The 240,211-nt window shown below is 44.6% G+C and overlaps 2 protein-coding genes across 6 annotated transcripts; both read right to left on the bottom strand.

Annotated features, from left to right (window-relative positions):
* Window positions 1–1,550: 1,550 nt before the first annotated feature.
* On the bottom strand, window positions 1,551–234,294 carry HLCS (holocarboxylase synthetase). 5 transcript variants are annotated; one of them, XM_064578993.1, is made up of 11 exons: window positions 233,958–234,294; window positions 215,832–215,969; window positions 201,080–201,242; window positions 198,727–199,673; window positions 193,240–193,422; window positions 154,677–154,948; window positions 16,287–16,354; window positions 14,632–14,792; window positions 9,310–9,424; window positions 6,718–6,931; window positions 1,551–5,033 (listed from the first exon to the last, which is right to left on the bottom strand). In XM_064578993.1, the coding sequence occupies exons 1-11, from the start codon at window positions 234,006–234,008 to the stop codon at window positions 4,862–4,864; spliced, it is 2,484 nt and encodes an 827-aa protein (XP_064435063.1). In that variant the 5' UTR covers window positions 234,009–234,294; the 3' UTR covers window positions 1,551–4,861. The 5 variants fall into 5 exon arrangements, with proteins under 5 accessions (XP_064435063.1, XP_064435052.1, XP_064435073.1 ...); XM_064578982.1 differs by lacking the exon at window positions 233,958–234,294 and adding an exon at window positions 219,469–219,771; XM_064579003.1 differs by lacking the exon at window positions 233,958–234,294 and adding an exon at window positions 218,605–218,730.
* Window positions 195,841–196,396, bottom strand: LOC135362643 (small ribosomal subunit protein eS24-like). The gene has a single exon (XM_064579014.1). The coding sequence runs from the start codon at window positions 196,337–196,339 to the stop codon at window positions 195,947–195,949; it is 393 nt and encodes a 130-aa protein (XP_064435084.1). The 5' UTR covers window positions 196,340–196,396; the 3' UTR covers window positions 195,841–195,946.
* Window positions 234,295–240,211: the final 5,917 nt, after the last annotated feature.

Below are 240,211 nucleotides of genomic sequence, written 5' to 3'. Positions count from 1 at the left end.
GGGTTTGATGAGCAGGCGATATCACCTGACATTTTTCAATAAAGTACCACAAAATGCGTTTGTGTCTACCTTGTTATTAATCACTGGGTCTGTGTTCATTAGTAAATACAAACCACGAAGGCTCTCCAGCAGTTTAAGATCAAAAGTTACCGTGAAAAAATAAGACCATTATAGGTTTGCAAATGATAACGTAAATAGTCTTAAAATGAAACTTGAAAAATGAAATGTGTACTAGGGAAAACTTCCTTGTCTAAACAAACATCGGGGTTTTCATAGCCTAGAACACGAAGGAAGATTCCTATGCAAGCCGGCTTCCAGGCGGCCGGCAGCTCAGTGCGAAGTTAACAGGAGTTACCATGGCAACCTAATATTGTTACCTCCACCTTTAAAAGTCTGCACATTTAAGCTGGGGCTATCATTTCTTGACTTCTGTGAGGCTCCGGCAGGGAAGAGGAAGCATTTTAATAAATATGACTCTCTTTCACAAAAAAGAAAGAAAGAAGAAAGAAAGAGAAGAAAGGAAGGAAGGAAGAAAGAAAGAAAAAAGAAAAGAAAGAAAATTGTAGTGGGTCCTAACATGTTGACAAAAATGCCAGATCAAAAGGATTTGAGAAATAAACCCAGTTCAAGACTGGCCGGGCCCTCCAAGGGGCCTCCCAGGGAAAGGAATTCCTTTATGTTCATGGAAGCCCTTTCTAGAAAAGCCATTCCATTCATACCTTTGTAGAGAAGGGAACAGGGTGTGAAGAAGGCTGTTCTGAGGAAATCTGCAAGAGCTGGGTATTTTGCACCCCTCACCCCCCACCCCATTGTCCTTTTTAAAGTCCTATGGCCAAGCCTTCCCCCTTGGACCCTAAGGGCGGGAGAGGTTTATACAGTCAATAAATCCTATACAAAGTCTACCCGAAGTTGTAATTTTGTTGTAACTGTAAGACAGTTAAGGTAGACTGTGGGGGCTGCTACAGATAAAATGGGATAAAAAAAACATTTTCAAATAAATGCCAGAAAACTACAGTAGTTTAAAATCTTAGTGAATTGTAGCCCTTGGGTTATCAAAGAGGCATTATTCAAGCTGTTCCTAACTTAAGTATGATATATAAGGTTAAAATCTTGGGGGAAAAACCTCAAAAGTCAAGCAGTTCTTACAGAAGAGTAAGAACAGCTCTACAAGAACATAATCTGTTCTTATAGTAAGTTTGTTATATTAAATTTATTTTTCAATTTAAAATTTATATTAAATGGTTATATTAAATTTATTTCTCACCTCAGTTAAAAGGGTTTTTTTACTTTGGGTTTTGCTAACTTTCATTCTCTGGAGTAAATAAATTTCTCTTTTGTATGACACAACACATTTGTCAAAAACAAATCAAAAACAACAAAAAAAGCACCCGACTTCTCAATACTTAGAAATACATACGTATTCCTTACTATGTAAAACTATTTATTTTGTAAAAATGTTTAAATATGAATAAAGATACTATAACCAAGAGTAGATGCCTATTTTTAAAAATAAAACTTACGGTCAAAATAACAATGAGCACAAACTCTACAGAAAATCTTGATGTTTATTTTGGTAGACTTGCTTCTTATAGGCATTGGTTTAAAGTAATCACTTTTCTGAGACGATTCTTCGAAAAGGTACAAATGCAGAGGCTTACACTTTTTAAAATTTCAGATGTGCATAGTCATAACCCAGGAATAAGGATTCTCCGTGTTCTGCCTGGTAAGAGCAAACAGATCTTCCAGAATGCAAGCCAAAAATGTCTCCCTGCTGCATTCTGAAGCCCCTGGATGAGGCTGGCTCCTTTCCTGGTTCCCAGGCTCGAGGGCAGGGGCAACTACATAGGCCACCCCCACGGGTGTATGTGCGGGGCCCGGGGACTGGAGGCTGCATGCTCCCCCCACCTTGGCCGGCACGCCCCGCCCCCCATCGGCCCACTTGTTCCCACACCGGGCAAAGCCTGCAGGAGTGAACCCCACCTACTATTTTGGACCGGACACAAAATCCTTCAACTTTGCCCAGGGTCAAGGGGCACTGCTTTGGCAGGGGACACGGGAAGGCCTTCTGGAAAACAAAATGTGTTCGAGGGAAAACTTCCTTATGCACATTCAGGGGGCGCTTTCCCACGGCTTCCCCTTCCCCTGAAATCTGCGGCCAGCCAGGAAGGGAGGAGGTCTTGCCTTTTTTTTTTTTTTTTTTTTTTTTTACATAACCAGGTAGATGCTCCAGGCGCAGCCCCTAAACTTGCGAGCAAATCCAGTGCCCTGGAAGCACATGCCAATCCTGAGTTCAGCTGCCACGTTTTAAAGACTATGAAGAAAATGCAACACTTCTGTTAAGACTTTAAAGCTCCTTGAGATCAGAGATGGCCAGGTGCATGAAGACCCCCAGTCCATGAGGGTGGTGTAGCAAGTAGATGATGTCCCTAACGTGAATAGCTCTAAGGAAGATGTTTTATTCAGCTGTTCTATATGAAGCAGAATTTCAAAAGTCTTTGGTTCATACGAGGCAAGATCGTGTTTACGGAAAACGTAGCATCTGCTTCAAGTCTATTTTGTCTCCCTCAAGACAACTGCGGGGCGGCACAAGTAAGAAACAGTCTTGAAAGCACAGAGATCAAGTGGTATGCCCGGAACATCTCCATCTGCCCTGACACGGCCACACATCATTAGTTTTAATTTACAGAAAGGAAATTAAATGATAACATTTTTTCCCCCAAAGCAGAACTGTCTAGAATGAGACTTCAGCTTAAAACAAAACATAGCGTGTTTTTCATTAAAGAACCCCCCAAAGAAATTCAAACAGTAACAATGGCAGCTCTGAGAGATGACTTGCCTTGTATTACAAAGTTGGAGAAATGAAACTTGCAACATTAGCCTGGACATCTTTCCTCTTGATATTTTGCAGATGCCCTCTCAAGGGGTGAGTCCATTTGGTGATTTTGGGGTGCTGTGGGCTTTTACTGAAATGTGTCACTCGTTCCAAAAGAAGACTTGGACACTTAGGACGGAGCAATTTTTTTTTTTTTTTTTTGAGAAAAATGATTCTAATGGAAGCCTTATTTGCAAAAATTACTTCTGAAGTTCTTTTAAAGTTACATTTCCAAAAAACACATATTGGGTGGGTGTACTTAACTAAACATGCTATTTTTTTTCCCCTTCCTATGGGCTGCCTGCGCCTGGCTAAAGGTAGGCAGATTTTATACTGAAAACCACAAGTTTCTGGAATTAGCCTGACTGGGTAAAGCTGGGTAGAGCTCATGCTAGTATACAATAAGGGGATTCTGTTCAAACCTGAGGGCTCCATCAAGTTTTCCTTCCACTAATTTCAGTTGGGACTGGCAGGAAGAGAGAAAAGTGGACAAAAAATTGGCCTTTTAAGGGAGAAAAGTAATGTGTGATTCACAAGTTCAGCAGAGATAGGAGTGACATGGAAAAAGCATGGAGTGCATCTGGAAATCGCAAATGCATATCAAAAGGTTTCCTTTCTTTTGTTCTTCCACGGAGACTTTTAGGGCATCAGATCTTGAACATCTTCTTTGAAAGCTTCTCACACACACACACACACACACACACACACACACACACACACACACACCCCTCCCTCTTAAATGATGGTGTTCGGTATCAGTTGCATTTTGTTTCTTGGCAATTTAGGGAAAGGGGGGCAAAAAATTATGAGTTACGGATAAAATGCCACGTACTTCTACATTCTGTGCACCAAACGGTCTTTCAGGAATGCTCCAGCTTTCAAAGTGAGCCTACAACAGGCTTAAAGGTTCCAAATCCTCCCTGGTGTGTGGTATGAGTGAGTCCTTGTCTCCAGCTCTTAGGGCCCAATCATCAACCCCCACACGCACACGAGGCCTCATCAACGCATTAAGGATCTTGAACTTGGGCCCATCCCTTCAGAGTCTGCAGTATATTCCAACTTATGAAAAAGAGCTCATACAATTACTGTCGAAGTAAGTAACCGACTTCCTCTACCAGGGTCACTGCAACCACACCAGTGACCCCCATCTCAGCAGCTACTCAGGCCCTGTTGCGGGACCACAAACCACCGGGCCCAGAGGTAACGCTCAGAAGTCTACCATCTGTTCTCTTATTAACAAAAAAATAAAACAACGACCAAGTGCCAACGTATGTTCCTCGAGGAAAACGCCTCCCTGGATGCACATAAACAGTGTTACCAAACCTCTACCTCATCGCTGGCCTGGACCTGGAAGCTTTTTTTGATTTGTTTTCTAATAGTCTGGGAGTGAAGGTCTCCACTACTGGGGAAACATCTGAATTATTCCGTTGCTGTTTTCCAAATAAAAACTTTTTGGGGGGCGCCTGGGTGGCTCAGTCGTTAAGCGTCTGCCTTCGGCTCAGGTCATGATCCCAGGGTCCTGGGATCGAGTCCCACATCGGGCTCCCTGCTCAGCAAGAAGCCTGCTTCTCCCTCTCCCATTCCCCCTGCTTGTGTTCCTGCTCTCGCTACCTCTCTCTGTCAAATAAATAAATAAAATCTTTAAAAAAAAAAAACTTTTTTTGGGGGGGTGGCCAATAAACACACATCCAAGCCCAAGAGGGGAGAAGGATTTCACACGTGTGGTGGTGCTTCACCTGAGCTAAATCTTCTGCTTGTCATCCCTCTGCCCCAGAACATTCGCGAACGCCAAGTAAAATGGCAACAGACAGAACAACATTAAGGAATTGAGCAGGTTAATTGGAGGGAGGCCACGTTCACCTACAACTCTAAATCCGTCTTCCAGATCATCAGGCTAGGAAAGGTGGCAGGAATTAACCGGAATGCTCGCTGGGGTGGCTCTGCCTGCCCTCCCACTACCCGTTGGCCCCAGGCAGGCCCCAGGCCCGGCTACTGCTGTCTGGGGATGATCAGGTTTCTGAGCATGTCGAAGGAATTGCCGTCGGGATGCACGGTCACCACCTCACCGTCCTCCTCCTGGACCTGAAGGAACCCGGAGTCATCCAGGCCGACTATCCACACCTCTGGCCCCTCGAGGTCTCCCAGGCGGACCCGCTGGCCACTGTATGTGAAGAACAGCAGAGCGTCAGTGGGAAAGGTAATGCAGCGTCTAGAGACAGGTTGCTAAGTACTCACCCCTCCAGCAGAGGGATGGGGGGCGCTACAGGAAGGGGGTGGGCGAGATAAAATGCTCCGACTTTCACTGGTCCCACATGAACTGTTTTGATAACTATTAGAAGAATCAGGGTGATGGGAATTCCAATAGGGAGGGTGGCCTTTCTCCTAATTCCAATCATCTGGATGATGATTTGCCCCACTTCCTCGCCCTCCAGCACTTTTAAGAACCACTGTGCAATTCTAGGGGTTTGGGCTGAGATTGGGGAAAAAGAAGCTGAGTTGGAAAGCCCATTTTCTAAAACGAAGCTGGGGTACCATCAACGGCAAGTTAAACTCACTCTAACACTGCTTCTTTTAATGTTCTCCAAATGTACCTGTTGAGTTACATCCTTGTTAAAGTTTTTAAAATATAGGTCACCCCCCCCCCCCAGCCGCCACTCATTTTTATTTGGAAGAATTTAAAACCTACAGAAGAGTTGAAGAAATAGGCCAATGACTCCCAGAATCCCCCTTCACTTATATTCACACCAACTGATAACATTTTCCATATTCGCTTCCCCTCTTCATGCACACACACATGCTTTTTTGCTGACATTTAAAAATAAGTTGCAGGCATCATAACACTTTATACTTAAATATTTCAGCATGTCCCTCCTAAGAACAATCTCCCACAAAACCAGAATACCATTATCACCCTCAAGAAATCTAATCTCCATATAATAACATCTAGTATAGAGTTCATGTTTAAATTTCCCCCATTGTCCCATTAATATCGTTTGTGGCAATTTCCTCCCATCCAGGATCTAATTATGAATCACATTTTGCTTTTGGTTGTCATGCCTCTTTAATCTCTAACAAATCTCCAATCTTCTTTTTATTTTTTGTGTGTGAAGACATGGACATTTCTGATGCATTAGAGGCCTGCTGGTATTCACCAGAGTGCTTCTCAAGCTCTGGGTGCACGAGGAGCCCCTAGAGCACGTGTTAAAACACGAATGATCAGCCAGCCCGAGTTTCTGATTTAGGAGGCCCAGGGTGGAACCTGAGAATGTGCATTTCTAACATGTTCCCAGGTGAGGGTGCTCCCGCGCCCCCTGGGGATCTCACTTTGAAAACTGTTGTTATCTAGAATGTTCTACAATTTAACATGTGTCTGTTTCCTCGAGTTAGGCTCCACTTAAACCAGACACGTGGAAAACTCTCGGGTGAGGTTGTGTCCTTTCCCACAGCATCCCACCAGCAGGCACGGGATGCTGGTTCATCCTGGGATTGCTGATGGTAACTCGCTCAACGTGGTGGACACCAGTTTTCTCCATCAGAAAGGTAAAAAATAATTATCTAGGGGCACCTGAGTGGTACAGTCGGTTAAGCATCCGACTCTTGGTGTCAGCTCAGGTCCTGACGTTGGGGTCGTGGGATCGAGCCCCGCGCTGAGCTCTGTGCTCAGTGTGGAGTCTGCTTGAGACTCTCTCTCCCTCTGTGCCTTCCCCTGCTTGCACACTCTCTCTAAAATACATAAATCTTAAAAAAAAAAAAATCACCTAGACCTGTGCTTAGTTTCTTGTTTTAAGATACTGAACTACTCACTTAAAGACACGTTAAAAGAATGAAGACAGGCCAGCACTGACCTGTGTACCCAGTACTTATAATAAAGAGGAAGAACGCCATTGGGTCCTTTGTCCTGAAATGTGTCGATCAGTTTCTCCAGCATGGTCACAGTTCTGGCAATGAGACTGTCGGTTCTTAAGGGCTTCAGCTCTGCCCTGTGCTGTTTATTGTATTCTGTGATGAGATCATTGATGCAGATGGTAGGGTTACTGTTACTCACGTTAAATCCGCAGCCTGCACAAAAACAGTTGAAAAACATGAGCGGCTCAACCTATTGATGGCATGGCACGCTCCTCCCAAGCACCTGGAAGGAGTTACAGCCTTTATCCCCGACTCCCTGCTTCCCTTTCCTCATTTCAAATTTATCATGTCTGGCCACTTAAAGAATGACTTATCGGGGCGCCTGGGTGGTGCAGTCGGTTGAGCGTCCGACTCTTGGTTTCAGCTCAGGTCGTGATCTCGGGGTCGTGAGATTGAGCCCCTCAGTGTCTGCTTAACATTCTTTCTCCTTCTCCCTATGCCCCAAGCGTTCTCTCAAATAAATAAATAAATCTTAAATAAAAAAAAAAATGAATGACTTATGTCTTTGGGACCATCTTCCTTTTCATCATTCCTTTATCATCCTTGTTCGAGGATTATCCTTGTCCACCCCAACCTTGCTGTGGATGGGTTGGGGGGAAAAAACCAGCCAGATTCGATTCAATGAAACAGAAGCTCTGAATGGGGCAAAGCTCCTTGCAGTGGCCTCTGAAACAATACTTCATGTGGTCTCGCCAAGAACTCTAGCTCTGCACTGAGCCCAATATAAAGTACAATCTCTTGTTTCTTTTCCGACTTGAATAACAAAAACACATGCCTGAAAATACAGAATTTCACTCAGGTCTTAAGGAGTAAACTCTAGTTTCAGAGATTTCAAACCTTGGTCATGGCATAACCCTAGAACACATCTTTTTAATACGTTATCCTTGGAAGTCTTTGGTGCTAGGGTTACGCTGCTGGCAAGGGGCCAACCTGTGTTCAGTGGCTCTTTTATAGGCTCCTAACCCAGGGCTTCAGGAACGGGAGGTACCAGCAGTGGGGTCTGAACAGGCTTGTCTCTGCCGTTACTTAATACCACCAACCCTCTCCCAGAGAGCTAGAGCCTTCGAGAAGCCAAACCTCAGTTTTCAACAGGGCCCTGAATCAACCTCAAAGAGGTCTTCAATAAGAAATGAAATACTGCAAGAACTAAGCAGTGAGACGCTCTTGTTTTCAGTGCCTCCGAGGAAAAAACTTCTCCAAGTACTCGCCTCCAAATAGAATGATGACATTTACAAGAACAGTATTCTTTGGTCAATGTTCCAAGCCATTCTCAGTGTGAAGGGAAGGATTGATAGGCCTCAGATTTTTTTTTTTTTTAATATACTGGCTATTAAAATACTAAGCAATGTAAATTACATCTGGAAAAAAAGACCAAGTAACCACAGCAACAGGGACGAATCAGCAGTTGTCCATTTGTTCATTCAACAACACACACAGCATGGAGCGTAAGGCATTCAATTAAGTGCATATGGTGCTGAACAATCTCCCATATATTCAGAAAATTCAAAGTCCTGGGGAAACAGCAGCACTGACTACTGCCAACTCAGGCCTTGTCTTTCCAAGGACCAGAGAGCACCCCTGTTGGGGACCCTGACTCTTTCCCCAAAGACACCCCCTCTCCCCCCATCACCTCCTATGGCCTTAAGAACTTAATAAAAGCCATGAATTCTACCTACAGGACCACGTTTCCTTCCCCCATACTGACAGAAGCCATCCCTGGACCTCCTTGACATCTCTGGGCCCTACTTCGGGATATGTGCATCTAGCCTAGTGAACACATTTAAAAATGAGGAGCGCTTGGAGGCTACGAAGCAGTTCACTCAGAATAATACTGCCCATTGGTGGCAGAGCTGGAAACTTAAGCTTTGCACTTTTGGGCTGGTCCTTCCCACAGACATATCATCACATATTTTCTGCCCATTACTCATTTCTGAACCTTCAGTTCTCCTGAGCCTTAGGGAGAAGCAGATGCTCAGATGAGCAGGAGCCTGAGAACTTCTGAAATGGTTTCTGAATCCGTCTCCTTGCCTGATACGGATGTGCTGAGGGGAAATGGGATTCTGCACCCCACCTTGACCAGCCTGGAGCTTCTTCTGAAGGTCAAAAAACAAAAAAACCTCACATAACTTTTTCATGGCCTGGAAAGGTCCAATTAAGAATGCAGGAGCACCAGGAACCCCATCCTTGCAATTAGCTTTCTTTCCTTATTACAAAATGGCATATTAAATGTTTATTTTCACCATTTCTGATTCAACAAGAAGCCAGTATGTGGAGAGGTGCAATAAAAAACCTGTTTGATGTGGTACCGATTCGGTGGTTTCCATGGCCAGAGACAGGAACGCTAAACCTCTGCAAGGGGCTTTCAACCAGTCCGGCCTGCTTTGCATACATATTGTGCTCTGTAACTCAAGGCTCAGAGAAAAAGTAATCCCATATGATAATCCACTCTCCTCAAGGTAGCCATGTAAAAACCATTTTTATTTTCGTTTTTATTCATCTAAAAATGTGGAGGAAAGGCTTTCACAACTCACCAATGAGTATATAAAATGTTTCTCCCAAAAGCGTCGAGTTAACCAGAACTCCACCAAGCTTCATGAGATCACTGTAATAAATATCATTGGGCCACTTCACTCGTAGGTTGATATCCTAAAGGAAAATCTGCACATTAATCAAGCAATCACGGGACACAAAGGGGCCGGGAGAGGTCATTCAGCTAAAAGGAAGATGAGCCAGATACTCTCAAATCTAATGGAACATGGGATCTCATCCTCGCTTCTTGTTCTGAGGGTTAATCCCTTCTTTGGGACAATCCAGTGGTCAAGGACCACCTTGGGGCCAGGAGAGAGACCTACAGAACGTATCTGGTGTAAATCGTGGATTCTCTCCACATCCCTTCATTATCCCAGGCCGGGCATAGTCGTTTTCTTGTGCTTTGCTTTATTGTGCTTCATGGGCACTGTGTTTCTTACAAATTGAAGGTTGGTGGCAACCCTGAGTTGAGCAAGTCTATCGGTGCCATTTGTCCAATGGTATTTGCTCCCTTTGGGCCTCTGTGTCACGTTTTGTTAATTGTCACATTTCAAACTTTTCCAGTCTTTGTTATGGTGATTTGTGATCAGTGATTATGACTCGCTGAAGGCTCCAATGATGGTTAGCATTTTTGGGCAATAAAGTATCTTTTAATCAAGGTATGTACATTGTTTTTTTTAGACACAATGCTATTGCACACTTAATAGACCACAGTGTAGTGTAAACATGACTTTTATATGCACCAGGAAACCAAAAACTCCTTTGACTCACTTTATTGTGGTGATCTGGAACCAAACCTTCAATGTGTCAATGGCCACCCCCACTGAGTACCTACCGTGTGCGGGTTGGGGGGGAGGCAGGGAGACCAAAATATGCTTAGGGTTCTTTTTCCTTAAGGAGCTCATGCTCAAGAGAGAAAGATGCCCCAAATTAACCACTGTCACAAAAGGTGGGTAGAATTGTCTCAAGTAGAATCCTAGAGAGATACAGAGAAGGAACCCGGTTCACTGGATTATCACTGAAGGCCTCAAAGAATTGCTAACAGTCAACTGGTAATAGAAACAGATTTGTTCAGCGGCTCACTGCCTCTCCATCCAGAAGCAAACCGTGGGCAGCCCGGCCTGGGGCCCCCGGTCACGGTCACAGTGGAATGGTCCAAGGGCGGACACTGCCTTGAGCTGGTCCTCCCAGACCCCAACTCTTGCTGTGATTCTTAAGCAGGGACACAGAGACTGGGTGAGACTCAGTGGGTGCTGGAACTGCCCAGCCTCCGGGGCCTGGGGCTGGCAGCCAGGTCGTGCCATGTGTGGGTAGAGGAAGAGAATCTGGAAGAAAGACACTCAGCAGAATAAACCAAAAGACTGCAGCGGAGCAGATGGCCTCTGATCCCACAGGGCTGGCTCTTCCGTCGCTGAGGGCCCGCCCGGCCCCGAGCCCCATCTCAGCACTGGTCTGTGTGTTACTTACACCAAACCCACGTGGGGGTACTAGATTCACCTCTGTTTAACAAGGAAGAAACTGAAGCCGAGAGAGATGGCCTGGCTTGCTTGAGGTTATACTCGGAAGCGGCAGAGCTGGGATTCGAACCCGGGGCTTTCTGACATAAGGCCCCTGGGTGCTTAACACTATGCTATGCAGCCTACTGCTTCCAAGAATTCCCTTCCTTTCCCTCCGACAAAGCCTTCTTTGTATGGTGGCCAGTTAGAATGCGTTTCTGTTCTTCAGAAGCTCGTCTGCCCTAGCATGTGGCGCTCGATGGTGAGGGGAAGAAACGCAGAAGCACCAAAGAACAAAAGCATAAATAAGATGCGCGTGTGCGCCCTGACCGCTAACTGAGAGGGAGCTTCGTATTTTTTTCTGTTGTAGAACAGGGATCTCAATGGGGGCCGGAGCAAGGAGGCATTCTGCCACCTTGTCCCAGGGGACACTGGGCAATACGGGAGACATTTCTGGTCACTCTCCCAGGTCCCCTTGTGCCCAGCACAGTCTCTGCCCAAGCCTGGAAACTACTCCCCCAGCATGTGGGTGGCCGCTTTCCTCTGCACCGGCCTTGCCCCTGGGCCCTTGTTTTACTTCACATTTTCAGACCTAGTTAGTTAATGCTGCAGCTTAGGAAATCGTGTGTTCTCGTGCAGGTAAACAATGACCTCTATTTCAAGACGAAGAGAAAGGCTGCATGCTTCTTTTTCACCATCTCAATGATTTATTCAAACAGCTGCGGCGGCAGGCCTCCCAGGTATAAAGCACCAGGTTAGGCCCTTTGGGACCAACATAAAACTAACCGTGCATTCAAGGAGCTGGTTGCTTTATAGGAGATAGTACAGGAGGACAAATAACCCTGCTTCCAAGCGACCCGTGGGAGAAACCATGAAAGCGGCTCAGAACTTCAAAATGCCAAAAGGTTAGAGGAGGGAGTTTGTAGCTACAAGTTTCTGGGGATGGCACTGGAGCTGGGCCTCCCAGGGCAAAGAGAACTTACAGGTGCGGGGAGGAGAGCAGAAGCAGGAATGTGGGGGTGGAGGGCTCCAGGCGCCCAGCAGGGACCTCTGAGACAGAAGGAACAGTGGGATGGACGGCAGCAGGCAATGCAACGAGGGTTCTGGAAGGAATAGCGGGCATTCCTGGGACACCGCCTCTGGTCCAGGGAGATGGGCACGATCTGTGTGCTGACAGGGACATCTGGCCAAGGATGCGAGAAAGGCAAACTCTATGCAACTGGGGCCTATTCCAACCATCCTGGAGCTATGCTGTTTAAAAGAAACACTAAGGGGAAGGGGGCAACTGGGGGATGGGCATTAAGAAGGGCACGTGATGGAATGAGCACTGGGTATTGTAGGCAACTGATGAATCACTAAATTCTACCTCTGAAGCTAATAATACACAATATGTTCATTAAGTTGAATTTAAATAAAAAATTTTAAAAAACACTAAGAAAGTAAACCTTTTTTTTTTTTTTAATTTTTTTATGGCGTTGTCTCTGTATCTTTTTTTTTTTTGAAGATTGTATTTATTTATTTGTTTGAGAGAGAGAGAGAGCGCGCGCATGAGAGGGGGTTGGGTCAGAGGGAGAAGCAGACTCCCCGCTGAGCAGGGAGCCCAATGCAGAACTTGATCCTGGGACTCCAGGATCATGACCCTGAGCTTAAGGCAGTCGCCCACCCAACTGAGCCACCCAGGCGCCCCTAAGAAAGTAAATCTTAAAGGTTCTCATCACAAGGGGAAAAATGTTTTCTGGTGACTCTAGGAGGTGAAGGAGGTTAACTTACTGTGGTAATCAGTTCACAATATATGTATGCCAAGTCCTCATGCTGCACACCTCAAACTTACACAGTGGGGTCCGTCAATTCTATCTCAGTAAAACTAAAAATAAAACAAGAATAAGCCCAACCCCAAGCCAAAGTCACATCACACAGGTGTGACTGAGCTGCACGACTGCAGAAACAGGACAGGAACTTGGGTGGGAGCTCCTTAAGGATAAGGAGGGACACACGCCCATCAGGTGCGGCACCCCCCCGCCCCCCCGCCCTGGCTCCAGGGCGAGCTTCCCACCTCACATCCTGCTGCCCGCAGTGCCTGGCACGGCCTCCTGGCTAGCAGGCACTCAGAGAATGCTCGCTCAGTTAACAAGCGAGGCTACAAGGTCACAATCAAAGCCAAGAAAAAGCTAAACAGATTAATTTAAATTTTAAATTTTATTTATTTTATTTTTTACTTGTTTCTACCATTTCTTAATTTCCTTTTTTAAATTTAAATTCAATTAATTAACATACAGTGTATTATTATTTTCAGAGGTCGAGTTCAGTGATTCATCAGTCTTATATAACACCCTGTGCTCACCACATTGCGTGCCCTCCTTAATGTCTATCACCCAGTTACACCAACCCACCCTGTCCCATCATTTTATTTTTTTTAAAGAAGATAATAATGCTTTATAAGAGTTTGCATGAAATGATTAATACTATTTTTTGCATGTTTTTCTTAATATTGTTCCTCCTTCTTTTAGAAGGTAATAATGTTTTATAATAGTTTGCATGAAATTGACTAATACTATTTTTTGCATGTTTTTCTTAGCATTGTTCTTTTTTTAAAAATTTAAATTCAATTTAGTTAACATATAGTAGATTCTTAGTTTCAGGAGTAGAATTTAGTGATTCATCGGTTGCATATAACACCCAGTGCTTGAGGGTAGCTGGAGGGGGGGTTGGCAGGGGGATGGGGTAATTGGGTGATGGGCATTAAGGAGGGCATTTGATGTAAATTTTAATTTTTTTTAAAAGGCAGACACTTAACTGGCTGAGCCACCCAGCCATCCTGATGTAAATTTTAAATTATTTTCCTAAGACTAACAAACCTGCCGCTAGGGCTAAAAATATTTCCCCCCACGACAGAACTTTATCTTCTCAACTGCCCTCCATGAGGCAAAATGTCTAGTTCAGGGGCTGCAAGCTGACCTGCGAAGATGTGTGACAGTCGGATGAGCCCAGGCCCTTGGGATACAGAGCGCAAGGATGCTGAACGCTGGTCATAAACGTCACCTTTCAGTGTGCGTGCCAGGGACTTGATGTGATGTGGGAAACACATACCCCAGTCCTACACACGGTGACCACGAGGACACGACCACATTGGAGGGGAGGACTGCTTCCCTGTTAAACACGAGGACAGGCCCCTTTGAAAGTCATGATCTTAGCCTCTCACTTCATGAATTAATACTATAATTGTGTTCGGCCTGACAGAAGAAATGTAGGTAGGAGGGAGGCCGGGGAGGAACCCATGGAATTCGTCCAGGAAAACTGCATTAATCACCCTCTTGTCTCCCTACTAACTGACACGGAAGCATCCGATGGTAATGATGAAGCAGCCACCTCTGTCCCCACAGTGGGGAGCAGACACCCCAAACGAGCCTGCACGCTGACCCTGGGCAGCCACAGACAAGGCTCGTTCTGCTAAGCAGGGACCGTGCTAAGTGAAGATAGGGAATGAGAAGGTTGTTTAGGTCCATACAATAAGCCTTTTCACCAGAAAACGCAACAGTGTGGTATGTCAGTCCAGCGTGCTTCAGTTAAAGGTGGGGGGGAAAGGAGAGGCTGGAGTAATCTGGCAACAGCACAGAAAGGCAATTCTGGGAAATAAACCCATCCCGGCGACCCCGGAGCCACGCTATGAGCTGACAGTGCTTTTAAAACTCCAGGAGCACTCTGCTGCCCACTTTGCAAAGAGCAGCCTGAAACTCTACACGCAGCGGTCATTCAGATGCATCCACACACCAACCTCAACTGAGATCCGCACCCAGGGTGGGGTTTGTCGGATGGGCAAATCGCACATACCTGGTACCCAGCGATGGACCTCACCGCCTCCACCACGGCCAGGGACATCAAATGCTGGACGAATGGGATCCTCTGTCCCAGCTGGGATCTCAGTGGGATGGAGATGAGCAGGGTGGACACAGCGCATCCCATGGGGCTCAGCCAAGCGTTCACTCCCCGCCCTGGAACACAGAGGGCCCCATCAGGAAAGTGGCCACCCTGCCACGTGAACAGTCAGATGCATGCAGCACCCAAAAATGGGCCCAGGCCTCAGAGCCCCACGTGCAATCAACCTGCACTGATGAAGATGCTTGGAGGTTCTGGGGTTAACTCAAGAACAGAGAAGCATTTTAAAGTCTGGCACTGTGTTGCTGAACAAGTTTCTGATAAGTAGCTGAATGTTCTGCCTCAGTGAGCAGATCATTTATGCTTTGATGATTCAAAGTCCTACAGGGTCTGAACATGACTGTCAGCTTAATTGTCACCATCTGGTAATGCCGGCAAAAACAGAGACAGTGGGGAAACCGGGCCGGGTCTGTCCTGGTCCAGGAGAGGTCCTGGACACGACAGTGTAGAAGTGACCCGTATTGTGGTGATGGTCCCACAACCCTGTGAATATATTAAAAACCCCAGAATTGTATACTTTAATTGGGGGTACTGTATGGTCTGTGAATTATATCTCACTGTTATACGGGGGGGGGGGGGGAGGAAGGAAGCAGACTTTAAAAAGTAATCCCTGATATTAACTCTCGGGGTTATTTTTCCTAAAATAGAAGTCAAGAAAATAAAATGCTCAAAATGAGAGGTATAATCCAAAAATGAGAGGTATAATCCAAGTTCTTCTGTGTTCTTTTTTTTTTTAACCACCGAATTGAGCCCCCCCCCCTCCAGGTCTGGGTAAAATGAATTTTCTCTTTGAGTTATGTTCAGAAGACGTGTTCAAAGGAAAGAAGTGGAAAACAGTGGATTTCTTATTTCGTTGCTCCTTCTGAGAAAGGCATAAGAGCCTCTGAGAGCGAAAAGCACGTTTGGGTTGGCCTGCCACCGGCGGGGGCCGAGTGCCTCCGGAGGGACCACTGAGCACAGAGTCTGCTTGCGGTTGGACCCCAAGTGGATTCTGGGAGGATGCGGGCTCTCGTTTCTGAGGGCCTGGGGGTCAGCAGGTGGCAGAAGCTCGGATCAGCCCTTGGCTTCTCTGTGGTCACTTTGTGAAGGGGCACTGACCACTGGTCATGGAATTTCCGATGCGGCTGCGGTGGGGGCTAGCAGACGAAAGGGCTCTCCACGGGACACTCAACAGGGACCCAGAAGGCACGTCCCCGAGAACCTTCGGGCAAATAAATGTGTCTGTAACACAGTAACGATTCACACACTGCAATGCCTAGAACGTGTCAGAAAGGATTTACAAGATGTAGGTGACGGAATGTTAAAACCATCCCCAGCGAATGTCCAGTGATTAATAACCATCTCCGCTCGAGAGAAAGCTTTAATTCTACCAAGACTCAGTCTCCTGATCAATTTCCCTCCCTCTTCCTCCATTTTAGGGGGTGTGAAAACAAGCATTCCAACAGGAGTCTTCTCCGTGATCAGCACACACAATCAATGGGCAACCTGGCCACAAGAGTCACAGATTTTAGAGAACAGAACAACAGAAATGATAACAAAAGATGACTGACCTTTGCCCTGCGTTTGGCGGACTGCAATGGCTATTAACCCCATTTCCTGCGGGATCTCAAACATCAACCTGCAAACGGTGGGAAAGACTGGTCAGCCAGAACAGGGACACGAGAGCAGAGCCTACGGCTCAGACGAAAGGAGGACCTGTTCGCACTCATCTGCGGGGGTGTGTGGGGAAGAAAAAGGGCCATTTCCCGGGTTTCAAGGGATACTGACCCCATTCCCAGCCTCTGTGGTGATAATGAAGGAGAAGAGACAAAGAAAACACCATTGAATCAAAAAAGATTGGGGTTGGGGTGCCCGCCTGAGCTGTTAGTTCATTTAAGATGTTGTTTGATTCCATTTCTTTGGAATATCCTATCAGGACATTCTTTCTTCCCCCTCTGATGTGGTGTCCCTTACTCCGAGTGACAACTAGCAGTTTCTGACATTTGTTTCTACTTACGGTGCGTTTCTGTCCGAACACTAGACCATAATCATAACAGAAGTTTCTGATTATTCAGAAAGCCAATATGGTGGCAATAAAGCCGTTTAAAAGATACACTATCCCCTGAGAACTAATTATGTTTTAACTATAGTAAATAAATCTACACCTTCTGAGAAGTCCGGAGAACCGTGGATCATTTTAGGATTGAGTTCTGCTTTTAAAATGGTTTCATTTAAAAGAATGCAAACTTCCCTTTGGGGATAGGCAGAAAAATGCCTTATATCTCCACCAAATGAGTCAACATTAACCTTTTTTTTTTTTCTTCAGAAAAGGAAAGGGGGTGGAAAACAATCCCTCACACCGAGAATTTCCTCCCAGCTACTTTCTACATATTTTAACTCCGTGTTAGGAGGGCTTTCCTCTGCATTCCCAGAAGTTGCTGACCAGGTACAGAGTGGGCATGGTTCACGGTAGGATTTATTAAACAGAGACAAAATCGGGTTGGTCCACTGTCCGTGCAGCTGCTGGGGACTCTCTGAAATACTTTTGGGGGAGGGAAGAGGCAGGGGAGGGAGGATGGAGAGATGGTATTTGTAGGACCTTTCCAATTACAGTTTCCAGGGTTCCATAGCACCCTCCCGAGCCGAGGAGAAAGGGCCCTGAACCCTCGCTCTGGTGGTTCTTCAGGTGCTCTCAGGGCAGGGGGTGAGGGGTCTACACAGGGTAAGAGGAGAAACACACTTAAAAGCAGAGAGCAACAACACAGTGCCTCCCTGTGCCCACTGGCCGACAGAGTTGGGCACTGGTACGTGCAGACCGTGGTCACAAGGAGCCCAGAAGACCCCTTCGCTTGCTAAGAGGAGCCTGGCCACGTCAGGAGGGGGCCGGCGGGTCCCACAGGCACAGGGCATTCCCGGCGAGCAGGCCGCCTAGCCCACTTTTCATCGGACAAGAATCATAGCTCCAGAAGTATTTCTCTTGGACACCATGAATAACCCATTGAGACCGACTGTTCCTATACACTGGTGGACTCCAAGAATAAAGCGTCCTTTTCTTGGGTTGGACCAGCGGAAAACAGAGAAGGAATCTTTGTCTGTGCGGACAGGTAACACTGTCTTCTTGGAACCTCATGCTTTCCAGAAAGTTCGGGCAGCCCCTCACCTGGGCTCCGAAGGCTGTGAGTGGCAGCTAACACACTGTTCTAGGGGAGAGGGCGGGGGATGATTTAGCACGCTGTGAGCAGACTGCAAAAGCCCTTCTCAATGGCAGGCCATCTAGGATGTTCTTTTTTTTTTTTTTTAAAGATTTTATTTATTTATTTGACAGAGAGAGACACAGCGAGAGAGGGAACACAAGCAGGGGGAGTGGGAGAGGGAGAAGCAAGCTCCCCGCGGAGCAGGGAGCCCGATGCGGGACTCGATCCCAGGACCCCGGGACCATGACCTGAGCCGAAGGCAGTCGCTCAACCAACTGAGCCACCCAGGCGCCCTAGGATGTTCTTTAAATAAACATGTAGACAGTAGACAGTCGTGTCTATAAGCCAGTGATGGTGATGGTGGAATTAGGAGAGGGGGTGGGGGAGGTTTAGAAACCAACACAGACTTCTAGAACAAAGAGAAATGATTAAGGGAACATATGCACTCAACTGCTGGAGGTTTGGCAGCAGTTAACAGGGCATATTGATGAGAAGACGGAGTTTGTGCAGCTGAAGGCCAAGAGGAAATTTCTGCAGGAGGGGACAACGGGGGAGGGAGGTAATGCTCAGTTTGAGACAACTAGAGGCCGTCAGATTTATTTGTGCTATCTGAGATAACTCTGGGGGCCAAACCACACGGCTCATGGTCAACAAAGAGGCATTTATGAACTTCACGAATTTTGCATTTCTGAAAATGAAGTCGCCAGAATTTGCTTTAGCAAAGGAGACACCATAAATGCCTTTCCATCCTGGGCTGATGATGTTCTCACAAAAGGAAACGGGGAAAAAAAGAAGAAATAGGAGGGGGTTACCTAACGATCGGGTCCCTGCTGCTGTGGATTTTCTTTCCTCATTTGCGAAGGCTGCGGAATGAGAAGTTTCTGTGCCCGGCAGCTCAGCGCGCTCCCTCGAGTTTACCAACAGGGCGTGCGGGGAAAGTGCTCCGTCTTTCTACTCTGCTCCTGCGTCTGAAACATCCAGACCCCCAAAGGGTCACTTTGCCAATGTGACCACTTTGGTTCCCGAGGACATCATAGCACCTCGTGGGTGCCCTGCCAACTGGAACGTCCTGAATTTCACCAGGTGGTTGGAGTAAAGCTTTAAGAATTAAGACTAAGCTAGGAGACAGGCCAGTATGAAGCTGTGTGAAAATTCTGAACGAACAACAATTTAAATTCAGACCCAGTCGATCCACTGGGGGGGATTCAAACCTAAGGAAATGGTCCACATTCACCCCAGTGCTATAAAAGTAAAAATGTGGAATCACCTAAGTGTCCAACAGGGGAATGTTGAGTACATTGTGGTAGGTGAAGTCAATGGAATAATTCACGGTCATTAAAAATGATAGTTATCAGGGCGCCTGGGTGGCTCAGTCGTTAAGCGTCTGCCTTCGGCTCAGGTCATGATCCCAGGGTCCTGGGATCCAGTCCCTCATTGGGCACCCTGCGTGGAGGGAAGCCTGCTTCTCCCCCTCTCCCTCCCCCTGTTTGTGTTCCCTCTCTCTCGCTGTGTCTCTCTGTCAAATAAATAAGTCTTTTTAAAAAAACGTTATGAAGAGTATGTGGGAAGAAATGCTTGCAACACTCTGCTAAATAAAAAAAGCTGTAAAAAAAACTACATATACTTTTATTCCAACGATGTAAAATTCATAGAAAAGGGAGGGGGATTTACTTAGGCTTTATTTATTATTTATTAGGCCTTATTAGGATGATTTTTTCTTTGTTTTAAAATTTCTTAAAGATGATTGGTTACCCTTAAAAATTATTCTGAAAAAATGCTGACCAAAAATAAGCATGGTTTTTATGTTTAGATATAACATTAGTAATTAATTCTTCAAAAATATTTCAAGAAAAGAACTAAAAGCTCTGCTTTAAAATTAAATAGGACAGGGCGCCTGGGTGGCTCAGATGGTTAAGCGTCTGCCTTCGGCTCAGGTCATGGTCCCAGGGTCCTGGGATCAAGTCCTGCATCAGGCTCCCTGCTCCTTGGGAGCCTGCTTCTCCCTCTGCCTCTCTCTCTCTCTGTCTCTCATGAATAAATAAATAAAATCTTAAAAAAAAAAAATTAAATAGGACAATAAGAACTATCTACAGCACCCATTTTATTATGAACAAAAGCTTATTTGATAGTATTAAGGAGTAGAAATTCTTAAAACCAGTCTGTTCATATGCAACCAGAGCCTTAAAAATTTTACACCTTCTGACCCAGTGACCATCCTTCCAGGAATGCATCCTGAGGAGTATTCAGACGGGGAAACAAAATAATTCAGGGGCACAACTGTTCATCACAGCCTTACAATGTGAAAAATCAGGAACAATACACAAAAATCATAGCATCCTCCCATGAACAACTATCATGTAGCAATCTGTGATAAAGCCAAAAAAGTCCACTGGACTCCATCGGATGATTTAATCAGGAGGCAAAACCCTACACACACCATGATTCTAATGATGTTTTAAAATATTCTTGAAATACAGCACAAGGGGTGCCTGGGTAGCTCAGTCGGTTAAGCGTCTGCCTTCGGCTCAGGTCATGATCTCATGATCCCGGGGTCTTGGGATCGAGCCCCATGTCAGGCTCCCTGCTCAGCGGGGAGCCTGCTTCTCCCTCTCCCCTTGCTTGTGCTTTCTCTCTCTCTCAAATAAATAAAATCTTAAAAAAAAAACAACAACAATACAGCACAATATTAGCTCTGGTTATTTTGAGGAGTGTGATTATTTGAAAAAAATTCAGAAAAGTACAAAGCAGAAAACAAGTCCCTCTTCTCATTAAAAGTATATATTCTTCTAGACTTTCTCCCCTTTTAAACAAATACACAGATATATTTTCCTAAATAGGTTTCTGATGATTGGAGAAATTCCTTACTGTGGAGCTCTTAAAATGATGCTATGGAGGTATAGTTCTGGACATTCTTATCACACTGATGATAAAGAGGGAACGCTTGAAAACCGCAAGTTTGGTCCCGTTTATGTAAGCTATTTCTTCCTGCGTGCATTTCTAGAAGAATACAGGACACACGTCAATAGTGGCGGTTAATCCCCAGAAGGTGGGGACGTAAGCAACACCTCGTGATCTAAATTACTTCTTTACGTTGTCCCCCCTAGTCTCTGGGGGGCAAGATTCCAAGCGGCTTTAATTTTCTTTACACTTTTCTGACTTTTCCAGTATTTCTACACTTGGGGTGCATTGCCAGGAAAAATGCTATTTTTAAAAAGATGTATTTAAACTCAGCTTTGCTTTAAGTAGGTTAAGCATGCATCCGCCAGCTCACTGGGTGAACGATCTCATCTCTTCGGGGAGATGGTAGGTCTGAGATACAAGAGCAGCCAACTGGCTGAGCTTTTTTGCCAGGCTCGCTGGACGGGTCTCCCATAATGCACGCTGTGCACGTTCGGCCATGCCTGTCCCTTGCTCTCCTTCCCTGGGGAGCACGCACCCTGTGCAATGGTGACAGGCTGAGTCTGCTTACTGTCCCTGCATAGACTGGGGAGACGGCATGTGGCTGCCGGCATCCTTCATCAACTTGTGTTCTTTTTTTTTTTTTTTTTAAGATTTTATTTATTTATTTGAGAGAGAGAGAATGAGAGACAGAGAGCACGAGAGGGAAGAGGGCAGAGGGAGAAGCAGACCCCCTGCTGAGCAGGGAGCCCGATGTGGGACTCGATCCCGGGACTCCAGGATCATGACCTGAGCCGAAGGCAGTCACTTAACCAACTGAGCCACCCAGGCGCCCTCAACTTGTGTTCTTAATGCGCAAGCTGCACCTTTTCTTTGATGTCTGACCCCCCTGATAGTTTCAGCTCTGACATCTCCTTTATTCCTAACGTTCAGAAAGACACATTCTCGGGGCGCCTGGGTGGCTCAGTTGTTAAGCGTCTGCCTTCGGCTCAGGTCATGATCCCAGGGTCCTGGGATCAAGCCCCGCATCAGGCTCCCTGCTCAGTGGGGAGCCTGCTTCTCTCTCTCCCACTCCCCCTGCTTGTGTTCCCTCTCTCGCTGTTGTCTCTCTCTGTCAAATAAATAAAATCTTTAAAAAAAAAAAAAAAAGAAAGACACATTCTCAGACAGCACCCCCCTACCCTCCATGCTTTCTATATGTGAAAAAGAACCCAATCAAGGGAGTAGGGAAGAGGCAGAAGGAGGAGGATCCAGGAAGTCACATGTTTATAAGTCCCTATTTCTGATTTTTAAAGACTTCACTGGAAGATAAATTCCCGCTCTGCATAAGCCCATTGACATCTATGTAGTTCAAAGGAAACAGTGCTGGACTTCATTTCAGAAACTTTAAAAAGATATATATTACATTGCAAACACCAACCATCATATTCAGGCAGTACTTTTTTTAAAGTTAAGCTAAAATACCAAGATATTTTAGTTCTTAAAAAGTCTGATTCTATCAGTGCAATCGATTTTTTTTTTTTTAAAGCTGCCTTCAATGCAAGAGTGCACAGCACTGTTTTTAGAAAAAACGCAGAGCGGTTTTTGTAACACCACCACATGAAATGAAGCAAGGAGGGTGGAGGGCTCTGTGATGCACAGGGATGCACCGGAGACTTCTGAACAGGCAGCTAGGCGTGTGGGCACAAAGCTGTGGTCGACAGTCCCAAGGATGTACGGTGCCACCCAGGGACCCCAGGGGTGGTGGGGGGGGGGGCTATTGTTTCTGGCAGGAAAGGAAAGGTTCCCCAGGAACTTTGGAAACACCCCAGCAGAGCAGAAAGTCAGACAGGGAATCAGATCAAGATTCAAATTCAAATCCCAGTGTTGGCAGAATTAACATCGAGGAAGGGGCTCCATCTCCCTTAATCTCTCCAGTCACCCAGGAAATGGAACACTTGTTTGGGTGTCCATAAGAAGGAAACAGAATACATGCGGGGGGTTGAACCAGGTGGGTGCTTAAATACAGTGCTTTCTCTTTGTTGTGTGGATCCTAGAACTTCTTGCTGTCAGAAGACCTCCCGTGACCCCCTCTTGGGGATAAAGAGGGTGGCCAGGGAGAGGGCGGAGCAGTGGAACGTGTGTGTGTTTTAGGACTCTTCTAAAATTCTAGAGATGATGCCTATCCTCTGTACGTCTCCCCGCCATCTCCCCCATTCTTATCTACACGTGCACTAACATCTGCACATGGGGCTACAAAGCATTTAGACTGACACTAGTAATTGGGGTTGGAAAATATTCCCTTTCAGTTCTCAGGTCTCTGAACCCACTTAGCAAAGCTACAAACTGTCAGTTGAACTAGCTATTTGGCTGAATTTTATTTATTTATAAGTTTTTTAAATTTATTTGAGAGAGAGACAGAGAAATCACAAATGAGGGTGAGGGGCAGAGGGAGAGGAAGACGCAGGCTCCCTCCCCCCTGAGCAGGGAGCCCGATGAGGGGCTTGATCCCAGGACCCCAGGATCATGACCTGAGCCGAAGGCAGACGCTTAACGACTGAGCCACGCAGGCATTCCTATTTGGTTGACTTTTTAAAGACAGCACTTTCTTTAGGTTTATTACTTGCAAATAATTTTGATTACTGATGCACACAGGCACATAATACAGCAGTTTTTTTGTTTTGTTTTTTTGTTTTTTGACAGAGAGAAAGACAGTGAGGGAGGGAACACAAGCAGGGGGAGCGGGAGAGGGAGAAGCAGGCTCCCAGCCGAGCAGGGAGCCTGATGTGGGGCTCGATCCTAGGACCCTAGGACCATGACCTGAGCCGAAGGCAGATGTTTAATGACTGAGCCACCCAGGCGCCCCCATAATACAGCAGTTTTATTGATATATTTTTCCATTATCTTCTGGGTTTGACATTTAAAGCTGTAACAACCTGTTATCAGTCCACTCTTGGGATATTGTAAATAAGTAAACTTTACATCATATTTGCTTTCCTCTCTTTTGGTGTACAACAGGATGAGTACTTCAACTGCAGGTGAAAAGGGAATTTGGACTGCCCAAGAACACCACCATCACAACCCCCTCCAGGAACCCCCAGTAGCAGAGGCCCCACCTGTACCTCTATTGAAGGATGCCGATGGGTCAGACCCTCTGTTGGAGATGCTGTTTAATTCCCGTATCTCCTAGCATACCAACCACTCCTGGGTTTTCAGCTAATGTTGCCCATCTCCAACATCATGATCACACCTATACTACTCCTAAATCATTTCATTGCTCACAGGGAGGGAGTCCTGTGGATTCAGTTTTCGGAATGAGGCACCTGTCTAGCAGACCAAGGATTTATTTTTTTATTTTTATTTTATTTTTTTAAGATTTTATTTATTTATTTATTTGAGACTGAGAGAATGAGAGAGAGAGAGCACATGAGCGGGGGGAGGGTCAGAGGCAGAAGCAGGCTCCCTGCCGAACAGGGAGCCCAATGCGGGACTCCATCCAGGGACTCCAGGATCATGACCTGAGCCGAAGGCAGTCGCTTAACCAACTGAGCCACCCAGGCGCCCTAGACCAAGGATTTATTGATGTTGGTCTGTATCATTCAGTCAAGATGAACACAAGCCATTATTTCTTACCCCTGACACGGCACCCTAAATAATGGATGTCTGAGCATCACCTCCTTCTCCCTTAAATGTGCAGTTACAGAATTTGCAGATGGACCAGTAGGCTTGTGTAGTCAGAGACCGACCCAGCAGCCACAGCTATGACTGTGACCATGTCCAACAGCAGTCCTGACCCTAGATCCTCACTTTATGGACGTGAACCTTCGCTGAACTACCACACACAGGACCTCAAGACCATGTGCTGAGCCCTCCACTAAGAGTCACCAGATTTCCGGATCTCCTCAACCCACCGCTCAGGACGATCAGAGTCCATCCTCTGCTGCTGGATGTGGAGGGGCCCCCCACGGAGCGTGTCCACGGCCATTACCACGAGCCATCTACCCCAACAGAGGGCCTTCTGGTGGGAGACGCGGCTGCCAGCTCAGAAGACAGACGCTGATGCATCTTGACCACATGGCGAGCAGACATCTGGGAACCGTTTTCCTGCAGGCCCTGGGTAGACTTTCAACTTGGTCATCCGGAATTGATGCAGATTTTTTTGCGAGACGTGTGGCACTTCACATGTGTTATCTCATCTGAGCTTCACAAATCAGAAGAGGACACAGTCTTGGAAAAGTGAAACCATTTCTGGAAGGCCACAGAACCAGCAAAAAGCAACACAGATCAAGTTCTGGCTGGTTCCTAGCCCCACGCTATGTTGCTTTTGTTTTTAACCTTTTTCTTTGAAATAATGTCAGACTTATAGAAGAGCTGCAAGGATCGTAGGAGGAATTCCTACATGACCTTCCCTCACACCCAGATTTCTGTCTGTCTGTCCATCTCTAATTTTTCTCGCCTGAGCTATATGAGAGTTGTAGCCATGACATCTCTTTCTCCCTCTGTGTGTCAGTGTGTCTTTCCTAAAAATCAAGGGCTTATTTTATGTAATCAGGCTACAGTGATAAAAATCGGGAACTTCATACGGTGATACGATAGTATTATCTAATCTGGGGGTCAGCAAACTTCTTCTGTGAAAAGCCAGAGAGTAAACACTTTAATCTTTGCGAGCCACTGGGTTTCTGTTGCAACTGTCCAACCCCACAATCCGGGCACGGAAAGCAGCTGTGGACAACATGTAAATAAGTAAGTGTGGCTGTGTTTCAGCAAAACTTTGTAGACACAGAAATTTAATTTCATATATTGTTCACGTGAAAAATACAGTATTTTAAAAAATTTAGTAGACTTAATTTTTTAATCTTTTTTTTTTTAAGTAGGCTCCATACCCATCATGGAGCCCAACGCAGGGCTTAAACTCACGACCCTGAGACCAGAAACCTGAGCTGAGATCAAGAGTCGGACGCTTAACTGACTGAGCCATCCAGACGCCCCATAATAGGCTTTATTTTTTGAGCGGCTGTACGTTTACAGAACATATAGAGTTCCCAGAGACACCCTCACCCCCCACTCTGCTTCCTTATTATTAACACCTTGTCTTAGTGCAGTATGTTTGTTATAACTGACAAACCAATACGGATACATTATGATTGACTAAAGGCCGTGGTTTAATATTAGGGTTCACTCTTTGTACCGTACAGCTTTACAGGTTTGGACAAATGTATACTGCCACGTAGAATAGTTTCCTGCACCCCACCTATTCATCCCTCCTTTCCTCCTCCCAAACCCTGATGGCTTCATTGTCTCTATAGTTCTGCCTTTCCCAGAATGTCATAGAGATTTCATTCTTTTCATTTTGTTCCCAATCATTTAAAAATGTAAAAACCATCTGAGCTCGTAAGTGGTACAGGGACAGGCAGCAGGCCAGATTTGGCCCGAAGACCAGAGTTTGCCAACTCCTGATCTCATCTACAGAATGTCTTCAAATTTCACCCACTGCCCTTAAAAGGCCGTTGACAGTAAAGCACAACCTTCTTTCTGGTTTAGGATTGAATCCAGATCATTTGGTGCATTTAGTTGTCATCTCCCTTAATTGGCTTCAATTCTTAGTCTTTGTCTTTCATGATCTAGACATTTTTTGAAGAGTGTGAGACATTATGGTTATTTTGTAAAATGCCTCTTGATTTAGATGATCTGGAATCTCCTCATGATGAGACTCACGCCAGCATTTTGGGCAAGAACAAAGTTCTTAGCGAGGCTGTATCCTTTTTGGTGCATCACATCAGGAGGCACATGGAGTTGTCGGGTCCCAGTGTTGGTGAGTTAACGCTGATCCACTTGGTTAAGGTGGTGTATGCCAAGTTTTCCACTGCAAAGTTACTGTTTTTCCATTATAATTAATAAGTACTTGTGGAGAGAGAAATATCATGTTTCTCATAACATGTAATCTACTAGTTTTAACATCTAATGAATCTTGTTTGAATAGATGATTTATTGGATGGTTGCCAAATAATGATTTTGATTCATTATTTATTCTGTGTTTACTTGATGGGATGCTACTATAAGGAAGAGCTTTTGTTTCTCCCTCACTTACTTACCTATTTATATCAGAATGGATTTATGGATTCATATTTGATTTAATAGACTACATGTTTTTCTATCATTTATTTTGATGCTCAAGTTGCCCCAGATTTGGCAAATGGAAGCTCCTTGAGGCTGGTTCCCATGTCCTACTGACACGTCCCTGTCATCTTTCAGCAGTTCCTTACTTTCCGGCATAAGAAGAGGTTCCAGACTCACTTTCAAATTTCTCAGTCCCAGCCTTGGAATCAGCCTTCTCTCCACAGAGCTCTGGTTCCTTCTAGCAAAAAATGACACTTATGTATTTATGTATTTATTTATTTGAGAGACAGGGGCGGGGAAGGGCAGAGAGAGAGAGAGAGAATCTCAAGCAGACTTCACACTGAGCGCAGAAGCCAAGTTGGGCTCAATCCCACGACCCTGAGATCATGACCTGAGATGACCTGAGCCGAAATTGGGAGTCAGATGCTTAACTGACTGAGCCACTCAGGCACCTCGAGAAAAATGACATTTATAAAATAGATCTGGATACTAGGAAATAGCAAAAGGGTGTGTTTCCTTCCTTCCTGCCTTCCTGCCTTCCTCCCTCTGACCCCTCCTCCCATCCATCCATCCATCCACCTTAAAAACCACTGAGGTCCACTGGAAACTCCAGTTCCAATTCAACACCACACGGTCCATTCTATTCTCCCCCTTTCTATATTTGTAACTTCCTTCTCCAATAATGAGAAATCTGGCTCCCATTATCTCAAGTATATTTACTTATTTGCTCAATACTGTAATACACAGAAAGTGGTTTCAGAATTGCTGACCCATGCTACTGTGAAAAACAAACTTACTAACTAGCCTTCAATATTTATCTAGTTCTTTTTTGTCCTTAGCCTGAGGGTACATAGTCAAACACTGTGTTTAAAATTTCCTTGGCCTTGTTCTTTGTGTCTTTCACTTTAGTGTGGTTATGTTATTCATCTAAATAAGGTTAGGCTTAATTGTACTTCTGTATCCCATTATGGGGTCCCTCCTCCAATCCTTGTTTCTTTCCTACTGTAATTTCTTGTTTCTTTCTTATTCTTGGTTCCAAGAATCAGAACTAACTGAGAAGTGTCATACTCCCCGACTCACCTTGTCTACCTGGATCTCTCCCTCTAACTCCTTTCTGTAAATAACAATTCAACTAATGTCACTAGTTTCTGGTTTATTCTTCCCGTGTGTCCTTCTACACAAATGAACAGATACATGCATATTATTTCCTTTTTTTCCCTTGCAGAAAGTTATCATGTTGCAGATACTGCTTTGCCTTCTGTGTTTTGTTTTGCTTTTTCACTCACTATAATCTGGAAACACTCTTTGTGAGTTCTTAGAGCTCTTCCTTCATTCTCTTCTAAAGCTGAGGAGTGTCCCACTGTGTGGACGTAGCTTGGCTTATTCATTTAGGTCGTCTCCAAAAGACAGTAGAATGAATACCTTTGTTCTCATATATTTTTATGTTGTTGAAGTGGATCTTCAGGAAAATTCCTAGGAGTGGGATGTTGGGTCAGGAGGCAAATGCGTATGTAGCTTTGCTAGACGCTGCTGGAGTCCCCTGCATTACTAATGAACCAGCCACGGATGGCACACCTGGGCCCCCACTACCTCACCAGTAAGCATAATGTCACATGTTTTCGGTTTTTGCCATGTGAGCTGGCGTTCAGTGTAGTTGTAATTTGCATTTCTCTTACCTGTAAACTTTTCATACATTTAAGAGCCGTTTATATAGATAGTTATGTGTGAATTACCTGTTCATGTCTTTCGCCTATTTTTAACAGTGCATTATATATCAGGGAACGGTAGGGCTTTATCTGTAGCATCTTGCCAATATTTTCTCCCAGTTTGTTGTCTTCTGATTTTGTTTATGGTGTTTTTTTTACCATGCAAAAATGTCTGATTTTTTTTTATATTTATGTAAGCTTTTACTGCCTCTTGTTTTTTATGTCTTCAGAGCCTTTCTCTACACCCAAGTTCTACAGGAACTCATCTACTTGTTTCTGATACTTATAGGATTTCACTTTAAATTTAAATCCCCGATCCATTTAGGGTTTATTTTTATGAATGGTGAAAGGGATGGGTCTGATTTTATCTTTTTTCCCCCCAAATATCTATCAAATTGTTCCAGGATCATTGTTAAAAAGTCTATCTTTGGCCTAGGAATTTGAGATGCCACCTTTATTATATACTACATTTCTCTACGCACTTGGGTCTATTTCTGGACTTTCTACTCCATTCTGCTAGTCTTTCCATTTATTCACATGCTGTTTTAATTATAGAGGCTTTATAGCGTGTTTTAAAATCCACCAAGGCAAAAAGAAGAAGATAACAGGAGGGGAAGAATGAAGGGGGGGAAATCGGAGGGGGAGACGAACCATGAGAGACGATGGACTCTGAGAAACAAACTGAGGGTTCTAGAGGGGAGGGGGGGTGGGAGGATGGGTTAGCCTGGTGATGGGTATTAAAGAGGGCACGTTCTGCATGGAGCACTGGGTGTTATGCACAAACAATGAATCATGGAACACTACATCAAAAACTAATGATGTAATGTATGGTGATTAACATAACAATAAAAATTTTTAAAAAATAAAATAAGGGCACCTGGGTGGCTCAGTTGGTTAAGCGACTGCCTTCGGCTCAGGTCATGATCCTGGAGTCCCGGGATCGAGTCCCGCATCGGGCTCCCTGCTCAGCAGGGAGTCTGCTTCTCCCTCTGACCCTCCTCCCTCTCATGCTCTCTGTCTCTCATTCTCTCTCTCTCAAATAAATAAATAAAATCTTTAAAAAATAAATAAATAAATAAATAAAATAAAATAAAATAAAATCCACCAAGGCTAGTAACACCTCATGGCTTTTCATTTTCATTGTTTTCCTGATTATTATTGCAAATTTACTTTTCTAAATGAACATCAGCATCTACTTGTCTAGCTTAATTGTTTAAAATGGTATTTTTGGCATAAGTGCATTAAATTTATAAATTAACTTGGGGAGGACTGATATTTTGGTGATGGCAAACTGTCCTATCTACCAGCAGACAACGTCTTACATTTTTTCCAGGTTACTTTTGTGGATTTCAGATGTTTCAAAATCATCTCATGTAAATTTTACATGTTTTTTTTAAGTTCATTCATTAGGTATTTTAATCTTATCTCTTGCTATTGTGATTGCATACCATAATATCTTTTGCTGGTTATTGTTTGTATAAACAAAGACTACAGATTCCTGCCCATTAATTTTATATCTTGCTCCCTCATTGAATTCTTTTATTGTTTGAATTAGAGAATCAATGATTCTCTAAGGTTTTCTAGGCATACTATCAGAACATCTGCAAATAGAGGTAGTTTTTTTTCTCTTTTCAATTATGCCTCTATTTGGATTGGCTAATGCCTTCAGTGCAATGTTAAGTAGAAGTAGAGAGAGTGAGTATCCTTGCCTTGTTTCTGTCCTTAGTGGAACCCTTAGTTTTTAGGGTTCCTCCACTAACTAAGACACTATCTGTAGTATTCACACACACATGCAATCACATTAAGAAAATATCCATTAATTCTTATTTTGGGAATGTATTTATCAAGACAGATGTTGAATTTTATGAAATGCTTTTTCAGTATCTATGGAGATGACCATATGTTTTTCCTCCTTCACTCTATTAACATATTAAAGAACCAATATATCTATAAATATATTAATTTATTTTTTCCAATATTGAACCAACCTTGCATTCCTGGAAAAAAATATTTGATCGTGGTGTATTGTTTTCTTAATGTGGTGTTGGATTCTGTTTCTTAATATTTATTACTTCTGTATCGATGCTCAGAAATGATACTGGTCTGTATTTTTTTGTGTTGTCTTTAACAGATTTAAGTATCAATACTATTTACTTCCTTAAAGAGGATCTGAATTTTTTTCTTCATTTTTTCTCCATTTTCTTTGTGGCCATGCTCTCTCTACTGAGGTCCTGCCTATCAACAAGACCGAAAAGTTTTGGCTGATACTATAGGACAATTCCAAGGGAAGCCTTTTCTATTTCTTCTTGAAATGGCTTTAGTACTCCTGGTCTGCCTCAAATCTCTTTGCACCTGCAGTTCTGTATCATTCGCAAAACGTGAGGATCAACCAGTGAGTCCCATTTCCATGGACTGAGTTAAGGAATTTATGCCTATGAACCTGAACTAAGGTTCCACTTCACCCCCGACCGTCAGGCTAGATAGACACTGGACTTTCTCAGGAAGGTATGCACCAGGTCTGGTAGAGATCAGCCCGAATGACCAGGTCTCCCGACATTCCACAGAGCATTCTTCCCATTTAACAAGATACAGGTCACAAGGGAAACCATTTTAAGATTCTCAATCCTCTTCATTAAAACATTAGAAAAAGCTGAGAAGATGTTTAGATGTTTTGTGCTGCATTTTTCACTCAGTTTTAACAGGTGACTCAGTCCTTGCTAGAAACCACCAAGCTCAACAAATGCGAGATCCTGACCATAGAATCAAGGTCACAGAATCAAAGGTGCCTCTAGGGTTAGGTCCTTTAACGAAGATGCACATTGGAACCACCTGTGGAGTTTTAAGAAAAAAAAAAACAAACCAAACCAAAACCAAAACACATAGATGTTAAGGCCTCATCTTAGACCCATCGAATCCCAATCTCCAGAGAGAGTGGGTATGCCCTAGGTAATCAGGATACAGCTGGTGCAAAGGCTGGTGTCCTGGCACTGCACCAAAAGCTATTTCTCAATGATTTTTTTTTTTAAGATTTTATTTATTTATTTGAGAGAGAGAGAATGAGAGAGAGCACATGAGAGGGGGGAGGGGCAGAGGGAGAAGCAGACTCCCTGCCGAGCAGGGAGCCCGATGCGGGACTCGATCCAGGGACTCCAGGATCATGACCTGAGCCGAAGGCAGTCACTTAACCAACTGAGCCACCCAGGCACCCCTCAATGATTTTTTTTTTAAAAAACTGTATTTCTTGAAAAATCCCCAGAGCTACAACATGAAAAAGCCCCCTTTCTCCTCTGGCCATCACAACTCCTAAAATAAAGTACTACATTCTTTTTCTATCCTCTAAAATAACACGGAAACATGCCCACAAATGAAGAGATTTTATTTTCTAGAGCTAAGGTGGTGATTGGTAGTTGAGGACAAGGGCAAAGAGGGAAAGGCATAAGGGATTGGCAATCAGAAAGGGTACACCAATGAGTGCCACTGTATACAAGACTGTACTGGGAAATGTCTGAGTTCCTTGTTAGTGTTCTGTTCCCCGAGATTGACTTCATTCACGGTCACCTGAGTAGTTTTCAGCCCCATGAAGCATGTTAAGGGATAGGACAGTCTCAGTCTCTCCCTCTCTGTCCTTCTCAGTCTCTCTCTGTCTCTCTCTCACACACACATACACGGCACTTGTACTCTTGATCACTACCTCATTATGACAGGCTTCTAACAGTTAAGTACACCAACCAACACAGCACCATTTTCCCCACTCACTTTAAAAATTTCTCCAAGGCCAGGGCACCTGGGTGGCTCAGCTGGTTAAGCATTTGACTCTTGATTCCGGCTCAGGTCATGATCTCAGGATCATGGGATCAAGCCCCGCATCAGGCTCTGTGCTCAGTGCGGAATCTGTTTGAGATTCTCTCTCCCTCTTCCTCTGCCCCTCCCCGCTGCTCAGGTGCTCACTCTCTCTCTAAAATAAACAAATCTTTAAAAAAAAAAAAAGAATTTTTTCCAAAGTCTTGTGAGCTAATTAATTAATGAGACATGTATCTTCAATCACAGGTAAAGAATGGGATCTTTAGGTCCTCAGAAAGTAGAGCAAGGTTACTGCATAATTCAATGGTACCATTTACTGAGCACCCAACCATGTGCCTGGGCCCTTAATTTGGGCAATTTTCTCACTTAAACAATCCAGTGGCTCTCGTGATGGCCATTGCCACGTGGTCTCATTTTACTCACGAGGAAGTGGTGGCTTGCTGAGGTTAACGGCCTGGTGAGGTCCCAGAACAGTTAACCAGGTTTGCCTGGCTCAGAGGCCCACTTTGTGAGTCACTGCCAAAAACATCTCTCCTTTTATCAAAACAAAATTTGAAGGCAGAAATGCCACCAGTCTCTTAAAATGCATTTTCGAGTTGTATAAATTTGGCGGTCCTGGGGGTTATACGTTTTCCTGGAAAGTTATGAAAATGTACACCCAAAGTGTAAAACCGGAATGGGGTTCTTGCAGTTTTTTAGAATTAAAATAGAGTCACCTTAAATTTTTTTTTTTTTAAAGATTTTATTTATTTGACAGAGAGAGACAGCGAGAGAGGGAACACAAGCAGGGGGAGTGGGAGAGGGAGAAGCAGGCTTCCCGCTGAGCAGGGAGCCCGATGCGGGGCTCGATCCCAGGACCCTGGGACCATGACCTGAGCCGAAGGTAGGCACTCAACGACTGAGCCACCCATGCACCCCTAGAGTCACCTTAAATTTAAAAAAAAGAAATGCTACCACACTTGCACCGAAGTTGTTTGCTCAGCCTTGCCTGAGTGGGTGTTTTCCCTACTCCGTATGCATTCTTGTTTCACAAATGCCCATCTTTCTTCACCAAATTTACATCCAAACTCGCATCGTTTCTTTACCCAGAGAGCCAAGAGGCTGCTGAAACAGCTGGGCAGACAAAGCAACATGAAGGTAATGAATTTCTTCCTCTAGAAAGGGAGGCTCCACCCTCCACTCAGGCCCTCACTGGGGCCCCTTTTGCCACCCCAAGCCCATGGCAGCTTGGAGGGTAATTAGGAGCAAGAATTTCCTGCCCCTGCCAGCTGGCCTCACAACCATTGCTCCTTTCACCACCTTACCGCCCTGAACATCACCCTTCCTCCCTCCCTCCCATGGCTCAGACCTCCCCCCGAGACCTCCTTGCACCCCACCCCGCCAGAGATCCAGCAACATGTCGGAGCTCGTTCCACCAGGAAGCTTAGCACCAGCTCAACTCTTCATTCACCGGGACAAGGGGCCTCTTTCTTTAATGCACGGCTTTGCTCCATGATACGCTGGGTTTACGGCCCCCATGAACTAAACCTGGTTCAGAATCCAACTCTATAACAGATTTTCGTTCAAATGGTTATTTTCCAACCCCCCCGCTCCCCAACTGCATTTTCTACCCAACTCCGTTGGCCCCGTGAGGCCGGCTTCTGGTGAGGCTCCCTTGCTGAATTCTTTTATTGTTTCAGCGAATTCTATCGTTGATTCTCGAAGATTTCCCAGCTCCGCTGTCGCACCAAGTGCAGAGACAGTTTCACCTCTTTTCCAATTTGTACGCCCACGTTGGCCTTCTCTTGTCTACCTAAAATGGCTAATATCCCTAGGATGATGTTAAGTAGAAGTGGAGATAGTGGGCCTCCTGGCCTTGTTCCTGGTCTTTGGGGAAATACTCTCAGTGTGTCTCCATGAAGTGGGACGCCAGCTTTAGGATTCAGAGGATCCTACTCACCTTCTCCCAACACTGGGCCTCAGCCTCTCCTCTCACAGATCTGCCCAGGGGCTTTGGGAAATACTGCTTCAGGCCCCGGAGTGAGGATCCCCTGGGTGGCTGGTCTCTGGAGACACCCTCAACCCAGGTGGGGTCCTGTCCCCCTGCCCTCACCTCTGCAAGCTTTCCCTCCAGCTCAGCTGGAGAACATCTGTGTCCCCGACAACGGCAGGGAGCGACCATGTGTCCAGCGCTCTAGGACGGGCAGTATCCGTATCTGTATTTCAACAGGATACTTGTGCAGAGAGAGGAGGATGAGCAGGTGGGAAGTCAGCTATTCCTGGGGTTTCCTGGACCTTTTCTCTTCGATAACTACCTTCATCCTGCCTTTCACTGCCCCTTTAAAGAGAAAATGCTTCCCATTTGTTAATTGTTGAGAGTTTTACTGCCCTTTTATTTTGCTTAACATTTTATAATCAATCTTCTGTATATGTTTATATATGCTTTTCTATTTAAACTTTTTCTTTTTTTTTAAATCTAAAAAACATAGCACCATACCGCCAAAGGTGTCAGGAAACGCGCTCAAATAAGGACAGGCTCCAAAGACCGCCCTGCCAACAAAATGCCAGTAAAACCTGAAACCCGGTTCAGACACACTGGGAAGGTTCCAACATTTAAGACTTAAAGAACTTCTTTATTCCAGTAAATCAGCTTCCCTGTGAATACCATCAAAATCCTATGCTTTAATGAGTGAGGGAATATCAGAGGAAGGGGTGGAGAAGGAAAGGATTTGGACAAGTACGAAATTTAATTTAAAAACTATTATGAGAAGTTTAATTTCCCCTCCCCCAACCAAATACATAAATCTTGCCTGTGCATTTTCTTTGTTTCGTTTTTCTTAAAACAAAAACCAAAAAATGAAAAAACAACTTTTTAAAGGCATCCTGAACCATGAGAAACCATGACGGGGGAAGTCAGTGGAATGGAGTTTTTAGTAACAAATATTTATTGACTGGATTCCTAATAATTAAAATGCCATGTCAGAGAGATGGGGGAATGTAAAGGGATCTTAAGCCACGTTGTATTTCTCGCTGAATGCATCATCAAACCGGGGAGCAAAGACCTCACCGGGAAGGGTAATCAGCCACACACGGCCATGTGGGCCACCTACAACGGAGGGGCAAAGCGAGGTGCCAGAGATCCGGGGCAGACGGCTCACATCATGGTGGGAACAGGTCAGAGCACGGCAAACCCAGACTGCATTTAAAGATGTGAACACGCGGGGCGCCTGGGTGGCTCAGTTGGTTAAGCGACTGCCTTCGGCTCAGGTCATGATCCTGGAGTCCCGGGATCGAGTCCCACGTCAGGCTCCCTGCTCAGCGGGGAGTCTGCTTCTCCCTCTGACCCTCCTCCCTCTCATGCTCTCTGTCTCTCATTCTCTCTGTCTCAAATAAATAAATAAAATCTTTAAAAAAAAAAAAAAAGATGTGAACACGCGTAGGAAATGAGCTTGCCCTTGTAGTTAATACTCTGACCTATATACAACACTGCCGTCGGCCGTGTCCCGAAGCTGGAACTTATCAAGGCCAAGATGCCCCGAACAAATCGCAAGAATGTGGACTTGTCAGATTGTTCGGTTGGTAGCGTGTGTGTGAGCACGGGCACGTGGGTGGGTGTGTACATGGGGTGTGCCTTCGTGCCCTCCCCTCCAGGTCCTGGTATAAGTCAGCTTGGGATGCTCTTCCAGGAGTGTCCCCTCGTCCATGGTGGAATGAGGCACCGCTTCGATCTTACGCAGAAACTGGCAGTGACGCACCCATTTTGGGGGGGTGCTGGGCCACTCTGACTCCAGCACCTCCACCAGCCGGGGTCACAGAAACCCCAGTGGAGGTGCTTTGCTGGGAGCATCCGTGGGGGTCCCCTGCTTATGCTGAGCCCCAGTCTCCTTGTAGATAAACCTGGACCCTACCCTTTAACCCCCGGGGCCCCTCGAGGAATGAATGTGTCACACGGCACAGCGCCTGGCATGCTGGGGCATGTAGCTGATGTCAGTTCCTTCCTGCTGGCAAAGTGGCATGAAGGCAAAGGACACAAGGCTCCTTGGCTGTATGTCTTCTGGGAGAGGATGTGTGCAACAGGCACACGTCGCCCTTGTCTGAGGGGCTCAGGATATTCTGGAGAAAGAGGAGCCGTCTCGTCTTCCCTTCCCACCCCACCTGACTGAAAGGGAGCTTAAAAGAAAAGCCCCGCATGCGGGGAAGAATGAAGGGGGGGAAATCGGAGGGGGAGACAAACCATGAGAGACGATGGACTCTGAGAAACAAACTGAGGGTTCTAGAGGGGAGGGGGGTGGGGGATGGGTTAGCCTGGTGATGGGTATTAAAGAGGGCACGTTCTGCAGGGAGCACTGGGTGTTATACGCAAACAATGAATCATGGAACACTACATCAAAAACTAATGATGTAATGTATGGGGATTAACATAACAATAAAAAATTTTTAAAAAAACAAAATAAATAAATAAAAACAAACTAAGGATTCTAGAGGGGAGGGGGGAGGGAGGATGGGTTAGCCTGGTGATGGGTATTAAAGAGGGCACATTCTGCAGGGAGCACTGGGTGTTATAAGCAAACAATGAATCATGGAACACTACATCAAAAACTAATGATGTAATGTATGGTGATTAACATAACAATGAAAAATTAAAAAGAAAAAAAGAGCCCGCAAGAACACCTGATCAAACTGTCAAGGGCTCACTAAACGCTCACTAGCCCCGTCTGTGGCTGGGAAACACGCAGTTCACCCATGCTGCTGAGGGGGCTGGGGGCAGCCTCTGCCCTTGGCCCATGCCCCGGAGGGGGCGTCAGGGCTCCCTGGGGAAACACCGCTGCCTTTGCTTATTTCTTTTGTTCTCACCCCTCGGCGTGGCTGGGTTCTGATCACAGGTATATTCTGTTTTCATTTTGCTAGACTCCCTCAATTCCCTCAAGCCCCTAGTAAACTGTTCAGTGACCACCTCCCAGAAAAGTCAAAACCGTGGCATTTTGGGGGCACCCGGGTGGCTCAGTCTGTGAAGTGTCTGCCTTCGGCTCAGGTCATGATCCCGGGGTCCTGGGATCGAGCCCCACGTCAGGCTCCCTGCTAAGCGGGGAGCCTGCTTCTCCCTCTCCCTCTCCCCCTGCTTGTGCTCTCGCTCTCTCTCAAATAAATAAATAAAATCTTTAAAAAAAAAAAAAAACCAAACTGTGGCATTTCCTGGAGACTCCGCTTTGTCTTCCCGATGCTGTCTGGTGCACGCCCCTCTCTGCACCCATGCTCAATGCTTCGAGAAGCATCCTGCAGCATATGCTGGAGGAACACACACAATTTTCAGAACTGGGGGCGTGCCGAGCTCACGATGGGCTGGGCCACACATGGGGCAAAAGCAGCACAGGACAGTGCCCCGTGTCAACAGAGGGGGCCCGAGTGGCTTCTCCTGCAGAAACGCGGGGATGGACACACCTCAAGACCTACTGCTAAATGCGGCCCCAGCAAATGACCCTTGTAAAGCCAAGAACAGTAAACGGAGCTTAACGTTCTAATGAAATCAAAATTGCTGGGTATGCTTTCAAAATGAAACTGCCTGGAACTTCTCATAACGCTTTTTACGATAAGCATTAAAATGTAAAGAGGAAGGTGGAAGTTCCTGCTCCAGAGCCAGTCTGTAACGAGCGGGAGCGGAGGCCTCGAGGATGGGGTCCGGGAGAGAGGTGTGTGCACTGCATTACACTCGGAGATCATTATATAAAATGAGTGTGTTATTAAAAGGATCCTGAAGTCATAAAAAGTCAAAGGAGCTTTTAGTGAGGATGAATAACTTTTTTGGTAAAAAAATGAATAACTTGTATTATCATGCTCTGGAGCACGGGGGAGTCCCGAAAGCAGTCACCCCATTTCCTATACACCAGAGATCTTTCATTGCCAGTGGTTGGGTTTTGTTGGTTTTGTATGGCATTTTCATTTTGGAAAGATCAGGAACCGAATCTTGAAGAAAGTTGGTAGGAGAGAATCCCTCCAATTTGCAGATGTGGGACCTTGATTACTGTATTAGTAAAAGGCAACAGAAAGACCCATCTCCTCCAGCCACACCAGCTACCGGACACCATGTGTTGTGTTCTTACTTCTCAAACACTACACACCACCTCACCCATTTCATGCCACACAAAGAATAAAATCATTGGGTCAGACGACTGTGGTCTGATGTGGTGGGGGGAAAAAAAAAAAGTTTTTCATGCAGTTCTCCTTCTTTCAAATGCATTCGATTAATTAAGAATATGCTCAAGTATGACTTTGGGCTTGAATTCCTCGAGTAATTTAAACATTTTCCCTATAATTTTGTTTCTGCCCATAAACCAAGGAAATTCCAATTTAATCTCTGGCCAGATAATCATAAATTCTAAATTAGTGGAGGCTAAATAACGTTCCCCTTTACGTGGTCAGGAGGATGTAGGATATCTGATTTATGAACGTAATCATGCTACAGATAGTCTGGAAAACAGAAGTAAAAGATGCAATCATTCATCCTAACACAACTCAACCATTTTTCCATATTTCCTAGTCCTTTGTCAGATGCATGTTTTAAGATTTTAATCTACTAACTACTTATTTTAACCTACTTTTTAATTGATCTAAGAATTGCTCTATATTAGTCTTTCTGTTGATGAATAATATCCCATTGAGTGACTATATACCCTGTGTTTCCTAAAGTATGGGTTTCCCCATATATATTCCTATATATTTTCCCATATATTTCTTGAGTGTAGATTGCTACAAAGTAGGGTTACTGGATCAAAGGGTAGGAACTTCTTGTGATCCCTAATGCTCACTACCCAACTGGTTTTCAGAAGGTTGTTCCAACTTACACTCCTGTCAAGGTTTAAACTTGTTTTCAAGAGTACCTATCTCCTTGTGTCCTGGCCTATCTTGAACAGTATCACTAAAAAATAAAAAAATAATAAAAAATTTAAAAATTTTAAAAAATCCATGGTTTTTGTTCGTTTGGTTTTTTTGGCTAATTTAGTGGGTGGCAAGCATGTTCAGTGAATTGTGAAGGATTGTGAAGTAGGGTCCTATGATGTTATGTTGGCTCTTATATTCCAGAGTAAAGGCATAAAAATAATCACAGAGACATATTCTGTATCTGGCTGCCTTTCTTAGAGTCTAATGTTTCTGCTCATCTGCAGAGAAAGATCCAGAAGGCAGTAGGAATGCTCCGATCTGGTCTGTCAAGACTCAGACAGCAAGGGGGGCTGTCTGCCCTGGAAGGCGGGCGGGCTACACTATTACTGTTCTGGCGTCATTTCGATCGGCCGGCAGCACACGTGAGGTTCCGGAAGCAGACGGCAGAATTTTGGTGTTCTCTCCACTTAGAGAAACCATGAAGTCGGCAGAATTTTCTTCAGTCGCTCTGTTCACCATCACTGCCTATCCGTGCTGATTCGGCACTGATACGGCCTCTGATTCTTGTTAGAGCAAAGAATTTGGGTGATGGACAGCGTGCTTTGTACATAGAATAAAACGAAACAATAAACTAGGTGTGACTTAGCTTTGAGGTTTGAGCCTGCTTATACTTAACAGCGGGTTAAATATGCCTTATCAAAGATCTTCTGAACACGAATCATTATAGGAAAGATTTTGCACGGGGGGAAAATAGCAATGGATGTGTCCAAAACACTTGCATACACCTCGCTGGGCCTTGGGTAACCCTCCTGAACACTCTCCATTATGCAAAATTTCAAACACACAGCAAGCGAAAAGAATGGTGTAAGGAGCCCCCGTGTGTGCTATCACTGTCGACAACCAATAAGCCCTTTAATGCGCGCGGACCGGAAGGAGGCGCCCCACGCTCCCGGGGTCCCGGCCCCGCATCCAGGCTTCCCAGCAGCCAGTGACTCTCGGGTGAGGCAGCTTTTAGCATTTGCGAGAAGCAGCACCGCCAGCTGCCAAATTCCTGCTGGGTCGGCCAAGAGGTATGAACCCAAAATGAAAAAACACGAAGGATTTGTTTTTTAAAAGCAATACATCAAACACAAAAAGAGCTCTTTTGTATGAATTTCTGGTGCGGAAGCCAGAGAGGAGAAAATCATTCTCCCTCCCAGGAGGAAGCGGCTTGACCTCACCTGCAACTTTTCTCTTACGGTGTGGGCTTTTCTCACCCCATTAAATGTAACCTACTCTAGGTGGGTTTGAACCATATGGGAGAAATAGGGAGTGATGGAGAAAATGCCCAAGGGCAGCAAAGTGCCCAAGGGCGGGCTGGGGCTGCCACCATCGCTGGAAGGCGGGCCCTCAGGCCACATACACGGGGGGGTGGGGGAGCAGAGCCACAGAAGGGGGGGCCACAGGGCCATGCGGATGCGGCTACTTCAAAGGTGCCTGTCAGACACACAAGGGCACAAGGATCATGTTTCCGTGGCTTCAGAAATCGTGTGCACTTCCCCCCGCCCCACAACAGTCTTTGCAAAGGGAGAGGAAAGAGAAAAGAAAAAACAGGTTATAATGGGGCATCTTCCCACCACTTAAAAAGAAAGGGCCAGCTGGGATGGTGGGAGCAGTTTTCTCACTGTGAAACCTGAAGGAAAAGCAGCGGAATCAAACCCGTGTTCTCGAAGGGCATGGGCCCCAGAAACAGGAGCGCGAACACCCGAAAACCCAGCCGGGGAGGCCTGCCTACTGTCGAGGAGCTCAGGGCTGTGCCGCACGGGACAGGAAAAGACAGTAGCAGTGCTGCGTCCCTAAATCCCCATCCCATTAACCAGGTGCCAATAGTGAAACCCACAAAAGGACCCCAGTTACATCACCTGGCGGCCGCTCAAAAGGCTCCCAGCACTGACCCCCCCGGGGCAGGCAGCCTTTTCTCCGGGCACACGGCAGGAGAAGGAGCTCACTTTGGCATCCGTGCGACCAGGGTCAGCGGCCATCTGCCTACACACCGTCCCCTGTAGACGCGTCGGAGCGGAAGTCTCGGGGACTTTGAGGTTTGAGCCTGCTTATACTTAACAGCGGGTTAAATATGCCTTATCAAAGGGGAGAACTGACAATCCGCCGTTTTAGACCTGCAAAAACGGCACCTTCCCGTGACTCAGACTGAGGAGGAGGAGAAGCACCATCAGCTGATTTTTCTGACGTCAGCTCCTGAGGGAATTGCTGCATTGATTCCATTGGATCCCTGGGACAGTGTTCCAAGGTGGGGACCTTGCGACCCCATTTGTGGATGAGACGACTCAAGTGATTGATCCAGGACCACAGCTGGTAAGAGGCATGCCCAGTGCCCACGACAAATAACTGTTTCCAAATGAGGAAGCCAACAGCCAACGAACGTCTCATCACAGAGCTGCTGAGATGGGTGGCGCACTTAGAACCACAGCGGGAGGCTGGTGGGGGAGGCTCTGGGGAAAGAAGGCAGTGCCATGCCAGACCCCAGCCCTTTCAGAGAGACCGAGACCCAAGGGCTGTCTCCACCTTAACTGTGACAGTCACCCTACTCGTTTGCTTTCACGTCCCTTTCATCTCCTTGTGATGTCACATGCTAAAACACATCCTTGGTGGGAGCCGCATCTGAGCTATCCAGGACCTGGGTCTGCTCAACCACACCGGGCGTGGAGGGCAACGCGTGGCAATTCCTCTCCATTCCCTCGTTCCTGAGCTTTGCCCTTGCTTCCCAATCTCACAGAAATGTTCACAGTCGGACTTGAGCCCCTAACGTACTTTGAGATGACCTGTTCACAGGCTGAGCTGGTTTCTACAAAGAGAAGAAACCTTGACTTTATCGGGGACAAGTAAAAAGTTAAAATTGTTGACACCTTTAATTACCCTTTCTAATGTTAATGTTCCATTCATTTCTGGATGTTTCCTTAGGGACAAGCACCTTTCTCTAGGCCCCTGCTTCTCCCAAGAGCTTGAAGGACACGCAGAGGCTTGTGTCCACTGGAGGACTCATGGAAACACAGAGTTAACAGGGTGCATATTTAGCCATGCGTCAGTTTTATTCCCTGAAGCAAAAAGGTAAGTGGATAGGTTAAAATAGTTTTTATATTAAAACAAATACACACCATAATTATGGAGTAGAAATACCTATAGAGTAGGTAAATACGTTAGGTGACAATACAGTGAAAACAAAATAAAGCACAGTAAAGGGACAGAGAGGGACAAGGGAGGGGGTGTCAACTGTGTGTGGATGGTCAAGCAGGACCCCTCTGGTAAGACATTCGTTCAGAGAGCACAAGGAAGCCAGAGGGTATGCCATGAAGGTATCAGAGAGAGGAATGTTCCAGGCAGTGGAAACTGCAAGACCAAAGGCCCCAGGTGGGTATGGGGAAGAACGAGGTGGCCGAGTACGTTGTAAATGTGTATAGGAGAAAAGGACAGCTACAAGAATGTGGGTTGGCGGGGGGGGCATGTTTAGGGTTTTTAAGATCTGGATTCTGGATTTTATACTGAATGAAATAAGAAGCAATGTTGAGCCATTCTAAGCAGAAGGATGATATAATCTGACTTTTTAAAAAAAGATTCACTTGGCTTCTGTGGGAAAAACAGCTTGGGGGGGCGGGGTGTCAGTGGCCACGGGGGATCAACTAGGCGGCTCTACAATGATGCAGGTGAGAGGCAAGGCTGTGTGGGCTGGCACGGGAATGCCAGAAGCTGAGGAGCAGGTGCCTTTTAGATATTTCAAAAGTGGAGCTAACAGGATTTGATGACAGATGGAGTTCCTGAAAGAAAGGGGTGGGGGAGAGCAAGGAAGATAGAAAGGAAGGAAGGAGTCAAGGATGAGTCCAAGATTTCTGTTCTACACAACTGGGAAAAGGGGGACATGTCATTGCAGAAAGGAGGAAGCCAGGCGCTGAGCAGGTAGAGGGTTGATCGGGCACTGGGTTTGGAAGTGGCAAGTATGAGAGGCCTACTGCACCATCCAGTGGATCTAAAAGGCAGTGTGGACTTGAAGGGAGAAATCTGGACCAGGCTATTTATTTGGGAACCATTACTGTGGAGATGGTACGTAGAGCCATGGGACCCGGTAAGGTAAGCTAGGGAATGAGTTGGACTACAGAGGGAAGACGTCTGATCACCTTGACTCTGTTCTCTGGCAAAGGCTTCAGGCTGAGAATCCAGAACCCACAGCCCTGATTTCTTTCTCAGAAGCACAAAGTATGTTGACCATATCAGGTCAACACACCTGAGCTGCCAACCCCGAGAAAAGGCGGAAATGCACCTCCTCCTTTGCTAACAAGGGTCCCCACACACGTGTGCAGAGCAGGGCACAAGGGACACAGGGCCCCCTCCTGAGGTGCTCCTGCCTTCAAACACTTTTTAAATATATTCAGAACAGGAGTAAATGATGACCATATGCATCTTCCAAAATAATGATGACCTTTGACACAAACCACTGAAAACGACTTCAGAGTTTCTGTACCACACATGCTGCCTAGCATATAGAGGGTAATTTCTAATATTTGATGAATGAATAATTATGTACATTTCTAACTAAAACCAGAAAATTTGGGACTGTGAATCCTTTACAGCTCAACAAACATGCAAAATTACTATTCCGTGAGAGACAAATATCTGAAGGTCCCCGGTGATCCAACACACCCCCCTTTCATAGAATGAGTAATGCTGCCTTAGGTAAATGAGCTCTGCTTCCCTTCCAGAAAAAATGAGGGAAGAACTCTTGCCATTGATTTCTCCCCCAGTGCCCTGTGCAGAGCAAATGCCCAGTAAATTGTAATGAATGTCCAATGAGTGAGTGAATAAATATTCATTAAAAATTAACTGGACAGTTAATTTAGGTCACTCACTGGAAAAAAGAAAAACAGTGAAACTAGAAAAATATCTTTTTAATTTAAAAGGTTAATTAAGGATAAAGCTTTAAAAAAATATTTTGGTGGCTTAAGTAAACCAAACACAACTGGGGTTCTAAACAGCTGTGATTTGTAACTTTGAAAACATTCCATTATGTTCCACAAATTAGAAAAAAGAGCAAAAGCTGCCTGACTCATTTTATGGTTCTAGTACAATTAATCTCAATTCTGAGTTAGGTAAGTAAGAAAACAAAATAACAGGCCCTCTTCACTTATAAACAGAGAAGTGAAAATCCTAAATGAAATGCTAGCTAACTGAGTTCAATTACACGTCTTATGTATAATGCATTATAATCAAGTAGCGTTTATCCTAGAAATGCAAGGATGGTTTAACATCAGAAAAACCTATCAATGGAACACATCACGAGGGCAAAATGAGAAAATCACATGATTGTCTCAGGAGGCAGAAAAGATAAGTGATACACGTCAGTGGGTCTGGGTCAATTCTCCAAAGGACCTATTGGTCAGATGATTGATTTCCTAAACTTACCAAATTTTCTGATTCCCAAAAGCATGTTTGCCGTTTACTATTTAAAATGGTACAGCAGTTTGTATTGGCAGGCCTGTGAGAATGGCAGGGGACCAGGACTCAGATCATCTGAGACACCAGAAAACCAAAAGGCACTGTTCTCCAAAACTGGCAAATAATCCCAAGCACCACTGTATCCCTTCAGTCTTCCCACAGAACCCACCAGACTGACCGGGGCCACTCACAAGGAGGGAAGAAAAACTACTTTGTGGTTTTCTCCGGAGGACATCCGGTCCATGCCAATGAGCGGTATCTTCCAGAAGGAAGAATTCAGGAATGAGGAAAAGAAGTAATGAAGCATCTACAGAAAAGATCATTGGGTCTAAATCAGCAAATTCATTACATAAAAGTGACTTCTGATCACAATCTCTCTTAACACTGTCCCTACATACCATCCAAAGATAGTACTTTGTGCTGTGTCTAAAATCTTCTGATTTGGCTTTAAAACAATCACATCCTTAGCAACAGACTAGAGTGATAATGTCAGAAAACAGTATTGGTTCTATGCCCACAGTTTCAATAGCATTTAAGTCCAACCTTTCATAAACATTATTACATTTATTTTCTCCTTGTTTTGCCTTATATTTTTGTTTTTATAAATGCGGAACAGGTGTGCGGAGGAAGACTCACAATCAGCATGGCATGCATCGTTGAGAAGTTTCCTATGTAAAAAGCCCTCTTTTAATACCTTTGCAAAAATGTCAAGAATTTCCCATTTGAACATATTCAATGAGGGATTAAATGCGCCGGCACTCATTTCTGGTGTGCATTTCGTTAGTTAGGTCTCTCAAAGATACACAGAGTCCGAGCCTGTTCAGCACATGAATGAATGAGGCTAAGGAAAAGCCACCAACACAGAATGCAACCGTATACGTCTTGACCGAGCACAGGATGCCTGAGGTCTCATCCCATCCCGCTGCCTGCATTCCTAATTTTGTGCATTGGCATCATTTACCCAACAATGATCTACTGGGCACTTACTATGTAACAGTATTCCAGAGAGCAAGAAATGTAGCAGTAGACAAAGCAGGCTTACATTCTGGCAGGAGGAGGCAGATATGAAACAAATACGCAAATAAATATATTCTATATCAGGTAAGGGGGTAACAGAAGGGGCGGTGGAGGCTGTCTGACATTTTGTAAAGACAGTTAAGGAAGGCCTCTCTCGTGAGCTGACATGTGAGCAGAGTCCTGAAGGAAGTGAGAGCAGGAATAGCATCTGGGAGAGGAATGATCCAGGCAGGGAAAGAATAAACACTAAGGATCTGAGGCAAGGAGGGTATGCTTGCAGTGTCTGAGGCCCAACACCCATGTGCGTGTGCATGGCTGCATGTGCACGTAGGTCTGCTAGGCAGGAGTGGGGGTGGAGGTGGGGGGGGCGCTCAATCATGTAGGGCTTCCGGGCAGTTGAGAACCTCAGATTTTTCACTTAGCATAACATTTCTGAGATGCACCCGTGTTCCTGCAGGTGCTCATCTTTTGCTCCTTGATACTGTGAGTGGTATTCCAGCAATTTGTTTATCCATTTACCAATTGATGAATAGTTGGGTTGTTTCCAGTTTGGGAGGATTATGAATAAAAGTGCTATGAACATCTGCATACGGGTCTCTGTGTGGACACATGTTTTCATTTATCTTGGGTCAACCCCTAGGAGTAGCACTGCTGGGTCATATGGTGAGTGTATACTTAATTTCATAAGATATTACCAGACTGTTTTCAGAGGTGGCTGTATCATTTTGCATTCCCACCAGCAATATGAGAGTTCTAGTTCCTCTGCATCCTTGTCAACATAGGGTATTATTATCAGCTGCTAAGTTAGCCCTACAAATGGATGCAATGGTATCTCATTATCTTCCATTTCCCTGAAGACTAGTGATACTGAGCATCTTCTCACATAACTTTCTGGCATTCATCTTTTCTTTGAGGTGTCCGTTCAATTCTTTTGCCTTTTTTTTTTTTTTAACTGGGTTGTCTTCTTCTTCTTTTTTGTTTTTAAAGATTTTTTTTTTATTTATTCATTAGAGACAGAGAGAGAGAGGCAGAGGGAGAAGCAGGCTCCCAAGGAGCAGGGAGCCCGATGCGGGACTCGATCCCAGGACCCTGAAATCATGACCTGAGCCGAAGGCAGACGCTTAACCATCTGAGCCACCCAGGCGCCCCTGGGTTGTCTTCTTAATAGTGAGTTGGAAGGCTTTTTATGTATTCTGGCTACAACCTCTTTGCCAGGTATATGTTTTGCAAATATTTTCTCCCAGTCTGTGGCTTGCCTTTTTGTTTTCTTAACTGTGTTTTTTTTTAAAAAAGTTTTTAGAAGTATATATACAATGAGATATTACTCAGCCATCAAAAAGAATGAAATCTTGCCACTTGCAATGACGTGGATGGAACTAGAGGGTATTATGCTAAGTGAAGTAAGTCAGTCAGAGAAAGACAAATACCATATGATCTCACTCATATGTAGAATTTAAGAAATAAAACAGATGAACAGAGGAAGGGCAGAAAAAATAAGACAAAATCAGAGAGGAAGACACACTATAAGAGACCCTTAACTCTAGGAAACAAACTGAGGGTTGCTGGAGGGGAGGTGGGTGGGGGGATGGGGTAACTGGGGGATGGGCATTAAAGAGGGCACTGGATGTAATGAGCACTGGGTGTTATATGCAACTGATGAATCACTGATTTCTACCTCTGACATTAATAATACAGTATATGTTAATCAAATTAAATTTAAATAAACATTTTTTAAAGTTAAATAAAAATCATTTTTTTCTTTTATAATTCATGTTCTTTGTGTCTGGTTTAAGAAATTTTTTCTGTACTCCAGCGTCACAAAGATTTTCACTAACATTTTCTTCCAGCAGTTTAATAGTTTAGCTCTTATATTTAGGACTATGATCTGTTTTGAGTTAATTTTTTCATATGATACCAGGTAAAGGTTGAGATTCACTTTCTTCTTTCCACACAGACACCTAGTTATTCGAGCACCATTCCTGGGGTGACTATCTGTTGCCCCATTGAATGACCTTAGCATCTTTACCAAAAATCAATTGGCCTCGTAAATGTAGGTGTGTTTCTGGGACTTCTACTCTTCCATTAATCTATACCTCAACCCTTATGCCACTATATATATATATGTGTTATATATATTATATAATATATATATATATATGCGCACACACACACACACACATATATCTTGATTACTGGGGCAAGTTAATTTTAAGCTGTCCCTCTTGGATTTGTAAAAATTAGATCTCTAAGTGTAATTGGAGTTGATTTACCTATCCAGTCAGTGAATAAATATGAGAATCTGAAGACCAGGGGAGAGATTGGAGATGTAAATTTGGAAGCCATCAGTTCCGAGAGGATATTTAAAGCAGGGGACACTCCCCAAGGCAAGCATGCCCACACACATGCCCTTTTTAGCACACTTTGAGCTGCCTGAGCTAAGAAAGTGCACAACCTCTCTGATCCGTAAGCAGTGAGGCTTCTATCCTTAGCAATGCCAACAGGGTCCAATGCAGCGCTATCTAATTTGGATCCGCTAGATTTCCACGGAGCAAATCGAGTCCCAGATGCAGCCTGGATGCTCAGGAAGTCAAAGCCTCCCTTCTCCAATTTGAAAAAAAAAAAAGGCAATTCGGTAACAAGCCCAAATCACAGGGTTGTGCATGAACAACTAATAACAGTAACATGTACACATTTAGGAACAGCCTCCTGGGGAAAATCCAGTGACCTTTCTTTCTACAGAAGGGTGTCTGAGGGTCACAGAATCCATTTCCACATCTCCTAACCGTGCTCAATATCAGCAGCAGAGCATGCATGCAAACAACTTCTGGACGTTCATCTCGAATCTGAAAGAGCCCACAGACTCTGAGGCCAGCCTGACCCCAACACTGACTCATCAGAGGAGCGTGGGGGGTGCCTGAAGTCCCAGCCAGGCTCCGGGCCGACATGCAGAGGTCAGCACTGCAGAGCATTTCCTACCGAAAACAGACAATGCGGACACGGGCGTGCTGGGCATACACTGCGGGCACTGTGTTCGGCCCACGGCAGGTACTCCATAAGTACTTGGGGAACAAGCAGACATACACGAAAACAACTTGCATCACGAGCTGAGACACAGAGACTCCGTGGTCAGCCTTGCCAATGAAGTGACCATCGACATCACAAATTACAGATGTGAATGGATGTCACCGTAGCGGTAACAATGACAAGAGCGGCCGAGCCCCCCCACCCCCGCCCCGTCCCCTGTGAGTCCTCTTCTCAGCATTTCACACGACGCGACTCAATCATCTTAGCAGGTGGTACTGTCGTTAACTCCATCTTACCAGAAGGTAAATGGAAGGTACTAGGATTCCAGGGCTGGTCTGGGTGATCCGGCTGTCGGTTTTCCCCAGCCCACGTGTTAGCCGCCAGGCTCGTCTTCCCAGCCTTTCCTTCACCTCAAGCCTAAGATCGTACCTGCGAATTCCATTTCCATCCTTTGTCATCTTACCGCAACCTAACTCACACAACTTCAGAACTCAAGCCCACTTGTTACAGAACCCACTGGTAAGTTTAGGGTTGGCTGCAAGTCTTTGGCCCGGGGTGTGAATTCGGTCCACTTAGTCTTGGGGGCGGAGAGCAGTGCTGAGGGAAAGAGGTAATATTCCGAACCTGACGTCAATTCATTAGAAAGCATCTGTGGCCGCTGGGGCCGTATCATCAACAGCAGCATTTACCTCCGTAGGAATTATACTGTGGATACGGTGCTTGGATGCCTACAGCCGATGGACGAGACATGAAGGAAACCATATTTGGCTGGCCATATTTACAAAAGAAAATTCAAGAACAACTGGTGAATCACTGGTAAGCCATAAATGCCCCTGAATAATTATCCTTGTTACTACCACCAGCCAAAATAAGCCCAGAAACACACAATAGAGACACACGTAAGTTTTCAACCTGCTAGAAATTGATTTTGGTAGTCGCTGACCCTCTGACATTTTAGAACTTGGGTTCTCATACGTGATTAGCTCCTCGGCCTAATTCACACGTACCACATACTATTATAACAAGGGGGAAGGGAGCGTGACAATCTAGAAAAGGAATAAATATGCTTTTGTCTCATAATCCAGTGTTAACAGGTATGAAACAATGTTGAAAGAAACAGCGAAGGTCTCCCTTCGGGGGAACTCCTGTCATGTCTGCGAGTTCTTAGCACAGTATGTCTGGCACATGGTAAGTGCTTCAGCAGCGACAGGCTATCTTCTTTTATGATTATGAATGTTTCCAGCAGGAACCCCCCTCTCAGGGAGTCTATTAACTCCTCTTTTTGGTCAAGCTACGTACAAGAATTTAGTCAATCTTAAAATATGGATCCGGTTCATTGTGAACAATTATGTTTTATTTATAAAAACTGCAAGCAGGTTGATTTTCGTTTGTACTTTCAGCAACAATCTTATATATAATGTGATAAAAAATATCCTTAAATACAGTACATTATATTTATGATGTATACAAGAACACAAGTACTTGGGGTGCCTAGGTGACTCCACTGGTTAAGCGTCTGACTCTTGATTTCAGCTCAGGTCATGATCGCTGGATCGTGAGATTGAGCCCCGCATTGGGCTCCACGCTGGGTGTGGAGTCCACTTGAGATTCTCTCTCTCTCCCTCTGCCCCTCCCTCCAGCCCCTGCTCTCACGCGCTGTCTCTCCCTCTAAAAACAACAACAAAAAAACAACAACAACAAAAACAGAACTTTATACACTAACAGGGGCAAATAATACTCTTCTCCAAAACTGTGATTATTCAGGGTAGGCTAACATTAGGTGAAACAGCCCCAAGGGCAGTGGCCCAAGTCCAGGGCTAGTTAGCTCTCCTCCAAGTGGTGACTCAGGGACAGGCCTCGTCCAACTTGTAACTCTGCCGTTTCCCCACACGACCTCCAAAACTGCAATGGAAGGGGAAGGGAGGGTGGGAGAATCTAATGGGCCAGGCCCGGAAGATGCATCTGTGTGGCTCCGGCCCAGCTGAGAGGGTGGCTGCGTGCCCAGGAGGAAGGAACATGAAGCAGAGTCGGGAATCACGTGATAGTTTCCCTGCCACATTCTCTACATACACAATTGACACCTGCCTTGTATTTTACAAGTGTTTACATGGCACTTTCTAGTTATGTCTTATTTCCTTATCGTTAGAAAAAGCTGCAAAGCTGCTGTGGTCATTGCCACTTTACAAAGCAGCAGCTAAGGCTTGGAGAAGTCATTTAGTGTCCAAGCAGAAGAGTGACGTGGTGAAGACATCCCCGCCCCCTGGATCCGGATCGCAAGCCCTTGCCCCTGTTTGTGGCACCGAACTGAACACCGAGAACACCGGACAGACGGAGTTTCCGTGACAGAACAGACTTACAACAGAACTAGGGTTGTCTTTCCACCCTTGGTGTAATTCGGTGCGATTTAATCCCATAAAACAATCCACGTGGGTGGAGTCAACAGAACAGTTCAGGCTGCCTCCTACAAGTAAGCAGTTGTGTGAAGACCATTTCAGGGACTGTTTCAAAAATGAAATAGGAATTACTATGGCAACTATCCCCAAATGCACCTCTGATTCTTGTTTTGGAAGCTGCAGATACAGGGGCAAATATAGAACAGCAGGATTCAAATGAAAATTAATGATGTGAGGGGCGCCTGGGTGGCTCCGTCGTTAAGTGTCTGCCTTCAGCTCAGGGCATGATCCCAGGGTCCTGGGATCGAGCCCCGCATCGGGCTCCCTGCTTGGCGGGGAGCCTGCTTCTCCCTCTCCCCTTGCCCCACCCCCTGCTAGTGCTCGTGCTCTCTCTCTCTCTCTAATAAATAAATAAAATCTTTAAAAAAAAAAGAAAAAGAAAATTAATGATGTGAGAAAGAATTCTATGCAACTGGAGTCAAATTCACAGCCCTACACCTTCAATGAAAAGTGAATCTCAGGCGTCACATTCATTGTCATGGTGACAAGGAGAGGACTGGTGCTTGGAGACGGGACAGAACACACAGCTGGGGACTCAAAACCTGAGGGGGATCCAAGCCGATCAGAGGAGTGGCTAGTCCTCCATCGACAAGACAGCCTTCCTGATGGAAAGAGGCTCAAAGCACGGTCTTAGAGAACGAGGTCTGTACTCGTTGGCTGGGAGAGGGGCAGATGTACTTTCCATCGCTTCCTTCCCCATGTTCTCTGTCCAGCATCAATATTTCCATGTTTGGGATGAAACAGATTTACCTAACATTTAAAGGAATGATTTTCTCCTTTCAAAACAAGGAGGAATGTGCAGTATCAGATCTGGATTCCAGAAACCCTGGCAGAGGACGACCTGGTGTCCCAAACTTTCTTGTCAGGGTTCCAGTGTATGCCCAGGAGGCCCGGAACAAAGTTCCGGATGTGGCGGCAGCTTTTGGCTCTGACCGGTTTTGGCTGCTAGAACTACCTGGCGACTGATTTACTCCTCAATTTCAATTCTTTTTTCTCCATCAAAATAATTCTACACGAATCATTTCCATGTTTCCAGGGCAAAAATATAAAAAAACAAAAAGCTACAAGCAAAAAAAAGCCTTCAAACAGGAATGGGTTTGCTATCCAACAACCCTTTCAGGAAACCGTTGGGTAGAACCAGGCAATGTAATGGGCAATTTGGTCTCGACTTCCCCAATCAGGAAGAACGCCTGTGCTCACATGTATACACACATCCATCCCCAGGCAAGCCCCGCACCAGACCATGAGCTTCCAGTGAGACCGAATTCCTGTAGGAGGGCAGTTTCCTTTTCGCTATAGCAACATAATGCTTCATTACACCAAGACATAGCACTCTCCGATCTGCCAGGTAAGTAAAGAACGAAGCTTAAAATTTACAGTCACCTTTAACGTGCTAAGCATTTCCACCTAAAATGAACGTGTCCGGGGCGCCTGGGTGGCTCAGTCGTTAAGCGTCTGCCTTCGGCTCAGGTCATGGTCCCAGGGTCCTGGGATCGAGCCCCGCATCGGGCTCCCTGCTCGGCAGGAAGCCTGCTTCTCCCTCTCCCACTCCCCCTGCTTGTGTTCCCTCTCTCGCTGTGTCTCTCTCTGTCAAATAAATAAAATCTTTAAAAAAAAATAAAAATAAAAAAATAAAAAATAAATAAAATGAACGTGTCCTACCAACCCCTTCCCATTCCGTGTTTGATTCTTCCCAGGGCTGAGGTGCAAACTGGCCTTCCGGAGGCCCGCTGGTTCTAAGCCCATCCCCCAGGCTCCATGCAACGCTCCCAGCAGGTGCTTGGACTGCCACACAGCCAAACCCCCAGTCACACCCTGAGCTGCTGACAAGAGCCCGGGGCCTGTCTCTACTTTTGTTTTGTGGGCATCAGCAGAAAGAATTTCAAGCCACCTGTGGCCAGTAAATACAGTTATTCTTCTGGGTCAGACAAGATGCCAGATATAGCCAACGGACCTGCTCAAAGCCTCTACAGTTGACCATCCCCACCCAAATCATCTGCCCTGGGCTAGGAACTGACAAACTGGCCGAGCCCACCTTCAGTTTCCCCAGGTGAGTGGGTCTCATGACGAAGCAAGATGTCACACTGAGCTAAGAAACTCTCACCCGCCCTCTTCCTACATACTGATCCCTCTGTCCTCCGTGGTCTTCAACAGGCACAGGAGTCCCTTGGCCAGAACTTGAGGAAGCATCTATGTTTCTTTTGTATGTATTAAAGGCTGCAATATTAGGTAGCATCTCTAATAAAATATAAGACATCTAGCAAGAACACCAGGTTTTTGGTGTTCTTTATGTGATCATTAAACACCTCCCTCGGTTCTACTGAGGAGTGAAGCTAGACACAACCCAACCCGGGCATTCAGTAATGCGACCTCAGATTGGTATGAGGTTTGACAGTTTACAAACTGTTTCTGTATTTTATCTTCTTAACAGCTCGGCCAGTGAGGCCAGGCAGGAACAATCATCTCCATTTTGCCACGGGAAAACCGCAATGAGGGAACACAAAGGGTGGAAACCTAATGAGGGATGATGCGCTGACTTCCCACCCAAATGAGCTGGCTCCATACCCACGAAGCCATGCCAGAAACAGGACAACAGGACATTGTTTGAATCGCAAAGACCAATCTGAGGTCGCATTACTGAATGCCCAGGTTCGGTTGCTTCTAGCTTCACTCCTCAGTAGAACTGAGGGAGGTGTTTAATGATCACATGAAGAACACCAAAAATCTGGTGTTCTTGCTAGATGTCTTATATTTTATTAGAGATGCTACCTAATATTGCAGCATTTAATATATACAAAGCCGGTGGGATGTCCAGCTTGGGAGATACGAAGGTAGCGAAGACGAAAAGATGCTTCCAAATTTTAAACGGGGAAAAAAAACAACAACAACCCTCGTGGTTAACCCTCACTACTCTGTCAAAAATAAAAGCAACGTTGAGGTAACCCCTGAAAGGGGCTCAGATCGGCACCATGTCGCTCATCCCGGGCCACACGGATATCCGAGCCCGACCGTGGCTATGTGTATGTGTGGGAGGGCGGCAGGAAGGACATGACCACCTCGGCTCTGTGGCGGGTTAAGCAGGCTGATTGAACACTGCTGCTAATTAAGGGCCCCTCTCATCTGGCAGGACCACCAGGCTACCTTCTGCACTTGTTCATGACCACAGCCCCTCGCTCAGAAATTAACTCTTGATGAGTGCAGACAGGGGCCCAGCTGGTCCTCCTGAGTCCTCCCAAATAGATAAATGAAGTGTAATAAGAATGCTGCTGACGGCCAAGACAAGGAGGTCTCTCCGTGACCTCTTGGTAAAATCCAGAGTATACTTTTACAGTGACTTAATTCTCTGCACTGGGGATACTTAATGCAGCCAGGAAGGGTGTGAATAGGCTGATGGCCACAGGGACAGCGTTGAGAAGTCCATCACCAAATGTCCACTTATTAAGTACGAGCAAAAAGAATAAAGAGGCAATGTATGAGGAACTAATTTTCAATTGGCCGGTATTTTCACTGGGGGAGATGGGGCTGTTTTTCCCCAGAACTCTTCACGGGTCTAGGGACAATGGTGGCTTTTATTATAGTCTGCAAATTGTACAATCATTGCGCTCGGGTTTAAAATATTAAACACTCACGTCCTATCACTTAGAGAGGAAATCTCTCCCTCAAGCTCTGTTTAAGAAGAGGGAAATGGTGGCCTTTATTGTCCGGGCCTTTCAGATAGAGGAACTAGATGGAAAGATGTATTCTGGTTCACACAGCAAAGCCATTCGGGGGGGGATGGGACTGGAATCCAGAGGTCCAGCCACTCAGTTTAGTGCCCTGTAGGTCAGAGAATTCTCCACCCTTTTATCTCAGTAAGTCAGCAGGTGGCAAAGGGGAGGGCGTGGAGCGAGGACACTGGGGACCATGTGTGGTCACCGACAGTCCCACGGTACTGGCCCACAGTGACGAATGCCAAGTGTGGCTCCTGAGTGTGACATCCTCCTTGAGATGTGACAAAGGGACAAAGGGCAGGCTGTGAACCACTGCTCTGGGCTCTCGATCATACTGAAGCCACATCCTCCTGTGACTTTTGAAAGGAGCAGGGGCCATCTCCAAAGCAACAGATGAAATGACAGCACTAGTCAATTTGTTTTTCTGTTGACACAGCAAAAAGCAGTGACTGGGCCAGACGCAAGACAGTAAGATGAAGGAATGGTCAGGAAAGGCATTTGATGCCTTTATGTGAAATTTTAAAAATAAAAGGATGCCATGGAGAAATCGCCACAGTTCCCCAGGGACCGAAATGGAAGGATGGAAGGAGGTGTGGGAAGTCAGTGAAGACACCTCATTGCTTTAGAGAGTGTATTAGTTACCAATTGCCGTGTAACAAATTTCCCCCAAACCTGGCAGCTTAAGACACATTTTTTGTCTCCCAGTTTCAGAGGGTCAGGAGTCTGGGAGTTGCTCAGCTGGGTGCTTCCGGCTCAGTATCTCCCACACGTTGCAAGGCAGGTGTCAGCTGGGGCTATGGTCATCTCAAGGCTTGACTGGGCGGGGACCCACATCTGAGTTCACTTACACACCCACCCGCAGGCCTCAGCTTCTCACGAAATAAACATCAGTTTCTAGCCACGTGGGCCTCACCACAAGGTGACTCACTGCATGTCAGCTTGCTCCTCCCAGAGCAATAGCTCCAAAAAGAGGGAGTGAGAGAAGCCCAGCAAGACAGAAGTCACAATCCTTTTCATAACAGACTCTCAGAAGTGACATCCCATTACTTTTGCCATATTCTCTTTGTTAAAAGTGAGCCTTTAGGTCCAGCCCACACTCAAGGGGAGGGGCTTACAGAGGAGCATGCATTGCTGGAAGGCAGAAATCACTGGGACCCTCTCAAAGGCGGCTTACCAGAGAGATTCCTCATTCCTTGTTCCTTGGATAAACCTAGAGATGAATTCTTCCACAGTGAGCCTCTTCAGAGTATATGTGGGCTACCCATCATCATCTTCACATTCAACATCCTTTCTCACATAAGTGAGAATATCTTCACCCAAGGCGTGGAGTTTTAAATATTCGGAAAGCATGACACACACACCAGCCTGATGTCATTTTAGGCATAGATGCCCAGAGCTGGTAATCCTGAGAACTGACTGTGTGTGGCTCCTCCTTTCATGTGAGCTGCCCACAGACTGGTGTAGCTGCTTCCCAGGGCTCAGCTCTGCACCCTTCCAGAAGGAAAGGATGTGCATACATCCTCACAGTAATAACCACTAACATTTGGTAAGAGAGTCTGATGGCCAAGTACCCAGTCAGGACTCTGCATCCATCAGCACATTTCATCCTTACAATGAGCCGACTCCATAGATGAGGAAACAGGGATGGACCCAGGACATGTAATTCCCTACTGCTTGGGATCCACCAGTTAGTGTGAATAGTGCTGATTAGCTCCTGGGGATTCTCTGTTGCATTAAGGTGAGCATCAGACACCAAGAGATCTCATGACTGAATGGTTCTATTATATGTCCATCACACAACTATCGGCTCAGAAAATCTAAAGGAATTAGTAAAAAGCTATTAGAATAAAAATAAATTTAGTAAAGTGCCAAAATAGAGAATGTAGAAAAGCCAAGTGTTAATATATAACTACGTACTAGTAACAGTTAAAAAGTAAATTTTGTGATAACCCATGCTCATTGTAGAAAATTTGAGAATGTAGCAAGTAAGACTAGGATATTACATTACTTAGGATTCTCCTTCCAAAAAGCATTTTGGTATATTTCCTTAAACTTTTTTTTATACTTTGTGGGTGTGTGTTTTGTTTTTTTGTTTTTTGTTTTTTTTGTCATACTACAATGGCTGAGTATCCTTTTTTCACTTAGCACAACATTAGGAGCATTTTACCCATATTAGTAAATGTTTTTCACCCATATTAATAAATGTTCTTCAGGGTGCCTGGCTAGCTCATTCAGTAGAGCATACAAGTCTTGATCTGTGTTGTGAGCTCAAGCCCCACATTGAGGGTATAGCCTAATTAAAAAAAAAAAAGAAGAAGAAATAGAAAAGAAAATAACCAGGGCAAAATAAATGTCTTAAAATATGTTCTTCAAAAATTCAATTTTAAATGGCTACCATCATATTATTATAACCTAATTTTAAAAATGATTTCCTTTTACTCATTTAATGGGTCACAAAATAAATAAAAATTTTGTTCCTGTTTCTCATTTCCTGCCTTTAACAAAAATTATTTGAATATCCATTTCAATTCTTATGTTGGCTTTTTAGCTATACTTCCTTGCATTTTTAAGTGGCTGCATCAGGGATTATAATATACATCATAACTTTTCATAGCCCACTTATATTCAATATTGTACCACTTCCTGTAAAATACAGAAATCTCTCAACAATAGAGGTTCATGCCTACCCTTACGGTTGTTATAGGTACCATATCTGCAAATGTTACAAGCCCCACAAGACAGTTACAATTTTTGCTTTTAATAGTTACAGGATTGACAAAGAAATTGAGAGAGAAAAGCACAAAGGAAAAAATAGTATTTTGTATTTACCCCAATATTTACCATTTCGGTTATTCTTCATTTTTCCCCAAGGGTCCCAGTTCCCATCTGGTGTCATTTCCCTCCAGCTTTAGGAAGTTCCTCTAGCACTTCTTGAAATTCAGGTCTGCTGGAGATGAATTCTCATCATTTTCTTTATCTAAAATGTCCTGATTTTCCTTTCATTCCTTTTTTTTTTTTTTTTTAAGTAGGCTCCATGCCCAGCATGGAGCCCAACATGGGGCTTGAACTCACAACCCTGAGATCAAGACCTGAGCTGAGATCAAGAGCTGGATGCTTAACGGACTGAGCCACCCAGGCACCCTGCTTCATTATTTAAAAAAAAAAAGTACTGTGGCAAAATATACATAATAAAATTTACTATTTTATCCATTGTTAAAGGTAAAATTCAGTGGCATGAAAAACATTCGTGTTGTTGTACAACCATCACCACCATCCATCTCTGAACCTTTTGGTCATCCCAATCCTTCATTCTTGAAGGATTTTACTAGATGCAGAATTCTGAGAAGAGAATTGCTGTCTTTCAGCACTTTAAAGATGTTGTTCCCTTCTCCCCTGGCCCCTGCAGTCATCCATTAATTGGACTATGGTTCCCTTGTATTGTTTCTCTCTTGTTGCTTTCAAGGTTTGCTCTTGACCTTTGGTTTTCAACAGTGTGAAAGAGTCAGCACGTGCTTCCCTGTATTTACTCTGCTTGACGCTCTTCAACCACCTTGTAGCTGTACATTTCTGCTTTTCATAAAATTTGGAAAAGTTTAAGCCATTTTTTTTTTTTTTTTTTTTTTTGCTGTCCCATCTTTGCTCTCTCTCTGTCATTTCCATTTGACTGTGAAGTCCACTCAAGTGAATATTTTATTTCAGGTACTGTATTTTCAGTTCTAGAATTTCCATTTGGTTCTTCATTTATCATTTCCATTTCTCTGCTGAGATAGCCTGTCTTTTCCTTCCTGGTGAGCTTATACAGTTTTAATTCATTGACCACAGTTCTAACAGTCACAGCAAAATCCTCTTCTGCTCCTCCCCATCCCTGCTTCATCGTGGGGCTGGACTCAGTTGATTTTCCTTTCTCCTAAGAGGATGTTCTATTTTCTGTGTTCTTCAATTGTGGAGTATTTTAGCTTCATATTCTAAATGTGACAAATGTTAAATTGCATAGATTCTGGATTTTCTTATTTTTCTTTGATGAATGTTTTTTCTTTTCTTTTTTCTTAAAGATTTATTTACTTTATTTTAGAGAGAGAGAGAGCACACATGCATGTGATTGGGGGAAAGGGCAGAGGGAGAAGGAAAGAGAGAATCTCAAGCAGACTCCCCGCTGAGTCAAGAGCCCCACGCAGAGCCCAATTCCAGGATCCTGAGATCATGACCTGAGCCAAAACCAAGAGTCAGACACTTAACTAACTGAGCCATCCAGGCGCCCTGAATGTTGTTTCTTTTGTTTTGGTTGGCAACTACCTTGGCTGAACCAGAATTGCAAACTCTGTCCCTCTGGGCAGCAGCTTTACTCCCAGTTCCGATCTTCTGTCATTACCTGAGGTGCTTTTAGTCTATTCCACGCATGAGTGGTTCAACAGTTGAAGATGGGCATCAGCAGAATTTGGAGATGCCTTCTCTGACCCTTTTACTGCATTGCCAGCACTTGGCCTTGGGCTTACTTTGGATGGCTCTAGTCCTTCCCTTTCCAAGGAGGGAGTCCCACAGAGCCTGCCTGCTTCTGTTCACTCTTCAGTGTGACTTAGGGTAAATGCTTTTTGTTTTATGCTCAGTTGCATGGTTATTTTCAGGGTGAGAGGGAGGAGTCTGGTAAGCTCTTGGTCCATCATTCTCAGAAGGAGAAGTTAAAGATCTCCATTTCTAAGTATCATTCACCACTAAAAAGAACCAAATTGGCCAAATCTGGACCAATTCAGTAAAGAATAAGAACCGTGATTGATTATAAGATAATAATTCACAAGTCCATAGTACGAGATGAGAGAGAGTCAAGATAGAGAACAAAAGAGAAGTAAATCACTCATTTGCTGCTCCTGGAGTGACTAGTACATCAACTTCCTACTCTGAAAATGATTCTTTACAGAATAATATCAGTTAATAAATGAAGAAAGAAAAATAGGTAAGAAAAATCTCCATTTTGCAAACCTTAGAATTGGTTCAAGCAAGGATCACTAAGGTTACCAGAGAACAGAATATTTCCTGGTGTGCCAAAGTGATGTTCCATAAATTGCTCACAAAAAGAGGCCTTGATTGTGGAGAGAACAGGAAGTAAAGCTCCTTGACAAGAGATTGAACTTAGTATCAATGAGAAAGGTACAATATGATGCAACATGATATGAAATACACAGCATCACCTAGGAAGCTTTTCTGCCCAAAATATTTAAAGTGAATCAAATCAAATTTTTAGACCTCACTTCCAGTTTACAAGAAATCCAGGGGCTAAAGGAACAAAAATGTCACCACAAGGAAAACAGTCAAATCCAGAATATGGGGTATTCTTTAAGATAACTGCCTTGGCTAGGTGATAGACATTGGGGAGGGTATGTGCTATGGTGAGCGCTGTGAATTGTGCAAGACTGTTGAATCGCAGATCTGTACCTCTGAAACAAATAATACATTATATGTTAAAAAAAAAAAGAAGAAGAAGAAGAAGCTAGCGGGAGGGTAAGAATGAAGGGGGGGAATCGGAGGGGGAGACGAACCATGAGAGACTATGGACTCTGAAAAACTGAGGGTTCTAGAGGGGAGGGGGGTGGGAGGATGGGTTAGCCTGGTGGTGGGTATTAAAGAGGGCATGTACTGCATGGAGCACAGGGTGTTATACGCAAACAATGAATCATGGAACACTACATCAAAAACTGATGATGTAATGTATGGTGATTAACATAACATAAAATAAAAAAATAAAAATAATAAATAAATAAATAAATAAAAGATAACTGCCTTGGTCTCTCCAAAACCTTGATGTCATTTTTTTTAAGGGATAAAAGAAACATAACAAACAAGTGCAATGCACAGTGATGATCAGGTCCCGGTTAGAAATAAACAGTAACATGGGCGCCTGGGTGGCTCAGTTGGTTGAGCGGCTGCCTTCGGCTCAGGTCATGATCCTGGAGTACCCAGATCAAGTCCCGCATCGGGCTCCCTGCTCGGCGGGGAGTCTGCTTCTCCCTCTGACCCTCCTTCCTCTCATGCTCTCTGTCTCTCATTCTCTCTCTCGCAAATAAATAAAGAAAATCTTAAAAAAAAAAAAAAAAAGAAAGAAACAGTAACACAAGACATTTTTTATGCAAAAAAGTGTATTTCCCTCAAACCACAGTATATATTTAAGAAATTTAAGTATGAACTAGATATTACTGAGTTAGTATTTATATAAGAAATATTGGGGGCACCTGGGTGGCTCAGTTGGTTAAGCGACTGCCTTCAGCTCAGGTCATGATCCTGGAGTCCCGGGATCGAGTCCCACATCGGGCTCCCTGCTCGGCAGGGAGTCTGCTTCTCCCTCTGACCCTCCCCCCTCTCATGTGCTCTCTCTCTCTCTCTCATTCTCTCTCTCAAATAAATAAATAAAATCTTAAAAAAAAAAAAAGAAATATTGGTATTGTGCTTATGTAGCAGAAAATCTTTAAGAGATACATGCTGAAGCCTTTAGGGGTGATGTGTAAAGAAGTCTACAACTTACTTTCTACAACTTACTTTCAAATGCTGTATCCAAACAAACAAAGAAAAAAAGGACAAATTATAAACAGCTGCTGAAGCCAGGTGTTGAGTATTACTGGTACACAGTGTACTGTTTCTTCAACTTTCCAGTATATTTCAATTTTTCCATAATAAAAATTTGGAGAAAAAAATTCTAGTCCACTCTTTTGGATGGTTCTGACTCTAAATCAGGGATGAAATCCAAATGAAAGTGATTTTTTGTAGTCAATCTTGAAATGGCATATAGGTGACAAGCCAACCACAGCCAGTCTCCACTCTGGAAGTGACACAGAGGAGAAGAATGGCTGGTAGGAAATACCTGTCCCTCCAGGGTCCATTACTTGCTGACCCATGACTCTGGGAAAATAAAAAACAGCACCTCTGAGAATAAGGTTGATTGGGATCACTGGATAAAAGTGAGGTTTCAGTGCTATTAGTTCACATATTCACATATTGATCTACAATACACCAGATGCTGAGGTAAGCAACGGAGGGTATATCCCAGGCTTTGTGGAACTACAGTCTAGTCAGAGGGAGAAAACAGACTGTTACAAACCAGTAGAATAAGAAGGATGCTGAGTCACTCATGTAGAGTGTTTGGGAGTACAAACATAGAAGGGGCAGCGGGGAGAAGAGGAGCACTGTGGCAGCCATGGGGAGAAGATAGCAGATCTCCTTCAAGAGAAACTAGTTGACTGATGGCATCCAGCCACTGCCAGGATACAGTCCAGCTCCAGGTCCACATATTAGGTGCACAGTCGGTGTTTAGTAAACAAATTAGTGAATCTCCATTACCCATGCCCTCCTTGGTCCCCACGAGTACTTCAGATAACTGTGATGCTCACACAGGTCTCAGTTCTAATAATCTAGTGCTCCCTAACAAACCACCCCAAACATTAGTGGTTTAAATAACTCCATTATTTACTTTGCTCACAAATCCGCATTTGGGGCACTGGACGCAGAGGATCTATTTCCAAGAATGGCGGCATGCACAACGCCAGCGGGTTGGCGCCAGCTGGGAGTTCAGCTAAAGCCGGTCCAGAACTCAGTTCTCCATAGAGCCACACAGGCTTCCGCATGATGAATGGACTCAAGAGCAAGCGTCCCAAGAGACAAGAAGTGGAAGCCACCATTTCTCAAGGCCTGGGCCCAGAAACGAGCACACTGTCACTTCTACCATTCTACTGGTCAAAGCAGTCACAGAGCCCACCCAAACCCAAGGAGAGGGGCCATGGACCCAACCTACTCATGGAAGGATCAAGCCCAGCCACATCCTCTTCTTTTGAAATGGGCTCTTTACGAACTAAAAAAGTGTATTTCCCTCAAACCACAGTATATATACACACACACAACATCAGTATCCACTCTGGATTTGTTACCTGGAGCTTGGTAAAAAATAACGGGCTCCCCTTACCAAGTCAAAGAAGGCTTTGAAAAGAATGCACATTGTCTTAAAGTGTGGGAACAAAACTGCAAGTTTGCAGTTTCCTTAACTAAATCCAATGTTCATTCACTTATACGTTTTTTGAGCAATTACCATATGTTGTCTTAGGAGCAGCAGGGAATACAAAGATTAACCAAATATGGCATTTTCAAATTGCTCACAATCTAGGAGGAAAACAAATACACATGTTACAATTAACTCCAATGGGATGGAATTCAGGGATGCCAACAATGAGCAAAACCCAAGGAGCCAAAAAGAGAAGGGAAGGAAACAGAGAGAAAGCTGACATTCTCCACATTCATCCCCACAGAGGTCAACTTACATCTTCTATCCCTTTAATTTATGCATTTCTAACAACATCAATATAATTTGAAAAATGACTATTAATTTTATACAGTATTTAAAAACTTTAAAAATCTATTTGCTAAAACAATATATGTATGCATGAGATAGAAACCCCACCCCCACGCCTATATAACAGTAGCTCTGGCTTTTCCCAATTCCTCACCCTGGTCTTGTCACCTTCCAATTACAGACCTGAAACCAGCTCAGAGTATTAACATCTCATTGCCTGCCCCTAAATAACGTTTGGCTCAAATATCAAAATAACACCCAGCTAGAAATTGACATTCATGTACTCCTAAGGCTACTTACTACCCAGGAACTTTGGTTGATTCCAGGAATCAATAAGGAGAGTAATATCCTAAAGAATTATTATTATTACAAGCATCAGGAGAGGTCAAAAGCTAAAGAATTTACTCCTGAAGACTTAAAGTACTTTATTTTTGTGACTTCCCTTAATCCTACCTCTCTTTAAGACCTCCATCAACTCCTTCTGTCATTTAAAGTGTTTTAAAGGGTTTGTTGCAGATTAAGAATGGGCACAAATTCCCTGACACCCACTGAAGGGCTGGGGGGGTGGGGTATGTCCCTTCCCCTTGAACCTGGGTGGGTTCTGTAAATGTTCTGACCAACAGAATACATTGGAACAATCTCCCACCCAGGCCTTAAGAGATTGGGAGCTCTCACTGCCTGTTTCTTGGAATGTTCTCTGGGAGTCCTGAGCTGCCATGTAAAAAGTCTGAAAGCCTTGAGACAGTCACACTGGAGAGACCAAGAACTCCACCCCAGGACCACAACCGTCCAGCCCTCCCACCAAGGAGACAGTCGTGTAAGTAAAGCCATCTTCGTCCCTCCAGCCCAGCCCATCCACCAGTGAGTACCACCATGTGACCTCAGCCAACACAGCATAGAGATGAGTAACTCAGCTCAAACTTGACCACATTTCTTACCCAGAAAATCATAAGATCTAATAAAATTGTTGTTAAAAGCCATTAAGGTTTGGGATGGTTTGAACTGCAGCAGTAGATACCAGAATAAATTTTAATCTTGAAACTCATAACTTTGGTTAAATGTATGCAAAAAACAAAAATGTAATTGCAGAGGGACTATGAGCAGAATATTCTCCTCACAGCTGAACTACTACCCCTGATAGCTATCAGCAAAGATTAGCTCCTGTTTCAGACAGTTTGTCTAAAAATAATGTATTTCATAGAGGATGCAATGTAACTGTATTACATTTTAATAAGTTATCCTTTAAATATCATTCATAATATTTTCCAGTTTTTACACTTTTAACTGCCAAGCATCTAGTCTATGATTTATTGGATTCTACCCAGAGAGAGCACACTTTCATCTCTTTAATGATATAACTGCCATGCCCTTAGACGTTTTATTATTCTAATGTATCACAATCCAAGCTAGTAGTGACGTGCTTATTTTTTTTTTAATTTTTTTATTATGTTATGTTAATCACCATACATTACATCATTAGTTTTTGATGTAGTGTTCCATGATTCATTGTTTGCGTATAACACCCAGTGCTCCATGCAGAACGTGCCCTCTTTAATACCCATCACCAGGCTAACCCACCCCCAACCCCCTCCCCTCTGGAACCCTCAGTTTGTTTCTAAGAGTCCACAGTCTCTCATGGTTCGTCTCCCCCTCCGATTCCCCCCCCTTCATTTTTCCCTTCCTGCTATCTTCTTCTTTTTTTTTTTAACATATAATGTATTATTTGTTTCAGAGGTACAGATCTGTGATTCAACAGTCTTGCACAATTCACAGTGCTCACCATAGCACATACCCTCCCCAGTGTCTATCACCCAGCCACCCCATCCCTCCCACCCTCCACCACTCCTGCAGCCCTCAGTTTGTTTCCTGAGAATAAGAATTCCTCATATCAGTGAGCTCATATGATACATGTCTTTCTCTGAGTGACGTGCTTATCTTTAAGGACCATGCACAGCACGCATCTCTCCATTTTTAGAAACCGATCTTCAAAAACTATAACCCAGTACAGGACAGTTGAGGCCAGAGAAGCAGAAACCTCTCCTTCAGTAGGCTGACTCCATGCCTCAAGGAGGGCCCAATCACCACATTGTTAATAAGCTAGAATACCCTTCCCACTGCCACTATAATGAATGCAGGAGAACTAGAATCTCAGCTTCACAGTCCAGAAATTGGGAGACAACACAGTTGGCCTCTTAGGAAACAAAGTATGAAAATAAGATTCATTTAGTAGTGATCTGTAGAGAAATGTGGGTCAAAAATCAAATAATGTAGCAGGCGCCTGGGTGGCTCAGTCAGTTAAGCATCTGCCTTCGGCTCTGGTCATGATCTTGGGGTCCCGGGATCCAGCCCCACATCGGGCTCTCTGCTCAGCGGGGAGTCTGCGTCTCCCTCTCCCTCTGTGCTTGCTCCCTTACTCTCTCTCAAATAAATAAAATCTTTTAAAAAAATAAAATAATTTACAAAGATCTCTTCCCACTTATGACACCAATATATAAATATGTTAGTAATAATTCATCTCTGAACTTTCAAAATACCTGCTTTTCATGCTCTCTCATGCTACTGAATGTGATGTCTGAAGAAGGTCAGCAGCACAAGACGGTGTGAGACAGTAGAAAGGGCCCAGGATGGGAGCTGGGGAGCACAGCAGCTAGCGTGGACTGGCTGTTGACCAGATGACTGGAGACCCAAGCCAGCCCCTCTCTCTGTCTTGTTTGTTTGTTTGCTTTAAGATTTTATTTTTTTAAAGTGATCTCTAAACAATGTGGGGCTCAAACTCACAACCTCCCGATCAAGAGTCACATGTTCCACCGACTGAGCCAGCCAGGTGCCCCTCTCTGTCTTGGCCCCTTAACGTGTAATACCAGAGGGATGGGGAAGAGCTTGCTAAATCCCTTCCTCCTCTGAAATTCTGTGATTCTTTATTGTACTAAAATGGCTGGGGCACCTGGAACACTGAACAGCTCCTTCTACCCTACCACAATCATTCCGCTTTAGTAGGAAGTTGCAGGAGACACAATCTAGCCTCATGAACACAAGGGAAGATATCCTACAAAGGACAAGGACAAAGCCAGGTCAAGGTGAAAACTACTGAGGTTTTATGGAATCGACTCTGCATCTAAAATCTACTTAGTAAATGTCTCTTCCCGCTGACCTTCTTAGAGTCTGATCAAATTGGGAGATAATGGATTCCCAGTGGAAAAATACCTACCTCCTATGGCATCATTTATAATTCTTATAACACACACACACAGTATGTTAATTAACAACATTTCAAAGTTCCAGATATCCTTTATATCACCCCTGCTATAGTTTATTCTTTGACCTCTGAACAACCGTGAGTTGCAGGATATGACTGCCTAATACAGAAATCTACCAAATTATGTCTTAGAATTTTAATTTTTGAAATAAGTTTAAAAATAATTGTTATGCGAGGCTTCATAAGCCCCCAAATATAGATCTCATTATCTTGACTCAAATTGTTTGTTTAAATGGCTAAGAAAATCATTTCCTCAACAAACAAACACTACTCATCAAATTTAGTGAGTTTAAAATAAGAAATTATATCGGGGCGCCTGGGTGGCTCAGTTGTTAAGCGTCTGCCTTCGGCTCAGGTCATGATCCCAGGTCCCGGGATCGAGCCCCACATCGGGGCTCTCTCTCTCTCTCTCTCGCTGTGTCTCTCTCTGTCAAATAAATAAATAAAATCTTTAAAATAAAATAAAATAAAATAAGAAATTATATACGGAAGAGTAAGCCAGACACCATATACCAAAAAAAAAAAAGATGGAGAAAGAAAAGTTCTTAAATTTTTCATCTCTGAAATCAGATATACAAGGAGTCTTGGATTCCTGTTTTCTGGCGGTATTATGCCACAAGTGTTTGCAAACATGTAAACAACATGGGTAATTTCGCTGCAACTAAGAAGATCTCTTCTCCAGATTATATATTTAGCCAACATTTCCCCATACGACCTACTTCATGATACTAAGCGACGCAAACGCACTGCCAAACAACCAGTGTCTTAATATTCAAGCTCCCATTTCTTCCACCGTGTAATTTCCTGTAATAATCTCATTCATGTCTGAGGTCCAAAGGCATTCTTATTTATGCTTTTCAGGTCAGTATGCCAAGAGCAAGAAGACTCGTTCTTAAAAGGTTGAGCTTTTCAAACGAGTCCGGAAAGAATTCTACTGACACTGCATATTTCCTCAAGAGGGATAATGTAAAAAAGCAAAATTTTAAGAAAATGGTTCTAATGCCATTTTCAGTTAAAAGCGCTGGGAGATTTACAATGATCAAGTAATATGTCAATTTCTTTCAAATGTTGCCAACATTTGATGCCAACACAATTACAAGTTGGGAAAATGTGTAATGAATAAGGCAGCTCATAATTTCCCTTAGAATATGTATGTACAACTTATTAAGTGGCATAAAAAGCAAAGAGTCATGGCAAATGTTGAAACCCTAAATCTGAGTTTCATCGCTTTGGGGCATTTGAGTCAAACTCCATCATCTGGAAGTACCTACGAATGAGAAATATTAGGTCACGAGCTGTTTTAGAAACACCTGCAGTACCTGCACCTAATGAGGCGAATAAATGAGAGCTTCAGGTTCCCCATCAAACAAGAAAACTTAATAGTTAAATGTGACATAATAAGCCCAAACTTGAACCCTATAGAAATGAAAATACTCACATGGAGGGCATTTTCTCTTCCAAATTTTGTGGTTCAGCTCTGCCAGCTCCCTTACCTAAAGCCACCTGGGGGAAAAATGTGCCCCCAATTCTAGATCAGTATGGGTTTCTCCAGAGTAGGGCTTGATTTACTTGATGGTCTTTGGAGGCTCAGAAAGAATAGATAGAGCTTTCTCTTGATGTCTCCTGTCCTCACCCTCACCCCCCAAACACACCTACAACCTCAGTCAGAGGTTAACAGGGCACTGATATCTCGTTCCAAACCCCAAATCCCATCCCTTTCAAAGTACAAGCCAGGCCAAAGGCAGGACGTGAATGGATGACTCTCGAGGCTTCCCCTCGGAACCTGCCTGCCTACCTTATAAACTATCACTTTCTCCCAAAGGGGAGATACTTTTGTTTCCTTCCAATAAGCGTTGCCAGATTTCACAAATAAAAAATACAGAATGCCCAGTTAAATGTGAATTTTAGATAAACAACAGATCATTTAGTAGTTTAAGTGGGTCAAAAAAGACTATTTTCTCTGGCAAACCTATGCAGAACGTTCATAATACCGAGAAAGAGTGATTAACACCTTGACGTCTTCCTGAAAGTCCAGGAAGTAGAGAAAGGCAGCTAGGATAAGAGTGGGAAGTTAGAGATGAGGAAAGGGAAAACATAAAGAGAAAATAAAGTCTTTAGTAGAATGTCACGTGCTGCTTCTCAGACTTTACCATGCGCACCAATCACCCAGGGATCTTATGAATTTGACCTGTGGACTCTGACCTGGTAGGGCCAGGGGGCCTCTGGTGGTCATCTTTTCTCAGGTGATGCTGGCTGGTGCAAAGACCACGCTCTCTGAAGCCCAGCTAGACAAGGTGGGGGCCATGCAAATGGTGTGGGTAAGCAGTTGGTGAGGACAAAGGAGGCTATGGATTAAAGAAGCTTTTCTGGCAGTTAAGGTTAAACACAAAGATCTGGTCTCTTCCAAATTTCCTTCTAATTCCCCACTGTGAGAAATAACCCCTATCATCATACATACTAAGAAACAGGTTCTAAGCAAAGAACAAAAACAAAAACACACACAGACACCAAAAGCAAAAGCATCAAACAATTCCAGACGTGCATGCTTTTCATATTATTGTTGAGAAACAAAGCAGCACATTTAAGAATCCAGCACAAAAGCCCTGTCACATTTAAAGGACCCAGTAAAAACAGGGGATACATTGCGCAGAATTCACCCAATCGGTGCTCTTAAAGAGCAGCTTGAGACCTCAGGCTTTGGCCATGGCTTGGCCCTTGGGGGGCAGCCTTTTGAGAGCTGTCTCGAAATCTGTCCAAGTCTCTCCCCTGCACATACTTGTTGCAGATACCATCTCCTGCTTCTCCTTTGCCTCCTGGAAGACAGGAGAGGCCTGGCTCCCAAAGAACATCTCTTGTCACTGACAGCAATGAGTCTGGTTTGTGTCTATATTCCAGATGATGCTGTGCCTATGTGAGCTGAGCTCTCGGGAGGCAAGGACTCCGTGGCCCTGTGCGCTGGCCCCCCAGAGCTGTGGCCACATGTAAATGCAGACTCGGTGCACGTAGACAAGTAAGTGGCCAGAAAAGAGGCAGACATTCCAAATCTTCTTTAGGTCTTACCTAGGAAAAAAACACCCCACCATGTCAATTTCTCACGGCCTGACTAGGCAGAGGTGAGCATTTTTCCCACACTCGCACTTTTCGCAGATCTGGGCACTGTTCAAAAGTGTTTATATTTATTTGGTTTCTTGGGGGCGAGGGAGCTGCTGCTGTTTTGGAGGCAATAAATGGAGATGGTGGAAAATCAGGTGCACTGGGACTGTTAGAATGTGCAGGGAGGCGAGAGGATGTGCACACCAATATGTGTGTCCATGCCACTTTCCAAGAGTTATTTAGAGAAAAGTTTTTCCTTCTGGTTCAAGCGGCTTGTCATATGGGCCAGGGGTGAACATCTATATCCAGGGACATAGACATATGACATTCTTACAGTGTCCTTGATCCCTTTGACTCAGGATAAAATAAAAAAAGCCACTGGGAACCTGGGTAAACCATCTAGTCACCTTGGATTACCTTTTCCTATTCAGCTTCTCTAGTCCTAAAGCCAAGTGTCCAGCTAGGTCCAAGGACACAGAGTTTATATGTAAGTCGATGCGGCCACTGAAGGGTGTTGATAGAGATACTAACCTATCACAAATATTTATTCTGGGAAGTGGAGATAGACAACTCTGGTTGGTGCCCACACAGTCCTGGTCCAATAAATCCTAAATGCATGCACATACACTTATTTTATCATAAACATCCTGTTTTTCCACTCATTAGAATTCATTATTCCAGAACCAACCGATGACCCCCCTAACATTTCAGAAATGGAAATTACCTTTTTTTTTTCCAGGCGATGGAGTGCTCTCTCACTAGCACGTAGGAGATTATGTCCCAAGAAGAAAAGGAGGCAAGAGACACAAAATGGCTTTATCACTGTCATACCCACCAATGAGAGCAGCAAGAAATACTTCCCGAAGTTCCTTTCTCTAAAGACTGTATTATCATATGTGGAACATAAGGAATAGCATGGAGGACCGTAGGGGAAGGGAGGGAAAACTGAAGAGGGGTGGAAATCAGAGAGGGAGACGAACCATGAGAGACTCTGGACTGAGGGCAACAAACTGAGGGTTTCAGAGGGGAGAGGGCCGGGGGAGGGGGTAACAGGGTGATGGGCATTAAGGAGGGCATGTGCTGTGATGAGCACTGGGTGTTATTCGCAACTCATGAATCACTGCACACTACATCAAAAACTAATGGGGTACTATATGGTAGCTAACTGAACGTAATAAAAATTTTAAAAAAAGAAAAAGACTGTTGATAACGGCTCCATTTTACAATGGTACAAAAGCTATGTGCATTCAGGGCGCCTGGGTGGCTCAGTTGGTTAAGCGACTGCCTTTGGCTCAGGTCATGATCCTGGAGTCCCGGGATCGAGTCCTGCATCGGGCTCCCTGCTCGGCAGGGAGTCTGCTTCTCCCTCTGACCCTCCTGACCCTCGCCCCTCTCATGCTCTCTCTGTCTCTCTCTCAAATAAATAAATAAATAAATAAATCTTAAAAAAAAAAAAAAAAAGCTATGTGCATTCAGTAAGAACCATACTTTCAAATTTTTAACCTGTATCTTTTCCTGGGCTTGTGATATGTGGTGAGATCCTCCGCTCCCAGTCACAAAGTCACAGGGGGAAATGACCCGTATGCTGACAACCATTCTGTACCCACACAACCATTCTGCTGTTCACTTTTGGTAGTTTTCAATAAATTACACGCAATAGTCAACCCTTCGTTACAAAATAGGCTTTGTGTTAGGTGATTTTGCCCAACTGTGGGCTAATGTAAGTGTTCTGAGCACGTTTCAGGGAGGTGAGGTTACGCTATCATGTTCAGCAGGTGAGGCGTCTTCAACGCATTTCTGACTTAGGATATTTTCAACCTGCGAAGGGTTTTTTTTTTTTTTAAAGATTTTATTTATTTATTTGAGAGAGAGAGAATGAGAGACAGCATGAGAGGGAAGAGGGCAGAGGGAGAAGCAGACCCCCTGCCGAGCAGGGAGCCCGATGTGGGACTCGATCCCAGGACTCCAGGATCATGACCTGAGCCGAAGGCAGTCGCTTAACCAACTGAGCCACCCAGGCGCCCATCAACCTGCGAAGGGTTTAACGGAACGTAACTCCATTGTGAATCACGGAAGGGCAGCGTTTATCGGAATGTGACCCCATCAGAAGTCAAGGAAGAGCCGTAGTGATGTAAGGGACAGCCAAGCACCGCACGAGGCTGTCTCCAGACGAGGGTCAGAACATGACTGCATTCTCATGAACGGCAATGATGTGGTCAAAGGCGGGTGGGCCACAGCTGCCAGGAATCCAAGCACCCCCTCCCCGCTTTTTGCTTTATACTCACAGATGTGAAAGAACTAGGTGGTGATGTTTCCTTTTCCATGACTAGTAACCTTTTCTTCTTTTAAAGCCTGACAGTGATACTAATTACTTAAGCAAAGGATCAAATAAGTCAGCTGTTGCCATTGCTCAGATCCCAGTAAGACTTCCATTAGCAAAAATTAAAGTTGGCTTTCCTCCTTCCTGGCAATCATTCAGAGCAACCTTGTTTGGCTGTAATTACACCATGGCCGTTGTAGGAACTTTCCAGAGCAAAGAGTAAGCATTTGATAAAGGTTAAAATTAGATTAAAATGAACGACTAAGCATTAGATAATAGGATGCATTACATGCCATATTATTTTCAAAATGAAAAAAAAAGGCTACTAATGTAGAATCTTCCGATATAAAGGTAGATTATAAACAAGGATACTTTCCTTTTTACTCACATTTGGGATTATTCTGGTCTTACCATCTGTGCCTTTGCTCAGTCTGGACTTAATTGGTTTCTCTGTCCTTCCCTCTAAAATTGAGTCTTTTCACCAAATGACCCTGAATTCGCCTTAACTTGATTTTCTGGGTTTACTGTGTTTTCATCTTCTAAGAACTGTTACTTATCTTGTGCCTTCGTTGTGATCAGTTCTCCAACATTTGTTTGACTATGGCTCAAGATTTAAAATTTTTTAAAAAGAAGCAGAATTTAAATCTCTTAATTCTCAAACACTCACCTACTCTGCACCCACGGGGTATTCTCCCTTGCCCCTCTCCTCCACCGCCTTCCCCACCCACGGCACTGGGCCTTCTTGTCTTTGACATCATGCAGTTCCCTGAATAAAGGAGACTGCAGTTTTGTTACCAATGAAACGAACTTTACATTAGAGACATCCAAATTGTGTGGATTTGGCATAAGCTTCTTTCAAAAAGTACTACTCCATTATTGGGAATGTTTATGCCTAAAAAGAAGATTCTGTGTTCTATTGTGTCAGAAGCTTTCAGAGTGCAATTGTTCAATTTGCAAACTGCAATTGGTTAACCAAGCTAAACTTAATTAGTCCAACGATCCTACAGCCCACATCAAACCCCACTGTTTGATGTATTCTGCGAGGTGTCCAAGCCGCCTACAGCTGTCTAAGTGCCACAATGAAAAGGCAGCTAGGCTTAGGTCTGGGAACTGAAATGAGCTGTTCTAAGTGGGGCTTTTCTTCCATTTTCTGAGGCTGCACTGCTCTGACCTTCTCCAAATCAATCCTTTGCGGATTAACATGTAAAGCAGTGTCGAATTAATTTCAGAAAGGGAATATGAGATCAGCCTAGGATCATACAAAACATCTAACTCCTAAACACACTAATGCTTCTAGCCATTCAATGAGAAGCTGTCAATAAAGGGAAAAAAGTCGGGGAGGGGGGCGGCCAGAAGGATTTGAAGGTTGGAGCAATCTATCAGACTAGTTAGCGCCATTGCCTACTTCTGTGGCATGGCTAATGCATTCCTCTAGAAGTTAATCCTATTTCTAAAGACCATCCCGCTAGGGGCACATAGGCCGTGATGAATGAGAACTAAAATGCATTAAAATTCTCAACAACTTCACCAAAAGGCACACTATTAGATTCTGAGTGTCTACGATAAGACGGTTCATTAAAAGTGCAGGTCTTAAAGAAACCGCTTTTGTCCCTACGTACTGGGGAGAGAGGATCCGTGTGTCATTTGCTACACCTGCAGCGAAAATATTTTTACATTAGGTTGTCCGAGGAATCACACAAGAACCGCTACAGAAAACGGCAAGGGAAGGCCCTTTCCCTCGAGCTGGCTTTAATACCGCTATTATGCACCTACACTCAGGGGAGGCTGTGTGTTTCCACAGCATTAGCCACACAACGGTGTCATTAAACCCACTTCTAAAAAATCAGACATGAAAGAGCACTTATTCAATTCCCTTGAAGAAGCTGCAGTGTTTGAACACGTCTCTTTTTCTCTCGTTGTGTTTTGCTTGTCCTGCACTAAGAGATAATTTAGCCATTTATCACGACGTAGCTGGGGCTGAGCGTTCATACACACATTGAGTCCAGCTTTTCGTTCATACACACATTGAGTCCAGCTTTTCTTAGAGGCAGAAATCTGTAACTATCTCTGAAGACAGCGGATGGCAGTGGGCCCAAGACTGGAAATTACATCTCCATGAGTTAGGTTTTGGTCCCGGTCAACAGGCATGGGGAAAGGCTGGACAAGCCTCAAGAATGGGGCTGCAATGAATTATAACGCAGCGCTGATTCTAAAATCAGAAATGCCCATAATGCAGCGCTTGAGACACTACAGAGCTGACAGGAAGCCGCAGGTGAGGAGGCTCTGCAAGACAAAACTGCAGAGGGGGGGAGCACCCCTAGAGACGGGAGGAATCCTGTGCAGAGTATTTGTTGAATGAATGAATGAATGAATGAATGAATGAATAGACCGAGTTGGACTTGGCCCCTGGCTCAGGACAGTTACAGAGACTCAACTGGCTTAGGTTGTGCAAAAGTTCATTCTCGATGTGAAACATAGCGTTTGGCAGAGGGGTTCCCTGGGGGGGGGTGAGGAGGGTGGGAGAACCACAGAGACGGACGTGTGACCGTGTCCGCTGTGTTTCTGTGCTTCACGCCCGACGATTACGTCTAATCCTCACACGACTTCCGGAGGCTGGCATCTCTGTTTTATAGACGAAGCCCCTGGAGCTCAGAGAGGGCAGGTCGGATGTTAAAGGTCACACAGCTTACGGGCGCCAGACACAGGACTGACCCCGGATCTGTCCGACTCCAAAAATCCAAGCTCTTTCCGCTTCTCTATAAAGAAAAGCCCTGTCCGTTATAGAAAAATACAATATGGACTAACAGAATTTTTAAAAAATCACTAGTAATTCTATCACCTCACATGAGGATTTGAGTGAAACTACACTGAATCCCTGACCCCCAAATATCTGCCACCCAACAGGTCTTAGATGCTACTCCCGTCTTCCAGGTCGTGGTCTGCATGGCTGTTGGCTTTTGGATTATCCCGAGAGAGGCAGCCCAAACCACCCAGGACCCAGAAGTAGCTCTGCGGGTGGCCGGCTGCCCAGTGGAGGAGGGGCAGGAGGAACATGGGCCGGCAGACATAGCATGAGGGGTGCACAGCTGGGGCCAGCCCCGGGGCCTGGGACGTGAGGGTGCTCCAGCAAGTGTGTAAGGCGAGAAACCAAGTAGCACTTGGGGAGGCATGGTCCCCCCATAAGAACGGGGATCACTTTACAGCATAAAAGGCTGTGACCCGGGACACAGACCACCTGGGTGGTGGCAGAGTTAATCCCAGGAAGGTGGGCATCGCGAGGGGCGGGCTGGACACTCTTCCTTCCGCAGCCCTGCCTTCCTTTGCATCTGCCCTTTGCACACAGGAAGAGTGCGTGCGGATTAGGAAGAACAGAGAAAACAACTGTCCGTATTTCACTGGTTTTGCTGAACCACGGTCATGAAGACTTGTGACAGTGAGCTGACAAACTGCTAGACACTCGTGCGTGCGTGCCTGTGGTCATTCATTCATTCACTCGGTTAACTGGCTAAAATGATCACCATCACACTCACCAAAAAATACTGACTGGGAGATCCGGCCTTTGCCAACTCTGCAGGACCTCCCCCCTCAGATGTCGTGGTTTGCGTTTTGCTCTAGCGTGACCTCAATGTTACACTATGAAAGCAGGGTTTCTGTACGTCTCTAACCCGGATGCTCACGTTCTCCCCTCCAGGACGCCTTGTGAATGGCTTATACGATATTTAAGCATTTGTTTAAAACAAACAAAAAAACCTTTCAAGAATATAGTCTGGATAGACTGAAGGCTTGTTGCTGAGTTTTCAATACAAAGAAATTCAGTGATTATCCCAAAACTGACATAAGGTTTAAGGTACAAAGTCTAGGCTGTAAGAAGAAGACACGAGAAGAATGAAACTATCCTCTTTACAATGAGAATTATGACCAACACAAAGAAAGGGAAGGGAAGGGGGGGGAGGAAGAGGACAGGGAGAAGAGGGACCGGGGTGGGGAGGGGAGACACGGACACATGGGTGCAGGGGCCCCAGCGTAAGCACCAGAACCATCAGCTGGCCGCCCTGATGAGCACAGACAGCTGAAGCCAGGTGTCCTCACCTTCCCACGCCCGCCAGTGAGCTCCTGTCTCACCGCATACGAGTAATTTACAGTCCTGCTGATCTACCTTATGCAGACTATGTGGTATTAAACAGTCAATCCTCATCTAATGGGTGAAGCAGACTTAACAAAGCATATCCATCAGACCCGATGGGCTTTTTTTTTTTTTAAGTTTTATTCAAGTAATCTCTACACCCAACTTGGGGCTCGAACTCATGACCCTGAGATCAAGAATTGCATGCTCTTCCAACTGGGCCAGCCAGGCGCCTCTGATTTTTTTTCTTTTTAATAAATTTTTGATCTTGAAAACTTTTACATTTACATTGTTTTTAATGCTATGGCAACTGCAGTAGTTTTCTTTGTGATGGGCTTAGCGTGTGTGACACCCACCAGCACACATACACATGCTGGCCCAAATCAATCAACCAACAACTCGTTCGGGGATACAGAGACGTAGCTATAGATGTAGTATCTAGCTAATCCTTACCGTGAATGTTACCGCTCATGGTATTTTAAAAATATGGTTATATGGGTCAATTATCCATGCCTGGCAAGTGCCCAGAAAATGGAAGAACAAGGAAAAGGACATGATCTAAGCGTTCAGGTTTAGTCACAGCAGAACAATGATTTAAAAAGCACGTACTTTTAAAACTATCCATAAGTATAGCATTTAATTCACAGTAAGGTTCAAAGAAATGAAAATACCCAAGGAAAAGTTAATATATGACTCATGGATTTACCTGTGCTACAGGTAAGAGCATAACTACTTGGGTTTTCTTTCTTTCTTTTTTTTTCTTTCTTTCTTTTTAAAGTGCTGCCAAATATAATAGTGACTAATAGCTTTTTTATCTAAGTCCCCACTGATTGTAGCATACATCTCAACTTCAGAAGTGTTAAAATGTATATTTTAGAACTGGTGAAACAGTAATCAAATTAAATCCAAGCCTACCAAAACTACATCTCCTATTTACTTGGATCATAATGCACAATGCCAGGCAGAGAGTGGAAACTGGGTAAATATTTACTGAATCAATGAATGGTCTGGGAGGTAATATTCATGTGTTCATACGGAATTACTTGCATTTTGCTGACACACCATCTTCTCTCCCCTCTGAACTTACCTAGGCCTGGGCCACTCCTGTTTCATTCTAAGGAATTAGGTCAATCATTATGGACACCTCTTCACTCTATGTGATAATTTCCATGTAAACTACAAACACTAATTTGTTAACTTTCTTCCAGGATTCAAGAAGACTCATCCAATCCTTTCAGGTACTCCAGACTTGCAAATATGTGTGTGTGTGTGAACTTGGTCTATGACAAGACTCATAAACGGTCCGTTTAGCAGCTTCAGATGCCCAGGCTGCATGTGTGCTCATCATCTGCCTGTCTTTCTGCATTTCTTTATGGAGCTGGGAGACAGTGTGTGTCCCAGTGTGCACACATGTGCTGCAGGGCAAGGCACGTGCTCTGTCATTCACCTCCTAGGTCTCCTACCCCTGGACGCACCGAGTCAGGGTCACTCGTGTAAATGAAACTCAACTGGGTTTTTGTGTTTACATTATCTAGATAAATATTTTCCTCTGCATCTGAACTATGTAGACCAGGCCTATCTAGCTATTTCTCCCTCCCATCCACAGAGGACAAAACTCAATTTGTTGTCCTCAGAGGTTCTCTGTGTACCTAACACCATGACATCAAGAGAAATGAAAGAGAACACTGATGCCATGCTTGCTGGAATACCAACAAGGAGGATGGAGGACAGTGACTATAATTATTGTCAATTCTCAACAGAAAAAATGGGGGTGCTAAGTACTAAGTATTGTACTAAGTACTTAGTACTAAGATATTGTCAACTCTCAACAGAAAAATGGGGGTATTGAGTACTAAGTATTGTACTAAGCGGTTAGTAGTCAGTACTAAGATACTGTCAACTCTCAACAGAAAAGTGGGGGTACTAAGTATAAGTATAGTACTAAGATATTGTCAATTCTCGACGGAAAAAAATCAGGGTATCAGAAACTCATTAACAGGCCACTACACCAGCAGGCTCCCTGGCAGCACAGATGGAGAGAGAAGTCTTATAGTAGAAGTTGTTGATGAACGCCCATTAACAAGCCATCAGAGGCATCTCAGCAAACAACCCATGGACTGCTTGCCTCCTCACCTGCCTTCCCTGCCACGCGACCGGATGGCACCTGGGATGGTCAAGGCCAAATAGGATGTCACCTCTGCCACCTCATGCAGAATTTCTGCTTCTTCTAGGTTTTCTCCTGCCCACACTATATGGAGACTTTCTCCTTCGGGGACTTCACAAGAGCCAGAACTGAAGACAGAACCTGGGTGAGGGGTACAAGCCCAGCAAACAGAATACAGACACACGTGCACTCCTCGTAACCATGACAGCAACAGAAACTACAACAGTAACGGGCAGCGTTTTCCTCCTATTCCTGGGGCTAGATTTCAATCAATAACTTAGAGCTCCGCCATCGAGGTGCGTCCATCTGAATGCTGGTTATGTGGTTTTGTTAAAGCTCTTAACCATTATATTATGTAACCCGCAGTGGGGGCAGGGGTCTATCTGCTTAATACTGAGCTCAGACTGGCCTGGGTACAGCAGAGTTTATCGAACCATGGCGGTGGTTGTGTAGGGCAATCTGAAATGACATTAGAACTTTCGAAGCCTGACTGTCAAAGGTCACCAGGAACCCATCTGAAGTCAGAGTGGAGATTGTTCAATTTGCTGCGGAAGGGAGTTCACAGAGGAACCACAGAACACCCTAGTAAGAGGGAGTTGGGGGCCACCTACCACACACGTTGGGATTGTGCTGTTTCTATGGGGTGGTCATGGGTGGAATTGTGTCTCCCTCCTAAAGAAAATATTAGAGTTCTGACCCCCAGGAGCTCAGAAATCTGACCCTATTTTTGGAAGTAGGGTTTTCACAGACATAAGTTAAAATGAAGTTAAAATAAGGTCAGTAGGGTAGATCCAAATCCAACTCAACTAATATCTTATAAAAAGGGGTAATCTGGACACAGAGACAGACACACACACAGGGAAGGTGACGTGAAGAACAGAAAGAAGAGGGTCAAGTGACTGGGGTGACACAGCCACATGCCAAAGGATGTCAAGGACTGTTGGCCACCACCAAAAGCTGGAGGGCACAAGAAATGATCCTCCCGGGGCGCCTGGGTGGCTCAGTTGGTTAAGCGACTGCCTTCGGCTCAGGTCATGATCCTGGAGTCCCGGGATCGAGTCCCGCATCGGGCTCCCTGCTCGGCAGGGAGTGTGCTTCTCCCTCTGACCCTCCTCCCTCTCACGCTCTCTGTATCTCATTCTCTCTGTCTCAAATAAATAAATAAATAAATAAATAAATAAATAAAAAAGAAATGATCCTCCCTTAGAGCCTTCAGAGGGTACACGGCCCTGCCAATACCTGGATTTTGAATTTCTAACCTCGAGAACTATGAGACAATACATTTCCATTGTTTTAAGACAAAAAAAAAATTGATCAGCCGTTATGAAACTCTGAAAATTATACTGCCTAGATTTCAAATTACTTTAGTTTCCTATTAAAAAAATAATTACAGCCTGTGTGCCGACAAGGCACAATCTTGAGATTGGTTTGGTTCTGACGTGCGTGTGTGCACACACATGCATTTATCTTGTATAAGTGATTTTTAAAAGATGAGCTTCGTTCATTTTGCAAATCAGTTAGACTTCTTGATTCAGTTAAAATTCAGGAGGTGGTCTGGGTTCTCTCGGTGTTGCTTGGGATCTTGTGGATCCCCACGTCCCTCCTAGGCCCAGGATTCCATCATTCTGTGAGCAGAACTAGCATCCCTGGGAGCACAGATGAATGACCGTGACCATCATCCACAGACTGCATCAGAACATCAGTGATGCTGCAGAATAGCTATGGGGATTTGGTACGAGGGACGAGAGGCAGGCTGGAAATCAGAACTATTTCAAGGATGAGAGACGCCCACTGATGTAGCTCTAAACAGTGAAGATGGGACTAGAAATCTGGCATTCTGCCAAGCTGTACCTCGGAGGGCAGAGGGAACAAGGAGCAGAATGGTAAACTGAGGGGCATTCTCTGCACACAACAGAGGACTGGAATTACCTGGAATTACCTAGAAGGGAGGGGGGAGTTCGTTCAACCACTACAAGGGGCTATTATAAAAAGTGATATAAAACTGTGAAGGAAATTGAGAGAATCCTACCTATTTCCATTCTGTTTGCTATGATTTTAACGTGAGAGTGACAATGATGGGAAACCTAACAAAAATCGTGTTTTTGTATCACAATGCATCCCGTGTGAAATGATTCTTGACAAGCCGAGATGAATTTCAGTTCTTTTAGGCCAGTATTTAAAATACATAATCACCGGGGCGCCTGGGTGGCTCAGTCGGTTGAGTGTCTACCTTCGGCTCAGGTCATGATCCCAGGGTGCTGGGATCAAGCCCCACATTGGGCTCCCTTGCTCAGTGGGGAGCCTGCTTCTCCCTCTCCCACTCCCCCTGCTTGTGTTCCCTCTCTCGCTGTCTCTCTCTGTCAAATAAATAAATAAAATCTTTAAAATATAAAATAAGGGGCGCCTGGGTGGCTCAGTTGGTTAAGCGACTGCCTTCGGCTCAGGTCATGATCCTGGAGTCCTGGGATCGAGTCCCGCATCGGGCTCCCTGCTCGGCGGGGGGTCTGCTTCTCCCTCTGACCCTCCTCCCTCTCATGCTCTCTGTCTCTCATTCTCTCTGTCTCAAATAAATAAATAAAATCTTTAAAAAATAAATAAATAAATAAATAAATAAATAAAATATAAAATAAAATACATAAACACCTTTTACTACTATTGATTTAAGTACCTTTTCCAATGAATGAACCTTTTAATCTTTCTCCCTCCCATTCCCAGCCCGTTCTTTATTTTTCTCATGTGCTTAGAGTTTCAGGAATTGAAATTTCCCGTAAGAAGGGCGGGCCAACTGACAGGAAGAGCTTCTCCGATGATCACACAGTGGTGTGGTTTTTTTTTTTTTGTTGTTGTTGTTGTTTTTACTTCTTGATCTTTAAGATTTGGTGTTGTTTTTGTCAATTTCCCTAATTTCCATCCTACTTTGTTGCTGGTGAGTTGTTTTTTCCAAATACGCCAAACATCAATTTTAACTTTTTAAGTGACAACAAATCAATCGCCATGCATGGGTGTTTGTAAGTTAGCATGAAAATATGCATTAAATGTAACTTAGAATATATACCTACTCGAGCATAACCTTTCCTGACTGCCAGACAAAAGCACACCAGTGCTCTTGCGGGGAGGCATCCCTGGGAGAGGGGGGAGTGGACGAGGAAGGAGCATCCCAGGCGTACGATGCTGCTGTTTTCAACGAGGACACAAAGGCAACAGCAAGCAGGCACTTGGGCCTGAGATGAAAGGAAAAGCCAGGCTAAGCGTGCAGAGGAAGAAGCACAGGAAGTGACAGATCTCCAGTGCCCCCGTGAAGAGCCTTAAAGCACAAAGAGGAGCATGGATCTGGTCCAGAGTTTGAGGAAAATCTCTGGGGCACTTTACAGAGGAACTATCTCAGGAGAAGGGTTGGGGATGCAAGCGAGGCCAACGGGAGAAGCCTTTTCTGAAGATGAACGTGGGGGCCCAGAGGAGAGGCTAGAAGAGAAAGAAGGATCTGATCACCCAATGACACGTAGGGAGACAGGCGGACAAAGCAGAGCCAACCCAGAATATGTGCCATTGATCCAAATCCCACTTATCCCTAACGAAGCCTCTGCTGATGGCTGGGATAGATAAGGAGGCCTGGCACCCCAAATCCTTCCATCTGCCCTCTAGGTTGACTTCCTGTCCTGCAGTGGCTGGAAGAAAGAAAAAACAGCATTCCCAGACTCCCTAAGGTAAGGCTTTGGAGGCAACTGACAGAGATTTGCCCATCACATGTGCTCACATGAGATCTGCAAGGAGGAAGAGAGGCAGAGACCCCCCCCAACCACCTCCTGCCACTTGGGCTGTTGTGCAACCAGTCCCCAAGCTGGTGGCAGCAACCAGATCGAGCGTCCCAAGGCCACAAGCTTCCTGGGTGTTGCAGGCACAGTGGCAGGGGGACCTGCCCCCTGGTCTTAGCCATGCAGTGCACTCCTGAGGCGGCAGTTCTGGGGGCTCCCTGGCCCCTCCCCTTCCTCAGGGTAGGCCACTTCAGTTGGGGTTCATGTAGAGCACAAAACCAGCCATAGTACCTGGCTTGCTAAAATGTAACACGGAGGCCGCTGGGGGCGAGGGAAGGTTTAGGAGGAGGGCATGGGCCTCTGGAATGCCGGGGGCTGCGGGACCACTCTGCCGTAGGAATGCCGCGGGGAGGTGCCTTCCCGAAGCTTTCTTAGCCCAAACAGCCGCGCTAAGAGACGTATGCGTTGTCCCCTAGGCTATGTTTAGCAGAACTCATAGAACATGCAGATTAGCATATCCTATCTTTCCCGTAAACGGATCCTTCGAGTTCCAGTAAGACGCCTTGTCACACATCACGTCCTTGAGAAACAGTGATAAGGATCTGTGATTATCCTGAAGGACCAATAAAGGCAGGGAGCAAAGAAGAGCAAAGGGTCTTAGTCTCTGAGCGTGGACCACCCCCCCTTGCCTTCTCCTCTCTTTCACAGCAAAGTTTGGAGTCATCTTTGATCTGACGGTACAGGGATTGCTGGCCATTCCCGGCAGTTTTCTAGGTCATTCTTGGAGCTAGCCCAGAGTCAGCACCTCAAGCCTTCTTACTGATTCCCCCAAGTACCTAATCACCTGCATCCAGTCCCTTCCCGCTCAAGAGACCTGGAACCAAGCCTGACTACCATGTCCCCAGTGTGTCCTCCTTCATCTCCAACTGGACAAAGAGTAAAGTTCTATCACATGACATTTTCTAGAATGGTTACATCAAGTTTTACGTATGTCATGTACTACTGTTAGTAACCTTTTCACAACAGCATGAATAAACACATAATACCATTAATACCGTTTTACAAACAAGGAAGCTTGTCCAAGTCTACACGGTGAGCAATGGAACGGAGGTTTCGTTCTGTTATACTGCTTCCCAGTCAAAGTTTACCTGCTGAATACAGAACGAATATTCAAATGAGAGAAAGAGAAGTAATGAGGTAATAGAGCACCCAGTGTAGGCTTAATAAGTATAAACACAACTTGGGCACGTTTATAGGCAAAAGGATAAAAGAAAAGCAGAGAAAGGATAGTCAAATGTGTGGATAAAAATGCCGATGGTAGATCTAGTAACTGAGAAGGGGTGGTGCACTAAGGAGGACTGAAGAAATACGGCAGGATGCAGATGTTTGGTGGCAGGTTGGGAAAGGCAGGTGCCTGGTAGAATCCATGAGGAGCTTACACTCAAACTCTGTTGTGAGGATAAAAAAAGGATGAGGGGTGAAAAGTTAAAAGAAGTATAAAGGTCAACCAGAACTCTACAGTGAGCATATTCAACTGGAAAGTGTAAGATACGGCCGAACTGGAAAGATCAGCAAATAATTCCCTCAGTAGAAAGAAACTCAGTTGATGAGCATATTTCTACAGATTTCCCATGTTCTATGAACTGAAGAAAGGATAGTACGTTTTGTTGTATGTGCAGGCTCAGGTTTGATTCAGGAGGTTCAGAAGGAACTGAATAGAACCAGATACCAGGATAGAGTGTATCAACAAAGGGGTGAAGTATTCCTAATAGGACTAAATTTCTTTTTTTTTTTTTTTTTTTTTAAAGATTTTATTTATTTATTTGACAGAGAGAGTGAGAGCAGGAACACAAGCAGGGGGAGTGGGAGAGTGAGAAGCAGGCTTCCTGCCGAGCAGGGAGCCCGATGTGGGACTCGATCCCAGGACCCTGGGATCATGACCTGAGCCGAAGGCAGACGCTTAACGACTGAGCCACCCAGGCGCCCAGGACTAAATTTCTTGACAGAATATTTATACTTGTATCTCCCAAGCGTTCAGTACTTGGGACATGGATGGTACTCAGAAGTTTGTGGAATGAATGAGTGGTTATGCTTTGCTAGAGCAGACAGGACCAACACCCTGCAAATGTTAAAGGATGTGCTGAATGAAGCTGCTCAAGACAGACCTTTCTTTCCTTCATTATTCCTTTTTTACAAAGGGGTAATGGCCTATTCAGCAATTCTTTCTTTTTTTTTCCTGACTGTAACAGAGAACATAATACCATATTTTCACTAATAGCAAAAACAATTCACATTAGAAGGGGTTGTTCCATCCACCAGAGTTAATTTTTTAAGTGGATAAGCAATTAAAGATGCCAAGTAGATTACAATTGATCCCTAGCATAAAAGTTGGGATCAATAAAAAACAATCTGTAAATTTGATTGCATAAATCCTTTTTACTTAAGTCCACCCTAAGCGTAATTTTCAGGATCACTCCTTTGATCTCACTTACTGGAAAAGAAAATGTAATGAAAATACTGCTGCATTACTGAGTTTTCAAAAAATCACAAAATACCCCTTTTTAAATTTTGAACCATTCATGGAAGACAAATGGGTGATTATCAGACCATACTGCTAATCATGGAAAATGTGTGATTAAAAAGCCCCTTGTGATCTAGCCGAGCTCCTACACTAATATAATAAATGCTCTCAAAAATGCAGCATGCTTTATTTAACTGGTTCCAACAGACCCTTACTGGTTTTCATGGTTTGGCAAATTTACACATCCTTTGGCTTCATGCAGTGAGGATTTAACTCACGTGGCATCCATCTCTTCTCCCCTGGCTTTTATGCATCTGTTGCCAGTTCTTGGCCTAAACTCCCGTGAAACTTCAGATAACATACCAAACCACACTTACTGTTCTACCTTCCAGACACTGTGTCTTGCTGCTTGGTGAGTGGTACATCAGTGCTCGACTCCCCACTGCACTTCCCCTCCCACGCTGCCACCCATTACATTACCAAATTTCATGACATACATTCTCCGTTCAGTAGCAACCACTGTATCTTTTGTTATCTATGGGTTAATTTTAGGAGTTGATATGTACCAACTTTTTATGGTATGACACATAATTGACATTACTAACTACATATATATTATCTGTTACAGAGCCAAATAGTATGCTAGATTTACATTTCCTTCTCAATGGGCTCACTGTGCCATCTAATGGAGAATGTTTCTCATTTCAAAATAAAAAATAGACCCCCCCCCTTTTTTTGTATTCTAACAGATACTGTTATGTAGTGGACTGGGAATGGTGGCCCCCCAAAAGATATGTCCATGTGTCCTAATCCCTGGAATCTGTGAATGTTACCTTATTCTAAAAAACGTTCTTTCCTGATGAGATCATGCTGCATTACCCATGTGGGCCCTAAAGCCAGTGACAAGTGTCTTTATAAGAGATACAAGAGGGAAAGACACAGACTCACAGAGAAAGATGAAGGTAGAGACTGGAGTGACGTGACCACAAGCCAAGGAAGCCAGTAATCATCAGAAGCTGAAAGAGGCAAAGACCGGATTCTCCCCATAGAGCCTCTAGAGAGAGCACAACCCTTGACAACACCTTGATTTCAGACCTCTGCCTCCAGAACTGTGAGAGAATAAATTTCTGTTGTTTTAAGCTACTCAGTTTGTGGTAATTTGTTAGAGCACCTCTAGGAAACTAGTATACATATCCAGGTTTTACTAAACTCCCAATCACAGTACGTACATATATGCATCATCAATTTCCCTTTTGTTCCAGAGATTTTCCTCCTTGGAGTACTCTCTCCTGTTCCATTCTGAATGGGCTAATTTAGGCCTCCTGTATGACTATCTTCCCAGGACTGCCTTTCAATGCTTTCATGGTTGGACCCTTGGACCCACTATTTTCTGGACCTCATGCTTTCATCTTTCTTGGCTTCCTTTTATGTTTTGCTACAGCATAACCTCAAGTAACTGCCTAAGAAAGGATACACATTAAGCTAACTTTCTGAGTCTTTGAGTGTCCCCAAATCTTTTTACCTGCATTCAAATTCAATTGAGTATTTGGATGGAGGAGTATGGGGAAGATGGTAGCCACACCTGGGGTAGACATAGTCTAACGTATAAACTTGTCCAATCACTAAGTTGTACACCTGAAACTAATAAAAAAAATTCCAGACTCAAAATTATTTTACTTTGGAACGTTAGCACTACCAATTCTCATTCCCTTGCAGATATTTATATTTATCCTTCTCTGGAAGTTTTTAGAATATTCCCTTTATCCTTGGTTCCCTGAAATTTCACACTGATATGTCCAGGTATGTCTTTTTAAAACCCACTCTGCTTGGTTTTATGTAGGGCCTTTCAACAAGAAGAGTCACGTCTTCACGTATTATTTATCTGAAAAGTACCCCGCACCTTTTTTCCTAGTCTCCCTCTTAATTATTGGTTGCCAGGGCTATCCAACAGAACTTTCTGCAACAGAAATTTTCTGTAAGTCTCCACTGTCCAAAAATATAGCTGCTAACTACCTATGGTTATTGAGTCATTGAAATGAGGCTAAGGAACTAAGGAACTGAATTCGAAATTTAGCATTTATTAAATTTAAATGGTCACATGCAGTTACTTTTAGTCCTTACCTAGAACATTTTCTGGACTGTATCTTTATTCTGCCCGACAATTGCCATACATTTCCAATATTATGACTCTTTAATAGAATCTTGTTTTAATATTTTTTTTAAGGATGAAATATTCCTGACCACACATTCATCCCTAATTAGAGGCTTGTAAATTCTGTTCATTTCATTAAATTAGCTCTTTAGTAGGCAGTTTTCTTGTTTATCTTGGTCTTTTTTATTTTAAGTTTTAATAACACATTTCATAATACTTGGTTTTCCATTCATACTCAAACCTGTAGTAATAAAAAGACTGATGGACATCAGAAGACAATTCTCCAAAGATATTTTCATGTTTCACGTTTCTGCACAGTCCAGGCACTCATATCAAAGAGTACACTGGCCAACATGATTGAATAGAAAACATTCCTTGGAAGCTATAGATAGTCCATTACTCCAGAGAGATTTAGATAAATCTCCCCTGGGGCCATTTGTTTACATTCCAGGGTAGGAAAAACCTAGGGATCTTCCATGTTCTTCCCCTTTCTCCCCTTCCCTCCTCTTCTGAGAGAAGACTTGCTTATATTCTAAAGTCAGTCTCTCTCTGTCTCTCTCTCTCCCCATAGGGAAGGAGGGGCGGTCATGCCAGCCACCCCATACAGGTTCCAAGTCTCATAATTCTGGGATTCCTTTCCCATGATAGAATCCAGCTGCACATGCAGGGTACCATGGACTGAACTGTGTCCCCCACACCAAAATTCTTATGTTGAAGTCATAACCATCAGTATCTCAGAATGTGACTTTGTTTGGAGATGGGGTCTTTACAGAGTTGATTTAGTTAAAATGAAGTCCTTAGGGTGGGGGCCTTCATCAAATACGATTGGTGTCCACACCCAATCCATAATAAGAAATTTGGGACACAGACACACACAGAGGGAAGACACAGGGCCATCTACAAGCCAAGGAGAGAGGCCTTCTCTCACAGCCTTCAGAAGGAACCAGTCCAACTGACACCTTGATATCAGACCTCTAGCTTCAAGAACTGTGAGAAAATGAATTTCTGCTATTAAGCCACCTAGTCTGTGGTTCTCTGTTACAACAGTCCTAGAAAACAAACATTAGCCTTTTACTCTGTCATCCTACGGAGACTGGAGCACCAAGAAGCTCTGTATTTCAAGGTCTGCTCTCTGATTCGGAAATCTCATGTTCCTTTTCAAAACAGATCTATCTACCTGTGTGTGTGTCTGTACATATGTGTGTTTATACACGTGTGTGTGTATATATATATATTAACAGCAGGGAGCTCTGTGCGATATACAGGGTTTGTCAACAGACAAGTTTCACTTTAGCAAAAGTAGACACTGGGGACCCCTACATTCCAGGATGAGGAGGGCTCTACTCTGTGATACCAGTGTCATACTAAGTTATCATCAGAAAGTCATTTCATTTCTTTAAAGATAAGAATCAGATGAATATTTTGCTTGGGGTAAAACTACCTGTCATTCTGCTGTAGGGGCGGAGGACAGAGGACACTGACAACAAATACAGTCAGGCCCTGTTTTCAGCCCTCTGTAGTAGACACTCTCCAAGTTCAGAGCTCACGAGGGCTCTGCCGGGGAGGATCAACCCCTCCACAGTTGCAGGTCTCCACGTGTCCCCTAGGCTTCATCAGCACCAGCCTTCCATCTGCTTTCCATCTTCCAGAAATTGATTTAAATCTCATCTGCTGATAACCACCCCTTATGTTCTTTGATGTTGTAGATGTTTAACTTTACTGACATACAGTCATTTTAATGGGGGCTCAAAAGGAGAGAAAATAAACATGTGTGCAGATTGCCATCTTGAACCAGAAGTGCCAATAGTTTTTCTTAAATACGGTTTCTTGATATTAAATCAAAGAGTAGGCCCAGTTATCTTAACTACAATTAAGCTAAATGAACACATGTTACACAAAACTATTTTTTCAAGTGATACGGAAAATTCTTAAGAAAAACAGGAGAAACAGAAATCTTTGAGGGTAGCCCAAGGGAATGAAAGCAGTTAAAAGTTTCAGAATACAGAAATAAAGCTCTTCCATCAAAAGAGCTATTTTGTCTGGAAACTGGAAATTATTATATATATATTAGTATTTAGGTATTGAGTTTTTTGGAGTTAGGTGTTTTTTAATAGGTAGAAGGAAATCATTAAAAAAAAGAAATACAGTTTCTTATATCCTCGGTTCCAGAACTGGGTTCTGAATCATCCCCTCCCAGGAAGTTCACTAGTAGTGTTCCACAGTGACTTGCCTTCGTCTGTGAGCATCAAGATAATTGAGTACATATAAGACAAGCAGCCTGGGGCGCCTGGGTGGCTCAGTCGGTTAAGCAGCAAGCTCTTGATTTCATCTCAGGCCATGATCTCAGGGACCTGGGACCCAGCCCCGTGTCAGGCCCTGTGCTCAGCAGGGAGTCTGCTTAAGGATTCTTTCTTTCTCCCTCTCCCTCTGCCCCACTCACACGTGTGCTTTCTCGCGTGGGCTCTCTCTCAAATAAGTAAATAAATCTTTATCAAAAAAAAAAAAGATAAGCAGCCTGAGATACAGAACACAGCTAAGCTCTATAGCTCAGATGTTCAGCCTTTCTACCACCATGGTGAAAAGAAAAGAAAAAAAAAAAACCTCCTCTCAATTCCCTAAGGGATGTGTTCTTACACATAAACTGACATTTAGGCTCAGTTCAATACTGAAGCCAAGCAAGAAAGTCCCAGCCATGCAGCTTATTGCTACCATATATGCATTGATACCTCTCACCAATACCCTGTCTACTGCTCAGTGAGTGCTCTTCTGGCTTTTATGTGATCAGACCTATGACCTAATAGAAGGGCAAAAAGGTCAAAGAAATGCCTCAAGAGGAGGAAGAGGGTGGAAAGAAAAGAACACAAGGATTTACCCTACGGTCTACTTGACTGGAACCCCAGCAAGCAGAATATCACACTAGAAAATCTTGATGAAGGAGCTAACGTAGATCACACAAGTGGGAAGCTTTTCTCCTTAACTTCTGACTCAGTTAATACCTGAAGAGAGTTGGTTAGAAATGAAACAATAAAGTTAGTGGATGCTAGAGCTCCCGACTTCACTTGCAGCCCAGACAAGGATTCCCTCGGCCAGAGGTAGACTATCGTACACCAGACATGGTTCTGAACATTTCACAGCCATTGCTCATTTAATACTCACAACACATTATCCTTGCTTTACAGATAAGGGAAATGAGGCACAGAGAGATTAAGTAACTTAACTAGTAAGCTAGAAGGCAAAGCCAGTAAGTCACAGATCCTCAGACCTGATATTAACAGTCATTCCCTAACTCCTTGCTCGTTATTTGCTTTAAACATTACCTTTAAATTGCTCTCTCATTTAAAAAATGAATATTATGCTAACCTGAGTCAGCAAAATGTGTCCTCAAATGTAGGCAGGGGAAAAAAAACAAACAAACATGTTCCCTCAAAAAGTAGCCCTCACTACAGCATAGAACTGTGAACAAGCCCCGGATTCACAGCCGCCTTCTCTAGCACCGACTTTTGGTTTCACTGTTTGGATAACTAAGGGAAGCAGAGGAGGTAGCTTTTCATTTTCCAATTTCTGGAAAGGCCAAAGAGGTGAACTTTTTCTCCTTGCAGGATGACATAAGACACAGAGATAGCACAGAACTCAAAACTTTTAATAAACCTTTTGAAACAAACATAAAAATATTTGATTCTGACCTGATTCTACATGGAGATCTCAATATTATGAAATATGATATTCATATTCATGAATATAGTAATATGCTATGAATAGTAAGGAGAGGAGGAGGGGGAGGAAGAAGAGGAAGGGGAAGAGGGAGAAGAGGAGGAGGGAGGAGGAAGATGGAGAAGGGAGGAGGAAGATGGAGGAGGGGGGAGGAAGATGGAGGAGGGGGGGAGGAAGATGGAGGAGGGGGGAGGAAGATGGAAGAGGGGGGAGGAAGATGGGAGGAGGGAGGAGGAAGATGGAGGAGGGAGGAGGAAGATGGAGAAGGGGGGAGGAAGATGGGAGGAGGGGGGAGGTAGATGGAGGAGGGGGGAGGAAGATGGAAGAGGGGGGAGGAAGATGGGAGGAGGGAGGAGGAAGATGGAGGAGGGGGGAGGAAGATGGAGGAGGGGGGAGGAAGATGGAAGAGGGGGGAGGAAGATGGGAGGAGGGGGGAGGAAGATGGAGGAGGAGGGAGGAAGATGGAGTTGGGGGGAGGAAGATGGAAGAGGGGGGAGGAAGATGGGAGGAGGGAGGAGGGAGGAGGAAGATGGAGGAGGGAGGAGGAAGATGGAGGAGGAGGGAGGAAGATGGAGGTGGGGGGAGGAAGATGGAAGAGGGGGGAGGAAGATGGAAGAGGGGGGAGGAAGATGGGAGGAGGGAGGAGGAAGATGGAGGAGGGAGGAGGAAGATGGAGGAGGAGGGAGGAAGATGGAGGTGGGGGGAGGAAGATGGAAGAGGGGGGATGAAGATGGGAGGAGGGAGGAGGAAGATGGAGGAGGGAGGAGGAAGATGGAGGAGGGAGGAGGAAGATGGAGGAGGAGGGAGGAAGATGGAGGTGGGGGGAGGAAGATGGAAGAGGGGGGAGGAAGATGGAAGAGGGGGGAGGAAGATGGGAGGAGGGAGGAGGAAGATGGAGGAGGGAGGAGGAAGATGGAAGAGGGGGGAGGAAATGGAGGAGGAGGGAGGAGGTAGATGGAGGAGGGGGGAGGAAGATGGAGGAGGGGGAGGAAGATGGAGGAGGAGGGAGGAAGATGGAGGTGGGGGGAGGAAGATGGAAGAGGGGGGAGGAAGATGGGAGGAGGGAGGAGGAAGATGGAGGAGGGGGAGGAAGATGGAGGAGGGAGGAGGAAGATGGAGGAGGAGGGAGGAAGATGGAGGAGGAGGGAGGAAGATGGAGGTGGGGGGAGGAAGATGGAAGAGGGGGGAGGAAGATGGGAGGAGGGAGGAGGAAGATGGAGGAGGGGGAGGAAGATGGAGGAGGGAGGAGGAAGATGGAGGAGGAGGGAGGAAGATGGAGGAGGGGGAGGAAGATGGAGGAGGGGGGAGGAAGATGGAGGAGGGGGAGGAAGATGGAGGAGGGGGGAGGAAGATGGAGGAGGGGGAGGAAGATGGAGGAGGGGGAGGAAGATGGAAGAGGGGGGAGGAAATGGAGGAGGAGGGAGGAAGATGGGAGGAGGGAGGAGGAAGATGGAGGAGGGAGGAGGAAAATGGAGGAGGGGGGAGGAAGATGGGAGGAGGGAGGAGGTAGATGGAGGAGGGGGGAGGAAAATGGAGGAGGGGGAGGAAGATGGAAGAGGGAGGAGGTGAAGGAGAAGAGAACAGCAGCAGCCAAGCCAGAAAGGGATAAATCAGATAAAGGAAAAAGTTCCAAAGTAAGAAAGTGGTAGAGGATCCAATAACTCCTACACCAGAATTATGACTGAAATAACTGTCCCTTGAAAGTATTTCCAGCCATCAAAATTAATTAGCTCAGAAACTATGGCCCTAAGTTTTGAGAAGCGAAGATTCTCCTTCCCGTGTGCTCCCCGAGTGAAGAGATCGGCTAGGATTCAGGATTTACCACGGGGTACGTGGGAGCTCTTCACGAATACCCGGAGCCCCCTCGTTCCTTCACCCTGAGGTTACCGCATCCCAAAAGTGGAAGTGCATCTTCCTCCTAAGTTGTGCGGCGAGGTACGAAAGAGAAGAAAGAGAAAGTAACTTGGCATGGGTGTGCCACACTATGAGTGTTACCGACAGGCCGAAGGCCAGAGACCACGCAATACAAGACGCACAAGTAACAGGCGCAACTGACGGCAGGAGCAACCAAGTGCAAGTGTGACCTATCGCGAGAAAGACCGAGCGTCAGTGACCTATCGCGAGAAAGACCGAGCGTCAGTGACCTATCGCGAGAGTGCCGTGAGCAGGACTGAGCGGAAGTAGGGCTCCACGAGCACGTTTGCGCGCTGTGGGTGGCCCGGCGCCTTGAAGCTGTTTTAGGAGATTCTTCCAGTCCATACTTCTAAGGCTTCATACTCTGCGTTCAAAAATAAATTGTAAGGTTGAGGAAAAAAAACAGGTTCTTAAGAAGTGGGGAATTATCAATCGGGAGTTGCGTGCCATCAGGAACAGGTGGAGTGCTGCCTTGCCTGTTGGAAGACTTCTCAAGCAACGGTCATCCTCCACCTTCCCCTGAGGAAGGTCTTCAGCCTCCTGTCTCCATTCCCAGTGTCCTGGCCGTAAGGAACCCCATTCGGAACCCAAGCGCTGGGGAGAAGCCGTTTTCCAGCAGAGCAGGCAACTGCTTCCAAGATGGAAAACCAAGGGATTCCAAGGCGCCTGACTCAGATTATCAGTAAACCAAATTACAGTTTCGTCTTTTCTAAATATTGTGACAAGGACTTTAATTTCACATTATGTCAAGAGTCCTATGGAGCCAAGAAACTTTCCAGTACTGAATAATCCTTGTGTGACTCCCACAGAAATCAGGCGGCAAAGGCAGCAATCGTAACTACCACCTTTGGGGTCAAAATCCTGATTAAAACCAACTGACAGTGTATTTTATTAGCAGTAAGATTAAATGCAGGGCATATGTCAAAGCTGTAATATGAAGTCACAGTTTCTCTAGATTACAGTTGGAAGCAGTAATTTTCTAACTCTACCCCTCCCTAGCCCGTAAACCCAAATATAGTTGAGACAGCTACTCCGGACTGCAGGGCGCTCTCTCTGCTCAGGGTAAGCCCCAGGGGAAGGCGCTCCCCTCTGTGGGGCCTCAGTCCCTCAGCAAGGCCATGCCAGGGCTCCCTGCTCCCCTTGTTTATGGACCTGGGCGTGTCTCCCAATCCAGGGCTGAGATCAAGTGTCACGGGAGTACAGGGCTCCTGCACGCCCCGGATCAGCTGTCCCCAGGCAGGCATGCCGCTTGAGTGGTCTAATTAGCCACTATAAAGATGTCCTCCTTTGCCAGCAATAATGAACACCGGGACGTTTTTAGACACAAAAATATCTGTTCAGGCATATCAGAGGGGTGCCCTCGTCCTGTGGCTTTCTGTGGGCCTCTTCGTGCTTAATCGCAGTGGCAAAATGCTGATTCCCACTTCTTTAATCCAACCAGGAGTGACCTGGCTTATATTCATCCTCTAGCTAGCCTTACCCATGTCTAACTCATCTTCTTACTCAATAATGGCATGCAAATATGCCCATGGCCTGTTCCCAATTCCTATGCCCAATGCCACTGTCTGCATTCCAGGCTTATTATGGTTTGCTTTGATTAGTGAGATAGCCTCCAAAAACTTCCCCTGAGTCAATCAACCACTATTCCCAGCCACTATCACAAGATTGTTCTGGAACACAGCCCTGCTTACATAGCTCCACACTCAGACAGGTGGACAGCACGTCACAGTCAGCCCTTCTATCCAGGTGAGTTAATCTGTTTTTCCACTGTAAGACAGGAACAAGAACCATGCTCACTCTGAGGCTATGACAGGACCACTATTTTGCTTATCAGTATAGTGAAAACCTTGATTTAAAAAAAAAAAAAGGGCACCTGGGTGGCTCAGTTGGTTAAGCGACTGCCTTCGGCTCAGGTCACGATCCTGGAGTCCCGGGATCAAGTCCCTGGATCGAGTCCCGCATCGGGCTCCCTGCTTGGCAGGGAGCCTGCTTCTCCCTCTGACCCTCCCCCCTCTCATGTGCTCTCTCTCATTCTCTCTCTCAAATAAATAAAAATCTTAAAAAAAAAAAAAAGGCAGTAAGTGTCAAGGAATGATTGACATTTCTTTCTCATGTAGGAACTGTACCAAAGATGTCTGCTGACCAATGATCAACGTACGCAAACTGGATGGCACTTGATGTTCATAGTACTGGGATCTGACCTTATTGTTCAGAAAGGTATTTATAAAGGTTTTGTGAAGCGCTCGCTTCAGCAGCACACATACTAAAAGTTCTGTGAAGACCTAAAGCATGACAAAAACTGTGTACTGTATTAGATGGGTGTTTCTAATCTGAAGAACCTTTTAAATAGAAATCTCTACTAATAGGCAACTCAAAATCTCCCTAAATCCACACTGTAACGAGTTTTAAACCTTTAAAAATACAACACACAAGACAACATCTTGGCTATGTCCATGCCAAGGAAAGGCCCAGACAAAATTGAAAGTGGCTGAATCCCAGAGAAAACATTTTCTTAATCAAGAGGGAATTAATGTTTAATTTATCTAGTGGGTGCTGTTACCGTAACCTCTTAATATCAAGCTCACAAAAGTATCAGCGGGAATGCAATGATAATTAAAAAAAAAAAAAAATTCTTCCCAGTAAGGTTAGTCCATAGAAGAACAAACATTAGTAAGATCCACAGTGGTCAAACACGAAGAAATGAGTGGTAATTTTTACACATTGGAAGTGTTGGTTTTTCATAAAAGTATAATTTTAGAGAAATGTGCAAGTCAGCTGCAATCATGAACCTTATATCAAGCTCAATAATGAAAGCCACTTTTGTCTCGGTGGGCTCAGTACAGCCCAGCCCCTGTTGAAACCCTGATATGCTGTAGAGCTAATAACCAAGTTCTTACACTGGGGGTTGGGGGTGGGAGGGTGGGGAACAGAACAAAATATAAGTTGAAAACAAAATGAATATGTTTCCTGAAACAAAGCCAAAATCTGAATAATCCTAAGGTAATGACCATTTATGCAGTTGATAGTTCCCCAAGTTTTTCTTTCCCCACTTCTTAAGTAACATGGGAATCTGCGCCAATTTTTCAAGCCAGAGAATACTTAGGAACTATTTTTAGGTCATTTCATCCTACTTTTAGTTGACTAGTATAACCTGGGTGGCAGTTGGATTTTAAAGCAGCAAAAGATGGCATGCCTGGGCTCTCCCTGCACCCAGCACCAGGGTGCAAGCCTCCACGATTTCACTGCCCTTCCTGCCATCAGCTTCTTAGTAAAGCGAGTTTTCTTTCCTTCTGTAGTGGGTTGAATGGTAGTACCTCCTGTCCCCCCATATATATGCTCATGTCCTGATACCCAGACCCTGTGAGTGTTTCCTCATTTGGAAAGAAGGTCTTTGCAGATGTAACTAGAGATCTTGAGGTGAGGTCATCCTGAATCCCGAGGTGGGCTCTAAATCCAATAATATATGTCCTTATAAGAGACAGAAGAGGAAAAGACGCAGACCCACAGAGGAGAAGCCCACATAAAGACCAAGGCAGAGACAGAATGATGAATCTACGAGCCAGGAGAACTCCAGGAACTACCAGAAGAAGCCGGAAGATGCAAATAACAGATACTCTCCGGGAGCTTTCACAGGGAGTGTGTCCCTGCCAACATCTTGATTTCAGACTTCTGGCCTCCAGAACTGTAAGAGAATAATTTTCTGTTGTTTTAAGCCACCCAGTTATGGTAATTTGTTTCAGCAGCCCCAAGAAACTAATACATTCCAAATACACAGATAAACTATTCTCATTTCTGAGCAGCCAAGAAACATCACTTCAGCAGTTACAGGAACCAACTTCTCGTCCTTATGGCAACCTAAGCATTTGGTCTCTAAAATTAAATGGGATTGAAATGAACACTGCTTCACGCTGTGCAAATACCCATGGTTGAAAAGACACAAGAGGTCAATGGATGGCATTAGCATGTCACTTCACAAAACAATGACACATTTTTCTGCGCTACTTTAAAATACTGGATTAAAAGGCAGAAAATCTTGTTTCAGTCACACGTGGATGGCTATCTTTCCGAAACGAGTCTGAAATTGTTGACCTTCTTCCTTAAATTCCCATGTTAGGAGGTAGGCCGGAAAGGTGCCCAACACTAAAATCCCTCTGCACACATTTTTAATGACTCATTATTTTGTGAGAATTTGCTTTTCTTTCTACAGCAGTCCCCACCTTATCCACAGTTTTGCTTTCCCCAGTTTCAGTTACCCACGATCAACCAGAGTCCGGAAGCAGATTCCCCTTCTCACATATCACCAAGAAGGTCAACAGTAGCCTAACGCTAGGTCACATGCTTACATCACTCACCTCCCTCCATCTCCTCACAGAGGCATTTTATCATCTCCCATCATTACAAGAAGGGTGAGTGCAGTACAATAAGATATTCTGAGAGAGAGACCACATTTACATAACTTTCATTACAGTATAGTTATCACTGTTGTATTTTTCGTTATTGTTGCCAATCTCTGTGTCTACTTTATAAATTAAACTCTATCACGGGTACGTATGTACAGGAAAAAACACAATAGATACAGTTGACCCTTGAACAACATGGGTTTGAATCACGCGGGTCCACTTATATGTGGATTTTTTACAGTGCAGCACTATAAACATATTTTTTCTTTCTCATAATTGCCTTAATAACATTTTCTTTTGCTTATTTTATCCTAAGGATACAATCTATAATATAACATATGAAATACATGTTAACTGTCTACGCTGTTGGTAAGGTGTCAGTCAACATTAGTAAAGTCTCGAAGGAGTCAAATGTTATGCAGGGATCAGTGCCCCAGTGTCTGCACTGCTTAAGGGCCAACCATGTAGGGTCTGGTACTATCTGCAGCTTCAAGCATACACTGGAGGTCTTCGAATGTACCCCCCATGGGTAAGGAGGGGGGACACTATTTTATATACAAACACAGGCACACTTCAGCTCAATTATAGAGTGCAATTCTTGGAAGGAGGTAGAAGAGACAGGTAGCAGCCCAGGGAGGAAGGACAATGGGAGCACAGATGGCAGTAGAGACTCCTGAACCCCCATGAGGAAGAGATGTACACAAGATAGAAGAACTTCAAAGCCAATGCTCAAAATATGGGCAAAGGAAATTAATAGGCATATCACAGAAAAAATCCAAATGGCCAAAAAGTTCATAGGAAGATGGTTCAACTCACTGTTCACAACTTACATGCATGTTTTTGAAAATTCCACAGTGTTTTAAGATACAGGAAGACTCCTCAAACCCAAGTATGGATCTGAAATAATGTTATATGGATGTTTTCCAGCCCAGCTGCATTAACACAAGTAATACTCAAGGTAGCACAATACTGCCTATTACCTTGATGATAAATTCTAAAGCTAACACTATTTCACTGGGAGCCAAAACTACTGAATAACAAAAGTGTTATTTAGCTTATAAATGGTCTCCTTGTAATTTGCTAATAAGCGCAAGTGCTTTCCAAGGGAGAAAAAAAACCCCTCAAAATATAAACAAACTAATATTTAGTAAGACCCCATTACTCACAATAAAGGTTAAGCATGGATCTTAAAAAGCTCATGAACAGAAAAAGTATGTGTGGCTCGATTTAAGAAACATATAACATGTTAGAGATTTACTCATCCCGGTAGGAATTTCATTGCTAGTTTTTACATAATCACAGAACAAGACAGGCACATTGCCTAACACTTAAATTTGGTTTAAGACAAAAATTATTAGTTCCAAATACAGAAATCACCTATCTCTAGAAAAAGAGAGTCATTTTTAAGTCCATCTACCTTTACTGTTGAAACAGCTTTGCTTCCGTAGCTATTGATGGGAACTCAAAAAACAGTGTCCATAGGAATATATTCAAATAGCTAAAAAAAAAAAAAAAAAAAGATTCCCCTGAACCTTAATATATTATTATTGATGAAAATGGGTAAATTAACGATTTCCTTTGAAGTACTTGTAGATTGCTTATGGTGGAATTATGATATGCAAAGATGACAAATTTCTCCCATTCCCATATTCTTTTTTAAAGATTTTATTTATTTGAGAGAGACAGCAAGAGCAAGGGCGGGGGGCGCGGGGGACGGACACAGGGAGAGGGAAAAGCAAACTCCCTGCTAAGCAGGGAGCCCGAGACTGGAGACTTGGGGCTCAATCCCAGGACCCAGGGATCATGACCTGAGCCAAAGACAAACACTTAACCAACTGAGCCACCCAGGTGCCCCTCCCATATTTTAAAATTAAAGCCATCATCATGGTAAAGATAGAAGGAGATTATAAAATAATGTTCCTAAAGGATGAGAAGGAGGGCGCCTGGGTGGCTCAGTTGGTTAAGCGACTGCCTTCGGCTCAGGTCATGATCCTGGAGTCCCGGGATTGAGTCCCGCATCGGGCTCCCTGCTCGGCAGGGAGTCTGCTTCTCCCTCTGACCCTCCTCCCTCTCATGCTGTCTCTCATTCTCTCTGTCTCAAATAAATAAATAAAAAATAAAATCTTTAAAAAAAAAAAATTTTAAAAAAAAAAGGAGAAGGAAATACATATTGTAAATAACAATATTGCTTTTAAATTAAGTTTTAATCTTTAAAAAAAACCCATTAAGATTTTCATTTTTCTCAGAGGGATGGGGAAGTGATATGAAAATACAACTGTTTGGGGAGGGTGAATTTTACAGTATATAAATTATATCTCAATTAAAAAATGAGAGAGCCTCAGACACACAAACACACGCACACAAAATGCTCAGGGGATATTTATTTTCCAACTAACTGCTATAAATTAAAAGTGTTTCTTAACTTGCCAAAAATATTTAAACTCAGTTGGCTTATACTTAAGTAACTGTCCCATCTGCAAACAAAATAACACAAAAATAAACCACTGTCTGAATATTAGGAACAACTTAGAATGTGTGTGAAGATCTAGAGTTCACAAAATTTGACAATAAATAGTCCTGGACCGTCAGCACAATGTTTACTATTACCACAGTAACAGTAAAATGCTATGTACATTTGAGACCCGAATATAAAGAATAACAATAATGGCTTCCCCGTGTTATCTAGAAGTCACATACTGCAACTTCCTTGGAAGGCAGGAGGATTTAGTCCACCCAATATGGTAGCTAAGAGTATAGGAGCCAAGAGCCGAGGCTGGGATTTGGGTTTGTCTTCAGTCACATATGATGACCTTGGACAAACGAGATCATCTTAGTTGCAAGTCTTCTGATCTGTAGAATGGGCATAATACAATTTACAACTCTTATGAACTAATGCACGGGAAAGTACTAGGCACGATGCCCAGCTCACAGCAGACAATTACAAATGCTGGTTGTGTCCCATGGTTAGCCTGGCTCTGCTCCACAGCCACAGGTTAGGCCAGGTATCCTAGAAATAACACAGGGCCATCCAACAAGAATGCCAGTGGTGACCTTGAAAGTCTTCTGACCCTGAATCGCATACACGGCTGGCCAGGAAACTGTTTTGCAGGCTGAGGAGCAAACACTGTAGTGACTCTCGGAGGGGGACGATGACCAGAAGGGACCGTGACAGGTGCCTCTGGGATGCTAGACCTTTCTATTTCTTCATCTGGTGACATGCATGAGTTTAGTATGTAAAAATTCAAACGCTGTACCCTTAGGATATGTGTATTTTTCTGTATGCATTTTATACTTCCGTAAAAATTTTTTTTAAACCTACCTCTGCTGCTGATGAAAACAAAAAGTCTGTACCCCACTCACAGGCACCAAGGGCAGCCCATAACACTCTAGTCCCCGCCCTGAATGCCACTGGCCTACATCAATCAGCCTAACCACCTGTTGGGAGGGGACACATGCCAGATGCAACGCATTCTCCCAGCCATGATTTCCTCACTCATTTCTGAGCCTGGCTCTTCTCTGTTGCTTTTCACATGTTTGAAACCGGGCATTTTTCCCTGCCATATTTCTTCACTTCTAGACTTTGGCTATCATCTGTATGGATGCAGTCTTCAGATAAAAACACACCTCAGGATACAGAGCTAAAATGAACCTACTGACACCGAAGTCTTTCCATTAACCCACCTCTTACCTCAGGCAAGTCATTTAAAATAAGTATCCACATTTAAGATACAACTTTAAAGAAATGACTCCTTAAAAGATTAATTTATTTGTAAGCAACTGAAATGAATGCTAGCAATTTATAGAATTTTCTAACTATTAGGCCTACATCATATCATATCAACCTTAGTAAAATTTATAAATAGATGCAAAGTTCTCTTAAAATGGAAAGCACATGGAAAAAATAAAGTTCTCTGAAGTTTTGTACAGTCAGTTCTAAAACATCAAAATGACTATTTCTTCGGACCGCTATGCATGAGAAAGAGTTTCTTTTTCAAGTAGACACATCCTCAAGAATACTTTAGTCAGTAATGCTCCCTCCCACAGCTGGGGCAAAAGGGATTCTTTAGGGCAAGGCTACTTAGTCATACTGTAATGGTGGACGTCTGTCCAAACCCAAAGAATGTAAAACACAAAGAGGGAACGGTAATGTAAATGATACTCATAATTAATAATGTCTCAATATAGCTTCGTCAGTTTTAACAAATGTACTACACTAAGGGAAGATGGTAATAACAGGAAACTAGAGGCAGGGAGAGCGAAGGGAGGGAATATATGGGAACTCTGTACTTTCTGTTTAATTTTTCTATAAACCTACAACCGCTCTAAGAAATGAAGTCTATTAATTAAAAATAATAATAATAAAATAAATAATGCTCCCTCCCAGCCTTTAAGATTTTCACAGTTCTACCTCGCTGGTTTTTCGGGAAGTGCCTCATTGAGAACACAAAAGGAAAGAACAAAAGCTTTCACAGATTTTCAAGGGTTTACAGTTGTACACACGCAAACATCTTTCACCCATTGCTAATGACTATACACACACAATTTTTAAAAATTCACTACAGAGAATGACTATCTTGGGTTTTTTGTACTGGGCTGGCATACTGTTCTTCTGTGTAAGAAAATATAATGCAAAACGTATTCAAATAAAAGCAAGAATAAGGGTCGGCTTTAATACCCCAGGGAGAAATCCGATCGATAGGGTCCATAAGAAAAGATGTCTGCATTAGGCGCTCCCTAATTACGACTGCTTTGGTGGGCAGCAACGTTGGTGAAACAGATGTTGCAGACCTATTAAAGAAGGGGTTTCAAACATCTGCTTACAATTTTAAGGCAATTGTAAATACAGCAGGGAAGGTCAATTGGGCCAATTAAGGCCAATGTGCAAATCCACCACCACAGGTTTCTTTTCAAGCTTACGTGGACTTGATTTTTTATGCTTCTATGTTCTTCAACCACAATTTTTTTTTAAGCATGGGAAATGGGTTTAATAACAACTTTTGTCCACTTTGTGACTTTTTTTTTTAAATAGCAACAAATTTTCTGTTCCAGGCCTTAGCTGTGCACCTTTTTCTTCAGGATGACTCTGTTTTCCCTCCCTTGGCTTCCCCCCACATAGCTGCTGCTCAGCTCCCTGCCAAGGGGGTCTGCTATTACAAGCTCCCAGGGAGGTGAGGGATAAGCAGAATGAACGAGGGCAGGCGTCACTTCCAGAAAACTCAGCACCGTGACATGCAACTTAGCAGTCTTAGCTCTGCTGACCCTGCAAAGGGGAGCGGCTGCTATTTCTACTGTATGCATCCTCACCAGCCCGAGTTAGAAAACCATCAAGTTTACAACCAGTGAAACGGTGGCAAATGTTACTCTCCGTAAGCATGCAAAAACTAAAACTGCCCTACGGTATGAAAAGCGCACGCACCTCACAGGTAATACTGGGAACGCACTTCTAAGAAATTCTAGGTCCGAAGACCTGTGCTGCTCAACAGCTGGCCCCAGGAGTGGGGCAGGACTCCGAGGGAGCTGCAGGTCAGCAAAGAGGGGGGTGTCCACCCCAAAAGTCTACTAGGTGATTTTTCCTAAAGCTGAAAGTTTAACACTTGGATTTTTAGGATGGCTAAATAGGTATAAAAGATAAGCCTGACCCACCTTCTTTCCCATGAGCTCAGAGTGATGGCCACCAGGCACATTTTGCTCTTTTTTTTTTTTTTTTTTGGGTGACCCAGACCACTGAATTATTCTCTTTATAGAGAAGGAAAAAAAGCAAGATTAAACAAACCTGAATTCAAATTCTGTACATTCTAGCTGAGTGACCTCAAAGTTTGTTTCCTCATCTATAAAATGGGAATACAGCCATCCTCCTGGAGCATTACAAATTGATACACAATAGGCACTCAATAAATGTTCATCTCCCAAGGCTGTACACAGTAAGCATTCAATAAATGTTCATCTCCCAAGGCTGTACAAAGTAAGCACTCAATAAATATGTTCATCTCCCAAGGCTGTACACAGTAAGCATTCAATAAATGTTCATCTCCCAAGGCTGTACAAAGTAAGCACTCAATAAATATGTTCATCTCCCAAGGCTGTACACAGTAAGCATTCAATAAATGTTCATCTCCCAAGGCTGTACACAGTAAGCATTCAATAAATCCTGGGTTTCTGCCCTCCTTCTAGGACCTCCACCAAGACATCTGTAAGGGACTGGGATGGTTCTCTTGAGTTTCTATTTGTTTGTTTGAGGGGGAGGGTCTATTCCATTTCTTCTGTTGTCAAAGTTACTATTATTGTTTGCTTTGTTTTTGATGCAACAAAAAAAAGACTGGATAATGAAAACACGAAGTGAGTTCTAAAAAAGGATCCTTCGGACGGTAGGATGGGAAGAAATGGCATTAAGAACAACAACAAAAAAGTGCTGAAGGAAAGTCAGTGTAACACAGTGAAATCGAAGTTGAGAAAGAACTTTCTCTTATGTTCCCTTTTTACTTTTCAACCTTGAGGCTCGGATCGCTCAGGTCTGAGCAAGAATAAAGAGTCCCGCTTGTTTAAACAACTGCTAAATCTGAAAGCAAACAGCTCAACTCCGCGGGCTTCTTCAGCAACATTCCTGTCAATAAACCCGTCTTGGCTCAATTGGTCCAACAATGCCGGACTTAGAGCTGCCTGCTCATCCCGCGGCCAGCAGGCCAGCCCATTTCCACAAGGCCATTCCAAGAACAGCTCTCGCGACTTTTGTAGCCTTCTCGAAAACACAAAAATCTCATCCCTTCAGCTCACTGTGTTGGCTATCCAGCTTAAACTAATTTTAAAATCCCCCCGGCCCCCCGCTTTTAAAACAGTGATAGTGGGAGCACCACCATTACCGCAATATAAAACGATTGTACTTTTCTCTTTTGCAACAAATTACCACAGTCTTGTAAGTGAGAAGCTTCAGGAGGGAACCTCAGGGGTGAAACAAACTACCTGGGGTTCACAGTGTATCAGTGACACCGGATGCCAGGAATCTTTTTAACATCGAAATAAAGATGGCCTTAAAAAAAAAAAGAAAAAAATCAAGTGTTCAGCACAGGACCCAGTATAAAAAGTGTAGTTACAGCTGCACACTAAACTCACGATCATCTGAGCTCCAAGACAGACGCACATCTAGGAATCATTTTTTAAAAATGTCATCATGGGGCGCCTGGGTGGCTCAGTCGTTAAGCGTCTGCCTTCGGCTCAGGTCATGGTCCCAGGGTCCTGGGATCGAGCCCTGCATCGGGCTCCCTGCTCCGCGGGAAGCCTGCTTCTCCCTCTCCCACTCCCCCTGCTTGTGTTCCCTCTCTCGCTGTGTCTCTCTCTGTCAAATAAATAAATAAAATCTTTAAAAAAAATAAAAAATAAAAATGTCATCATGCCAGCAGCATCAGCACAGAAAGTTCTAGGCAGCGTTAACAGATATAAATATTAGCATCTTACTTACTATCCAAATAATTGGTCTCAATTTGTTAGAACTGCAAATAAGCTAAGTAACTGATATCCAATGTACCGCAACAGAAATTCTCAAAAATCATTTTTATTTAGAATATTGCATATGGTAAACTGCAAAACCCAAAATAATATTTGGGTCAAAACTCCAAAGAGCTGGGACATCTCTGAGCTAGAAGGGCAAGACCAGCATCTTCCTAATATTCTACGTTCCAAAACCCTGGCTCGCCATTCTCCTTCAACAGGATTTATTGTTTTTTCTTCCTGTGTTATATATAGCAACAATATATACTCACAGAAGAATGTTTAGGAAATTCAGAAAAATCACAAAGAAGGTGGGGATGTCTCTCATAATCCATCAACCAGAGAAAACTGTCTTTAGCATACTCTAGCCAACTTTTCTCATCTTTCAATGCATGCACAGACCTTTTAAGTAACTGGGTCATACTGTGGGTATTGGTCTTTGATCTGTTTTTATTGGTCTATGATCTGTTTAAAAAAATAAAAAGCTACGTTGTTCCAGTTCTTTCTTTCCCGTTTTTACCCGTTATACGACAGTTACATAGATACAAAATCTAATCTCCTATTCCTAGACACTGAGACGGTCTCTGTGTTTCTGTTTACTAAAAAGTGGGCCAATGAATGTGCACACATATTTGTATGCCTACTTCATCGTCTTGGGTTAAATTCGACAAACTGAATCGTCGGGTCAAAATATATGCACACTCCAAGACGCGTGTGACACAAGACACACCAGAAAGGCTGTATTAACTCTGCACCAACAGCATGAAATACCCATTTTCCCACACCTTTGCCCAAATACTTCTTAATCTTCACAGTTTAGCATGCAAAAATTATGTATTTTTCCGTTTTTATTAATAATGATATTCAGATGTTTTTCCACACTTTTACTAGTCACCTGATTGCTTCCATTGGGAAGTGACTGCTTTACTGCCTTTACCCATTTTTCAATTGTGGAACATTTTTGTGTACTGAAAACATTAACCCTTTGATTACTTTTTGTGTTCCAAATATGTTTTCTCCATCGGTCACCCACTTGGTAGTGTTATTTGGCATACAGAAATCTATTACTATAGAGAAACCTACCAACCTTTCCTTTTATCATTTTTTTCCTTGGGTTTTTAAGCTTCAAAAGAGCTTTCCTATCCCAAGAGCAAATAAACAATCTGTTTTACATATTGAACTAATATCAGGAGGGCACAGATTTTGATTGCAATGATTGAGAGGGCAAAGCAGAGTTAAGGAAAGAAAGAAGAAATCCCGGAGGAGCGAGAAAGAGGTGAGAAGGCTTCTAAAAATAACATTTGGCAGACATCGACTAAATGCAAGTCTAATTTGCTTCTTAGTTAATGAAGGAGAAACCGGAGGTGGTGAAGGAATGAAAGACCCATTCTAGAATGGAAATAATAAAATCCCCTCTGAAGACAATAACAACATTCTTGTTATACACGGAAAGCTAATCCTAAAATAATAAAGAATATATTGATATAACAGTGCTGTGAATAAATTCCATTTAAGCTATGTTATTTTAACAATGACCCAGAAAATGTTGAATGAAAGTAGTTTGTTACATGCCCAGTTTGGAGAGGATAAAACCCACTTAGAGAACCCCAGGTTCTCAGTAACATACCTGGAAAAGGCCTCTTTGTCTGCAATCAGTTAATCAATAATTGTGTGCCAAGAGGCTCACTTGTTATGTTTATAAAGAGACTATACACAAATAGATGTGCATATACATATAAATTTCACTTATTTCAGAAGGTAAAAGATCTATGAAATGTCATCATTTGACCCAGTTGTAAAACATAATCATAATCTCATCAGGGTCTAACAGAAATGAATGACTTTGGCAGCTTTCAGCCCAACCCCTGCACCTCCTTCCTGTGGGTGGAAGAGCCCCTGGGGGTGTCTGGGAGGGAGGAGGCCACGGAGGCCAGAGACTTGCTGGCCCAGACTCCATCTGGCTAGAGAGCCCGGACAGCCTAGGCCCTGAGAAGGCGCGGACAGGAGTGCCCAGCATCCTCCCGCCCTTCCTGAGCTGCTGGATTGTGGCTCAGCCCACCTTTGCTTTTGAACGTGCTCTCCCAGCCTCATCCTCCGAACTCCCCCTTGCTTTGGCGAGCTACCAAGGTCCAGCTTCCAACCCATTCCTTTTCTGGTCAAGTGCCACAAGTCAATTTCCATTGCCTGCAATCACCAACCCTGACTTGTACAAACTCTGAAGTTGTTTCTGACACAAATTAAAACTGACTTTGATGCAAAATGTCCTCAGCCCTGAAGTACGCATACTCTACTAAAAAGCTACCTTGGGGCACCTGGCTGGCTCAGTCAGTGAAGCAGGCAACTCTGGATCTCAGGGTCGCGGGTTTGAGCCCCATGTTGGGTGTAGTGATGACTTAAATAAACTTTAAAAAAATAAAATAAAAAGCTACGTTGTTCCAGTTCTTTCTTTCCCCGTACATCTCACAGGGTTTTACACGTGATTTTGTTCTTGTCACTCTCTTCTCGTCATGCTCCACTCCCCTCCCTCAAACAGGTCTGGTCGGAGAGGTGAGGGGAGACAGCAGAGGCAGAGGAAAACGGGGAAGTTAGTCACTTTCCATTCTTTCTCCTAAGATAATGTGTATGGGCGCAGCAGCCTTCCTATAGCTATCACTGTTAAAGGCCTTACTTACTTCTTTTCTGTAAGTATATTAAAGAGTGTGTCAGACATGGATTTATACCTAGATATTGCTGTTGACCTTTCCACACGTATGCACTCTCTCTGCATGCAATGAAGGACTTGGAAAAGAGAGTGGGCAGAAGGCGGACGTGGCAGTGACCCCACGGCAGCTCACCATTCTGGCCCCAACACCCCTATGTAGAGTTTGCTCTCTAGAATTTAGAAGGCTACAGTGGATGCTCAAGACTGCAGGATTTCTGCCTCCGCCCTGCACCTTGGGGCTCCCGCCCTGCCCAGGCTTGCTGGGCTGTCCCAGGGAGCCTGCTCCTGGAGGCCAGCCCCAGATGAGCAGAGAGACTGATCTACTTCCCCTGGGGTAGAGATGTGGGCATATGCCCAGCTGGGGGATAGGGGCAGTCCTCTGGCTATGGGGTGGCAGGGTGGGCTAGGAACCATTCAGTCCAAAACCGGTTGTATTTTCTCCCAGCAGCCTTTTTGTACACTCCCTCCTGACCCTCCTCCAAAACAAGGCTATGGAGTAAAGCAAGATTTTCAACAGTTAGGTTAAAAGCTTTCTACATTTCAGAAACATATATTTTGAAAATTTTAAATTACAAAGAGTAGAACCCAATTTACCACGATTGTATTGATTCCTAAGCAAATTTCAAAGAGTTTTTTGTTTTAAGGTTTTTTTAATTTATTTGTTTTTGAGAGATTGAGAGTGAGAGAGAGAAAGCACAAGCAGGGGGAGTGGCAGGGAGAGGGAGAAGCAGGCTCCCTGCTGAGCAGGGAGCCCGATGCGGGGCTTAATCCCAGGACCCTGGGATCATGACCTGAGCCGAAAGCAGCTGCTCAACTGATTGAGCCACCCAGGTGCACTCAAAGAGTTTTTTTTAAGCTAACATTATATACTCCAGTGCTAGTGCATGAACCTCCTCATTATTCCTACTGTAAAGATGCTTCTGAGGAGCTGTTCCTTCTCATCAGCATTCTTTTTTGAAGATCCCGAAGGAATTCCCATCTGGTCTCACCTCTAAGAATTCTATGTTCATCTAAGTATGTCTTTACTTTAATCTGTGACATGTTTAACAGACCAGGTTTTGTCCTTTACATTAGCTGTTAGCAAATTCAAAGAAAAAATGTACAACTCTGATAAGATACCTAGGATTAATGGAAAATTACCCAGGAATTCCCTCTGGGTTACCTCAACAACAAGCCACATGGGACTGGGGGTTCATCCCTTCTTTCAGCTTCCTGTGAGACTGGAAGGCCACAGAAAAGGCCACCCCAGCTTCCTGTGGGCCCCCCAAGTTTCCATGTGCAAGGTGGCTGGACTTCCCAGACAACCCCTGTGAACAGTTGTCACCCGGGGTCCTGCTGGTTGGTGCCAGGCCATCTGCTGTCCCACTGACAAGGAAGCTCTTACTTGTCCCACATGAAACAAGAGCAAGAGGGGAACAGAGTCCTTTCCCAGAACGTATGCCCACTTCATTTCAGCACAGTGCCAGTATACCTCTCCCCTAGAGACCAGAAGGATCGGGGACCTGATCCTTGCCTGGTTAAGTTTCCCTCTACAACCTGTTTCTTAAGCCAGACCCTGTGGCCTTGAGACCCCACCCACATCCTGGTGCACAAGAGGCACCTTCTGCAAAGGGACCGGCCTGCCTGACAACAACCCTTGGGGACAGAGAGCTACGTCGTTATTTTGCCCGTCAGTTTTTATGCATCCCTACCATTGCTGTAGGTATGTTTCCCCAGCCACTGTATGTCTCTACCACTACCTCTCCTTTTTCCCTCCCAATTTTAATTCAGGATCTGATAGATTTTAGCATCCTTATAAATTGCCTTAAATAATTCTCAGGGAAGAGCAGAGCAGAAGAAGGGGAGGGTAAGATGGGAAGAGAGAGAAAAACAACATGAATTCTCTAACTTCCAAATGCAAGCGCAACTTTTTACACATTCTTTGGCTTTCTAGGCCTCAGTGCACACCACAGCTACAAGATTCTCAAGATCGATAAGGATTGAAAATGTTCTAAAATACAGCCATCTTCAAACGGGGCAAAATATCTTTCCAAAAGGGCATGAGGGCACATCAGCTCTAAGGGAAAATATCCCCAGAGCCCCAACTTGCCATTAAGCATTCTCCCCTAACACAAGTCTATTTCAGAATGGGCTTGGAGTCCAGGCGCACACAAGCTCTACCTTGAAACCTCTTCTTAAACCACTGCCTCCCTCCCACGTGACAAGGAAAGGAATACCTTTCATCCTCCCCAGGTCTAACCAAGGGGCGCAGGCTGCGATTTAAAAACCTCCTAGAGGGGTAGCGAAGGGGTAATGCAAAATACTGATGACTGTAAAAAGATCATTTAATCAAACACCACAAACCAGAGACCACTTCTCATCACAGACCCGTTTTGCTAAGTGCAAAATGTGGCATTTAGAAATGAAGTATTTTGATCCGTGCTGCATTGTTCCAGATTGAGGAATGTTCCAGGGTCGGGCACAGGGAGTGAAGACAACTTTCACTGGTTCTTGACTCTTCCATGACCTAGCTGCTATTCAAGAATGCTTTACTCCCAGAGAAGTGCCAAAGGGAGCTATTTAAGATAGGGCACCTTATTTCATCCAGGGGGCAAACTGCATGCCTCATTTCATCTTCAAATCAGAATGAAATGAAATGTGGTCACTGAGGCATAAATGCTAACATGTTTACCTGAATTGAAAAAGGAAGGTGGACTTTCTAAAAAGTCTTATTTGGTTAAGTGGTTTGTCAATGAGGATTGGCTTTGCCAATTAGGTTACATGGCAGGTACTTTCCCAAAATTGGAAGAACTAAATCCATAGCTCCAAGGTGTTTAGGAAAGTATATTTAAAACATGGGATTTCCCTGATGCCGAGTGATGTTGAGCGCTTTTTCATGTGTCTGTTGGCCATTTGGAGGTCTTCTTTGGAGAAATGTCTGTTCCTGTCTTCTGTCCATTTCTTGATTGGATTATTTGTTCTTTGGGTGTTGAGTTGGATAAGTTCTTTATAGATTTTGGATACTAGCCCTTTATCTGATATGTCATTTGCAATTATCTTCTCCCATTCTGTTGGTTGTCTTTTGGTTTTGTTGACTGTTTCCTTTGCTGTGCAAAAGCCTTTTATCTTGATGAAGTCCCAATAGTTCATTTTTGCCCTTGCTTCCCTTGCCTTTGGCGATGTTTCTAGGAAGAAGTTGCTGCGGCTGAGGTCGAAGAGGTTGCTGCCTGTGTTCTCCTTTAGGATTTTGATGGACTCCTGTCTCACATTTAGGTCTTTCATCCATGTTGAGTCTCTTTTTGTGTGTGATGTAAGGAAATGGTCCAGTTTCATTCTTCTGCATGTGGCTGTCCACTTTTCCCAACACCATTTGTTGAAGAGACTGTCTTTTTTCCACTGGACACTCTTTCCTGCTTTGTTGACGATTAGTGGACCATAGAGTTGAGGGTCCATTTCTGGGTTCTCTATTCTGTTCCATTGATCTATGTGTCTGTTTTTGTGCCAGGACCATACTATCTTGATGATGACAGCTTTGTAATAGAGCTTGAAGTCTGGAATTGTGATGCCGCCAGCTTTGCTTTTCTTTTTCAACATTCCTCTGGCTATGCGGGGTCTTTTCTGGTTCCATACAAATTTGAGGATTATTTGTTCCGTTTCTTTGAAAAAAGTTGATGGTATCTTTTTTAAATTTTATTTTATCATGTTATGTTAGTCACCATATATCATTAGTTTTTGATGTGGTGATTGCTCGGCATCAGGGAAATCCAAATCAAAACCTCAATGAGATACCACCTCATACCAGTCAGAATGGCTAAAATTAACAAGTCAGGAAATGACAGATGTTGGCGGGGGTGTGGAGAAAGGGGAACCCTCGTACACTGTTGGTGGGAATGCAAGCTGGTGCAGCCACTCTGGAAAACAGTATGGAGGTTCCTCAAAAGATTAAAAACATAACTACCATATGATCCAGTAATTACACTACTGGGTATTGACCCCAAAGATAAAAATGTAGTGATCCGAAGGGGCACATGCACCCCAATGTTTACAGTAGCAATGTCCACAATAGCCAAACTATGCAAAGAGCATAGACGTCACTGACAGATGAATGGATAAAGAAGATGTGGTGTATATATATACAATGGAATACTATGCAGCCATCAAAAAAAAAAAAGAAATCTTGCCATTTGCAACAACATGGATGGAACTAGAGGGTATTATGCTAAGCCAAATAAGTCAATCAGAGAAAGACAAGTATCATATGATCTCACTGATATGAGGAATTTGAGAAACAAGACAGAGGATCATAGGGGAAGGGAGGGAAAAATGAAGACAAAACCAGACAGGGAGAAATACCATAAGAGACTCTTAATCTCAGGAAACAAACTGAGGGTTGCTGGAGTGGAGGGGGGTGGGAGGAATAGGGTGGCTGGGGGATGGACATTGGGGAGGGTAAGTACTATGGTGAGCGCTGTGAATTGTGTAAGACTGATGAATCACAGACCTGTACCCCTGAAACAAATAATATACTCTATGTTAATAAAAAATTTTTTAAAAATGGGATAAAATAAAAGCATATTATTTAAATATATATATTGTGTTGATGAGGATATATTAAAATTATTTCAACTTTCTCAACTATTGTTAAGTAGATGAAGCGAGGTGTCTCTAAATGAAGCAATAATCAGTATAATTATAACAATTTGGTAAGTGATAGTAGAGTCTCTCAGGTATCTTTGATAAACAGGTGGTTTCCAGTTTTTTTAATTCAACAAAACTGATGGTGGACCTTGAGTTATTAACTGACAGGTAAAAATTACTGAGAAGAGAGAAAATGTAATTTTTAGCATATAACTTGAAAACCTTTCAAAAAGCTGAGTGACAATGCTACACTAGAAGAAGAAAAAACCCTTCCATTCCCATCTACGTTTTTACATGAAGAAAGTTTCTCATTGGCTACATATATTTAAAAAAAAACTAATGCAGAACAGTCTCATTTGTCCAAAAGTCATGTCCATCCACAGAAAACAGAATTGAAACCAATGACCTGATCCATTTCATTCAGAACTCCATTTCCAGTAAAAACTTAGTTATGTTTAATAAGCATTTGTCAAAATTTACAGTGTATTTGTTCTTTACATATTGGGTACCATTAATCATTATAAAGAGAATTCAATCCAGAAGAATTTTTTATCTTTAAAGCCTTACGTTCACAGAAAATTGCACATTGTTGTTGCAGAGAAACATATTAGGCTGAATGATAAAAGACTTTCAAGCATCTAAGTCTATTACATTAGTATAAAATTCTGTGGGGGACCTAGAATGGCAATAGGAGTTCAAGGAGATAAAACGACAACATAAACTTTCGACTAGTAAAGAAGAGCTTCATATAGTTTTTCATGGATGACAACAGGCCTAAAATAGGTATGGCATTTAGATTCACAGATAAAGACTGCTACGCTCTTGAACATCAATATTCATCCTATGTTGAAAATCACATCCTTTGCAATTATTTAAACTTTGGATGAAAAGTGTTAGATGTCAAGTAAACCACGTATAAGGGGATTTATAGATTTTCAAAATTATTTTAGGGGGACACAAGTGAGAGTTTGACAACCACTGTATAACAGTGTCCTATTCATTCCTCCACCCAAGGCAGTCAGGTCCCGGGCACAGCGAGGGACGGTTAGGAGGATGTCCCCATCAATAGTTGCAGTAAGCATCAAAAGGAGATGCAGACTGTAGGGCTACTCGGAGCTCTGCACGTGTGACTTCTTGGTATTGCTCTGACAACACAACATTTAAGAACAGAAGTGGATCCTGGGGCACTGGGGGGCAGGGACAATCAGACCAAGAGTATTCCCTTTTCATCGTGCCTGAAGAAGGTACCAGCCTTCTTCCTGTTTATAAGAGGATGGCCAATAATTTGAACAGTTCAGGAAGGAAAAAGCTTAATGAGAGATATTCATTGATGAAGCCCATATCACAAAGTAGACCCCAGAGGGGAAGTCCTCAATGGATGCAGGACTGCCCCCTAGGGAACATTTCAGAATGCTATTTTGGGGGGGTTGTTCCAGTGACTAGACTTTAGTGCTCAGAGGGTTGGGAGACTCCCACCGTCCTGCAGTGCACAATCAGACCCTCCCACCCGCTGAAACAAAAATTTAATGTCCTGCTGGTCACTCACATAGGTGAAAACTTGTTCATAACGATCTGCCATGAGAACCTGCTTTCATGTTTACCTATAAACAAAAAGAACTTTCTGTACAGTTTTATCATATTCTTAATTTTCCAAGGATGTTACCACCATGTAAATCAAGGGGAGATGGGTAAAGTCCAAACAAAGTAGACAGATGTTTCCCATTATGTAAAATCACATCACCTAAGGCAACACCATTTGCGCTGTCTGAGATGCCGAAGGCCACATGCCCTCACGAGCCAGTCTGCTGCGCGGCTATCATACACCTGATTTCCGTGCAGGTGCATCGAACTACCTCACTGTCTTCAACACTCGTCTATGAGCATGTATTAAAATGCACATTACTTTACTTTACTTTTTGTCTGTTTTATTATGTTTAGATTATATTAATTTCTTTCTTTCTTTCTTTTTTTTTAAGTAATCTCTACACCCAACGTGGGGCTTGACCTCCCGTTCCCAGATCAAGAGTCGCACACTCTACCAATGGAGGCAACCAGGCGCTCCTAAAGTTATGTGTGTAGATTGGTTACAGAGTCTAAGAATTTAACTTTAAGAGGTTAAATGACAGCAATACAAAGTATTTATTATAAAAAGAGGTATGGACAAGGATGACCCTTTCACTTAGGCTAAGTGAAAGAAGCCAGACACAAAGGGCCAAGTATTATATGAGTCCATTTATATGAAACATCCAGATTAGGCAAATCTGTAGGGTTTGCCTAGGGCTCGGAGGAGGATTGCTAATGGGGATGGGATTCCTCTTTGGGATGAGGAAAATGTTCTCAAATTGACTGTGTTGATTGTTCCACATTTGTGAATATAATAAAAACCACTGAATTGTATACTTTAAATGGCTGAATTGTATAATTCCCCTCCTATTGTCTCAAAAAAGGTGGTGGAAAAAAAAAAAACTTTGGTATGGGTCTAATTTTGTTGGCAACCACGACTTTATTTAGAGTTACTCACATGGCAAGGAGCTGCTGGAGAGAAGGCAGGCCAGAACACCGTGGTGGGAGTCCTGCCGTGTTAAAACCGTGCTTGAACTTACAGAGCATTTCTGGTATTTAGACTGTGGACGGTTTCAGTTTTAAAGGACATGCAAATGGCAATAATCATAGGTGAGACTTTCTAAAACAGAATCCGTCTCAGATTAGAAGTAAATACCATGACTTCTATGATTGAGAAAGACATAAATAACACAGACCATACCAATAGCAGTCCTTTGAAACCCTCCAGAGCCAATTAACACTCTGAAAAAGCATTAAAACATAACCTGTTGTAGGAAGTATATCGTCAGGCCATGTAATACAGCCCCCACAGCAACAAAAGGATAAATAGAAGGGGAAAAATACACATGAATGCCCAAATAGCACCCACCACCAATAATCACCTAGTTAAGAGAAAACCACATCTAGGGATCATGTTCCCTCACCTCTAGTTATGAGGTGGGTATGAGGCAGAGCATGAAATGGCTAATGTATTTTGAAATCAGAAAACTAGCTCCAAGGAACTAAGATTTACTAGCATGTGAAACCACACAGACACACACATACCACATACTTTTCCCTGGCGATGTCATACTTTGATTACCTGAAATGTATTTATTTGTTAACACAGGCAGTTCTCCCCTTGCGTGCTGCATGTTAGCTGGCCCTCAAGCAGGGGGGAACCGTGTCCCCGCAAACCCCACAAAAGCAAGGTCATGGCTCTGACGTGCCCAGCTTTCAGCGAACCTAGCTCCATGCAAAGTAAGGAATGCTTTGTACTGAAACAGGTCCACTGATGTTTAGGTCTTCGCTGCTACGGAAATTCGTTTAAAAGCTATCTCTTGGGGCACCTGGGTGGCTCAGATGGTTAAGCGTCTGCCTTCGGCTCAGGTCATGATCTCAGGGTCCTGGGATCGAGTCCTGCATCGGGCTTCCTGCTCCTTGGGAGCCTGCTTCTCCCTCTGCCTCTCTCTCTCTCTTTCTGTCTCTCATGAATAAATAAATAAAATCTTTAAAAAAAAATAAAAGCTATCTCTTGCTCGGCACGGCCACTTCCTAGCCAGGCACCTAAGGCATGCTGGTTTTACGTGAGTTGCTTCAGCAACAAGAAAATGAACAAGCCCTCAGATCCTTTCTCCTTCCCTTTCTTTCTGTCCCACTCTATCCCAAAGCTGGGGATGGGAAGGCAGGAGGCAGGAGTGGGGTAGGAGAAACACACAGAACCTCCAGCTCCTTGCTCTGTCCTCTCATCACTTGTCCTGTTCCAAAGAGGCCCCTAAGGACTCACGTTGGCGTTTTGTCCAAGCACTTACATGAGGGAGCCTGGCCCAGCTCTGAGACCAGCCAGTTGGGGCGAGCCCGTGGTAAAACCATGAGCCATCGTGCCAAGGTCCTGGCATCGACGCCTGCTTTGTTCGCCCACCGCAAACCTCCAGGGCCCTCCCTGGGGCTCTCTAGATGCTCAGAGCTCTGTCCGTGTCGGCATCTCAGGGGCCCAGGTTCTGCTTGCATTGTACGAGCTCCCCTTGTCAAAGCGGGGTAGTCCTCTTCGCCCCACAAAAGCCCAGCTCTTAGCTTGCCATCACTGAGCTGGGGGCCCTGTTTAGTTTTTAATTTATTATTATATTTTAAACATTTCCACTAAATATTGAAAGTCATTAAAAATTTCTATAAAAATCCCATTGGTTGCCCCTATGCTTAATAAACCTTATGTCTTCATGAGCATGACTAAGTATCCTGTTTATTGTCTTCTCCTTTCTCCGGTTTTCATAGTCAATTCTCTAACCCAGCTGGAATCTATTTGGATATATCTCCAAAAGACAGAAAACTCCAAAAGTAGCTACTGGCTAAGCATGACTTGAACTATAAAGTCGGGACTCTCTCCGTCACCACCTTTTTCTAAGAGGAGCCACAAGGTTGGTAAAATTGAGGTTGGAAAGATCAATCTCTTACAAAACACAGAGGATTGACGGGCAACCATCCAAACAGCCCTGAGTGTGTTTTCTAAATGCATCCGCTCATTCAACAAACATTTGCCGAGCCCCCACGTCGCCCAGGCTCGAGGGATCCAGCAGTACACAAATCCCCGACCTTGAGGGCTCTAAGTTTTGGAGGGAGGGGAGAGAGGATAAACAAGGGCAGGAGGTTAGAGAGAAGCGTGGACAGGAGTCCCTGGGGTGGGTCGGTGCCTGCTGGGTGGTGTGGGACATCCGAGCGGAGATCCGCAAGGAGACAGGCAGCCAAGCACATGTGAGGGCAGAGCCTTCCAGCGACGGACAGCATATGCACCACACACCAATGGCCTAACACCCACTTCCCAAGCGAATCGGCTCATTAACTCTCCTCTCCGACCATCTCCAGGCTCCAATCTGCTGGGGCCAGCTTCCCACGGGGTTGTGATCTTCCCTTAGCTCGCCCCTTCTTGGGCTTGAACTTCACCGTCTCTTGCATCCTTCCTTACCTGACTTAGGTTTTCCAACATCTCAGCAAAATGCCCATGAAACTCTCTGGTGTTTCACAGTTTCTGGGTCTGGACTCGCACCCACAACTCCCCACCGCATGTGCTACGGACACGCCCATGCTCCACAAAAGGAGGGAAGCCCGGGTGACAGCTACCATCTGGCTCTTTCGCTTCAGTGGACTCAAACTTCACATAAGCAGAAGGACCGAGGATTTTTTTATTTTTTTTTTAAGATTGTATTTATTTGGCAAAGAGAGACACAGCAAGAGAGGGAACACAAGCAGGGGGAGCGGGAGAGGGAGAAGCAGGCTGCCCGATGAGCAGGGAGCCCGATGTGGGGCTCGATCCCAGGACCCTGGGATTATGACCTGAGCCGAAGGTAGACGCTTAACGACTGAGCCACCCAGGCGCCCAGGACCAAGGATTTTTTTTTTTACTCTTTTAATCTCAACAGTATGTCTCAAAACTACAGCTGGTAGGGCATTAATTCACAGTGCAGTGACCTCCCTGTGGAACAGCCTAACGCCCTTTTATTAACTGCCTTTGATACAGGTTGTTTTGTGTTTAAAGAGCATCCAACTACAAACCCAACATGATCCCTCAGCCTTTTGAATATAGTTTAAACTGAAATTGTAAGGAGGTTGAACAAGGAATATTAAGTAGTATCAAAGTTGGGCTTTGTGAACCGCCGCCCTTCCCGGATGAGTTCATGTGGAAGCCTCCAGCAGCAATGCCCCTTAACTGCTGGTGTTCTAGCACAGTGTGAGGGAAATGGGGAAGATGGTCTAGGAATCCTCAGTCATGCCATGGAGGCGAATGGCTGCTGTGAGGACAACACTGACCCACATCTCATTCTAGAATTTTCCCTTCCGGGTCACATGTTTATTGAACCAGTATTTATCCAGAGCCCCGTATATGGCAGGATTCAGGTCAGAATTAGCAGGACAAGAATGCACATGTGTACCCTGTATGGAGTGCATGCTGGGAGAGGGGTTTTCATTGAGCACCTGCTCTGTCCCTGGTATCAAATTTAGTGTTTGATTTCATCTTATTCTGTCTGAGTAGGCATTATTATTTCTGATTTTTCAGATGAGGAGACTAAACAGAGAGAAGTCATATAATTTCACCAAGGTCACCCAAGTAGTACATGGTAGAACCAGACTCCAAGCTGGTTCATCAGACTCCAAAGCCACGCCTTCCAGGAAGCCACGCCCCTCCAGGAAGCCACGCCCCTCCAGGAAGCCATGCTCCTTCCCCAAATTGGCCACCTAAGACAAGGTTTGAATGAATGAACTGGGGAGGGCTAGTCGGACCAATGTGCAGGCAAAACCGCTGATGCTTCATTGTTAATAAGACCCCAACCCCAAGTTTTCTTTGGAGACGTTCAAATTTTAATTGAGGCTATTTTTAATTGAGAAAAATAAGCCATAATGCTCATGTTAATTTTTGTGTAAGTTAAAAAAAAAACAAGCCAAATTACAACTTGAGCTTTATTTTAAAAGGAAAAGTGGCTGAAGAAACAGTCATCAAATAAAAAGGAAACGTATTTCTCTTAGAAATTCACCTGATACAGGGATTACCGCATTTTTTAAACCATGTCTACTTTAGACATGGCACGTCTGGTATGATAGATGCTGTGTATGAATGGAAACAAGTTTAGAGTAATAAATGTTTCCCAGTGTTAAAATAAACACCTCAGCGGTTCAGATTTTGGCCAGGCAATTTCTCCACAGTAGGAGGCACTTATCTACTTTAACACTTTGCTACTTAGAAATTATCACTCAATCAATTACCATCCACATGGGTTTATTTTTACAGAGAGCTTCAATAAAATGAGTGTGAAAATAAGTTAAACACATTCTATTCATTTTCTCAATTTTTCACCTCTCCCAATGGTGGATATGTTGACAGAAAAATTACTTCATTTTATTTCAGCAGACATTTATGGAATGCTGACCAGGTTCTGTGCTAAGGGCTCGGAGACAGGATATGACAAAGAGGAATGAAATGCGGTCCCCGGGTCGTCAAGGAGCGCATACAACCTACCTTATAACATGCCTGTGTCTCCACAGCCCAACTAGAGGCAAATGCAAGGAAATTCTAGACCCAATAACCTCAACAGCGCCCCCTTTATCCCCACAACCCCAAATCCTCTGCACTCTGCCCAGATAATGGTCACGCTGCTTCCAGATACGGAAATACTTTTTCACCAAGAGATGTTTACTAGATTTTATTTTTAAAGAGTACCTACCTGTTACATCACTTCTGACATACACTTCTGAATTTGTACACCACTTACCTTTATTTTTTTTAAGATTTTTTATTTATTTATTTGACAGAGACACAGCGAGAGAGGGAACACAAGCAGGGGGAGTGGGAGAGGGAGAAGCAGCCTTCCCACTGAGCAAGGAGCCCGATGTGGGGCTCGATCCCAGGACCCTGGGATCATGACCTGAGCCGAAGGCAGACGCTTAACGACTGAGCCACTCAGGCGCCCCCACCACTTCCTTTTAAAAAACAGCTTCATTGAGATATAATTCAAATATCATTCATTCACCCTTTTAAAGTGCAAGATTCAGTGATCTTAATATATTCACAGAGTTGGGTGCCTGGGTGGCTCAGTTGGTTAAGCATCCGACTCTTGATTTCAGCTCAGGTCATGATCTCAGGGTTGTGAGACTGAGCCCCACATCAGGCTCCACACTGAGCGCAGAGTCTGCTTGAGATTCTCTCCCTCTGTCCCTCCCCCACCCTGCTCGTACAAGTGTGCGTGCTCTCTCTCTAAAATATAGATAAATTCACAGAATTGTGCAATCAGCACCATTACGTGATTCCAGAACATTCTCATCACCCCAAAAAGAAAACCCCTTAGGGGCACTCACCATTCCCCCACCCCATCCCCTGGCAACCACCCATTTACTTTGTATCTCTATGGATTTGTCTGTTCTGGACATTTCTTTTCTTTTCTTTTTTTTTTTTAAGATTTTATTTATTTATTTGAGACCGAGAGAATGAGAGAGACAGAGAGCACATGAGAGGGGGGAGGGTCAGAGGGAGAAGCAGACTCCCTGCCGAGCAGGGAGCCCGATGCAGGACTCGATCCCGGGACTCCAGGATCATGACCTGAGCCGAAGGCAGTTGCTTAACCAACTGAGCCACCCAGGCACCCTAAGGCAGTCACTATTATCACATCCTGCTGAGGTGGAGGATGGAAGGTCTGTCCTCCTGGAGGTCTCCCTCCAAGCTCCAAAAGCCCATGCCCAGCCTCTCAACTCTGGTCAATTACTGTCCCACCAAAGCAACGCTGTCTCTGCTGGCATAAAGGAATAAAGAAGTGCATGTGTTCAGTTAGGTATTTTAAATAATTTGAAATATTGGTTGTGATCTTCCATGAGGTGAAGACTAAATTTCTTCCCCCAGTGCCTCCTATGTAATACTTAAGCTGAGCACAGACAGCATGCCAGGCGTTGTTCTAGAACTTCACGTAGCTCATTTAATCCATATGACAACAGTAAAGTAGATATTCTTTTTTTTAAGATTTTATTTATTTATTTGAGAGAGAGGGAGAGAAAGAGCACAAGCAGGGGGAGCGGCAGAGGGAGGAGAAGCAGGCTCCCTGCTGAGCAGAGAGCCCAACACGAGGCTCAATCCCAGGACCCTGGGATCATGAACTGAGCCAAAGGCAGACACTTAACTGACTGAGCCACCCAGGTATCCCTACAAAGTAGATATTCTTTCTCTAATTTACAATCCAGAAAATGAAAGAGAGAAATTAGATACTGCTCACCCTGCCACGGTCACCCAGGGAGCGAAGTTGGCTGTCAATCCTGGGCAGCCCAATTCCGCATCCCCGAGAAATGAACGAGCCATTGACTTTCACTGCCAATTCCAGGGGCAGATGCAACTGTACCGTTCAAGAGCTGGAAACGGGCATGAGGGAATGAAAATGCAGGATGCACAGAGTGGGGTAATTCTCCAACCCTTTCTTAACGTCCAAAAAGCTCATCTGGTTCAGGACCTGCTTCGCAAAATTACAGGATGGAGGCTGGAAAGGGGATAAGAATACAGATGAAATAAGATCAGCCACAAGAGACCAGTAACTGCTGATGGTGAGTGATAAACACAGGGGAGTTCACAAGAATATTCTGTCTGCTTCCGTATATATTGGAGATTTTCTATGCTAAAAAGTAAACTGTAGTCTCAAAATATCTCCCTCAAAATATTCAGTAATCACAAAGGGAAAAACAGTAAACCTACAGCAGGGATTCCTGGCAGACTCCCCCCTAGCCTGGTGGTCAAGGTTAGCATGATGTAACAGACAGACATCACGCACCAAAATGATGTACCAAGAAGAGTCTATCACCTGGGATATTCATCCCCCAATGCACAAGCTCAAGCTAATCATGAGAAAACATCAGACAGACCCAAACTGAAAGGCCTTCTACAGAATACTCTTCAAAAGTGTCAAGGTCATGAAAGATAAGGAACCACAGAGGAACTGTCACAAATTGGAAGAGACCAAGGAGACATGACAAAAAACGCAAGGTGACATCCTGGATTGGATTTCAAACAGAAAAAAGTTATCAGTGGAAAGACCAGTGAAAACCAGGAAGTTCTGCAACAATGGTTAATAGCCGTCCAGAAAGGAGTTAAAGCAGGACCTTACACGACCCTTAGAAAGGCCTGCTTGCAAGATGGTCTTTGGCTTCTGGGAACTTGGATTTTGGGGATATTCTCACCATTTCCTAACTTACAGGCTGGCTTACCGTGCTGATGCTGTCTGTTCAAACAATGTGGTTTATGCTGAACATTTTCTTTCCTTCTGGGAGTCTGAAATTTTGATGTGAACCAGGCGGAGGGCACATGACCCGCCCCCAATAAACACCCTGAGCACCGTCTCTAATGAGCTTCTCTGGCAGGTAGCATCTTGTATCTGTTGTCCACTGCTCACTGCTGGGGAAATTAAGTGTATCCTATGTGAACCTGTGGGAGAAGACACTTGGGAACACCCAGTTTCCTCTGGGGCTCTACCCATACACTTTGCCTATACATGTTCCCCTTTCCTGATTTTGCTTTGTATCCTCCCACTGCAAAAAAGGATGGCCACGAGCAGGATTGCATGTCCTGGGGATTCTCCTAGTAAATCGGTGGGGGTGGTCCTGGGAACCCCCAATACAAGAACTGTACCAAGGGGAATTTCTTGCTTTTGATACACTTTCTGTGGTTTTTGTCAGATCTTAACGTAAGGCAAAGCTATGTAGGTGAAAGCTTTACAGAAATTCTGTTTTTTGCATAATCCATAATGATCTCAAAAAATTAATTACACTTTTTCTTACTCCACCAGTAATTCATGTCTGTGGTACAAAATCTGGAAAATACAGGAGAGCATAAAGAATAAAATAAGAGGGGCGCCTGGGTGGCTCAGTCGTTAAGCGCCTGCCTTCGGCTCAGGTCATGATCCCAGGGTCCCAGGATCGAGCCCCGCATCGGGCTCCCTGCTCGGCGGGAAGCCTGCTTCTCCCTCTCCCACTCCCCCTGCTTGGGTTCCCTCTCTCGCTGTGTCTGTCTCTGTCAAATAAATAAATAAAATCTTAAAAAAAAAAAAAAGAATAAAATAAGAATTCCTAAGAACCGTCCTTTTCCAAGGAAAACAGTCAATGATACAAACAACGACTCTTCCCCTAATTGATTTCTCATCCACCAATCGCTCTCCCCAGAGGGCTGTGGAGGAATAGTTTGGGGGTGAGATACGACAGTGAGGGCTGTGGGGAAGCAGGTTTTAGGAGAACGAAGTCAGACTTGATGGGTCTCACCGGGTGTGAGTAAGCTGCCCCTTTACCAATAAAAAATTCTGTCTGAAATTAATGATGGAAAGGTGAAATATAAACCAGCAGGGCATATAAACATGCCACAGCAAACTGGAATAGGTAGTAACATAAAACAACATTTTTTTAAAGTTGATTCCTGGGGCGCCTGGGTGGCTCAGTCAGTTAAACATCCAACTCCTGATTTCAGCTCGGGTCATGATCTCAGGGTTGCGAGATCAAGCCCCGCGTCAGGCTCCACGCTGGGCAAGGAGCCTGCTTGGGATTCTCTCTCTCTCCCTCTCTCTCTGCCCCTACCCTCCCCTTCTCCTCTCACACACACACAAAAAAAGGTTGATTTTCGTGCCAGAAAACAAGGAATGGTTCGAGACATGGTGCGGGTCGGTCAAAAGACACAGGAATTATCTTGAAGGGGAGGCCCCTGGGCCAATCTGGGACGGTATGTGCACCAAAATAAAAACACCAAATGCATCATAAGCCCTTGAACAAAATAAAAATCCACACATTTGTATTGCCATAAACGAATGAAGAAAGAATAAGAAAAGCTATTTTTTTTTTAAGATTTTAAAGTTATCTCTATACCCAACGTGGGGCTCGAGCTTACAACCCCAAGATCAAGAGTCGCACAGGCCACTGACTGAGCCAGCCAGGCGCCCCAAGAAAAGCTATTTCTTCCACAGAATGTCAACAAATAAATACCAAAGCATAAAAGAGAAACTCGCCATTTTGCCACCTGATTCCTGCAAGAATCATAATAAAAGTATGGGGGGAAAGTTTGGAACAAGCCTCGAAGCATCTCTCCCACAGATTACTTATTGGTTACAAAAGGAAAACGGTGATCTGTGGGTGCCGCCTTCAGCAAGGGATGAAAACGACGCTCACTGGTGCGGGACAGCTGGCATCCTGAGCCTCCTGATGTGCCGCTCTGAGGACACGCCATCACGTGGGTTGTGTTCCTGCCCCCAAACACCTGGATTCGAATCCTGTATTCTTCCCGGTGCCAATGCCAGGACGACAAAGGAAGGCTGGGGTAATGCTCCAGATCACAGGAGACTCCAGAGACGCGGCCATAAATGCAGTGAGTGATCCTGGAATAGGGCCAGACGACCACAGAGGACACGACTGGGACACCGAGCAATGTGTGAATACACACCGTTAGAAAACAGCACCTGGGGCGCCTGGGTGGCTCAGTCCTTAAGCGTCTGCCTTCGGCTCAGGTCATGATCCCAGGGTCCTGGGATCGAGCCCCGCATCGGGCTCCCTGCTCAGCGGGGAGCCTGCTTCTCCCTCTCCCACTCCCCCTGCTTGTGTTCCCTCTCTCGCTGTGTCTCTCTCTGTCAAATAAGTAAATAAAATCTTTTAAAAAAAAAAAAGAAAGAAAGAAAACAGCACTGTACCAAGCATGTCAGGGCAAGAGGGCATGATGGCTCAGGACACACACACACACACACACACACACACACCCCACGTGTGTATTTATTTATTCATTGAGTGCAAGAGAGAGAGCAAATGTCAGCAACGGGTGAATCCTTATGCTTACCTTGATTTCAAAAGAGAAAGTCTGAAGTATCGTAAAATGGAAATGGAAAGCAAGGAGGTGCTCAAGGAGGTCCCAGCAGACTCCGCAGTCACACTAACGTCCCAGAGGCTCGGAGCCGGACGGGGCTGGAGCCGTGAGGACGACGTGAAGCCACACAATGGAGAATTAAAAGTGTCAGATACAACTGTATGTTAACTAACTGGAATTTAAAGAAAAACTTAAATAAAAAGAAAAAACCACTGTCAAAGAAAAAAGGGATTAGAAGGCATGGGGCTGCCATCCCAAGAGGCCAGCACCAGCTGCTGCCAAAAGCCACAGTGGCCGTCCAGGAGAAGACGTGGACACGGGCAGAAGAGGAGAAGACCCTGGCGTTCCCCCGGACCAGCAGGGAGGCCCCCGTCTGGAGACTGTTCTGACCGAGACCCCTGTCACCGGCTGGACTCTGCGCCCTCAGGAGGGACGGTAGGAGGGAGGAAGGCATGATTACTTGTGAGCGATGAACCTACTGACCTTCTCTGGTCTCGGCTCCCTTATCTGCACGATAAGAGGGAGAGGCAGGCACTGGAAAAGCCCCTTACTACATCAGGGTGCTCAATAAAGGTCTCTTAACCTGCTGACTCCTGCAAAACTGGGAAGTAAGCCAAAAGGGAGGATGCCTTGGGATCCATGGAAGAGGGGAACCCACAGAAGAGACACAAAGCGCTGTCCCAGGGTGGTGGCAGAGGGGATGTCTCCGAATAACAACGGTGCAGTAGGCCTTGAGGAAGGCTGCAGGAAAGGGAAACGGAAACCAACAAATGCAGTTAAGTATCTGGGAAATAACCTTGGTAAGTTGTGTTAAGTGTTGGAGTGTGTGTGTGTGTGTGTGTGTGTGTACATAGTTCAGGGGCTTTTAACATATCCTCAAAGTCAAACAACCACCATCACTATATAATTCCAGAATATTTTTATCAACTACCCCCAAAAATATCCCTATGCCCATTAGCATTCCATCCCTGTATCCCCCCAACTGCCAACCCCTGGCAACTACTAGTCTTAACTTTCTGTCTCTATGGAATTGCCTATTCTGGACATTTCATGTAAATGGGATCATACAATGCGCAGTCTTCCATGACTGGCTTCCTGCACTCAGCATAATGTTTTCAAGTCCGTCCATGTTGTACCATGGATCGAGCAGGGCCTCCTTTCTTTTTATGGCTGAATCATACTCTGTTGTATGGACAGACCACATTTCATGAATACATTCATCTACCGATAGGCACTGGGTTGTTTCCACCAGATGGCTACTACGAATAATACTGCTATAAATATCCACCTACAAGTTTTCATGTGGATGTATGTTTCATTTCTCTTGGGGAGATACCTAGGAGTCCAGATGCTGGGTCATAGGAGAACTCTATGTTTAATCTTTTGAGGAACCGCCAGACTGTTTTGCAAAGCCATTGTCACATTTTCCATTGCCATCAGCCATGTAGGAGGGTTCCAATTTCCCCACACCCTCACCAACACTTGTTACTGTATGTCTCTTTTATTATAGCCATCTTAGTGGGTGTGAGGTGGTATCTCCTTGTGGTTTTGATTTGCAGTTCCCTGATGCCTAAGGATGTTGAGCATCTTTTCATGTGCTTATGAACAGGTCTGTTTTCCCTTACACAAGTTTCTAAGATTTTCTGTATTCTTTCACATCTCCCATTCAATGCTCTACCAGCCCAGACATGCTCGGCATCCATGTCTCTCACCCTCCTGTTCTCTGTGTTTTCCCGCCTCCCAGTCACAGCCAGTGAGCCCTACAGAACCTGTAGTCTCGGCTTTCAGACCTGGACAGGGATGAAAGAACCTCTAATCAAGCACTTATAGGTTTGACAGACAAGAGAAGGGAGCAGAGGCAGGGCCGGGTGGCTTGCCAAAGCAAAAGCAAGTCAGTGATGGATGAAGTGAAGCCCCAAGGTCTCTGGATGATTCTTTCCACCAAGCCAAGCCACACCCCTAAGTCAACACTTGCCATTTCTTAACTGCCACAAATTCCCCAAATCCCACGAGCCAGAAATATACATGCAACCATAATACGAGTGTTCCTTAGTCTCCCAGGCCTGATGTGGCACAAACAGAACAGTAATCCTGCCCCTGGGTGTGCACACGGGCGCCAGTGTGATGTGGAGAGGGCTGAGGGTCAAAGGAGAGAGCTACCGATGCTACCTGGAGACACCGACGAGGCGTCCAGAGTAGACCGCGGACCGAGCTTTCCCAGCGGGCGTGAATCAGATAGGAAACAGTGCAGAAGACGTTTAGGCAGTGGGAATAGCACGTTCAAAGATCCAGTTTCAGGACATAGCAGGTGTTTTAGTGAAACTGAAAGGAGTAGCAGGGTCATAGGCAGACCCAGAGCTGAAAAGAAAGAGATCACGGGAAAGACTGCACCCCTGAACATCATATAGATTTTTTTCAGCAAAGTGATGAGAACCGAAAATTACTATAAACTCATTCAATATTCCCTTTCTATTATTTCTTCTTGGAGAAGTTTTGCTGCTCAAGACCAAATAGTGCATTTCAACCCCCTAACACGGGGTTAAGAAATGCTATGATAACTTGGGGAACTCTATGTGCCCCAAAGCAGTGGTCTTCAAAACTTTAGCTTGCATATCACCCTAAAAAGTTACAAAAAACTATGTCTCGCATATTTTTAAGTTGACATATAAAGGTTTTCAGTAGAAGCTTGGATAGTTGCAAAGAATGGAATTTCTGGCTTAGGGTAGAAATTGATATTTTAAATAAAACTATCATATCACTCTTTTAAATGTATTCCAAGGAATCAAGTACCACAAAAATGTGTTGCCCACCATCATCTATTTAAAAAGTATATGAACAGGGGCGCCTGGGTTGCTCAGTTGGTTAAGCATCTGCCTTTGGCTCAGGTCATGATTCCAGGGTCCTGGGATCGAGCCCCGCATCGGGCTCCCTGCTCAGGGGGAGGTCTGCTTCTCCCTCTCCCTCCCCCCCCCGCCCCCCCGGCTTGTGCTCTCTCTTGCTTGCTCTCTTTCTCAAATAAATAAATAAAATCTAAATAAATAAAAATAAAAAGTACATGAACAAACTTCGTCGGTCAGAAATTTTTATTCCTGGGCGCCTGGGTGGCTCAGTTGGTTAAGCGACTGCCTTCAGCTCAGGTCATGATCCTGGAGTCCCTGGATCGAGTCCCGCATCGGGCTCCCTGCTTGGTGGGGAGTCTGCTTCTCCCTCTGACCCTCCCCCCTCTCATGCTCTCTCTCTCTCATTCTCTCTCTCAAATAAATAAATAAAATCTTTAGGGCGCCTGGGTGGCTCAGTTGGTTAAGCGACTGCCTTCGGCTCAGGTCATGATCCTGGAGTCCCGGGACTGAGTCCCGCATCGGGCTCCCTGCTCAGCAGGGAGTCTGCTTCTCCCTCTGACCCTTCCCCCTCTCATGTGCTTGCTCTCTCTCATTCTCTCTCTCTCAAATAAATAAATAAAATCTTTTAAAAAAAAAATTTTTTTATTCCTTTTTCTCCATCAACAAAATTCCATTTCCCCTCCAGAATCTCATCCTAAGAAAATCATCTTATGCTTGAAAGTCTTAACCTCCCTGCTTTACTTGTCTACAATAAAAGTATGTATGCAAAAATCGACATTTTTAATTGTTTGATTTCCTGTGACCATAAACCTCTAAGTATTAAAAACTGTTTATTATAGGCTGATTTATACTTATAATTATCAACAGTACAGAACTGATCAAAATATCAATGCTTCAAATTTTGATAAAAACATTACACATAAAAACTTGGAATCCACTGGAAATACATATGTTAAGAAATGAATGGGCCCTTCTTCTTTATTGTAGCCCTGATTGGAGACTACTTATTGCTTATAAGACAGGAAACAACAGCGAGTCGATCCCTACGTTCCATTTTCATAGATTAAACATTGGGAAACCTTATTCACATACAGAAGTATGGGGAAATCGAAGGCATTTCATTTCAGCAAGGCCACTCAATTCTTTAAACTCCTTCCACCGCATTTGCCAAAAATCACACCCTTATCTATCATCAAAGAGTCTCTGTGAATGATGTCAGCTGACAGACAGGTTAGGTTCTCCTTCCATTTGGTCTAAAGAACCGGAAACCACCCCAGGTGCAAAAGGAACCACCACCCAGTGGCATTCACTTTCTCACCTCCGTATTTCACACTGCGCTTCTGTTTGCCACCCCAGAGGCTGCTGCAGCCTGGGCAAGCCTCCATCCATAACAGAAAGGGTGGGTGAGGGCGTGGGTTGGGGTAAAACACACCTGATGCCCCACCGCAGGCACGGATTTCAGGCAAGAGTCCGCACGGAGGCTGAGGGTCTCAAACCTGCCCCCGCCCCACACAAAGACCGCTGCCCCAAGGCACGCACCTGCAGACCTCTGGTCTACTGCTCTGGTTAACCCTGGAAAGGAGGCTTTGTTCTATCGACATCAAGAACAGACAGGAAAGCAGGGATGAAGCAAGGACAGAAAAGGGTGAAAAGATAAAAAGACCAGGAAGGGCTTTAAAAAAAAAAAAAAAAAACTGAGATGAGCTCCACACATCAGAATTTTGTCGCCTGCCCCATGGAAAGTACACGGACCGAAAGCGTTCATCTTCCTGGGCTGTCTCCTTGCCAGCCCCTGCTTCTCCCTCACGACACCCCAGAATCTCTCCTGTCTTGGCATGCCGGGTTCTGCTGTTGTTGTCCTGAAAGCAAAGGGCCACCATTTCAACCCCAGATTTTCCAAACGAGCAGTAAATGTGATAGAACGTTCTGACCATTCCATCACCACCATTCTGATACGATCTCATAACTCAAAATTATTCCCTATCATACGCACATTATATGACATCAGCTACCACACAAGTTTTTAATACACAGTAAGCAGATGGCCCCAGGAACTTCCCTTATATCTCACATCTGGTATTGTACTCCATATAAGGTGCTGAGTCCGATTTTTTAATAAAAACATGGCCTGAGCTTGTAAAAGTTCAAGTAAAATATACCTCTAAAACTGCTGTATTTAATTTCCAGTCATGAAAGTCTAAAATTATTGTAAAATAATACTCCACCTTTTTCATAGATCCGCTCAACGAAGCTTAAAACTACTTTCCTTTCAGAAAGGAAAAGAGCTTCATAACTAACAGCTTCTTGAATTCACATGTGCTATCTTACTTTTGTGAGCCTGAATTGTATAAACTTTATAACCCTTCAATCTGGACAAAATTAGTTTGGTTAGTAGCGCAGAGTAATAACGCACTGAAGTTTCTGGAGAGCGGTCGGGGGACAGGATGGGGGACGGGACGGGGGACGGGAAAGGCAGAAATGCTGAAAACGAAATCAAGTCAGTCACCTGACACTTGGAAGAAATTAATCTTCCTTTCAAAATGAAATTTAAGAAATTCACGCTAGCAAATACAGACATCAACAGACACGCAGGTGGCCATAAACACGATCTTCTGATTAAACAACCATTTTCGGCTGTGTTACCGCACTTTACAAGAGGGTGGTGTGTAAGTGTGTCTACCAATCAGCACAGATTTGTGCAAGCTCCGACTCACAGCCGGGCAGCTGACTGGACGGACCTAAGCGGCTGTGCCCACACTGCATCTCCCTCTCTGGTCTATGAAAGGCGCAGTTCCTCTAATTTAGACGACTGTTCTCATGATTTGAGTGGAAACACAGGGATCACATTCCTTCGATCATAAATTCCTCAAAAGCAATCTTGCTTTAAAGGCAGCTGGTTCTAAATCAAAAGGTAACTTTCATTTCCTTTAAATAATTTGGTTTCATCTTTAACTATCATCTTCAATCACAGATTTTTAAATTGTTACTAAATTGGGTAACTAAGTAGAAATAAATGAGTATTAGATGCTGGCTATAAAACAAAGCCAAAAAAATTGAGTAGTTAAAAAAAAAAAAGTGTTCTGCTCTAACGAATCTATTCAGTAATAAATATTTCTCCAAAGAACTTTCATCCTAGTGTTTCATTTTTCTTTTTTTTCTTGGGGGGGCGCTGGGGAGAGCGTGCTGTTAACCTCCCTTGTTGTCAGAATTAAAATGCAAGAATCAGCCGAGAGGCCACTGTACCGAAACAGGTTCTCTCAAATTCCAAGGGCCATAGTATAAACTGGCATATCCACTGGGTTTGGTAGGCAGTTTAAGAAAAGCTATCCAGGCTAAAGACACACCCCTGATGACCCAGCTCCCACGGGAGAGAAACACTGCACAAGTCCACAACGATCAGTGTGATGCAGTGGGCATTGCAACACCAAATCTAAGAGCAAATGGGTAGGAATCAGCTAACTATGCATTAGTAGGAAACGACTGGACAAAAAGGGGCCTATTCTTGCTATGGAATATCATGCAGCAGTGAAAAGGAATGGGTTGGACTGATACACTGTAACAGGTGAGTCTCCAAGATGCCTGGTGAATGACAGAATAATGCAGCAGCAAAGACAGAGAGCAGTGCACCCAAATCTATTCTCCCTTCTTCCTGACTGCCCCCTGCATCTCCTTTTGGCCGAGCTGACCCGGCCCAGGCTCTTGCCAAAGGACAGTCAGTGCGTGCTACTCCAGTCCTGTTTAAGAGAAAATCTCTGGCCCTCTATTTCCACCCTTTTGCCACTCCCACCAGCTGGAATAACAACGACCAGACTGACCCAGAAAGCCACCTGTTAAAGACACAGAGCCACTGTCAGCCTGGGTCCCCGAATGACTGCAAGGAACACGGCAGCCCAATGACCTTGGCTACTTATCCCGGACTCTCGAATGAGGCAGAAATAAATGCCTTTCTTTTAAAGCCAGTTGTTGTTGGGTATCTCCGGCTATACATCAACTTAGGCTTTTATCTCAATATAGAAGCACAAAGTCGGACACCTGTTATATAATACTATATAGGAAAGCCCTTGAAAAAGACAAATCAGCCTCCCCAGTGATTATAGAGGTGGGAATGAGGGATGGGGAGTGCCAGGGCAAACGAGAGAAACAAGGATTGGGGTGAATTTTAACATTAGTTGCAACGTTTAATTTTATGAAAGCAAAATATATTCGTGTATGACATCTATTATTTGAAAAATGAAAGCAATCTACACAATTTTGTGATTTTCAGTACCAATGACACCTTTCCTCTAAATTCTCCACCAAGCTTGTATTTTGATCCCAATGTAACGCTAGCAAATACATCTTTCCACAGAGCAGAAAGAAAATGACAACCATTATAAAAACTGTAGTGGAGAAAAGCATCAAGAAAAGACTGTTTGCCTGCCACCCACACCCTCAAAAGGGGTGCCCGGCACAAGCAAAGAACTTTGCCTCGATGGAGTGTGGTCCTGCCCGTCTAAGGGTCTCCAGACCCTGGTGGCAGCCCATCCCCCCAGGCCAGGAGTGGCCCGGGTTTGGCCAGAAGCTGGGGCGGAGGCCCGGGGAGGTTTACGGTAGCCCCTCCTCCTTGCAAGCTGCACTTTTCTTCCCATGAAAAATGGAGAGACTGGAGAGATTGTGTCTGGGCTCTGACTCCTCGGATTCATGCCTCGGCTGGAATGTTTAAGGGCAAAATTACAACTTTTTTTTTTTTTTTTAATGACCTGAGTCCATTTTTTAGGGGAAAGAGGTTTAATTGTAGACAAGTTTCTTCCAACTATCTCCTGATGTGCCAGAAAAGAGATTTTCATTTTCAAATCTCATTTCTTTGCTACAGATTACCCACGTAAACTGTATTTTGTGTTTTCAAAATCCCCTTTGCCGTTAAAACGGAAAAAAAACAATACAAAAAACACTGAGAGAATGAGATGCCATGCTTAAGCAGTTTCACGCTACTCAGAGAAAAACTACCTCCGATCTTCTCGTCTTTACCAGATGCATTTAGTCCCATTAAATCATCCACCCCGTAATAAAGTCTTTTTCTGATACCATAGCCTGATTTTGCTAATCCCTCACTCTAAATGTGCTGACATCCTTAATCTCGTGTTTATATCGGCAGAGTTGAAACTGCAGGCTGAGAACTTCGGCCCTCCCTCAAAGTAGTACATCAAATCCAGCGCCCTTATTTTTAAAAGAAGGGAGGTCATCCCACTTAGAACTATTTTATGAACACTTAGGGAGCCTGATTTCTGGAGGACTAGAACAGGGGTAGGAGCGGCAGAGACCCACCTTTAAAATAAAAGCGTTGACCCCAGTTGTCTATGGCAACCCCAACCTGCAAGGAATCTGAAGAGTGAAAGCTGCTTGCCGCGATTTTAAAATTAATTCCACACCAAAGCATGTGTGCCATGCATTTAAGGGACTTGGGAAATTGATGCTGAAGGACGGTCGGTGGCAGGATCTGGCTGCTCTCGTTTCATGAGGAACACAGCCTCTGGCCGCCACCAGCCCATGCACAGGCTCCATCTGACCACTGCGTCCCCTCGGACATACTTCAGGCTTCTGAATACCATAGAGGAGCATGGGAGGGGGAGTAAAAGAGAAATTTCGGAAAGTTCTTTTTTGTTTTTTTTAAGATTTTATTTATTTATTTGACAGAGAGAGACACAGCGAGAGAGGGAACACAAGCAGGGCGAGTGGGAGAGGGAGAAGCAGGCTTCCCGCTGAGCAGGGAGCCCGATGCGGGGCTCGATCCCAGGACTCTGAGATCGTGACCTGAGCTGAAGGCAGACGCTCAACGACTGAGCCACCCAGGCGCCCCAAATTTTGGAAAGTTCTTATCCGTGGACCTTGTACACAGTCTCGGCAAACGGTCCCTCCCATGTTATTAGCCATTCGCTCACTACCTTTATTAGGTATTATTTTATTAGTTATTACTCACAATGATTTCCACCCAAATGAGCACAGTGCTCCTTCCCATTTCCTAAAATGTCTTCCCAGAAAATAGTTCATGAATAACGTAAAAACTAGACTATCAAGAGAAAGAAGCAGCATTACGACCTGGGTCATCATTAAATCAGTTGTTGGCAAAGCTGCTCGATTTGGAGCTATAAGGGTTTTCCTCCCTTTGAAAGTGTCCCTCAAAATCTTAAGGATGGGGGGGTTGCTTCACAACAAAACATCGCATGAGGAAAAGTATCTTTTTTCAAAAAAAAAAAAAAGATTTATTTATTGGAGGAAGAGAGCACACGCGAGCTCGAGGCGGGTGAGGGCCAGAATCCCCAGCTTGACCGCAGAGCCTGACTCGGGGCTCGAACCCACCACCCTGAGATCATGACCTGAGCCAAAATCAAGAGTCAGAGGATTCACCAACTGATCCACCCAGGCATCCCATTCAGAAAAATATATTAAAGACTAGTTATGAGAAGAATTCCCAGTAACATTATGAGCTAGAGATATCAAAGACCAAAATCCAAACACTAAGAGAAGGCCAACTCCTCCCGGGTCCGCCATAACTGTCTGAAAGGACCTTGGCAGAAGGGTCTGGTGGAAGGGAATTCAGCACCTACCCCCTTCACCCGCCTCCGGCTAGAACCTTGGAGAGGCTGAGGAGCAACTGTGGAGTAAAATTACATCAGAATATACATTAATGAGAATATTTTAAATAACGAGAACGCTGCTAATTATATCTTCTCTTTTTAACACGAGGTTGAACACTTTACAGCAACCCTGAGACTCGCCGTGTGCCCAGCAGGGAGCCTCCTACTCGGCACATACTTGTAAAGGGCCATGACAGCAGGCTGGCCGATACGAGGTGTGAGAAATGAAAACTTTATGTGCAGACAAATTTAGATTTTTAAAATATTTTCACTAGGGGCATAAAGAAAGAGAAACGAGACCACTGGGATTTCAGAAAACGAGAATACAGACTGTGATTTTTGTTTTAAATTTTAGTACTCAGAATACCCAATGCCTAAGGAGTAAATAATCCAGCACGTTACCAAAAGTAACACTTCGGTGTTAACTTCCTACTTTTCATATACTTTAAGCTATTTTGTCCAAGGAAGGGCGGGGGGGGAAATTGTGCACATTTAAGTAAAAGAAGGAAGACAGGGGAGGAAAATGTTTGAATGCAGGAAACAACACGCATCTCCTTTCATGATGAGGCTTTCATATATAACCGGGGATACCCAACGTTTACACAACTCCAATGTTCGTAAATCTGTTTTAAGTATACTATCGTGACTATTTTTACAATTCTTCCACAGTGATTCACTTACTACAAAAAATAAGGACACATTACATCAAGGGTAAATTTTGGAATGAACACTCATGTATGCCCCAGCGATATTCTACCATTAATACTCTATCATACTTGCCTTAGTACATATCTCTCAACTAGACTATGCATCCACTTAACTGCTTTACACATTTTTTTTTTTAAAGATTTTTATTATTTGACAGTGAGAGATACAGTGAGAGAGGGAACACAAGCAGGGGGAGAGGGAGAGGGAGAAGCAGGCTGCCCGCGGAGCAAGGAGCCCAATGTGGGGCTCGATCCCAGGACCCTGGGATCATGACCTGAGCCGAAGTCAGTTGCTTAACGACTGAGCCACCCAGGCGCCCCCGCTCTACACATTTTAACATCAATTTCAGATATCCCTCTCTTAAGACTTAAGCCTGCATTTAACTAGAGTTCAATACTTCAGTTTGTATGTAAAACTTACCTGCAGTGGTATTTTAAGATCTGCTGGGGTTTTTTTTAAGATGTTATTTATTTATTTTAGAGAGAGAGAGAGAGAGAGAGCGCGCATGGGGGAGGTGAGGAGTGGGGGGAGGGAGGGAGAGGGAGAGAGTCTGAAACAGACTCCCCACTGAGCATGGAGCCCAACACAGGGCTTGATCTCATGACCCTGAGATCATGACCTGAGCCAAAACCAAGAGTCAGATGCTTAACAGACTGGCGCCACCAGGTGCCCCAAGATATCTACTGGGTTTTGACAAATGTATACACCCTGTTACTAAAAGCTCTATTGAAACAAGCAGCAGTACCATCACTCAAAAGGTTCCTCCTGTCCTTCCTGGTTGAACTCCACCCCCATTCCCTAGGGACAACCCCTCTTCTGATCTCCTCCCACCACAGACTGGATCTGCCTGCTCTAGAACTTCACAAAACGGAGTAAAACACTACATACTATTTTGTGGAAGGCTTCTTTCACTGTGCATAGTTTCTGAGATTCATGCAAGTTGATGCATGTATCAGCAGTCCATCATTTTGATTGCTGAGTGATGTTCAAGTATATGAATATGCTACAATGTATCCATTCATCTGTTTGATGGACATTTGGGTTGTTTCCAGGTTTGGGCTATTAAAAATTAAGCTGCTATGAACAATGACATACAAGACGTTGTGTAGACACGTATTTTCATTTATCCTGGGTGAATAACCAGGAAGGCACAGGTCAGAAGGGTCAGAAGGGAAGTGCATGTTTACTTTTACAAAAAACTGCCACATCATTTTTTCCAAAGTGGCTGTATCATTTTATATTCCTGCCAACAATGTGATGTTTAGGAATTGTGGTTGTTTCACATCCTCACCAATATTTGGTGTGACCAGTCTTTTCTATTTTTAGCTAATCTGTGGGTGTGGTGGGCGTGCAGTGGTGTCTCATTCTGGTTTTAATTTGCATTTTCCTGAAGACAGAAAATGTTAAGGATCTTTTCATGTGCTTACTCGGCTGCTGGCATTCCTCTTTTGTCACATGTTGTTCAAATGTTTTAACTGAGTTGTTTGTCATTTGATTATTGAGTTGTAGACGTTCTTTATGTATCATAGATCCCGGTTTTTCTCAAACATGTGTTTGTGCAAATATCTCCCAGTGTGTGGCTTATCTATTCATTTCATCACTATCTTTTTGAAGAGCATAATGTTTTCGTTTTTATGAAGTCTCATTTGTCAATTTTTTTTTTTCTTTTATGGTTACTGCTTTCGGTAACCTGTCTATGAAATCTCTGCCTACCACTAAGTTACGAAGATATTCTACTTTCCTTTAGAAGCATTATAATTTTAGCTCTTGGATTAAGGTCTATGATCTATCTCAAATCAATCTCAGTGCGTGAGGTGAGGTAGGGGTTATAATTTACTTATTTTCCTATAGACTATGTATTAAGGTTACACCAGCACCATTTCATTTTTTTTTTTTTTTAAGATTGTATTTTTATTTGAGAGAGAGAGAGTGAGAGAGCACAAGCAGGGGGAAGAGGCAGAGGGAGAGGGAAAAACAGCCCCCCCGACGCGGGGCAGGGAGCCCGACTGGGGAGGGGGGCTTGATCCCAGGACTCCAGGATCATGACCTAAGCTGAAGGCAGGTGCTTAACCGACTGAGCCACCCAGGCGCCCCAGCCAGCACCGTTGGATTGCTTTGACACCTATGTCAAAAATCAAATGGCCAATCAAGGGCAGGTCTATTTCTGAAATATTGGGTTCCATTGATCCCTATTTCTTGTTAATGTCAATACCACGTGCTTCAATTACTACAATTTTATAGTAAGTCTTAGAGTCAGAAAATATGATTTCTCCAACTTTGTTCTTATTCAAAATTACTTTCTCTACTGTAGTGTCCTTGCATTTTTATGTAAATTATATGTAAATTTTAGAATCAGCTTATACGTTTCTACTGAAACTCCTCCTGTGATTTTTATTAAACTTGCACTGAATCCATAAATCAATTTAAAGCAAACTGGCACCTTAATACTGAGTCTTCTCTTCCACAATCATGGCATCTCTATTTCGATATTCCTTAACTTCAAAAACTTTCTAATTTCTTTTTTCTTTTTAAGATTTTATTTATTTATTTGTTAGAGAGAGAGAGAGAGAGAGAGCAGGGGGAGTGGCAGGCAGAGGGAGAGGCAGGCCTCCTGCTGAGCAAGGAGCCCGATGCGGGACTCGATCCCAGAACCCTGGGATCATGACCTGAGCCGAAGGCAGACACTTAACCAACTGAGCCACCCAGGTGTCCCAAGTTTCTAATTTCTATTGCGATTTCTTCCTTGGCCCATGGATTATTTAGATGTGTGTTGTTGAATTTTGAAATATTTGTGATTTTCCTAGATACATTTTTGTACTAACTTCTAATGTGATTCCATCGTGGACAGAGAAAGTACTTGGTCTATGTGATTTCAATCACTTTATTTTTATGGAGACGTATTTTCTGGCCCAGCATATAATCTACCTTGGTGAATATACCATATGCACTTGAAGAGAATGTGCGTTCAGCTGGATGTCGTGTTCCATAAACACCAATTAGGTGATGGGGGTTGATAATGTTATTCAGATCTTTTATGTTTTTCACTATTTCTGGTTAGTTGTTCCACTACCTGTTAAGAAAGTGGTATTAAAATCTCCAACTGTGATTGTGGACTTGTCTATTTTTCTCTTTAATTCTGTCATCGTTTTTTTCAAGCTCTGTTATCAGGTAAATACACATCTATGATTGTTACGTCTTCTCAATGAATTGAACCTTTTATCATTATGAAATACCCCTCTTAATCTCTCCTAATTCTTTGTCCTGAAGTCTGTTTTATTGGATGTTAATAAGCTTGCTATTTGCATGGTATATCTCTTTCCATCCTTTTGCTTTTAACCTCTCGATGTCTTTATAATTAAGCGTGTCTTAACGAGAATATATACTCAGGTTTTGCTTTCTTTTTTTTGTACCCATTCTGACACTCTGGCTTTTAACCGCAGTGCTTAGTGGATTATCATTTAGCTGAATTAGGCCTACCATTTTGTTCATTTTTGTTTTTTCCTTCTATTTATCGTCCCAATATTACTTTTTTTTGCTGCCTTCATTTGGATTATTTGGATATTTTAATTTACCTATTAGCTTTTTAGCTATACCTCTTTGCCTTATGTTTTTAAAGATTTCTTTTAATTAATTTATTTAAAGAGAGAGAGAGAGAGAAAGAGAGAGGAGGGGCAGAGGGAGAGAGAGAGAAAGAATCTCAAAAGCAGACTCCCTGCTGAGCCCAGAGCCTGACACGGGACTCAATTTCATGACCCTGAGGATCATGACCTGAGCTGAAATCAAGAGTCGGATACTTCATTGACTGAGCCACCCAGGTGCCCCTTTGCCTTATGTTTTCAGTGGTTACTCCAGGGATTACAATATAAATGCTTAATTTACACACCTACTGAGTTTAGAGTCACCTGAGTGGCTGAGTCGTTAAGCATCTGCCTTCAGCTCAGGTCATGATCCCAGGGTCCTGGGATCAAGCCCTGCATCGGGCTCCCTGTTCAGCAGGGAGTCTGATTCTCCCTTTACCCCTCCCCCCTTCTTGTGTTCCCTCTCTTGCTGTCTCTCTCTGTCAAATAAATAAATAGATAAATCTTCTAAAAAAAAATTTATACACCTACTGAGTTTATACCATTTCACATCAGATGTAGAAATACTGCCACCATTTACCCCCTTTCTACTGTCCTTTATACTAGAGTTACCATATGCACATTAGCATACACAAGATTATGCAGGGTGATGTTACAATTTTTGCTCTAAACAGTCTTTTTTTTTAAGATTTTATTTATTTGAGAGAGAGGGAGAGAGAGAGAGCACAAGCAGGGTGAGGGGCAGAGGGGGAAGCAGACTCCCTGCTGAGCAGAAAGCCCACTGTGGGGCTCAATCCCAGGACTCCAGGATCATGACCTGAGCCAAAGGCAGACACTTAACCAACTGAGCCACCCAGGCGCCCCAACAGTCATATATGTTTTAAAGAAATTAAGTGGAGAAAAGAATTTTAAATTTACTCAGTTATTTGCCATTTTGTTCCTTCTCGAAGGATCCAAGTTTCCCTCTGGTATATTTCCCCTTGCCCTCTGGAACTCCTGTTGGCATTCTATCCAGCAGATCTGCACTATAACAAATGGTCTTAGTGTTCTTTTATCTGGGAATGTATTTTGCCTTCACTGTTGAAGCCTATTTTTGCTGGGTGTAGAATTCTGGGTTGACAGGGTTTTTTCTTTGAGCCCTTTAAAAATACCGTACCACTCTCTTCAGGCTTCCATGATTTCCAATGAGAAATCGTGCATATTCAACTCATCGTTCCTCTGCCTGTAAAGTGATGTTTTCTTCAGGCTGCTTTCAGTATTTTCCTTATCTTTGTCTTCAGCAGTTTGATTCTGATGTGCCTAGGTGTATTTTCATCAGCTTTAACCTGCTCAGGGTTTACTAACATATTGAACTTGCCAATTGATGTCTTTTACCAATTTGGGAGATCATTTGGCCATTGTTTGCTCAAAATTTCTTTCTGCCTCATTCTGTCTCTCTTCTCATGGGATGTCAATTACTATATATTGGATATTTTTAGATTATCCCACAGGTTCCTGAGGTTGTTTTTTGTTGGGTTTTTTTTTTTTTTTTCAGTCTTTTTCTCTCTTCTTTAAATTGGGTAATTATTATTATTCTATTTTCAAGTTCACAGAACTGGAGAACATGAGGAAGATATAATTAAATTCATATGGCTGATCTTTGAAGGGTTACTGTGAACTAGCAAGCTAAAAGAAACATGCCATTGTAATTTTCAAAGGCAACTGTACTAACTACAGATGTCCTATCCCTGTTGAAATTCAAGGAAATAAGGAAATTACTACTACAGAGTACCTAGTCCTACCTGAATACCAGGAACTGAACTGGGACTTTCACATTTACTCTTCTATTTAACCTGTATCACAGCCCAGTAATAGAGGTATTACTGTCCATGTTTTACAGATAATGGTACAGAACAAACAAGTTAAGTAAGATGTCCCACTAGTAAGGTCAAGACCTGGGACTTTAACTTATGACTCCCATTATACCCCTTTCCACAAAAAAATCTCCTAACAAACTTAAGAAAATCACCAAGAATTAGATATGTCACCTGATTTCCTTTTACAACAAGATTAGCATATACATAGATGTTGGAAGGATGGGGGATATAGTGTATTAGGATTTCAGCAAAGCACCTGTAGTAACATAGCATCAGAGGCTAAGAATCTAGGCTCTCAAACAAATCTTTTAAATGCTGGTTCTACCATTTAACTCTTTGTGTGGCTCTGGCCAAGCCATTTCAACCCTCAAAGCAATAGCTCCCTCATTTCTTAAAATGGGAACTATGATGGTACCTATCTCCTAGGATTCCGGTAAAGACTGAATGGGAAAAATGCACATAATGCACAATACCTGCCACACAGTACATGCCAAATTAATGTTAGCTATTATTAAGGCATGACATCGCTATGGCCAAGAGATGAAATAATGTAAAATAATTGTACAATAGTGATGAAATAATATGAAATATTATAAACAACAAGTATTATTGGCTTCATCCTGTTCAACTTCAATCAACATCTGCTTTTGTTTTATAATTTTCCAATTATCTTCTGGAAAAGAACTATTGTAAGGGGGTCACTAAAGAATTATACAGAACCTCTGCCTCAAAAAGAAATATGCTTATTATTTAGAATAGAAAAACACTGGAAATGACAGGAGAGCATTCACTGGAGATTGCTTAAATAAATCACGGTCAAACTGCATATACAGAACAAAAGACGTGTTTTTCGCAGACTAATTGCATGGGAAGTGATTATTTCATAAACAACATAATCACAATCTTACATATCATGTAGGAGGAAAACAGAATAGAAGAAAATATACCAAAAGATTAATACCATTTATAAGTGGTGTGGTTACAGATGATTTTCATTTCCTTAGTATAAATTATTATATTGTCTTGTTTTCTATAATGGCCAAGAATTCTTTTCATAACTAATAAATATTTTCAGGAAAAAAATAGTTTTATGTACCCTGACTGCCTTTAGGTCAAGGCTTTTGGTCCTTCAGACCTAAAGTTTTCATCTCCAACGTGACGATATAACTAAATGTTCATTACTGGAGATGCTTAGAGAAAAGGTGGTAGGGGGATTAGAACAGCCAATAACTATCTTCAAATATCTTAAACTATCTGAACTAATTAACAGATCCTTTAACTATCATTTGGGAGAAAGTTAAAGAAATTTTCTCTACTTGCATCCATGGCCAGATTTCCTCTATGGAATGGGATGGGTTTTGAAGGACCCATCCCGGGAGACAGCACTCGCCCTAAGATGCTGGAATGAGCTGCCCAAAGGTATAAACCACTCAGTAAATATTTGTAAATTGAACAAGGCCAGAAAGTGGCTCATCATCCAGGACTCAGACACATCTGAAACAGTGCAGAGGGCATTCAGGCAGCGGGGGGTGACAGGTGACTGGCCTCTCAGGTACCCTCCTCCCCACCGATCTAAGAGACCACGAGAGTTTTGGTATACACCGTTGGTCCGATTTCAGGTTTACGAGATGTCAAATCCTTCATTCTATCCCAACTATGACCACATTGTGCTGAAGAGATTTGGTCTGTTTCATGACAGTTTTCCAGGTGCCACAGCAAAAAAGACAACATGCCCCCAATCTTACCATGGGGCTCTATCTCCACTGACCCGCAGCTGAACCCCAAGAGGGCCTCTGATGACCTTCAACAGCTGGGAGGCACCACACTTTGCAACAAAGGAAGGGAACGGAACAACACCTAAGCTGAAAGCTACAGGAAGCCTTTTAACTGAGCTTCTAAACAAAAGCAGAAACAATCCTTTGTTAAGAGGAGGTTCGCATCAGAGATTTATAATCCTGACAGGCAACATGCAAGTGTCTTGCGTTACCTTCATGGATAAGCCCAGAGTGTTAAAAATCAAATTACATTTCATTTTGTTGAAGTTTAGAAAAGAGCAGTTGCCATAGGGTATTTTCAGAAGTAAGGAGGATACTGAAAGATTCCAAATAAAAACTCCAGGAAAGCAGGATGAAAGCCCCTTGGATAAATCCTGACCTCAAATTCTGCACCATCGTTCAAGTACGCGCAACCAATACTCCGATTCCAGAGCAAATTCTATGCTGTGTTCATGAGCCAAGCAAGCTCTAATGAAACTTCAAAATCTGAAATGTTGACCAAGACTTCATAGAAGACAACTATGCTCCTGCCCCAACTCCCCCACCCCACTCCCACCACTGCCCTGCCACCCCACTCCCCTCCCAGAGCACTCCTAAGGGGTTCGGAAACTGAGGGGCATTCTCCACCAAAACTGAGATCCCCTCTTGGAGTCTGGGTGTCTGAAACCCAAGCTACTCCGGCAGAGATTTCTCCCCTCAGACTTCACTCACCTGTAACTGGAGACATTTGAATAACCACTGGATAATCACCCCGAGACAACAGCTACTTAGCTTCACAGGGGCAGGGGACCCACCCAGGCTTCCCTGTGTTCCAGAGGGGACCACAGTCACTCAGGCCTCATTGTCAGTCTAGGGAAGTCAGGAAACTGAATGGTGCTGAGTGTTATGAACAATACGCACATAACTTGGACATGACTTACAATAACAACCAAAGAAACCCAGTACAATCCCTTTTGGTCATGTTGCTGCACCTACAAGAGGAGAACGAGCTTATCTCATAACAGATAAACTGAAATCCCCATTGCCTTAAATCTTCTTGGAACAAGGCAGGGTATTTTTTAGAATATTTAGAATAGAAAAACACTGGAAATGACAGGAGAGCAGTCCAGGGGTGCCCAGGTGGCTCAGTCGGTGAAGCATCTGACTCTTGATTTCAGCTCAGGTCATGATCTCGGGGTCACGGGATCGGGCCCTACATCAGGCTCCACGCTCAGCACGGACTCTGCTTGAGATTCTCTCTCTCCCTCTCCCCCCCGCTCATACTCCCTCTCTCTAAATAAATATTTTAAATAAAATTAATTACTTAAAATTAAAATTTAAAAAGAAAAAAAAAAAGACAGTCCGGCCAACCAGTCAGCCTGCCATTGAGATTTAATTGTCCCAGTCAGCTGGGCCTGAGTGTCCAGGTGGCAGGACCTCGGGCACTTTCTCGGCCAGTTGTCTCCACACCCATGCCCTGAGGAACTTGGGCTCTAGAAGGCTCCCCAGCCCCATCTGTACCAGGTGGGTAGTTCATGTAAAAAGGGGCTTTACTGCTTAAAAAAAAAAAATTTGAAAAAATAAGCCACAGATCTAGTACAACCCTCTCATTTACAGATAAGAAGACGGGTCCAGAGAATTCGGGTGGTTCACCCAACATCACACAGCTGCTGTGTGAGAACGACACAGATAAAATTACAGCCTAAGTTTCCAAGGTCACTGACACTGCTGTCCCACCGTGTAGTTTCATTTTTGGGTAACTTCTGTACACACATATTACCCAATTTTAACCTGTGAAAACCACATCAGCATCCAAGTGACCTCTGGAACCAAAGGCTAGAAAAAGAGGTAGGGACAGACCTCATCATAATCCCTTCCTCTTCTCTTGTCTCCTCTACCCTTCCCACATCCCGAGAAAATACTTCTCTGTCAGGCAATGACTTCATTTTCCTTCTCGCTAATTTGAATACTCTTGTGGGAGAGCCAAACGAAAAATGAAAATGATGAATGACCCCTTGTGCAATGCAGAAAAAATGTGGCGTCTGGGTCTCAGGGTGACGGAATACCCCTCATGCAGAAACAGAACATGCTTCTCTCCAAAACAGAAAGCAGAAACAAGGGCATTTCAGAGCTCCAAGTGTGTTTGGACAAATGGTGGGTGTGTAAAAGATTTTAAAGGGGCAGATGAAAGCAAATCAACCCTCACCTCCAAAGCAGGTAAGTGTTTTTATGTGAAAGAAAAACAGAAGTTTTTCTAAGTGAGTCACAAAGCCATGTCAGGGGAGAAATGGGAATGGGGCAGAGGTATGCAGAACAGGGCGAGGGAAAAAGATCTGCTTGATCACCTAACACATCTTTATTAAAACAAATGTTTTAACCCACAGCTCAGCCTCTACCTCCCTCACGTGTATACAGGTAAGTGGCCATACTTGAATGATCACAAACACCAAATTCTAAGAATATTTAAAATTTTTCCATGTAGAAACTAATGTTAATTCATAAACTGAGTTTCACTTTCTCTTGCACTGAATTTTACTTTTTTTAATTGAAGTATATTTGACACAGAACATTTCGTAAATTTAAGATGTAGATGTTAATTTGATACATTTATATATTGTAATATGATTGCTATTATGGCAATAATGGGCACCTCTAATACATTACTTATCATTTCTGGGTTTTTTGTTTTGTTTTGTTTTATTGTTTTTTAAGTAGGCTTCACACCCAACGCGGGGCTTAAACTCATAACCTTGAGACCACGAGTCGGGACGCTCCACTGACTGAGCCAGCCAGGTGCCCCTTACATTACTTATCCTTTATTTTCAGTGGTTGGAGTAGTTAGGTTCTGGTCTCGAAGCAAGTTTGACGATTACAATATGGTACTGCTGTCTACATTCACTATGCTGTGCATTAGGTCGTGAGGACTTATTTGAGAGCTTGAGGGCTTCTCGTTGCAACTCTGTGCCCTTAAACAACATCTATTCCAGGGCCCCACCCCTCACCCCCATTCCCTGGTAACCACCATTCTACCTCTGTTCTTGGGAGTCTGGCTTTATTAGATTCCACATAGAAGTGATACCACACAGTACTTAACCTTTCTCCGTATGACTTCTCTCGCTTAGCAAGACAGACAAGGTCCTGTCCATGTTGTCACATATCCAAGTTTTTAAAATGCTGCTTTCTTGTCATACATTTTTTTTCTTGCATGAGAACCTTGGGACACATTCTCAATCTTTATTTTTGCAGTTGCCAAGGAGGCGGCTCTCAGCAGTCTCCATCTGGAGAGAGCACCCATCTTAGCGGGGAGACAAGCAGCACTTCCTGATCACCCACTCCATGTCAGAGACTGAGCCAAGGGCTCCCCATTTCACCCCTCCCTTTGACCCTCTCAACATGAGTGCCATTCCTAGGAGTGGGCATCACGACAGTTTGCTCATTTTAAGATGAGAGGTCATGGAATTCGCCAACAATGCTCGGGGGACTGAGATGCTGTCAGTATCCCAGGCTACCCTGCCCAGTGTAAGCCAGATTTCTCATCTGCCCACTCTGGGCCCTCCCAGGACACGTCGCTAAGAAATCACTCCTCTGCTCTCAATAACTGAGAGTGAAAACATTCCCAACCACCATAGGATGCTGCTCACTTCTAAACTGCAGCTAATCCTCAGCTTTCTCTCTAAGACGCATCCGAACCAGGGAAAAACAGGAAGTTTAGGGAACTGGCTGTCACCTTCTTTACTGAAGACATTTTCCAGCCCCAAACCTTGCTTTATTACCCTTTGTGGTATTTTATTGCTCATTCAAAATAACAGATGCCTCTGACAAAATGAATATCAAGTGCAGTATACATCTGAGCAATTCTGCAGAGTAGTAAGTATGTAAGCAACTCAAGACCATCATGCGACATCAAACACATGCATTTCCAACCGGTGCAAGAGGTTTAGGGGCTCAAGGAAGACGTGGGTGATGCACAAGGCATATCGTGGGACTGATGAAAATGTTCAAAGAGTCAATGTTCTGGCTCTTTCCAAATGACTCTTGTTATCTGTGAAAATGATAAATTGTGAAGATTTAAAAAAAGAATAAATTTGATTAAAAAAGGGCGTAACTGGCTCCACATATTTTAAGGGTAAGACAAATACAGACAACTGACTATGTTTTCTCATCTTTCAAGAAAAGCTGAACTAAAACAACCCATTTCTGGCAAAAAAAAAAGTAACTAGTGATGAGCCATCATGCTTCTTGCATGACGAGAAAAAGCTGCCAAAACCTTCCACAAAAACTCCACCCAAAGAAAACACATATTACAATCTGGGGGGAAGACGATGCTGATCTGTTTCACGGACACTCACAGCACTACCACTGAAGAGCTCAAAAGAACAAATGAATTACACCGAAGTTTAAATAACAGTGAGAGCCCAATCAATATGAGCTCTGTGCTGAGAGCTTTGCAGACGAGTCTCAGTACATCCTCTCCGGATCCTGGGGGGGATGCAGGCTTCTGGAAGGAAGGTCTCAAGTGTCTGTTGTCCTTCCCCACCGGGTCCCAGAGCCTGCGGCAAAGGCCTGCACACAGCAGATGCTGAAGAGAAATTAGTTGAGCGAATGAATTTAAAAAGAAAAAATGAAGAGGAAAGCAGAGACTATGACCGGCAACACTGCATGGATAAGGAAACACTTGCATGGTTTCTGATTTACCCAAGGTCACTCATGTAGTAAAAGGCGGAACTGGAATTCCAACCCAGGACAGAAATACCCCGTTTGCAAGATCTAAGCCCCTAGGGTCAAACCAGGAGTCTATCCTTAGTAATTAGAAATGAGTGAACCATGGGGAACTAGCTGTTTCTACAAATACATCCCACAATGGATACCTTACCACCGTGTCTAGGGTTTTTGTTTTTGCTTTTGTTTGGTTTTGTTCTGTTTTTCCCTAGAAGTCTGGTGTACCCTCAAAAGATTAAAGAACCACCATCAAGAACATGAAAAGACTGTGCTGTGTGTTTGGAAGAAGGCTCCAGAGGAAGAGCTTCTACTGTTGGGGGCGGGGGGAGGGCACGGCAGAAACACCACCATGGCTGGGACCAATGATGTTCACCGTTCACATGGCATCGCTGGGTGGTGACCTTCTCCCTCACTCTTCTGAACCGTGAAACGTGGGACACTTCAGGTTGTCCAACAGTTAAATGTCGCTTAATGATGAGAGAGGGACAAAGAAGGTCCAATTCTCATGAAACTGCCCTCTAGACAGCACACGCTGTAACCACCACAAAATGGCGCACCGCACAATGAGTTTACCCTACTTTAAAAAAAGTCAGCTACAAAATGTGAAAGCAAACATCCTAAAACACTAAAAATTAATGTGGAGGCACCTCTGGAAAATAATGGGCCACTTCATAATTCAATTCCAGGAGCATGGCATGTGAAAGGTTAACTTATTCAGGTGTTGAATTGGGGCAAAGAAAAGCATTTGATGGAGAACTTGCCAGAATAGCCAGCCCTTCAGTCGTGACCTCTAGAGTCAAAGGCTGCAGTTATATTCTAAACCTTAATTTAGAGGTAAACATTCAAATGAAGCTTTCTTTAAAATTCTCCAATAATTTTCACTTTAAAAGTACAAAATTGGCCCATAAAAAAAGCTCACACTAATTATTCCAAAGCAATCAACTTCTTAAAAACCCTTTATTTCACAATTACACCAACATCCCATTAATTTGGGACACTTACCCATGTATTTATTCTTTGCTCATTACCTATGTGCACATTAAGAGTACACCAATAACACAATACAGGCATTAATATGTAAAACATCAACAAAAGCCATCTGGAAAGCTAATGAATAATCAAGGGATTTCAAATTAAACTACAGAATTTTCCCTTAGAATCTTTAGGACAACACTGTCAAGTTCAATCTATTCACTCCGCCTCCAGAATCAATTTTTCAAACCTTATGACAGGTCTAATCGCTTCCACCTGTGTCTCTAGCTTGACTCTTGACTGGCATGCTACCAGCCAGGGTGGAAATGTAGACAAAGACCCCTATTAGGATCCGGCTGTTTCTCTACTGTGAGGTCACTCAGCCATTAAATTAGTTCCAGCCCAATTTCTGTCTCTCAGGCCTCGACTTCAGGGGAGGAGGGTGTGCAGGGGAGCGAGTTAGGGGAGCAGAACCAGAAGAGCAGAAAAGGGGAAAGAGATGTTTAAGGGACTGAATGGACACACATGCAGAGAGGCGAAAAGCTAGCGTTGGCCCCAAATTCTGAAACAAAAATACTCTTTATCAAATGATGGTGGCCATTCTCCCCAACGCGATTTCCCCAAAATGTTTTCAAAAACTCTGTTCTGGGATTGTTTTTCCTTTTCATTCCTTTTGCTCGCAGGAAGCCTACTGTCTCCCATGCAAAGTGAGCCTAATTCCCAAAACCATTTCAGCCCTCTAGAGGTGCCGGGGAAAGGTTGGCTGGTGAAAGAGGCAGACTTGGGAAGATCACCCCATCAAGGGAGTGTCCAGCACCCCAGATCTCACAGCTAAGGAGAGCAAGGCCCCGGGGAGGGATACAGAGCCAGATGGTGATAAAATTTTCAGTTCCAGCATTTTCCCTACCAGACACGGGGATTTTGGAATCAGGAATGATGCCTGACACATAGTAATTGCTCAAAAAAAATTCACTGACCAGTCTACTTCCTTCCCTATATCACATTATCTACTGCACCCACTTCTCTCTGCCCAAACCCCTCGCATTCAGAACAACACACAACATGTATGAGCTGAATGTGCACTGCAATCTGATTCTTCCAATGCACTGTAAGGCTGGGGGGAGTACCTGCTCCATCATTCTCCCTCAAGAGCCTAACCCAGTGCCTGGTGTACAGAAGGCATGCCATAAATAATGCTTCTATGGATGAGGGCAAACTTAAGCCTGAAAAATGAAGGGACTTAAACAATATTAAGAAAATAAGCTTATTTAATAAGGAAATCTGTATTATTCTTTACAAATAAAAAAGAGTCCACCCTTGGTCAGTTTACTGAGGATATGTAAGTATGCTAAGGAAATCAGTATGAACAAGTTTGTGGTCATCTGGCTCACCACAAACTGTGGCTTCACACCGGAGTTATTTCAGTATCTGACAGCGACTTGGTAAAAGTCATCAAAAAAGATGATATGAGTCAAAATCTAATAAGGGACAATTCCACAGTTATCACAACTCAGTTACTCCCAAGCTCTGTGCTCCATGGTCTAGGCTAATGCCTTCCCCACAGCAGACACTAATCACAAGATGAGACAGGGGCGCCTGGGTGGCTCAGTCGTTGGGCGTCTGCCTTCAGCTCAGGTCATGATCCCAGGGTCCTGGGATCAAGCCCCGCATCGGGCTCCCTGCTCGGCGGGAAGCCTGCTTCTCCCTCTCCCACTCCCCCTGCTTGTGTTCCCTCTCTCGCTGTGTCTCTCTCTGTCAAATAAATAAAATCTTAAAAAAAAAAAAAAAAAAAGAGAGACAGAATGTGGTATCCCAAGCATGCCACGTGGAGGTGTTTCTCTCAATGGTGGTGATGGATGGTACTAATCCATCGCCAACGCCGGTGTAGACCCCACCACCACCAACAGCTCACATCTGCAAATGGTTTCCGGGGTGCACATCTGTAGGACGTGACTGTGGGACACAGTAATGTTCACTGGTCCAGACACAGTACGGAGCCCATGCCCTTGGGACTCTATCCAACTAGCTGAGCTAACTGGTCACAGGAAAACCTACCAGGAAATAGGGAAGAAAAAGAAAGGTGTCTAAAGGCAATCAAATCCAGCATTGTGTCCAAAAGGTTACCCTGACAACAGAGTAGAAAACACGTTTCAGGGTCAGAAACACGTGCCAAGGAACTTGACTGGAGCAGGGAATAGAGGGTGAAATTATCTGTCCTAGTCAGACGGGTGGGTAGCAGAGCCAAGTACGACTCTTGGGGGACTATCACTCACTGACATGGCTTTCACTTTTTATGTTTGGAGACGGGAGCCCATAGGCCCTTCAACTGCCTTGATTTAGTTGCTAGCAAGCAGCTCTCTTATCTCCCCCAGTCACTCCCTTCCCCAGAGCTCCCTCCCCTCCGCTGGATCACTAACACACCTTTAACATTCACAGGTCAGGGGCAGGAGGGGAAGGTTCTGGCACCTGCCTGCTTTCATACCTTGAGCTCAAATGAAAGCTGCCAACGTCTGTCTCAGGGCCGCGGGAGTTCAGCTGGGTTTGTAGCCAGAGAAGAAAAGATGGTAGCCCTCCAAACTATTTGTCAGAAGAGCAATTTCCAAGTTACCTTTGATGGTACTGAGTAAGCGTGAGACAGAATTAGTGTGAGTATTCAAATAATTATTTTCACCCATGATTTTAAATCTTGTAGGCCCCGGGGCTATCATTCCATGTATACTATTTAAAGGCCTCCAGCTATTTTTCTTAATAGTCCGACTAATAAAAAGTACATGCTTGGGAAAAAGACTTCTAATTCTCCTCCAGTATCTGTTCTCCACTCCTCCCTAGTGTACTCGGCCCCTGATTTTCAGTGGATTCATGGATGCTGAGTACACAGACCACAGTTATTTCCTAGCCTTCTTTGTGGGTCGATACGGTCTTGTGCGTAGATCCTAGCCCTAGAATATAAACAAAAATGTCACGAGCGATTTCTGGAAAGAGTCCGTAAGAGTGGAGGCACACCCCTCTCAACCCCTTCCCCCGCGTACTGGCCAAGACCAGAACATAAATGCCGGGGGCACCTCTCAGACCACTTGCTGAGGGTGGCGGAGCAACTCAACTGCATCCTTAACGCGGGGGGCCGCACGCTGGTGGACCCTGGGCTGCCCATCTCGGCCTCTCTCATTTACGGGACAGAGAAATGAACCCAAACCTCAATCCTGTTTGAAACACTTTAATTCGGGGATACCTGTCTAATCCTAATTGACCCAGAAGCTGGTACCCAAATGGGGTGTGCAAGGCTTCGATCTCACGCATATCACCAGAAATGCGACCTGAGAGAGAGGGAGGGTCATCGGGGCAGGGAACAGTGGAGACCGCTCCTGTCAAACAGCAGCAAAGCTTCTGCTAGAAGCCTGGCTTTCTACAGCTTGGGAGGAAGACCATGCAACTGTTAGAAGCGATACCATTATAGGGACTAGCTCTGAACACTCACAACGTCAGTGCTTCCATCCTTGACACTCAGCAAAGTTCACTGAATGAAAGGGACATGATCTCCACAAGAGCTAGTTGGTCTCAAAGGATGGAAAAGAAAACAGATCTGATAAGCGGTCGGCCACCAGCAATCTACGCTGGAGCCTCCGGGGCTGTCCCTGCAGCCCCCATAGGTGGTAAGACAGATGCTTCACCACAGACAGCCTGCAGCCTTGTGCCAAAGTTGTCATCAAGGGATCACCCACACCACCGTTTCGTTCAGCCAAGGGACCCGCCATCTAATTGGGTGAGAAGAGGATGGGCAGAGTATCAGGGCCTTTAAAAAACCAGAGTTTTTAGGCTAAAAATCTCAACTCGAGATAAGATCTTTGATGGTTATTCACACAGAACCATCAGAGGCCTACTAAAGTTTTCAGAAACATCTATCTCCGCAGAAACCATTAGGCTGACCTAAAAGGCTGTGATTTCACCCTAAGAACAGTAATATTCAGACCCCTCGAACCCTCACCAAGAGTGGGTGTCAGAAGCCCATCCCCTCTGATGCACATCTCAATGTGTTACAGTCAAGACACTCCCAAAAGGCAAAGTCATGACCCCAAGGACACCAGGCCAGATGCATGACCAGGAAACCTACCTACTGCCTGTTCAGGGAGTCCTTCCCTGCCCAGGGGATTCCATGGTCCCCATCTCACCCCCACAGCCAGCGGCAGAGTACACGTCTGTTTTCACTAGCAGACTGCCAGACCTCAGTGAGCCACGTCCAGCCCTGACAGAGAAGGTTCCATCCCCAGAGATCCTGAATCTGCTCGAGAGGAAGTAGACTAGTAGAGCTACCTTCCTGGAGGAGGGGGTGAGAGTTTTAGATGGGGCGGGCGGGGGGGCGGATACAACACAGATATTTGGGACTGAGGTAGAAATTGCTGGCTGTTCCCCACCATGGGCTTCCCCCTCCTTTCTTAGGAAGGGAACTCCCAATTTTTAGCTGCAACAAGTCCCCGCAGGTGGGGGGGGGAAGGGCAGAGAAAAAAGATTTTAGAAACCTTATAATAAAGATCTATTATATAACTTAAATTTTACTTCTATTCCAGACCCTGAGGAAAGAGCCACAGAAGTGACAGATATAAAGAGAGAAACATGCATGGAATTCAAACCCAGGCCACACTTTTGAAAATTCTTCTTGCTCTGCATAATAGACCTATGGATGTGGTCGGTCCACAGGAACAATTCCATATATGGTAAATTCTGATACGTAGCTTTCTACACGCTGGTATGATACTGGAGTTTGACTCTGATGACCCTAGGCACTAAAAGATTCTGTATGAGGGCGCCTGGGTGGCTCAGTTGGTGAGGCGACTGCCTTGGGCTCAGGTCATGGTCCCGGAGTCCTGGGATCGAGTCCCACATCGGGCTCCCTGCTCAGCGGGAAGCCTGCTTCTCCCTCTGACCCTATCCCCTCTCATGCTGTTTCTCTCTCTCTCTCAAATAAATAAATTAATTAATTAAAAAAAAAAGATTCTGTATGAAACTGGTTGATACATGTAAAGTACATTGAAGCAGTCAGTATCTGAAAGATAAAAGCTTTCAATACATTAGCTAGTATTATTATTATTATTATTATTATCATTATGACAATAGACTGTGCTTCCATGAGGAGAGCCCATGTGGGATCAAATATAATATTGGCTATAGACATGGTTTTGGTCTGGGGCATGTGGGTGGCTCAGTCAGTTAAGAGTCTGACTTTTGATTTCGGCTCAGGTCGTGATCGCGGGGTCGTGGGATCAAGCCCCGCATCGGGCTCCCCACTCAATGCGGAGTCTCCTAGAGAGTCTCTCTCTCTCCCTCTGCCCCTCCGCCCCTGCTCTCACACTCTCGCCCTCTCTCTCAAATGAATAAATGTTAAAAAAAAAAAAAAGAAAGAAAGAAATGGTTTTGGTCTTACTCTTAGAAAGGAATAAGCCATATTTATCCATCTCATGGTCCCTTTGTGGACAACTGTGAGTTTTCGGCATCAAGGTGACCTCAAGCTCCTTCTCCTAAAAAAGGCTACAGCCCATCCACCCCACCCCACCCCCAGGAACTTCTCAGCAGGCTTGCTGACTCACGAGGCTGCTGTGAGTAACTGTATCTCGCAGTGTTCGGAAGGAAGCCATGCGAGCCGTGCAACAGGACATCTGTACGTTACGGTGAGCAGCCACTATTTATTAATGCGGGATCTGCTCTGTGCCAAGCAGAGGGATTAATCATTAATCATCAAAGCTATTTCATTCTCTGTGCTCTACAGAGACCAGGCAAGAAGAGAAACAAAGACACTTCCTAAATGCCCTTGGAAAAGCCAAAATATTTTTCTCTTCTGTAAAAATAAAAACTCGTAATCCTACAGAAGGTTCTGACTCTGCTATTGTCCGGCTCAGCTACACACTTTTCCAGACTTAAGTTGCTTAAGACAGAATGTAAAAAAAAAAAAAAGTTCAGTATCAAAAAGGAACTTACCAGTATTCAAGGGTACTAAAGCAGTGTATTTACACGGCATTTTCTTTCTATCCTAAAACACGTGCTCACCAGGATGTAAGGAAACCCAACCATCTGATTACACAGGAGATGGGTCATCCACTCTAGAAGGCTTGCAGCCCTCTTAGTAATCACTGCCCACTACACGAGCTCAGAGACCGTAATTCCAGTGGTTCAAGATCGTCCCAACATAAAATATTCTTCACTTACTGCCCAACAAAAATGGACAAGTGCCAGTGTTTTTCTTTTTTTTTTTAAGATTTTATTTATTTGAGAGAGAGAGAGCACGAGCAGGAGGAGGGACAGAGGGAGAGAGAGAGAAGCAGACTTGCCACTGAGCAGGGAGCCTGACGCAGGGCTCGATCCCAGGACCCTGAGATCACGACCTCAGCCAAAGGCAGGTGCTCACCGACCGAGCCACACAGCCGCCCCATAAAGTGCCAGTGTTTTTTCCATCTAAATTTAATCTCCCAAAATCCTATGTCAAATGCCATGTTTGATTTTTTATTTGGAAAATAAGATGATAATAGGTCCCCTTTTCAATATAAATAGTGTGCGCTTGAGTAACAAAGGATTATCACAGAGTTTGCGCAAGCAAGTAACAATTGCTCCATATACAAACACAGGCTTTTCCCTTCTCATCGGAGGGCACGGGACTGGGTAGGAGGGGAGGCAGGAGAGGGAAGGGAACACTGAAAAAAAGTACCTATGACAACACAAAATAACCCAGCAAATAAGAACTGTTCACGGCCATGGCTCCTATGTCCCTCGCGCTACACCCACCTCACTCTACTGATTCCGCTCCACGAATGCTTTCTCTACACACTATTCACACAAAACCGCCAATTCCATGGCTTTGACGATGACAGTCAAGAAAATTCTAAGGTTATCTCATCATTTTATAACAACATATTATCAAATTCCAGAAATGATTAAGAAAGACCAACATATTTCCCTACGGTGAATTATGCATCTAATTGTGCAGTCCCATGAGTGAAAATGCCCAGGAACTGTGAATCCAGTGGGGTGTTTGGTTTTTGTTTTTGTTTTTTAGTTTTACATTCCTGAAATTTTAGTCCCATGTTGAAGGAAGACGCCTTTCTTATTCACTCCCTCTATAAGCCTCCTTTTTAAACTATCTCAATATAAGAATATTAATACTAATTTAAGAGTTAAAAAAATTCCTTTCATCTGTTTGTCATTTTTTAAACTTTAACCAGTCTATGAAACAGAAGAAATAAGAAAGAAAACTCAGTAAGAATAAATCTCAAACATCTAAATAGGATTAGAGAGCGCCTGCAAAATGTATTGAATAGGGAACATATCAAAATGGGTTTCCAAAAGTACGAAGTTTCCGATTCATTTCAACTGACACAGCTCATATGTCGTTCAAATGTGCTGTCCTAGCCCCTCCACAAAACATCTTCTGGCTACGACAACACAAAAATAAAATGATGGCCTGAGTAATAACACCACTGGGTAAAGATATTTTTCCATAAAGTTTCTTCCGAGGATCATCTGAAAGGTCAACCACTAAGGGAAGGAAGAGGGTCACAATACACAAAATCCCCTTGCTTTCAAATATAAACCTGTGATCAAGGAACATTTTTAAATTTTTCTTCCTACATTTTACCTCTTCTAGGACCACCTTGCTTTGCTAATGGGCTTATTGAGAGTTCCCCTTCGTTTCTACCCCTTCTCCCCCAACGCTGGTCCGACAGGAGACTCCTCTGGACTCCTCTGAGCAGGTGCACAAAGTCTGGCCAGAACTTACCCGTCCAGAAGGTTCATTGTGGTAGGCGTCACTTCGGCAAACAGAATTACTTTTCCAAGTCGCTTTGTCTGCAGATTCTGTCGGTAGATGTCTAGGTTAAAATTTTCTGAAGAGAAGGCCTCCACGTCAGTCACCACAGGTAGAGCAGATGGACTGATTTCTATTTCAGACGTGTAGGATGAAAGAAACTTGAGGGAGAGCTTGCTGGATTTTATGACTCCTTCAGGATCCACATGCTTCTCCAGCCACCGCATAAGAGGATCCCAGATTTCCTGTGTTACAAAGAAATGAAAAGGTCGTCATTTGGCATTACAAGAGGTGATGGTAGCCTTTCCCTAAAATGCCACTTTGGTAATATAAGTACTTCCTAATTCATGACCAGGAGGAGCTGGAGTAACATATTCCAAACATCTGTGCTATCACAGAGTAAACAATAAGTATATGAAATATGCTTATACCAGGGGCGCCTGGGTGGCTCAGTTGGTTAAGCGACTGCCTTCGGCTCAGGTCATGATCCTGGAGTCCCGGGATCGAGTCCCGCATGGGGCTCCCTGCTCGGCAGGGAGCCTGCTTCTCCCTCTGACCCTCCCCCCTCTCATGTGCTCGCTCTCTCTCATTCTCTCTGTCTCAAATAAATAAATAAAATAAAATAAAATAATAATAATAATAAAAAAGAAATATGCTTATACCAGAAAAATACACTTGTCCCTTGAACAATGCAGGTTTGAACTGCGAAGGTCCACTTACGCTCGGGCTTTTTTCAATAAATACAGTACAGCGCTGTAAATGTATTTTCTCTTCCATACGCTTTTCTTAATAACCTTTCCATTTCTCTAGCTTACTTTCTTGTAAGGAGACTGTATATAATACACATAGCACACAAAATACGTGTTAATCGACTGACTGTTTATGCCATCGGTAAGATTTTCAGTCAACAGTATGCTATTGCTAGTTGAGTTTTTGGGGAGTCAAAGTTATATGCTGTGGATTTTCGACCTCCCTGGCAGGGAGCGGGGTGGAGGGGAGGATTCTCCTAATTCCCACACTGTTCGAGGATCAACTGTAAACTGTTCAGAAGCCAGGATCCAAAGAAATAAATGCACCTTATTAAACTTTCTATCCTACATTATATCGTAAATACTTAAAAGTCTTCTCCGGCTCTAGAGTTCATTAGTAATTCTCTAGTCTGTGCCTTTTGCAGGAAATTTACAGCTTTAAACTTTCGCCCCTCAAGGAAATTCTTATCCTACCTCGGGAAATACTGTAAAATGCCAGAACAGAAGTCACAGAACACAAGGCCCTAAGATAAGAGCATCCACTCTCCCCCTCTGGAGGACCTCTACCCCCTCTCCTAGACAAGCTGACCCCCACCAGCCACTGACAGGTCACCAGCAGGGGGAACGTGACTTTTACATGGGGAAATAATGGGGAACCCAACAGCAGCCTCCACTTTGTCCAAATGTGGGTCCAGGGGGGGTTGGGAGGGAGGCAGAACCTACTAGAAACCTTGCCTAATCCAGAACAGAGCTCTCTATTCCAATCCCTACAACAAGAAGGGGTCTGGGAGCCTCCAGCAGGCTGCAACTTCCTCTCAGGCCGTGGACGCCCCACCCTGGAGGGACCTCCCTCTGGGGTGGGGTAGGAGGTGGGGCACCAGGGAACTACGGGATCAGGGGAGTCATCACCCTGAGAGGCCAACACCAAATGTATTAAGATCAGAGAGTCACAGTAAACACAGATCTAGGCTCTTAGGCCACCTTCATGCAAATGCTGGGCCTTTCGAAAGAGGAAAGGTGCCCTTCTGTTAACACAGGGTATGCCCCAAAGCTGCATGTGGCCGCAGAGAAGCAGCTTCAGAGATGAAATTTCACTGAACTAAACTCAACTAATGGACCATTAAAATGTACTTCCACTTGACGAAAAATATAGAGGACAGAAGAACAAGTTAAATAACCTTGGGAGGAAGGAATCAGAAGAAATCGAGAAGGTGAGATATTTCACAAAACAAGAATTGGCAGGGGCACCTGGGGGCTCAGTTGGTTAAGCGACTGCCTTCGGCTCAGGTCATGATCCTAGAGTCCCTGGATCAAGTCCCGCATCGGGCTCCCTGCTCGGCAGGGAGTCTGCTTCTCCCTCTGACCCTCCTCCCTCTCATTCTCTCTGTCTCAAATAAATAAATAAAATCTTAAAAAAAAAAAAAAAAAACAAGAATTGGCAAGTCAATGTCACAGGGGCCCCAAAGGCGGAAGGGGGGTGGGAGGGTGAAACCCCGTCTGGATGAGGAGAGACGTGAAAGACACTATCAAATACAGTGAGTGGCTCTTCACCGCATTCTGGTTTGAACAATTGAGCTGGAAGAGACATTTTGAAACAATTGGGAAATTTGAATCTGGACAGTATGGATCAGACAACAAAGACTCACTGTCAGGTCCAGTAGGCATGATAACGGTACCGTGGTAATGTAGAAACACAGCCTAAATGGTAGAAATGTGTATGTGTCATGGTATCTGATGAAGCAAATAAGGCAAAACACTAATAACTGTTAAATTTAGACCATGTGTATTTGGGGTATCTGTCACACTATTCTCTCTATTCTTCTCTAGATTTTAAAACTCTCATAATTAAAAATAAAACAAAATGGGGGCACCTGGCGGCTCAGGCGGTTAAGCGACTGACTCTTGGTTTCGGCTCACATCACTATCTCAGGGTCGTGAGATCGAGCCCCGTGTCGGGCTCTGTACTCGGTGCGGAGTCTGCTGGTCCCTCTCCCTCCCCTTTTGCCCCTCTCCCCACTTACACACACACTCTTTCTCTCAAATAAATAAATAAAATCTTTTAAAAAAGTAAAAAAAAAAAAGATAACACACACACAAATGGTAAAATAAATACTGACTATTATAAAAATATCAGATTCAACTAAAATGTTTTGTCAATCCATTCATGCGACAAATATTATGATATTATGGGGTGCCTACCACCATATGGTAGACTTTCTTATAGGTTCTGGACATTCAGTAGTGAACAAAGGAGCCAAAGTTCCCATCCTCAAAAGGCTTATATCCTAGCATGGGAGTCAGATCATTTTTATAAAAATTCATCAGCACAAGACATAGAATGTTAGTCATAAGTGCCAAGGAAGAGACGATAAGCAGAGAAGAGAGATAAGAAGTGTTGGAGGTAGGCCATCGTGGGGAGGGCAGATGAACCCTGGGGGGAGGGAAGAAAGGAGGGTGGGACAATGTAACCCACACAAGCCCATAGCTCTTCTCTATTTACATAGAGGATTCCAAGGAGGAGCAGAGGCCCAAACGGGAGCATGAGGGAGGGAAGTGCCCAGAACGCAGAGAAAGCCAGGAGGCAGCCAAGGAGCCCAGAGGACAGAGGTAGAGGGGCACCCACGCCGTGCAAGGCCTGAAGGGCCACAGCAGGGACTGGGGCTTTCACTCTGGGGGCAATGAGGAGCCCTGGAGGCTTCAGGAAAGGGAGTGTGGTGACCTCCCGTGGTCACAGTCACCACAGGATCACTCACTCAGCAAACTGCCCTGAGCACAGATTAAGGGGGAGCAAACACATGGGAGCAGACAGCAGTCAGGAGGCCTCTGAAGCTCCCGGGAGGGAGATCCTAACACCTGGACAGGTATCACAGCGGCCATGAGACTGACATAGAGGCCGCAAGATGCGCTGAAAGATCACCCTTGGGATGTCAGAGGGAATGGGGAGTCAAAAATGAGCCCAAGCAACCAATTCAGCCAACTTTATGTGTAAGACAAGGAAATAAAGGCTTACTTCTCTTAAAAAAAAAAAAAAGAGCCCCACATTTCTGGCCTAAGTACCTGGAAGGATGGAGCTGCCCCCGGAAATACTGAGTGGGGAGGGAGGGAACAGGTGTGGACCGGAAGAGCCGGTTCTGGGCACATCACATGTGAGACACTGGTTAGAAATGCACAGAGGCAGCGAATAAGCAGTAGGACATGTGAGTCAGGGATCTAGGGGAGAGGTCCACACCGAGGACATAAATGTGGGGATCTCCAGACTGCGGATGATAATCTGAAGGCAGGAGACAGGCTGAGAGCAACGAGGGTGCGACTGCAGATGAAAAGTGGGTTGCACCAGTTTCCTGGGGCTGCCACTACAAAGTGCCACAGACTGCGGGGCTTAGACAGCAGAAATCTACCCCCCCACAGTTCCAGAGGCTGGAAGTCCAAAATCAAGGCGTCGGCAGGGCCACGCTCCCTCTGAAGGCTCTAGGAGAGAATCTGTTCTAGGCTCCTCTCCTGGCTTCTGGTGTTGCTGGCCATCCTTGGCTCCCTTCCCTGCGTCTGTGTCTCTTGTCCTCTTCTTCAAAGGACACTAGCCATATTGGATGAGGGCCAGCCCTAGTGACCTCATCTTAACTGGATTATGTCTGCAAAGACCTTATTTCCAAATAAGGACACCTTCACAGGTTCTGGAGATTAGGACTTCAATGTACGTTCTGGGGGGACAAAATTCAACCCACAATGGGTGTCAATGCTTAGATGTCAGGGAGATGAGGAGGAGTCTGCAAAGGACACTGAGAAGGCAAAGGAAAATCAAATGTGCATGCATAGGGTGTGGGAGCTCCGTGGGAATTCTGGGGTCCAGTTTCACAGGCGGCTAGGAGACAGGAAGATGATGGTAGGGCAGTAAGAAGAGGGCTGAGCAGTAACCACTGGACTCTGCAAGGCAGAGCCCATCGGGTGCAGGCAAGTCTGATGTTATTAGGGGAAGGAAAGAAACCACAGACTCCAAGAACAAAACTTTGGCAAGGAGTTTCCTCTAGGGGAAAAAAAGACGGGGGCAGTGGCTACAGGGAGGAAGGGAGTCCTCCAAACAGGTATGGTTTGGTTAAATGAGAGAAATAACAGCATGTGTTTTAATGATGATGTGAATTGTCCGATCCAGAAAGGTAACAGGTGAACAGGTGAGGACTGGATCCTGATGCTCAAGCAAAAAGGTCAGCTTCAGGAGCAGAGCCCTCCAGCACTGTGATGGACAGGGTTCCACATCGCCTGCTTCCAGGAACCAGACACCAGCCTGCTTCCCCACTGGGTTGCAGCCCTCCCTCACCCCTGCTGGCTGCATAGCCATCCAGGACAGCCCTGGGAACTCAACTATGCTACCACTATTCTGCTCCCAGGCTGGCAGGGAGGTAGGAAGGAGTTCCGGGCTGAAGGCTGCTGACATCATCTTTGGATTCCTTCTGTTTTTTTACTCAATAAATAAACAGCAAGATCATCAACTAAGAGTGAAAAGGAAGAAAGAGGTTTGAGAAGGCAGAGTGAGAAAATGAGGAAAGCAGGGAAAATAGAAGGAGCAAGTGGAAGTGTTCAGGGTCCACTCCAGGTTAGTGTTCCTGAATTCAGAGTGAGCAGGTGACCCAATGTTGTGCTTCTATCCAGCCACACTCAGCTACAGAGCTACATGGAATAGGCTGAGAGGAAGCTGAGGGGGTACATAAAGCAGCAAAGTAGCTGACCTACTGCAAAGGAGGCCCTGATGGAGATATAAAGATAAATAATAGGATAAGCCTGGCCTAGAAGCTCACAACTCAGTGCGAAGGACAGCAAGAGGAGCACTCCAGGACAAAACAGGAGAGGACAGTTCCAGAGGGAAAAGCAAAGTGCCCAGGAGGAGTGCAAAATAGGAAATGCTTCTGTTTGAACAAGCACCAGAAGTTGTCAGAAGTGAGCTGAAGTGAGCTACCAGAAGCTACAGCCCTAACTTTCCATCTTTGCATGAAGAACTAAGATAAATTTTATTTTTTTAAAGATTTTATTTATTTATTTATTTATTTATTTATTTATGTGAGAGAGAGCACATAAGCAGGGGGGAGCGGCAGAGGGAGAAGCAGGCTCCCTGCCAAGCGGGGAGCCCGATGATGCAGGGCTTGATCCCAGGACCCCAGGATCATGACCTGAGCCCAAGGCAGCTGCCTAACCAACTGAGCCACCCAGGCAACCAACTGAGTCACCCAGGCGCCCCTCAAGATAAATTTTAAACTGAATAATCCCTGTTCACTGTTACTTCTTTGATATAAATTCTATTGGAGGAAGAAGACAAAATGAATAAATAACATACAAAAGTAACCCTCTGTTATGGACTGAACATTTGTGTGCACCACCCCCCCAACCCCCCACCGAATTCACATTGAAATTGAAATCCCCAAGGTGATGGCATTAGGAGGTAGGTGGAGCTCTCCTGAATGGGATATAGGAATGGCCCTAATAAAAGCAACTCCAGAAAGATCCTTCACCCTCTCCACCAAGCAGGGGCACAGCAAAAAGACAGCTCTCTCACCCCAATAGAGGGTTCTCACCAGAACCAAACATGCCAGCAACCTTGATTTCAGACGTGGAGACTCCAGAAGTGTGAGAAATAAATGTCTGTTGTTTTTTTTTTTTTTAATATATTTTTTTAAAGATTTTATTTATTTATTTGACAGAGAGAGAGCACAAGTAGGCAGAGAGGCAGGCAGAGGGAGAGGGAGAAGCAGACTCTCCACTGAGCAGGGAGCCCGACGTGGGGCTCGATCCCAGGACCCTGGGATCATGACCTGAGCTGAAGGCAGCCGCTTAACCGACTGAGCCACCCAGGTGCCCCAAATGTCTGTTGTTTAGAAACCACCTGGTCTATGCTATTCTGTTTTAGCAGCCTGAACTAAGATACCTCCAAACCTCATATCTGGCCATTAGTTATAACAAATGCCTTAAACTTTGGTCAATGCCCTTAAGACATAAAACGAACAGATCTGAATTGCCTTTATCAAGTTCCCCAGGACAGTCAGATGTCACAAAGGCATCACAAAGGCTAATGACACATACCGGTGAATAGGTTAAATCACAGAAATAAAGGGAAAATAATTCAGATAACAAGTATTTCTTAACTAACTGCAGTTTTCATTAACTCAAGCAGAGAGTTAAAAGGGTTATTCAGCGGCTACAGGCAATGTAAATTTCCATTCGAAGTCGATGAAACCAAAAAGAAACAGCTAGCACCAGGTAACACTTTCAGAATGGGAATAAAGCAGGGAATCTCCTCTGGAGTGAATTATCCAACTGGCCACCTATACGTCATTCATCTGAGAAATACATATGGAGCACCCAGGATGTCTCAAAAATAGTACCACAGCATAAAGAAGGGCGGAAGGACAGATATGTATACGTATGACTACAACCTACAACCTAGTGACAAGTGCTTAAAAAACGCATTCAAACTAGTTAAATATACACATCCTTTGGCAAAGTGGGTCAACCTGACCCCTCAAATGTAACCACTTATTCTTATTTGCATACAAGTTAGGTAGCCAGATTCTCAAGGAATTACATTATCACTTTATGTCTACTAATCACTAAAGTAATATCCCCAATTATTTGTTTTTGAAAGCAATACTTAAGAGATGCACAAACATGCAAAATAAAATCGATGAAAGCAAGGCACAGGGGGTTTTGTTCTTACACGTCTTTCACATACTCTCTCAAGACTTACCCAGAGCCAAAGAAATTATGCAGAACAAAGATAATCTAAAAGATACAAAATGAGACCTGGAACCTCTTAAGAGGGATGACTGTATACCACCTATATTCTCCTAAGTATTTATATTCACTGTAGTGAAATACAACTTTAAGTCATCAAGTAAAACTGAGTACAGAAGACACACTTAGGCTCCTCCTCCCATCATCCCTGGACAAAGGAATAAAATTCTGGTTGCAAGACATATCAAAATTACTACCTGTTTGATGCCAATCTGCCTGATACGTCCTCTCAGATGCACTCAAGTTACAATGACTTACTATCGAAGTAGCTGCTAACATATGTAGGAAAAAAGATTCATTCATAATTCTTGGCTTAACTCTACTAATGACAACCAATGCCGTATGGAAATGCCACTCCTAAATCTATCATTTTCTGAATTCAAATACCGGACTGTAACAAAAATGTCACTTCTTTAGGGAAGATTCTCTGACCCACAACCCTCCCAATCTACATTAGAACTCTTATTCATAAACAGTGACTTTATAGCAATTATCAAATTGCAATTCTATAATTTATATAACCATTTATTCAATGTCCCACTGTCTTGCTAGAATGTAACCTCCATAAAGACAGCATATACACATTTCTGTCTTGCTCCCAACTGTATCCATGGCAGCCAGCACCAGATCTGGCAAATAGCCCATGCTTAATAAGCATTCATTATACAAATGCACATTAAATTCCCTCTGAAGAAAAACTCCACCAGTTACACATATATATCTGTATTCCAAGAGGTAAAATGCAAAAAAGGCACCGATAAGCAACGGTCTTGATATGGATACATAAGCCTCAAAAAGAAATCTGAAATCTTTGAAAGCTGCTTCAGTCCTATTGAAAACAAAACAACTGCTATCAAATTTCACCACAATGAAATTCATAAAAGCCTCCTAATTAGTGTTATTTTGTTTACATTTAAACCACAAGAATTTAGTATTTACCTTTCTCTAAGATTTCAAGCTTATTGAATACAACTCAGGTGAAACCAAAAACTGAATGTTCTATAGTCACATAAATGCTGGCCCTTTGAATTAGCCACAGCAGTAGGGTAACACTAGCCAATCTCAAAAAAGGTGAATATGGCTTTATTTCTTATTGGGACATGTTGCATACAACAGGAAAACCCCAAGGAATCCACACACAAAAAAGCACTTGACTAGGAAGCGAGCTTAGCAAGGTTGCAAAATACAAAGTCAATATACAAAAATTGGGTGTATTTCTATATACTAGCAATGAATACTTGGGAGTCTGAATTTTTTTTTAAATACCATTTTCAATGGCATCAATAAATCTGAAACATTTAGGGATAAATTAAACAAAATGTGTGAGACCTGTACACTTAAAACTACAAAACACTCCTGAAATAAAAATTTTAAAAGCCCTAAATAATTGAAGATATACCATGTTCATGGATCAGGAAACACAATACTGTTGAGATGTCAATTCTTCTCCAAATTGATTTATGGATTCAGTGCAATCCCAATCAAAATCCCAGGTATTTTTTGTAGAAATTGGTAAGTTGATTCTAAAACTTGCACAGAAAGGGAAAAGACCTAGAATGGCCAAACAATTTTGGGAAGAAAAGAGTTGGAAGTCTTACAAAATCTGATTTCAAGACTTATCCTAAAACTGCAGCAATCAAGACAGTATGGATATTAGTATACAGATACAGATTACTGAAATGGAATAGAGGCCAGAAATAGAGCCACACACACATATTCAATTGATTTTTGACAAAAGCACCAGGGTAATTCACTTGATAAAGGATCATCATTCTTCCTTTCTTTGATATTTTACTTATTTATTTGTCAGAGAGAGAGAGAGAGCACACAAGCAGAGGAATCAGCAGGCAGAGGGAGAAGCAGGCTCACCGCCCAGCAGGGAGCCCAATGCGGGACTCGATCCCAGAACCCTGAGATCATGACCTGAGCCGAAGGCAGACACTTAACCGACTGAGCCACCCAGGCGTCCCAGGATCATCTTTCAAAACACAGTGCTGAAACAACTGAACGTCCATATGCAAAAAACAAAACAAGACATAACAAAGGTGACCCTTACACCTTCTCAGTACACAAAACTTGAAATGAACTGCAGACCGAAATATGAAACTTCCAAAATAAAATAAATGAGAGAAACTTTCTGACCTTGGGACAGGTAAAGCCCTTCTCAAATAAATCAAAAGCATGAACCAGAAAAGAAGAAAATAATAAGCTGGATTTCATTAAAATTAAGAATTGCTGCTCACTGGGGCACCTGGTGGCTCAGCTGGTTAAGCATCTGCCTTCAGCTCAGGTCATGATCTCAGGGTCCTGGGATCGAGCCCTGCATCAGGCTCCTTGCTCAGCAGGGAGCCGGCTTCTCCCTCTGCCTGCCGCACCCCCTGCTTGTGCTCTCTCTTTCTCTGCCAAATAAATAAATAAAATCTTTTAAAAAAAAAATTGCTGCTCATCAACAGATAATGTTAAGAAAAATGAAAAGACAACAGACTGAGAGAAACTATTCTCAATACATATATCTGGCAAAAGATTTGAATCCGTAACATAGGAAGAACTCTTAAATCAGAATTATAAGAAAACCAACAATTCAACATAGAACATCAGTGACAAGATTTGAACAGACACCGCCCAAAAGAAAACATCAGCTGGCCAACAAGCACATGAAAAACTGCTTAGCATCACTTGTCACCAGGGAAATGCAAATTAAAACCACAATGAGCTACCACGACACACCCACTAGAATGGATTAAATTTTAAATTCGGACAATATCTAGTTTTGGCAAAGAAGTGATAACTGGAACTTTTGAAGATTACTGATGTCAATATAAAATGGTACAATGGGGGGCGCCTGGGTGGCTCAGTCGGTTAAGCGACTGCCTTCGGCTCAGGTCATGATCCTGGAGTCCCTGGATTGAGTCCCGCATCGGGCTCCCTGCTCGGCAGGGAGTCTGCTTCTCCCTCTGACCCTCCCCCCTCTCATGTGCTCTCTCTCTCTCATTCTCTCTCTGTCAAATAATAAATAAAATATTTAAAAAAAAAAATGGTACAATGGGGGCGGCTGCATGGCTCAGTCGGGTAAGCGTCTGACTCCTGATTTCGGCTTAGGTCATGGTCTCAAGGTCTTGAGATGGAGCCCCATATCGGGCTCCACACTCAGCGGGGAGTCTGCGACTCTCTCTCTCCCTCTCTCTTTGCCCCTCTCCCTACTCATGCTCTCTTTCTCTCCCTCTCTCTCTCTCTCAAATAATAAATAAATCTTTTTAAAAATGGTACAGTGATTCTGGAAAACAAGTTGGCAGTTTCTTACTAAATTAAACACACACTTACCATATGACCCAGAAATTCTATTCCTAAGTATTTACCCAAGAGAAATAAAAACACACATCCACACAAAGACTTGTACATGAATGGTCATAGCATAACTTTACTCACAATAGCCAAAAATTACAAACAATCCAAATGTCCACTAACAGATGAACGGGTAAATAAGTTATGGCTTATCCATATGATGCAAACACTACGTGGCAATAAAAAGGAATGAACTACTCATCTATGCAACAACATGGATGAATCTCAAAATCATAATGCTGGTTTTTAAAAAAGAGAAGACAAAGCAGAGTATATACAGTATGATTTAATTCAGATGAAACTTCAAAAAAGACCAACAATGAATCATGGAACACTACATCAAAAACTAATGATGTACTATATGGTGACTAACATAACATAGTAAAAAAAAAAAAGACCAATTTAATCTATATAGTGATAGAAAGCAGATCCAAGACTGCTGACGTTGGTCATGAGGGTGCAGAGTGAATGATGGCTGACTGAGGAAAAGAAGGAGGGAATCTTGCAGGATACTGGAATGTTCTATATCTTGACTGTAATGGTGGTTACTCAGACATACACATTAACAAACCCTACACTGAAATGGGTGCATTTTCTTGAATATAAATCATACTTGATTTTTTTGAAAAAAAATGTAAATAATAACAAGCTCCTACAACACTAAACGATAACTGAAGTCCATGAGACTCCACAGTCACTCATGCCCAAAAAAAACACCAGTATCCCAACTTCTGAAGAAATAAATGCTTACTTTTACACTGAGTGCAAATACACAGGAGTGGCTACTCTAAGGTTAGTTAACATATTGTAACCTCTGCTACGGGCAGTGCAACTAAGATCAGAGGCATACAATATTCTGTGTCACATCACATTAGAGCATTTCACCCCATCTCTTGTCCTATCTGCTACGTCCACCCATCTAGCAAGATCCACTGGGTGAAATGCAGCCACACCTCTAACTCAGCGATGTTTTCAAAATATTTATTGCCATCTGTTTGTGTGCGGGTGCTCCTTTTCCCAAGAAACACCAAATAACTGATCTTAACCAATAAAGGTTTTCTATCTCAGAGAACATTTGCCTCATTGTAAATAATCGAATTAGTTGTGCTTCACTCATAACAGTGTCCGTTGCTAGGCAACCAGAAGTGGGCAAATCAGAAAATGAAGCCACAGAGACATGGAATACAAGCTCTTTTTATGGGTGTCTCATGCTCTGTTGAATATTCTCAGGAAAACAGGAGCAGATATTCTTCTACTCTCACAGAATTTTTTTTTTTTAAGATTTTATTTATTTATTTGACAGAGAGAGAGATAGCGAGAGCAGGAACACAAGCAAGGGGAATGGGAGAGGGAGAAGCAGGCTTCCTGTCGAGCAGGGAGCCCGATGCAGGGCTCAATCCCAGGACCCTGGGATCATGACCTGAGCCAAAGGCAGACGCTTAACGACTGAGCCACCCAGGCGCCCTAACAGAATTTATATGAAGCGACCCAATTCTTGGTATTAGTATTTTCCGAACAAAATATTCACAGCCAATTTCACATTGACTCAGTGTCTTCGCACAAGTGACCAAGGCACACAGCGTAGCAGATCTTTATAATCAAAAGATGTTCCTCCTGGAAGAGCAGGACAGTTTTTGGTCCTGACCTCATTTAAGAGAGGGATTGCTCATTTGGCAGCCTTCAGGGTGGACTTTTATTCTGAGCACCAGTACCAAGCAGAGCAGGGTCTAAGATGTGTTCTCCTCCTTACCTGATTGGTCCCCTATGCAGATGCTTCTGTCCCAGCCCCACTGACCCCACTGCAGTCTGATCATCCCTCGCCTTGTCCAGATTCCTCTTTGGATAGCACTGCATCCCAGTCTGGGTTCCAAGACCCCTGCCTTCCTGTGTCCCCAAATATGCTCAGCCACCAGTCCTAAGCATTGTTACCCCAGAATGAATGGACTGGACCTGGAGGGGCTTGTAGCTTTAGTGACACACTGCTGAAACCAATCCATCCCCACAAGCATCCAGGTCACCCACTGCCAAAAGACACCCACAGGCCAAAATGAACCCACAGGAGAAATCTTCTTTTTGGGCCACTCATTTTGAACTAGTTGCTAACTCTTAAAAATCACATTTCACATCAAATATCCTGTTGCTTTGGAATAAATGGAAACTCTTTCCCACATGGCAGTAACTGGTTGGGGCCAAGCAGCATGGCCCTCATTACTTGGGGACACACTCTCCCGCTGGAATCTCAGATGCCACCTCTTCTTCCCCATAGGCATTTGGGTTGGAGACCACTCATCTTGGTCCTATATCAAGTCTGGCATCAATGAAGCAGGATCTCCCATGGGGCCCTCGATGATGCTTCTTTCTAGTTAGGTCCATCTTAATTCCTCAGAGTGAGTCTAGTGATACTGAGTCTCAAGATAGAAGGGGTCCAATTTGACAGGTCCTCAAAAGTAAAAGGAGTATTAACACATGGTCCAGCAATTCCATTCCCAGATGTATACCCAAAAGAAGTGAAAGCAGGGACACAAACAGATACTTGAACACCAATGTTCACAGTAACATTGTTCACAATAGCCAAGTAGAAATAATCCAAGTGTCGACAGCCGAATCAACAGACAAATGGACAAATGAAATGTGGTTTATGCATATAATGGAGTATTAAGGAATGAAGTTCTGATAGATGCCATGTCATGAATGGAACTTAAAAACATGATGCTAAGTGAAATAAGCCAGATGCAAAAGGACAAATACCATGATTCTATTTATGTGAAATATCTAGCACAGGCAAATTCACAGAAACAGAGAGTAGAAGAGAGGATATCAGGAGCTGAGGCGAGAAAGGAATGGGGAGTCATTGATTAATGGGTACAGAGTTCCTGTTTGGTGTGATGACAGTTTTAGAAATAGACAGTGGTAATGTTTACACAACCTTGAAAAAGAAATTAATGCCACTAAATTCTACACTTAAAAATGGTTAAGAGCGGGGGCAGAGCAAGATGGCGGAGGAGTAGGAGACCTGGATTTTGTCTGGTCTCAGGAATTCAGCTGGATAGGGATCAAACCATTCTGAACACCTACGAACTCAACAGGAGATCAAAGAAAAGAATAGCAGCAACTCTCTGAACAGAAAAGCAACCACTTTCTGGAAGGGACCCAACAAGTGGCAGATCCGGGGAGACTCCCCTTCCTCCCCTGGAAGAAGCGGCACGGGAGCGCACCACAGGGATCTGCTGGGTTTGGAGACTCCACAAAGGGTCGGTGCCCGAGATAGAAATGCTCGGTCACAGGCTGGGTGAGCACAGAATGCGGCCGGAGACCAGGGAGGCAGGAGTGAGTGATTGCTTTTCTCCAGGGGCTCACTGAGGAGCAGGGCCCCGAGTTCTCAGCTCCTCCGCAGCGGAGACTGGGAAGGCACCATTTTCACTCTCGGCCTCCAAAGCTGTGCGGAAAGCTTGCAGGGAACAAAACCTCCCCAGAGCAAACCCGAGCAGATGACTTAGCCTGGACCGGCAAGGGCGGGGCAATTCCGCCTCCAGCAAAGACATTTGGGAACCATGGCAACAGGCCCCTCCCGCAGAAGATCATCGAAAACAGCCAGCCAAGACCAAGTTTACTGATCAATGAGAACGGCAGAACTCCAGCGCTAGGGGAATAATGCACATAGAATCCCTGGCTTTTTTACCATGATTCTTTAGTCTTTCAAAGTTAATTTTTTAAATTTTCTTTTTTTCTTTTTTTTTTAATTTTTCTTTTTCCTTTTATCAACCAACATCTTATCATTCCCTTTTTTAAAAAATCTTTTTTTATTTTTCATTCTTAGAGTCATATTCTATCCCTTCATAGTAGTTACCCTTATTTTTGGCATATATATATAAATTGTTCTCTCTTTAAAATTTTGAGATACAGTTTCTTCTAACAGATCAAAATATACCCTAAATCACCAGCGTATGACTTTGTTCTACTCTCCTGCCTGATCACATTCTCTCCCTTTTTTTTCCTTTCTTTCTTTTTCTTTAAATCCTCTTCTTTCTTTCTTCAAACAACTTCTTATCAATTCCTTTTATAAAATTTTTTAAAATTTTCATCTTTACAGTCATATTGCATCCCTTCATCATATCAACCCTTATTTTTGTACATATATAAGTTTTTCTTTCTTTAAAATTTTGGGAGGCACTTTCTTCTAAAAGACCAAAATACACACAAAATCTACTGTGTGGCACTGATCTATGCACCACCCTGATCATATCTGATCATATTCTGTTTTTTTTGTTTTGTTTTGTTCTGTTTTTGTTTGTTTTTATCTTTTTCTTTTTCTTTTTTTTTTTTCTTTTTCTTTTTTCTTTCTTTCCCTTTCTTTTCCCCCAGCTTCAGGTCTTTTCTGATTTGTTTAGACTATATTTTCTGGGGACGTTGTTACCCTGTTAGCATTTTGTTCTCTCATTCATCTATTCTCCTCTAGACAAAATGACAAGACGGAAAAAATCACCTCAACAAAAAGAACAAGAGGTAGTACCGACTGCCAGGGACCTACTCAATAAGGACATTAGTACGATGTCGGATCTAGAGTTCAGAATCATGACTTTTAAAGACACTAGCTGGGCTTGAAAAAAGCATGGAAGTTATTAGAGAAACCCTTTCTGGAGAAATAAAAGAACTAAAATCTAACCAAGTCAAACTCAAAAAGGCTATTAATGAGGTGCAATAAAAAATGGAGGTGCTAACTGCTAGGATAAATGAGGCAGAAGAGAGAATCAGTGATATAGAAGACCAAATGATGGAAAATAAAGAAGCTGAGAAAAAGAGAGATAAACAACTACTGGATCACGAGGGCAGAATTCGAGAGATAAGTGATACCATAAGACGAAACAACATTAGAATAATTGGGATCCCAGAAGAAGAAGAAAGAGAGAGAGGGGCAGAAGGTATACTGGAGCAAATTATAGCAGAGAACTTCCCTAATTTGGGGAAGGAAACAGGCATCAAAATCCAGGAGGCAAAGTGAACCCCTCTCAAAATCAATAAAAATAGGTCAACACCCCAACATCTAATAGTAAAACTTACGAGTCTCAGAGACAAAGAGAAAATCCTCAAAGCAGCTCAGGAGAAGAGATATGTAACCTACAATGGTAGAAACACTAGATGGGCAACAGACCTATCCACAGAGATCTGGCAGGCCAGAAAGGACTGGCATGATATATTCAGAGCACTAAACGAGAAAAATATGCAGCCAAGAATACTATATCCAGCTAGGCTATCACTGAAAATAGGAGAGATAAAAAGCTTCCAGGACAAACAAAAACTAAAGGAATTTGCAAACACGAAACCAGCCCTACAAAAAATATTGAAAGGGGTCCTTTAAGCAAAGAGAGAGCCTAAAAGCAACATAGACCAGAAAGGAACACAGACAATATACAGTAACAGTCACCTTACAGGCAATACAATGGCACTAAATTCCTATCTTTCAATAGTTAGTTACCCTGAATGTAAATGGGCTAAATGCCCCAATCAAAACACACAGGCTATCAGATTGGATTAAAAAACAAGACCCGGGCGCCTGGGTGGCTCAGTCGTTGGGCGTCTGCCTTCAGCTCAGGTCATGATCCCAGGATCCTGGGATCGAGTCCCACATCGGGTTCCCTCCTCGGGGGGAAGCCTGCTTCTCCCTCTCCCACTCCCACTGCTTGTGTTCCTGCTCTCGCTATCTCTGTCTCTGTCAAATAAATAAATAAAATCTTTAAAAAAAAAACAAACAAGACCCATCGATATGATGTCTGCAAGAGACTCATTTTAGACCCAAAGACACCCCCACATTGAAAGTGAGGGGGTTCAAAACTATTTACCATGCTAATGGACACCAAAAGAAAGCTGGGGTGGCAATCCTTGTATCAGACAAATTAGATTTTAAACCAAAGATTGTAATAAGAGATGAGGAAGGACACTATATCCTACTTAAAGGGTCTATCCAACAAGAAGATCTAACAATTGTAAATATCTATGCCCCTAACATGCGAGCAGCCAATTATATAAGGCAATTAATAACAAAAGCAAAGAAACACATTCACAACAATACAATAATAGTGGGGGACTTTAACACCCCCCTCACTGAAATGGACAGATCATCTAAGCAAAAGATCAACAAGGAAATAAAGACTTTAAATGACACACTGGACCAAATGGACTTCACAGATATATTTAGAACATTCCATCCCAAAGCAACAGAATACACATTCTTCTCTAGTGCCCATGGAACATTCTGCAGAATAGATCACATCCTAGGTCACAAATCAGATCTCAACTGGTACCAAAAGATTGGGATCATTCCCTGCCTATTTTCAGACCACAATGCTTTGAAACTAGAACTCAGTCACAAGAAGAAAGTCAGAAAGAACTCAAATACATGGAGGCTAAAGAGTGAATGAATGGGTCAACCAGGAAATTAAAGAAGAATTTAAAAAATTCACGGAAACCAATGAAAATGAAAACACAACTGTTCAAAATCTTTGGGATGCAGCAAAGGCAGTCCTGAGAGGAAAGTATATAGCAACAAGCCTTTCTCAAGAAACAAGAAAGGTCTCAAGTACACAACCTAACCCTACACCTAAAGGAGCTGGAGAAAGAACAGCAAATAAAGCCTAAACCCAGCAGGAGAAGAGAAATAATAAAGATCAGAACAGAAATCAATGAAATAGAAACCAAAAGAACAGTAGAACAGATCAACGAAACTAGGAGCTGGTTCTTTGAAAGAATTAACAAGATTGATAAACCCCTGGCCAGACTTATCAAAAAGAAAAGAGAAATGACCCAAATGAACAAAATCATGAATGAAAGAGGAGAGATCACAACCAACACCAAAGAAATACAAACAATTATAAGAACATATTATGAGCAACTCTATGCCAGCAAATTAGATAACCTGGAAGAAATGGATGCATTCCTAGAGATGTATCAACTACCAAAACTGAACCAGGAAGAAATAAAAACCTGAACAGACCTATAACCACTAAGGAAATTGAAGCAGTCATCAAAAATCTCCCAAAAAACAAAAGCCCAGGGCCAGATGGCTTCCCAGGGGAATTCTACCAAACATTTAAAGAAGAATTACTACCTATTCTTCTGAAACTGTTCCAAAAAATAGAAATGGAAGGAAAACTTCCAAACTCGTTTTATGAGGCCACCGTTACCTTGATCCCCAAACCAGACAAAGACCCCATCAAAAAGGAGAATTACAGACCAATATACTTGATGAACATGGATGCAAAAATTCTCACCAAAATACTAGCCAATAGGATCCAATAGTACATTAAAAGGATTATTCACCACGACCAAGTGGGATTTATCCCTGGGCCGCAAGGTTGGTTCAACATCCGCAAATCAATCAACGTGATACAATACATTAACAAAAGAAAGAACAAGAATCATATGATCTTCTCAATAGATGCAAGAAAAAGCATTTGACAAAGTACAGCATCCTTTCTTGATCAAAACTCTTCAGAGTATAGGGATAGAGGGTACATACTTCAATATCATAAAAGGCATCTATGAAAAACCTACAGTGAATATCATTCTCAATGGGGAAAAACTGAGAGCTTTCCCCCTAAGGTCAGGAACGCGGCAGGGATGTCCACTATCATCATGGCTTTTCAACATAGTATTAGAAGTCCTAGCCACAGCAGACAACAAAAAGAAATAAAAGGCATCCAAATCGGCAAAGAAGTCAAACTCTCACTGTTTGCAGATGATATAATACTTTATGTGGAAAACCCAAAAGACTCCACCCCAAAATTGCTAGAACTCATACAGGAATTCAGTAAAGTGGCAGGATATAAAATCAGTGCACAGAAATCAGTGGCATTCCTATACACCAACAAGACAGAAGAAAGAGAAATTAAGGAGTCAATCCCATTTACAATTGCACCCAAAACCATAAGATACCTAGGAATAAATCTAACCAAAGAGGCAAAGAATCTGTACTCAGAAAAGTATAAAATATTCATGAAAGAAATTGAGGGAGACACAAAGAAATGGAAAAATGTTCCATGCTCATGGATTGGAAGAACAAATATTGTGAAGGTGTCAATGCTACCTAGAGCAATCTACACATTCAATGCAATCCCTATCAAAATACCATCCACTTTTTTCAAAGAAATGGAACAAATCATCCTAAAATTTGTATGGAACCAGAAAAGACCCCGAATAGCCAGAGGAATGTTGAAAAAGAAAAGCAAAGCTGGCAGCATCACAATTCCGGACTTCCAGCTCTATTACAAAGCTGTCATCATCAAGATAGTATTGTACTGGCACAAAAACAGACACATAGATCAATGGAACAGAATAGAGAATCCAGAAATGGACCCTCAACTCTATGGTCCACTAATCGTCAACAAAGCAGGAAAGAGTGTCCAGTGGAAAAAAGACAGTCTCTTCAACAAATGGTGTTGGGAAAAGTGGACAGCCACATGCAGAAGAATGAAACCGGACCACTTCCTTACACCCCACACAAAAAGAGACTCCAAATGGTTGAAAGACCTCAATGTGAGACAGGAGTCCATCAAAATCCTAAAGGAGAACACAGGCAGCAACCTCTTCGACCTCAGCCATAGCAACTCTTCCTAGAAACGTCACCAAAGGCAAGGGAAACAAGGGCAAAAATGAACTATTGGGACTTCACCAAGATAAAAAGCTTTTGCACAGCAAAAGAAACAGTCAACAAAACCAAAAGACAACCGACAGAATGGGAGAAGATATTTGCAAATAACATATCAGATAAAGGGCTAGTATCCAAAATCTATAAAGAACTTATCCAACTCAACACCCAAAGAACAAAGAATCCAATCAAGAAATGGGCAGAAGACATGAACAGACATTTTTCCAAAGAAGACATCCAAATGGCCAACAGACACATGAAAAAGTGCTCAACATCACTTGGCATCAGGGAAATCCAAATCAAAACCTCAATGAGATACCACCTCACACCAGTCAGAATGGCTAAAATTAACAAGTCAGGAAAAGACAGATGTTGGCGGGGATGTGGAGAAAGGGGAATCCTCCTACACTGTTGGTGGGAATGCAAGCTGGTGCAGCCACTCTGGAAAACAGAATGGAGGTTCCTCAAAAAGTTGAAAATAGAGCTACCATACGATCCAACAATTGCACTACTGGGTATTTACCCCAAAGATACAAATGTAGGGATCTGAAGGGGTATGTGCACCCCAATGTTTATAGCAGCAATGTCCACAATAGCCAAACTGTGGAAAGAGCCAAGATGTCCATCGACAGATGAATGGATAAAGAAGATGTGGTATATATATATACAATGGAATATTATGCAGCCATCAAAAGGAATGAGATCTTGCCATTTGCAACGACGTGGATGGAAATGGAGGGTGTTATGCTGAGCGAAATAAGTCAATCAGAGAAAGACATGTATCATATGACCTAACTGATATGAGGAATTCTTAATCTCAGGAAACAAACTGAGGGTGGCTGGAGTGGGGGGTGGGGTGGGAGGGATGGGGTGGCTGGGTGATAGACATTGGGGAGGGTATGTGCTATGGTGAGCACTGTGAATTGTGCAAGACTGTTGAATCACAGATCTGTACCTCTGAAACAAATAATGCAATATATGTTAAGAAAAAAAGAAGATAGTAGGAGGGGAAGAATGAAGGGGGGAAATCGGAGGGGGAGACCAACCATGAGAGACTATGGACTCCGAGAAACAAACTGAGGGTTCTAGAGGGGAGGGGGGTGGGAGGATGGGTTAGCCTGGTGATGAGTATTAAAGAGGGCACGTACTGCATGGGGCACTGGGTGTTATATGCAAACAATGAGTCATGGAATACTATGTCAAAAACTAATGATGTAATATGGTGATTAACATAACAATAAAAAAGTTAAAAAATGGTTAATAGCATATTTGATGTTTCAATTATTTTAGCACAATAAGAAGAGAAGAGGGGTCAAGTTCTGAACCCTTTGCTCTGCCCCCATCGATCTGCCCGGCATATGGAGAGGACACAAAGGGGCAACCTGTGTGCCACCCAAGCCCTAAGCATTAATAACGCCCAAACCATACAGGCAGTAAGTCAGAGCTGGATTTGAACCCAAGAAGCCCAGTATGCCTGGTTCCCAAATCCCTGCGCTAATTCCTATCTCACAGTCCCCAGCAAGAGGACCTAACCCAAAGTAAAGCAACATAGGACTGGCCTATTTACTGTAAGTAAAATGTTGAGGGCATCAAAAAGAAAGACACAAATTCAATATAACATGGCAACTGTGAAACAGTGATAAAATAGATATATGTGGCTCAGAGCCAGAGTGCGTGGGAGGGAGTAGCATGTTCAGCAATAGAAACTTAAATCTGGGGGGCGCGTGGGTGGCTCAGTCCGTTACACGTCTGTCTTTGGCTCAGGTCATGATCTCAGGGTCCTGGAATCAAGCCCTGAGTCAGGCTCCCTGCTCCCTCTGTGCTCACTCTCTCTCAAACAAATAAATAAATAAAATCTTGGAAAAAAAAAAACAACTGAAATTTGAAGCTTGGGTCTACCACTAATTAACTCTGTCTACTTAGGCAGGCCTAGACCAGGACATTTTCACAAAGAAACAAAGTTTTATCACTTAAGTGAGTTATCACTCGCTACCCTCTGCTTTCCACTGGAAAGAGACAGTGTATCCAGAAGGATTCCCCTGAAGGGCTACTTAGGGAACTGTGGGCTGTTAAGAGAAGCAAAGAGCTAAGAGATGAGGAAGCACCTGGGCCAGCGACGGACCTGAAGGAGCAAAAGGCCAGAGCTGCCCACAAGAGCCAGAAGCCGAGAGGGCGGAGGAAATCTGTCCACTTGCTCACCTCCTGCCTGTGCAGCCTCGGAGCCCAGAGCCACCAGAGCCTGGGAAGGGGCAGAGAACAGGGGGTCAGGGTAAACTGGGCAGGGGCCCACACACCTGCCGAGGGAGACCCCAGGGCTGCTCGCAGCCGGCTTGGGGCCGGGGCGGGGGGGGGGGGGGGGTGCTCTCTCTCTGAAGTGAGTACCTCTCACAGATGGGCCCTGAGGCCCAGCGGCAAGATGAATTTCAACACATGCCGATCCTTCACTAGTGTCGAAACCACACCTGGGATAGTGACCCAGCAACACCAAAGGGCTTAGGACACAGGGCATCAGGTACCTAAATCCCCCGGACAGGAGTCCCTCGGGCTCTGGACCTGTCGCAGTCATTCTAGGTCCCCACGCCTGGGACACAGTAGACAGTCCATAAATGCCTGTTGAACTGTATTCCTTTTATTAGGTAACGGTATCGCTCCGGCTCGGGCTCTGAAAGGCCACAGATTGACTGCATTTTTTGTTACCTGCCAACTAGTGAAGACCACAAAAGGCTCGGGCGGAGCAGTAAAACAGAGGTAATGAATCCGGCGTTTCTAACGAGGCTGCTTTTAATAGGCATCACACCTCGACGGGGCCAAATGGGCTCGTTTTGGCGGTGAAATCCATTCTGCAAGCGCGCAGAGCAGAAGCCGGCCATGGACGGCGCTAGAAGAAGGGGAGGCGCTGCGGCTGCAGGCTCAGGCACCGCTTCCCCGCGAGAGGCGCGGCCTCGCCCTGACAGGGCTCGCGTCTTGGGGCTCTGCATCCGCACAAGTCTCCGGGGCCTTCATTAAGCCTGCCTGTGTGAACCGCCCGCCCTTTGTCCTGGTCCAACACAAACAGGCTCCTGAGCGAGCGGGGCCGGGGGGGGGGGGGGGGGGAGAGGAAAGCTCGGTGCTGGGGGGCCCCGCGCGAGTGGTAGTGGGGGAGCCAGGAAAGCTCGGTGCTGGGGGGCCCCCGTGCAAGTGGTGGGGTGGAGCCAGGAAAGCTCGGTGCTGGGGGGCCCCGCGCGAGTGGTAGTGGGGGAGCCAGGAAAGCTCGGTGCTGGGGGGCCCCCGTGCAAGTGGTGGGGTGGAGCCAGGAAAGCTCGGTGCCGGGGGGGCCCCGCGCGAGTGGTGGGGGAGAGCCAGGAAAGCTCGGTGCCGGGGGGGCCCCCGCGTGAGTGGTAGTGGGGGAGCCAGGAAAGCTCGGTGCTGGGGGGCCCCCGTGCAAGTGGTGGGGGGGTGAGCCAGGAAAGCTCGGTGCTGGGGGGCCCCGCGTGAGTGGTAGTGGGGGAGCCAGGAAAGCTCGGTGCTGGGGGGCCCCCGTGCAAGTGGTGGGGGGGGAGCCAGGAAAGCTCGGTGCTGGGGGGCCCCGCGCGAGTGGTGGGGGAGAGCCAGGAAAGCTCGGTGCCGGGGGGGCCCCCGCGTGAGTGGTAGTGGGAGAGCCAGGAAAGCTCGGTGCTGGGGGGGCCCCCGTGCAAGTGGTGGAGGGGTGAGCCAGGAAAGCTCGGTGCTGGGGGGCCCCGCGCGAGTGGTAGTGGGGGAGCCAGGAAAGCTCGGTGCTGGGGGGCCCCCGCGTGAGTGGTGCTGGGGGGCCCCCGTGCAAGTGGTGGTGGGGGAGCCAGGAAAGCTCGGTGCTGGGGGGCCCCGCGCGAGTGGTAGTGGGGGAGCCAGGAAAGCTCGGTGCTGGGGGGCCCCCGTGCAAGTGGTGGGGGGGAGCCAGGAAAGCTCGGTGCTGGGGGGCCCCGCGCGAGTGGTAGTGGGGGAGCCAGGAAAGCTCGGTGCTGGGGGGCCCCCGCGTGAGTGGTTGGGGGAGCCAGGAAAGCTCTGGTGCTGGGGGCCCCGCGCATGTGGTGGCAGGGGAACCAGGAAAGTTCGATGCTGGGGGGGCCCCCTTGCGAGTGGTGGTGGGGGAGCCAGGAAAGCTCGGTGCTGGGGGGCCCCCGTGTGAGTGGTGGTGGGGGAGCCCGGAAAGCTCGGTGCTGGGGGCCCCGCGCCAGGGGGGACACCCGTGGCGGCCCGTCCTGTGCACACGCCCCTGGCCGCGAACGATGCCGGGCCAGGCGCAGGCTGACGTCGAGGACCCATCTCGAACCATCCGCTCAACACCTGCTGCCGGGCCTCAAGCCCCCCAGCGCGCGGCACGTGGAAGCAGCAGGACCCCCCCACCCCCCACCAGCCCCAACGCAGAATCGGGTCAACAGCCCCGCTATCCGCCAGCTGGCCACACCGCCTGCTCCGGGCCTCTGTTTCTTCATCTTTAAACTAAGAAACCTGGAACATCCAGGACTCAGCTTCAAGATTCGATGTGTAGTCGCCAAGGTTTAATGTTCCGTTAAAACCGTGCCATCATCCGCAGAAGTCCAATAGGAAGAAATACGTGTTACCTGGCAAGGAGAGATGGAGCCGGCCGGAGGTGCCTTCAGGGAAGGCCGAGCGCCTCCTACTCCAGGCCACTCATTTTAAGCAAAGGTTCATCTCTCTGTTGGACGGGCTGTCACCGGGACACCCTGGAAAGCTCAGAGAATCCCAGGGCACGGCACGCTGTGGGGGCCGGCGAGGGGCACAGGACACGGCCTCGGTGCGCTCACAGGGAAGGTACTCATAGTTCACCGCAAGGAGCCGCCGACCGACCAGCACGAACCCAGCAGTTTCTAGATGGGAAAGCACGTTAGTAACAGATAAAACCGGGGCGCCTGGGCGGCTCAGTTGGTTGAGCAACTGCCTTCGGCTCAGGTCATGATCCTGGAGTCCCTGGATCGAGTCCCGCATCGGGCTCCCCGCTCAGCAGGGAGTCTGCTTCTCCCTCTGACCCTCCCCCCTCTCATGCTCTCTCTATCTCATTCTCTCTCTCAAATAAATAAATAAAATCTTTAAAAAATAAAAATAAAAAAATAACATAAAACCCTTCTGCCTTTCTCCTACACTCCTAAACGCCACCTGGTCAGTGTTCCTCGACAGCCGATTCTTTTAAACTGTTTAACATGGTTGTTTATGAAATCCCCATCATACCTGAATAAACAGTGACAGAACTAGATTGGACAGACAGCCAGTCCGAGCTGGGTGGGCTCTTTGCTGCCAACCTGTCTCCCAAAGCCCCTCGGGTGTCCCAGACACGGGAGCAGGGAAGCGTTTCACGATCCGTTAGTGGGAAAAGCCAAAACGCTTCCTAAGTGTTCAAACAAAACTCTCTTACTAAATGCCTACTATAGGCCAAATACTGGGAAGGGGCATAAAGATTAACAACACATGGTCCTTGCTTTCAAATGATCTTGTATTACAGCTTAATGGGGCAGACAGATAGTCACATAAATAATACAACAGCGTTTGTACACTCCTTACGGTTTACCCCTCCCCCCACAAAAAAAAAGTTCTTATGGAAGCAAGCAATCAGATCTAAAGTTCCCAAGTCACAATACTTGGGTTGGAAAGTTGAAAGAAAAATTGTAAATCCTATACTCATGACGTGGTCATCAGTGGAATTTCCCTAGATCGGGGGTAGAAACCCTTTGTTGGGCATAAAAGATCAACTAGTTGCCCTCCTAACACGTGGCTCCCAGATGCTTTATGTTCTGTAATTCGGGACTTTTAAGATATAGCGTAAGAATTTTAGACATGCTGGCTGATGTGAAGATGGGATGTGCCCACAGCATAGCCCAGTAGGGGGATGACCAGCCATCCAGAACCAGTAGGCTTTACTTCAAATAAAGAAAACAAGCCCAAGGCCAAGCACAAACTAACACCACTCTCTTGCCAACTCCCTAGAAGCAACAATGTCAAAGCCTCATGCTCCCATGAATAACTTATAAGTTGTATGCTTTGTGTTTTACTTAAAGGCAGTAAAGTATGCATCTTCCAAAAAACAGAACAAAACAAAACAAAAAAAACCCAAACCTCTTTACCAAGAAAATGTAGCAAAATGTTAGCAAGGGTGAACCAAGGTGAGGGGGCTACATACGGTTTATGTACTATTCTTTCACCCTTTTTTAGGTTTTCTTTTAATAAAAAGTTCAAGTCAAAACGAAGGGATTTGCTCCTCAGGCTCTAAGGCCCCTCCAGCTCCAACATTCGCTGTGTATTTTGTTCTGCCATCAATCCTGGAACATCAAAGACACAGCCCTTGTAACAAAAAACTAAAAACCAAAAAAACAAAACCACCACCAAGAACACCTTCTAGCGTTTCACATTTTAGTTGAATCAGCATGACCCCTGCATTGGGGCAGGGATGCTAAGGCCACTCCGGGTAAGAACACCTCCCCGAAAATCCAGATTGCCATCGTCATGGGCCCTTCCTCCCCAGAGGCCTGGATCTGGAACAGTCCAAACGCAGGACCTACTCTCCCTGAACATAAACCCCAGTACATTTGTGAAGCTTTTCGGTCTATGTGGAATCAGTGTATTAATAACAGCTTATTGGCACTGAATGAAAAACACACAAGTCTTCATCTTGGGTCTTGAACTGGGTCCAGGTCCTACGTAATACCTGGCTGGAAGGGATACAGCTGTAAGCATACTTGGTGACTGGAGGCCATGTCGTGAGACCTGAGGTTTGAAACCAGGATTGGTAGCTTAACAAAATTTACTGGTTGTAGAAAAAGTAAACTTGCCTCTAGGGAGGTGAGCTCAGACTCACCATTCTGACAGCAGCCCCTGGTGGCCAGTTTAGTGAAAAGTGTTGGCTCTGATGCTTGAAAGCTCCGACCTTGCCTTAATGAAGGCCGCTGCAAGCAGAAAATCCACTCTAGGTAACAGCTGGGGGGGGGCAGGGGGGTGATTAGGGAAGCAGCAAAAATTCAAACTACGGTGCACCTTTGGGTCACATAAATTGCCAAGTCATTAGGTTACCTGTCACTTGCATTAAAAAAAAAAAAAAATGTAGTAGTCTTGCAAAAGTAGAAAAAAAAAATGAGAACTCATTTTGAAAGGGCAAGATAATAATACCAGGCAGGCAATACTGAGCTTAGTTTGAAAGTTAACCTCAGGGCACCTGGGTGGCTCAGTTGGTTGAGCGACTGCCTTCGGCTCAGGTCATGATCCTGGAGTTCCGGGATCGAGTCCCACGTCGGGCTCCCTGCTCAGCGGGGAGTCTGCTTCTGCTTCTCCCTCTGACCCTCCTCCCTCTCATGCTCTCTGTCTCTCATTCTCTCTCTCTCGCAAATAAATAAAATCTTAAAAAAAAAAAAAAAGAAAGTTAACCTCATTCCTTAACTGTGTAGAAAACCTGTGAACAGTCAAGGAGCACAGACTCCTATACAAAATAAAGTGTGTTCTGTCTACTTCCCGACACAGCAGCACCCTAGTTTCCACATACCGAATACTGGGAATTCTTACTGGAATATAAGGAATTGCTCCGTGTGGCAGAAACTTCTAGAAAATGCTATCATTCCTTCAGAGAATAAAATAAAATAGGATTGTAAGGGAGGCCCGATTTCTAGCGCCGCGGATTCACCCATTTACTGGATGCAACTAGGAGAATGTTCAGAGGCCGAGAGTTGGCCTCAAAGGGGGAGACCTATAAGAAGTGGAAGCCACAGCTCCAAGCCAACTTCTTCGTAAGGTGCACTCTGTCCTCAGCCAGGAGAGAACAATCTGGAAACAATCTGGTGGGCAGCTGCTCTCATCAACAAACTGTTTATGGTAAGAAAGTGGCTGGGTCAAAGGCTAAACATCAACCCGAACCGAAAGCATACGGAGCAAAAATCCATACCGTCCCCGCTGAAGAAACCAGGACTTCTTGTGCAGAAAAGAGAGGGAGAGAAACTCCTGCCTCGCTCTGAACGGGCAAGCGCCACACAAATCTGCTGCATTTCTAGGCACGGTTGTTTTGCATGCTATTACAAATGATTATCTGCTGCTATTTTCAGGACGGCCTTAAAACAAGGGCTAAAACACGGCATTTTAAGAGACACAAAAATCTACTTTCTAAATCACTTCCCCAAAAAAGTTACACTGGCTTCTACCTAGTTGCTTCCTTCTTGCATTTGTTGTATAAAGAAGGGAACCAACATGCCTGTACACAATGCACAGATAATACGGCCCATCTTTAAATATGTCTCATCCGAAAATGGAACACCAACTGGGTATGAGATCATATGAAGGAACGGATTTATTTTAGGTGTGTCAGTGGTATTCTGGTTATGATTTTAAACAGAGCTCTCATCTTTTAGAAACACTAAAATATTTACAGATGAAAAATCTGATATAAATATCTGGGATTTGCTTCAAAATAATATGGAGAAGGAGTGGACAGGATTAGACGAAGTAAGACTGGCCGGAATAAAAATCTGTGAAGCAGAGTTCATGAGTTCATTTCATTTTCTGTTTCCTTTTGTACATTTGAAATTTTCTACAAAACGTTTCCTTTGACATGCGGGTACGGTTTAACAGTTACTATGAAAAACAAAAAAGAAACCATTTTCTTAAATATGAGAAAAGTATTAACCTACCAACACAGGGGCGCCTGGGTGGCTCAGTTGGTTAAGCGACTGCCTTCGGCTCAGGTCATGATCCTGGAGTCCCGGGATCGAGTCCCGCATCGGGCTCCCTGCTCGGCGGGGAGTCTGCTTCTCCCTCTGACCCTCCTCCCTCTCATGCTCTCTGTCTCTCATTCTCTCTCTCTCAAATAAATAAATAAAATCTTTAAAAAAAAAAAAAAAAAACCTACCAACACAAATGCACTGATTCCCAGGAAGGACACGTATGTACCACGGTATTACTAGGGGTCCAACAGGACTGTTTCAGAGACGTCTGAAACAAGGCTGTTGTATTCCGAGTCAAACCCTGGAGAGGTAGAAAGAGATGTCCTGTGTGTTCCCAGTGTGTTCAGGATCCAGCAGGTCAGCATCGGACATCAACAGCACCACAAGATGGTATTTAATTGCATTAGGGAGCATGAGAACATATGTGAGCTGGTAAGGAAACCCAACTGACATAAATAACCAAAATTTTAAAACAGCCCATTTAGCACACAAATTTTGAAACCATGACTTGAGTGCAAATTTGAGGCTCCTACATATTGCATTGGTAATTCTTAAATTAACAGGAAAATCAATTTGAGAAAGAACCTGAATAAAGCAGAGAGCAAAACAGTCTTTCACTGTGCTCAAATTAACTGTGCAAAGGCACCTATCAATGATTTCAAATTGTTCCAGTATAAAGATGAAAATGGTAATAACCACAAATTTTTACCAAAAAATGCATCCAAAGGAACTATTTAAAAGTTTATTTTTTTTTTTTTTTTTTTTTTTTTTGCATCTGATTGCTTTGCTGGGACCAGCATCAATACCAGAGTCCTGGAAAGAATGTGAAAGGTCATCTCATCTACCCTCCCACAACAGAACAGAGAAGATTTGGTCATGTTAAAAAGCCACCTTGCAGGGCGCCTGGGTAGCTTAGTCATTAAGCGTCTGCCTTCGGCTCAGGTCATGATCTCAGGGTCCTGGGATGGAGCCCCGCATCGGGCTCTCTGCTCGGTGGGGAGCCTGCTTCTCCCTCTCCCACTCCCCCCGTTTGTGTTCCCTCTACCGCTGTGTCTCTCTCTGTCAAATAAATAAATCTTTAAAAAAAAATTAAAATTAAAAAAATTAAAAATTAAAAAATTAAAAAGCCACCTTGCACGACAAACTCATTTGGCCAGTCTGAAACATCACACGTAATCCCATCATCACCGAAACAAAATACATGCAAAAGAGGAGAATCTTTTTTTTTTTTTTTTTTTTTTTTTTTGACAGAGAGAGATACAGCGAGAGAGGGAACACAAGCTGCGGGAGTGGGAGAGGGAGAAGCAGGCTTCCTGCCAAGCAGGGAGCCCGATGTGGGGCTCGATCCCAGGACCCTGGGACCATGACCTGAGCCGAAGGCAGACGCTTAACGACTGAGCCACCCAGGCGCCCCAAAAGAGGAGAATCTTTAAAATTACAGACCTTTGACTTGTAAGGCACTCTACAGACTAAAAAAGCCAGAGGAAAAACCTCAATATTCATGCCTGTGGAAAGCACTAGAGTAATAATCTAGACAATTCTAAGGCAGAAAGAGTCTGGACATTCCCCATTCCCCCATCCCTCAAAAAAATGGAGCATCGGGGTGCCTGGGTGGCTCAGTCAGTGAAGCGTCTGCCTTCGGCTCAGGTCATGATCCCGGGGTCCTGGGATCGAGCTCCGTGTCAGGCTCCCTGTTCAGCAGGGAATCTGCTTCTCCCTCTCCCTAGCTTGTGCTCGCATGCTCTCTCTCTCTCAAATAAATAAATTCTTAAAAAAAAACAGAGCATCATTTTTAATTTATAAAACCACAATTTGGTGTTTTCTTTTTAAAGCCCCATTTCCAGGGCACCTGGGTGGTTCAGTCGCTGGGCGTCTGCCTTCGGCTCAGGTCATGATCCCAGGGTCCTGGGATGGAGCCCTATGTTGGGCTCCCTGCTCAGCGGGAAGCCTGCTTCTCCCTCTCCCACTCCCCCTGCTTGTGTTCCCTCTCTCGCTCTCTCTCTGTCAAATAAATTTTAAAAAAGCCCCATTTCCTTATTTACTGAGAATAAAAACAGGAAGGGGGATTAGTGGTGCCATCATCCAATTACTAACAAACTGCTGTATGGAGGATTCATTTCTGCTCAAAGACAAGAAAACAACTTGTCAAAATACTTTCCTATGGCATTAAAAAAGGAAAACTTTACAAGTTTTCTTAGAATACTCACTTCTAATTTTCATTTTAATTGTCAAACTTTTACTTTGCCTATGGGAGGCAAGTGGGTTTAACTACACGTTTTCACAGTTCAGGGCGCAGGAAAGACTCGCGCTTCTGACACCAACAAACAGCCCAGCGAGGCGCCCATTCAGAATTGGGTGATCCTGCTGACCGGGGATGCCTGGTCCGCGTTTGCAAGATATTCTATTTAGAATCTGAATTTAAACCTAGGAGGTGCAAGAGCCACGTGCCAACACAATCCTTCTCTTTACCCAGAAGCCCTATCTCCCCACACCCGGACACACACACAGGAGACACACGCGAGAACTTACACCCACACCACAAGATCATGTTGTACATCTCCGTGTGCCAATGGGAAAGTATGTTTCCGTTTTAGCAGGAATCTAGATATTTTCACCTAAATCTTCTCTCATCCTCAGGGAAAAAGACCTCTCTGCAAACGAAGGTTCTATTTCAGCAATCTTATAAGCATTTTCTAGAAGTTTTGGTTAAAGCAAACATAGGAATATATGCATATATTCAATTTATTCATTCGTTTAAAATTTATTTATAGGTTAATTCACATGCTAAAATTGTAAAGACTCAAATACCACTAAAAAATACCCATTAAAACAAATATTCTAAAGGCTCTAAAATGTTTTCATGCAAAGCCACGTTCCTCAAGTCACCCAATGGGGTCTGAACTCTAGAATTTTTATGAGGGGCAGGATGTCCGACAATCAGTAAGAACCAAAATTACAGTCTATACTCCAGTATTTCTTCCACTGAGTATATGGTTAAACCAAAGCCAGAAAACGTTTTAAGAAAGAAAAATACAACACAAGCAGGAGGATCACAGAGAGTTTTTCTAGAAACTTCCAGTATCTGGAAGGCCGTGTGAGGCCACACTTGGCACCTCAGCATCTGGAAAAATGCACCTCCTCGTAGGCAGCTGCGGGGAGCCAGAACGAGAACACACTGAGAGTGATTGCAGCACTGTCTGATCTCCGAGAGAAAGAGACAGACAGACAGACTAACCTTAGCCGGGTTCTCCTGCCGCCACGCTGGCCGGCTTTCGCAAGGAAGCCAGCGAGATCTTGGCCTGGACGGCCCCAGCCAGCCTCCCTGCGGAGGTCCCAGAACACCACCACCCTGGCACCCGGGGCTGCCTCTACCCTCCCGCACAGGCAGGGGAAACAAGATCACACGCCATCCGGGGCCACAAATGGGCTGTCAGTTCTAAAACCCCGAAACGTGACCAACACTTTTTCAGAACAGCCCAATTCCCGCAGCGACATTCCCGAATTCTTTGCATGAGTGGAAAAAGAACGTGCTCCCCGCCTGTCATTCCCACGCCCGAAAACTGCAGGAGGACGGTCATCCATGGTGCTCAGGTCTCGGTGCTGGGCAGAACCGGCCCCAGCACTCGGCGGCCACCACGGGCACCCTTGGCCGTGCCCTCCCCCCCAGGGCCAGTGTGGGCTCATCCCCTGGGATGTACTTTGTAGGCCTGGGAGACAAAAATTCTGCTCCTAAGAACGTTGCAAGACTTCTAGAGACAGCGTCAGTCGACTTCCCCAGGAGGCAAGGCCATAATCCGTACCCGCTCACACATGGCAGCTATTAGGGAGCTGGTGTAGGAGACAGAAAGCATTTGGTTTTGGAGGACTTTTTATTCCAAAAGGGCCTGTTTCCCATCCACAGATCTGTGACTGCATAAGCAGTGGATATAAATAGTCTGAGGAAATAAAAGCGCCCTTCCTGGATAGGGTGCTACCCGCAGAAGGAAACGGTAGGGAGAGACGCTCCCTCTCGCCTACCCCTCTCCCCCGGGGTTGGCCGGCAGGAACGGAACTAGAACAGCACCCACTCCAAGTGGAAATCAACCGAAGCGGCGTCCGCCTGGGTCTCCCACAAGCACCCTATCGGTCCCTGCCTGGGCTGCGACCCAGAGGTATTTACTCTGCAGGAGTCTCTTGGAAACATTCTTTCTCTCTTTTTTTTTTTTTTTTTTTTTTAAGATTTTATTTATTTATTTGAGAGAGAGAGAATGAGAGAGAGCACATGAGAGGGGGGAGGGTCAGAGGGAGAAGCAGACTCCCCGCCGAGCAGGGAGCCCGATGCAGGACTCGATCCCGGGACTCCAGGATCATGACCTGAGCCGAAGGCAGTCGCTTAACCAACTGAGCCACCCAGGCGCCCATCTTGGAAACATTCTTGTGAAAGTAAGATGCAAATAACAATTCGGTCTATAAGGTAGCTGAAAAGCCTCTCCCCACAAAAGGCAGACTTGCCTTAGCTTAGGAAAACACCCCATGTATTGCCTCTTTTGCATTTCAACGTCCAAACCCATCATGTCATCTTTGCTATGTAGGCATTGTGTGCGTTAACAGGAAGTCAGTTAAAATGAACAAAGCGTTTCCAGTTTAGGCGAAGGAAGAAAGAAAGGAGAGAAAGGTATATGAAAGACCCCCTAAACATTCATAGCTATAAAAGCTTTTAAATGCGTGCTTTAATCTGTTAGCCGCTCGTTAGCTCGGGCCGTAGTATAAAATAGCTACCCCACCACCGCGTTTAGCCACGTGTCAAACTCCATCGGGGCGCACCTGGAATTCTGAGTTTCTCTCTAATTTGGATCTCTAAAAATTATTTTCTAAGCTGTGTTTTAAAGGAACACTGGAAGTTTCCATCCCACTGTACTTGCTTGAGATTCAGAACTAAGATTAAAGGTGGAGAGAGGGAGGCTGCTATGCCAAATACTAAGCTAAAACATGGAAAGCAAGGGTTTGTTTTTTTTTTAATTAGAGAATTTCAATTAACGCAGAAAAATACATGAGATGCTTCACTGCTCCACAACCCGGCTTGCTCTCCCGAGGCTAAGGATCCCTGCCCTGGCTTCCCACCTGTCAGGGCCACCGTGAGGTCCAGATGAGGCCGAGACACCTGGGGAGGCACCTGGTTTCCTATACGGCATGGCACGAGATGGGAGTGTGTCTGTTTTCCAGACTTCCACAGAAAGGTCTCACGCATAGTAGGCACTCAGATGTTCGCTAAACGAAGAGATCAGCTAAGAGAAGGAAGAATAAGAACCATGTGGTATGATTTAGTCTCGGTTTCTTCCTAAAGCAACCAACATCAGAAAAGCAGCTCCATGGGTGGAAGGGACTACACTAGGAAATTTTAATACTTTTACAGATATTGAAACTACTCCTACCTGCTTTTTTGGTGGGGGAGGAGGCATTCCACGGCAAATGATTTGGGGTTGAATCAAAATGAAATGTGATACTAGTTTTTGTTCTAAAGCATAGAGGACCCATCCCACAACACCCACACTACCGAAATTACACACAACATGACAATTTCTGCCGGGTTGCTTTAAAAACAACCCCCGTTGTCACTTCTTGTTACGGTTACATCACAGCCCCAAGGCAAAGGAACCGCATACCCTCTCTCTGGCAGGACTCCTGCCACCGTCCTGCCCGCCTCTGTCTTAGGACGCCTCCATACCATCAGCTACCAGCCACAAGGAATGCCCAAAAGAATGCCAGGTCTGTAGTTTCAGAAAGCCCCAGACCCCACGCAATGATGTCCCAGGGTAGGGGAGCATGCCAAGCAGGCTGTGCGCACTCCCATCCTCTCCCCCCTCCCCTGGTCCGGCTGGGGGGTCGAAAGGAACCCACTGAGATCCCATCCTGGCTTGTCCCAATCAACCAGCTGCCCCTCCAAGCACAAACCCCTCGGGCTCGCTGCACACCCTCCCCCCCCCCCCCGGCAGAGACAAACATGGAAACAGAGCCCAGAGAAATGGAAACGGGAGAGTGAGTTTTTCCGTGGGACTTTAGGTTTTGCAAGGGAACGAGCTGTGTTTTTCTATCAAATCGGACACACACACTCACACACACACACGGGTCCCCCACAGGAAAGAGGTATTCCTGCTAACTTGCCGGCAGCACCACCAGCCGGCACCAGGGGCAGGAGGTCAGTGTGGCGGTGACCCAGTAATCCGGGGTCAGCCGCGTGTCCTCTGAGCCTCTCCCTCTACTCACACCTCCGGGAAGGAAGTTAGCTGTTTGAAAGGGCTCCCTGTGGAGACGTCAGCACAGCTGTGTCTTCTCTGAGAAACAGTTCGAAGGGTTCCATCGAGAAACATCCAAGCAGGGCTGGGGGCACTCGAATTACGAGCCTCCGCCAGGACCCCCAGAAGCAGGCGTGAATGCACTGCTGAGGCCCGGGGGCACCCGCCGGGAAGGTGAGAGCCCCGATTAAACCCAGCAGCGTAGCCATCGCTGGCCATTCACAGAGTCAAGGCGTTACTAACAAAGCTAACGCTGTTAAAGTAACTAATATAGACGTCGAATATTAAATAAACTATCAATATCTACACAAGAGTCCTTACTTCTCAACACTCAAGTTGTGACCGTTTCTGGGATGCCTTCAAAGTCCAGTGAGAGTAATCTGTGTGCATCTTTAATAACCGGTTTTGCTCCTTATAAAAATAATACATGTACGTTACAGAAAATTTAGGACATACAAAAGTTTAGTATCATCACCCCAAAGCCCACCACCCAGAAATATACCCTAGATTTCTGTATTTCCCTCCAGTCTTTTTTTCTGTAGACACACTGGTGGGGTACACGTGCTTGTGTGTTTTGTTTGGACAGAGCAATAATTTTGCTGAGGCCTGAATTTCAATCCTGCCCCGTGGGAGTTTCGATTCAATGGGAAGTCCCCGGTCACCCAGAGGCCACACCTCAGCCAAGCCCTGCCTCCTCGTGGTGTCATGCATGGTGACGCATACGAGGCCATACATGAGTGGATTTTATAGGGGAAATCACATGCTGCTGGGGCATGTGGGTGCCGGGAAAGGTCTCAGAACACATCCCCAGCAAACACCAAGAATCGACTGTTCTTTGGGTGAGTGCTTTTTTCTACCTGGGTCACCATGCTTTCTTTTCCATTTGTATCGGAGCGATGTGGAAGCTCACAGGTACCTCGTAAACCTTCTGTACCGTTTGCTATACAGAACGAGGGCCTAGGCACCAAACTCTGTAAACACAGCTGATAACTAGTGTGTTTATTGTGTTCTTTCATATCCCCTCCTTGAACAGTACCTAGTACACAGCAAGATGCTTAATGAAAGGTGAATATTAACTGTGACGCTGAAATAATTCCTATAGATCCAAAAGAAAGTGCCACCAATATAATGGAAAACTACTGAAGTATGTGGAGCTGGTGCAGAGAGGAAAAAAAAAAAAGTCTGAGCTGTTTCCAGTCCAGGGAGTCTGTTCACAGGCAGCCTAGCTCAGCAGCAACACCGTGTGGTGAGAGGTGGTTGATTCCCAACAGCACAGAGTAGCCGGAGCCCGAAGCCAGCGCAGGCATGGAATCTACATACAGGGCAGGTGATGAATCTAAGGATGGGCCATGTAGTGCAGATGCTGGGATGACAACATCCTCTCCACGTGCCTTAATTCCATGGGGATCTATGAGATCTAGTAAGAAGGCTGCAGGAAAGAAAACCAAATAGAATGTACGACCCAGCTCTCTTCCCAATCTGTCATCCCCAACTATCTGTAAATGCTGAGCCACCTGCACAATGACTAGAAGATGTTCCTAGATATCTCCACCTCGGCATTAGGAGAAGACCCCGAGGAATTATGCAGCTGCCTGCAGAAAGACCATCAAGGTGTGGATCAGTTTACCTTCACATTCATTTGCATGATAATCCTTCAAAGAATTTGTATTCCAGGAAAACATACTCTAACACCCTGAGTTCTTATACTTCCTTTAACTGCAGATTCAAAGTCTTCTAGGAGACGATAAAACTAAGAAATGAGGATATACACAACAACTGCATGCTCACACACTCGGTTCCTTGGGCTCCCCAAGTAAAAAGGAATTCAGAGAAAAGCAGTCGGGAGAAAAAGTAATCCACAGTGTAGAGATCCAAGAGCAACCAGACCAATTGGGAGACCCAAAATGAGAAGAGAACATTTCTGGAAACTGCTCTTTACCAAACTTGTTATGCAAAGAGGAACTTGGTAGCCTTGGAGTCTGTGTGGGGTGTCGTGTGTCTGTATATAGAATGAATACTTGCTTTAATCTTGTTCAAGCACTTCATTCCCAAGGTTGGTGAGTCAGGGTCACCAATCAGTAGGGGAAATGTATCCCCCCCACCCACACGCAGTTTAAAGAACGGAAAGGACAAAACCATGAAGCATCTACTGGGTACATTAATATAAGCAGACACGCAATACAAAGCCTCTGCTTAGGTGTTTCAGGTTATACCCATCCTAAAGAACCACGGGAAATGCCCAGAGTTCGAACCTTGAGAACACAGCCTCTTCTTCACTGATACATCCAGGAGTCCAGAGGGGCGAGTCCCCAGACCAGTGCGGTCAGAACTCCCAGGAAAGGTCAAGGAGCACTGTCACTGGTCTATCTCACTCGGGACCTCAGAACAAGCAGGCATTTCCTCACATACCGGTCTCAGCCCTCGATGACCAGGAAAGGAGGGAGTGAGAAGATTTAGGAGAGTGACAGTCACAGCTCCCCTGGGACCAGTAACCCTTACCCACAAGGCTCTGCCCCATCCCTCCAAAGTGGGAGGGCGATGGGTGGGCCACCTATAGGAGGGAAAGCTCTGAGGACACACTTTATTTTAATATAAGTCACAAGTTGGATCTGATGCTTTTCCTTTATTAACTGAACATTTAAAATAGAGACAAAGATGTGGAGTTTTGAAGTCCCAAGATAAAGGCACAAACCAAAGTCATACCATGAATCTCCGAGAGCACCCATTTAAAAGAGTTTGGGGCACCTGGCTGGCTCAGTCAGAAGAGCATGGGACTCTTGATCTTGGGGTTATAAGTTCGAGCCCCATGTTGGGTGTAGAGATTACTAAAATAAATAAACTTTTAAAGTAATTTTTTTAAATAAAAAAGTTAAAAGAGTACAAACTGGCTAAAAACAACAATGAAAATGAAATAAAAGAATGTTTCTTAAATGGAAAAAGAATCCATTGCAATATCATTCACTTTTAAAATTTAAAACATTACCTGACGTCTTTTTAGACTAGATAACAGGCACTAGGTACATTATACACATGTAACTTATTAAAACTCCAAACTAATAATATTAATAATTGGACTGTCTTTTAAATAATATAATTTACACAAAACATTCACATATATTATTTCTTGCAAACCTCATATAATCCTATAAGGTATCCTAATCTTATACGCACGTGGAGTTTATAGCTGTCTTCTCCAAGTGAGCACATCCCAACCAGACAGCCCACAGCTCCGCTCTCCTCCAACAACTAAGTTTGCCAAGGGATAGAGTATAACCCAAAAGGGAGTTCCTTCTCTTTTAAAAATATTGAGGTAGGAGGTATACTTTGTTCTTTTCAAGAGAAAGCAGGTAAATTTGGTGTTTAGAGTCACCTGGACCATCAGGCATTTGCTGAAACTGCAGGGTTATATCACTAAACTCACAAATTTCCCTATGTAGGGGAGACAGGAAAAAGACCTCCAAATACCTTGCCACAATCAATAAGAGATTGACAGCTTGGCAAAGCAAAGAGGTTAGTAGGAGGAGACATCCCTAAGAATCTGGCAACCAGCCCAAACCAGGTAACAACCACAGGCATCAAATGCCGACAAAAGCCCAGAAAAATTCCTGAATACGTTCTCAGCTCCACAGGCATTTCCCTTTTAGACACAACGAGAGGATAGAAACTGAACTCGGAGCCCCTTCTGCCACAAGAGGGCAGACATCAGCACAAATGAATTTTTCCTGTCCAAAAATTCCCTGAAAAAGGCCCGGATCAAAACAAAGGTCTTTAATCCCAAATGAATAAATTGTGGTTTCCAAATACACTCTTGACACATAAAAGAGTGACCCTCTGCCCCCTAAAGTGGATAGGCCGTGATCTTTAAGATACAACGCCTTCTAACCTCCAACAGTCTTCTCTCCCACCCTTACCTACAAACACCACAAATATCAGTTATACTTGGATATCTTTAACACGGTTCCCAAACCTGAAGGCCAAATAAAAACAGAAATCAAAATCGAGACCACTGAGAAAGAACAGGGTCGCCGTCTGGAAGAAAGGCGACCGAGGGGTCGTCCCCTTCCTGCCTGAGCACACACTCACCTCCGTCGCAGGCAGTAAGTAAAGAGGGGTTAAGGCAGGAACGTGTCTGATGTCACAGTTTAGGCCGAGCGTTGTCAGGATCTCCCTAAGGACTTCGTATCTTCTAATATTGCTTGATTTGAGCAGATCAAAATCTTCTTGGGCTTGCACCACTGAAGAACTGGGAGGTAGTTCTAAGTGCACCTGCGGGAAAAAGACACTGCTTCGTAAATCGTGAATCGTGAATCCGGGCACTTGCCGACCTTAGGAGAAACAATGTCTTTACCAGCATTTCTGAAAACCTCAACAGAAATCCTTCTGATCATCAACAGTATGTAAACGTTGAACTTGACCATATGGAGAGTCACAACAAAGTAATAAAAAAATTCACAGGAGCCAACTGAAATTTGGGCAGTTGGGTGGAAAGGTGGTGCTGGACACAAGCCTGGATTGTATTCAGACTCTGCCCGGGTCCCAACTTGTATCACTAACCAGTTGGGGGACCTCGGCAAGTTGCTCAACTTGATTACTCTACCAGAACACTTAGAAATAGGATTGTACCGAGAAGCCAGCTAAGGTTGCTACTGAACCCCGGGAGGCGTGATGGGTCGTGTGCAAACTCTCACTCCACCTATAGTCATAACCACCAGGAAACAAACCACGAAGGACAGTAGCCTCATTCACCAATGTAAGAGTGTGTGCAGGCATCCAAAAATAGAAGATGTGGGGTTTGGGGGACCCCAGAAAGGCCTGCCCCACCACCCTCCTTCACCTGGATTGAATTTAAGATTCCGGAATTCTATCTAGTTCAGGCTTTGTTGTGCGCTTAAAATTAAAACCCCACCTAGGGGCACCTGGGTGGCTCAGTCGGTTAAACGTCTGCCTTTGGCTCAGGTCATGGTCTCAGGGTTTCTGGGATCGAGCCCCGCATCGGGCTCCCTGCTCAGCGGTAGTGTGCTTCTCCCTCTGCTACTCCCCCTGCTCATGCTCGCTCTCTCTAATAAATAAATAAAATCTTTTTAAAAAATAAATAAATAAATAAATAAAACAGCCCCACCAATCAACAAACGGTCTGTGTCTTGGTCTGAAGGAACATGCTAGAACTTCTAGCTCCTTCAGCTAGAACTTTCCAATCATTGGTGTGCGCTTTGGTGTAAAGGAACAGACTAGAACTTCTGGTCCTCTTGAGATCAGATTTTTTTTTTTTTAAAGATTTTATTTATTTATTTATTTGACAGAGAGACACAGAGAGAGAGGGAACACAAGCAGGGGGAGTGGGAGAGGGAGAAGCAGGCTCCCCGCGGAGCAGGGAGCCCGATGTGGGACTCGATCCCCAGACCCTGGGATCATGACCTGAGCCAAAGGCAGTCGCTCAACCGACTGAGCCACCCAGGCGCCCTTGAGATCAGATTTTAACTGGCCATAGAGCCGTGGAGGGTGCCAGAATATGGAGCAACCTAAGCATGTTTGCTTTATTTTGCCTTTGCCAGGAATCAGCTGTGGATTTCTGTTGTATGCAGAGCTCCTGACCTGATACTATTAGGAGCATGATGAAAATAAAAGGCAAGGTGCCCACAGCCTTCAGGCAATGTAGTATCTCTCAATTCCCACCTAAGACTTAACCAAGTCAAAAATACTGTCCAAATATCCTGTCCAAAGTGGTCCAACTGTGCAAAGTTGATGCCAGTCTTAAAGGTTTGGAGAGACAGACCAGCACGGCCCCAGGCGAGGGTGGGCCAGCCGAGGGCTGCTCCTGCCGGCCAGGAGGAGTGAGTCCATCCTCTAAACAGCCGCGGAGAGCGGCGGAGGCAGAGAAGTGAAATCCTTCAAGGTATCCGAATCCGAGTCTCCTTCCCTGCGTTCTCTCCCTAAATATGGCCTCTCCTCTCTGGTGGACAAAACCAGTGGCTCTCCTGGAGGTGACCCCTTACAGGTGGCAGAAATAAAATGAGCGACGTTCTCCCCCCACCTGGGCCCAGAGGAGAGGGCGTGAGCGTGATGCCTGAGTGAATACACAGAAGATCCAAGAAGCACCCGCAGTGGGGTGTGCTGAACTCACAGTCACACCTGAGCGAGGCCAAGGGGGAAAAGGTGGGCTCACCCCCACGAGCAGGCCTCCAGGGCTCCAGGAGGTAAGAGAGAAGATGGCCATGGACATTGTGCGAGGAGTGCTTTCGTGGGCTTTGACAGTAGCTGCTTCGACAACGGACGCGAGAAGAGAGACCTCCTCTGTCTCTGAACCTCAATTCACAGGACAGAGACCGTGTGCTTCTGGATTTGCCTCCTGGTCCTCCGTGGGACCCAACATGCGTCTCGTCCTCTGGCTGTAATAATGTTACCATACTGATGGGCCCATTTCTATACCTTGGCTTCTTCTAAAATTAAGGCTTTTTGACCTAAAAACGTCTTCAGTCACAAATGCAGGGGGTGGAGGGTGGTCTGCCACCTATGCGTCGTATCTGGTGGGTAGCGCACGGCTAACACCCTACAGAGCACGGGACGGGACGACTGCACAGCAAAGCAGGACCTGCCTGAAATGTCAACAGTGCCGGGGTTGAGAAACCCTGCTCGAAAAGCCAGACCATCCTTCCATGCGCTACGCTAAGTAAGGGAATAAAATATTTTTTTTTTTTAACATTCTTAGTTTATTGATCCTCTCATGAAAAATCTGCACAACCAGATAAAGCCACTGCAGCATCTTTACTCCTTCTGTTGTCCAATCTCCAGCTCACTTTTTGCCAGCACCAACACTGGCTTTTGCAGTCCCCCTGACTTTCTTCATTCTGTTCTTGCGTTCCTTTCGCTGTTTTCTTGATGTCTTTTTCTTCTCATACAGGCCATGTCTTGCAAGTCTGTGTTTGGGTTCATTTTTCTTTGCATAATCCAAGGAATCATATATCATGCCAAAGCCGGTTGTCTTGCCACCACCAAAATGGGTTCTGAATCCAAACACAAATATGACATCTGGTGTGGTCTTGTACATTTTGGCTAGTTTTTCCCGAATTTCTGTCTTAGGTACTGTTGCCTTTCCGGGGTGAAGAACATCAATGACCATCTGTTTCCGCTGAAGTAGTCGGTTAGTCATGAACTTCCTGGTCCGGATAGTTACTGTGTCGTTCATGATGGCGGCCTAGCTTCAAGCAGCCGGGGAGGAAAAAAGCGGGAATAAAATATTTTTAAGTCCATGTGGGCAACTTCATGCCAAAGTCCTGGTCCAGTCGATAATCCAAGGTCAGCATTAATCCGCAGCCTTAAATGTCCCCTGCAAACCTGATCGTCACAGCAAGCACACGATAATGTCCTTTCTCCTCGCGATGAGCGGTAAAGGCGTCCAAGGCAGCTCCTTGGCCGTGAGACCACCATCCACCGCGCGGCTGTGGTTTGCCCTTGAAGTGCTCTGCCCCTCTTACTGGGTTACATCATTACTCGATTTACTAGAGATGAAGACTATGAAATTGACCAGGGAAAGAGGAAACTAACCAGCCTTCGATGATAACATTTATTGGCCGCTCCTGGCGGCAAGGTATCGTAGTGACTGAGGTCTGAGCAGAGAGCAGTGACCCTGTCACACAGAGACTGGAAGTCATTTAAAACCAAAAATGACATTCTAATCCTCTGAATCTGATTTTTGAAGCTGCATCGTATTGCCTCTTTTTCCCCAGAGCAATGCATGCAATATCAAATTTTATGACAGCAACGGGGTCAATGCAAATGGGGTAGCAAGCGGAGTTGCCATGTCACTCAGAGAAATGGATCGCGGCAGTGCCGAATCAATTTTCTAGCACAAGTCTGCGCACAGGGGTAGTAAAAGTCACCATTCAAAACTGAAATACGGCTCTAGGAAGTCGGGTTTTTAAGTGGATTTTCTGAGAATGCGCAGTTGCTATAGTTACCATCTTTGCAGAGAAAAAGATAAGAGGAACATTAATGAGGCCTCCAAACTAATTCATGTGCTTTGCAGCCTACATGAAACCTGCCTGGCTTGTACGCATTCGTCTGTTCTGATGGCCAGATTTTTAAATTATATGCATCTTTGACTGAGCATTATCTTAAGAACAAACGAATGGGCTTTGGAAGAGTAAAGAAACAAATTTATGACCCCTTGAAGAAAGTTTGGTCAGAAAAGCCAAGAGATTTAGCTCCTAGGACAGCATATGAAATGAAAATAAACAATAAAAAAAAAGGAAATGATTCTCCAACTCAACAAAAAGATCCCTGTAATAAAACAAAATCTGTTACACTCATCCTGGGAACTATTCTGGGCAAAATATCTACCTCTACTTAACTTTCTCATGAGATAACAAATCCTTAGGGACAAGGGTTCATCTAACTCTAATAAAAACTTTCTGCCCTGAGGTGTTAAAAAAGTTTGCAGTCAATGATCAGGAATTTGGAAACTGTCTATCCTGCTTCCATCTGCTTAAACAAACCAAAAAGGAAAAGGAAAAAGAAAGAAACAAGAAAAAAAACAGCAGATGAGCCAAAGGATTGGGAAGGGAGCGGGAGGGAAGTAGCATGTCCCTTCTTCTCCCTTCCCACTTCTCCCTTACCTATATAGAGCTGACCCTTGAACAATGTGGGGGGCCAGGGGGCCAACCTCACCATGCAGTGGAAAATCTGCATATAACTTTCAGCTCTCCAAAAACTTAACTCTAACAGCCTAGTGTTGACCGGAAGCCTTACCGATAACATAAACAGTCAATTAACACGTATTTTGTATATTACACATATTATATACTCTATCCTTACAATAAAGTAAGCTGCAGAAAAGGAAACTATTACCAAGAAAATCATAAGGAACAGAGAACACATTTACAATACTATACTGTAGTTAGCCAAAGAATTCCACACAAGTGGACCCACGCAGTTCAAAGCCTTGTTATTCAAAGGTCAACTGTATTAATGCGCCATAAATCGAAATCGCTTCAAAATTCTATCTGAAATTTTTCTCAGCATTTAGATTTTAAGAGTGACAAAAATCATAAAAGAACTGAGGATCTGAGAAGTTTTCAACACTCACCACCCCAGCAGTTGGTGAGCATTCATGCAATCCCTGTTATCAACCACAATGTTGTAATGTGAGGGTTATGAACCCTGAAAATCACCAGCCCAAGGCACTCGACTCCCTACACAAACTGAAAGGTTCGATTATACTGACCACAGTGTGCTCTGAGACAAGAGAGTAGACTAATGTATTTTGGAAAGATGATTACCAGCATAGAGCAAAACAAGAAAGAATTTTCTGACTCATCTTCGGTCAACCAGCAGTCTTTAATCAGCATGACACCTTCTGCTTCGTTCCTCCGTCCCGAGTGTTTTGGTGAAATGCGATATTCATGCAACAGGAAAGCCCTCACCTAAACCTACTCAGCATCCGCAAAAAAGTCCCAGCCAAGGATCAGAAGTACCCCACGGAGCTCAGACTCTTGACCCTTTTGGTGCTCAGCCTTAAAGGGCATACTCTCTGAGAGATCCCCAAAGATCCCTACACGGATACCAGCTCCATACCTGGCAAAGAACAGCTTCTCCTCCACGAGTTCCAAAAGGCACCTGCACTATCAGCCTGTCCTTGTCCTCATTCTCCAGGTGACCCTGCAGCTTGCCCAGGCTGAGGCGCTCCCCGGGGCTTTCCTCATAAACGTAGCCACTGCTCAGGACGCTGAGCTTCACCTGGGTCTGGTCAGCCTTGGAGAAAACCAAGCTCTGGACTGTTTCCTCGAGCACGCTCTTGCTCGTCACCTGGAAGCCAGCAAATGTGAAGGACGAACACAGGCCTAACACTTTCCCTCCCTGAGAAAGGTAGGCCATGAACTTCTGGGAAAGGTCTTCAGGAATAGTCTCCTGGGTGGCAATGACCAACAACAGACAGTTGTCTGACCACGGGTCTCTGAGAGCACTTTCCCTTGACAGGTGGTAGAGTGTATAGCGGTCGGTGTCCACACAGTCCGCCAGAACGGACCGGACCTCCTGGAACCTGCCCAGGGATTTCTGGGGGGCAGAGCCCACGTAGAAGAGGATGTTGGGGGCCTTTCCCGTGACGATGACTCTCCTCCATTCTCCTTCCAAGCGGATATCATCAGCAACATCCTCCGAACTGCCACTGTGATCATAGGGAAGATCTGGAATGTTTTCTGCAGATGCAAACTTGACAGATTCGATGGTACTGTTCTCCAGCTCCAGACACTCATGGCAACTAGACAGATGGAGGGGACAGTGCTCGACAGAGCCTACTCCTCTGTCACCCTCCCCGGCAGGCTCGCTGCCAGAGGCACTCCCTGTCCCCAGTGTGCGTTGTGGACCAAGAACCTTGGGATCATCTCTACCAATGCACTCCATAGCGTCCGGCTCAGGCTTACTCTCAGCGGAAGGTTCAGGATTCTGTCGTAGGGTCTGGGCTTGCTTGTCTGAGGCCTGATCCTCAAGTGCCTTCAGAGTACAGTCCTGCAAGTGCACTGCTAAAATACGAACAGAAAAGACAATCATCAGCCCTTCTGGTCTGTCACGCGGCTCAGTTCAAAATCTCATGGCGCTCTCCGCACTCCGCCCGCCGGCTCCCACCTGCATCCCTACCACAAGTCTTCGGCATCTGCTGGAACCGGGCATTGCTCCCACCTGCTGGGAGGGTGCGCCCGACCTTCCCGACAGTGAAATCCCAAATCCCACATTTCCATAACACCTTTGCCTTGTGAATCGGGAAGCCCCAGATCCCCTTATTGGCTGGTGAACAAAGTGGGATTCAGAGAGGTAAATTCTGTGCCCACTTACTTACAGAATCGATTTCTTGGGTGTCAGTCTCCTATAAGAAAATGAAACTGAGAAACAAAAAGGGCACATATCTGGTGTACCCAGCATACCCCACGCAGAAGGTGCTCTCGGGACACTTCATAGGATCAATGGGGGAAAAGGGTCTTTCCAGTATCTTATCTCAGGACTGGAATAGAAATTTACAATCACTGATTCAAAAAACATTCATGGAGCACTTGCTATGCACCTAACATTGTATTGGGCACATGCACATGCCAAATGGGGAAATTAAATGATTTACAAAGATTTCCAGAGCTGGGAACACTCCTTTGCTCAAGATACAAATGAAGACTTTCATGGACACAGAAACTCAATTTTTAAAACCTAATTAAGAAAGAACATTTTGCATGTTTCCTGAAAAAAAAGATGTATCCCAAAATATTGTGATATATATTTTTTAAATAAAAAACTGTTAGAATTAGAACTTTGTAGTAATACCAGCTATGCTTTCCATCCAGTCGAACACAGTAAGTATAGTCTAGAAACTTGTTATATTTTTTAGATTATGGGAAACAAATATTATATGGGTTCTACATTTGCACGCCATCTTGTGGATAACGCAATTATGGGAAATCCTTGTTAAAGAATCTTAAAAGCACTGGGGCACCTGGGTGGCTCGGTGGGTTAAGGGTCCGACTCTTGATCTCAGTTCAGGTCTTGATCTCAGGGTCTTGAGTTCAAGCCCCATGTTGGGCCCAGCATGGAGCCCACTTAAAAAGAAATAATTTAAAAAGCACTATCGATATACTTTGGGATAAGCATCTCAAAAAAACCTAACACATGCATTTTTCTCATACTGTTACAATTACATCCACCTGTTGACTGCATTAAACTGAAGATAAGCCTTAAGCCACACCGAACAAGAGGGTTCAACAGTCCGTAAACTAATAACCAATGGTCTCCTGCTATGCCAGAAATATTTTTTTTAAGTTTTTATTTATTTAAGTAGTCTCTACACCCAACGTAGGGCTCCAACTCACGACCCAGAGATCACGAGTTGCCTGCTCTTCTGAGCCAGCCAGGTGCCCCTGATGGAAGCATTTCTAAGGTCACTTACAAACAATCTTTTGAGGTACCAATCCATCAGCCATCTGGAGTCTGTCTTCCATGAACGCCACCCCCAGCTTACTGAAGTCATCCACGCTTGCTTCAGCGATTAATTGATAAGGATCCCCAGGTCTGCAAGCTAATGGCAAACAGCAGTCGGACCACTTCACAATCTGAGAAAACATGGATGAGGGAGGAGGAAGAAAAAGACAGTGAGATTGTTCTTCTCTAAACTAAGCAGATACTTTTCCCTTCAGCTCCCACCCCTAAGTCAGAGTCAAACATAATGAGTTACTGGATATTGCATTTTCTTAATGTCAAAGTTGTTCTGGCTCTAACATTCTTGTTTCTACCTGACAACAGGGCTTCCAAAGCACTAAATACAACCCTCTATTTTTTAAAAAATTTTTATTTAAATTCAATTAGCCAACATATAGTACATCATTAGTTTTAGATGCAGTGTTCAATAATTCATCAGTTGCGTGTAACACCCAGTGCTCATCACCTCACAAGCCCTCCCTAATGCCCATCGCCCTGTTACTCCATCCCTCTCTTTTAAAAGCAAGCAATTGAAGTCTCCACCGCTTTTCAAGGAGTTGAAAGGGGAGAGGGCCATTTTCCAGACATGGAAATACATCAGTGTGCCCTGTAGTAACAGGAAATAGGAGAAAGCAACAGGTCCACAATATCCAGTGATTTATAATGTAACCCGGAGACCAGCTTTGCTTTGGTGCAGTCTGAGACCGACTGCACCAGAACTCCCCAGGTGCGTGTGAGCACCTCCCTTCCTGGGCACCATACTCTCTGGTGCTCCCGATGCCCTGCAGCCCAGGAATCAGAGAAGTTCTACACGGGGCTCCTCCTTGATTCCTACAACTGGGAAAACAACTGTCAAGGACCGTCCCGTCTGAAGACCTCCTGCCTGTCCCAGTTCAAATTCCCACCACAAGGGAAAATGAGCACAGAAAAAACTCAGTCCTTGACATGTTCTGGTTTTTCTAAGAGAAGAATGTGAACCCGGGAGGAGGAGAAGGGGAGCCCTGGGGCGGGGGGGGGGGGGGGGGTGAGGCGGGGCAGGGCATGCAGGTTAGGAGCCTGGCTCTGGAGTCGAGAACCTGGGCCTGGGTCAAACTGGGCTCATCTTCGCTTTGTGTCCTTGGGCAAGTCTCAGAACCTCTGGAGCCCCAGCTTCCTCATTCATAAAACAGGAACAATGATATGAATATCAGTCATCTTATAGGTTTATTGTATTGATGAGATTCAAGAGCACATCTGAAACCCGGAAAGCCTGGGACAGCAAAGTACTCAACTGATGAAAGCCACTAGATTATTAGCTATTATGAATCTGGCTTTAAAAGCAAGTAGAGTGGTACTTTTTTAAGAAGCCATGAAGAATTTCCCTACTTCCCAAAACAAATCGTTTCAGGGATACACTGCCCCAAATTTCATAATCGGAGATAAATAATATTGAATTCCATTTTTTATATTGATAGGTTAGGTTTTTAGAACTCTTGCTGAAAACAATGAGAAAGTGCTGGATGACATCAATATAATAACATCATCTTGAAAGCACTGAAGAAACGACTAAATAATGAAACATACTAGGCCCAACGCTGGGGTAAATCCCGAACCTACAGAGGGAAGGGGGAATTCCCACAAGCCAAGCCACCTCTGCCTTGAGGGAACTTACTCACCCAGGAAATGTGGGGTTCAAAAGTTCAAAAGTCAAGGTCCAATTGGCATAAGGACAGATCTACAGATCAATGGAATAGAACTGAGAGCACAGAAATAAACACATACACCTACAGATAACTATTTTGGACAAGGTTGCCAAGACAATTCAACAGGGAAAGAACAATTTTTTCAACAGACGGTGCTGGTACAATGGGATATCTATATGCAAAAGAATAAAAATAGACCCCCTACCTCATGCCATTTACACCAGGTACAAAAATCAACTCAAACTGGGTCAAATCCTCCATATACGAGCTAAAACTACAAAATTCTTAGAAGAAAACAGGTGTAAATTGTCATGACCTCGGACAAGGCAATCGTTTCACAGATAGGACACCAAAAGTACAAGCAACAAAAGAGAAAAACAGGTAAATGGGTCTTCATCAAAATCTTTATGCTTCAAAGAATAGCTTCAGGACAGTGGAAAGACAGGGGCGCCTGGGTGGCTCAGTCGTTAAGCTTCTGCCCTCGGCTCGGGTCATGATCCCAGGGTCCTGGGATCGAGCCCCGCATCGAGCCCCGCATCGGGCTCCCTGCTCTGAGGGGAACCTGCTTCTCCCTCTCCCCACCCCCGCCCCCCACTTGTGTTCCCTCTCCCGCTGGTCTCTCTCTGTCAAATAAATAAATAAAATCGTTAAAAAAAAAAAAAGACAGTGGAAAGACAATCCACAAAATGGGAGGAAATATTTGCAAATCACATATCTGATAAAAGACTTGTATCTACAATGTATAAAAATATAGAAAGAAAGAACTCCTACAACAATAAAGACAAAATACCCAATTTAAAAATGGACAAAGCGGGGGGCGCCTGGGTGGCTCAGTCAGTTCAGCGTCTGCCTTCAGCTCAGGTCATGATCTCAGAGTCCTAGGCTTGAGCCCTGCAGCAGGGAGCCTGCTTCTCCCTCTCTCTCTGCCTGAGCCCCCTGCTGATGCTCTCTCTCTCTCTCTCTCTCTCAAATAAATGAATAAAATCTTTTTAAAAATGGACAAAGGATCTGAATAGACATTTCTCCAAAGAAAATATACAAATGGCAATAAGCACTTGAAAAGATGCACAACATCCTTGATTAATCATTAGGGAAACACAAATCAACACCACAATAAGATACTTCACCTCTACTGGGATGGATATAATCAAAAGGATGGATTCTAACAAGTGTTGTTGAGGATGCTGATAAATCAGAACCCTACTACATTGCTGGTGGAAATATAAAATGGTGCAGCCTCTTTGGAAAAGAGTTTGATAGTTCTTCAAAAATTAAACACAGGGGCACCTGGGGGACTTGGTCGGTTGAGCATCTGACTCTTGATTTCGGCTCAAGTCATGATCTCAGGGTCATGGGATCAAGCCCCATGTTGGGCTCTGTGCTCAGCATGGAGTCTGCTGGTCCCTCTCCCTCCTACCCCACACCCGCTCACGCTCTATTTCTAAAATAAATAAATAAAAAGTTAAACACAGAATTACCAAATGACCCAGCAACTGCACTCCTAGGTATATAACTAAAGAACTGAAAATATATGTACACACACAAAAGTTATATATAGATGTTCACAGCAGCATTATTCATAATAACCAAAGAGTGGAAACAACCCAAAAGTCTATCAACAGATGACGAAATTTAAAAAATGTATATATGCATACAATGGAGTATTATTCAGCTGTGAAAAAGAATGAAATACTGATTCATGTCGCAACGTAGATGATCTTGAATACATTATGCTAAGCGAAGGAAACCAATAAAGAAAGGTCATATATTACATGATTCTACTTACATGAAATATCGAAAACAGACAAATCTAAAGAGTTAGCGAGTAGATTAGCAGTTGCCAGGCCAGGGAGTAGGGGAGTGGAAAGTGGCCACTGATGGATACGTGTTTCTTTTTGGGGCAATGAAAATGGCATTAGATAGTGGGGACTGCACAACCACTGAATTGTAACTGTATCCTTCAATAGGATGAGGTTTATGGTATATGAATTATAAGTCAATTTTAAAAAGGGAAAAGAATCAAGGCATTTTGCTTATTCCCACACTGCACCAGGACAGCCTAGACAGTGGGAGGACTCCAGAGCCCAACTCCCGTAACTGAGTCCTGGCTCCTCTGGCTAATAGCTGAGGGACCCAAGCAAGTCACTCAAATTCTCTGTGCTTGGGTTTCCTGTCTGTAACGTGGAAATGGCAAGATTACCCACCTCACAAGGTTACTGGGAGAGATAAATGGGAGTGATGCGCAAAATGCCTGATCCATAGAGGGGCACTTACTATTCTAAACATGGTGTCCTCAAAGCAGGTATTCTCAGTGGGGACCGTATCCCCCGAGTGGGCAAAAACTGGTTTGAGGGTGAGGGAGGGGCTTGGGGGGGGGTTGAAAAAAGTTCTAGGTATCACAAGGGTTTGTGGCCCTCCAAGGGTGAACCCAACCCCACAAAATCTTATTCCTTACGATCTCATTCCTCTCCTGAGACAGAATTCAAATTGAATCTAATGTTCCTCATTCGAGAAGCCATTTAAAAAGCTGAGAAACCGGGCGCCTGGGTGGCTCAGATGGTTAAGCGTCTGCCTTCGGCTCAGGTCATGATCCCAGGGTCCTGGGATCGAGTCCCACATCGGGCTCCCTGCTCCTTGGGAGCCTGCTTCTCCCTCTGCCTCTCTCTCTCTCTCTGTCTCTCATGAATAAATAAATAAAATCTTTAAAAAAAAAATTAAAAAGCTGAGAAACCCTCAATAAATTCAAGTCTTTATGGTCAAAAGGCTGAAACCCACTAATGGGTCTAGAATATTTGGAGAAAGAGAACCCTCGGAATTTTCTTTTAGCTCTACAGGGAGCCTTCCCTCCACCTGATCACCGACTTCACCTCTCGCCAGACAGGCAGCCAGAGTGAGCTGGATTCCCCTGACCAGCGTTTCAGCGCACTTCACATCCGACACCTCTAACCCAGGATGAGAACAGAGGCTGACAATTCGCACAAATATTTAGCTGATTTCCAGCTTTGAGAATGGAGGAAGGATGTCAGCTCAGGAGGATGAGAAGATAAACTCTGGCCTTGGCAGGCAAGAGCTGACTTTGCAGAGAAGGGTGAACGGGAAACGTGCAAAGGAACAGCACAACCGACCTCCCACGCAAAGCTAACAGCATCTTTGTCCTCGGGGCTATTGCTGGCAATGCACGCGTGAGGAGAAATACTCAGCCAGGGGAGACCCGGCCCCGAGTTCAGTTGTTCAAACGCTGATTTAGCACCCTGCTGGAGAGGGCACGGGTGCGCAGCAAGGCCTCAGAGTAAGCATTCAGTGTAAAAGGAGCCAATACTTAAATTCTCAGACAGCCCTGAAGGAGGAGAGATAAACGAAGCATGGGGAAGGACAGGAAGCAGCCAGGGAACAATACACACCCGCCCCTGATCAGGTTTCTCCACTCAGCCAGCTGTTCCCTCACCTAAGTGCATTTCCTCTTTGTAGAAACGGGGTCCATGAGCCACAGACCATGCAAACTCCCCAAGCTGCACTGTGTCCTTCATCAAAGCAAAGCCAGGCTGTCACCCATGCATCCAGCGGTGTTTGTCTAAAAGCAAACAGGGTGCTTCCAGTTTGCATGTCAGGGTGGAAACAAAGGGATGGAGAAAGAAAGGGGAAGTCACACCAAAGGCTTACTCCCGAAGATCAAAGCGGAGGAAGCCCTGGTCAGCCCTAAACAAAGGGACTTCCTGGCAGAAATCCCTTCCATAACCAAAGCTCATGACTTGCAGTTACCTTGATGACAGGAGGCAGTGGTGGACCTGCTCTACTCAACACAGTCCACAAGGAAGGCCCAGGGCCAAGGGGCACTACATTACATGCCCAGGGGTGGCTCTTCAGTGAACTGTCCTTCCCAGGGCTGCCTGCAGCATGGGGGGGTGGGGGGGGGGCAGTGCTGAAGTTCTCCCGCAACTCAGCTAGGCCACGGTACCCAGATCTGCCGCCAAATTTCAGTCCAGATGTGACCCTGAAGGTATTTTTTTAGATGAGATTAATTTTTTTTTTTTTTAAAGAGGGGTTCAGGCAAGGGGCAGAGGGAGAGAGAGAATTCCCTGATGCAGGGCTCCATCTCACAAGCCGGAGATCAGGACCTGAGCCAAAATCAAGAGTTGGAGGCCCAACCGACTGAGCCACCCAGGTGCCCCTACATGTGATTAATTGATTGGATGAGGCCCACCCACATTATGGCAGATAATCAAAGTCCACTGATTTATTTATTTATAAAAGATTTATTTATTTGAGAGAGAGAGCACGTGCACACATGAGCAGGGGGAGGGGCAGAGGGAGACAGAATCTCAAGCAGACTCCCCACTGAGCATGGAGCCTGATGCGGGGCTTGATCCCAGGACCCCAAGATTATGACCTGAACCAAAAATCAAGAGTTGGCCGTGCAACAGACTGAGCCACCAGGAGACACCAAAGTCCACTGATTTAAATGTTAAAGACCTTCTGAGAAAAAGACTGAGGTCCCCCAAGGAAGAAGGAATTCTGGCCCCCCTGATGACCCCCTGACTCAAGCAGCCACACCTACTCTTCCCTGGGTGCCCCACCTCTTGGCCGGCCCTGCAAATTCTGGACCTGCAGACTCCACAATCAGGTGAGCCAATTCCTTAAAATAAATGTTTCTGTCCCTCTCTCCCCGCCACCTCCCCCCCATATACGTATATATATATATATAAACATATATGTATATGGGCGTGCACGCACCATGCATACAAGCGCATGCACACACACACACACACCCCTACCCCTGCTGGCTCGGCTTCTCTGAAGAACCCAGACTGAAACAAGTTCAGTTTAAACTAAAACAATCTGTTCTGCGGAGTCAGATACTTGATGTTGCTAATGTGTCTGGCTCTTATTCCTTTCTTCCAAACCAACTTAATTACACGCTAGGTTTTTAAAATTTCTAGCGATAAACTGGATGAAGGAGGTGAGGCACGCAGACATGGGAGGAATGTGAAGCTCGGAGAGTGAAGGAAGGCGGTTATCCCTGGACCTTCAGGTTTGGAAACACAGAGGACAAAGGATGGCTACAAACTTCATTCTCACGCTCTATTATTTGAAAAGATAATATGCCCTACGGCGCTTTCAGGAGAAGGGTGTTGGAAAATCAAGTGACAGGATAAAGGACGTCAGGACTACAGAGCTAGCAAGAGCTGACACAACAAGCTTGCGGGTGAAACCACGTGGGACTGCAAACCCAGGACTGACCAGACACCCCAGGAAGAGGGGGGCCCAGGGACCTTAATTTTCTGAGTACCTGAGAGTCAGTCAGTCAGAAAATAAGAGAAATACCCTTGTTGTCACAGCCTTTTTACTTTCCTTGTGTCCTGGAGGAGTCCCATAAGCCCCTGAGCCCCCCGTCTAAGTTGTACTGCATTAGCCTCCCCAACCGCTCACTGCCCACTTCCCATGCCCATCCCACCAATGCTGGCAACCTGAGGAAGAGCAGAAGTCTTAAAAGACATCCCAAGTGTGGAGCACCTGGGTGGCTCAGTCGGTTGGGCGTCCACCTTCGGCTCAGGTCATGATCCCAGCGTCCTGGGATCGAGCCCCGCATCAGGCTCCCTGCTTAGCACGGAGCCTGCTTCTCCCTCTCTTTCTGCCCCTCCCCCAGCTTGTGCGCACACATGCTCTCTCTCTCTCAAGTAAATAAATAAATAAATCCCCCCCCCCAAAAAAAAGACATCCCAAGTGTTCTCGTTACCCATTGCGGAGTAACAAAGCACCCCAAAATGTAGTGGCTTAAGCTACTCATTTATTTTGCTCAGTCTCAAATGTGGGCAGGGCTTGGCAGGGACAGTTCAACTCTGCTTCATGAGGCTAGGGTGCCTCAACTGGGCCCGGATGATCTACTTCCAGGATGGCTCCCTCACATAGCTGGCAAGTTAGAGCTGCCCACCAGCTGGAGTGTCCTTCCTTGGCAGCAAGGGAGTTGAGTTCCAAGAGCCCAGGCAGGAGCTGCCAAGGGTCTTAGGATCTCGCCTTGGAAGTCCCATCGCACAGGACAATCTACTATGCTGAGTTCCTGCCAGTTCCTGTCCCTCCACTCAGCGCGTGAATGGCACGTCCCCAGACTTACATGCTCGGTCAGCCCGGGCCCCTGCATGAGAAGGATGCATGGAGCAGAGCCCGGAGCAGAATCATAGCTTGAAAGAGCAACAGCGAACCTGCTGAGCCTACACATAAGCCGAGCAAGAAACCAAGATTTGTTGTTAGGAACCAGTGAGATGCTAGGATCATCTGTTACTTCAGCAGAGCTGACCAAAACAATGCACAAAACTGCATTCCTTACAGCAGCCCCTCCACCAGTTCTTCCTGCCGCATTCCCAATCTGCACGAATGATCCCCCATCCACCAAAAACTACCGTCCCTAGGATAAAGCCCCCAATTTTTTTTTTTAAAGATTTTATTTATTTATTTATTAGAGAGCAAGCGAGAGAGAAACAGCATGAGAGAGGAGAGGGTCAGAGGGAGAAGCAGGCTCCCCGCTGAGCCGGGAGCCCGATGCGGGACTCGATCCCAGGACCCTGGGATCATGACCTGAGCCGAAGGCAGTCGCTTAACCAACTGAGCCACCCAGGCGCCCAAAGCCCCAAATTCTTAATAAGTGTACTTAAACCTTCTGTGATCTGTGCATTAGGCGCATTTGTTGTACTAGTGAAGAATATTCAGCTCTGCTACATAGAGAACAGGAAAAACGAACGGCATGGACGCAACTCATACATCAAGTTAGTAACTTACAAGACACGCTGAAGATCGATGACGTCAATGGAACATACATGTAATGAACACAGATAAAAAGGAAAGAACAAAAGGGAGTATTACCCCTAGTCAGAGAGTCATGGACAGACCAAGTAAATGTTAACTATTATCAAGACACAAATCATGCCATCTCCAGATTGACAGTTCTGTCATCCCCAAGTCAGCCACCCAGGAGGGCCCCATGTGTGTAGTCTGCCTAGAAACAGATGAAAATCACAACTGGCACACAGCTCTTCCAGGCATACAGGTCCTGAGTCTCCCCAACAGAACAAGTGTCCATCTGCTGAGCCCCCTGCTTTAACCTCCTCTCTGGCCCTTGCAACTACACTCTCAGCAGGGAAGGTTGTATATACAGCAAAGAGCAGGACATGTAAACACTGCAGAGCCCAGGATCCGGAGATGCAGTCCTTCCACGCGGCAGGCACCTAATCCTAAGCGTTAGCCAATCCCAGACCTCCCCACGTGCTTCTTGTTGCATGTTTGGAAATGATTTAATGAGCTGTGTGATTCACATATCTTAACTTGGGCTGCAAGCTTCTCTACTCTGGTACTGCTGGGAGAGTCTGCCCGGTCAGGCTCTTTTTTTTTTTTTTTGAAGATTTTTATTTGTAAGTAATCTCTACACCCAGTGTGTGGCTCAAACTCACAACCTCAAGATAAAGAGTTGCATGCTCTAGCGACGTAGCCAGCCGGGCACCCCTGTTTCTTAGAAGCAACTGCCGCATCTAGATAATTTCCCACACAACAGTCCAGCCCCATCGATCCTCTGGCCTTATCTTGGGCCACTCCCCCTACTCATGTTACTGTAGATGCAACTGTACTGAACCAGTCCCCAGGTGCAAACCTCCGCGTCCTACTGCACCTGCCGTTCTGCTGGGAAGCCCTTCCCTCCTCTGCACCAAATTCCTGTTTTTCCGTTAAAACTCAGATATTACCTCCCCCGGAAAGTCCTTCCTGACCTCACCCCTATCTAGATAGGTTGCCCACCACCACCACCACCCCATCCATGCCCTCCCATTGCACTTGTCCTGAATTGTAATTGTTCATCTACTTAGCTGTCTTCCCTCCCACACTGTGAGCTCCTTAAGTTGACAGGAACCATCGTCTCTGAATGCACCTTGCATCTCCATAGGACACATAACTCCAGCCCTGGCACACAAGCTGGCATGTAATAAACACTTGATAAACCCTGGATGAATGAATGAATGTCTTGATAGCGAGTACAAGGAACATAAGTGAATTTCTGGCAACAAAAGAATTATGTATGACTTTTGGGTCATTGATTCTTACTAAACAAGACTGCTAATGTCATTACAGAAGATACTGAAAATTGAGCTGAATCTACCATGCTCCACTGGTATTTGTTATGGAACCTTAGCAAAATAATTGGAACAGAGTAGATGTTCAATAAATATGTTAATGAATGACTTAGTGAAAATACGAATATATGAATGCTACATTTTTTTTAACAGCTGAATTCCTAAGATTCATTTATTTGTTGTTGGGGTCTGTAGAATGACCACAAATGAAAGCCATTTGACGGGCACCTGGGTGGCTCAGTCAGTTAAGCGTTCAACTCTTGGTTTTGGCTCAGGTCATGATCTCAGGGTCCTGAGACTGAGCCCCATGTCGGGCTCCCTGCTCAGCAGGGTGTCTGCTTCTCCTTCACCCGCTGCCCCTCCCCCCTCTTGTGCTTTCTCTCTCTCTCAAATAAGTCAATAAAATATATTTTTTTTTTAAAAAGAAAGCCATTTGAGATATCCAAAATTCAAGAAGATATTTTAAATATCTGTAAGAGTTCCATAATCCTAGAAATATGAAAGAATGTGACATCTCATCAAGTTCAAAAGTCTTTCTTACATATATATTTTCAATTTAATATCTTAGGGTCCTGTTAAACTCAAATGACCTTTTTTTTTTTAAAAAAGATTTTATTTATTTGACAGACACAGCAAGAGAAGGAACACAAGCAGGGGGAGTGGGAGAGGGAGAAGCAGGCTTCCCGCGGAGCAGCACGGAGCCGGATGTGGGGCTCGATCCCAGGACCCCGGGATCACGACCTAAGCCGAAGGCAGCTGCTTAATGACTGAGCCACCCACGAACCCCAACTCAAATGACTTTAGAGTTAAGTGCAAAATACATAGATTCATAGAAGCCCCCCAAAATGCAAAATCCCATTAAGCAATCAACGCAAATGAGAACTGCAGAGTTAGTGAGCTATGAGATCAATTTCTTTTTTAAAGTAGGCTCCATGTCCAATGCAGGGCTTGAACTCACAACCCTGAGATCAAGAGTTGCATGCTCTACCAACTGAGCCCAGGCAGGTGCCTGAGATCAATTCCTTTATAAGTTTTAAGGCCCAACTTATAAAATGAAGTACGATGTAATAGCCAGAGTGGTCAAAAAAATAGCTCTGAATGTCTCCGGCTCCTGGTTGCAAGAGCCACCAAACCCTCTGATCATAAATAAAATGAATTATCTGGACAGTAGCTGTCTTCCTTTCTACCTCAGAAAATTAAGAAATAAGTTGTTGCCATTAAGCAAGATCTTAATTAAATCTTCATTAGAACATATGTTAAATGAAATGGTAACTGTGAGAAATGCTAATTATCTCCCAGTATCTAGTCTTTCATTCTTCCCTTCAACCCATGACTGTCCAGCTAGGACTGAAGTTCTCAGCCTGCCCTGCCAGCTAACAGAACAGGTACATTAGTGGCCTGTGAAACTTCTGGATCAGAGTTTTTAAAGAGGAAAATGGCTGGCCCCCACCCCCTCTCTTCCCCCAACCTGGGGGGCTAGAATGTGCATAAGGCCAACAACAGTGGCGGGGGTAGTACGAACCAGCCTCTACCTAGAGAGTGAATGAGGCTGGCAGAGGGGAGATGACAGAGCAACATGACAGAAGGGAACTAGGTCCCTGGATGGCCTTATAGAGCAGAACCGTCTCGCTGAGGGAGAAAGAAACTTCTAGCTTTTTGCTCTGCGGCAGTTCTGGGTCTCTGTTACAGTAGCTTAGCCTGTACCCTCCATAACACAGTAACTATGTTCCTTCAGATGCTCTATGTCTTTGAACCCCATAAAGATGTACAATTAAGGAACAACAATTTAGGAAATCAAGAACACAGCAGTCACATTTTGTGTTAAGGAGGAACCTGCACCTATTTTAGGTAATGGCAATATTTTAGAAATTTTGGCCTTGGTTTTAAGGTGAAATCTTACTAAATAAACAAGTAATATTAGCATATCTAAGAAAGCATCAAGCTTACTCTACGTTTAATAATTGATAAGAATTATGTAAGTGTTCAGAAAGATGATGTTTGTTCACCCAGATGACTTATGTATTTAAAAAGAAATTGGTTTGGGGAGGGAGAAGATAGGGGCAGGGGAGGCAGAATAGGTGGATAGACTCTGGGGGATCACATAGGTATACATGTTCCATTTCCATACTCAGTGGTGAATTCGTGGGTATTTATTATATAATTTCAAATTTGTCAGTGAGTGAGGGCCATGCATGAACCAATGATGAGAGTACATTTTGATCAAGGATTAGGATTAATCCAAGTCTGTGCAGCTAGAGTCCCAAAATAAAATACAATGTTTTAAGATATTTGAGCTTCTAAACAGGACAAATATTATTCAGAAATTCCACCAAACGTGATCACAAACTTTTGTTAAATTTCTAAGAATGGTAAATTAGGACTTAAAAGCCCAAATCAGAACAATTAGGTTACCATGAATGGACTCTTCATAGGTTAAAAAAAAAAAAAAAAAAAAGCCAAGTATTGGCCATTTCACATTTCAACCTAATTGATCATTTAATTTGTAATTTTAATACACTGAAAATCATTGTTTTAAATAAAAAGGAAGTTTCTGAATAGTCTTATCTTCTGCATATGAAAATTACGCTTGAGTTCACCAAAAAACTTCACATCACCAGTTGGCGTCTTTCTACCGAACACAGGAGAAGAGCTACGAGCATTGCTGGATTGGCCTCAGGTTAATATAAGCTTTGCTGTTAACGACTAGGAAACGGCAAAGTCTAGATCTCTTTAAAACTACTAATGCATTCCTCTGGCTACTAAAAAGGGTATGGACACTGGTTAAAACTATCTGCCACTTAGCAGCTGGTGGCTTTAGAAATGCCCTTTAAGGGGCGCCTGGGTGGCTCAGTCATTAGGCGTCTGCCTTCGGCTCGGGTCGTGGTCCCGGGGTCCTGGGATTGAGCCCCGCATCCGGCTCCCTGCTCCGCGGGAAGCCTGCTTCTCCCTCTCCTCCTGCTTGTGTTCTCTCTCTCTCTCTGTGTCTCTCTCTGTCAAACAAATAAAATCTTTAAAAAAAAAAAAAAAAGAAAGAAAGAAATGCCCTTTAAGGGGCACCTGGGTGGCTCAGTTGGTTAAGCAACTGCCTTCGGCTCAGGTCATGATCCCAGAATCCTAGGATCAAGTCCCACATCTGGGCTCCCTGCTCAGTGGGGAACCTGCTTCTCCTTATCCGAAAGAAAGAAAAGAAAGAAAGAAAGAGAAAGGAAGGAAGGAAGGAACGGAAGGAATGAAAGAAAGAGAAAGAAAAAGAAAAAGAAAGAAAGAAAGAAAGAAAGAAAGAAAGAAAGAAAGAAAGAAAGAAAGAAAGGAAGAAAGAAAGAAAGAAAAGAAAGAATTAATCCTAAGTCTATATAAGGCTCGATAAAACATCAGGAGGCTACAGGAGGAAATGGAGTGTCACAGCACAAGGGTGGCTCTCGGGCCACCTGCCAAACCGTAAGCCCCTTCGGAGTCCCAAACACAGTTTCTTTTTTTTTTTTAAGATTTTATTTACTTATTTGACAGAGAGAGACACAGTGAGAAAGGGAACACAAGCAGGGGGAGTGGGAGAGGGAGAAGCAGGCTTCCCGCTTAGCAGGGAGCCTGACGTGGGGCTCGATCCCACGACCCTGGGACCATGACCTGAGCCGAAGGCAGACGCCCAACGACTGAGCCACCCAGGCGCCCCCCAAACACAGTTTCTTGCTCTCCTTTAAATATCTTTACCCATCTTGTGGCCCTTATTTCAGTCTACCTTGAATTCTAGTCAATTTTTGTCTAGTCTTCCTCCTCTCTTCCTTTTCTCTCATCCCAATACAATGGCTTAAAGATGGTGTTTGTAAAATGGAAATCCAGTGACAATGGCTATCATCAGCAAAACCCCTGCTGGATTATCAAGTGACAGGCAGGGATCACATGGTGGCTGAGTGAAAGCAGCAAGGCAAGGACTCATCACAGATACCCGAGCGGAAGACACCCACGAGAGGGGCTTAGGTCAGACTTCCACGGGGCCTAAGGGCATGACCATGTCTGGTGAGAAGGCGCCCCCTGAAGCTTGAGCAAGAGTGTGTTTCCCTGGATTTGTGTCTAGAAAGAGAACTCTGGCCATCAAGAGAAAAACCCACGGGCACAAGACAGGACAACATTTCCATGGTTTAGACCAAAAGATCTGAAGCTGAGCACGAAACAAGGAGTGGAAATGAAGGAGGCGAGTGGAGACGGCCAGGGAAGGGGCATCAGTAGAATTTGGACCTGCATGGCAGGAAGGACGCAGAAGGTGAGAGGAAGAACAGGTTGGGGTGTTCCTCTGAGACTCTCTTTTTTTTTCCATCAGAGAAATAGAAGCAACTACTTTTAGACAGGTTATTAAGTTTGAAGTGTTTTCAGAATACTCCAGGGGAGATGTCTAGGAAGTGCATGGCGATATAAGTTAACCACTCGGGCCAAATTGAAGAAGTGGAGGGATGGGCTAGATGCCCCTCCAGCACGCTGCCCAGTGAAAACATGATGGGAGCCACAAACACAAGCCACCCAGGCAGTTTTTCTAGCAGCCACATTAAAAAAAATAGAAAGAAACAGGTGAAAATGATTTTAATAATACATTTTTCTTTAACCCAAAATGTCCACAAAAGAGGGGGTCACAAAGGCCAGGAAAGAACAGGGGAAAAAACAAATTTACTTCTGGTTAAGACATCATTTCCTTTTGGGCGCCTGGGTGGCTCAGTTGGTTAAGCGACTGCCTTCGGCTCAGGTCATGATCCTGGAGTCCCTGGATCGAGTCCCGCATCCGCCTCCCTGCTTGGCAGGGAGTCTGCTTCTCCCTCTGGCCCTCCCCCCTCTCATGTGCTCTCTCTCATTCTCTCTCTCTCAAATAAATAAATAAAATCAAAAAAAAAAAAAAAAAGACATCATTTCCTTTTGGGACACAAGTGAAGAACATGTTACTCACGGTTTCTGAAGAGGAAGCCGGTCTCTGTAAACTCTCACCTTGCACCCAAATGCTCTCTGTCACAAATGCTATGTGTTCTGCTTCAAGTATAAAAGGAGAGACAAGAAACAGGGCCCATTTGTTCAAGTCATCAATGGACTGGACAGAGGGAAAGAAACACACAAAAAGGGGATTCAATATCACTTCAAATCACAACTGTCACATATATCAACATCTGGGACCTCCCCTCCTCTGTAATTCCAGGTGGGATCTAAATAAGTTAATCGGATGCTCTCCTCCTACATACCATATTAACCCTCAGCTTCTGGTCAAACTGTGACTGTTTAAACACCTGCAGGATCCCTTCTATGATCCATGACAATTTTAACATCTCTAGATATGTGTGATCTACCATTAGTTCTGAAGCTGGACTTACCCCCACCATTCTTTACTGCTTACAACATGAGGAGCTTCCCAACTCACAACTCAGAAGCACATTTAAAGGTGAGGAGGCTCAGGAGTGCATGCCGGTCAAAAGAAACCCATTACTAATAGAAGCCTGAAGAACTCTTCTTCCATTTCCTCTAGCCATTATAGATATAGATAGCATCAGCATTGGTTATCAGATTGGATTTGTCCGTTTATCTGTGCTCTCCCTCCTGAAACCTCTCTAAGAGGACAGTAAGTGAATTTTAAAGGCTTTAAACCACTAAAAACAATGCATATCCAGAGCAGAAAAGCTGACCTCTAAGGCTGCAGGAGGTGAGCCCTCTTATCACCACCAAAAAAAAAAAAGGTCGGGCTCCACACCCTGTTTACCAATTCAAATCTGCCCTTTTGATCTCGGAGGATCAAAAGGTGTTTCCACCGGGCCTAGTAACCTGGCACATAGTAGACTATTAATAAATATCTACTGAACTAATTAATGAATGAAAATTTGGGGGAGAGAAAATCCCTCTCCATGGGTTAACATAATTATCAATATAGCAGTTAACAGGGCGCCTGGGTGGCTCAGCTGGTTAAGCGACTGCCTTCGGCTCAGGTCATGATCCTGGAGTCCCGGGATCGAGTCCCGCATCAGGCTCCCTGCTCAGCGGGGTGTCTCCTTCTCCCTTTAACCCTCCTCCCTCTCATGCTCTCTGTCTCTCATTCTCTCTCTCTCAAATAAATAAAATCTTAAAAAAAAAAAATTTTTTTTTAAAATATAGCCGTTAACAACAAAAAAGTTGTCCATCTTACTCAAACACAGAACATGTATATATTAAACAAAAAGCTTAAAATTTCCAGTGTGTATAAACTCTTTGGTTATAGTTATCAATTTCTGTGGGAACTTCAGTTATATAAACATACACATTCTATGCATCTGGTTCTAAATATATGAAGAAAGGAGACAACAAAGACATAAGATTCATTTCTGTAAAGTTACTTTAGTCCAGGTAGACGGACAAGGTAGCTAGCAAACCAAATCTGTAGCCCCACCATATTTCATAGCTTACATCAACAGTAGCTAATCACAAATAGTCCGGTTTTCCAGTCACAGGCCTTACCCATCAGAGCTGAAACCCAACAACCACGAACCACTCCTACATTCACTGAAATACTGAGTGACTATCACAAGGCAAGCTGCTAAGCTAAGCTAAAAAGACCCAATTCCTAGGGAGAAAAAGATAAAAACTAGAAATAGGAAGGGTGATTTAAAGTGTATGAGGGCACAGCGCAGGCCCATCCCATCTAGTGTGAAGAATGAGGAACATCTCCTTGAGACAATGACATCTGAGCAAAGCTCTAGGGTGAGGCAAAGTTAACTTCAAAGAGCAGGAGCATAGCATCAGTTTCCAGAATCCCTGAAAACCCAAAGCTGGCTTGGCAGGGGTGCCCCCACAGTAGGCTGGAGCAGTAGGAAAAAAGCTGAAAAGCCCTGGTTATAGTTATGGTAGTTAACAGATCAGTAAAGTCATGGAGATGTTCAAAAAAGTAAAACTGTCTTCCAAGAAAATTAAAAATATTTACATCTCAACATTTTTGAATGTCCAAAATGTTTACTCTAATTGAAATCTTTTTTTTTTAAGATTTTCTTTATTTATTTGACAGAGAGAAAGCACAAGCAGGGGGAGCAGCAGAGGGAGAGGGAGACGCAGGCTCCCCACTGAGCAAGGAGCCTGATGGGGGGGCTAGATGCCAGGACCCCAGGATCATGACCTGAGCAGAAGGCAGACCCTTAACGGACTGAGCTACCCAGGCACCCCTCTAATTGACATCTTAAAGTTTATTTTTTTAAGTAAATGAATCCAGATTGTAAACCACTGCAATAGAAAAATGTACCCCTCAATTTTTCTTTGTTATTTCTCTCAATCTTGGTTCCTTGAGAGAATTAAGCCCTATTTAGTTCATTGAGCCCTCAAGTGGAATGAGTGTCTCGCTGTCTTGCATCTAAGTGGTCCTAGCTAAGCACTCTCTCAGAACTGAGAGAACAGTTACTCATTTTCTGTGTGTTATAGTATACTAACAAGGAAGGGTATTTTTGATTTGCTAGTAGCACGATATAATTCCATACTTAAGCATACAACAAAGTAGGGCGCCTGGGTGGCTCAGTCGGTTAAGCGACTGCCTTCGGCTCAGGTCATGATCCTGGAGTCCCGGGATCGAGTCCCGCATCGGGCTCCCTGCTCGGCGGGGAGTCTGCTTCTCCCTCTGACCCTCCCCCCTCTCATGTGCTCTCTCTCATTCTCTCTCTCTCAAAAAAATAAATAAAATCTTTAAAAAAAAAAAAAAGCATACAACAAAGTATTCAAACCTGAGATAAGATTTTAATTCCCACGCGGGTGTTATGGTTTCGCACACGTAGAAAATCTTACTTTAATGGTAAAAGTGAGCCAACTTTCCGGAGGGAAGAGGAAAGGGAAACAAACCGATTAAAAGCAAACACTTTTAAATGCTAATGAAAACAGTGTTAGTTTTGTCAGTGGAAATCTGGGCAGAACTGCACCGTGAGGTCCACCTCCAACAGCTGAATGGATGGAACTGCTGTCCCCTTTTACAGAAAGGGAACATTAGTTTTGCTAAACGACCCGCAGGTGAAAGAGCCTGCTGAACTTGCAGCTATCAGGCTAAGTATTGGGTCAAAAACAAAGTCTGTGTGCAAACCGGAGCCAGAGATGCAAAGTGGGGCGCCCTGGTTGGTAAAACTCGCCACTGACAGGGCCGTTTTGTCCCCTCGGAGGTATGTGACAGAGGCTGACGATCTGCTGTCTTTCTGTGAATTCAGGTTCAACCCAAACGCAGCCACAGTGGAGGAGAGGATGTCAGAAAAGACCCTCCAGGTGGGCAGTGCTAATCGCCAGATCTGGAACGGCAGGAGCCATGCCTCCCCATACAGTCGACCCGGCACGCCGGGGACAGTGTCGCCTGGCGCAGCTCCGGGCCGCTGGTCCCCCCCCGTCCGGGGTCCCGAGGATATCGCACGCAGAGGCAACCCCGGGGCCCGGCCCCCGCACGGACCCCAAGCCCGCGGCCTCCCGGTTCGCGCAGCCCGGGCGCAGCGCGGGGCCGGCCAGCGCTTCCGGCAGACGGCGCCCCCGAGGCCGCGCCTCCCGCCGGCCCCGCCCCCCGCGCGCGCCCCCGGCCCCGCCCCGCCCCCGCCGGCCCCGCGCCCGCCCACCTGGCTCTCGCCGACGCAGAAGACGCGGCCGCCGCGGCTCAGGCACACGCGGGCACCCTGGGGCCGCGCGGCCGCGCCGCAGAAGGTGAAGGAGCAGCGCGAGGCGCGCAGCCGCTGCACCGTGGCGCGCACGAGCGCGGCCGGTCGGCGCCCCCAGCGCGCCCACAGGTAGAGGTAGCACAGCGTGATGAGCATGACCGGCCGGCCAGCGGCGGGGCGCGATCCCCGGACGCTCGCACCACCGGCTCTCCCCTCCCACCCGGCCCCGCCCCACGCCCGCCCTCCCGCGGGCCGGAAGAGGCCGCGCCACAGGGGTGAGGCCGCGCGGGCTGGGGAAGGCCGGGGGCGGGGGGGGGGGGTGGAGGGAGGGGTGAGGATGGAGGGAGGCTGAGCTGGGGCTGGGAGGGGGAGGATGGAGGGAAGCCGAGCTGGGGCTGGGAGGGGGAGGATGGAGGGAGGCCGAGCTGGGGCTGGGAGGGGGAGGATGGAGGGAGGCCGAGCTGGGGCTGGGAGGGGGAGGATGGAGGGAGGCCGAGCTGGGGCTGGGAGGGGGAGGATGGAGGGAGGCCGAGCTGGGGCTGGGAGGGGGAGGATGGAGGGAGGCCGAGCTGGGGCTGGGAGGGGGAGGATGGAGGGAGGCCGAGCTGGGGCTGGGAGGGGGAGGATGGAGGGAGGCCGAGCTGGGGCTGGGAGGGGGAGGATGGAGGGAGGCCGAGCTGGGGCTGGGAGGGGGAGGATGGAGGGAGGCCGAGCTGGGGCTGGGAGGGGGAGGATGGAGGGAGGCTGAGCTGGGGCGGGTAAGGAGGGAGGCCTGAGCTTGGGTGCCCCCCCCCGCCCCCACACTGGTGGGGGAAGGTGTGATGGAGGGAGAAAGGAGGCGTTAGGAAGAGGAGGTTGATAAGGTTGCAAACCAGGGATTAGGCCCATTTGGCTGATTTAAGCCAAAGTCTGGCCTCCCTTTCTTGGAGAGCTGGGAGGCAGATTGAAGAAGGGCCTGCGGGTATGTGTACATTAACTAGTACCATACTGGTTAGTTATTCAACTAACATACAGCCTCTACCCAGTCCAGCTGGGAAAATAAAGTGGGACTGGGTTTATTAGATTATTCTAGGCCTTCTTGCAAAAATGATTTTACAGGGGCGCCTGGGTGGCTCAGTCGTTAAGCATCTGCCTTCCGCTGGGGTCATGGTCCCAAGATCCTGGGATGGAGCCCTGCATGGGGCTTCCTGCTCAGGGGGAAGCCTGCTTGTGTTCCTTCTCTTGCTGTGTCTCTCTCTGTCAAATAAATAAATAAAATCCTTAAAAAAATGATTTTACAATAAATTACATAAATTCACAATGCAATTATATATATTATATATACAATGCAACTGTATATAATACATATATTTTATTTATTTTTTTTTTACTCTAAATATTTTAAAATAAGGACTGAAAACAAGTTGAAGACAGACCAGCACTAAAAAGGCTGCCCGGTGTTCTTGCACATGTGGGTCACCAATTTGTGACATCCTAAGACCAGAAGAAAAAGGGAACCTCATCAATTATGATTCAATGTTCTCATCCCTAAGACAAGCATAATTATTCCTGATGGTGACAGAGCTCTCACCCATGGAACCTCATTTGTTTTTTGTTTTTTTTAAAGATTTTTTTTATTTGACAGAGACAGTGAGAGGGAACAGAAGCAGGCTTCCCGCGGAGCAGGGAGCCCGATATGAGGCTCCATCCCAGGACCTTGGGATCATGACCTGAGCCAAAGGCAGACGCTTAACGACCGAGCCACCCAGGTGCCCCCTCATTTGTTTTAAAAGGCAGTTTGCAGGGCGCCTCGGTAGCTCAGTCAGTTAAGTGTGGACTCCTGATTTCGGCTCAGGTCATGATCAGGGTCATGGGATTGAGCCCCTGTCAGGGTCCACATGCAGCAGGGAGTCTGCTTGAGATCAGCTCTCCTCTCCCCTGCCCTCTCTGCCTGCCCCTCCCCCACCAGCTCATGTGCGCATTCTAATAAATAAATCTTCAAAAAAAATAATAAGGGCGCCTGGGTGGCTCAGTCATTAGGTGTCTGCCTTCAGCTCAGGTCATGATCTCAGGGTCCTGGGATCCAGCCCCACATCAGGCTCCGTGCTCTGCGGGAAGCCTGCTTCTCCCTCTCCCACTCCCTCTGCTTGTGTTCCCTCTCTCGCTGTGTCTCTGTCAAATAAATAAAGTCTTAAAAAAAAAAAAAAAAGGTCTCCCAGAACATTATAAATAAAATAAAAATAAAAAAATAATAATAGGCAGTTTGCAAGAAAACAGCGTCCCCAGCAATTCTGAAATATAGCAAAGATTTTCCCTGCGCCGCTTCCTACTCTGGCCTCTGCTGTAAGGAGAAGGCATAATGCAGTAGCAATCAGTTACACCACTCCCAGGTGTTCCTTCATCCAACGATAGACGTTTAAAGTGCCCTGACCACTTATTCATCTGCTTTAAAACACTGGTATAGAAAACCTACTTTCAGAACTTCAGATTTACAGTCATGTGACAGAGGAACTTTTTCCCAGTGCATACAGCAACGATAGATTTTATTTATTTTTTTTAAGATTTTATTTATTTATTCATGAGAGAGAGAGAGGCAGAGGGAGAAGCAGACTCCCCGCAGAGCGGGAGCCCGATGCGGGACTCGATCCCAGGACTTCAGGATCATGACCTGAGCCGAAGGCAGACACTTAACCATCTGAGCCACCCAGGCGCCCAGCAACGATAGATTTTAAAAGAGAGAATGTGAAAAGCAAAAACCAGCCTCAGAAACAAGATAAGCATCACAGTGGACCAGAAATAGAAGAAAGACAGTAAGTGATGAGCAAGGCTGAAGCCGTATCTTCCACTTTCCTGCAGGACCGTGGCACTTGGGAAGGGAGTTCCTGCATGGTCACAAGGCCTAAAATTGGGTCGTTGTGTCACTGGAGGAAGGAATGAATGAATCCCGCTGAGGAAGGCTTTAGTCCCTCCAGGATAACACAGGGCTAAGAAGTTAGGAATGAGAAAATGAAAAAGCTTTACAAAATGATAAACCCTGAAACCCTTCAGATAGCCTTCTTGGAGTTTGCTGAATTATGGTTCTAAGAACACAGCCTCTCCACTCCAGCTAGGTATGAAGAGGTCATCTCCTCTACCTGAAGGTCACAAACATCTCTAGTTCTTCCAAGTTCCTTAAGAGCTTTGTAACCCCACCTTCTCAGACACCATAACTGCATCGAGCCAGAACAGGAACTTTCCAGGTTTGCCCTAAGGTGCTTCCAGATGTCATGGTTTCAGAAGACATCATGGGGAAGGGTGGGGGCCAATTCTATGTATAGCTCTGGGTTATAAAGAATGGGGACCACAGTGGGTGAAAATGAACTGAGAAGTTGGTGAGGTCCCTTCTTGACCCTTGGACTGAGGAGCACTGTTACCATTCAGGCCCAAGAACGAGCACAGGAAGGCAGAGGAGTAAGAGAAGTTAAACAGGCACATGGCAGGCTCTGTTTATGAGGATAACAGCTCAAGGATCGAGCTTGGCTTCATCATCCCCAGATAACAAAGGAAAAGGAGAAGGATGCAAAAAATAGGACAATGGGGGACTCAACTGTGTGCATACCTGATTCACCCCTTATAGTCCCTCACCCTTCAAAGTGTGGTCCCTGGACCAGCAGCATTGACATCACCTGGGAGCTCACTAGAAATGCAGAACCCCCGGCTCCACCCCAGACCCACTGAATCAGCATCTGCACTTTCACAAAATCCGCATGTGATTCACAAACACGTTAAAATTTGAGCAGCATTGTTGAAATCCACCTCTGTCACTCCCTAGATTTGGGTTGCTCTGGACTCTTCACTAGACTATTCCAAATCGTTGTGGAGAACAGACTAGGAATAGACCACAGACGAGGAATTCAAGGAAGATGAGGCTTCCTACAGGAAAAGCCGACTCCAAGGCTCTCGTCTGCCCTGAGGAGGCATGCCCTGGAAATCATGGTTTGGGGATAAGGCAGAGTGTTAACCAACAGTATCCCTCACTTAGAGGAACCGTCCTGCCCCCCTCCACCACCATTAAATAGATCAACTGTTCCTGCCCACGAAAAGCCTATCTTGCTGACAGTGGCTCTGTCTGCATTTGCAAAGCTCTCTGACCTCAGCCAAATGGCCAGAGCTGAATAGGACAGTTCCTGAAGGGACCCCAGGCTAGTTGGAAGCGTTTAGTAGATGCTGAATTTTAAATAGCTCTCACTGTAAACGGTTCACATTTAGCAATTGAATTACCTAGTCTCTGCTTTATATAAAAGAATTTATTTCCTCCACATCAGTGTTGGAGTGCTAAAAACAAATACTCAGAAATCCCAGGGTCTCAAGAATGACCGTCTGTTTGAAAAAATGCCCTCCGTAAAAATGATTTAAATACAAATTTAATTGAAATCATGAGGTTTTTGTTGGTAAAAGCTGTACCGTGAAGACCTTTTCTTTGACTATTTGAATGTCTATGGTATGTGTGTTTATTAGCCAGAAAGCGTCAGGGGGACTATTCGTACATGCAGTTAACCGTTGAATAAATTAAACTATTTTAAGCCATTAATCCTTTTTATTATTGGTTTAAACCCAAAAAGAAAAACTCAGTTTGGACTGACAGAAACAAGCTACCAGCAAAAGAATAAATTAGAGGCTTGGGCTGTGATGAGGGCCTCAAAGGGGAAAAAAAATTGTCATTTTAAATCTTGCTGATTAGCAAATGCCAGGCCCCATGAAGGTAGGGATCAAAACAACCACCACCTCACCCTTGGTCAAAGATCAATTTTGGAATCCCAACTTTTAAAAACATTCATTCCAAATAGGAAAATTTTGTATTAAATACCTTGTACATTTCCATAAATTACTCCTTATAATTAATTATATAAGGAAGCTGAGAATGTATTATTTTAATTGCATTTTATTTTTATAAACTTTGGTTACTTTTCTAATAATACTGCTTTTGGAAGCTTTATATTTATCAAAACGACTTTAAGTTCTACACAGTTTGTAATTAAGGGGCACCTGGGTGGCTCAGTCGGTTAAGCATCTAACTTCAGCTCAGGTCATGATCTCAGGGTCCTGGGATGGAGCCCTGCGTGGGGCTCCCTGCTCAGCAGGGAGCCTGCTTCTCCCTCTCCTTCTGCCCCTACCCTCCCCCCTTTGTGGGCGCACACATGCACTCTCTCTCTCTCTCTAAATAAATAAATAAAATCTGTAAAAAAAAAAAATACAGATAATAGGGGCCCCTGGCTGGCTTAGCCAAAAGCGTATGTGACTCTTGATTTTGGGGTTATGAGTTTGAACCCCAGGTTGGGTGTAGCGATTACTTTAAAAAAAATCTATATATATACCGATAATAAAGTCAAAATGTGAATTGTGACCCAAGAATTAAAAGGATGCTTTCACATAAAACCTTAACAGCCTATATTTAATGTGTCGTTATTTCTTAATTATATGGAATGCCAAAGTAATAGCAATCTCCCTGCAGTAAAAATAAACATATCGACTAGTAGTAAGTAGGTCAAGATAATGCTAACTGGTTAAAACCATTTGAATTTATTACAAATCTTGGTATAACAATATGTAACATTAAATTGTAAGAGAATGTTACGTATATATATATATTTTTAAAGATTTCATTTATTTATTTGAGAGAGAGAGAATGAGAGACAGAGAGCATGAGAGGGAAGAGGGTCAGAGGGAGAAGCAGACTCCCTGCCGAGCAGGGAGCCTGATGCAGGACTCGATCCCGGGACTCCAGGATCATGACCTGAGCCGAAGGCAGTCGCTTAACCAACTGAGCCACCCAGGCGCCCCGAATGTTACGTATATTTTAAAAGAAGATCTAAGTTTTAAGATAGGATTTATTTACCAACTGTTTAAAATGTATTGATTCTAATATTATCAGTAATTCAATAATAGGCAGAACCAGTTAGTTTGGCTAGAGATCACACACACACAGGTATCTTACAGCTATATTTTAAGTAACAGTATGTGGACGCAGTAATGAGAAAATGAAACGTATTATAGAATATGGTAGACTGAGGTGATCTCAAAGTGGAACAGCCCCTTCGCTATCTGGAGGGGGCTGGAGACCGCTTGCTAAATTCTACCACCTTTTAAGAACTTAAAACTGTCAGCTATTAGAATACCAGCACCCTTAAGCTGAAAGCAGAATGAAAACAGTGGAACCAAACTGTCCATCAGATGAATATGTAAAGAGCCACACACCAAACAAGAGATTATGAATTACTGGGATGCCTGGCTGGCTCAGTTGGTGCAACCTGTGACTCTTGATCTCAGGGCTGTAGGTTCAAGCCCCAAGTTGGGCACAGAGCCTACTTAAAAAAGAAAGAGAGAAAGGGATTATGAATTACTAAGCATCCATCCTGAGATACTAAGAACCAAAGGAACTGTACAGAAAATCTTGGTATCTATTCAGTATATGATTCAATATGAGTTTTAATGCTCATGTGAATACCTTGTTCTAAAAAGAACAAGGACAGGGGCGCCTGGGTGGCTCAGTTGGTTGGGCGACTGCCTTCGGCTCAGGTCATGATCCTGGAGTCCCGGGATCGAGTCCCACATCGGGCTCCCTGCTCAGCGGGGAGTCTGCTTCTCCCTCTGACCCTCCCCGCTCTCATGCTCTCTCTCTCATTCTCTCTCTCTAATAAATAAATAAATAAAATCTTTAAAAATAAAAAAATAAAAAAGTAAAAAAAATAAAAAGAACAAGGACATTGTTAAATGAAGCAAAAAGCAACTTTATTAATCAAAATAAAGAGAAAAGGAGATATAATTAGAGGATGGGAAGAATTTTAACTTGGAACACCTCAAACTATTGAAAATAGTACTCATGTCTTTAAGTCTTTAAGAGAAAAAGAAATACCTTTTCCAGCTTTGTTCATGAAGATGGCCTCAGAGCAACTTCACCCTGAAATGCACCCTAGTGCTCAGATCCTGGTATGCATGCTATTTTTTTCCATTAAAAGGAACCAGAGATCCTTGGAGAAATGGCTGGTGCAAGTGTTAGGGACATGCCTAATGGACCAGGACACCTCATTCCAGAAAGAAGGTAAGCTTCAAAGAAAAATAGGGTCCTATCAGAAGGATACAGGAGCCAACCCAAAGGGCCCCCCACTAGCCAGGTTAGGACAATTTGAGTATCAAATTGAAATGCATTAAATTTATGAAGAGCCATGAGATCATGATGATCCACAATAAAAGTTTATTCCAAAAGAATGTAGAATATAATCAGCACTGCTGTTGCTTGTTACTTGTGTTTGTAATACTGACTCCTTTATCCTATTGATGAAAATTAGTACATTGTAAATTCTTCCTTTAGAAGGCTATTTCTGAGCCAAGGGAGAATCATCGATACAAAGACCCCAGAAGCTGTGATGCCAAAGCAAAGCCCAGAAATCAGTCGGATCTCGTTTTAAGGCTCCTGAAGAGTGAGATGGTCCTAAAAATATAACAAAGTGCTCAATGTCTTAGGTCCAAAGATTTTAAAAATCAGATGACATTTGAGAACTGATCAGCCAGTATGGGAAGTACAAGCTTCTCTGGGGCAGAAATAAGTAATGCTTTGATCTGAATCTAGAGAGGGGCTAAGTGACTGCATTCCTTGAGATTACAGAATCATTGATGTGACCACAATAGATGGGATTTGGTGTCTCATAAAGACTGAGCAAAACTCTGTGATGATCAATGATCTCCATTAACCAGGACAGTCACTGTTTTCTCAAAAAACATCCATCTCCGGGCGCCTGGGTGGCTCAGTTGGTTGAGCGACTGCCTTCGGCTCAGGTCATGATCCCAGGGTCCTGGGATCGAGTCCCACATCGGGCTCCCAGCTCAGCAGGAAGCCTGCTTCTCCCTCTCCCACTCCCCCTGCTTGTGTTTCTGCTCTCGCTGTCTCTGTCTCTGTCAAATAAATAAATAAAATCTTTATAAAAACAAAACAAAACAAAAAAATCCATCTCCGAATCCAATAAAATTTTGAGTCAAATACAGGCTTAGAAGAAATAAAACCACAGATTTATATTTCTGGGTTAATAAGGAATCTATGTGTATGTGGTATCTGTATACCTGAAATGTGTTAGAGAATTGGCTATTTTAGGCACAGCCTTCTAAATCTAACTTGAAATGGGTATTTTTAACTTGAAATCTTACTGAGTCTTTAAACAGCATTGAAACATCTAAGAGAACATCAGGTTTGCCATACTGATAAGCTTAATTTGCTGGATTTATACAAATTGTTTAATCAGGCAACTGAAGTACATAAAAAAAGGAAATCTAATCGAGGAAGGGCTTGTGGTCTGGACGGGGACACTGAATACCCACGGCAGGAGGAACCTTGCCCACCTCTCACCGTGTCTGTCTCTCTTCTCATGAAGGAGAGCAGTTACAGTCTCTGCAAAAGCATATCTATAAATAAACAGACGTAATTGTGTGCGTGGTAAGTCTCCAGAGCAGGAGGAAGAAATCGGTCCCTCCATATAAGACAATGCTACATGTTGGGGCACCTGGGTGGCTCAGTCGTTAAGCATCTGCCTTCAGCTCAGGTCATGATCCCAGGATCCTGCGATTGAGCCTGCTTCTCCCTCTCCCACTCCCCCTGCTTGTGTTCCCTCTCTCGCCGTGTCTCTCTCTGTCAAATAAATAAATAAAAATAAAAATAAAAGACAATGCTACATGTCAGCAGTAGGAGAAAGGAAATGCTCCACAAAATGATGGCTCCTGAATGTTTTTCTGGGCAAACACTATCACCCCTTTCAGGTAGCCTTTTGAATCTTATGACCACAAGGTCTACCTTCCTTTCCCTCCCCTAGTGGGCATCACAAGCTCTCTTCTCCCTTCCCTGTGCTACCAGGCCCCCTTCCCTGCTGGCCCCCTCTACCTGCAGCACACAAAGATCTGACCATTTTCAGTTTCCATCTGTTCCATCATTCTGCAGCATTTGCTTTTCTGACTCTGGTGTCTCTACCAATCAGGTAAACAGAAACCACTCTAGATATTCTAACAGAGGGGATTTGATATCGAAAATTGGCTACAGGCATGATGAGGGTGCCAACATACCAAACATGGGACGGTGAGGCAACCCAGAGAACAGAAATAGCAGAAAGCCACTACCTACCCACAGGGAGATGGGGTGACCTCAGCCTAGAGCCAGGGTCACCTGGTGGAAGGGGGAACCTCCCAGGGATAACAGCTAATGCTGGGGACCCTGCCAGAGCTAGGGAGAAGAGGGGAATTCCCCTGGCTTCTCCAGTCCTCTGGGCTCTGCCATCGCCCTTGACATACCTCTTTGGAAGCCAAACGAAAGAGGCGCCTCCAAGAGCCTCCTTCCTTGTGAATCACTGGAGAGAGGGGAAGAGGCCAGGGGCGTGAGTGGATCTGAGCCAGCCCCTGTCCTTTCTGAAACTCTTACCTTGAGTCCTTTCAAAAGTCATTATCTATTTCTGTTTCTGTGTTATGGGCTGAATTGTGCCCCTCCCCCCACTCAAGTTCTAATGTTGAAATTCTATCCCCAGTATCTCAAGATGTGACTATTTGGAGATGGGGCCTTTAAAGTCGTGCTTAAGGTAAAATGAGGTCATATGCGTGGGCCCTGATGCAGGATAACTGGTGTCCTTAGATTAGGATAGAGATACACACAAAGGGAAGACCACGTGAAGACAAAGGGAGAAAACCTTCAGAAGAAGCTAACTTGCTGATACTTTGATCTTGGACGTCCAGCCTCCAGACCGTGAGGACATATATTTGGGCTGTTGAAAATGCCCAGTCTGCGGTACCTTGTTACGGCAGCCAGGGCTAACTGATATATCCTAGTTCTGTCTCTGACCCTTCTGTGAACCACTGGTCTGGAAGGAGTCTTTGCCCCCCACTCCGGCCTCACCTACATTCTCTTCCAGGGTGGTCCATTTGCTCTTTGGGTTTCAGTGGCCACCCTTTGGGCATGATGTCCAGATGGCTACAGGGCCACAATCATTGTTTCTCCAAACCTACTTGGACCTTCTGTTGGTATCCCAAGTGCAACATGAATAAAACCAACTATATTTCTTTCCCCACAAATTTCCTCTTTGTCCTGATTTCTCTAGCTAAGTTAATGACATCAGTCTTTTTTTCACGTGGACCTAGAACATAGTCATCTTGGAGTCCCGCCTCTGCCTCACATCCTCTGTATCAGTGGATGACATCTCCACACCGTCTCTTGAGGGTTTCGTCTTTCCACCCCACCCCTCATCCAGTCCAAGTGCCCATTCTGCTCTCATCCGCTTATCGGAACTAACACAATAGCCTCCTGATGATTCCCTGTGGGTTTCCTGCTTCCCGCCTCTCTGTAATCCAGCACATTGTGACTTTGTAAGGTCAACTCTGATCTCATCGCTCCCCTACTCAAACCCTTCAGTGTTCACCCCTGCCCACCAGGGAGTTCAGTGTCTTACCTGGCATTCGAGACTCCGTTGTACCCAGCTAGCCTAGTCTCCCCCTCGTGCCGTCCATCAACTTGTTTATTCTCTCCACATCAGCACATCATGCACTATGCTAATCACTGTGTATATTCTTACATTTAGACCTCTCGTCTCTGCAGGGAGGCTGTTGTCCCCATCCTGCAGAGGAGCAAATGAGTGACTTGCTCAAGGTACCACAACTGGGTGGGGATGCTGGAGGCTGGATTTATGTCCTTCTGACTCCAAAGTCCTTCACCATATAAACCAGGCACCTGAGAGCAAAGAATGCTCTATGCACAACAGTAATAAATAGAAATGAGACTCAAGATCCAAGAGGGAACAGAAGCAGAAGGTTCAGACTATGGTGCTGCTGGCCCCGAGGGCAGCCTTTTGTATCCAGATCAGACAGGCTGGGATTGTCCAGAACTCGGACACATCCAAAAAGCTGTAAGAGGGTTCATCAAGATCCTCCCGGCAAACAGCTGGCTCTGGAAACAGCTCCAAAACCAAAAGAGGCTTGGGATACATTTCCTGTACTACAGCTGAATGTCACTGATTCAACAACATCTTAAAGAACCTCAAGTACAGGAAAATACAAAGTTTAAAACTGCAGTCTAAATGCTAGGGTAAATTTTTTAAAAATCTAAAAAAAGTAATAAATGCTATGTGGTACCCTGGATTGGATCCTGGAACTAAGTGGACTTTAGTGGAAAAACTAGTGAAATCTGAAGTTTGTAGTTTAGTTGATATACTAGTTTTGATAAATCCATGGTTGTGTAAGATGTTAACACTGGAGGAAGCCGAGCAAAGAACTCTGTACTATTTTTGCAACTCTTGTAAGTCTGAAATTATTTCAAAATAAAAAGTCATAAAAATTAGGAGATAACCTTCTACTGAATTTCATTGGCATTTTCTCCCCTGTCCCGAACTAGCCTTACGGTCTTCAGCACATCATTTCATCTCTCTGGGTCCCAGTTTTCAACTATTTAAAAAAGGAGTGACACAAACCAGATCATCAAGCTATAAAATCCTAATACATTTACGACGTGATTCACTTTACAAGGACCTGATCTGCAGTGATGTCTTATTCACGTTCATAACCCTGGTATTTCTCACTGTTGCTCGATCAAAGTTTCTGAAACTAAACTGGCTCGTACCTCAATTTGTAAGATGAGGGAGAACTGTTTGACTCTTTTGCCTACTTGGCCACTAGAGAGCGAAGTGCTCACAAAACTCTCTCCACTGAAAGCAAATTTATCTTCATCCAACAGAGGGGAGTGGTCCTTTACGTCCTATGCACATAAAAATCCATTCCTAGTTGGGGGAAGGGAGTCACCATCTGTGAATAGTTTCCTGCCCATCAGATAAGACCTCCAGTTGGGGCGATTAGTACCATAAGCTTCCAGAGATTAGACAAACACAGCACTCAGCAGACTCAAAAGTCTAAACCACCTCAATAGATCAGAGACTGAACAGCAAACAGGTGAGCCCCACTCACCAGTTGTCTTCCTATTTCCTGAACAAAAAGGGTCGCACTTTTAAAACGCTGGTTAAAGAGATCAAATGAATGACTGGAAATTGACTAAAACCTTTACAACCAAAATGAAAAAGCCTTAGCACTGCATCCTCTTAGCAGCCCAGGGCTGAGCCTGTGTGAGCTGCAGTTTGCATGGTGAAGCAACAGAGGCATCGATCTGGAGTCAGGCATCCTGGGTTCAAATATTGCCCCAGATCCCCGGCTCCCCCCACGGGCACAGACACGGACACATACAGTGACCATGTGACTGTGGGCAGGTGCCTCTGTCCTCACAGTCCTCCTGGAGAATAACAGCATCCACATGGTCCTGGCTGAGGATTAAGAAGGAGGTGGGCGGGCGCCTGGGTGGCTCAGTTGGTTAAGCGACTGCCTTCAGCTCAGGTCATGATCCTGGAGTCCCGGGATCGAGTCCCGCATCGGGCTCCCTGCTCGGCAGGGAGTCTGCTTCTCCCTCTGACCCTCCTCCCTCTCCTGCTGTCTGTCTCTCATTCCCTCTCTCAAATAAAAAAAAAAAAAAAAAGAAGGAGGTGGGCACACAGGGCCTGGTAGTGACCTGATCCAGGAACAGCCCACCTGGATGAGTCAAAAGGAAGGGAATAGGAGAACAAGACGCTTTCATTTCATCCTCCTAACTCTTAGGGGTGAATATTATTACCTCCTTCTAACAGCACAGGAAACGGGCTGTGGTCTACCCAAAGCAGGTCTCCTTTCAAGTAGATCAAGTTGCCTTCCTCAGGCACAGAAAAGCGTGTCTGCCCCCAAATGTTCCTGAGCCGACCAGTCACAGTGCCTCACATCCCTACCATTTGAACCTTTACTTCAGGTGTTATCATTTAATGTCCCAACAGGATGAGATTTAAATTGCAGTCAGTGTCAAGTTCTGGACTGTGGCTGCTTTCAGTGTCCACCACAGTAATTTAGAAAATTCAGAGTAGACATCCTCCTCCCACCCCCCAGTGTGTAGGAAGGAGGACAGAAACATTGTAATATAATCTGCTGCCTCATGATTTGCCAAGTAAAATCCCAGACAGCCTGAGACCTGAGAAAGGGACAAGCAGAGGGGCATCAAGGGACAACTGGGAGTGACAGGACTGAGGGTCAAAAACTTCAGGGGCCCTTCAGCAGAGCACCCTGGGAATGTCACCCAGCAAAGCACAGATGATAATTTATCAAAAAGCAAACTCGGTGTAAATTACAGTCACTTCGGTAACACCCAACACCAACGGGTCCTCCCCTTGTGGCTGCAGAGGCCATGAAAAGGGGCAGATGAGGCACATAATAACTGAATTTTCTCTTCTCCCTCAGCCAACCGGGGCATTTTCTCCTAGGAACTGAGACTTCCATGCTTAGGGAAAGTGAATCCCTGCTTATTTAAAACAAACAAAAAACAAAAAAACCTCACACCTGTTATCAAATTTTGCTACTGGAAGTTTCATGGGTCTGGAAAGCAAAGTTTGGTGGAAAGACTCAGTGGGACAATGGGAGCATTACATGCAGCCCCTTACATTCCCAGGCCACCATGGCTCTGCTTTCTTGTTTTCACTGGGTTTTTGTAGAGGCACCAGCATCAAGACTCCAGGAAGGGGTCCAGAAAAGCTGCCATGCTCCTTGTTGGTGTCCCTTGCTTCGCAGGTCAACCTGTGGTTTTTTTTAAATGCAAACGTATTTTTTAAATGCTACACTTGTGAACACAGCATAATGCATAGAGTGGTCGAATCACTATGTGCCACACCCAAAGCATTGTCAACTACACTTCAATTATAAAAAAACCTAATATAGGGGCTCCTGGGTGGCTCAGTTGGTTAAGCATCTGACTCTCGATCTCAGTTCAGGTATTGATCTCAGGGTCTTGATCTACGGTTGTGAGGGGTTCCTTGCTAGGTATGGAGCCTACTTCAAAAAAAAAAAAAAAAAACCTATACTATAGCTAAACAAAAAAAATAAAATGAGTTTATGCAAATCCTGCATCTTAGCCTCAAAAGCATTGCAGGCAATTTACAATAAAATAACAGTAAATCTGGTGGAATAAAAGGAGAAATTGAGACTGTGAGAAAGGAACTCAGTAACCACAGGGCCTGTGCGTTATCGGGTTTATAAATGCTTGTAAAGCCCTAACTAGAGAAAAGGCCGTTTCCTGAAGAAGCCAAGAGCAGATGACGCAGCTGAATTGGAACTGCTTTATGCTGCCCGCTTTGAACGAGATTTCAACCCTGGAAAGATGATTGCATCCAGCCCCCGGGCATCTTGAATAAGAAAAGCAAAACCAGACGAGCAGGAGGTGATCAAACTATTCCCTTCTATAAATAACTCCCCCCTAGGGGAGTAACAGCAGGATCAAAGGCAGGAAACCGAGCCGAAGAATCCGGCCGTTTCTTGGGAGAACCCACGGAGGAGCGTGCGCCCAGGGCCCCGGGGAGCCGGGACCGGGCACTTTACCGGGCCGGACCGAGCCCCGCCATCCGCGCCGCACCTACCTGCTGCCGGAGCCCGGGGCACCCCCAGCCGGGCTCCGCGCCGCGGCCCATCGGGTGGCCGATCGCTGCCGAAATGCCCCGGAAGGTGTGCCCAGGACAGAGCAGGTGGCAGCGGGGGCGTCGGGGACAGTGCGAAAGGCCAGGTAGGGAAGCCCCTCGGTGGGGTCCCACTGCCGCTGCACAACCCCAAATCCTGACTGCTGTGGCCACCGCTGGCCACACTGGCAGGGACTTCTGGCTCAACCTGGGCACCCCTCCCCCGGCTCTCCTCCACTTGGCCGCCCAGAGCACGGCCTGGCCTGCCCCTGCGTTCTCCTACCTGTCCTTAGGCTTTGCCTTAAACGTCAAAATGCCACCTCCCCAGGGAGGTCTCGCTCCACGCTCCACGCCTAGGCTAGGTGAGCCCCCTCCCCCCTCCCCCACACACTCCAGCAACAACACTCACCCACCTTGTAATTGTTTGAACCCTGAGTCTGCCTTCTCTTTGAGGCTGGAAACTCTCCAGGGGCAAGGACGAGATCTGTCTTTATTCCTGGCACAGAGTGAAACCAAGGTGGCTGAAGGTTTTGCTAGGTGAGAAGGAAAAGTCGCCAAATCGGGCCCCTCTTGCTAGGATGTTTGGGTGAAGAAGGTGCAGATTATGGGTTTAAATTGCTTATTCAGGGGTACCTGGGTAGCTCTGTAGGTTAAGCGTCTGCCTTCCCCTCAGGTCATGATCCCAGGGTCCTGGGATGGAGCCCCTGCATGGGGCTCCCTGCTCAGTGGGGGCAGCCTGCTTCTCCCTTCCCCGCCCCCCGCTCATGCTCTCTCTTACCCTCTGTCTTTCTCTCTCTCAAATAAATAAAAATATTTAAAAAAAAAATTTTTTTTAACTGCTTGTTCAGTGGATTTCTTGTTCCGGTGCTAGGTGCTAACTGCTTTCATCACAAGAGTAACTGAGACCTGGATTTACTGTTCCTTTGCTAGGGGCACTTAGTAGATTTCCATTGATGCCTCAACAATGGATGGTCCTATTTTTGCCATCTAATTCCTGAAGCCTTCACTGTCAGCATAGCAGTTCCAAGCACGAACTTGAGCCTTCCCCATCTGTGTTTTGGGGAATAGGGAATTCATTATTCTGTGGTGGACCTCTATAGAAGGCCCCATGGTGTCCATTAGGAATACTGCCCCCCCCCCCCAAAAAAAAACCAAGGAGATAAATGCAAAGACTAAGCATCTGGGAAAAGGAATGGAGTCTGGCCTCCAGTTAGGTGGCTATGGATGGCCTCCAGGTCAGAGAAAACCTCAAGTTGAGATCTGCCATCACTGCTGAGGTTTCTAGTAAACACAGCAGAATTCAGAGTGACCAGAGTGAGCAGAATTCAGGTGACCAGAGTAAATGTCTTCAAGAACCACAATTGCTGACAACTGCAAAATATTCCACATTTGAGGGCGCCTGGGTGGCTCAGTTGGTTAAGCGACTGCCTTCGGCTCAGGTCATGATCCTGGAGTCCCGGGATCGAGTCCCGCATCGGGCTCCCTGCTCTGCAGGGAGTCTGCTTCTCCCTCTGACCCTCCTCCCTCTCATGCTCTCTGTCTCTCATTCTCTCTCTCAAATAAATAAATAAAATCTTTAAAAAAAAAAAAAAATTCCACATTTGAGTGTTCCATGATTTGTTCACTCCTCTCATGTTGTTGGGCTGTTTTCTCCCCCAAGTGATTGCTCACACAATGCTGAGAACAGTCCTGTACAAAAACTTTTTAGCCACCTTTCTGGTAATTGGTTAGGATATACTCCTGTGTTCCTATAAGTGAAATTACTGGGTCAAATGATATAAGCCTAAGACTATGGGAACCTAAGGCCAAACTTCTTGAATGTTGTATCATTTTATCTCCTAATAGAGGACAGCCTTTTAAAAAAATCTTTATTAAAATCTTTAAAAAAAGGGGGGGGGCGCCTGGGTGGCTCAGTTGGTTAAGCGACTGCCTTCAGCTCAGGTCATGATCCCAGAGTCCTGGGATCGAGTCCCACATCGGGCTCCCTGCTCTACGGGGAGCCTGCTTCTCCCTCTCCCACTCCCCCTGCTTGTGTTCCCTCTCTCGCTTTTTTAAAATCTTTAAAATAAATAAATAAATAAATAAAATAAAAAGAAAATAAAAATAAAAAAATCTTTATTACTTTTAGGGGCACCTGAGTGGCTCAGTCGATTAAGCGTCCAACTCTTGATTTTGACTCAGGTCATGATATCAGGGTTGTGAGATTGAGCCCTGAGTCTGGCTCCGTGCTGGGAGTGGAGCCTGCTTAAGATTCACTCTCTCCCTCTGTCTCTGCCCCTCCCCTGCTCTAAAAAAAATAAATCTTGGGATGCCTGGGTGGCTCAGATCGTTAAGCATCTGCCTTCAGCTCAGGTCATGATCTTGGGGTCCTGGGATCGAGCCCCACATCATCGAGCCCCGTGTCGGGCTCCCTGCTCCACAGGGAGTCTGCTTCTCTCTCTCCTTCTGCCCCTCCCTCTGCTTGTGCCCTCTAGCTCTCTCTGTCAAATAAATAAATAAATAAAATCTTTAAAAAATAAATAAAAATAAATCTTTACTACTTTGATTAATGAAAAATGGTTATTTCTCTTAAAAGAGTGGTTTTTCTTTCCTTTTGAATTACTGGAAAAACATTTTTTTTCAATGTTTTACTAGTCATTTGCATTTCTTCACCTATGAAGGACATTTACAGTGCATGTTTAAAAAAACAAAAACTAGAATATTGCCAATACCTCTATACTTCTTATCTTTCCCATCCCATACCCCTGACTCCTCATCCTTGATATTCCATTTATCACTCCCTTGCTTTAAAAAATACATCTTAAATGAGTATATCCCTACACAGTACATTGTTTTGTTTTAGCTTTATAAAAATATTATTCAATAAGTACACTTCTGAGCCTGGCACTTTTCCATGCCATGTTTCTAAGATTTACACATATAATTTTGCATAGCTGCACTTTATATTCATTTTCACTGCTACATAATATATTCTGTTGTATGACTACAACATCATTTGTTTAGCCCTTGTCCAGCTGATCGACACTGAGTTATTTCCAGTTTGTTTGCTGTGACAGACAGTCCTGCTCTGAATATCCCCTTACTTATCCCCGGAGCCAGTGGGCAAACATTTCTCTGGGTTGTGGACCCAGGAGAGGGATTACTGGGTTGAGCTAATTAACATTCGTTTTTAAAGGTAATGCTAAACTGTTTTCCAAAGTAGTTATAACAATATATCTCCCATTACCAGTGGTTTTTATTTGTTCTCAACTGAATATCTTTTAGGCCAAATACCTGTTCTTTTCAATTTGCAGTTTATACTGATTTTTACAACTGCCTTGGAGAATTGTGAGGTTCCCAAACACAAAACTTCACATTGTGGTTCTTAAGAGAATCCTCTAGAGGCAACGAGCCAGCTAATCACAAACCCTTATTGTCCAAAATCTAGGTGTAGGCCATGGTGGCTTGGAGTAGACCCATGGTTCGCAGGACAATGGCAGGGGTGTTACTAGCCTAAAAGGTCTGCTGTGAGCTTGGTGTGGGGGGCTTTCCCTAGTGACACAAGAGTCTTGTGCACGGTAGCCCCAGCAGCTGCTTTCAGAATCTCCTGCTATTTGTAGCTCTATGCTGTCACACACCCCCCCACCCCCGTACATACAACCTTCTATTTAAATCAGCCACTCTTGGCATCTCAAGCTACCACTCTTCTTAAAGGCCAAAAAACATCTACACTCTTTGATTTGGGATTCACAGTTGTGGGCATTCTAAAAATGCTAATAGGGCGCCTGGGTGGCTCAGTTGGTTAAGCGACTGCCTTCGGCTCAGGTCACGATCCTGGAGTCCCTGGATTGAGTCCCGCATCCGGCTCCCTGTTCGGCAGGGAGTCTGCTTCTCCCTCTCCCACTCCCCGTTTGTGTTCCCTCTCTCGCTGTGTCTTTCTCTGTCAAATAAATAAATAAAATCTTTAAAATAAATAAATAAATAAAATAAAAAAAAATAAAAATGCTAATAAAAGAAGAAATTAGATTCTTAAAGATACTGATAGCCACATGGTTTATGAGTGATTTTAATTGGCAAAACATTTTTTATTTTTTAATTATATATTTTTTATATTTTATTATTATTTAAAATTATTATTTAAATTATTTTTTTAAAATTATTATTAAATTCTCTTTTAATTTTTATTTTAAAGATTATTATTTTTTGAATTATTATTTTTTTAATTATTATTTTAGAGTAATCTCTACACCCAACATGGGGCTCGGATGCTCTACAGACTGCCCCAGCCAGGTGCCCCTTAATTGGAAAATTTTAAATGTTCCATAGTAGGGAACATATTAGGCAAATTGGGGTGTATCCACTAAGTGGTACAAAGTGTCGCACCGACTTTTCTTCTTTTTTTTTTTTTTAAAGATTTTATTTATTTATTTGAGAGAGAGAATGAGAGACAGAGAGCACGAGAGGGAAGAGGGTCAGAGGGAGAAGCAGACCCCCCGCCGAGCAGGGAGCCCGATGCGGGACTCGATCCCGGGACTCCAGGATCATGACCCGAGCGGAAGGCAGTCGCTTAACCAACTGAGCCACCCAGGCGCCCACCGACTTTTCTTCTTTCCCCTGAACCATTTGAGATTAAGTTGCAGAAATCATGACTCTTCAGTCCTAAGTATTTCAGGGTAAACTTCCTAAAAACAAGAAGGTTCTCTTATGTAACCACGTTGCAATGTTCAAATTTGAACACCGATCCAACGCCAGTATCTCGTGTTCAGTCCATGCTCACATTTTGACAATTGTCCCAATAACACCCTTTATGGTAATATTATCTTTGCCAAAGTCACACATTTCATGCAGTTGTCGTCTCTTTATTCCCCTTTAATCTGGACAGTTCCTTAGTCTTTGTCTTTTGTGGTCTTGACATTGTTTGAGAGTCAGGCCCATATTATTATCCCTCATTAAGAGTTTGTCTGTTTCTTTATGATCCAATTCAGGGGATGCTTTTTTGGCATATGATGTCAGGTCACCCTTATTGATGATGCTGACTTTGATCACATGGCTAAGGTGGTATCACCAAATTTTCCCACTATAAAGGTTCCTGTGGAGTTGACTGTGTAATATCCCCCAACAAGCTTTCACCCAGGGGTTTTAGCATCTATTAATGATTCCCGCCTGAGTCAGTTATTGCTATAATAGTTGCACGACAGTTACTTTTCTAACTCTGCTGTCCCTTTAGCATTTATTAGTTGGTACTCTACTGTAAAGAAGAGCCATTCCTCTATTTGTTTGTTTGCAAGATTGTTTTTTTGGTATCATTCTGGACTCACGGATCGTTTTTTTCCAATGTCATAATTCACTACTGTCATTATTCATTTTGATTTCAAATGGCTCTAAATTTGGCCATTGGAAGCCCTATCAAGCTGGCCCTGTGTCCCTCCTGACCTGTCTCCATCATTCTTTCTGCACCTCCTTGCTTTCAGCTGGCACAAGCTGTTCCTGAGTATCTTTCACTTGCCCTGCCTCTCCCGGAGTGAGCCATTACTCCAAGGAGCTCTGGACAATGGTGTTTAGAAACTAAGATATGGACACAAGGAATGCTCATGGCTCTTGGAGTGCCCCTATTGCCCAGGCTTTCTCAGCAGGCAGATCTAGGAAGTAGATTCCAATTGACAGAGCTCTGATTCCAATCCACAGAGTTCTGCCTTGCCGCCCCTCCCTCCATGTTTGTAACACCCTACTCCAAAGGAGAATGAATATACCATAGTATATTCATCAATTTACTTGATCCTACAATACACACACAATATTTTCAGAATTGCTACCCCGGACCACTGGCAACTAAGTGAAGTTCAAAATTTCTTTGTAGTTTTGTTCGCTTGTTTACACACAGAAGGTGTACAAAGATTTGTGTTCAAAAGTAATCTGGGTTTACTTCTCCTGCAGTTAATTTACTATAGCATTTAGTTCATTAGTTTACTTCTGTTTGTATTCAATTTTAGTTTTCTCTTCCCCCTTCTTTGTTGATTTAATTTTACTTTACTTTACTTTACTGAATATTAAAACATCCATGTTTCTACAAGTCAAAACTACCCCAAAAAAGTACGCTTGAATACATGTCATTCCCCCAGTTTCTCCCCATTCCCACCCATCCACTCTAAGTAACCAATTTATTAGTTTCTAGTTGATTCTTCCTGAGTTTTCTTTTTTAGCAAAAATAAGCAGATCCTTGAATATTTTATTTCTCCTCA

This window comes from Mirounga angustirostris, unplaced genomic scaffold (assembly GCF_029215605.1).
Source record: "Mirounga angustirostris isolate CCGP_5_RB_7025 unplaced genomic scaffold, mMirAng1.0.hap1 SCAF_1, whole genome shotgun sequence".
Taxonomy (NCBI): Eukaryota; Metazoa; Chordata; class Mammalia; order Carnivora; family Phocidae; genus Mirounga; species Mirounga angustirostris.
Note: the sequence above shows the minus strand (reverse complement) of the source record. Positions and strands in the feature narration are given on the sequence as shown.

Coding starts and splice junctions, on each gene's coding strand:
- HLCS (XM_064578982.1), bottom strand. CDS start 219,663: ATGCTCATCACGCTGTGCTACCTCTACCTGTGGGCGCGCTGGGGGCGC. Junction 6,932..9,309: donor AACATTTTATATACTCATTG/GTGAGTTGTGAA, acceptor GTTTTTGTGCAG/GCTGCGGATTTAACGTGAGT. Junction 5,034..6,717: donor TATAAGTACTGGGTACACAG/GTCAGTGCTGGC, acceptor CTTCACATACAG/TGGCCAGCGGGTCCGCCTGG.
- LOC135362643 (XM_064579014.1), bottom strand. CDS start 196,339: ATGAACGACACAGTAACTATCCGGACCAGGAAGTTCATGACTAACCGA.